This window comes from Psittacula echo, assembly GCF_963264785.1.
Source record: "Psittacula echo genome assembly, chromosome: 1".
NCBI classification, from domain to species: Eukaryota; Metazoa; Chordata; class Aves; order Psittaciformes; family Psittacidae; genus Psittacula; species Psittacula echo.
This window is the reverse complement of record NC_137735.1, coordinates 84,743,155-85,019,597: the sequence shown is the minus strand read 5'-3', so window position 1 is coordinate 85,019,597 and position 276,443 is coordinate 84,743,155. Positions and strand designations below refer to the sequence as shown.

At 44.8% G+C, this 276,443-nt stretch overlaps 37 protein-coding genes, 1 long non-coding RNA gene and 9 pseudogenes across 65 annotated transcripts; 19 read left to right on the top strand and 28 right to left on the bottom strand.

Annotated features, from left to right (window-relative positions):
- The first annotated feature begins 1 nt into the window (after position 1).
- On the top strand, positions 2-12,428 carry HEBP1 (heme binding protein 1). Of its 2 annotated transcripts, none has more exons than XM_080619454.1 (5): positions 2-130; positions 287-425; positions 2,001-2,181; positions 3,506-3,656; positions 10,865-12,428. In XM_080619454.1, the coding sequence occupies exons 1-5, from the start codon at positions 53-55 to the stop codon at positions 10,913-10,915; spliced, it is 600 nt and encodes a 199-aa protein (XP_080475580.1). In that variant the 5' UTR covers positions 2-52; the 3' UTR covers positions 10,916-12,428. The 2 variants fall into 2 exon arrangements, with proteins under 2 accessions (XP_080475580.1, XP_080475579.1); XM_080619453.1 differs by lacking the exon at positions 10,865-12,428 and adding an exon at positions 9,606-10,752.
- Positions 12,429-23,994: 11,566 nt separating this feature from the next.
- On the bottom strand, positions 23,995-48,031 carry GPRC5A (G protein-coupled receptor class C group 5 member A). 3 transcript variants are annotated; one of them, XM_080639107.1, is made up of 4 exons: positions 47,914-48,031; positions 27,049-28,016; positions 25,996-26,048; positions 23,995-25,268 (listed from the first exon to the last, which is right to left on the bottom strand). In XM_080639107.1, the coding sequence occupies exons 2-4, from the start codon at positions 27,968-27,970 to the stop codon at positions 25,176-25,178; spliced, it is 1,068 nt and encodes a 355-aa protein (XP_080495233.1). In that variant the 5' UTR covers positions 27,971-28,016; positions 47,914-48,031; the 3' UTR covers positions 23,995-25,175. The 3 variants fall into 3 exon arrangements, with proteins under 3 accessions (XP_080495233.1, XP_080495232.1, XP_080495231.1); XM_080639106.1 differs by lacking the exon at positions 47,914-48,031 and adding an exon at positions 46,463-46,562; XM_080639105.1 differs by lacking the exon at positions 47,914-48,031 and adding an exon at positions 41,739-41,860.
- Positions 48,032-49,555: 1,524 nt separating this feature from the next.
- On the bottom strand, positions 49,556-58,019 carry DDX47 (DEAD-box helicase 47). Its single transcript, XM_080639104.1, has 12 exons — positions 57,915-58,019; positions 57,237-57,330; positions 55,504-55,692; positions 54,782-54,853; positions 54,148-54,266; positions 53,514-53,585; positions 53,304-53,420; positions 52,973-53,119; positions 52,399-52,536; positions 50,901-50,971; positions 50,245-50,374; positions 49,556-50,151 (listed from the first exon to the last, which is right to left on the bottom strand). Exons 1-12 carry the CDS (start codon positions 58,008-58,010, stop codon positions 50,029-50,031), a joined length of 1,368 nt encoding a protein of 455 aa, XP_080495230.1. The 5' UTR covers positions 58,011-58,019; the 3' UTR covers positions 49,556-50,028.
- A 5,811-nt stretch (positions 58,020-63,830) lies between these two features.
- Positions 63,831-64,571, bottom strand: APOLD1 (apolipoprotein L domain containing 1; the record flags this gene model as incomplete). The annotated part of the gene is made up of 1 exon (XM_080635926.1): positions 63,831-64,571. One exon carries the CDS (start codon positions 64,569-64,571, stop codon positions 63,831-63,833), a length of 741 nt encoding a protein of 246 aa, XP_080492052.1.
- Positions 64,572-83,995: 19,424 nt separating this feature from the next.
- Positions 83,996-105,199, top strand: LOC308231808 (histone H1.01-like). 5 transcript variants are annotated; one of them, XM_080637587.1, is made up of 4 exons: positions 83,996-86,173; positions 92,745-92,932; positions 100,125-100,453; positions 101,177-105,199. In XM_080637587.1, exons 1-2 carry the CDS (start codon positions 85,592-85,594, stop codon positions 92,835-92,837), a joined length of 675 nt encoding a protein of 224 aa, XP_080493713.1. In that variant the 5' UTR covers positions 83,996-85,591; the 3' UTR covers positions 92,838-92,932; positions 100,125-100,453; positions 101,177-105,199. The 5 variants fall into 5 exon arrangements, with proteins under 5 accessions (XP_080493713.1, XP_080493717.1, XP_080493715.1 ...); XM_080637591.1 differs by lacking the exons at positions 100,125-100,453; positions 101,177-105,199 and adding an exon at positions 98,196-98,227; XM_080637589.1 differs by lacking the exons at positions 100,125-100,453; positions 101,177-105,199 and adding an exon at positions 98,150-98,218.
- On the bottom strand, positions 86,734-87,221 carry LOC308217128 (histone H2A-IV). Its single transcript, XM_080609915.1, has one exon. It carries the CDS (start codon positions 87,210-87,212, stop codon positions 86,823-86,825), a length of 390 nt encoding a protein of 129 aa, XP_080466041.1. The 5' UTR covers positions 87,213-87,221; the 3' UTR covers positions 86,734-86,822.
- Positions 87,465-88,267, top strand: LOC308233042 (histone H2B 1/2/3/4/6 pseudogene; annotated as a pseudogene). The gene has a single exon. The product of its transcript is annotated as a histone H2B 1/2/3/4/6 pseudogene (transcript).
- Positions 88,401-90,095, bottom strand: LOC308216976 (histone H3.2). Its single transcript, XM_080609677.1, has one exon. The coding sequence runs from the start codon at positions 89,931-89,933 to the stop codon at positions 89,523-89,525; it is 411 nt and encodes a 136-aa protein (XP_080465803.1). The 5' UTR covers positions 89,934-90,095; the 3' UTR covers positions 88,401-89,522.
- LOC308216865 (histone H2B 1/2/3/4/6 pseudogene) lies at positions 91,054-91,856 on the bottom strand (annotated as a pseudogene). Its single transcript has one exon. The product of its transcript is annotated as a histone H2B 1/2/3/4/6 pseudogene (transcript).
- LOC308217173 (histone H2A-IV) lies at positions 92,092-92,827 on the top strand. The gene is made up of 2 exons (XM_080610051.1): positions 92,092-92,636; positions 92,713-92,827. Exon 1 carries the CDS (start codon positions 92,109-92,111, stop codon positions 92,496-92,498), a length of 390 nt encoding a protein of 129 aa, XP_080466177.1. The 5' UTR covers positions 92,092-92,108; the 3' UTR covers positions 92,499-92,636; positions 92,713-92,827.
- On the bottom strand, positions 93,073-94,851 carry LOC308231167 (histone H1.11L-like). The gene has a single exon (XM_080636306.1). It carries the CDS (start codon positions 93,758-93,760, stop codon positions 93,080-93,082), a length of 681 nt encoding a protein of 226 aa, XP_080492432.1. The 5' UTR covers positions 93,761-94,851; the 3' UTR covers positions 93,073-93,079.
- A 1,921-nt stretch (positions 105,200-107,120) lies between the features above and the next one.
- On the bottom strand, positions 107,121-107,553 carry LOC308217462 (histone H2B 1/2/3/4/6 pseudogene; annotated as a pseudogene). Its single transcript has one exon. The product of its transcript is annotated as a histone H2B 1/2/3/4/6 pseudogene (transcript).
- A 300-nt stretch (positions 107,554-107,853) lies between these two features.
- LOC308217377 (histone H2A type 2-C pseudogene) lies at positions 107,854-108,299 on the top strand (annotated as a pseudogene). The gene has a single exon. The product of its transcript is annotated as a histone H2A type 2-C pseudogene (transcript).
- Positions 108,300-114,680: 6,381 nt separating this feature from the next.
- Positions 114,681-117,680, bottom strand: LOC308232988 (histone H2B 1/2/3/4/6 pseudogene; annotated as a pseudogene). Its single transcript has one exon. The product of its transcript is annotated as a histone H2B 1/2/3/4/6 pseudogene (transcript).
- LOC308217521 (histone H2A-IV pseudogene) lies at positions 117,572-118,068 on the top strand (annotated as a pseudogene). The gene has a single exon. The product of its transcript is annotated as a histone H2A-IV pseudogene (transcript).
- A 60-nt stretch (positions 118,069-118,128) lies between these two features.
- On the bottom strand, positions 118,129-128,475 carry LOC308232897 (histone H1.01). 3 transcript variants are annotated; one of them, XR_013958896.1, is made up of 4 exons: positions 128,336-128,475; positions 126,485-126,557; positions 118,887-120,075; positions 118,129-118,636 (listed from the first exon to the last, which is right to left on the bottom strand). XR_013958896.1 is itself a non-coding variant. In XM_080639185.1 (3 exons), exon 3 carries the CDS (start codon positions 119,732-119,734, stop codon positions 119,075-119,077), a length of 660 nt encoding a protein of 219 aa, XP_080495311.1. In that variant the 5' UTR covers positions 119,735-120,075; positions 126,485-126,557; positions 128,336-128,475; the 3' UTR covers positions 118,129-119,074. The 3 variants fall into 3 exon arrangements, 2 of the variants coding, with proteins under 2 accessions (XP_080495311.1, XP_080495312.1); XM_080639185.1 differs by having other exon boundaries at positions 118,129-120,075; XM_080639186.1 differs by lacking the exon at positions 128,336-128,475 and adding an exon at positions 127,680-127,769 and having other exon boundaries at positions 118,129-120,075.
- On the top strand, positions 128,143-128,771 carry LOC308217679 (histone H4). Its single transcript, XM_080610903.1, has one exon. It carries the CDS (start codon positions 128,372-128,374, stop codon positions 128,681-128,683), a length of 312 nt encoding a protein of 103 aa, XP_080467029.1. The 5' UTR covers positions 128,143-128,371; the 3' UTR covers positions 128,684-128,771.
- Positions 128,772-128,925: 154 nt separating this feature from the next.
- On the bottom strand, positions 128,926-130,188 carry LOC308217224 (histone H2A type 2-C). The gene has a single exon (XM_080610184.1). The coding sequence runs from the start codon at positions 130,148-130,150 to the stop codon at positions 129,761-129,763; it is 390 nt and encodes a 129-aa protein (XP_080466310.1). The 5' UTR covers positions 130,151-130,188; the 3' UTR covers positions 128,926-129,760.
- A 996-nt stretch (positions 130,189-131,184) lies between these two features.
- Positions 131,185-132,012, bottom strand: LOC308217074 (histone H3.2; the record flags this gene model as incomplete). The annotated part of the gene is made up of 1 exon (XM_080609783.1): positions 131,185-132,012. Exon 1 carries the CDS (start codon positions 131,593-131,595, stop codon positions 131,185-131,187), a length of 411 nt encoding a protein of 136 aa, XP_080465909.1. The 5' UTR covers positions 131,596-132,012.
- Positions 132,013-132,587: 575 nt separating this feature from the next.
- Positions 132,588-133,857, top strand: LOC308217305 (histone H2A type 2-C). Its single transcript, XM_080610306.1, has one exon. The coding sequence runs from the start codon at positions 132,626-132,628 to the stop codon at positions 133,013-133,015; it is 390 nt and encodes a 129-aa protein (XP_080466432.1). The 5' UTR covers positions 132,588-132,625; the 3' UTR covers positions 133,016-133,857.
- Positions 133,858-134,004: 147 nt separating this feature from the next.
- On the bottom strand, positions 134,005-138,317 carry LOC308217605 (histone H4). The gene has a single exon (XM_080610770.1). It carries the CDS (start codon positions 134,402-134,404, stop codon positions 134,093-134,095), a length of 312 nt encoding a protein of 103 aa, XP_080466896.1. The 5' UTR covers positions 134,405-138,317; the 3' UTR covers positions 134,005-134,092.
- A 1,303-nt stretch (positions 138,318-139,620) lies between these two features.
- On the top strand, positions 139,621-140,304 carry LOC308230403 (histone H1.01 pseudogene; annotated as a pseudogene). The gene has a single exon. The product of its transcript is annotated as a histone H1.01 pseudogene (transcript).
- Positions 140,305-149,799: 9,495 nt separating this feature from the next.
- Positions 149,800-151,174, top strand: LOC308219181 (histone H4; the record flags this gene model as incomplete). The annotated part of the gene is made up of 1 exon (XM_080613783.1): positions 149,800-151,174. The coding sequence occupies one exon, from the start codon at positions 149,800-149,802 to the stop codon at positions 150,109-150,111; it is 312 nt and encodes a 103-aa protein (XP_080469909.1). The 3' UTR covers positions 150,112-151,174.
- Positions 151,175-151,508: 334 nt separating this feature from the next.
- On the top strand, positions 151,509-151,995 carry LOC308230876 (histone H3.2). Its single transcript, XM_080635865.1, has one exon. The coding sequence runs from the start codon at positions 151,510-151,512 to the stop codon at positions 151,918-151,920; it is 411 nt and encodes a 136-aa protein (XP_080491991.1). The 5' UTR covers position 151,509; the 3' UTR covers positions 151,921-151,995.
- Positions 151,996-156,561: 4,566 nt separating this feature from the next.
- On the bottom strand, positions 156,562-156,972 carry LOC308219186 (histone H3.2; the record flags this gene model as incomplete). Its single annotated transcript, XM_080613796.1, has 1 exon — positions 156,562-156,972. One exon carries the CDS (start codon positions 156,970-156,972, stop codon positions 156,562-156,564), a length of 411 nt encoding a protein of 136 aa, XP_080469922.1.
- A 1,312-nt stretch (positions 156,973-158,284) lies between these two features.
- Positions 158,285-158,596, bottom strand: LOC308227888 (histone H4; the record flags this gene model as incomplete). Its single annotated transcript, XM_080630803.1, has 1 exon — positions 158,285-158,596. The coding sequence occupies one exon, from the start codon at positions 158,594-158,596 to the stop codon at positions 158,285-158,287; it is 312 nt and encodes a 103-aa protein (XP_080486929.1).
- A 17,520-nt stretch (positions 158,597-176,116) lies between these two features.
- On the top strand, positions 176,117-177,145 carry LOC308231168 (histone H1.01 pseudogene; annotated as a pseudogene). The gene has a single exon. The product of its transcript is annotated as a histone H1.01 pseudogene (transcript).
- Positions 177,146-177,976: 831 nt separating this feature from the next.
- LOC308218177 (histone H2B 1/2/3/4/6 pseudogene) lies at positions 177,977-178,572 on the bottom strand (annotated as a pseudogene). Its single transcript has one exon. The product of its transcript is annotated as a histone H2B 1/2/3/4/6 pseudogene (transcript).
- Positions 178,573-178,884: 312 nt separating this feature from the next.
- LOC308218168 (histone H2A.J) lies at positions 178,885-181,659 on the top strand. The gene has a single exon (XM_080611900.1). It carries the CDS (start codon positions 178,904-178,906, stop codon positions 179,291-179,293), a length of 390 nt encoding a protein of 129 aa, XP_080468026.1. The 5' UTR covers positions 178,885-178,903; the 3' UTR covers positions 179,294-181,659.
- LOC308218160 (histone H3.2) lies at positions 179,167-197,338 on the bottom strand. 3 transcript variants are annotated; one of them, XR_013956313.1, is made up of 2 exons: positions 196,755-197,338; positions 179,167-179,279 (listed from the first exon to the last, which is right to left on the bottom strand). XR_013956313.1 is itself a non-coding variant. In XM_080611871.1 (1 exon), exon 1 carries the CDS (start codon positions 197,328-197,330, stop codon positions 196,920-196,922), a length of 411 nt encoding a protein of 136 aa, XP_080467997.1. In that variant the 5' UTR covers positions 197,331-197,338; the 3' UTR covers positions 190,634-196,919. The 3 variants fall into 3 exon arrangements, 1 of the variants encoding a protein (XP_080467997.1); XR_013956314.1 differs by lacking the exon at positions 179,167-179,279 and adding an exon at positions 188,279-189,146; XM_080611871.1 differs by lacking the exon at positions 179,167-179,279 and having other exon boundaries at positions 190,634-197,338.
- LOC308218183 (histone H4) lies at positions 185,942-186,372 on the top strand (the record flags this gene model as incomplete). The annotated part of the gene is made up of 1 exon (XM_080611929.1): positions 185,942-186,372. Exon 1 carries the CDS (start codon positions 186,061-186,063, stop codon positions 186,370-186,372), a length of 312 nt encoding a protein of 103 aa, XP_080468055.1. The 5' UTR covers positions 185,942-186,060.
- LOC308218155 (histone H2B 7) lies at positions 186,789-187,217 on the bottom strand (the record flags this gene model as incomplete). Its single annotated transcript, XM_080611857.1, has 1 exon — positions 186,789-187,217. The coding sequence occupies one exon, from the start codon at positions 187,215-187,217 to the stop codon at positions 186,792-186,794; it is 426 nt and encodes a 141-aa protein (XP_080467983.1). The 3' UTR covers positions 186,789-186,791.
- Positions 187,787-188,256, bottom strand: LOC308218191 (histone H4). Its single transcript, XM_080611942.1, has one exon. It carries the CDS (start codon positions 188,102-188,104, stop codon positions 187,793-187,795), a length of 312 nt encoding a protein of 103 aa, XP_080468068.1. The 5' UTR covers positions 188,105-188,256; the 3' UTR covers positions 187,787-187,792.
- Positions 197,339-197,984: 646 nt separating the features above from the next.
- Positions 197,985-199,021, bottom strand: LOC308218171 (histone H2B 8). Its single transcript, XM_080611905.1, has 2 exons — positions 198,507-199,021; positions 197,985-198,119 (listed from the first exon to the last, which is right to left on the bottom strand). The coding sequence occupies exon 1, from the start codon at positions 198,967-198,969 to the stop codon at positions 198,589-198,591; it is 381 nt and encodes a 126-aa protein (XP_080468031.1). The 5' UTR covers positions 198,970-199,021; the 3' UTR covers positions 197,985-198,119; positions 198,507-198,588.
- Positions 199,022-199,206: 185 nt separating this feature from the next.
- LOC308232790 (histone H2A-IV) lies at positions 199,207-199,835 on the top strand. Its single transcript, XM_080638926.1, has one exon. The coding sequence runs from the start codon at positions 199,342-199,344 to the stop codon at positions 199,729-199,731; it is 390 nt and encodes a 129-aa protein (XP_080495052.1). The 5' UTR covers positions 199,207-199,341; the 3' UTR covers positions 199,732-199,835.
- Positions 199,836-202,759: 2,924 nt separating this feature from the next.
- On the top strand, positions 202,760-206,350 carry LOC308227068. Its single transcript, XR_013957996.1, has 3 exons — positions 202,760-202,897; positions 203,349-203,425; positions 206,215-206,350. It is a non-coding gene; the product is annotated as an uncharacterized lncRNA (long non-coding RNA).
- A 341-nt stretch (positions 206,351-206,691) lies between these two features.
- Positions 206,692-208,419, top strand: LOC308224010 (histone H4; the record flags this gene model as incomplete). The annotated part of the gene is made up of 1 exon (XM_080623613.1): positions 206,692-208,419. Exon 1 carries the CDS (start codon positions 208,108-208,110, stop codon positions 208,417-208,419), a length of 312 nt encoding a protein of 103 aa, XP_080479739.1. The 5' UTR covers positions 206,692-208,107.
- A 991-nt stretch (positions 208,420-209,410) lies between these two features.
- Positions 209,411-209,821, bottom strand: LOC308222391 (histone H3.2; the record flags this gene model as incomplete). Its single annotated transcript, XM_080620326.1, has 1 exon — positions 209,411-209,821. One exon carries the CDS (start codon positions 209,819-209,821, stop codon positions 209,411-209,413), a length of 411 nt encoding a protein of 136 aa, XP_080476452.1.
- A 789-nt stretch (positions 209,822-210,610) lies between these two features.
- On the top strand, positions 210,611-211,021 carry LOC308230907 (histone H3.2; the record flags this gene model as incomplete). Its single annotated transcript, XM_080635914.1, has 1 exon — positions 210,611-211,021. The coding sequence occupies one exon, from the start codon at positions 210,611-210,613 to the stop codon at positions 211,019-211,021; it is 411 nt and encodes a 136-aa protein (XP_080492040.1).
- A 991-nt stretch (positions 211,022-212,012) lies between these two features.
- On the bottom strand, positions 212,013-213,745 carry LOC308232835 (histone H4; the record flags this gene model as incomplete). Its single annotated transcript, XM_080638979.1, has 1 exon — positions 212,013-213,745. The coding sequence occupies exon 1, from the start codon at positions 212,322-212,324 to the stop codon at positions 212,013-212,015; it is 312 nt and encodes a 103-aa protein (XP_080495105.1). The 5' UTR covers positions 212,325-213,745.
- A 3,703-nt stretch (positions 213,746-217,448) lies between these two features.
- On the top strand, positions 217,449-220,012 carry LOC308220748 (histone H2B 1/2/3/4/6). 3 transcript variants are annotated; one of them, XM_080617125.1, is made up of 2 exons: positions 217,449-218,175; positions 219,911-220,012. In XM_080617125.1, exon 1 carries the CDS (start codon positions 217,704-217,706, stop codon positions 218,082-218,084), a length of 381 nt encoding a protein of 126 aa, XP_080473251.1. In that variant the 5' UTR covers positions 217,449-217,703; the 3' UTR covers positions 218,085-218,175; positions 219,911-220,012. The 3 variants fall into 3 exon arrangements, with proteins under 3 accessions (XP_080473251.1, XP_080473250.1, XP_080473252.1); XM_080617124.1 differs by lacking the exon at positions 219,911-220,012 and adding an exon at positions 218,959-219,333 and having other exon boundaries at positions 217,450-218,430; XM_080617126.1 differs by lacking the exon at positions 219,911-220,012 and adding an exon at positions 218,232-218,936 and having other exon boundaries at positions 217,456-218,016.
- Positions 219,444-221,389, bottom strand: LOC308220742 (histone H1). The gene has a single exon (XM_080617114.1). The coding sequence runs from the start codon at positions 220,120-220,122 to the stop codon at positions 219,466-219,468; it is 657 nt and encodes a 218-aa protein (XP_080473240.1). The 5' UTR covers positions 220,123-221,389; the 3' UTR covers positions 219,444-219,465.
- A 343-nt stretch (positions 221,390-221,732) lies between these two features.
- LOC308227961 (histone H2A) lies at positions 221,733-222,648 on the bottom strand. Its single transcript, XM_080630979.1, has one exon. It carries the CDS (start codon positions 222,565-222,567, stop codon positions 222,178-222,180), a length of 390 nt encoding a protein of 129 aa, XP_080487105.1. The 5' UTR covers positions 222,568-222,648; the 3' UTR covers positions 221,733-222,177.
- A 451-nt stretch (positions 222,649-223,099) lies between these two features.
- Positions 223,100-242,396, bottom strand: WBP11 (WW domain binding protein 11). 3 transcript variants are annotated; one of them, XM_080639124.1, is made up of 12 exons: positions 241,820-242,396; positions 239,533-239,647; positions 238,701-238,732; positions 238,005-238,098; positions 237,139-237,335; positions 236,028-236,161; positions 233,368-233,567; positions 232,274-232,468; positions 231,477-231,578; positions 230,314-230,625; positions 228,782-228,964; positions 223,100-228,130 (listed from the first exon to the last, which is right to left on the bottom strand). In XM_080639124.1, the coding sequence occupies exons 2-12, from the start codon at positions 239,594-239,596 to the stop codon at positions 227,697-227,699; spliced, it is 1,947 nt and encodes a 648-aa protein (XP_080495250.1). In that variant the 5' UTR covers positions 239,597-239,647; positions 241,820-242,396; the 3' UTR covers positions 223,100-227,696. The 3 variants fall into 3 exon arrangements, with proteins under 3 accessions (XP_080495250.1, XP_080495251.1, XP_080495252.1); XM_080639125.1 differs by having other exon boundaries at positions 241,880-242,396; XM_080639126.1 differs by having other exon boundaries at positions 239,533-239,628; positions 241,880-242,396.
- A 5,198-nt stretch (positions 242,397-247,594) lies between these two features.
- On the bottom strand, positions 247,595-257,716 carry ART4 (ADP-ribosyltransferase 4 (inactive) (Dombrock blood group)). Of its 4 annotated transcripts, XR_013958912.1 has the most exons (4): positions 257,111-257,716; positions 255,085-255,811; positions 253,992-254,272; positions 250,050-253,302 (listed from the first exon to the last, which is right to left on the bottom strand). XR_013958912.1 is itself a non-coding variant. In XM_080639275.1 (3 exons), the coding sequence occupies exons 1-3, from the start codon at positions 257,210-257,212 to the stop codon at positions 247,738-247,740; spliced, it is 852 nt and encodes a 283-aa protein (XP_080495401.1). In that variant the 5' UTR covers positions 257,213-257,715; the 3' UTR covers positions 247,595-247,737. The 4 variants fall into 4 exon arrangements, 3 of the variants coding, with proteins under 3 accessions (XP_080495401.1, XP_080495400.1, XP_080495399.1); XM_080639275.1 differs by lacking the exons at positions 250,050-253,302; positions 253,992-254,272 and adding an exon at positions 247,595-247,760 and having other exon boundaries at positions 257,111-257,715; XM_080639274.1 differs by lacking the exons at positions 250,050-253,302; positions 253,992-254,272 and adding an exon at positions 247,595-247,763 and having other exon boundaries at positions 257,111-257,714.
- Positions 257,717-263,748: 6,032 nt separating this feature from the next.
- LOC308233049 (osteocalcin-like) lies at positions 263,749-269,478 on the bottom strand (the record flags this gene model as incomplete). The annotated part of the gene is made up of 3 exons (XM_080639589.1): positions 263,749-263,878; positions 265,509-265,578; positions 269,412-269,478. The coding sequence occupies 3 exons, from the start codon at positions 269,476-269,478 to the stop codon at positions 263,749-263,751; spliced, it is 267 nt and encodes an 88-aa protein (XP_080495715.1).
- A 3,216-nt stretch (positions 269,479-272,694) lies between these two features.
- Positions 272,695-275,837, bottom strand: MGP (matrix Gla protein; the record flags this gene model as incomplete). The annotated part of the gene is made up of 4 exons (XM_080624916.1): positions 272,695-272,833; positions 273,730-273,805; positions 274,972-275,007; positions 275,777-275,837. The coding sequence occupies 4 exons, from the start codon at positions 275,835-275,837 to the stop codon at positions 272,695-272,697; spliced, it is 312 nt and encodes a 103-aa protein (XP_080481042.1).
- Between the last annotated feature and the right edge of the window lie 606 nt (positions 275,838-276,443).

The window sequence follows — 276,443 nt, the reverse complement described above, 5'->3', positions numbered from 1 at the left end:
CCGAGCCGAGCCGACCGGGTCCGAACCCAGCGTTGCCGAGCCGAGCGGCACCATGCTGGGCATGATCAAGAACTCCCTGCTGAGCACGGTGGAGGCATGGCCCTACCAAGTGCTGAGGAAGGGGGAGAAGGTAGGTGGCAGGGCGGCGGCCGGGGTCTGCTCCCCCGGGAGGTTTCTCCACCAGCCGGACCGGATAAGACGCTGCAAGGGGGATCGGGAGTCCTCCCGGCAGCACTTTCCTTCCAGCCCATCCTGGCAGCTTCTCTGTCTCTGACTCTGTCCTCAGGAGCAGCTCAGCTACGAGGAGAGGGTGTGCGAGGGCGGGCGGTTTGCGGTGGTGGAGGTGGTGGGGAAGCCGTTCGATGAAGCCTCGAAGGAAGGAGTGCTCAAGCTCCTCAAGTACGTCGGAGGAACCAATGACAAGGGTGAGAGCTACCCGCCACACTGGGCCCTGGCCGATACTTATGGTTGAACCGCCAGTCACAGAGGTTTGGTGAAAGCCGGATGGATGGATGGATGGATGGATGGATGGATGGATGGATGGAGGTGATGGCACCACAGGCCTGCCTGGCTTGTGGCTCCCAGTCTGTGATAGGGATGGCCCCTTGCTGAGAGAAATAAACTTGCCACAGGTTAAAGCATGCCTAGCCAACTCATGCAGTGATTCCACTCTTAACCCATCTCTGTTTCAGGGTAAAATCTCAAAAATTACTTGCTTAAGCAGGAATAAGCTACCTTGCAGCTGGGATAATGTGAGGACAGGCACACAATGTTACCTGTCACAGCTCCCTGGGTGAGCAGTAGCAGATGAAATCCAAAGTATCTGGGGCACTTCGATTCTATGGTGTACCCTTGTAGGCAGTGAAATAACTTTATGACCTTGATAATCTTATCATATACTCTGGCTGTTTTTATTCATGAAAGGGTAATGAACAATCGGCTTGCTTTTTAACTGTACTTCATATGATGTACATACTTTATGATGGTGCTTCCAGGTGATTGCTTATAAGTCTCAATTTACTAAAGTATGTGCATCAGTAACCATCTGTAGCAGGAGGAGACCACAGAGTAGTTCTGAAGCATATACATTTGTTCACACACCTTTCTTGGGCATCTGGTGGAGGGACTTGTATAGTCTGTATGGGAGTAGGAGCTGGATGCTTCTGTAAATGCCATTTCCCTCTGCATGTTTTGGAAAGGTGGTGATCATAGTTGCTATAGTAGAAGGGTTGCTTTCTATAACATGTGCTTGCAGAGACAGGTATGGTATCAAAGTGAAATAAATGAGAAAGATGGCTTGATCTCAACAGGTTCTGTGACTGCCTGATCCTGAGGTTTGGGGAGTCCCTGCTGCTAAAAGAAGAGGGAAGAAAAATGTTCTGCAGTGCCATGAGGTGGACCTCGGCAGTAATGAGCAGAAAAGCAGCATGCTGTTCCTGGAAGGGTGGATAGCATGGGCAATTCTGCTGAAAGCCATAACAGCTCTGTGTTGTGGGCACTGGAACTTGTAGGATGTCTGGAAGCATTTAGAAGGGTTTAGGAAAAAGCTCGTATTACACAGTATTGGCTATGGGCTGCCCTCTATGTGCAGATGATAGCTATTTAAATACTGATGTAGATTTACGTGTATCACTGACCTACCCTGGAACTATAGATCCTGTTGTGTTAGAAGTGATTTGTCAGAACAGTGTGTCTCGGTGGCATGAGCTATATGTTTGAGAGCCACAAAACCAGGATCATCAATAAAAGGCTTCCAGAGGTCACCTGGAGCTCTTATCTCCCAGGATCCTTGTGCAGTCAGTGGAGAAAGAAGTTTGTTCCAAGCAGAAGCCTAATGTGCCTGTTCTGCATGCCCCACAGGACTCCACTCTTGATTGACTATACCAGGAGTTCAGTGGGAGGAGTTTTCCTAAACTAAAATTAGCTTTTGTGAATCACCTGCTAATTCTGTGAGTTCCTGAGAACCTAAACTTCTTCAGTAATGTCTGTGTCTCTTTCAGGGATTGGAATGGGCATGACTGCTCCTGTCTCCATCACTGCTTTTCCTGCTGAAGATGGCTCCTTACAGCAGAAAGTGAAGGTCTCTCTGCGGATCCCAAGCCAGTTTCAAGCCAACCCACCTTGTCCTAGTGATGAAAGCATTAAGATTGAAGAGAAACAGGGGATGACCATTTATTCCACGTAAGGAGTGCATCTGGGGATTTCCAGTCCCAAGTGCTGAGGTCTCTAGCTTGCTCTGAAGAGCAGTGTTGGTTTTACCAGGTGACTTACTGTACAAGGGCTGCATGTGATAGAAAGAGGTGAAGGTGTCTTTCTAGACTGAAGACAGGTGTTTTATTTCTTATCCTTTATTTCTTTACCTTTCTTATCCTATCATGTTGCTGTGATTTGCAATACATGCATTTTTTTCCATGGGGAAAACAAGTGTGGAGGTTAGCCGTGAAAGGCTTTTTGTTTTACCTGGGGAGATGAAGAGCAGGGGAGGGTGAATATGAAAGTATTGAGTTATATCTAATCTCTGAAAACTATTGTTTTCCCCACTTTCTGGGATCCAGATGTTTCTTAGTCATAAAGAATGTCCTTTGGTGTGGTTCGCATCAAACTAAGGGTGTCAGCTGAAGCCTCATTTAGATGGACTGATGCCAGAGTCCATCATGGAAACAAGCAGCCATTACATTGCTTCAAATCACCTTTAAATGTCTTCTTCAGCTGTTGACTGCACTCAAACTAGTATCACTATAGCAATAAGCTCATCACCTTGTATTGAACCGCTTGGATGTTCCCCTGCCTCCTGGCTTGAACTGTTTTGGCTGAATCTCAACTGTCTGATTCCTTCCTTGCCTGTGACTGCTGCCTGGCGTTTGCTGCCGGTGTGGGCCACTTCTGCAAAACAGGCTGTTTCGTCTCAAACCTTCGCTCTGAGGCAGGGCACTGAGGTGCAGACCGATGTGGAAACAGCTCCTGTTGGTGGGAGGTCAACATAAACCAGATCAGTTCCAGCCCACCCCTTCTAAATAACATTGTGGGCTGTAATTTCTAACATATCTCTTCCTACATCCTCTTTTCCTTGGACTAGTTAGAATTTGTCTTCCTTTCGTGATCTGTCTTCCAGCAGACGGTTTTCATACCACAGTGAACGCAGTTGTTGACAGCATTGGTGTATTGACTGAGTTGAGCAGACTTGGAGATAACCTCGTGTTCTAGGAAGCTGTTCCTCTGATATGGCATTGGTTCAAAGGGCAGGGCCGTTCTGCTGACTGATACACGTGGGTGTGTTTGGGGTCTGCTAGTGGGTGACTGCACTCTGGCTGTGTAACCCTTGAGACATGATCTATTACAGAGTGTGCTGGCTTACAAAGAAAAGCGCCTGTGTGAGTGCATGTCAGCAGGACCGGGACCAAAAAGTGTGGCTAAATATATTGTGGCTATATACTGTTCTCTATCTTTTCCTTTCTGTGCTTTGCCAAGACTGTTCAGCACCTCTCTGTGTTTGGTTTCTTTGCAGGCAGTTTGGTGGCTATGCCAAAGAGACGGATTACGTGAGCTATGCTGCCAAGCTGAAGTCTGCTCTGGGGAGTGAAGCTGCATACCACAAGGATTTCTACTTCTGCAATGGCTACGACCCCCCTATGAAGCCTTATGGGCGACGCAATGAGGTCTGGTTTGTGAAAGAGTGAGCATCTGGCTCCCCACAGTGCTGGTTTACACCCCTCATCTCCCATACTATGTTCCTGTCCTCTTCAAAATAAACTACTAATTTGGCAGAGGCAGGAAACCGTCATTCCTTTCCTCCACACCTATGCCTTAGTCTTTCACGGACCAACCATTTTAGAACATTGCAGACCCCCAGATGGTCCTGCTCCTTTGTTCCAGATCAGGTCCTCACCCACACAGACTCTCATGATCTCTCTGTGGCTTGCTTTCCTGTACCTCATGCTTCCAGAGTTTAATGCTGACACAGGCAGAAGTATTTAATTAGCAAGACTGGTACCTCACAGGTGTTGTGTCCAAGTGCTATGAGTCTCACCTGAGGCAGGCAGGAGAACATGACAAAAGTGCACCCAGGGATTTTTTTTATCTTGTTGAACTTGCTGCAGCTGTAAAATGCCACTTTTATCTGTGCCATTCCAAAAGCAGTCTAAAGGGACATGGGCATTGCTACCAACACAGCACAGTGAAAACAAGCAGCCTTTATATTGACTCATAGCATTCAGGAGAGCAATGCTTCTGTCATCTGACCAAGAAATGTCATTTAGTGAAAGATCCAGGTTTCTGTTTGCAGCTATCCTTCTGCATAAGGTGAGACATTTTGAGGTGAGTTATGTCCTCATATCAGGTAGCAGCTGGACAATGTGACACGGAGACCCCAAGACCATTTCCTCACCTTCCTGTTACTTGTGTGTAACATTTCTTTAAAACTAGCCTACACAAGGGCCAAAACTGAAATGTGTGTGTTAATCTGACTGAATTAGAAAAACATAGGCTGTGAAAAAAGCAGGTGCCTATTACTTGTGATTTGAGGGTGCATTTGAAGAATGGTGAGCATCTAGTGGAACTACCGTGACGTGCACATCTTTAAAAAATCTCTTATTAAATAGTGTTGGTTTCTGAAGGGCTGCTCAGAGCACCTGTCTTCTACACCTGTCTTCTACAGAGGAGGAGGAAAACCTGTCTCTTCTTTAAAACAAGGATTTACATCAATCAATGAGTAGCCTTTTGGAAACTTCAATAGTGAGGGTGGGCCTTGTTTTAGGAAGATGGCAGTGTTTAACTGTTAGGCATCAAACCAGCATTTTAGCTGTTGGCTCTACCAGGGAGGCAGCAGAATGCCCACAGTGGAAACACGCTTACACACCATGCTGCTGCGGGTGCCTGTGTAATTAGTTACCTCCATTAGAAGAGATGTGCTCCTCTGGTGTTTAAGTGCCCCAAAGTTCAGCCCCAAAGTGATTTCCCCTTGGAAAGAGATTTGCCAGATGGCATGCCAGGTTCTGGCTGGTTGAGCTGTTTGACACGCTTGCTTTCTGAGAACAAATCCCAGCAGTAAAAGGAGAAAACCTGAAGTTCTGATGTGCTTTCCTTTTATCTCTTGCTGAGCCAGAGCTCTGCTGTGGACCTCACAAGAGAGTTTCAGTTACCTGTGTGCAAGAGCAGCTAATCAGGATGAGTAAAAAGCTATATTTAATTAAAACAAAAATAACCCCAAGCCAAATCAAACAAACAACAGCAACCTCCCCCCCACACACACACAAAGAAGCCGTTGGAAAACCTATTGACTGCGGTTAGTGATTGCAGTGCATGTGAGGAGGAATCAAAAGGGAAATCAAGGCAGACAAAGAGTTAATCTTTTGAAGGAGTTTTTTAAGGAGCAAAGGCCCTTCTAAGGCCATCTCTGAATCCAAAAGGACCTATTGATGTCCCGGTTTATTTGCATCTCTGTGGTGTGAGGAATGGAGGGACACAGTGCTGCCCAGTTTATGCATTTCCAGGTTTATTCTATGTGTAGACTGTGGATACAGTCATTTCTGGCTACTGGTGGTGAATGTTCTAAAGTGATCAAAATCCTGGAATCTCTCAAAATTTCTCCTGTGACATCTCAAATGTTAGGAAGACCAACTACAAACCTGGTATGAAAGCGCTGCACATCTCAGCAGCATGAAGCTTTTTTTGTTTCATGACATGCATACACTCTGACCCTACAATGAGAGTAATCACATCTGTGGGCTCTCCAGTGCAGCCCTGCTGCTGGCTGTTTGTGCACAGTGGGCAGAGTACAGTTTCATAAACAGTGTTAACTGATACCAAAAGCTTATGCAAACTGAATTGCCTTTTCTGTACACATCTGTACACACAAAGATGCCTGTGTTCTGTCCGCATTTTCCAGAGCTTTTAAATAAATAAGAAAATAATAAGATTGTGATTTACAGTTTCTGTGCTAATCATTGACTTCATGACAACTCAGTGGGAGTTGTTGATTTGAAAATACTTTGGGTTGACAGTTTATCTTTTTATTTGGGGTACTAATCATGTTGCAGCATCTATAAATAGTCATGATGCTTTTTCCAATAAATTGCTATTTTAGGTATCCTGGTGTGGCCCTGCATTATATGACTGTGTGAAATGAGAGCTAATGAAGTAATCTCCTTCTTCATTGGTCCCAGCCACTGAGAGGCTTTGACTGATGTTTTTGTGTTAACGTAGAAACTAGAGGGCCTGCTTACCTGAGGAAAATTGTGTGTTCGCTTGTGTGTTCCTGTGGCTGGGGTTCACAGACTGTTTTCAGGCAAATACTTATGACTGATTTTCAACATGACTTACTATCTATAAATGTTAGACATATTGTCACATTGAGGTCCATCCAGCTCAGTGCCCTGCTGCCAGTGATGGCCAGTAGTGGCCACCTGAGACAGATTACAGAATCAGTGCAGCTGTGGGCTGAGACCATCTCTAGTTATTTCTCTGTCTGTAGTGCAGTGTGCCTCAGGGATTTTTGTTATTGTGTTTTGTGGACCCAGATAAACTTTATCCCATGCATTTGTCCAGTTTCATTTTAGACTTAAAGTAAACTTACTATCTGTGGCATCCTTTCATTCTATGGCAAGGAGTTCCATGCACACAGAAGGGCAGAAATGCTCTTTGGCTGAGGATTTCCAGCAGGTTGTCTCTCTGCTTCATAGCAGCTGGGTCAGCCAGCTTTTTGATCCAGTTTTTCGATCCACCTCCGTCACTGCAGGTGCTTGTTTGTTTGGACAGCCAGACTCCTTGTTGACAAAAGAGGGTTTCCAGCAACCTCTTTGTGCTGGGGCCAGGAGTCAGAGGTACACACATTGGATTTTGCCCTGAAGCCAGCATGGTCACAGCCGCTCTGTTACGTGCAATTGGCATGTTTTAATATTTTTTTAATGTTTTATTGTTTCAATATCCTAAACTGATATTAAAAACAACACATCTTTCTCTGCACCCTCCAGTTTGTTATCTGATAATAGTGCAACTGATCACCTAGAGACCTCCTTGCTTTTCTTCTGTGCCTGTGCAGTGCTATTTTCTGTCTTGAGCAAATGCTGAAATGGGTCCATTTTGATGATTTTCTGATGTTAGCAGGGCATCATGACATTAACTGTTGCATGTGGATTTAAGAAGACAGTGCAGGGGAAACTGAAAGGCAGAGGTTTATTTTTGCTTAGGCACCTTGGTGCCATCAGCAGCTGGGTTATGGGGATGTGATGGGTTGTGTAGCAAAGTCTGCATCACTGCTCATGGCCCCTCTCCCATCGCCGTGCTCGGCAGTGAAGTGCGGCATCTCCATGGCTGCCTGCTGGGCTGGATGGGCTCAGCAGGATGATTGCCTTGGAATTATCTCTGCCTTCCAGAGACAGGAGTTGCCTTGCTGCTATTTAGAATCTGGGCAGGTCCTTCCCAGTGCTATGCAAAGCAGCAACATGACAGAGGTGTGATGGCCACAGGAAGGGACACATTTAAACAGAGCCAAATTCAAAAGCATAATCTTGATGGGAATTATACACATGCCATGCAGGTTTAGCTGTGCTGAATATACCACCTTCCTAGGCTACTCCACTGGTTAGTAACATAATCTGTGAGGTTTCCAGCTGGCCTCAGGGGTAGCAGACCATGTATACTTACATATATTTAAGTGTGTATGTGTATAAATATGTATACATATATATGTATGTGTATATATGTAGTTTATATGTAGGTGCCTCCAAACCCTCTTCTTTGCTCTATTGGTTGGCTTCTACTGTCACTGAATAACTTGCTAATGCAAACACAGCCACAGGGCGAACATTTGCAAACTGAGGTTTTAAGTCTGCTGGAATGAGAGCTCTGTTAGCTTTGGAAAGAAATGCTTTCTTTTGTAGGCACATGCCTAAATATATCTAACACTGCATTAAGAAGATGACAGGCTTTATGAAAAAGCTAATTGGTTAAGCTGTTCATATAAATCTGGCCAAACTTCAAATACTCCAGTCACTTTGAGGGGATAGGTGATTTATGGTGAATGGGGAAGTAACATCATTATTTCCCTATTTTCATCAATCACCATGACAAAGGGAGCATGAGCATCTATTGTGCTTGTGGTAGCAAATATTCAGCTTTGCAAGGCTTCCCAAAAGCAATTGGATAGAGGAAGAAGGTGGTGGCTCCTAGCTCACATCTCCCTCCTGCTGTAATTACAATAATACCTCTTTTACAATAGCACTCTGAGCAGCAACTCTCTTTCTTCTGTGACAGCATTTCAGCCACACTGAGCTAAAAAAGAAATGTATCTCTTTTAATGGGACCATAAGTAGCTTTGGATGTATAACGTTCCTATAAAACTGCTTGGCAACATGATTTATTGGAGCGGGATCAGTGGTAAAAGTGACTTCTCTGACAGTAATGGATGAAACACTTCCAGTGTAGCTACTCTGTCTCTGCTTGGTGCCTGTGCCGACAGCAGGCTGGTTTTGTCAGCTCATTCATAATCTCTGCTTTGCTCTCAGCAGAATCTGTTGCACAAGACACATTTCAGCCATGGAGGAAGCTTTTTCCCCTAGTCCTCTGTGGGAGCTGCTGCAGAAGATAGGTCAGTGCCAAGGCTACTTGATTCCTAAGGTGCTGTCTGTCTAATTCCACATCCAGACGCTATGCCTAGGTGAGAGTTGGAGGCATGCTGCTCCCCTACCTCTAGCTGCTGCCCATCCCCCATTTTCCATGAGGAGAAGCTTGGGTGAATGGGGTGGAAGGAACTGCTCTGTTCTTAGACTGAGAGTGAGAACTGGCTGATCAGTATCCCAAGGTCCTGGGACAGCCTCAGAAGTATCTTCTGTGCAGTCCCGGTGGGAAAACTGGCTTGAGGAGCCTGAACTTCAGGTGCAGATTTTTCAAATATGTACAAGTGGAAGTGAAAAGATCTCAGAGACCACATCCTGAAAGATAACACTGGGATTTAGGTGTTTTGGTGTCTGAGGATATGGATTCTCATGTGTACAGATCAACCCACTGCCATATACCAAGCACAGGATCAAGCCAGTGCCTCCTGTTTCGCATCCCCTGCAACCTGGCCTGCAGTGTGGACTTAAAAGTGCCATGGCCCTGTTTCCCCTCTGGGAGGCTATGAAATGATGCAGCTGAACATTGTAAACTGTGAGCCTCTTGCTAATCCCGCTGGCTGTGTGGGACCAAGAAGCAGCAAAGATGCTCTGGAGCTATGAGGCCATCGAGAGGCAGCTGGTGTGGAAAAGCAGTTCCTCAGCCATGCACTGCAGCACCCTGACTTGCACAGTGACTTGAGCAACACTGTGGCGTTGGGTGTGCAGTGTCACATTGACCTGACACTGGGACTCCTTGTGGTGGGACAGCAGAGCCCATGCCTGTGGCACATGGGCAGCTTCACCACCCACCCTGCCTATGCCTGGCCTTGGAAGCTAGGTGGGTTTGAGTCTAAGTGAGGTGTGTGTTGGAAAAGTATCTTCTTCAGCACATATTTTGGTTATCCCAAGAGAAAACAGAGAAGCATTGCCATGGCAACTGTTCTCCCTTTAGTATTTTTCCAGAGTTTTCCAGTCTCATTCAGTCTTTTTTATATCTCTACTGTTTATTTTAAGGTCATTTCTTGTAGGAGTCCAAAGAAGCAATTGAAGCATCTTCTACCATTAGACAGTAAGTTCAGTCACCTTCCCACATGACTGATGAAGTACAAGATCAACAGAATTGAATGTTGCTGTGAGTAAGAGAAGAGAGGATCTGAAATTTGAAATGCATTGTACTCAGACAAATGAAACAAATGAAACCTTTTACCCAAAGCAAAGCATTGAAATAAAAGGTAGTGTACTGTGTGACAGTTTCCTGCTGGCAGATCTTTCTAGCTGTTTAATCACTGATTGCAGAGATTCTCAATCCTCTTTATGACTCAGCTTTGCAAGGGAACATCTTTCCAAATCAACATGTGCTGGCTCGTTGAAATCTCTTTCATGAGCTGTAGTTTTATTTAGCCAGGGTACTTTGAAGAGGATAGTTACTGCAGTGATGTTTATTTGGGGTAATGTAAAATCATGTCTCTCATTCTCCAATGCTTTGCTTCCACCTTGTGCTGGTTTTGGCTAGGGCAGAGTTAATTTTCTTCACAGTATCTAATATGGGGCTACGTTTTGGATTTGTGCTGGAAATAGTGTTGATAACACTACTGTGTTATTGCTGCGCAGTGATCACAGTGTCAAGGCCTTTTCAGCCTCTCACACCACCCCACAAGCAAGCAGGCTGGGGGTGCACAAGGAGCTGAGGGGGATACACAACCAGGACAGCTGACCCCAACTGACCAAGGGATATCCCATACCACATGGTGTCATGCTCAGCATCTAAAGCTGGGGAAGAAGAAGGAAGGGGAGAATGTTCGGGGTGATGGTGTCTGTCTTCCCAGGTAACCGTTACACATGACAGAGCCCTTCTGTCCTGGAGATGGCTGAACACCTGCCAGTGATGGGAAGTGGTGAATGAATTCTTTGTTTTGCTTTGCTTGTGTGTGTGGCTTCTACTTTACCTATTAAACTGTCATTATCTCAACCCACGAGTTGTCTCACTTTTGCTTTTCTGATTCTCTCCCCCATCACACTGGGTTTGGGGCACTGAGCAAGCAGCTGTGTGGTGCTTTGTTGCCAGCTGGGGTTAAACCGTGACACACCTGCACACTGATACCCACGCATGGGAAATCCAGTCTGGAGGGAGAGAAAAAAATCCTGCGGAGCTGTAGGAGGAAGGAGGTTGAAGCCCTGGTGCTGTTTCAGGGGAGGGTGGTGTGAGGGTTGGGCAGTGGAACATGGTGTCTTTGGTGCCCCATTACGCACTCACTCGCCCTTTGCCTTGGCAGGTGTTGGAAGAGGAGACTGCTAAAACCCTTCTAGTAGGGCTTATCCTGTGATCAGCGCAACACAGTTAAACATAGAAGAGTATCCAGAGGTGTCTATCAGCTTCTCCAGTTCTGCCTTGAGCCAGACGGTGTCTTCTCCCTACAGCAGGGGCCAGGGAACAAAGATCTCCATGGAAATCTCCAGCATGACTCTCCTTCCACTGTGTTGTCATCTGCTTTGCACAAGACTTTGGTATATGCTTGTGAAGAGCAGTGCTCTTCCTCTAAGGACATCCTCAGCACTGCTTCCCAGGAGGGCTGAAATCCTGAGCCACAGGAGCAGCTGAGACTGCTCTGAGCACCTTTCCCTGCCCCAGGGGGTGAAAACCAGAAATGCTGATTCTATAAGATACTGCATCTTGGGAAACTGCCCTAAAACTCGCTCCAGCTGGGAACCTGACGATGGAAGCAGTGATGTAGGTTTTGGAGTGCTTGTTTGAGCTGAATGAGTCTGGAGCAAATACATCTGGAAAATACAGGTACAGCTTCACACACACAGCATGGCCAGAGGTGGTTTTGTTGCTCTGACCATGTGTTGACCCCTGCATACCTTCATGCCTCACTTCTCCCATCTCCCTGGGTGTGGTGGTAGTGACCTGTTTCACGCTTGGCTCCTCAGATGCATTCTCCAGGCATTGCTGGCATCAGCTTTTTAATGGTTGCAGAGGAAATCTCTCTGGATCCCAGAATGAAGTCCAGATCTTAAATCAGGAGAGTTGTTTGACTGGAGACAGCTCTCCATGGAGCTGTTTGTTAGCAGGCAACAGGAGTTCATTTATTTTACATTGCAATGGTACTATTTCTGAACAAGAGATAAAAATTAAGGGTTTTTTTCTGTAGCATATGATTTAGTTTTTGGCTTAAAAAAAATAAATGTTAATCTTGAATGGAAGCCCAGAATGCACAGAATGTAGCAAAAATTTCATAGATATGCACAGGGATTTTTGTTTCACCTTTCAAGCTTCTCCTGCTCCTGAAGCTAAGGCAGTAGCGTTTGAAAGCATTTGAAAAGGCTCTGGATGTTTTCCCTTTCCTTGGAAAGAAAGATATGAAAATAACAATACTGAAGAAACACTGGAGGCAGCTGCTTCCAGATAACTCTACTGAGATAAACAAGATGCAACCAGACACATCAGAGACATGAGGAAACTGTCCAGCCAGATAGTTTCCTGGTGACAGTAGCTCCCTGTCCTGGGAGACGCAGCGAGGGGATGAATGGGAGCTCCCCAGACAGTCCTGATGTGAAGAGAAACATAATTGTTTTCCAAAACACTTGATCCCATAATCTATGGATCCATTTATCATAAATAGCCATTCAACAGCCTACTGTTATGACAAATTCTTTTGGAATGAATCCAGCTCCAGAATGATGACAAGCTAAAAATGGTGTCTATTCCCATGGCTATAGACAGAGAGCTGCTACTCAGCAACAAATGTACCACCAAGTGCCATAAAAATAACCCTTTTGGAATTATTCAGTGTTTGGGACTTGTCATTTCACAGGGGTAAAAGTGGATCTGTTTTAGCACAAAATATGCATAATATGTATTCACAGCTTTATAAATAGCATTTATAAAATTATGTGTATAATTTTATCTTAAATTGATGCTGAGCAAACAGACAAAACAATCGACAAGAACTTCGTACATAAGTTTTGTTCCGAGGAGAATTCTTGGTTGCTGGTAACACATTAGATAACTCTAAGACTTTTGCCTTAGAAATGCAGATGTCAAAAGAGACATTCTTGCCCACTTTTCCCCTTCCCTTTCTTTCTCTAACACAGCTTTAGGGAAAAAAGTTGAAATTACTGCTATTATGGGAAATGTGATGCCTGTAAGCAAAAGAAGCAGCCAAGGCCAAAGTTGACACCTCACACAAATTAATTCCACAGCTTTAGCTATTCTGTAGGAGAGAGGTTTCCAAATGGAAGGCTTTATATCACTTGGAGTCCCTGCTTTTGCAAGTGGAGTCACAAATGTGATGGAAATTCAGTTGCTGAAATGGTGCTCTGAGTCAGAACTGGGGTCAGTAGCAGGGACATAACTTGAATTGGCTCTTAAAGGAGCATTTGGGAACTGTTGGCCTCCTCTTGTTGTTCTGCTTCCTTTCATCTCACTTGCCCTTGCAGCACTGATGCAGGGACAAAGCATTTGTACTTCTGGGAGGGAGGAGATGTGAATACAAAGATTTTTCTGCTGCCCTGCTCCAGGCTTTCCTGTTTACCTCCTCCCATGTGGAGCCTGGCTGCATGCTGAAGATCAGCATGCTGATGTCATCATGCTGCATGCTGATGTGCTCGGTCACATCACATAATGTCCAAAGCCCTACGGAAGGGTAGGAGCTAGGGGTAGGGAACCTGGTCTAGTGGAAAGTGTCCTTGCCCATGGCAGGGGGTTAGAATTGAATGAGGTTTGAGGTCCCTTCCAATCCAAACCAGTCTGTGGTTCTATGATTCTATGATAACGCAATAGAACCCAGTGTGAGGCCTTTTAGGAGAGGACAGTAATTTTGCTTGAGAACAGAACTGGTTTCATTCACTCACACTCACATGTTTGTACTCATAAGCAGCTGGATGCCAGTATCCAAGTGGTTGTTTACTCTGTGTCAGATTGCCACATCCATCACTGATAGTCCCAGCTGGGAACTACTCTCCAGAGGAGTGACCTGAAGCCCCTCAGGAAGTGCAGAATGGAGAACTGGATGGGTATGCTGGTGGATGCCAGCACCACACAACATCATGCCTCAGAGCTGTGTTTGTGGAGTCTCAAGATAATAATGCCTGAGCAGACATGGTTGTGCTGACCTGACCAGAGATGATATGGCAGCTTAAATGCAGGATTTAGTGACTGAGAGAGAAGAATAAAATAGGCTTTCTAGAATGGTGCAACAGCACAAGACAACAGCTTCACTTAAATTCTGAGATGATTCAAATTGTAATGCTTTTCCTTAGAAATCAGCACTAAAGAAAATCCTTTTCATGAACTATGACATTTTTCTTTGAGAAGTCTTAGAATGGTACATTAAAAAAGAATCATATGATTTCACAAAAGCCAATAAATATTTTCTATGGAAAAATATATCCCTCTTACCATTTTACTGAAATTATCAAACGATTTCTATTCCAGTATGTCGTGGTTTAAGCCCCGGCTGTAAATTAGAACCACGCAGTCTACTTCCCCCCCCCCCCCACTCCCCAGAGGGATGGGGAGGAGAATCGAAAGAATGTAACTCCCACGGGTTGAGATAAGAACAGTCCAGTAACTCAGGTATAACACAAATCACTACTGCTAACACCAATAATAATAATGATAAGAGAAATAACAAGGGAAGAAAATATGATACCGCTCGCCGGAAAAGAGCCCGACCGAAAGGAGGACGTGCCCTTCCGGGTAGCTCCCAGTTACATCCCCGGGCATGACGTGCTGTGGTATGGAATACCTCTTTGGCTAGTTTGGGTCAGGCGTCCTGTCCCTGCTTCCTCCCGGCCCCTCCTCCTCCCTGGCAGAGCATGAGACTCACAAAGTCCTTGGTCAGTCTAAACATCAGTTGTTATCAGCTCTTCCCAGGCCAAAAGTCAAAAACACAGTGCTGCACCAGCTACTAAGAAGGAGAAAAACTGACTGCTACTGCTGAACCCAGGACAGAGTAGCACTAGGGTTCACATTTCTACTTCTTGAGGGGTCAGGGAGGTCTTGGTCAGAGAAATCAAGGGATAGAAAAAACTGTCAGAAATGTGCTTTGATGTTTTCCCACCTCTTGCTTAAGCAAGAAATATTGCCTGTTAATGTGATAAAAAAGAGTGAGGCTAGCAGGAGACTTATGCCCTCCTGGAGATATCGTGTGCTAGCTCTTCTCCAAGTTCTCTCATACTATTTCCATGGCAACTCCATATAATGATAACTCCCACTGATTTTCTTCTTTTATCTGTTATTTTGGACCCAGACAGTGATGGAGCTGAGGCATACATTTCTTTCACACCATTTGATGCCCATCCACAGCTAAAGTAAATAATGTCCTCATTCTTCAGACCTTCAGGAAGTGCAGTTAGTTCACAGAGCTTTCAGGAATTCACCTGCAGAGCTGGACAGAGCTGAGATAGGAAAATCAGTGCTACAGATTCTCAGAGGAAGCTGCAAAAGATGAATGCTCACTGTTGGCACAAGGTGACAGGATTAGATCCCATTCCTGCTCTTCTCTTTCCCTTGGCGGGGGTACCCTCTGGAGGCTAAGTAGAAGGCCACAGTGTAATGGGAGGATGGATGGTTTGGGTGTAGGGAGCTGCATCTCAGCTGTCCTACCCACAGAGACAGGAGGTCATTCTGCCTGACTGGGAGATTCTCCCTTCCCCACTGCTGTCTGCTCGTGATTGCAGTTCTAGTCCAGCTCACAAGACAAGGATCACAAACTTCTCTCTGCAGCCAGAGAAATCCTTGACAAAATGCCCTTAACCCATGACTTCCTCCCTCTTACGAAATCTCTGCAGCAAGCTCCTGTGGGCTGTTTTTGCTTAGCAGAAGCAGCAGGGATGCCCCTTGTTCTGGGAAACCTGTGCCGGCTTCATCTAGCTAACAGGACAAGGAGAGAGGAAATTGTCAGGACCAGGGTGGAGAGTTCACAGAAAGCCTGCAGTCCAGCCGCTAGTGTAGGCTGCACACATCTTCTGCTCTTGGGCTGCAATTCAGTCAGTGCCAGGAAAGACAGGACAGTGTGAATGTGAAGGCCTATCCCAAGCATCCCCTGAACTTGTTTTGGCTTTCCTCATTTCTTCCTACAGAGATTTCCATTTAAGCAAGTGATCAATGCCAGCTGAAAGGACATCCTCCTTTAGGAAGGGACTTTAAACTCCACTGACTTACACTTGATAGTAGTGGACCTTCTGAGTAAGGCTGCTGCTCGGAAGAGCTGTCCTACTCTCTTTAGTCCTCTCTGTCCTGTAAACCAGTTGTTGGTGAGAGGCTTAGGCTGTTTTAACTGGTAGGGAGGCTAATTAAGCAAGAAATTACTCAGTTCTCTGCATGCAGAGAGATTTGCAAGGATGGGAGTGTGTCAAGGATCAATGCTCCTCTGCTGTGAGAGTGGTCACAGCAAGTGCATGGAGCTCTGGGGAAGATGGCAGTGCTCCCACAGGGACCATGTCCAATGGCTGAAGTCACTTGGGACTTGTGTTGCCCATTACCTTGGAGGAGTGAGCCGAGAGGGGAGAGACAATCTCTCTGCCCAGCTCCCCACCAATCCGCCTGGCCCCTCTTCCTTCCACCCTTGCGAAAATATCAGAAGAGTTTCAGGTCTGAGATCTTGTGCTGCTCATCTTCACCTCATCAACACCCAATGACAAGAGTTAAACCTAAGGAGAATGGAAAAGGAGATGGAAACTTGGTACTGTGATTAGCCCTTTCTTCCAGGTTAGACAATATACTTGCCAGTTGGGACTGATGTCCATCACTGCCAGGTAATGATGAGCCTGGGTGTGAAGGTGAGCAATCACCTAGGCATGGTGGGAATATGTTCTCAACCTTGTGCCCTAGATGTAAGGAGCAGGATAACCTCATGAAAAATCTCCTGTAGGCCTCCTGGCAATTCAATAGACACCTCAAAATCAAACCAGAGAATTACTAAATACCTGATCTGAGGCTACCGATACAAATTCAGGTCCAGCATCTTGTCCACATGAACCATGATGAACATTGATCATAAACTGGGGTTGAGGGAGTGGGGTTAAACACAACAGCAAATCTCTACTAAAAGGGAAGACATAAAGGAACATTTCTAAATGCCTTGTATAAAATGTTTCCAGAGTTCATGGTTTTTTATTTCTTAGGATGTTGCTAAGACACATAGACCCATAAAAATGATTCTTTCCAGCCGTAGACATCCAGATGCCTCTAAAATGAGAACTAAAGCCAAAGAAACTTTTACATTGATTTTACCAGCAAAAATTTAACTTTTTTTGTCCCAGATTCTCACTTCAAATATATCAGCATGCTCCTATTAATTTCAATGTGAGTATTGTATGCACAGTTGGAGGCAGAGCATACCCCAAAAGCTGATTACATTTGAAGAGTGCACTGTGAAAGAGAAATCAGATGAGACAGTATCAAGGGCTTCATCTCTTTGGGATCTTGTAAAGGAGAATACAGCTTCTTTCAGCGTTTCCTCATTCATTCAATATAGACAAAGTTGATTCCACTTTTAGAAACTACCACCAGACAATAAAGACAAATGATATTAGAAAAAAAAAAAAAAAAAAAGCAGCAAGATGCATAATGAAACCTGAATAGACAGGACCTTTCCCTCCTTCCACCCCACTTGTCTCCAGGATTTGGAAAGAATCACTCATAGCTACAGCCAGGGCTGGATGCCTTGGTAAATTGGGCTCCAGGACTCCTCCCATGAGATGGAAATTGTCATAGCCACTAAGACATGAAGCACTGATTGGGCTGAACTCACTCAAACACTTTGGCTAAGTTAAAAATGATTCATCTTCGTTCATTCCAGACAACTCGGCAGAAATGGGACTGTGTGTCCACAGATGGATGCAGATCTTGTAGTGCCCTTGCCTGATTACTGAAGATCCTGATGTCACAGTAGAACAGCGGAGATTCCAGATTTTGGGTCCTCAAGTGGGACAGGTCTTAGTTCCTCTTTCAAAGAACACACCGATGCACAGTGAGAGGCAGATACTGTCTCATCCTAGGGCAGGAACAGGGCAGGTAGGAGGATGACACTCCACACAGCTGTGGAGGCAGCCCCCAGGTGATTTAAAGCAGCATTAAAACTGCTCCACAGTCCTTCCAGCAGCCTATGCTGTGGAGAACTGAACTTACCTTGGCTCATCAGACTCCCGTCTCACAACCCAATAGCTTGCCACACTGCCAGAAACCCATGGATAGGCCTGTCATGCTGGAAAAGCCTTATGCTTTCAACTTGTCCACAGATCACTCAGTAGAGCTTAGCAGATAAACCTGTATGTTTTCTATCCTTTCTCCTTCCAATCACACAAATCCTTTCATCAGTGACTACATCTGCTTATGAGCTGACCTGCATTTAATCCTGGCCCTGCCGAGGTCTCATCCCACAGAAATCATTTGCCTTGTAAAACCCAATAGTCTGGATGTACTAAGGGGAACCACAACACAGCCTTGATATATAGTCATGATGATAGTGTTGAGTAAGGAGGAGAAGGGACACAGACAAGTCATGTTATCTTCCTGCAGCTCCTTGCAATGTTCTCTACCTGCTGCTTGTCTGTGTAAAGAAACTGCCCTGCCCACATCACAGCCAGACATCACCAGCTCTGCCACTGGGGATCTCCTGTCCTGCTGGCTTCAACAGCCCCACTCATGCAGGCCCAGGAGCTTGGTGGCCTCTATGTGGGAGGATTGTCAGGATGGGGAGTGGAGCTGGTGAGCCATAATCTGCCTGCATTGCCAGGCTGCCAGAGCCATGCCAGCTTGCCCATTTGCTGCCCTATCCCAGTGACTGTCAATCTCCTTCAGAATTGCGAAGCACCAGTAGCCTGTGGCCCTGGCTCTGAGGTCTGACTGACCCTCCTTGCCCATGCACAGAGCTGGGCAGAAGGTTCTCCAGGCAGCTGTTTCTCTCCAGCTGAAGTGCAGCCAGTCAGGAAGACATTGGTTGAAATCAAACCAAACTGTGACTAAAATAAAATGAGTTCAGAGACAAGCTCTTTGTATTGCTGTAGAAAACAAGCTGAACTTCACAGTGGAAGAGCTTCCTTTTTAGGCTGGAAAGCTTTAGGCTGGGTTTTTTTGGGTTTTTTTTTTTTTTTTTTTTTTATTATTATTATTATTATTTTTATTTGAGCGTTCTGAGTCAAATCATTTCATGGGAGCAAAACTGCAAATTTTGCCGAAGTTCAACGAAAAGCCACAAAATAACTTCTTTTTATGGTTTTAATATCAAAGCCTTAATGAGATGCTGGGTTTTCTGTTTTGCTTTTAATTATTATTACAACAAAGAGTCCCAGGCCCCGGGATGGGGGAGACCTCTGGAACCTGCTGCGGGAGCAGCTCCCCCCAAATCATCCTCCCTTCATTGGGTCCTGAGGCGCGGCGGTGGGCTCTGCAGAGCAAGGGCGCCACCTGGCGTCCACTGTCAGAACTGCAGAAGGAGCCGCCCGGAGTGTTTCAATTCTGAGATGCCGGCTCTCTCCCTCGCACCGACTTTCTCGACATTGCCTCCGCTTCCCTTAAGGAACCAGAAACCTAAATCCAGCCTCCTCCCTGGTTTTGATGGGGTTGCTTTCACTCCGTCCAGAATTAGCCCAGTGGGATGTAGCCCACTGTTCTGGAGACTGTGGGTACCAGGTGGATGTTGAAAGCATTCCAGGCCCTGGGTGCCTCATTGCTCCCTTGGTACCAGTCTCAGGTGGCTGAGGATCATGGTCAGCTCCTTTCAAGAAAATAGGCAGTGAGAGAGGATGGTTGGACATCACTAAAACGGGAGTGCCTGCAGGAACAGCCTCTACTTAGATTATAGAGTGGCTCTGGGATGACTAAGAGACACTGAGCAACACCAAGACGCCTAATTTCTGAGATTCAAACGTGTTTCTTCAGTCTGGCAAAACCAGTGAAGAGCTGATTTGCAGGGAAATGTGCTTTCTTATAGCACTGAACAAAGAGCAGCACCAAAGTCAAGGATTGTGCTGATCATTGTAGGTACTTACAAAAAGGTACCTACCCAGGTCCCATTCTCTCCTTGACTATAAATCTCACCCAAAGTTTTCAGCACTTCTTCACACTCCTGCTCCAGCATTTGAGCCTAACTTCCGATCATTTTTAGACATGTTGGAGACACAGCATTCCGTTTCACCTCTCAACTAATTCATTATAGAACAAGATACCCATTTTACAAGGCACAGTCTTTCTGCTCAAATGCACCTGCTGCTGGTTGGATGGGAGAATCAACTAAGCCAGGCAGAGCCCTGGCTGACTGCAGAAAGAGATCCATATTAGATCAGTCTGGCCAGCTGGGAGAGGAGCTCCTGCTCTGCGCCTGGAACTTCAGAAAGCCTTTTGCAGAAAACGACACTTTTATTTAGCACACTCATCACAATAGCAAAGGCCAAGCAAATACCAGTTTCCCTAGAAACTGTGGGTATCAGGGCACATTGACTTGAGAGGAGGGAGGGGATCCCACGTGGGACAGGTGTGGGTGCAGAATGGTGTGTGTTGCAGGCAAGGAGAGGAGGCAGAACAAGCGCCAGGCACAGAGGGACCCCCCAGGAGAGACTCCCACAGCCGTTGTCCGGCATTACTCAGTACAACAGCAAAGACTACCTTGGAGCAGAGGTGTCTGAGTCCCCGTGGTTGGGTGGCTTAGTAAGGGCACAGACTCATTGAGTGCAGCTGCTCACCAGCAGCTCACCAGCCGCAGCCTGGATGAGATGCTGCAGAGCAGCTGGTACCCAAGGGCTGGGCTTGCCACTGCTGAGGCACACCTCATTTTGCATACAGAGTTCCCCAGAAAACAGGCAAATGCCAGAAGGGGCCTTTGAACTTCCTCCCCAGGGCTCCTACATGCTGTCAGCTTTTAGATCTCATTTGTCTTTAAGGCACTACAAAGCCAGTCCCTCCCTGTGGAGTATGTGTTTTGAGGAGAACAGTGTAAGCTAAGCAACCCACCTGGCCAGGGGGATATATGTGTGTGTGGGGATGATACTCTGGTGCTGTCACTTGCTCCTCTGGGTATCAGTCCCCTCTAAGTGCTGCTCACAGGCTGTAGTGCAGCTACTTGAGGTGGCTGAAGGATACTCTGCTCCCTTACCTGTACCAGGGCTAGGAAAATGAGAGGCGTTTCTGCTCCTCAGGTACCTCTATTTCTGGTCCAGTGTGACAAGATACACTTAAACCTAAAGTGCAGGTTTTTATGGGAGGTGACTGCTGTCACTGGGACTGGATACACCATCTGTACCTTTTCCATAGAAGAACCATGAACACTTGGGACAACAGTTGCCGTGTCTGAGATTTAGCCTTGTGATTCTGTTCCTTGGGGAGCAGATCCGATTAAAATGATGCCCCGGTGCCAGCAGGCTGCAGAGAGAGGGTGCACAAGGCTGTGCCAGCCTCCCCACCAGTCCCAGTTACTCAGGCAAAGCCTGAGTCACCACTTGACACTGCTCTTTGTTGGATATTGAAATAGAGAGGGGACAGATGCAGCAAAGGGGACATCTGAGGGAGACACAGCGGTGTGTGCCAGTGACCCATCACTCATACGGAGCAGTCCAGAGGGAATGCAGCTTTTCCAGCACCTGCTTCAGAAAAGGCTGAGGGGTGCAAAGGATGCCCCATGCTTAAAGGGTCTTACAAAGTGTCATGGGTTCTGATCCCATGCAGCTGCCTCCTGCCACCCCAGGACACCAGTGCTTGCTTTCTCGGTCTATGGTCAGCTGGGAAGGACCATGACCAAAAGGCATGGGAATTGAGCATGCTCCCCAATACCTTTGCTTTCAGAGCCTGAAGGAGGACACAACCCAGCAGCAGCCCCACCAGCTGACAGTGTGCTCCCTGCTGCTGACAGCTAGTCCCTGGCATCTGCTGCTCCAGCTGAAGGAGGGGGACTCATTTACCACTGCTGTGCCACACACAGCAAGGGTTACATGGCTTGTGGGGAGAGGGTGAATCCCTCCCAGAGAAACACCTTGTTTAGGGAGCGTGGTATCAGCACCAGCTGCAAAAAGAGAGCTTTTTTGGCAAGCCGGGGAGCATCTGGGAGGTGAACCCAGCAAAGTCCTTTCCTGACCCAGGCTCTAGTACCACTGGACTGCGTCTGTGCCCAAAGGGCTTGCTGCATTCTTTGTGCCCACCCTTGGCCAGGCAAGTGAAGTCCTGCAGGCCTGGCAAGCCCATGGGACTGTGACCCTGAAAGCCCTAGGTCCAAGTGGTGCCTCTTCTCTTCTTTGCCCTTTTCCCATGACATCCCTGACCTGAAGTTCAGCTGTGTTTATCCCACCTCCTGATAATCCTGGCTGCTTTCATAACCCAGGTGTGCTCTGTGCCAGCCCTTTTCCAGTGTGTACATTTCTGATGCTCTGGTCTCCTCAAACAGGGAGAGGAGGAACGAGAAACCAGAGGGCCCTTAAGGCAGCGGACCTGTAGCCTCCACCACCAAGGGAGCCCTTTGCAGGAGAGAGGGTAGGGACAGGCCCTTACTGGGTTTACCGGCCTTCCAGGGGGCAGATTTTAATAAAAAACAGCATAAGGATGAGGCAACCTTCCTGCCTCCTCCACTCACTTGTTCTTTTGGGGTCCAATCTGTCTGGCCCCACCAGTTTAGGATTTACCTGGGACATGTGTGTGTGTGGCTGAGTGGCTGGCTGATTCGGTTTAAACTCAGTCTTAAGAAAAGATGAAACTCCTGCTTTCTCAAAAGACTCTCCTGAGGTGTGAGAAACCTGCAAAGCAGCATCACCTCTTTCCTGCCAGCACCAGCTTCCACAGAAATTTTAAATCAGCACTCACCCAAAGCTGCCTTGATATTGAACAAGTGCAAAATAACTCTGGGCAGATTGGTATTTGTATCATTACAGAGGTTTAAAAAGAATACTCTAAAAAGCACTGTAAATCCATGGAAGGAGGTTTTTGCTCTCTGCTGAACAGCATGTACAGTAACAACCAAGTAATCAAGAAAATCACCACACCCTGGATTGATGAGAGTGCATATGGTTTCCCTCATCCACCCTATTTTTATTGCCTCTAGGGCCAAGAGAGTGCATTTGAGAGGCACTTTCTTGTCTGTGGCCATCAGTGAAGGAGTTGGTAAGTGTCTGGGATGTGTAAAACGCACACAGTAAAAGCATACTAGGCTCTCACTTCTCCTGTGCTCCCTTTGCTCCACTGGACTCCACAAAAGAAGAGAAGCTGGCTGTGTTCTAACACATGTTCAGCTCCTCGTGTGACATACTCTAGCTACATTTAAGCCATCAGTGGCACCACATCAGCTTGAAAGACTATTCTCTTGAGAGTCTGGTATGGGCTCAAGCACTTCCTTTCTACCTTCAGTTTGCAAACCACAACTTGCACATGGCTTCACATACCACCTTGCCAATCTGTTTCCCAATGTTACATTAGTATCCTTGAGTTTTCTCTCCCATCCTCTGTGTTATATATGAGGGACTCTGTAGGGTGTGGAAGGGAAAGAAGGAGGAGAGGGTAAGCATCAGTTCCACCTCAAATTTACTAGAGAAAGGCAAGATGTCCTGTGATGCATTTCAAACCAATGCCTAGGAGGGCTCTTTACATTGCCAAGAGATTCAGAAGACCCAAATATCTCTACATTGCCCTTCATTGCTGGTAGCCAGAGTGGGTAGGGCCCACTTTGGCCTATTCTAGACAGCACTGTGCCTGAGGAAGGGGGTTTGCTTGCCAGGAGCATATAGATATGTGGTAGCACATAGATATCTGGTAGCACATCATACCATGTAAAAACTCATGGGAGAGGAAGCATCTAAAATGGGAGATTACAGCCTCATGCCATCAGGAGTTTTTAAAAAAAATATTACTATTAACATCATCATAATTATTTTGTTTTGATATTGTTTCTACTTTCAAATAAAAATATTACACGTCTTCAGAACATTGGAAAGACAGATTTTTGCCAGCTGAATTAAATACCTACAAGCTCCTTTCCTATTCTTGATTATGCAAGAACCCAGCACAATACAAGTAAATAAATACTGGAATATAGATGAAGCAGACACAGATACATACAGGATGAAAAGGTCCTATCTTTCCTCCTGCATTTTCTGCTTGGCTTCATATTTCTTAAACACTTCTAACATTGAATCAGCTTGCTTCATTCAAGAAAAGTAGCATGGAGAAGCTATAACCGTCTTCTGCACCCTCAAGCAGCTGATCGCTTATCCAGAGCGACACAGCTTTGAAGAAGCCAGCATCTCTGCCATTCTCCCCTGAGCTGCAATCTCCCAGGTGACCCATTCCAACCCATGAAGAGCTGTTGCTGCCACTCCACCAGCCATTAGAGGAACCACATTCCCGAGAAGAGCACCAGTCTCTCATAGTCAGGCTCTCTGGCTTTTTATTAATTAAATATTCCACGTACAAAGTACTAAATAAATATACAGCTGTGCCAGACACCAGTGTATCATACACACCCACTTGGAGAGCTCTATGTATTTCTATATGAAATATCATGGAAAGCTATTTACCAAATGCAAAACAGGCTACAGAATGATTCAACTCTGCAGACTCATTGCTCATCACCAGGGTGCAGTCCACACAGCACGCGCACACACACACACTCATGTTCACTCGCTCCTGGAACAAGGGCATCCACCTTTCTTAACCTGTCTGCTTGAGAAATGTTTGTGTTAATGCCACAGACACACTCCGGAGCAGGCAGAGCTCCAAGGTGCATGGGATTAAATGTCACCAGGGTATTGGAAGCAGCTGCATGGAAGAGGTTTTGTCTGCAGGGATCCACTGTCAAAGGTTGTAGGGGTGGGGAGGGAGGATTTGCAGGTTGGACAGGCACCTTGGGGTTCATGGTCAGGAGCCTGATCTAGGAGGGGAGCTGATGCTACAGTGCGAATCAGAAAACATGTCAAAGTAAATAGGGGTAGATGTTTTCACGTCTTTAGATTTTCTCTCCCCTCTCCACCCTAGGTGGTCCCCAGGTGATGAGGAAGGGGCTGGAAGTGAACATGAAGAGGAAAAAAAGAATACTCTTCCCAGCCCTCCCTGTCTCTTCCCTGCTGTCTGGACGAAGGCCAGGAAAGGATGGGAGTAGGCACAAAAGAAATGGTGTATTGATAAGGGTGTTCTTGGTAGTACTGGAGAAGTGTTCATGGGTGGGCAGAAGTGGGGCTGATGCTTCTGTTCCTTCCTCTTCTCCCATCACACACAGGGTGCAGGCATATCCACAAGCTATCAAAGCAAGTCCTGGCTGGGGCAGAGATGGTCACAGATCCAGCTGATCAGCTTCCTGCTGCTCTAGCCCTACAGCATTCCTGCTGAAAATAGTCCAAGGTCAGGCTCTTCCCAGCACATTCGTCTGTCAGAATAAATGAGCTCCATACCACAGAGAAAAAGAGTGAGCAGGACCAGGATGTGTCTGAAAGCTGTGTGAGGAATGAGAGGGGCTTACAAGGTGTGTGGGGAAAAGAGGACCCCTATTCTCTTTTGTCAGTGTGTGTTGACTCTGTCTCTTGCAGGATGACTCACTTGTCACCATGTGGCCCATTCCCCATGCCTCTGCTGATGGGCACTTAGCCTTTTTGCTCACTGTGGAGCTGCTACATGGGGCCTTTCCCACCGGTGTAGTCATGGTACGGGCTTGTCCGGGCCTTGGCCCGAGGAATGGAGAAATCATTTTGGGGATCGATGGTCTGAAAAGGAAGCACAAAAGTCTTTACTTTTCAAAATTGGAGAGAATTAATAGAATAAAGCTTACAAAAACTGACACCCCCCCCCCCAAAAAAAAAAAAAAAACAACACCAAAAAACAAACAAAACAAACAGGAGAGGGAGAAACAGAGCTGAAGGTTTCTTGAGCATTTGATAACTGCGGCTGTGGAAGAGAATCGTGGCAAAACAAATCAGTAATGGAGACACGTCACCGGAGGACATGTGAGGACATGATGTGAACTATGCTGTGGTCTGAAGGAGGACTGTTGAATGGACATGGGGACACACAGGCTGCCCACTCTCAATCTGCACTGCAACTTACAGTAATTGCTGGTGGGCATTCAGGACATTCAAGGGCATGGGTTGGGGAAAGGAGCACGACCTACTGAGGAAAGGGCACAGTCTACTGCAGGAACAATGCTCAAAGAAAGGACTTCTTATGTGATGTCAAATCCAGAAGTATTGAAAACAAACTCAGACTTTGCCTCAGGCCCCTCTTGCCTTCCCATGTCCCTGTACATATCAGAGCTCCCTCCCCCCAGCCACAAATACCTCCATGAACACGTTATGGTATCACCTGGCTCCATGTAAAGCTCCTGTCTGCCTCCATAAAGCTTGCTCTAGGTCCATCTGTCTTCGCCCCTTCTCCTTTAGGACGTAAACAGTAGCCTACATGTTGTAAAACAGCTAAAGTGGGGTGTGAACTTACCTTCATCTGAAACTGAGAAGAGTATGGGGAGTAGCTGTTGTCTCCTGTGTTTCCTGAATCACAAGACAAAAGTGGGGGAAAGTTAGTGAGTTAGTGTTATATGGTAGCCTGAAAATACCCTGTGAGGGAGACTCACAGGGCCTGTGGCTATGTTAGCAGCTGGTTTTAGACTGATCGAACTATGCAATATGCAGGCAGGAATGGGTTAAAATCCACAGGTGGGTGACTTACTAAATACTTCCTTATGAAAGCAGGAATGAATGGTATTGTAAATAACAGGACATAGGTGGCCTTGGAGTTTAGACACCTCCTGTTGCCTCACAATTGCTGTCATCATCACCAGCTGAATCCCTCCCATGTGCATGTGCAAGGCCCCCTTTGTGGTATTGCCTGGGAGAGCACAGCCTTTTTCAGCTGTTCTTTTACAAACCTGGAGGTCTGACTCCAGGGATAAATGTGATCTCAATAGCAGATCCACAGGGAGTGCAGTCACATCTCCTACACATAGATATGGGAAGCCTCAATTGATAAAACATGTTGCTTTGTCCAAGTAGGCATGAGAAATACCTACAGAGAAATTTCTGGTTTTCATACAGAAAAGTAAGATCTTCTTGCCTCCTTTCTGGATGAAGGGTTCATTTCTAAATGGATAATGGGAACCATACCAGAATTGGGAATAAATAATCTCCAAGGAATAACCTGGAGAGGTCTGAAGAGCTGGAGCACTGCTAAGAGACAAACAAAATCTCAATTTTTACACAAACTTTCCAGACGTAACAGAGTCCTAAGGACTTATGTCTCAGACCTGATATGCAGTAAGTCTCCTACTCAGTCACTCCTACGTATTTTGGCTTTTGTATTGGTCTTTTTTCCCCTCTTGTCTGCAGATTAATTTTCACTCGCATTTCTGAAGTTTCACCAGTGAGAAACTTTTTCCTACCTCTAAATTATCCATCATATTCAAAACCTTTCTTGTAGCCCTCCTACACCTTTCATTAGTGGTTCATGTGTGCTTAGGACTGGGGAACAGTGGAGTCATTCACTTCACCATACCTTGCACAAGTTCATCTTGGGTGTAGGCACGGTTGTCCACTCCAGTTGTCTGCTTTATGAACTTGGGTTGGCAGAAGTCGTTTTCTGGAGGGTAGTCCTCCAGCTTCAGAGGGGCAGTGAGGAAACAAATTTCAGGCACGATATACATTATCAGGAAGACCCATCCATTGGACACCAGAGCAATGGCCACAACAGGATCATCCCAGTTTTTTTTGTTTAAGGCTGAATTGCCTTTCATGAGCATAGTGATCCACACTACCCAAATGGCAATGGAGAACAGGATAGTGACAAAGATGTGTGCCCCATGCCTCTTCCAGCTTTTGTATGACCCACAGAATGTGAACATGGAAACCAAGAAGGTTAGAGCCATCAAGAAGAGCACGTAGATCAAAAGCATGACAAAGTCTTTGTTAGTCTTCTCCGCAGACATAGTCAGAAAGTCCTCTCTCTGATTTACTAGCATGGTGACTAAATACTCAATATTGATCACAATTTGAACCAGGGCAAAGGAAACAATGAGGAGCAGCAACACCAGCCAGGAGAATGGCTTTCTTCCTCTCACTAGCTTGTTGAGGTTGCACGCATGGGCGAGGAGGCATGAGAAGCAAAGAGCAAAGATGACTCCAAATAGGAAGAAGCGAGTAGGGCGAGTCCTTTCATTGAGTTTAATGATGAAGGCAAAAGTGAGACCAAAAACGCCGAGTGTGCCTAAGAGAAAGAAGAAATAGACAGAGATCATGTGCCGCTTGCTGTTGTCTTGAACTTTGCAGATGAGAAAGAAGAGCGAGCAGATGAGGAAAATGGTGACAAGGATGCCAGCTGCAGCCAGTGACTCCAGGACAATCCCCCAGGCCTCCTCCATGTCACAAAGCAGGTAATAGCTTTCATTGATGCTGCCGCAGCCTCGGGGAGGTGATGCCATCCTCTCGCCTTCTTGGACAAACTCCTCGCGAAATGTTTCCCCAGAGCTGTAGAAGCAGAAAAGACATAGGCTGTCATATCCTAGAAAAAAGGTTGGATGGGAAGGGACCTTAAAGATCACCTAGTTCCCACCTCACTGCAGGGACGCCTTCCGCTAGACTAGGTTGCTCAAAGCTCCAGCCAACCTGGCCTTGAACACTGCCAGGGATGGAGCATCCACAACCTGGGTGCTGCCAGCAGTGGGGAAGGAGAGGCAGGACAGACTCCCATCCCCACCCCACTAGGAAAAGACACCACAGTGCTAAGGACATAGGGCTGTCGGAGCAAAGCCATCTCTTTGTTTGGCATCAGCTCTCTATCAAGGTCAAGACAAGTCCCTTAGCAGGTAGCAATTCACCCTTCTTGTCCTCTGCACCATGCCTGGGTTTGTGCAATGTCATAGGAGCGTGGGGAGCAGGGAGAAGGTGAGCTTTCACAGGTCTTGGTGCCACGCAGCACAAAGCCTGAACTGCCTTGTCACTTTCGTGATACAAGGGCAGCTGTTAGTCATAATACAGTTTACACTCTTTTGACAAGTTCAGACAACATATGCACCTTGTACCAGTGAGGTTCACAGATGAGCAATGCAGAACAGGAAACTCATTACTCTGTTTCTTTTCACTCTTTTGCTTTCCTTGATTATCTTTGGTTTATGGGTATTAATGAAGGGGAACCTTAACTGCCTTTTACCCTGCAGATAGCTAACCTAAATTTCTCCAGCATAGCTCTTCTCCCTCCAAATTAAATAGCAAATATAGGCCACCAACCATGACCCCCTAAACTCATATTCTTCCTAGCAAAGTAGTAAGAACCTTCCCAAAGACCTCAGTCCCCTCCACAGAATATTGCTTTACACTGACTGGAAGCCTGACATGTCAGAGGTAATGCACGAGAAGTAACCATCATATTACTTCTTGAGGGGTCCATGAATCAAGGATGGACAAGGTCTTGAATGCACCCAGCACATTCCTGCTGTCTCGTCATGAGGAGTTCAGTGCTTTCTGCATAAGCCTGGATTAAGTCTGTCTTCCAGGAGATAAGAGTGCTGTTTAGATGAGCTCTGCCCATTGCCGAGGGGAATAAAGTTGCCTACTTCCTTGGGAGCCTGAAGCATGTGCAGAAAACACTGCCAAGGACGTTAGGCACTTTCTAGGCACCAAATTGTTCACTTAAGATCAGGTATCTAAAATCTATCAAAACGGAAGTTTAGATACAATATTGCCATAAAACTTGGGGGAATATGGCCGTAATGATGATCCACACTGGAAAACCAAGGGCTTTCTTTTCTGATATATATAAAGAAAAAGAAACCTTGCAAAATTTATTCTTCAGTGCTTGCCATACTGTTTGCCTTGATTTTTCTCCCTCCAGAACAATATATTGCAGTTATGAGGCTGATTCTAAAACCCTTCCAAAAGATTTTAGGGGGTATAGGTTGAATCTTCAGTAAATGACAGTTGATCTCATCAGAAGATGAATGAAGGGGAAAAATATCACTTTTTCACTCTCAGCTCCACATATGCCCCAATGTGACCTGCTTATAAATGCTGGAATGTTTTCCCAGCTTTTAACCTTGCTGTGTAAAAGGAGATGTGCAACTCTTCAAAAAGCTGGCTACAGTAAAATGCAAAGTATTTAAATACGTGGGATCTCTGGACTCGTGTGGAGAAAACAGAATTAGTGAATAACACATGCTTTCAAAAATCATTGTCCACAAAATTTGGGGGATAGCTGAAAGGGTGTCCCTGCCCATGGCAGGGGGGTTGGAACTAGATGATCTCAAGGTCCTTTCTAACCCTAACTATTCTATGATTCTATGATTCTATATCTGGATATTTGTGAGTAATAACTAATGAACCATTCTGAAATCCAGACAGCAAATACTACAATTTTATCCACAGACGTTTACTGTTGATCAGATTAGCTTTTTCTGTTCACAGCTCCATAGACTGGTGCCCACTGCTGGGGCAGGTGGAGAGTCCAGAGAGCCAGGGTGAGACTCTAGGGTAGCACAGAGCACACCCATAGCCCTGGGTCCTGACTGGTGCTTATTGCAAGTGGTACTTGCCACAACCAACTGCCACAGCCCTTGGAACAAATAGGATGGAAAGGACCTCACTGCCTTGGAGAACTCAGCCACTTGCACTTATTTTTGCTCCCTTTTCTTTTTTTCTAGTGTAGATGCTCTACAAGGCATGAAGAGTCTCTGCCCGGTCTTCTAGGTGAGTGTTGTCCCCCAGAAACTGAGTCTTCTCATCCAGCACCTACAGAAGTGTGTGGGATTCCCAAGGGGCTCTCTCTGTAGTCAGTGCAAGGGAGCCTGTGCTGTGATTACTTCACCCTAAATCATGGCTCTCGCTTTAGGACTGAGGTCTTCTCCCTCCAGCCTGAGCCTCCTCTCTCATTGATACTTGTGTATCAAATGCACCCACCCAGGCACAAATTTCAAACTATTTCCCAGGAATGTCTGCCATAACGTCCTCAGCTCCAGATGGCAATCTATGATAGAGTCAAGGGTGGAAGGCTTTCTCTGTTGGCTGTGGCACCTCATGCCCCTGCCCTCTTACCCCCTGCATGCCGTCCCTCCCCAGCCACAGGAAGCAGGTCTGCCCTGGATCCTGTAGGACATTGCCTTGAATTACCTTTCTGGGTCCTGCTGGAGAAGGCAACAGGGAGGCTCTGACTAGAAGAGGCGAGTTCCCTCCAAACCAGTAACACGGTCACCTTCTCTTTCGGAAGCCTGGCCGAGCAGCAGCCCTGTGCTCGCCCTCTTTGAGAGCTTTAACAGCTGGAGGCTGGGGAGGTGTGGCTGAGCACACCTATTCCAGTTCCACCGCCTCTCCTCTCCGGCAGCAAGGGCTATGAAAATACGGTCCCAGCGCCAGGAAATGAAGTCAGGCCTCCTGACGTCAGCGGGGCACTCACCCCTGCATTGGGGTGGAGATGTTGCTGCTGCCTGTCCCAGCCCTGCGACAGGACTGAATGCTGCTCAGCCAAGCACCTGATAAGGTGCTCCCCTGCCCGACTCTAGCATCCATGGGTGGGGACTGTAGCTATGAATAGCAGTGCATCCCCTCCCTGCTCCAAGCCTTTTGTCTCTTTACATGCTTTCTTACCTGATAACTGCTTGCAAGGTGGAAGATGAGGAGATTGTAGGATGCATAATGCGCCCACAGCACCTAGAAGCACGGTGGCTTCTAGCCCGGCTCCAGAGGCAGTTTACTCAGGATTCTTGCTGGGCGCTACATTTTGGCACAGGGATGCATCTGCTCCACTCATCCCTTCCACCTTTGCCAGTGGGAGCCACGTGCACCTTCCCTGAAAAGGGCAGCTTGCCTTTGCTGGCGCAGTTCTGTCTGCTCACAAGCACTGAGTCACTTTGTCCAAACTGCTGGCCCCGAAAGTTAATGAATAAAGGTGATGACAAATTCCCCCTTACTCTACATTGTGCCTCTGGCATGACACACCCATCGGCGCAATCCCATCCACAGCCCTGAGTATCTCCAGCATGTTCATGACTCCATCTGTTTTATTTAATTTTAAATGTTACTCATTGGGAGTATTTTATTATCCTGCTTAAGGAATTGACATCAGGGTCTATCCACACCAAGCACTCGGTCACTACAGACAGCCCCTGAACCTAGAAATCCCTGGAGGTTATGCTCCTTTGCAAAACCAGGGGAGTTTGGTCCATGTTTTTTTGCCCATGGTTGTCACATCTGCACGTTAATTTTGTTTGTTTGCTCATTTGTTTTAGGGCCCCTGGTTTGTTTCTGGGTGCTACTCCCTTTTGAATGCCATACGTGGAGGTTGCAACAAAACCCATACAAGAGAGCCTTCTGTTGCACACCCCATAAAAGTACATGAGTGTACTTATCCTGCAGGGATGAGGGTTTACTGAGTGAAAGGCAACACTCAGTGCAGTCACTGCCGGGTGGGCCATGCTGACCCCTAGGACAGTTCCTCATGTCCTTCCTGCTTTCATTCCAGTGTAAAATCCTGAGGCTTCTTAGGAAAAGCCATGTCAGCCTTCTTTACATGAAATTAATCTTAACTTTAAGGTAGGTCTCCCAGGCTTAGTGAGCCAGCCAAGAAAGAGGCAGTTGTTAAAAATGAGAGGAGGAACGGAGAGATGGTGAAGAGTTTAGCACCAGCTCAGTGGGACCCAACCTGTCTCGGAAAACATCCCAAGAGGCTTTCAAAGGTCACTAGTCACTGCCGGCCTATTTGCATCTTGTCAGAGCACATTATGGCCTGCCAACTACTTCCCTACATTTACACAGACACACAAAACCCCATGGAAGGCAGTGTGTAAAATTATATCAAGGGGAAAAAGAAGAAAAGATAAGAAAAGTAACACTAACATTTTCCAGAATACCTGAGAAATCCTTGAGAGTCAGTCATCAAACACACCCTGTACCTTAAAAAGGTTAATAAATGGGGATAGGTTTAAAAGTCCCCAAACAAACAATAAACTATCCCAAGTGACTTAGGAAGCCAAGCGCTGCTGACTCATGTTAGGTAGCCTGAGAGATGGTGCCCATGGCCCTCATGCTATGCCAAGGAGTGAGAGCAATCTCTGGTCTACGTGGACAAGTACAAACGGCACAACACGTGAGATTGCTGTCACCTCAGTTTAAGGATGGGATGCAACTTGCAGATAGGGGCGCCTAAATTTAGATGTCTGATGGTTATTACCTAAATGTAAGGTGAATGTCTCAGCTCCCAGACAGCCAAAAGTTCAGAAGGGCTGGCCCAGCACAGGTGCCAGGTGCCTACTGCTGTGAGCATTGAAATGCTCCCAGGTGTGGTTATCTGGATTACCTGGGGCCTCACCTTAATTGCTTAATATGCACACATCAGCATATAAGTGTCATTTGAGATGCCACAGGGCATCCTGCTCAGCTTCCAGGGACCACTCCAAGAGTACATGGGTCTCCTGTACCAGATCTGGCAGTCCTGTGCAGATGGTTCTTACACCTTTAGGCATCTCAAATCGCCTTTGTAAGAGCAAATTGCGTGCTGAATCTCCACTGTTTATTTAGAACTGAGGTGCCCAGCTTATATGTAGGTACCTAGATGCAGACATCCGTGATCTGGACTTTATTCTGGTGCACCAGCATAGACAAATAGTTCATTGAATGTATTGTAGCTTAGTCACTTGTAACTCAGTCACCAGCACAGGGATAGCACATAGGATACAAGAGTTGTGGGAAACTACCCTTCTGGAGCATCAGCTCACTCTGAATAACACAGGGGATCTCAAATAGTAGGAGGGTGGTGGGGGCAATTAAATTGACTCTTAGGTGTCTACAGAGCACACTTCATCTCAGGCAGTCATCCAGATTCCCACGATAGTTGGTGTAAAGACACACTTCCAGGGGAGTTTCAGTTGAACAACAAACCAAATCACACCTGAGAAGTATCTGTTTCTCTCCAACAGACGTGGGGGGGAGACAAGATAATGATTTCAGATCCAGATATTTACATTTTTCAGGTGGATTGCATAGCAAGACTCCGAAGTAATTTCAACACAATCCAGGAGCAAAATGATGGCAAGCTCCTTTAGGTGGGAGGCTGTTGGTAGCAAAATAGCTTGGTTTGGCCATACTGCAGCCCTGGACAAGGAAGTTGGCTGCTGGTGAATGGGAAGGATTACCAGCTACACCTGACATGAAGAGGCAAAGATGGCAGCAGGGACTGACACCTCCTCTTCCAGTCCTTGGCAGCAGGATAAGATAGAGAAGGAGGGCCAGGCTCTCCCTCCGTGTCAGCTCCGCTTCCTACCCCTTCTCACTGCTGGTGTTGCCTGGCCCTGCTCCCTCCTGGGGTGCCAATGCCCGTGGTGCCCTGGGCCAGCCCTGCTTGGGGCTGAGGTGCCATCAGAGGGCAGAGTGCTGCAGCCCCTCTCAACTCAGCCAGGTGTTAGGGAAAGAGCACATCTGGGAGGTTCAGGGACCTAGTTAGTGTCTTTTATTAAGCCAAGTAACAAAGCAAGTAGATGGCTGGGAAGAGATGGTGCTTGGCGCCCTGGAATGTGTCTAAATAATGTGTTTATTTTTGGTCACTGATATTAGCTGCGTTGTGAATATGCTTGTGCCATTCCTCCTGCTTAGCTACCTGTGCAGTACACTAGGAACACAAAAATAGCCTTGCTTTCTTAAAAAAATCCCCTTCTGCTAGTGCTTATCAGTCATACTGAGCTAACATTACAGCAGCCTCCACCCTGTCCTGCCCCATACATCTCCTCCTTTAAAACAGTTGAGGTATAAACATTATGACACATTGGAACAGACTGGTACAGAGGTGATGGGTCTTTGGCCCAGGAAGCCAGCTTGGAGCACCTCCACCTTAGACAAGGAGCTAAGACAAATCTAGGGGATGTCATTTCTGCAAAGGGACACGTGGCAGCTCTGCATACACTGGGCTTTCTCTTGAGGATCCTGTCCCTGAATTTACTCTGCTCTGGCTCTGAAAGAGTAATCCAAGGATTACCGAAAATCCCTGTCTGAGAGTTGAATTCTTTTCCTTTGGAAATGAAAAGTGTGACACCAAAACATAAATGTTATCTAAAAGTACTGCAACAGAAACTCATACTGGTGTCCTTCAGAACTTGTCTCTGCAGCCCTCGGCTACATGCTGTGCTCCCCGCTATTTTCAGTCTCAGGAACAAAATAAACATTTCCAGTAGGTAGCAGTGATATGCTTTGCTTTGAGTGCTGATTGCTGCCTCTTCTCAAAGAAGTTCTCTTCTTTAAATGAGTGGGTTTTGGCCAGATCCTTTCTATTCCTGGATCCTAAATGCCCAGATTCCCGGTACAGGATGTTCTTTTGCTGTGATGGGGAGATATTTGGGCAAGGAAATGGCAAGGAGACTTCTTGTAATATTGAAATTGGTGCTACTGAGTATGTGTTACAAACAGACACTTTCAAACCTGTAAATTATCTGCCAGAGCAACCCCAATTGGTGAGAAGACCCTGCTTCAGGAAATGCAATGGAAACAGACTGCCTGATCCTCCACCAGGAAGATAATACTCTGTGGTGCTGCAAACTGTATCACTTCTGTATGCAACCCCAGGTACAGCCAGCCCAGTACTTGGAAACCCAAGGGTAGAGGGTGGCTCCTGGAGCACCTGCTGAAACAGTCTGATTTCGTGCCTTAGACTCCCCCCTATCCCATTGGGTCAGATGTCACACTGCCTTTCATACTCCACAAGTGTGGAAGCCAGAGCAAGAATGGGCAGAAATAAGTGGAGAGTAGCTCCAAGCACCTGTGGCTGTGATCACTTTGGCTAGGAAGAGCCTTTTCATACAGCAAAACGGGTGCTCTTGAAGGCTGTGAGCAAGTTAAAAAAGAAATAATTACACTTATCACCTTCTTTAGGACTTTCATCAGTATGCTGATGAACATTTCACTCATGACAACTGGTGTAGTGTCCTGAAGGTATCCTGAGCAGCTAAGAAGGTTCCAGCCCTCCTTTATGGGGTTAAACTTACCTGCTTTTGTGCTGATGTCTTCCCAAATCGGCAAGTTGTACTGATATGAATGAATGGGTATTGCATGTAGACAAGATATCTGGGGAGAAGTGTGTAACTCTCAGGAAACAAGGGATGTGAAAACATACCAATGGTAGGGATGCTGCCTGATACCCCCAGAAAGGAAGACATGCTAAAGGAGATCCAGGAAAATCTGCATTCTCTCCCAAAAAAGGCTAATCCCTAGGCTAGGGAAATAGTTTAGGAGAGAGAGGATGTCTGGCTGCATCTCGAGCTGGTGAAGCCTGACAGAGACTCACCACAACACTCCAGAAGGAGTCAGCCTTTACTTTTCTTGTGTGCCAGTCCTCATTTTGGTACCCTTGCCTGGCCCCTAATGCTGCTCCCTTTGGTATTCCTTGCATGCTGTGCCTGGAGTACTTTTCCCTTTCCCACTCCACACTGCAGGGTTGAGATGACTGGCTGTGATGCTCACTGAGAGAAGCTTAGGCCTTCTTTCACACTGGTGGCTGTTGTCAATAGATGTTCTCAGACAGCCACCCTTACCTGGAGCCTGAGGATAATTTCTCCTGCCAGCATTGTCTTGGATAAGAGACTTTGCAGAGGACTGCTTCCATGCAAGAAGCATTCCTGGGAATCAGGTTGCACACAAAAACTCCCTGCTCAGTAAGAGGGAAAACTGTGCTTTACTGCTCCTGGATCAAACACCGCTGCAGCAACACAAAGCAAACCTGAGCTCCAGCATAAATCGATCCTCCCTTTCATACTTCAACAGGAAAACAAAGCATTCATAGATTTTGTTTTATTTGTTATCAACAAGCTTCCTACTGGTACAGATCTGTGTCCCCACACAGCCAGCATTGGATCTGGTAAAAACTCAATATTGTCCATCCCGGCTAAATTATAAAAAATACAATTGTATTTACATGTTTAATCTTAATCAGACACATCTTATTGAACAATATGGCTGTGCACAAATCTGCTATTGACTCAAGAACCATGGTCTGGAATCAGCAGCAGTTTTGGTCAGTGCTTGTTATCCAACCAAGACTAATCATTACTCAACACTGTGATTTTTCTTGAAGGAAATGGGTGGCAGGGGAGAAAAATATAAGGAACAATTGTAAGGTAAGGTCAGGTAATTGAATTCACAGCCTATCGTCCTGAATATTTTCTTGCTGCTTAAAGCACGTCCCCAGGGCAGACGGTTCTTGATCTCTGGATGCTACAAATCCCAGTGTCACCTCTTGGAGCTGGAGAGCTACTGCTGAGGAGCCACATAGGTTCCTGGGAATCCCAGTCAGGCTTCAGGTAAATGTAACCAAGGAATATGATAACACACAAGGCTTTAGTACTAGCCCTGACAGGAATACCTTACTGCAGCCCTAGGAGAAGTTTCTCTTCTGTACAGTTACGTCTTCTGGGCTGTCAAGTACTTGGTGGCAAAGCTCACCAAAGATGGAAGTGGGGGCTTCTAGCAGCAGTCTGCTCCACAGATATAGCCATTTCCCAGCAGCCATGGGGTGTTACAGTGTATGGGTCCCTGTGATTTGAAGGAAAATGGTCTGTGTTCCTCAGGGCTTAAGCTGGAGACTGCTGTAAGAGCCATACCAGTGCTGACCTGGCAGAAACACCAATAGTTGCCAGATTATACATATAAATGGTTCATAAAGCCAACACCTCAGTTCTCCTTCTTAGTTCACCCTAGATAAAATTTGTTGCTTGACCGTGATTATATATGACCATAAAAATGCCTTTCAGGGCAGCTCGAGCACTCATAGATTCATAGAATAGTAGGGGTTGGAAGAGACCTTTAAAGGTCATCTAGTCCAACCCCCTTGTAATGAGCAGGGACATCTTCAACTAGATCAGGTTGCCCAGAACCATATCCAGCCTGGCCTTGTATGTCTCCAGGGATAGGGCATCCACCACTTCTCTGGGCAACCTGTGCCCAGAGGTTTTTGTGAGTGTTTTACCACCCTCATTGGAAATATTTTTTTCCTCACATTCAGCCTGAATTTCCCTTCTTTTAATTTAAAACCATTGTCCTTGTTATATTGCAACAGGCCCTAATAAAAAGTCTCTCCCTATCTTTCTTATAGGCCCCTTATAAGAACTGAAAGGTCACAAATAAGGTCTCCCTCAAGCCTTCTCTTCTCCAAGTTGAACAGCCCCAATTCTCTCAGCCTTTCCTCATAGCAGAGGTGTTCCAGCCCCCTGATAATTTTTGCAGTCCATCTCTTTCCTGTACTGAGGACTCTAGAGCTGTACACAGTGCTCCAGGTGGGGTCTCAACCTGGAGACCCCACCTGGAGTAACCATGAATGGAGCCCTAGCTCAGCCCATGCTCCATTCCTTCCTCAGCTCAGTGTGCATGTTTTCAGGCTTTCAGCATGCACAAAATACATTTTCACTCAAATCTTGGAGACTCCCCTCCTTTTGGAAACCCAGGAACCAGGGGAATTTCTCTGCAGACAGCAGTGGCCTGGAAGCACTTGGTTTCTGGCACAGGGAGATGGCATGCCCTGGGACCATGAAGGCCTGGCGCTCCTCAGGCATGCACGGACAGCAGGGGGTTCCACCGTTGCAAAAGGAGTGCAGGTGGCAGCCTGGGACCCTCATGCTGGCTGGACAACAGAGCTTGGTATCCTCCATTTAAAAGGCCAGCACATGGCTGGGCACCTTCCTTTCACTTGGCACAAGACAATGCATGCAGGCCCCCTTCCACTGTTTCTTCCATCATTAAGGTTGTATATTATGGTGAGTGGGTTCTTCTAATTTTGGGACAACACAGGCACATCAGTACCCCCAGATACTGCCGCACTAGAGGCCTAGGACTGCAGTTCAGCTCTTCACACCAAAATCCTTCCTTGAATTATCCACCTAATGCAGTATTTGCCAGGAGTGTTTAGTTGTTGCATCAACATGAAGGTCTTCTGAGTTTCCTCCTATTCTACCTGCTAATTACATCTGATGCTTTATGATCTCTCCAACTTTTCTAATATTGCCAATGTTGTAAAGCTCCCCAAGGAACATAGCAATGTTCATTCTGTGCACACTTGCTGATCTGGTAGCTCAGCAGCATAAAAATGTATGACATAACGACACACATTCAAGTAGCTGTACTTTGGTAAAATGAGGGGGAAGCAGTGCTCTATTCTGTCTGGTTAACTAAGGCAGAAATTTAAATGGGTGTGTTTAGGAGAGCTGATAGCATTCCTGTTACAGCTGTTTGCTTCTGTGAAATGATGCCTCCTTTTGCAGTTCCTACGTAATCCTGGCAGGCATATAACCATAGACAGACATGCATACCTGTGCGCAAGCACACGTGCACCCAGCCCATCCGCACCCAGCCCCACACTGCATGCCATGCTTCTGCCTCTGTTGTTTCAGTGTCTGTTAGAGCCAAGTGAAAAGCAAGAGCTGGAGAGTGCAAGGGTGCTGTTGGAAGTGGCAGCCAGGCAGGTTGAGAACGAGGGGGCATTCACAACCCCAGAGCACCGCTGGAAATTGTTTTCTATAGAAAATTAATTGCAGGATGCTTAGCACATGCTACACTGCAATAGGATCCCTGTGTTTGCTTTGCAAAGCCAGGTCTGAAAGATCTGCATTCTTTAAATGCTGTCTAGCCCAGTAGCTGCACCATGTTAAAATGGAGTACTTGAGGCCATAGATCTGAATCCTAGCCAGAGAGATTAAGTACTTGAGAACTGAAGCTGAGGCCCTAATGTAATCCATTTCACTATTCTCTGTTTAATTCAATCACAACAAAAAGTGAAGATCTCAAAGGAAGAGTTGACTGAAAAATGCAGTTTGCGCATAAAATTCGTACTTTTACTGGTTTAAGTCCTCTGACTTAAAACATAACTCTCCAAATATGCAGCCTTAAGCACACAGATGCACATATGCAGATGAACACACACACACTCTTCCTCACTCCTTTAGCCAAAACCCCATCAATCCATTAAGAGTTCAAACAATTTTGACTGACGATTCAGACCAGCTGAATGTTGGTTTGCTGCTGGGATAGTTTCTCTGTCTCACCTCACAGTTGCATTTAACTCCTCTCCTGATTTCAGATAAACTTGTGAGGACATCTGCCACCTCTCTAGATGGTCACTAAAGATATCATAAACTTGCCACACTTGCACAGATCTAAACAAGCAGCAATGCTGGGTTAGAAAAGAGCATTACACTGTTGAGCATGAAGGAGCTGCCATAGCCCTGGAACTTCCAGCCTAGATGCTGTGCCCAGGCAAGATCTGAACTAGCCAGAAAATACAGCTGATTGCTATGTCTCTGGCTTTGATTATTTTTCTTCCCACGTTCTTGCAACCCAGGAGCTTCCCTAAGCTAGAGGAAAGAATGTCAGTGTGCTGCCATTATTAGTAGCCAAACGGCAAGGACTTGGCTGGAAGGGAGAAAGTTTACAAAGCTTCTGGCTTGCAGTATGGAGAGGAGAGCATGTGCTTCATTTGGATCAGTAACCTCAACCCAAGAAACCCCCTTTCTGGCCCTGCTGTGCTCCTTTCCTCTCACTTAGCTGGCCCCTGGAAGGGAAGGATGAGCAAGCTTTCCCATGGGAGTCCCAGGGCTTCCTGCTGCTCTCCAGATACAGCAACCCTGGCTGTTTTGCTTAGTAAACAAAAGTGACACCCCTTTGTGACAGCCATACTCAAGGGAAGGGTTTAGTGACATCTTAGTTGGCAGTTAACCTCTTCAGAAATGCAAACACAGCTTCAGCTAATGGTATGAGCAATTCAGGAAAGTGTTAAGAGATTAGGGATAGCTCTTGGTATGTGCATGATACGGCAAAGGGAAGCTTCTCCCTCTGTGAAACAGGTTCTTCTCTTCCTCGGCTGTTGTACTGCCCAATAATCCCTTTCTTGTTCACTATTAACAAACCTCCATAACAGACATGCATTTGCTGTAACAAAATAGTAACTGGCACATGAGCAGCTCTCCTGAACAGGCTGTAAAGTGATTTTTCCAGAAATCACTGGCTGCAGACAGAACTTCACCCCAGGGTGAAACCTAGCAGCAGCTGTTGGGCACCAGACAGTGCTTCTACATTTCAGCTAGCATGCTATATTCCATCTCTGGGACCTGCAGGGATGTTCATTTAATCACACAGAAAATTCACTGCCTTTGTGCTTACATTTTAAAAGGCAAAAGGAAGTGTTCAAGGCCAGGCTGGGTAGGGCTTTGAGCAACCTGGTCTAGTGGAAAGCGTCCCTGCCCATGGCAAGGGATTGAACTGGATGATCTTTCAGGTCCCTTCCAACCCAAACCATTCTGTGATTCTATGAAATCTTGTCTATAATCTCCTGCTTGGCACCCTACACATCCTGTCATGGGTAGGAAAATTTAAAATATGTTCTTAAAAATACCCCAAGCCCTATGCTGTACATGAATGAAGGGATTCCATTTATGTTATGAATTTGAACAATGTTATTGCAGACTGCAAGGGCTTTACCAGGTTACAACACCATGATGTACATAGGGGTGAAATTACCATGAGATCTTATGTTACACTGAACTCACACAGCAAATCTGAAGCTGTGTTGAACAGGAACAAATAGAACTAAACCAACTTCAGTTCTTACCTGACAACCCAAATAAGAACTAAGTCCAGCCTTTAATGATTCATATGTCTCATCATTCACAGCCATGTCTGATCAGCAGCATGGTTTTACTAGTGGTAAAGGCAAAGGAAAGTGGCAATTCACATGCATGATTCTGCCAAACAAAACACATTCTGGATGTATTACATGACAGCCTGGTTTCTTTAGCAAACACAGCATCTGTCACAGGCCTGTTCCAATTAAAAGACATGTCTGGGTTTACATAACAGCTGATAATCCCCTATCTCCGGAGTGGTTAATCTAGATGTCCAACATGGTTAAAAACTTCTGCTGACGTATTGAAATCTGGATTTCCTAACTGCTCATTTATCATCATCAAGCAGAAAAATGACACTGTTGAGGCTGTTACTAGTTAGAATGTATCCTAACCTTCTGGAACAACACAAAATTTGGATAGGTTTGCTCTAAATCTAACCATCCTTCTCTTTACTCATTAAAATTATTTAAGACTATTACAATTAGTGAGTTGAAAGAAGTTGCTGAATATAAGTGAACAGTATTTTCCTAACAAGTAGTTCTACATTATCAAGCAACAAGAGGCTTGCCCAGAGAGCCCAGCAGGATCTCCATTGCTTTCTATCATTTACCTCATTGCTTTGTATCTTCTACAGCATCTGTGAACACAGATCCCTGTCAGCCCCTGAATGGCTGAGGTGTGCAATGGAAGGACTTCCACCTGCACAGGGACTGTAGTAGCTTCTTCCAGCAAGAGACTTCAAAGCACAGAGGTGTTTCATAGAACAGCATCAGGATGGGGACAGCCACGCAGGAACTGCTGAGGCAGCTCCCATCTCCCCTGAACCCTGCAAAACACAAGGAAGGCAGAACTGGAAGCAAATGGCTTGGGCAGGCACCAGCCCATAGGCTGGGAGAAGAGCCTGAAGGACCATATTGCAGTGAAGCATGAACAGCAAAGCAGCCATGGGGCATTTTAGGGACCTGGTGGCAGACTGTTTGGTGGGGCAAGGCTGGGGAGAAATGAGCAGGGCAGAGTGCAGAGGGTGCTTAGAAAGCAGGATGCATGAATGAGACCTTGGTGGAGGCTGGGATTCAGACATGTAGAAACGGCTAAAAGTGGAGGGAAAAAGATGGGAGGTCCCTCCAAAAAGCACCAAATAATAGAATATTAACAATACAGCACATTCTATTGCATGCTGAGCACAAGGAAATCTCCCTCACGTAGTTTATCAGAACTTGGCAGGCCTGAGCTACTTGCAGGAGCAAAGCACAGGTTGCTAGTTAATATGTGAAGGGAGGCCTTGGCTGATGCTTTCAAAGGAATAAGTCAATCCATGAAGAAAGGCCTGAAGGCAGGGAGTGGGGCTACAACCAGCAACCTGTGGGTGGAGGGGCTCCCCTACCCCAGGCCATGCCGGGAGATTCCTTCTTCCTCAACCATAGGACAAGTGGCTTCCCAGCTGTATGCCCCTGTGGGCTCTACCACCCCAAGATCTCCATCACTGAATGCTTCCAAGGTTAGTGGAATCCCTTGGTCAGCTTTATCTGATCAAATGACGAGAGTGAACTGGATAACGATGCAATCCCACAGACAGTGCAGGGGAGCAGAAATACGCAAACTGCCTATCTGGGCAGTGAGATTCTGCTGAGCAAGCAGGCTAACCTGTTCTGGTGTACCAGTACAGCCTTCTATACAAGGCAGTCCTGGCTTCTGCTGTGGGGCTCAGCCTGTTGCTCACTTCAGTCACAGAAAATCCTTCCAGCTGAAGCAGGACCTGGGACAGTGCACAAGCTCAAAACTGTTCCCTTCTATCCAGGATTCATTTTAAGGCTCAGCATAGCTTCTGGTACAGAGTTAGCCTGCTTTAGCAAAGCAGACAGGAATATATGTATTTGTCCTGCCACTGCAAAGGCCAAGATAAACGTCCAGATCACTGAAGCCATTTCAAAGTAAGGTCACCCAGCCATTGCTGGCTTCTACTCTCTACTTGTCAAAGGTCTTTCCCACCAAGAGAGATAACAGCTCCATGCAACTCACCATCCAGCTATAAAGAGGGACTTCCCCCCCATCAGTCCTTCTCTTTATAACTGTATATTCACAAGTCAATAACTACTGCACAGTCCTTTTGACAGACTTCAGCATATTTTGGGGTATTAACCCATGAGCTCCTTGAGGCAGAAAAGCATCTACCCCTGCACCTTTTCTGTGCTACCCATGTAAATTGGTAATGCATGGTCCTGTATATCTTGAGGTGATCAGAGAAGCAAAGGGCTAGCATGGCTAACAAAGCTGAACAGAAGAAGGCTGCCCTGGACTAAGTAGAAGAGGCTAAAGAACATGGTAAAGGAGGACAGCTCTCAAAAGTTTTTATCCATGTGTGCTTGGCATAGGACAAGCAAACACTGCCACTTCAGGGGCTCTGCCTTCCTTTCCAGGGAAGGACAGAGCAATTAGCTTTCCAAAGGGCTTTTTGTGTGGTTGGTTTTCTTATTTTCTTTTTCTTTTATTTAATTTTGTTTTAAAGGCTTATTTGCTGCTTGTGTAAGATACAAAGACACTTACCAAAGATTTCATTGATACTATGCCCTCCAGCAAGCTGCCCTTCCATTGCATAACAGGTTTATCAACCACAGAAGGCTAGCAGGGCCCTGCACTAGCCACGTCTTTTTGTACATCTGCTGCTTCTACTGAATTCGAGAGCCACAGCTGTCTGCTATGGGATTTTCAAGGGAACACTGTTCACAAACAGTCCATGAAAATACAAGACAAAGGTGACTAGTGACAGCAATTCCAGGAATTCCCCTTCCATTAGCTTAACAAAACCCTGACAGAAAGGGAGATCCCTCACTAATCACAAAGAGCTCTTCATCTCCCAGACCAGGTGGCAGCATCTGACCTGGGAAAGCAGCACTGGCATTTTCAAAGAGGGGACATAGTCTGCCATTCAGAGGATGGATCTGCAAAAGATAATCTTCTGAACTGCACAGAGGCAGTATAGTTGGAGTAAAGAAGATGTACCTCAGTCAGTGGGAGCCTTGGAAGAAACAAAGGGTCACAAAACACTAGCATGCTTTGCAAGGAAGAGTTCTTTAACAAACTCAGATGAGATGAGCAAGCCTGGCTGCAGCCAGCCAGCTGAACGTAGGCAGAAGTGAAGCTATCTCTAAATCTGGGAACAGACTAGCAAATTTATTTCTGATATTTGTTCCATAGATCTTTGATAACCATTCCTCACTCTGCTATACATTTTAGAGAGTATAGTCACTACTTCGTTTGTATTTTTATCTAAACTGCTCTTGAAAATTTGAAAGACTTCTGGTTAACAATAAAGCAATTCTCACCAATTGTTTGGAAAGAGCCTAAACTAAGATACACTCAAATCATGTATGCGTATCCAATGGAAAATAGTAAATAACTCTGCAGAATCTCCAAGAGTCATCTCAAGACCTGCAACTGTAAGGAATGGAAAGCTAGTTCTTCTCAGGCTCTATCAAAGGAGGCTGTTAGACTGTCTGCTTCATACTGTTGACAGTGTTTGGAGAAGATCAATCTTTAACGACCAAACAGAGCCTCTGGCATGCACCAAGGGTAAAGATTTAACACACCTGTAAGCATGCACATGAGCAGCAGTAATAGGAAATCACTCACTAGTGGCAAATTTCTCATTCTGAAAACAGATTGAGGGAGAAAAAGTATTACTTCTTTGCTTATGATACATCAAGCACAGAAGCTGGCAAGGACAGATCAGGCTGGGTATGTTCTGTTATAAATTCCCTTCAAGTGAGCTATATAATAAAGACAGTAGAAGATGAAGTATACCCAATTACATGCTTGACTGGGGTACCTTAATTTCCATTGTTTTAAATAAAATTGAATGAGCCTCCACACATTCCCTCCCAGGCTTGCCCCACAGATCCTGTGCCCTAGTATGTTGCTGCTGCAGAAAAGTAGGTACTTTTGTGACTCCAGCTCTCATTATGCAAAAGACTTATTTTTCCACCTCACAGCAAAGGAATTTCATGGTTTAGCCCTGCTCATGGGATGGAGCAGATGCACAACAAAAACCACACAAAAGAATTACTTTCTTCTGGAAAGTCAGCATAACAAAAACAACTCAACCTTATCATGCAACCCTCCCTCCACCTCACACAGGTGACTTGCAGAGCAAGTTTTGCTATTTGCCTTTCTGTACAGAGAGACATATTTGCGGGTGAAAAACTTAAGATTAAAGGGGACTTCAATCAGTCCAAATGAGAAATATGCTAGAAAAATTGCCTTCCTTGACAATATGAAATGGGGAGGAGGAGGAATGGAAAGAAACAGTAGTCTCTGAGAGGCCTATCAACAGGGCTCCTTTTCTGCCTTTGCTAGGATTTGAATGGAAGACATTTACCCCTTTTTTGCACAGAAAGCCCACATTGTATTTCCCTTTCCTCAGCAGCCTTTAGCAAGCACCAAGCCCAAGGCAATGCAGAAGCTTTCAGAGTCCTATCCCTAGAATTTATTTTAGAGGGAGGCAACAGAGCAATATGCACATCTCAACGATGAGGATCCTCTAGCAGAGAAGGCAAAGATAAAAATAGTCTCTTCCCTTTGGGCATGAAAAATTACCCTGTGTTAACTTCCAGTAAACAGCTTCAGGCTTCTAGTCCCCGGACAAAGCACTCAACAAGCTCCAAGGTCATCCGCCCCCCCCGCCCAGGGACCTACAGTATCAACAGTGGAAGACTGCACAGTGCTGCTGTCTCCTACTGCACAACTAGGCCTAACCTTGACACAGTCGAACACACATCCTACCATGAAACACGACATATACTTGATTATTATGTTTAGAAAGGCACATACCTATCTATCACTTTAGGGGGCTTTAGGGTGTCCTCGGAGGCTTTGGAAGCACAGAGAAAGTGCTACTGTCTTCATCATAAGTTTCTGTATTTAAAGGGTCCTCAGGAAAAGATACAGTACTTGGCTCTATTCATCCCTGAGCCAGAGAGCAAGTGACCATTCCCATTTCTTAAGTGCCACAGGAACAAAACATCCTCAGCTCTCCCTTTTAAATATTGCTGTTCAGAAGGGCCTTTCTTAGTGTGATGAGGAGAAAAAGCTGTGCCTTTTAATTTTTTTTTTTCTTTTTTTAATCTCAGGAGTTAACCCAAAACTTGGGATTCTGTCAGAAACTTGCCCTCCCAATTCTCTGTGTTTACACAGTCATAGCTTTTCCCTCCTGAAAGTCTCCTGATAAGTGCATACAGAACAGTAAGAATTCAGAATGACAACATGGACAACCTCTGGCACAGAAGTTGAATTTTTACAGTATTTGTTCTGCAACATTTAGAAGAACCAATTACTCACTTGAATGTTTACAGACGCTTTTCACATGCCGCTGCAGGCAAACCACAACTTCACATTTATACAATGTCAGAATGCTTGGTACGTGTCTGCGTCTTTCTCAGGCCATGCAATTCATTCCATCCCTTCTTAAGTGCTTCCAAAGGCCTTTAGGTATTTTGGATATTTTCCTTCTTCAGCATTTGGCTAAACTGGAAACGTTTATTAGTTTCAGTCCTGCTTTGTAAACTAAGAACCTGAAGATTCCCAAATCACTTCTTACTCAGAGTTCTCTCCTAAGCTGAGACTGTTCTCATCACGAATTAATGGCATTGCTAAAGTCATCACACTTAGTTCTCCTTTTTGGTCATCTCTACTTTTGGGGGGCTGCCAGGTCCTTGAACAGGATGTGTTCCTCATGGTTATTTTAAGCAGACTTCAGCTCAGGCTGTCACCACAGTAAAAAGCCTTGAATTTCCCACCTTGCTTCCCAGCTGTGCTTTCCTGCCCATGTCTTTCCTTGCAGTCCCTGGGCAGAAGGTACATGGCACTGGGGAACTGAGACAGGCAAATCCATTTCAGACAGGCCAGTTCAGTGCAGCTTATGCTCTGGCCCACTGTGTGGCTGCAGGGATCACTACCTTTTCAGCTATTGTTACTTATCTTGAAGTCAGTTATCCACACCGATATCAATCTTTAATTTTACTCCTCCCTTCCAAAGGACTGTCCTGGTCCTGCTAGTTATAGAACATTTAAATGAAAGACACTAAATCCCCATTCTTTACTATCTGAGGTAGTCAGTACTAAAGTAGTACTAAAAATAAAGGTAGTCAGTACTTAAGTAGTACTAAAAATAAAAACTACAAAACTCTATTTAATACATGTATTGTGAGTATATAAACAATCACCTTCTCATTATGGACTTGGGAGATGCAGAATTGTTTCAAACTGCAAACACCCCTACTGACCATCTTCTGAGAACACAGCTTTCATCTAAACTTCACTTCAGTTTCAACCACAAAAAAAAAAATAACAGGTTGCATTAGCCCAATCCTACCCTACATCACACTAAGGTTAATCCTCCACTTCAGCTCCCTGCTGTGCAAAGACTCAGAGCTGTGCAGAGGTGTGCTGCAGAACTGCCCCTCAGGAGACCTCCTGACTGAACAAACACAAACATCCATTGTTCAAAAGCATGCAGCCACGCACATACCAGTGCTGGTATTTTCTGAACTGTCTTTTATTCAGAGAGAGACAGGTCTCACTCCATTCTTTTCCCCTCATATTTCATTACAGATTTGGCTGTAGCCTGGCTGCAAATTCTGTTTTGACCAAATACATCTTCAGACACTCCCTATTCCACTTCAGTTATACAAACACTCTAACCTAGCACTCATGGCGTAGTCACAGTAAGAAACTATTTCCTGCCACTCCAACCGGTTGAGATATTTTTAGCTGAAATTGAACACACATACCTGTGGCAGGTGAGGCACCAGTGAGACTGTGGGTGTGGTGAAACCTCTGCTTTTCTAGTGCCAAGTGTTTCTACAGCTTGTCATTCCAAACCAAGGGACGTGGCCAGCTATCCAGGAGTCACTCCTCTCAAGGAGGCTCTAGACCTTTTCACAAGGCGCAACTCCACTTCTCTGCTATTCTTGCAACTGCAGAGGAGAGTTAAAGAATCTCTGATACCCATCCAGGACAGACGCCCTCTGCTGTTACACCCTTCCACACAGGAAAGAATACAGAGAGACGCTAAAGACCCCACCAGTCTATTACATACCTGGGAATAAGACCAAGAAGATTTCCAGAGACCTAGGAGTCTCAGATGGATTTTATCTTCATTTGATGATAGCAGGACCAACCTTGTCCTGATTGTGAAGGGCAATGAAGGATGGAAGACCAGTCAGGAGTGTTCCCTTGCTCCATAGGGAATGATCATTTGCATATTCACCCTTGTGCTTACTCATTCTATTCATCTGGTGCATTCTAGGGCAGTTTCCTTTCACCTCTGGTGATCCTTATTGAAGAGCCCTGTAGAATTAACATGTTCTCATTACTGGGCTTCCACCCCTAAAACTCTGCACTAGGACCCACTGAAGATGCACACATTCCTCCTGCCTTATAAGATTGTTCTTAGCAGTCAACATGCCCAGGATCTATATCCTTACTTATCTGCCACTGATCTCAGACTACTTCACAGATATCAAACTTGTGGGCTTCTCAGTAAACTGCTACCAAAATAAACAACAAAGTAAAAACACTCTCAGTCTTCTCACACCAGATTGTTTCTCATGAAGACAAAAGCTGTTTTAAATAAATAAAACAAAAAAATAAAATAACAGATTCTCCTTATTTTTAACCACAGTGGTTTTTTGTAGTTTTGCAAAATGTGCCACTCCAAACAAAAGTACAAGAGCATTCTGACTAGCACACGTGTATATTAGATTCATGTTGATGCTATGAATAACTGTTGTGTACATCTTGACTACTGCAGTAGTTTCTGCTTTCCATTTTTATCTAAACCAGAAACTTTTCAATATTGCTCTTCAGGTATCAGAAAATCTAGTTTATGAGTGGTTCTAACAGACATTCAATTTTTGTGTTGAGTGATCATGAAGGAATTTCTCACCCTTCTCTGCTCACGAGCAGAAATATCCAGTGTGAAAACTCTTATTGCTAATGGAAACCAGCAGTAACCTTAAGATTTGATATGAAGATAGGTAAAATTATCCCATTCTTGCACGAATCTAATTATACTGGCACTCGATTCTGCTTAAGATAGCATTTTATTTCACCACGCAGCTCCTGAGCTGCTTTCCTACGTTAATAGCACCCCCTTGTGTTGGTTTATAAGTGCTACACGAACCAGCCACAAGGAAAACCCAAGCCCTTGATTTTACCAATCATTACAGATTCTGCATCCAATTCTAAGCAGCGAATAGCCTAATCCTACTGAAACAGGCTCTCACTGTGATGGGCCTCTCTTCAGCTGACACACCGAAGGTATCGATGTCACATCCTAATCGCTAAGATTATCCTAAGAAAAAAACTCCTGGCAAGAGCTGATATTCAAAGTGATCAGAACAGGTCAGCAATAAGACAAGGAAAACCAGGTAGCTTTAAAATTCAGCAAAATATATTTGGGAATTCTACAAGTCACATGTCCTCTCACTAAGGCAAAATCATCACAGCTGTGCTGTGGAAACTCAGCTGTTTCTTTTAACCTCTTCCTCTCCTGGGCCCAGATACTCAATGAGTTTGGGAAGACAGGTTGCAGCAGTGGGAAAGCTGCACTCACACTGCACCTTTTTGTGGACAAGCAGGGCCAGGCTACAGCTGGTCCTACTTTCAGGTCCAGAAGTGATTGTCTGGTGTTTCCGAAAGGAAGACTGGTTCCATGGTACCATGATGGGCCAAGTGCAGTCTGTAACTGCTGAAGCAGAAGAGAAGCTGTTTTCCGGGCGGACTGCCTTGTTTTGTAAGTAGTTCTGAAAACAAATCCCCTGGAGAGGGCCTGGAAGACTGCTTTTGCCAAGCTCATGCAGCCACAAAGAGAAAAAATACAAGAAGTCTGTCCAAATACTGAACTAGAAGGCTTTCCTTTTCTTCTTTTTCCCACCTGCCACCTTATTCCTGACACCAATAGCTTCTTCTGTGTCATCATCATTATCATTCCGAGATCGCTTCTTCTCTCCCTGCTCCCGCAGCTCCTGCAATGTAATCAAGAGATTGATCAAGAGTTCTGGCACCTGAAGAAATTCAGGCTACAACAGTAAGTAAACGGACAAAGAGCCAGCACCCACCATACGAGCAATTCTCTGAGCCTCAGCCACACGCTCTGTCAGCATCATAACTTCTTCTTCTTGCATAGGGAATGCTGGCAGCTTCTTGCCAATCAGGTGTTCAATGCGCTGGAACAGCTCTACATCATACCTGAGACAAGACAAGACCCCAGCTTGAATCAGCCCTTCCAAGAGGACTTCAGTTGTCACCACCCACAAACACCACTCCTTATGAACAGGAATTGTTCACTTGTGCTTACGGTCTCACAAGCAACTGTTAACTGCATCTGAATGTTACTATAGTTCAGGATGGCTTCACGGATTTATTCAGTTCATCTCTGCTCAGAAATACTTGACAAATACTTTTGTTTTAGACAAACACCTCCCAATTTATCAAATAAAACCCACTTAAGCTGTATTATACAGTATATAAATGTACGTATAGTATACAATCAAATTATAAACAGTTCTGCTCATTACATACCCACTTCTAAAACTTAACCAGACTTTTCTCCCTCCCTACCCTGGGCTTTGAATTCTCACCTCTTTAGCTAAATAAATGCAACTGCCACCTCAAAATGAAAAGCAGTATTTTCTCCTCACCCAGGATGAGGTCAGATGTTTTCTGCTCTTAAACACACCTGGGAAGAACCAGTCTGCCATATTTTAACACTTACTGTGTAACAAATGTGATAGATTTGCCAGATCTCCCAGCTCGAGCTGTTCTCCCAACACGATGAATGTAATCCTGAAAACAATTTTCCTGATCAGCAACAAGATATGTCTAAATAACACAGAACAGAAGCTATGGGAAATGACCCCATGTAATTCTTAGGAAAGAATAGCAAAATAGTGAGAAAATACAGTTTGGATTAAATACTCAGGACCATGAGCAGCATTAGTATATGAGAAGATGCTAGCTTGTGAAGGCCTATCATTGGTTTTAACATTTGAAGAATTCTCTTTCTAAAGAGAAAAATCACTTTCAATTATTCAAGGATGCAGGACAAAAGCTGTGATACATATGACTTTGCTAATGAACTATCACTTTCTTGGAAAGCTAGTATTTCAAGTGAGCCAATGCCTGCATTTTCACTTTTGGGATCTAGTGCTCTACATAGTCTGTCTTCCAGACAAACTCTCTGGCAAGTTGATTTAAATTTGGCAAGCACAGAGGAAGGAATGATGAATGAGAGTAATTTGGAAGCATCCAATTCATTATGCATCTTCTGTTTACATGTTTCTAGGCTGTTTTCCAGGTTTTATACTGCATTATGGAAATTAAAATACTCCCTTCTCCACGCAGGATCTGTGGAGAAAGGAAGCGCTCTGCAATATGGTTAGAGGAGACAAGACAAAATGGGGTGGTGAGCACAAAAACTGTAACAACCAGTTGAAACTCTAAAAAATTTTACAGTTACAATAGTTTTTACAGTTACAACTGTAAACCCCCCACCATTATTTTAACTTTTGTCCTTTTACAATGTCAAAAGCAGCATCTTCAAAAGTACTCCCATACTTTCTCCTGTTCACAATGTGTTATATCTTTGATCATTATAAGGAACAATAGCAATTTCTGAACTGCATATTAATAGGTATGCTTTCCTAGGAAACCAGGCCAGGAAACAAAGTCAGACCCCCAAGATAACACTGTATTTCCCATAGAGAGTTAGTGACTCACTTTTTTTCCAGTTTGCTGTACTTTTGTGATATGAAAGCGAAACATTAAAGACATTCTTCTTGATCAAATCCTCACTGAACATAATAGGAGAATTTTTACCTTTTTGTTTTTTTAAACATGGTTTAAAAAATGTGAAGCCAGACCTGGATCACAGGAAGGGAGGTGACTACCTGAAACTAGTAATACGTTAAAGCTGTTTTCAAAGTCTAGAAGTCCTTTAATGTAATACAATGAAGCACATACTCCAAGTAGAAATACAAAGACATAGAACACCCCTCACTTCCCCTCTTCTCTTCTGGAATCAGTTCTACAATCCAGATGAGGCCACCCAATCAAAGTGAGATACCAACTCAATTGCAGGGGTTGAACTCCATCTTTTAAACTATAGAACTGTGAACTACACTTCAAGTCAGCAGAACAGAGAAAAGGTATCTTGGTTCCTTTATCTAGCTTCAAGATGTCTCCTGGTGACCAGAAGCTCTCAGCTGGCTTACCTTAGAGTGCGTGGGAATATCAAAGTTTATCACCACATCTACATGTGGGATGTCCAGACCCCTGCTTGCAACATCAGTAGCCAGTAGAATAGAACGTGCCTTTGCCTTAAACTTGTTTAGAGAGCCCAAGCGTTTATTCTGCAAGAGATGAGGACAAAAAGGGAATGAGAGAATAATGCTCATTCTGGTTAATATGCTCTTGTTGAAACACTGGTACAGAACAGCTCAGGGAAGCTACCAAAAAAACCCCAAAAACCAAAACCAAAAACCAAACCCCTAACCCCAAAACCAAAAGCCAAAACCCCAAAAAAAGCAAAAAACAAAACCAAAACAAAACCAAACCACAAAAAACCAAACAAAACCAACAAAAAACCCCCACACTCACTTCCCTGATTTCTTTCTGAACTATTACAGAATCAGTGGCAGCATTCACATTAGTTACACTTTCAAGGATCAGTCCAGTCCACTAGGTGTGAAATACCCCTTCTGCAAGCTAGCTGTGCTGCAGTTTGGTGCAGCCCATTTCCCCTTAACAGGTCTTCTGTTTACTCCACTCTGTGGGGTATGCCCATACCTGACTCATCTGCCCATGGAGAGGAATGGCAGTGAATCCCAGGTTGCGGAGCAGTAGAGCAGTCCTCTGAGTATTGTTACATGTACTACAGAATATCATGAAAGAGTTTCCAGCTAGCTCATTCAAGATATAAACCAGGTAGCTGTCCTGTAAAGAAACAGAGAGAAGAGAAAATTATTTGGGGGGGGGGTGGGTGGGGGGGGATGGAGAAGAAAGGAAGAAAAGAAATAATTACAGATGCCACATTAAAGAACACGCACAAGCCAGAGAGGATCAGAGAAGATATCAGGCAGATGTGTGAACAGCAAGACAAGGCCAGAAGTGGCATTACCTTGAATTTGGAAGGGATGAAAATGTAGTACTGCTGTAGCTTTTCAACCGTCTGATATTTGGAAGAAACAGCACATTTAACAGGATTCTTCAGAGCAGCACGCTGGAGTTTTTGAACCTGGGAAGATCAAGGAGAGATCTTGTCAGAAACCAGTATCATATGCTCTAGTCATATAGCCTGATGGAAGGGGAATTAAAACTCTGCTCTCACCTTCTTTGTCATGGTAGCAGAAAATAGTAGTGTCTTCCTGTCTCGAGGAATCACTTTTAATATCTTATCCACCTGTAAAAATAGAAAGGAAATAGAAACGCTGAACAAAACTGCAATCAAGACATAAGCCTCCTCAAATATAACGATCATCCAAATAAGGAGTAATGCCTGCATGCAACTCAGACTCACAGCAGGAACAAATTTCCCCTCTGCTAAAGAAAAGGTGTAGACTGATTGCTTGTTGACAGTGTGAACACCAGAAGCCCATGGTGGGGGGGTTGGAACTTGATGATCTTAAGGTCCTTTCCAACCCTAACCGGATTCTATTCTAAGTCCATTACCAGTAGAAACCTCATGCAATACTCCTGCAGGAACGTGCAGGTGGCATGTTCAACAGTAACTGCATCAGTGTCAGCTGTTCCAGAAAAAACAGCAGATTTCAGAAACAAAATGCCTCCTATTGTCTTGCCAGTAAGTTCTCCTTCCACCTCAGACTTCTGTGCCATTATTAGATGTCAGTTACAATTTGCTGTTAATTTCTACTGAACAGCTCAGTATTTACTATGTGACTGTCTGAACTGATTTCAAAGGAACTCATCTAGTGTTCCAAGCTCCTCTTTTAGCAGATTCCCACCTCTGTCTCAAAATCCATGTTAAGGATGCGGTCAGCCTCATCCATCACTAGGAACTTCAGAGCTCGTAAGTTGAAGCCCTTTGTGTTCTCCAGATGATCAACCAGACGGCCAGGGGTTGCTACCAACAAAATAATGAGAGGAAGTTTAGATGAAGAGATCCAAAGAGTCATTACTGACAAATGGATTCTTTGCCCAAGAGAAGTAAAGGCAGACTGCTTTGTGGGAAGGACTCTTTCATAGGAAATCTTCAGAATGTTTTGAAGTAAGACTAATGAAGTCAGACTCTCTGAAGTATGCCCTCCTTCCCTCTCTCCCCCTCAAGAAAGTGCAAACCAGAAGAGCCTGCAGACAAGCTATACTGAGAAGGATGAGACCAGCATTTTGAATACTTCAGGAGAATGAAGAAACAAGCCAAAGGCAGTTTAGCAGGAATGCTTTGGAATGAATTTGTAGTAGCATGGCTGCTGATGTATACTTTAGAAACATGAACAAGGCAGTACCCAGAGCTCAGGACAAAACCAAATGAAGGATGCACTCTCACTTCTTCAAATGAGCAAAACCTTTGGCACTCTTTATTTGGTCAACTACAGTTTGATAATACGCATACTTAGGAGCCCCAGCACATAAACTTACCAATTATAACATGTGGTTTCTTGGCTAAAGCCAGAGATTGAGACATGGTGTCAATTCCACCCACAATAACCGCTGCAGGAGAACAGAATACAGTGAAACATTCAGTGTAACACCTGGCACCAGTTTCCTTCTCCTCCCTGTCACCCACACAAACTCTGTACAAATGAAAGGTTACTTATTCTTATGAGAACTCACTTTATTGTAGCACACCTGACCTTCCCAGGCCTCCAAAGTCCTTACTGGCCCCAAGTATTTTAATTTCACCACTGAAGAGCTATAGACAGAGTCTTTACCATGCAGCTTTACTCAACTGCAAAAATAGAGGAATTTGAAAAATATCCACAAAGCTTTTATGTTTGTTTAGAGTATGTAAGCCACCAATGCACACAGTCTAAAAGAAATAATAAACTACATCACATATAGAGCAGAGCTCTATGTAATTTCACTGGACACAAAATTACTATTGAGAAGATTCTCTTCTACTTCCACCTTTAACTGGCTTGCACATAGCATTCAGAAGAGCTGCAGACTACTCCATGAGGAAAGATCATGCAGTCTTTCTTTCCCAAAACCAATACCAGGTATCTTTCTTCCAGCATCCCAAACTTTTCTACCTTTTGTTCAACCCTCCATACAAATCCTTCCTACTTTTTCCTTTGCAATCTAGAGCTGACAAACTTCAGTCTTCAGGAAAACTGCTTCAATATCACAATGCTACTTACCGCTGTGGACACCAATGGATGACCCAAGAGCTTCAAACTGCTCAGAGATTTGGAAGGCCAGCTCCCTTGTTGGTGTAAGGACAAGAGCAAATAATCGCTGAGGTGTTTCCAGCAGTGCTTGAAGAATTGGCAAAGCAAAGGCTCCTGTCTTTCCAGAGCCAGTTTCTGCCAGTCCAATGACATCTCTGCCTACAAGGATCAGCAAGGAGGGCAAAAAACTGTTACAAATCTAGACCAGAGAAAGTAGCCTTTAAAGCATGAGAATTCACTAAGGATGGAGTAAAGAGGGTGTAAAAGACACATAAAGGGTAAAGAAGAGCAAAGGGCCAAACCAAAGTATTTCAGAATATTTCTGCAGCATTTTTAGAGTGACTTCATTTGTATGACAATTCTTTCCATTCTCTAATTAAACTGCTGCAAATATAGAGGTTTTCATACAAAATTTAGGTTTAAAACATCCTTTACTTTATTATTTCTCAAATTTGCCTATCAATTTACAGCCTATCACTTCTATCTTGCTAAGTATTCTATACCAACTGTTGGCTGTTTACAGGCTTACAAGGAAACAGACTCCAGTGTTTGAGTCTTGGGTTATACCAACTACAAGAAAAAAACACTACCAAACTCATATTTCACAAGCCATAATAAATTCTGTCCCTTTGCTTCATGGTCTGCAGCAGGAAGGATTACAGGAGCAAGTCCTTTGCCAAAACCAGTGCAGACAAAGGCATTGAATTCATCAGTAGGATCCATTCTAACCTCCTACAGCTGAGAAGAACATGCTGCCAATAGGCCTAAAACTGGAAACAAGCTCTCAGGAATGCAATCTCACCTTTGTTTTTTCAAGAGAATCTTACACGTGGTGTAAAAGAGTCTGACAACAGTTAAGTACTAGGACAGAGTTGACATTGAAAGGTTTGTTCCCACTCTGTCATTACAGTGTTCTGTTCCTGCTTCATGGTGTTTTGTTTTCGCTTTAACCAAATAAAAAAAGAAACAACAACCAAAAAAAAAAAAACCAAAACAAAACCAAAACCCCAAAACCACAAAAACTAACAAGACAAACAAAAAAAACCCAAACAAACAAACACAAAGCAAACAAACAAAACCAACACACAAAACCAAATATTCTAGAAGCAGAAATGTTTGCCAAATTCAGTAATTTATTTTCCTGTAATTCCAGGATGGTTACAGAAAGTCACTATGGTTTGGTTATTACTTACTCCAGAAATGTAACTTCAAAGCACTGACTGCTCAGAGCAAAGTAGATTATACAAACTGTGTAATCAGTCAAGGCACCTTTAATTTCACACATATTGTAGTTCTCTACCAGAAGAGGCACAGTCCTAAATCTATCGGAAGTTTCCTCTATGTCATCAAGTATTTTGGAAAGAAGATGGTCAATGGAGATCAGCAGCTCAAATGATTGACAGTAATTCTATTTAACATGAAGTGTCAGAGCTATGCAACAGCAGTGAACACTCAAGAACCCATATCTGCACTTATCTGAAAGTCTGCAATTGCAGTCAGTGTTATAGGAGAAACTGCTATTCCAAACTGCATCTGGGAGGACAAAAGAATGAACACAAGCACTACTTTAAGGCAGAGATCTTGAGTGATGAAGAAGCGAGAACACTCTCATCCCTGCCAATTACTTCTCACTCCGCAAAATTCATTCACATATTGCTCCTGAGGCATTCCCAGATTTGCGATCAGAGAAGCATACTACTCACCTTGAAGTGCCACTGGAATAGCCTCAATTTGGATCTTTGTTGGCATCTTCCATCCTAACTGGTCACAAGCTTCACACAGGACATCTGTTACCCCCTGGAACATTAGTGAAAAGAGAAAAGGCAAGAAGACATCACCAAAGAGACCTAAATTAAACCACATAGTTAAGTTATATACATGCTACAACAGAACCAAGCTTGTCTATAGCATGGACAAACCCCACCAGGCCCCCAATGCAAACTACATGAAAGGGCAGGCTGCTCACAACGATCCCCCCCTCCATCAGTAACGTCATAGATGGGTTCAAAACTGTTTAAGGTGACTGCAAGCAAAAAGAAACTTGCCAGTTTTGCTTAGTTTACAAAAGGAACTTTCTACACACTCCCCTGCTGTCTCTCCTCTCCTCCAAGGGTATCCCACGAGCATGGAAAACGGAAAATGCCCGGGCAAGTTACCACAACTGAAAGAAACCCAGGCAACCAGCTGAGGAACACAGATCGGACCAGTCACGCCAACCTCCCGGGAGAAGAGACCTGACCTCGTCAAACCTCCCCATGCCCAGCCGCAACGCCACGCCAGCGGAACAATGCAGCGACAGCACCGCACGTGTCTGCTCCCTGCGCACCGGCACCTCCGCCGGGCCTGGAGTCGCCTGCAGCCCGGATCCGTGCCGGCCTCACCAGGTCCTTGAAGCTCCGCGGCTCTTCCACTGCCACCTCCGGCTCCACCGCTGCCTCCGGCTCCACCACCGCTCCTCTGTCGTCTCCGGTTGCCATTTTGGGCCGCGGCGCTCTGATGTGACGCAAAGCACTCTGGGAGTTACTGTCCCTTTGGGGGTGTTATGGGATTTGTAGTTCCGGGGAAAGAGCCAATCGGCGCGAGCGGGGCGGGGCTAAGAGGAGTGGAGCCCGGCTCGACTCGGTAGTCCCTACTTGTTAGGGTTGATGCTTTCGTTGCTGCCGTCGGTGGCCGGAGCGGGGCTGGCGCTTCTGGAGGATGGGAAGGGCCGCACCGTGACATCAAAGCGCTATTATGGTGGTAGTGTCGCTGTGAGGTACAGGTGGCCTCATTTCCTTGAGGTCAGAAGGTGTTTTCTGCGTATCGAGTTTTTCAGGGCGCAGCTCTCTGGGAAGTGGTACTAAGTGCTGTCATTTTCTCCTTTCCTGATGTGAAGGAATCGGCATGGGCCCGGTTGCTGTGTCTGTGGGAATATCCCGTGTCTGCACAAGGTTGTTAAGCAGCATACTTGAGGAGGCCTTTCTTCTAAAAGTGTCCAAGGCTTGTTTTCTTTAAACTTAATTAGGTTTACGCTTCTACAAGTGGGGTTGTGTGATGAGTTCTATGCTCTGCTAAGTTGGAAACTGGGGAGGGGATTTTCCCTGAACTCCAGGGAAGAGGGAGTTATGGAGCTATAGCCACCTGTACTGGGATTCGAGCACACTGAATTGGCTGCCTGAAACCTGTCTGCTTGGCATTAACTGCAAATGGGTGAGCCTTTGGCCTGTAGCTCAGCATTAGCATTACTTAGGCAGTGTGTGTGATGGGTGTTCTGTAGTCATAAATCCTACAATTGTGAAAATACAAACCCAAATGAGCTCCCAGGCACAATATATAAACCTACATATATAATGCATATAAAGAGTAAGTAAACTTCAGAAGTGCTGGTATGAAATATTTTGAAGTACTAGTGAAGAAAAAAAAAAAAAAACAACAAACCCAAAAAAGAACTGTCATTGTTCCATCTTGTTTTCCTGCTTACAGTAATAGCCAATGTTCAACTTTGCAAGAAATACATAAAATAAACTGAACTATGATAACTCAGCATGAAGTGACACTCCCTTAGCTCTCTTCATTGCTGCTGTTGTAATTCAGAGACCCTGCAAGTGCCCAGTGAAATGGTGAAAATGGTGATGGATTTAGTGCCCTTTGGTATGCATAGTAAGTGCAACTTACCATGTCATGGTGCTAATTCCTGAGCTCATTGGTTTCTGTCTGGTCTGAGTGTGGCCTTTTTGATCTGTAGCCCCAGTGCTGATAGCAGCAGGGCAACCTTGCAGGTAGGTGAGCCTCCTTTGATTTAGGGAAAAGGATGCTAACACACCCAAGAGCTTGGGCTTCAAAAGGACAGCAGAGTCAACTGCAAAATGGAACTTGTGACTGCATTTCTGAGCAGGCCTCCCTCTCTCCTGCTGGTTGGGGAGCCCAGCTGGGTGTGCTCTTAGTGGAAATGCAGACATACCTGAGCATCTGTCACTGGATTTCAAGCGTGCTATTTCCTTTGCTCCCAGAACAATGAGGAAAGTGAGAGGAAGTCTGAACAAATGCTCTGCATGACAGGGAAAGGAGAGGAAGCCTGAAACAATTCACTGGGCAGCAGTGGAAATGAAACTGCTGCATCCCACTGTGCTCAGGAGAAATTATTTTAAAATAATAAACAAAAAAAAAAAGAAAGGAACACCCAGTGTAGATGACCATATGTTTCAAAAAAATTACAGCTGTCTGAGTTATGAGCTTGCTATATATCATTAATGCTAAAGATTAAGCCTGGCCAGCACTGAGACATGAACCCTTGTAAGGGTCACTGGGATGTCTCAGGAAGCGGAGTCAGGGATGTGACAGGAAGTCACTGCTCATGATTCTCTGTTGAACTCATTGCCCATATAAAATGGTAGATGCTGTTTTGGTGGGGAGCAGGGTGGAACAATTGTATTCTGGTGAAATTCCAGTTTGAGTAATTCCCTTTTGTCAGTAGATGCATTTGAATAAAAGTTCCCTCCTGTCCTGAACTGCTTGGCTTTTGACCAAATGTGTTCCTAGCCCTACTGCATATTACAAGCTCAGTTTTCCCTTGGGGGAACAGGGTGGGAGCATCCACAGCAGGTGAATTTTAGTGCAGGTATAATGCAAAATATTTCATAAGGGATGCATAATAAGACAAGATGGACAGTGTGTACAGTAGGTCACAGTAAACAGTAAATGGTGCTGTCTACCCACTGGAATGCTCAGAGAGAGGTTATTGGTGTATCCTGACTCCCTGACTGTACTTGAGCTCATTTGTCATGGACACCTTTTATTGTGCTTTCAAAACATACTATATGATTTTGTGTTAAATTCATGTTTGCACTTCTGCTTCACCATTGAATCATTCCCCCCTGCAGCAGCTTCAATAAAAAGGGAGTAAAAATGGCATCAGGAGACCAGGCTTCATAACTGCCAGCCTCGCCTAAACATCAAATCACAAATGTACCCTTCTCCCTCCGCTGCCTATGTACCAAAGGGTGCTAAAGGGTAAATGACATAACTACTAGTAAAAAGGCTGCTTATCAAAGACACTTCTCCCAAATATTGCTTGTGACTCTAAAGGAGTCACAATATTGGAACTAATCCGATATTACTACTGGGGTAGGTGCACCCTGTCCCAGCCCAGGTCACTTGCTTCTAATGCTTTCTCAGTACCAGCTGTGGCACTCATCTGACCCAGCAGTGTGCTGTTTCAGGGAGCAAAATATTAAGAAATTAATCTTATCCCTCAAAATGGTAGATTTCTGGCAGCACATCTCCCAGGGCTACCTCCCCAGGGTATCACATGAGATCCAGTGCTGACTGCACGGGAGGAGGCAGGATGGCATGCCTGGAGCTGGGTGAGGAGGATCCAAACATCTCCTGCTCTGCCTGCTAGCTGCTAGGTCAACTGTAGCTGGGGTTTGAGGGCATAGACACAGATTCACAGGACCACCTGACTTAGAAGGTGTCCAAGAGCACTGTGGGTTTTGGTGCAAAGTCACATGTCTCCCCTGTCCCGTGTAATCTTCCAGCCTGCGGATCCTACCCTCTGCCTGAGCCTCCCTTTGAATTCCTAGCAAACAAATCCAGAGAGGGGAGTGTCTGAGACCTGGCCAGGGGAGTGTTGCACCTTAGGCTCAATTACACTCGCACAACAGCACTGCACAACAACCCAAATCCAGACTTTGAGTGAAGGGTTAGCCTAGGGAAAAACAGAACAGAAGCAGGATTTTTTCCTTCTGTATGGATGAAATTCAAAGCAAAGTATCTGATTTGTCTCAACCTGCTAAAACAGTGGTTGTGATTGCAGTGCAGGACTGCGTTGAGCAGGACAAACCAGCTCTAATGAAGCTCAAAGCTATCAAATTCAAATCCTTCCGCCAGCCAGATTTTTCTTTTCAGAGATGTTGCTGTTCCTATGTTGTTTCCTGTGTGTGGATGTGTGGACAAAGATGCATTTCCAGAAAACTGGGGAGGAGGTAGGAAAAGAATATATTACATAATTTTCTCTGTGATGATGAAACCAGCAATCTCATTAGCATTGTAAAGCCATTGTACGTTGTGAAGTCAACTGATGTGGTGGAGTTAGCTGGTGATACGCTGGAGCACTAAGAAAAATGTTACATCATGTCTGCCTTTGCATAGGGTGCAGTTCACACTTACGTGCTTACACATATGCACCATGGTGTTTGCATGTCAGACACCAACATCCACAGTGTACATGGGTTAATGTGCACACCAAGATACGCACTCACACAGACAAAACCATGTGCAGTCATACACCAATGCCAGTTGTGTGGCATGGAGCTGAGGATCTCACTTTTCATTCTTACCTTCTGAACACGTCCAGCTGCTCATACCGATTCCTGGCTTCAGTGCTGGAACATGAAATTGAGCAGGGTGAGCCGGAGGGCAGGAATGTGGTCATGTGCAGGTGAGCAGAGAGACACTGGCACAAAAGTGTTTCATATTAATTTAATCGAACCAACAGTGTGGTTGTTCATTTTTGGCAGACACGGGCATTACAAGCATCTGAGTCACACTCTGAGGAATCAAAGCTTTTGTTCTTCCTTTGTGAAAAAACCAAATGTTGATGTCATGAAAGGAAGAGACGAAAAGGGCAAGGATTCAAGCTTTGTGAGATGGATTGTTGCCCTTCCCCAGAGTTTGCTCAGTGTTACAGAATTACAGAGTGGGTTTTTCTCATCATTTTGATACATGCACCTGCAGGGAAGTTTCACTTATCCACTGAGGCTACTTGTGGAGGTGGAATTATCCCTGCGTTAACTCCTCTAGTTGTCTGAAGCTAGTTTATGGGGTCTCTTCCTTGTACCTCTTCCAGGTACTGATGTGAACCCCATTATCACAATACTTGATCACTTTTCAATATTTGTCCCAGAAACATCCTTGTGAGGTAGGAAAGTACTACTATTCCAATTTTTAGACAGAGAACTGAGGCACTGAAGGGGTCAAAAATCATGAAGGACATATTTAACAGAACAGTCACTTAAAGGAGGGTCCCAGCTCTTCCTCCTGCTTTGTAAGTGTTCTGCCACTGAATCATCCTATTCCTCTGCACCCCTCTTGAGTATTAGTACCAATATATATTTTGCTAACATGAAGCCTTCCCTGGGACAAGGGAAGTCTTTCTCTGCTATATGTATCTCTCCATGGGTGCTGCCTCCTCCCTCAGACAAACCACTGTGGGTCTCACAGGCTGCTTGACTGCATGGGTGAGGCACCTCCACGTCTCAGATGTGCTTCCATCACAGCTGTGCTTCAGCTCAGACCAGTAGCACCATCCTACATTTCCCTCCTTGCTGCAAGAGATATAACTGCTTTCTTCCACCAGTGCCCTGAGGCAGGCTCTGGTCCCAGGATCACTGACCTGTCCTTCTCCTGTTTTGATTTATAAGATCTGTCATCACTGTTTGACCGTGTTTCACCTATTTTATAGTTACCAGCATTCCAGCCATGCTTTTCTTTTCTATAGGGACTTGCCCTTGCTCACAGCCAAAGAACAGGTAACTTGCTCTCACATGCCACAGACTTGCTTTGCCTCTAAGAACAGTGGCTTTCCTTTGGAACAGAGGCCTCCTTTTTAAAAGAAAAAAAAAAAAATATACATCTTTAAATACAGTATCAGAACCTTAAAATAATCCTATGTAAATAAATAGAACACAAACATCACAGTTGTCAGCCTGCAGAGGTTTCTTCAAAAGGGATAACAATTTCTGGCCCTGCTATTTCACCTGGGGGTGATGAGCTATCCATACAGTCTGTCACATCTGGAGATGCTTCCTTCAACAGCGTTTCCAGGTGTACCTTGGTAACTGGACAGTACTCTATGAAGAACTGGCAGCTGCTGGCTTTTTGAGGGTACCCCAGCCCTTTTACCACTCATAGATTCATAAGCTGTTTACAAACCAGGTTCAGTCAGCACCATGACTGCAGGGATTTCATCAGCCTCCTGACACACCACTTTTTGCTGCCTTGGGGAAGCGGAGCTGGGCAGATGGCTGGGGAAACATGGGTCTGAGGAATAGGCATCTACCCCTGCCTTCAGGCTCTGGGATCTGCTGCTGTGTACACAACAGTGCATCATAACCTCCAAGCTGAATCAGGTGGCTACTATCAGTTGGTGGTGCGTGTGTGGAAGCTTTAGCTTCCTATCAGGAAGGAGTTTGTGTTCAGATATAGATAAGGCACATGAGAGATGTGTGCACCTGTGTGGATTAACACCACCAATATTACAATAGCAACAGGTAGCAGTGCTAATGGAGCCTGGTTTTAATTATAGGGCAAACACTGTTTCAGCTGGATGGTCTTGGGATCTCAGCAGTCTTTTTAGCATCCAAGTTGGGTCTCCTCATGTGTGGGGAAAGCTCTGTCCTGGACTCAAGAAGTTCACAGACTTCATCCATTGCTCTGATGCAGGTCTCGAGGTTGGCAGCCAGCTTCTGGATTTTGGCCTTAAGCACCGCTTGGCTTACTTTTGTGACCTCCTTTGTGTACTCTGGCACAAGGAAGCTGTGGGAGCCGCAGAAGACCATGAAGCAGACGGAGTTGTACAGCGAGATGGAGGCTCTCTTCTCTGACTGGCGCAGTGTGGGGTCCTCCGGGCCCTGCCCTCGGTGGAGGAACTCCAGGCAGCCAAGGATTTCCCTCATCTGTTTCCGACAAGTCATAGCGATTTCCTGCACCTTCCTCACCTCCTGGGAATTGCAAAGCACTAAGGAGAGATCGGAGGTGATGCTGACAGCCCCCCCAGCTGTAGCCAGACCCAGACCAACAGCCGACACCAGGAGAGAGGCTCCCAGTGTTGCCGGGCTGAGGGACAGCCCCACGATGGCTGTGACAGCTCCCGCAGCAGTCAGGGTGCTCCCGCTGACATTGGCAATTAGGGACCTTTTGCGGAGCTTGCTGAGTTTATGAGCTGCCTTGTGAAGGTGAGCAATTTGGCCACGCAGCCTCCGTCTCTGATCCAGCAGTGCAATGTGGAAGTCGTGCGTGGGGTCTAGTGTTTGGGGAAAGGCAGCATCGTTTCTCTCCATGGTGCCTGTCCAGAAACAGAAAAGGCTGGATTGAGTATGAGACATGCTCAGTGTGGACCACCATTTCAGGGATGGCATTCAGCCAGTTTTAACTTTGCTTCAACCAGCTACATGAAAGGTTTGCTGTCTACACACACATACACACTCACATACACATGCACATGCACACATGTTCATTTAATTGCCATATTCCACTGTTTTTCTTGTTCCCTGAGAAGACTAAAATATCTTAAAGGCTGGGGTCAGGGATGCTGTTGTTATTACCTCTGTGAAGACACTTCCAACCCTGGGGACATAAATTCCTTTGAGATTAAGTGAGTCAGTGCCCAGAATAGTAATGCTGCCAGAACTAATGTGTTGTTCCCATGATAGTATTCACAGGATCTGCAGTGTTCAAGGACATCTTTCACAAGAAAGGCCAGGCTCCAAGGAGGTGAAAGCCACCCATCCCAGGTTGCTATTTAGGGGTCATTTCCCATTAAAGGAGGATAGCGGGAAGCTGCTAAGGGGAGTCAAGGTCTGGCTTTTCCATCTAGGAGGTGAGAAGCTCATTGATGTCTCACATGGGTATTGTGAACATCCTTCCTTTCTTTTTAAGCCTAAGCAACTCTAGGTCCTGCAGCAATTTTTTCCTATTGTAACTTGGCATCAGGGCCTGAACAAAGATGGGAACCATTGTGGTGCTTAGTACAACCGGTGGTGGTGGATCCCTAGTGACAGCGGTAGGGAGACCTATGGACCGTGTTTAAAAGATTCATGAAGGTCGCATCAGAAAAGTGAGCCCACTTTCCATATGCATTCCCTTGGGAATGGGGGAAAGGGGAAATACAGGGGCCTGCAAATAGAAACGACTTGAAAACTATTGCAACCTTCCCTGGCAAGTTAGCAGGAGAGTGTCTTCCCTTTTAGAGGATGAATCTTCATGGTTTCAGTACTAGGCGATCTCTGCTCTTTGTCACAAGAGTAGAAAAAAATGTTCCAATAAGCATTTGCAGGTTACAAATGTGCTTTCCAAAGGAAGCCAGCATCCCTAACCCTACTTATACATAGGGCAACTGAGGCAAGGGAGGCAACAGGAGTGTAACATCACCAGTTGTCTGGTGGGAGCAGAGCTTTTGCACTTCACAGCATTACACTGTGCACAAGGTTGTGCTGCCTCCACACCTAGCAAGGTCTAGCTAAGAAGTTGTTTGTAGTTCGTAATGCCCTCATAGCTAAAAGACGTCTCTGTAGCAGAAAGATCAGTGCTGCAGTCACTTTTTCACTTCTAAATCTTCTGTACTATGTGAACTGGAGGTGCCTGGCCCCTCACAAGGGCATACTATATAGTTAACATCCTGGGGTCTTTCATTCTGCTGAATCCCTGTTTCAGAAGGAGAAAACCTCCTACTATAAAGAGTCTTTCCATCCTGAAGTGTGTAAGTAATTCTCACTGCATTTTTTTTTCCCTTCTACTTGGATGGATGTTCTAACCCATCTCAGAATCCTTTAGGGCCTCCCCCTATGTCCTTCAGAACAATGACCCCAGGCTCTCTTGGTATCACTGGACCATTTGAGCCACCTGGTACATTGTGCTTTTCTTAGTTTGAGGCAGTGTCCTCTTGTTTTTTACACTACAGTCAGAGATGAAGCTAAAAGAACAAAGATTAACACTTAAGTTAAATAGATATTGGCACTGAAATGAAAAATGAGCATATTATCAATAACTTAAAAACAGATCAATATGATGATCATTAAATATATTGATTCCTGTGGCCTCTTAACAATTTGTTCTTTATATTTTCTCACTGAGAACAGTCTCAGGTAACAACAGCAGCCATCTCACTGCAGTTAATTGGAGAGTTATTCAATATATCAGATAAACCACACAGTGATGCATGTCTTTTGAATACACTGATTATATACCAGCATAAAAGAAAATAAAGCTAAATTCTGCTCCTAGAGAAAAATCTCCCCAACAATAAAGATATTAATTAGTCCAAAACCTGAAAACGCTTTTCTAATACAGTGCTCAGAGTCTCCAAAAAGTACTGGTTCAAACTTACCTTTAGTTTCCAGCTGACCTCCCCAAAGACAAATTTTGATCTGTTTCTGGAGGAGACCAATTTATAGCTCCTGTGGACCAATTGCAGCGATGGGAATGTTTTGCCTCATACTGGGAGTTTGCCATTTCCTGCTCTCCCTTGTGCAGAAGGATGTGACACACTGGAAAGTGACCTGTGGGACAGCGAGCACACATCATGTTCAGGAAACGATCCCTGCGAATGAACATTGTGTATTCGCTTTTCCTGAAGTATAGAGGGAAAAAAACCATCAAAAATCTCAGCCTATTCCTGGTGCTGAGCTAGTGCAGTCATTCCCCCCAGGGAACAGTTGTATTTCCTTTCCCTGAAATAGCAACTGACTTTCCTCCGTGCTGGAGCTGCCAATTGCATGATGACTGAAGTTCCCCCCACTCCCCCGCCACACGTCCAGACCCAGTGGACCATCAGCCAGCCAGCTTATTTCATTCAAGGCCAGTGTACTTTCAAAATCCCAGCTCTCTGGGACAATTGTGTGTGTGACTGGCTGGAGTACAGCAGCGCTGTGTGAAAGCTGGAGCTGTGCTCCACTCCATAAAAGGGAAGCAGCTCCAGAGCAAGACAATTGCTCTGAATTCCTATCCCTTCTCCTGGGTAGTTAAAACCACTCAGTATCCTGGAAAAGGAGGGATTTCCCTATGGGTTTGCTCTGTTTCTTAACCATGGACACCATAGTGGTTGAGAAAAAAAGACATTTGGAAAAAACATAAGTTGTTTTCCTGAGATGCTTGCCCAGCAATGGTCACAATGAAAAGGTCATTGGGATCACTTCTTTTGCTGCCTGCTTTTGCCTAGAAGTTGTGCCCACGCACAAATGCGGCCCAAGGGAGGAAGTGATGAAGGTGCTAGGGAGGAACAGCCTAAGCGACATTCCTAGCACTGCCTTTCACACTGAGACAGGACCAGCTTTAATCAAAGACAGGTTCTTTGGATGAGTTCAGGAAAAAAGGAATTTTTTTTGGTGGCACTAAATGGTACAGCCCAACTTAGGCTAAAGTGGCATGTGTCCTTATTGACACAGGGCCTGTGGCGGCAGGGACATCTGTTTTCAGCAGTTGTGTTGAAGACCTGGCATCTACTTTCTTGCTTGGTGGGCTTTTACTCTTCAGGGTTGTTTGGTGACATGGAATCTCTGATTGTGCCCCTCGTGTCCCCCTGGCCTAGCTAAAGCTACTTGGCTATCACTGAGTGGTGAGGCCTCACTGTTGAATGTGTGTGATATGTAGCCATGCAATTGCTGAGGCTGACCTTAGGAAAGCTCAAAGATCAAGAGGCAGCAGTCAGGGAGAGAAGGCTGCGATTATTCGTTTGAATGGGAGTTTGGTTTTAGATCATCTTAAAATGACTGTGGAACAATGTGTGAAGTGTTTCGTCAGGGTGGACCTGCATGAGCTGGGACATGAATGAATACGTAAATAATGTTGAAGAGCTACTTCAACCTGTCATAGACCTGAAAAAAAGAAAACATTGTTTTGAAGATGCTTAAATAATCTGTCTGGTCTGTCACAATTCGTACACATTGCACGTTAACAGGAAGGTGAGTTTTGACATTGAAGGAAACTGTGCTTTAGCCCTTCCCTTTGTTTTAGCAAACATGCTTGAATTGGAGCCCGTGTGCCTTGGCAGAGGTTTACAGTTGATAGACACAAGAGTTCTTTTGCACGTTGCCAAATATAATAGGGTTCTTCTTTATGCAACTGCATCTGTATTAGGACTTATGCCAGCCGAGATGTCCTTGTTAGGACAATAAGTTTTAGTAAAAATGGAAAAAAAAACAAAGAAAAAAAAAAAAAAAAACAACAAAAAAAGGTCTAGAATGAGCCTGAGAAGATGACACAGTTTTTATTGCTCTTCCTCTTTTCCCAGTGCTCTTCTTCTGACAACATTGCAAAATGTCAGAAACCCCTGTGGTGCTCAGTGCGTGGGTGAGGACATGACTTGAATGCAGAAGAGAAAATCTGCTTTTTAAAATAGCATTCCCTCACAGAGTTTCCTTCACACTGAAAGACCTGCACTTCACATAAGACGAGATGCTGGTCTCAGCCTAGGATGGCGTCTCATGGGAATCATCTCTGGGGTCCTTCATCATCTAAAGAGAATGCTTCTCCATAATCCACCTCAATAATGGGGTGCATACCCAGAAAGTAAGAACTCTCTCTAAGGAGTTATAGATGTCAACTTGACTTTAAAAATGAAATGTGATTAGAATAAGAAACAATATTTCCTAGGGAATTTCTTTACAGCAGTATGGTGTTATCTGTTTTATCCCTACTAACACTCTCATAAGCACCTCTTTGGTGAGAGTGCTGGTCTTCTCTCCCAGCAATAATTACAGAGACCCTCTCCAGCAAAAGTGGACAAGTAGGAATGGGAGCAGGATGGGAGAGGAGCTTCTTTTCTGAGTGCCTACCAGGGACTGAAAGGCTTTCAGTGCCATTAGTGCACCTGCCCAGATGTGAGAACATCTGCCAAGTCACCAAGCAGGACCCAGGAGCCTGCTTGGAGTGAATCTTAGCTACTGGGGATCTCAAGACCTGTGGTGTAGGTCTGTCCTTCACTGGGTAATCTGACAACCTAGTGGAGGCCTCACCATCCTGCCTGATGTAGGTTTTCACCCAGCCCCTCTGCTGCGGCTGCCTCTTCATTCTTGGCCTGTCCAGCGCTTGTGCTTGAGGGTGGAAGTGGCACAGCAGGTGTTTCGCAACTACCTTGACCAAAAATGGCCCCTTCTGCTCCACCCTTTCCCATCTACCCACACCCTCTTGAAATGGGCATAAGCCAGACCTATGCAAAATCTGCCCTGAAGGCATTTTATGGGAGCAGATGACCAGTAAGGGGAAGGAAGGATGTTTTATTGCCTCAGCTCTCTTGCTTCCAGTGAATTTTGGCAGAAAGGACTGGTCTTTCTGCTGTTGTTCTCTCCAGCAGAAAGGATATATAGCAGAAACAATTATTGTGAAGCTGTTTGGCGCTAGTGCAATGTAACGTTTGAATGTAAATGTGTAACATTTGGAGCTGAGTGTCGAAGATACACTTTAACCAAATAAATTAGTACATCTGAGTAAATTTCCATTCAAATATCATCTTTTTAATGGAATTTCCATCACTCTTGGTACTTTCAACCTTAACTGCTGGATTCTGGGGTCACTTGAATCAATGACAAGTTTTAACTCTTCACAGCCAATTATTCATTCAGATTCAGTGGGAACTTTAGTGGGCCAAAACTAAAACAAATAAAGTAAATTAGATCAAAAAGGGCTGCATTGGCTTTTAGTAACCTTACCAGTAGATCCAAACTAAAGTTTTGAAAGCATTTCAGAATGAGATAGGACTCAGGTCAGTGGTGTGTGTGTGATTTTAGCTAGGTTTGGAGAAAGCTACAAAGAGTAGGGCAAGGTGTAAGAAACTGAACAGCCTGTGGGATAGAAACACTTCTTGTTAGTTCCAGTTTGGTAGGATATAAGCCAAGTACATTGACTGTGCCTGTTCCTGCTTTGTAAGCAACCATTCATATAACAAAACTACCATCTTAAATTGCCTTGTCAAAACCCTGCTGGCAGGGTTTACAGAGATCAAATATTTATTTGGACATGGAGATTGAATTTCTGCAATGGACTTAAACAAACCAGCTTATACTGTCATTTATCACCTTTAATTTATGTGTTTCAGTGCAGGCTGTATGCCAAAAGGCACTCATTCTGACACACAAAATCCCAACTCCCCACTTAGCCCGAATGCCTCCAGCCTTGCCTATAAAACAGATGACGTGACTGAGTGTGGACATATGCAGGTTCTGCTGATACCAATGCTGCTGGAGGATTTTTGTCTGTTCAGTATCTCAACAATGGCAGCAGTTCCACAACAAGCAAGTCTGCTGCCTACACCCTCAAGTGCTGTAGAGAACAGAGAATCATTACCCTATTTCCAGAACTGCAAAGAAACCTAATAGCTTGGTGAAAAGTAGAAATTAAATAGCCTGGTTTCTTGTGGCTTTTTTTTCTGTGGACTTCTTGATGACTGAGCTTACCTTGCAACATTTCTCTCAAAGAAAACAAGAGTCAGGATTCTTCTCACCTCAAAACTACTTATTTTCATGAAACTTGCAAGAAGTCAGTGTCTTTGAAACCTAGACTGCTTTACCAAATTCTGGCTGAGATTGTCTGGGAAGCTAAAAAAGCTACTAATTGACAAACCTGCCAACAGTCCTGCTCCGTAACCCTCATTTCTGTAGGGAGTTAGGCTAGAACAGTCCCTGTGTCTTGCAACCAAAACACAAGACACAGAAGTCCATGGTTTCTTATTACCCCTTGCCAGTGTGAGTCTTGCAGTGTTTAGCCAATCTTTAGTTTCATATACTGCTCTACGGTCTGCCAGGATGATGTCCATGTCATCCAATGCAGGAGGAGGAGCTGCTGGTGCAGGAGCTTTTGGTGGCCTTTCTGTTCTGCATGCTGGTGAGTCTGGGCAGTGCCTCCAGAACTGCAGTCTGAATGGGAAGGAAGAGCAGCTTAGTTGGGAAGCATGGAACAAATAATATGTCTTTACCAGAAAATAAACCCAACTGGTGGGCTAGAAAGACTCAGGTGTAAATCCCAAAAACTAGTCTTGGAAACCTTGCAGATTACTGGATAGATGTAACATTCATTAGCTAGGAAATTAGAATGTCTGGGTTTCCATCAGGCAGCACAGGACAGAGCTTTTACCTGGATCCCCTATTTGTCCCCTGCCAGGGGGACAGGTTGCTTTCTGGATTAATGATCTCTACGAGAGACACTCTTGACATCTCTTGCTCCTCAATTCTTGCTTTCAATTGCTCTGATATGGCTGCTGGTGAGGTAAAAAGTCTTGACTTTGAGGATACCTAGAAAAACTCCAAACTCAGAGGCTTGAGAGAACCAAGCAACAACTCACTAATCAGTCATGTTGGAGAGAAGGGCTAGGAAAATGTACTTTTGTCAGGAAAATGGGATTTAGTATCATCCTGTATTTACATAATGAAGAGTTCCTGATCCCATCTCTGTACTTGTCACTTGCCAAGGCCAGAAAACTGTGGTGACGGGGCTCACCCCACATATCTATGTGCTTCCTTACCAGCTACCAGGGCAGTGGCTGGGCAATGCAATTTCTAATATGCTAAAAAAGCATCACATTGAACCAAGAATTTAAAAGAATAAAACCAAAAAACTTATGTGATGATATGGGGTCTCAGTGCATTGATATTGTCTGACATAAATTCTGTAAAGAAAACTTAACCTTTTTTTTTACTATTTTAATGAACTCTAGTATTTATTTTTATATATGAAAAAAAAGAGTATGGTTTTAGAATTTGTGATTTTATTTAATCTTAATTCTTCTTTTGCTTCTTCAGATTAACCATCTGTTCTATTGAACATATTTACTATTCATAACAATACACAGGCATTTAATTAAAAATTAACTTAGATAAGAGAACTTGTAATCAAGTTTAGGTATTGGAGATATTTGGATAGATTGAGTCTTTATTGCAGGCCTGCATGTTGATTCCATGCCAGTTTTACCAATGATGCTGACTTTGTGTTGGGAATATTCAGCTGAAACCCCTCATATTTCATAAAGGGGGATTTGACTTGTCCTGGGATAATCACAGTCATGTGTCACTGTTGCATTCCTTCATCATCAAAGAAGAGAGTTTATCCTCAGTCCTTATAGAAACTGGTACTACATTTGAAGAAGATGAACCAAAAGTTGAGAGGTTTGGACTGTGATGGAAGACCAAATCCTGGACTCCTTTAAATTTTTCATGTGTTCTCTCAGTTTCTTAAAACACTTGTAAGACCTATTTTTTGAGGGTTTTGGTTTGTTTGGGGTTTTAAATTATTATTAATTTCATATTGTTAAGCTTTTACTAGCAGGTTTAAGGTTCAGCAGAAAACACTCCATGTAAGAAATGCACTGTGATAAAAACAAAATGATGAAACTAATTACATTTGAATAACCCTTCCATATGTAGAAACATGTCAGACACACGAATGGCTGAAGAAGTCCAGGAGAAGTTAAGAACTGTTGCTTTGAACTTCAGACAAGGATGCATCTCGCCTCATTTCAGTCCTCTTCTGAAGAGTTCACATGCAGCCAGTTTCTTCACTTTCTGAAGCTCCCTCTAGAGCCCCGAGAAGAAACAGCCATCCCCAAAGGCTGATTCAGTCCATCCCTTTCAGGCACCTGCTCTATAATGTGTGACTTACCATATACTGCGATTCTTTATCTTCCTCCTGCTGCACTCAATGTCGCCCAGGGTTGTTAGGTTTATGCTCCAATTCCGAATTTCCTGTCCCATCGAGACTGCTCTGCGCCACAGATGGTCCCTGTAATCCAGTACTTGGTGTCCTGCAGTGCTAGCAGGAGATGCTATTGTGGAAGAGTGCAGGTTGCAATGGTACATCTCTGCTTGCCCCCTTCAAAAGCAGGCCCCTCTTGCCCGTGGATTTATCTGATGCCTTTTGATCCTGCTGAAGTCAGCTGCCTCCATTGCCTCCTGGAACAGTAAAGTCCAGAATTTCCCAGTTACTCATGGTATAAAAAAGTATATTCTTTTGTCTGTTTTCAGCCACTTCTTTCATAGAGTGACCCATATGCTAGTCCTGTGAAATCAGGAAAAGAGAAGCCAATAGGTTTGGTGATCTTGCACTGTACAGTACCTGGCATGTGGTCCCCCCTCATGCTTGTGACAAGTTGTCAGTCATATTTCAGGATTAGCAGAGGACATGTACAGAAGAACACAGGTTTCTTCTAGGTCCAGGCAGACTAAGATCCAGTTTTAAATAGCTGAATCTGAGCTGAAAAAAACCAAACCCAACAACAAAACCAACCAACCAACCAAATCAACCCCCTTCTCCCCCCCCCCAAAAAAAAAAAAAAAACAACAAAAAAACACCACAAATTAACCCACCCCAAACAAACCAGCCACAAATGCAACAATTCAAATCATCATTAGTTTTGTCAAGCCAGGACTTTATTTTCGATTCAGTTCTTCCATTCTCAAAATATGATAGCTGCAAGGTGATTCCTCTTGATAACCCACCAAGGCTAGGAAAAATAATCAGAAACATTCTGTACTATTGCCAGTGTGCTTAGAGAGAGGGAGAAAGGGAAATGGCCTAAAGCACAGATAGATCTTTTTTGTACTTTTTTAGCATTTACATGAAGGCATAACCTGGTGTGAGGACCTTAGAAATTACCCAGACCTGATTGGAAAGAATATCTGTCAGTAATACAAACCTTTTCTAAGGGAAATCTATTAAGAGGAGGTGGTAGTCTCAAGAAGGAGCTGAGGGCATCTTTCAAGTACAGTACCAAACCTGTTGGGAGATCTGGCAAGAGCAAGTCACCACTCCTGTGAGGGCTGAGAGCTTGTGCTTCCAGAGGAAGGGAAGTTGGCCAGCTCAGAGCCAGGACGTGAGCTTGGCATATCTCCCATGCTCTCAGTTCAGCTGTGTGCTGCGCCTGAGTGCTCTGCTGCCTGGTGTCCCTGAAGCAATTTCACAAGACTATAGGGATGGTCAGCAGATGCTTTTGGCCCAGCTGGATTCACCCCACTTCCTGAACCCTCATGAAGAAATGATCAGGACATGGGAGGAAGGAAAGGAAATCTGGAAGAGAATGCGTTTCTCTGCATCTGTAGATACGCCCTGCATAACTAGCAGAAGCCATAAGGGTAGGGCATGGCTGAGTGACCCTTTGGTTTGCAAGCATGTGCAGTTTTAAAAGATGCTATCTAAAAATGTCATCATTCTGGGAGGTACAAAGGCTTGGAGATGTAGTGAACCTTTCTGGTAGTGTCTGAAAGATCAGGTAGTGCCTCTTTTTTACCGTTCCAAAATCAAAGTAAGCAAACAAAAAAAATAGTAATAATAAAAAAGATATTTCTTTAGCTATTCTTTGATTTTTTTCTAAGCCACCTCAAACACAAAAAATAAAGAGAAACCTGGCTTTTGAGACCAGATGAGCTTGGCCTAGGACAACGGTTATATAGAGAACAGTAAAGCTGTTTTTATCTCCTCAGGTTGGATGGAGTCAAGATAAACCCTGTTGTCACTGAGGACCTCTGTCCTGGGTTCAGCAGCAGCAGTCACTTTTTCTCCTTCTTAGTAGCTGGTGCAGCGCTGTGGTTTTGATTTTCATCCTGGGAATAATACTGATAAAGCCGCTGTTTTCAGTTGCTGGTCAGAATGTTTACTCTGACCAAGGACTTTGTGAGTCTCATGCTCTGCCAGGGAGGAGGGGAAGCCGGGAGGAAGCAGGGACAGGACACCTGACCCAAACTAGCCAAAGAGGTATTCCTTACCACAGCACAGCATGCCCGGGGATGTAACTGGGAGTTACCCGGAAGGGCACGCTCCCTGCTCTGTCGGGCTTGTTTTTCAGCAGGTGGTATCGTATTCTCTTCCCTTGTTATTTCCCTTATCATTATTATTATTGGTGGCAGCAGCAGTGGTTTGTGTTATACCTCAGTTACTGGACTGTTCTTATCTCAACCCGTGGGAGTTACATTCTTTCAATTCTCCTCCCCATCCCTCCGAGGGGGGGTGGGGTGGGGTGGATGGGGTGGGGAGAGTAGAAACTGCGTGGCTGACTTGCCAACTGGCTTAAACCATGACAACAGCCCACAACAGGTTCTACCTTACAGTTTGCTTCTCACTGACAGAAGATGCTCTTCTGATGGCAGCTGGAAATTGGTGGGACAAGATGAGGCGATTCTCCTCTGAAATACTCCCCAAAGCCCCCTATTTTCAAGAAAGATTCTGTTAAAAAAAAACCCAAACCAACATCTGAAAACCAGCATTTCCTTTGAGCTCCTTGACATTTGGAGCTCTGGGGAAAGGGAAACCCTAAACTCCACCAGGGCAGAATTAGATTACCAAGGACCACTCTTATGACTCATGCTCACATCAGCATCACTGTCCACACAAGTACTGTGTAGAAGAGATGCTTGTGTGGAAGGTTGTTTCCTCTTTATTTCCTCAGAAGCTACACATGGCTACATGTTTAATTTAGTTTTTAAGATAGCTTTTCACAGATTATTTTGTAGCCCATCACCTCACCATATGAGCTCTCCTGTTTACTTTCCCCATCTTATTCCTGATTAGAGGACACATCCACGTTTCTTGGGAGGAACTGCTCCAGAGAAGCAACCCTGGAGTAGGATGCCAGCCTGAAGTACACCATTTCTATGTGCATAAAGGGTCATGATACATTGTGCATACAAGCTCCGCACCGTATAACAGAACCCTCTTCTACGATGCATGGTCCTTATAGTATCCCAAACAGGGCCCTTTTAGCACCCATCCCACCCCCCCATCCCACCCCCACTTTGTGCACACATACTAGATCCAGCATCCAGCTTTCCAGCCTAACTCCCTCTTTTGAGACACAGGTGGGAAAGAACTGGGGCCAGAGGAGTTTCCCGATACTCTGGGGAAGGATGTGAAGATGACAGACTTCACAGGGTACATGAGTGGCTTCTAGGATAAGCCAGAGAGGACTGTATTGTCACAGTCTACTTCAATACCTGTGGCAAAGAAAGGAAGGAGAAAAGCTTTGGTTGCAATTGCAAGCTCCACAGGAAGAAGGTGAAACCAGAGTGTTTATGCTCTGCTGCTGCTGAAAAGCTCCCAATATGCTGCTTAGGACCAGGGAGGGACACAGATTGTAGTTTCATAACCTGGCTGAGAATAAGGTTTCAGTAGAAGCTGGGAACACTTCTGTACTACAGGGCACTTGCATAGAAGGGATGGACGTCATCTGGATCAAAAGAGAAATGTGCTTCAGGCTGTGAACATGCAGATGGTTGTAAGTGAGCTTTTTAAGTGAGATGTGAGGGAAAGCCAACCAGTAGTGACATTTCCCATGACAGTGTTACCAAGAACAAGACATTGGCATTGAAAGAGAAGGTCAGGGAACCAAATCAGTGCTTTGATTGTCTCAGCATTAGGGCTCAAAGCCTGGTGAACAAAACAGAACACTGGAACATTTTGCTGGTACACTTTGGCACTTTGGAAACCTTGAGCTTGTTAAAAATAAGCTCAAAGAAACTGCTGGGAGGATTAGCCCTTGCTTAAACACAGCGCAATCAGGGAGCTGGATCAGGTTTCAGAAAGCAAATATGTTGCTCTATTTTGTGCCTTTTTAGAGAGATGTCTGAACATGAGCGTCCTTCTTTCAGCTTTAGTACAGACCAAGTATTGTATCTGAAACACTAAAGGCAGGACTTTCCACGGTGGGTTGTCACAAAGGATCCTGGCAGAAAGCAGTCTCTTTCCTCAATATCTCCTCCTCAGTAGGAGTCTTTTCCTCCTTAGCTTAGTAGACTGTAAGTAGGCACTGGTGATCAGGCTGCCTACTTCTCTCCACCTTTCATATTTCAGGAAGCATACGGTGGCTGACTCATTTCCTGATATATACACAAAAATCACACCAGTTTGGATACAGGACCTCTGATTACCAATATGAAGCTACAGACAATTCACACCTTCTTGCTTTTCTGCAGCAATCTCAACAAACTTCGGAGGTGCTGATGTGGAGGCAGACAAGAGGTGGAATCTGATGGTTTGCTCATTGCCTCCTCTGCAGAGCTAAATGGTGAATGTAGGTAGCCTCAGTTTTAGATCAGTGTTTGCTCTCTGGGTTACCCTGTGACCTAGCACAGCTTTTTTGTAATACTGATCTGGCCATGACTTTAAAATCCCTTGTTCTGGGCCTCTTCAAGACTGGAAGGTGAGGCTTTCCCATTTTTAAGTGTATTTCATACTTCTGATTCTAGAGAACTTGATGTGAGTGATATTAATTCAGCCTTCAAAACCACAACATCCTTGTATTTATATTTCTTGGAAAAGAAAAGGCATCATTAGGCCAACAGAAATTTTTCCCTTGAAAGGCCCATAGGATGAAATTTAGGGTTTTGTTTCTGAATATGGAAGGGATAGGACAGCTGTAATACATGCCAGCAATAAGAGATTGCTTCATGCAGGTAAGTTTTAAAAATGTCTTAGAAGCTGTTCATCAGCTCAAAACTGCCAAAGGAGTTTAATGGAAAAGGAACAAGAGAGATGTGTATTCAGGGTCCCAAAAAGAAGCACTTTACATAACACACCCTACATACGTTTACAAAGAAGGTGGCAAAGCAACCCATCAGAAGAATCCCTTTTCCTCCAGGTCTTCTCTGAAGATGTCTGCTTGCCCAGCTCCATGCAGCTCCCCTGTTTTCACAGGTCACTGCTGCCAGAAGCTATTTTTGCACTTACCTCAGGGCAGCCTTCAGCTGCTGGACATCTGTGTCAAACTGCTCCTTTCCTTTGCAGATTCTGCAACCCAGCGTCCTCTAGGAAAAGTGTCATCTTTCAGACCCTGCCCTCCTGCAACACAGGGAGAAAGGCCAATCTGTTCTCCCTCAAGGATATTTGTCCACCAATGCTGATCCACTGTGAAGTCACTGATGGTGGAAGAAAGGAAGTGAGAAGAATCAATTTTGTAAAGGAGGAGCAAAGCTACTAATGCAGGATCTTTCCATGGAGGCTGCAGAGCTGACTGAATCTAGTCACTCCTCTTCTGCAAGCAGGTCTTTTCCCAGACCACGGGTCACAGCACTCAGGAGGTTAACTACATCCAAAGGGCAGCTCATATGTGTCTAGATTAATCAGAGCACAGCTAATATGCTTAGCTACTGATAGCAAGTAAAGACAATTATCCTCTCCTTGCCCAGGGTGGACACCTATGGGGAGCAGGTGAGCCTCAAGGGCTGCACGCCACCAGAACTTTGAGACCAAGAAGGTCTCAAGAGGAGACCTTTTTTCCAAGAGGAAACGAAACTGGCTGAGGCACCACTGTGATGTGAGTATCATGGTTCAGAGTGTGAAGGGAAAGGATGGGAACTCCCACCAGTACTTAGTAGAGAGACATATACATGGTCACCCAGATCAAAACTATGGGTCAGTGTTTTCTCCAGATAGCAGCTAAAAGGTGGAACAAAGGGCTTTTTCTTCTGGCCCCTTTGAGGCTTTGTGACTGTGCTGGAGCGGGTGGAAATGCTGCTATTTAAAAGGACAGTCTAGCAACTGAAGCTGACTGCTGCTAGTCCAAAACCTCTTGAGATGTTTCCCTGTGAGGGTCAATGAAGTGAAGGTAGAAGGGTGGTCCAGATCCAACTGACCACTCTGGGTCCTATTACAAGCCAAGTCATTCCCACATTTTGATATATTTGATGACAAAAGGGTTGGGAATCACAAAACTGAGGTGCAGGAATCATTGTTCTCAGCTGTCTTGAACCTAAAGCTGGTGACTACCTCCAATATCAATGATTATTTGCAGAAGTGGCAGTAGAGTTTTTTAATAAGTGAAATGCACAGGTCTGTAATCAAATATTTGCATGTAACTTGGCCGAAGTCACTCTTCATCTAGATAGATCTAGATCAGGATAGATCTGATAGATCTAGATCTGGATCTAGACAGATGCTGAAGCAGGAGCTTTGAGAACATTTTATAATCCCTGTTACACCAAGGAGGGGTCATGTCAGGGCAGAACCTTCCCAGCATCTCCTGGGCCTGTCCTTTTCTAGCATGTCTTGGTCACTCCCCCTGGTCACTCCTCCCACCCTACCCAGGTCCCAGGATCCCATTTCAGCCTCCATAGGGTTTTCAGTCCAGTCCTGGTTTAGCAGTAGCAGTCATTTTTTCTCCTTCTTAGTAGCTGGTGCAGCGCTGTGTTTTTGACTTTCGGCCTGGGAACAGAGCTGATAACACCGATGTTTGGTTTGACCAAGGACTTTGTGAGTCTCATGCTCTGCCAAGGAGGAGGGGAAGCCAGGAGGAAGCAGAGACAGGACACCTGACCCAAACTAGCCAACGGGGTATTCCATACCGCAGCATGTCATGCCCAGGATGCAACTGGGAGTGGGTGGGGGGGTGAGGTATCGGTCGGTGAGGTATTGTATTCTCTTCCCTTGTTATTTCCTTTATCATTATTATTATTGGTGGTAGCAGTAGTGATTTGTGTTATACCTTAGTTACTGGACTGTTCTTATCTCAACCCGTGGGAGTTACATTTTTTCGATTCTCCTCCCCATCCCTCCAGGAGCAGGGGGAAGAAAGGGGGGGGGGGGGGAAGTAGACTGCGTGGTTCTGATTTATGGCCTGGGCTTAAACCACGACAGTTCTTTTTGGTGCCCAACGTGGGGCATGAAGGGTTGAGATAACGACAGATCTGACCAAGGCACAATGCTAATTTATTGGCTCTCAAAGTTGTTCTTTTTGATATCACAGTTTCAATATGTCATAGCTTACTTAGAGCTGGTATTTGCTGTGTTAGTGTTTATCAAGTGTGGGCCTTGGGCTAAGGTTCTTTTCTCACTGTACTTCATGGTAATGGCTTGTAATACGGGTGGGCTCCGGCAGCAGGGTGGGATGGATGTGGCTGTGGACTTGTACCTGGCCATCCCGCTGCTCTTCACCGTCCTGGCCCTTGCCCTCGCCTCCGTCTTCGTGAGGCTGCGGGGAGCCGAGGGGGAGCAGCCCCGGGAGCTGGCGGAGGCAGAAGAGGCCCGGGAGAGCGGCCCCGGGGACAAAGCGGCGGCGTGAGCGGGGCCGGAGGCCAGCAGTGAGTGGCTGCCGGTGGAGGAAGTCGGGGCGGTCGAGGAGGGAAAGGAGGCGGCTGCCGAGCAGTGGGAGGAGGCGGCGGAGGAGCTGAGCCCCACAGCCGAGCCCAGCCCCACAGGGGCTGAGAGCATCCCCCAGCAGCCGCCTGCCGAGCCCTGTGAGCCTGAGCCCCAGGAGGACGCAGGAGACCACGCAGCATTTCCCAGTAAGGCAGAGGAGGAAGATCTGGACTCAGAAAAAGAGAAGCTGGTGGTGAGAGAGCCAGCAAGCACAGCAGCTGCACCAGCCCCGGTGACAAGTACAGCAGCATCATGTGAGAGTTCTGAAGGTTTTGAATGGCCTTTGGGTACCCTTGGGACCTGCCTGCTGATTGTGATGGGGATCACCATGTTGGCACACACACAGAGTGTGCTTTACCCACAACCATTTTGTCTGAGCCCGAGAGTTAAGCAGAGTCAGGTTTGGGTCTTGTTTGGGGTTAGACGACGATATAGGAGGACTAAGAGGTTTTCCCCAAGGCTGGACAGTCATGAGTGTCAGGGTGTGTGGGACAGTATGAGCGAGTATCTGGTCCACTGAGCCCCTCCAGCGCTTTGGAAGCATCGGAGATGGAAGGCAGCTGTGTGGAGTCCCCAGCGACAAGTTGCAGAAACTGCTGAAAGGGAGGGTGATTATTTTGAGCCTGGTGGGCCCATGACACTTCAGGCCATCAGGGCAGAGATGCAACATAGAGATGGACTCATGATCAAGGGGTGGACTTAGTAATGGGCACTATTGCCCAGGTTATACACGAGTGTGAACACTGCACACAGCCTCTCCTGATCTGAAAGACTGTTAAAAGAGATGGAACCTAACATCATTGACAGGCTGGACTCAGCAGCTTTATAGGAATTGGCCCATGCAGTAATATAACAGTGCACTGAGATAAGAGTGATGGTATATTGAAAATGTGGGATCTGAGCATGACGTGAATGGTATGGAATACGGCGTGGATACTGTCCTGGGTTCAGCAGTAGCAGTCATTTTTTCTCCTTCTTAGTAGCTGGTGCAGCGCTGTGTTTTTGACTTTCGGCCTGGGGACAGAGCTGATAACACCGATGTTTGGTCTGACCAAGGACTTTGTGAGTCTCATGCTCTGCCAGCGAGGAGGGGAAGCTGGGAGGAAGCAGAGACAGGACACCTGACCCAAACTAGCCAATGGGGTATTCCATACCACAGCATGTCATGCCCAGGATGTAACTGAGAGTCCCTGGAAGGGCTGGATCACTGCGGGGTGGGGGGCGAGGTATCGGTCAGTGAGGTGTTTTATTCTCTTCCCTTGTTATTTCCCTTATCATTATTATTATTGGTGGTAGCAGTACTGATTTGTGTTATACCTTAGTTATTAAACTGTTCTTATCTCAACCCATGGGAGTTGCATTCTTTTGATTCTCCTCCCCATACCTCCAGGAGCGGGGGAAGAAAGGTTGGGGTGGGGGGGGAAGTAGACTGCGTGGTTCTGATTTACGGCCTGGGCTTAAACCACAACAAGTCCCTGCCCCAGCAATGCAGCAACAGGGATGGTATCCAGTTCTGCAAAGCCCTGCCTGGCCATGGCCCCTCTGCACTAGGAAGGTGCCTGATATCCAGGGTTGTGTCTGACCCCAGAGCCCCTCACTAGGCCTGATCCTGTCGTTGTCTGCAGATTGATATCCTGGTCTGGCCTGTGTGTGTACAGGAGTGAGCTGAGGTTTGTGACAAATTAAAAGTTAAAATGAGGAGAAAAATTCATTCCATTTTGAACAGGTTTTATGTTTTGTGGGTTTTTTTTTTTTTCCTGTGAAACTAGATGCATCATCTCTGAACCGGTTTTCTGCTGACAGGAAATGGTGAGAGTTAATATGTATAGCTAGGCCTCAGCAGGAGGAGGGTGGCAACCCAAACCAGACAAAACCTGGATGATCTAAGTAACTATATCTTTAAGAAATGTGAGTAAGTGACTCTCGGTTCTCCCACCTCCAAAATGGGGATGGGCTTTGTGTATTTGAGAAAGGCATGGCAATGTGATATGAATAAATGCAGTGCAGTTAGATACTCATGTGGAAAAGTCCTAAGGAAGGTGAGGAAATGGAGCAAACAGTTCAGGAAGAATTATCCTCAGTATGTTTACAAAAGCTGAATACTGAACCCCTGTAAGGTGCTCTTTATGAGACTTGTAATGTCATCTACAGTGGCCTCTATACTTTGTCACCTAGTGCCAGGTTAAGTACCACAAAAGAGCATGCAATAAATTGAAAATTACCCTGATCTTGCAAAAATTGCTTTTTGCCTTGCATGTATTAAGTTTGGTTTAAATTACTATATATTTTTCAAGTTAGTAGGCACATGTTAGTGGTTATAATAATCTATACTTTTCATGCTGGCTGGAAACGCTCTAAAGAGGCTTTTGATCTAGCCCTGCAGTCTGAGCTGGCTCATATTCGTAACACTGCCAAAAAATGTTCTTTGCTACTCTACCAGATATTTCTGTCCATACTGACAGAGCATGTAGAGTTCAACAACATGGAACGCCACTGAGGTCCTGTTGTTCTTGTTGGTCACCTCTTCTAAGGTGAGGCAGCAAAGCTTGCTCTAATTTTGATGACAAATGTATGAGGGAGGGAGAATCTCTCCCAGCAAGTGTCCTCCCTGTCCGCTCCTTTTTTGTGTCTGCATTGCAGGGAAATGTGTACTACTTCCATGTATCCTAAGTGAGCTTGATAATGACTAGAGCAAGGACCTCTGGTGCATAACTTCAGGCTTTTTGTGCTGCTAATCACACAAGAAATAGCAGTATTTGCGGGAGGAGGGTGAACCATGGTCCTTGCGTATTCACTACTGAGTGAGATAACACTGTGTTCAGCTTTCCTTGTGTGCATTGATTTTTCTCTGGTATTTTTGCATCCTCTCCCTAACACAAATGGTGCGATTGTTTATGAGATGGTAATGAGAGTATATTGTCTTCTTAACAACAAGGGAAGGGAATAATGAAGTAAACATGGAAGTGGAAAATCATTAAGTAAAACTTAAAATAATTACAAAATCCATCTTTGAATTTCAAAATGGCCATTTAACATTTGATGGAGATTGGTAGCCTCAAAAGTGGAGTAAGATAAGGACTACTACAATGTGCCGCAGTGTTGCTCTGGCACATACTGAGAGGCTTTTCCTTTGGAGATTGTTAGCGTTATAGTTGTCACTGCTATAAAGGGTTTAATCATAGATCTTATTCTATCTGACTATGTGTGTGTAAGGGAAAGAGTCTTGAGAATATCCAGTTACGAACTGGAGGAAAACGTGCTATTGTGCTGCATGATTACTCTTGCAAAATAAGAGTTGCAGAGATTGGGGGAAATTGTTTTATTGTGAGTTAGAAAGGCTTCAGTATTGGCATTAGTAATGTGGAAAGAGTTGGTGAGTATAAAAATATTCAGTTTACAGACAGGGCCACAAGTTTAGTTTTTGAAGGACATCAGAACTTTTACCTGACTTGGATGAGACAGAGCAGACATTCAGTCATCCACTTAATTTGAGGAAATTTTAGGAGACAATAATTTTGATACTCAGTTCTTTATGTCCCTTATTATTACTTGAAGTAAATGTGTTACAGCAAGTTCTTTTGCATTTATAAAATTCCCAGTTAACACTGCTCTATAAGCCATCCTGCTTCCAGCAAAGCTTTAAAAGCCCAGATCCAGATTTGCTGAATTTGATATCTTATTTGCCCTCACAGTCTCAAGAATAACTCCTCAGCTAGGAGACCTCAGCAATGAAGAGTTAGAAAGAAATCGCAAGTAAAAGAAAAATGTGTTTATTTTTCTGAAGTCCTTTTACCATAAATATGCGAGAAAGCGTCAAACTGCTCATATGAAGTTTTAAAGAATGGGACTTTGTGAATTAATTGACAATGAAGGGTCACTCAAAATCTTCAAGAGGTTCATTTGCCTTCCCTGTAGTGGAATGAGAGAGGAATTAGATGATATTTTCCAGTCACAGATCTTTCTCTTCACTGAAATAGTGAAGCTGATCATCTGGTCAACATTATACATAAACTCTGCAAGTGCAGTTTGTAGACATCAAGTAAAAATGCAGTAGCAATATGATGGTGCTAAACTGGCTTATGGCCATTAAACTTCAAGGTAAATGAATTAGGAACTCCTGCCAGAGACACAAAGATATATACAGAGTTTCAGATGACAACGAGGTGTGAATGCTGATACAGTCACCACATTGCAGACAAACAGCTTTGCATCACTTTGTGCTGCAGCCAAAGATTTTATGTACAGAAACTGCTGTGAGTTGACCTGTAACCTGGCAAAAGAGCAGTGAGCAAAAATTGTGATTTTTCTTCCTGGCTTAGTGTCAAAATAGGAAAATGGTACTTTCACATCTCCTGAAGACTCAAATCTCTGTCAGTTTTTTCTCCATCTTATTGAATCATACTAACAGATTTTACACAAATAGCACTATGTGCCTTCTTTAGAGTGTGGTCTGTTTCTGTATGTTAGAGGTTTATATGAATGTCAGTGATTCGGCACAAACCTTTCATCTTTCTTCTTTGTGTCCCAATTTATCCCATTAACATCAACGAGTCTTTTGCCATGTGAAGGACAGCAAATGGTTGCAGAGAAAGTAGCCCATTCTGAGGTAAATAAAGTATGTGCTATCTATTATTTCACCCAGTCTCCGGAAACTTTAGCTTTGGAAGCATCGGGGGGGTGGGGTGGGGGAACATCCCTAATCGGGTGTTTCGCAGCAGCCAGAGGTATAAACTAGGGTGAGAGAAGCAGGGGCAAGACTCGGGGCAGTTTGTGCTACCTCACTCTCTTTGAAAGCATTTTATTTTAAAGAATGGAATTCTAACTGTTCGCTTTCTTCTCTGACTCAGAAAAGACCCCCTAAAGATTAACACTGAGTGTTCTGCCTCACGTTAACTTTAAAGGTTTTGTTTTAATTTACAAAGAAAAACAAAACTTTCACTCTCTGGACGTCAGTTCGGTTCCAGGACTCGGGACTTATCGCCTTCTCTCTACCCAAACTCCACTCTTTCCGCGACGAAACACCGATAGTCGAAAATAGACCCTTCCACTGCCCCCGCATGCGCAAAGGGGGCGAGTTCATGGCAGATAAAGTAGAAAAAAAAACATTTTATCTTGCCCGAAGAAACACAACCCGGAGCTCGGAGCCGGGGAGGTGGCGGGGAGGGGCGCCCAAGATGCACCAATCAGTGTGCGCCGCGCTCCTATAAATAGGGGCGCCGCCGCTAGGTTCATCACAGATCGTTTCGGAGTTATAATGTCGGAGTCTGCTCCTGTTGCTGCGCCTGCTGCTGCCCCCGTGTCCGCCGGCAAAACTGCGGCCAAGAAGCCGAAGAAGGCGGTGGGCGGCTCCAAAGCCCGGAAGCCCGCGGGCCCCAGCGTCACCGAGCTGATCACCAAGGCTGTGTCTGTTTCCAGGGAGCGCAAGGGACTCTCCCTCGCCGCCCTCAAGAAGGCGCTGGTTGCCGGTGGCTACGATGTGGAGAAAAACAACAGCCGCATCAAACTGGGACTAAAGAACCTTGTCAGCAAAGGCACTCTCGTGCAGACCAAAGGCATTGGTGCGTCTGGCTCTTTCCGTCTCAGTAAGAAGCCGGGAGAGGTGAAAGAAAAAGCTCCGAGAAAGCGTGCAGCTGTGGCCAAGCGCAAGAAGCCGGCACCCAAGAAACGTGCCAGCGCCGCTAAGAAGCCCAAGAAACTGGTGACAGTGAAGAAGAGCCCCAAGAAAGTGAGGAAGCCGGCTGCTGCTGCGGCTAAGAAGGCGGCAAAGAACCCGAAAAAGGCGACTAAGGCTGCCAAGCCCAAGAAGGTGGTGGCAGAAGCGAAGAGTCCAGCCAAGGTAAAAGCGGTGAAGCCCAAAGCAGCCAAGCCCAAGGCGACTAAGCCTAAAGCAGCCAAGGCGAAAAGGGCGGCGCCCAAGAAGTAAGCCCCTATGTAAGAAAAGTCTTGCCCTGCACTTAAACCCAACGGCTCTTTTAAGAGCCACCCACCTTTTCTCAAAAAGGGCTGAAATGCGGTAGCTTTTTCCCATGTTGGAAGGAAATTGTAGGAGAACGGCAGTGTTGGTGTGTCCACTCGGAAGGTGAGCGAAAAGAGAAGACCTCATTATACGGCAGCCTTAAAGTTCCTTCCGTTTATCCGGGAAGGGTATATGAGCGCTGGTGTCTTCGGAAAGCCTGGACGGCGCGGGGATTGGCTGCGACGGGAGAGCCCCGACCGGCATCGTGAAGCCGCACCCCAGCTTCCGGTCTAGAGTTGCGATGGGGACGCGAGGTGGAGGTACTGCTTGCAATGTGCCTCAGGGTTACGTCCCCGCCACGGAAACGGTTGTTTCCTTGTCAGCTTCAGCCAAAGCCTTGGTAAAGGAGCTGTAGCTAGCTTTAACGAAATTCACGCTCTTTTTCTGAGTAAGTGGGTGGCTCTGAAAAGAGCCTTTGGGTTTCTCTGGAGGGAAGAAACAAACCCTCCCGGGCGTTTTTCTTGGGTCACTACTTGGCTTTAGCCTTGTGGCTGTCGGTCTTCTTCGGCAGCAGCACCGCCTGGATGTTGGGCAGCACACCGCCCTGCGCGATCGTCACCTTGCCCAGCAGCTTGTTCAGCTCCTCGTCGTTGCGGATAGCGAGCTGCAGGTGCCGCGGGATGATGCGCGTCTTCTTGTTGTCGCGGGCCGCGTTGCCCGCCAGCTCCAGGATCTCGGCCGTCAGGTACTCCAACACTGCTGCCAAATACACCGGGGCGCCAGCACCCACCCGCTCCGCGTAGTTGCCCTTGCGCAGCAGGCGGTGGACGCGGCCCACGGGGAACTGCAGTCCAGCCCGCGAAGAACGAGACTTTGCCTTGGCACGTGCTTTCCCGCCCTGCTTCCCGCGCCCGGACATCTCCACAACGCCCCCAAACCTAAACGAACAGCCGTTTAAGAAATGAACCTCCCTCCGCACCGCGCCCTTATATCCCTTCTCGGCGAGAGACGGCAATTTCGATAGGCTGAAAAGCTAACACTGCAAAAACAGCCAATGGAAACGCGGATCGAACTCTAACCAATACCTATGAAGAACTAAGAGTTACGATTGCAAACGCCCGCTCTCAGCCAATAGAAACGAAGTTTTGAGGAAACCGTAATTTGCATACGGTCCCTATAAAGGGCGGGCGCCCATGCTCGCTTTGCGTGTTGGTTTTTGCGTTCTTTCGGGAGTTTGTTGTGTGGTGTTGATAGAAATGCCTGAACCGGCGAAGTCAGCCCCCGCGCCCAAGAAAGGCTCTAAGAAGGCGGTGACTAAAACTCAGAAGAAGGGCGACAAGAAACGTAAGAAGAGCCGCAAGGAGAGTTACTCGATCTACGTGTACAAGGTGCTGAAGCAGGTGCACCCCGACACGGGCATCTCCTCTAAGGCCATGGGCATTATGAACTCTTTCGTCAACGACATTTTCGAGCGCATTGCTGGCGAAGCGTCGCGCTTGGCGCACTACAACAAGCGCTCCACCATCACCTCTCGGGAGATCCAGACGGCCGTGCGGCTCCTGCTGCCGGGTGAGCTGGCCAAGCATGCAGTCTCCGAGGGTACTAAGGCCGTTACCAAGTACACCAGCTCCAAGTAGAGCGCCGCAGTCCGCCTATTTTAACCCAAAGGCTCTTTTAAGAGCCACCCACCTTCTCAGTAAAAGAGCTGACTGATTTTGGGTTAGCCCTGGCTGTTTGCTGGTAAGAGAGGAATAGTGGTGTGGAGACAAGGCGGCTGTAGGGGACTGGGGTATACTTTAGCGAGCCCGTGGTATGTTCTATGCCTGCCTCAGTGGAGGGCAGAACTTTTAGCTCCCTAAAGACGCCCCTGGACCCCTCTTCACTTCTGCATGAGACTTGGGGGTTGCGGGTTAAGGGGAGAATATTGCAATGTTTTCCTCTAAAAGCCCGAAATAAAAGTGTTCGTCTGCTCTTTCCCCGTGAGACATTGTATCAGGAAGCTTGAGTTGGGGGCTTCCAAAGCACAAACTTCTCAGGGTGAACGTGTAATTTTCTTAACATAAAGCTCCAATCTGGACCCGTTCGCGGTCTCGGGTGACAAGAGGAAGCAAGCCAAGGTGCTTTCCCGGCGTTCTCGATCCGTGCAGTCCCGCCTGCGATCCCGAGCACGGTTTCCCTGCTTTTCCCCCGCGCTCTGCCCAGGCTCTGGTCGACGTCTTCCTCCACTGCCCCGTTGCTCTCCGCCCCATATATCCCGCCGCCGAGCAGCTCGAGGGAGCAGGGGGGCTGGTGGCGGCACCCAGAGCCGCGCAGCTACCGGGCTGGCTCCGACCTGAGTGAGAACTGCACACATCTCCCTAGCAGGCACTCGCGGCCCGGCCCTGAGCTCCTGCAGGAGGACGTGGATTCGTCGCGGTAGCGCTCGCGGTTCGGCGCCCGTGTTCGCTTCACTAAGGCGCGCTCCTCCGACCAGAGCCGAGATTTACAGCAGGTCGCGGCAGCAGCCGGGGAACGTTCGCCTTGAGCGCGTACCGCAGCCCTGTACCGAGCGCTGTTACCGAGAGGGAAGAAACAGAGAACTGACGCGGGGGAGAAAGACGCTGTCGTGTGGAAAAGCCATTACCAGCAGTCCCCGTGCCGGAAAGCGGGGAGGACGGGGGGGTGGGGAGAATGGGATTCCGAAGCAGCCGAGTCCAAGGCCTGGGCGGCGGGACCCTCCTACATCGGTCGCTTACCGAGGTCCCTGTCGCCCCACCTCCTCTCGGACCGCAGTTCGTGGGGACGGTGAACAGAGAGGTAAGCCGGCGCTAAAGCGCTCTGGAGGACCGTAAAAGAGCAAACGCCCGAGCCGCGGAGCAGGGGGTGGGATCGGCGGGCCGGGGCGGTGGCTGTGGAGATGGAGGGGGAGGGGCTGGGAGAGTGAAGGGAGGGGTTTTCTCGCCATGGAGGCGCGAGCTGTAGCACTCTGGAGTTGACATGAATACGTTTGCTGGCATGTAAGGGTGAAACCATTTAAGGTGCAGCAATATTCATGATTAGGACTGAAAACCCAGTCCACTCAGCGTTCTCTCTCATTTGTGACTCTTGCTACTGCCCCACATTTATATTTCTAAAATTTATGAAACCAGCTCTTTTAATTGTGCATGGAGTGGCTCTTAAAAGAGCCTTTGGGTCTGTTTGGCTGCCTCGGTGTTCCTGCTAGAGGCCGGGAAAAACTTCGCCAAGTGCCTCAGGCACGCTCACCACGGATACGCCGGGCCAGCTGGATGTCCTTGGGCATGATAGTGACACGCTTAGCATGAATGGCACAGAGATTGGTGTCCTCGAAGAGCCCCACCAGGTAGGCCTCGCTCGCCTCCTGCAGCGCCATCACGGCCGAGCTCTGGAACCGCAGGTCGGTCTTGAAGTCCTGCGCGATCTCGCGCACCAGGCGCTGGAAGGGCAGCTTGCGAATCAGCAGCTCGGTCGACTTCTGGTAGCGCCGGATCTCGCGCAGAGCCACCGTGCCAGGACGGTACCGGTGCGGCTTCTTCACGCCGCCCGTGGCCGGCGCGCTCTTACGGGCCGCCTTGGTGGCCAGCTGCTTGCGGGGCGCCTTCCCGCCGGTAGACTTACGAGCAGTTTGCTTCGTACGTGCCATCACTCTGCACCCGCTACACTCCTTTCTTCACGAAAGAAACAACACTACGAGGAGCTCCCCGGCGCCAGCATTTATAGCCGAGTCTCCCTGCCGATTGGCCGTCTGGCTCGAGGCCGGCTGCCATTGGGCGACTTGAAAGCTCACGCCTCCATGGCGAGAAAACCCCTCCCTTCACTCTCCCAGCCCCTCCCCCTCCATCTCCACAGCCACCGCCCCGGCCCGCCGATCCCACCCCCTGCTCCGCGGCTCGGGCGTTTGCTCTTTTACGGTCCTCCAGAGCGCTTTAGCGCCGGCTTACCTCTCTGTTCACCGTCCCCACGAACTGCGGTCCGAGAGGAGGTGGGGCGACAGGGACCTCGGTAAGCGACCGATGTAGGAGGGTCCCGCCGCCCAGGCCTTGGACTCGGCTGCTTCGGAATCCCATTCTCCCCACCCCCCCGTCCTCCCCGCTTTCCGGCACGGGGACTGCTGGTAATGGCTCTTCCACACGACAGCGTCTTTCTCCCCCGCGTCAGTTCTCTGTTTCTTCCCTCTCGGTAACAGCGCTCGGTACAGGGCTGCGGTACGCGCTCAAGGCGAACGTTCCCCGGCTGCTGCCGCGACCTGCTGTAAATCTCGGCTCTGGTCGGAGGAGCGCGCCTTAGTGAAGCGAACACGGGCGCCGAACCGCGAGCGCTACCGCGACGAATCCACGTCCTCCTGCAGGAGCTCAGGGCCGGGCCGCGAGTGCCTGCTAGGGAGATGTGTGCAGTTCTCACTCAGGTCGGAGCCAGCCCGGTAGCTGCGCGGCTCTGGGTGCCGCCACCAGCCCCCCTGCTCCCTCGAGCTGCTCGGCGGCGGGATATATGGGGCGGAGAGCAACGGGGCAGTGGAGGAAGACGTCGACCAGAGCCTGGGCAGAGCGCGGGGGAAAAGCAGGGAAACCGTGCTCGGGATCGCAGGCGGGACTGCACGGATCGAGAACGCCGGGAAAGCACCTTGGCTTGCTTCCTCTTGTCACCCGAGACCGCGAACGGGTCCAGATTGGAGCTTTATGTTAAGAAAATTACACGTTCACCCTGAGAAGTTTGTGCTTTGGAAGCCCCCAACTCAAGCTTCCTGATACAATGTCTCACGGGGAAAGAGCAGACGAACACTTTTATTTCGGGCTTTTAGAGGAAAACATTGCAATATTCTCCCCTTAACCCGCAACCCCCAAGTCTCATGCAGAAGTGAAGAGGGGTCCAGGGGCGTCTTTAGGGAGCTAAAAGTTCTGCCCTCCACTGAGGCAGGCATAGAACATACCACGGGCTCGCTAAAGTATACCCCAGTCCCCTACAGCCGCCTTGTCTCCACACCACTATTCCTCTCTTACCAGCAAACAGCCAGGGCTAACCCAAAATCAGTCAGCTCTTTTACTGAGAAGGTGGGTGGCTCTTAAAAGAGCCTTTGGGTTAAAATAGGCGGACTGCGGCGCTCTACTTGGAGCTGGTGTACTTGGTAACGGCCTTAGTACCCTCGGAGACTGCATGCTTGGCCAGCTCACCCGGCAGCAGGAGCCGCACGGCCGTCTGGATCTCCCGAGAGGTGATGGTGGAGCGCTTGTTGTAGTGCGCCAAGCGCGACGCTTCGCCAGCAATGCGCTCGAAAATGTCGTTGACGAAAGAGTTCATAATGCCCATGGCCTTAGAGGAGATGCCCGTGTCGGGGTGCACCTGCTTCAGCACCTTGTACACGTAGATCGAGTAACTCTCCTTGCGGCTCTTCTTACGTTTCTTGTCGCCCTTCTTCTGAGTTTTAGTCACCGCCTTCTTAGAGCCTTTCTTGGGCGCGGGGGCTGACTTCGCCGGTTCAGGCATTTCTATCAACACCACACAACAAACTCCCGAAAGAACGCAAAAACCAACACGCAAAGCGAGCATGGGCGCCCGCCCTTTATAGGGACCGTATGCAAATTACGGTTTCCTCAAAACTTCGTTTCTATTGGCTGAGAGCGGGCGTTTGCAATCGTAACTCTTAGTTCTTCATAGGTATTGGTTAGAGTTCGATCCGCGTTTCCATTGGCTGTTTTTGCAGTGTTAGCTTTTCAGCCTATCGAAATTGCCGTCTCTCGCCGAGAAGGGATATAAGGGCGCGGTGCGGAGGGAGGTTCATTTCTTAAACGGCTGTTCGTTTAGGTTTGGGGGCGTTGTGGAGATGTCCGGGCGCGGGAAGCAGGGCGGGAAAGCACGTGCCAAGGCAAAGTCTCGTTCTTCGCGGGCTGGACTGCAGTTCCCCGTGGGCCGCGTCCACCGCCTGCTGCGCAAGGGCAACTACGCGGAGCGGGTGGGTGCTGGCGCCCCGGTGTATTTGGCAGCAGTGTTGGAGTACCTGACGGCCGAGATCCTGGAGCTGGCGGGCAACGCGGCCCGCGACAACAAGAAGACGCGCATCATCCCGCGGCACCTGCAGCTCGCTATCCGCAACGACGAGGAGCTGAACAAGCTGCTGGGCAAGGTGACGATCGCGCAGGGCGGTGTGCTGCCCAACATCCAGGCGGTGCTGCTGCCGAAGAAGACCGACAGCCACAAGGCTAAAGCCAAGTAGTAACCCAAGAAAAACGCCCGGGAGGGTTTGTTTCTTCCCTCCAGAGAAACCCAAAGGCTCTTTTCAGAGCCACCCACTTACTCGCTAAAGAGCTAAGTTGCTAATAGTTTGCTTAAGAAGTCTTACGGATTAACTAAGGTTCGTGTTGTTTGGATTTTTTTGGTTTTTTCTTCAATTATTTGGGTCGTGCAGTCGATGTGAGGGTGTAAAATAGATCTTTTCTGGTCCCGTTTTATTTTATTGCAGGGGCTGATACTGCTAGAAACCAACTCTCTTCTCACGCTGCTGCACATACGGAGTAAGACACTGGGTGGGTGTAAGATGGCCTTCAAAAACTAAGGGATAAATTTCCATCCTTAAGGGAACGATATCAGAACAGCACCAAACGTCGTCTGTCACAGCACATTTGATGACGTTTGCGTTTGACTTCAAAGGTATGAAAGCGTTTTACTGTTTACGAAATATTCCAAAAAAACCCAAATCCTCTCCTTAGATTTTCAGCCCTTTTTGAGAAAAGGTGGGTGGCTCTTAAAAGAGCCGTTGGGTTTAAGTGCGGGGCAGAAAATTTTCTCCACTGGGACTTACTTCTTCTTGGGCGCTGCCCTTTTTGCCTTGGCTACTTTAGGCTTAGTCGCCTTGGGCTTGGCTGCTTTGGGCTTCACCGCTCTCGCCTTAGCTGGACTCTTCGCTGCTGATGCTGTCTTCTTGGGCTTGGCAACCTTAGTCGCCTTTTTCGGACTCTTGGCCGCCTTCTTGGCCGCAGCAGCAGCCGGCTTCCTCACTTTCTTGGGGCTCTTCTTTGCGGTCACCGATTTCTTCGGCTTTTTAGCAGCGCTGGCAGGTTTTTTGGCTGCTGGCTTCTTGGGTTTGGCCACAGCTGTTCGCTTCTTAGGAGGTTTTTCTTTCACCTCTCCCGGCTTCTTACTGAGACGGAAAGAGCCGGAGGCACCGGTGCCCTTGGTCTGCACGAGAGTGCCTTTGGTAACAAGACTCTTTAAGCCCAGCTTGATACGACTGTTATTTTTCTCCACATCGTAACCGCCGGCCGCCAGCGCTTTCTTGAGAGCGGCGAGAGAGAGTCCCTTGCGCTCCTTGGAAGCGGACACCGCCTTGGTGATCAGCTCGGTGACGCTAGGGCCCGCGGGCTTCCGGGCTTTGGAGCCGCCCGCCGCCTTCTTCGGCTTCTTGGCGGCCCCTTTAGCAGCAGGCGCCGGGGCTGCGGGTACTGCCTCAGCAGTGGGGGCTGGTACAGTCTCCGACATCACAACGCTGTGTAAGCGATACCACCACAGCTGCAGTACTAGCGGCAGCTCCCCTATTTATAGCAGCGCGGCGAGCCCTGATTGGTGCGTTGCCGCCAGAGGCCGTCCCCGCCGCCCCGCACTCTGCTTCTCTGTTTGTGTTTCTTTCCCCTCAAAAAAGTGTGTTTTTCATTAAAAAACCGTGATTGCGGCGACCCGTTTCTTAGCATTCGTGCTGCGGAGAGAAGGTATTTTTGTCTCTCGGCGTTTCTTTTAGCTGGGAAGTAAAATGAGTTTCAGGGAAGCCAATAATCTCTGAGTTTTGCGATTGCACGCAAAGCTGGACAGTGAGATTTTTATTTTTACTTCCGAATTAAAACTCTGCTTGTGACAGCACTGTCACAGTGGCGGCGGATTCATGTTCCAGAGAGGGTTTTTCATCACGGTAGTGCAAAATGGAAGTAATTGAGAGACACTTTCTTAGCGTAAATTAGCTTTGAAAACAAGCAAGTAACACAAAGTAGCCACTCAGCAGTGTTTCTGGGTTAGGAGTTATTTCCCGTAAAACGGCTTCATCCCTGAAAAATAATGAAACCTTTGGACATGGCGTCCTATTTAGCTCTAATCAGAGCTAATAAGAAGTAAAAGAAAGTTTTCACCAGAAACGTTAATGTGAAAAACTGCTCTCTTAAATCAGTCAGTACCTCCAACATCTCATAGGAACATATAAAAGGTGTTTCACTGTTTCCCTCAGTCTTCTGTGTCCTTGTATAAATATTTTGATGAAGCAATTTCCCTTTTTTTTTATCCAAAAAGCTTCTTTTGATTAAACACAATATGTAAGCACATTAAATTCTATGTTGTTAAGATAGAGTTTATTTTTGTGCTTACTTTTACACTGTACTGCAGGCATTTTGTCAGAATCTGCTGTTGTGGATAAAAAAACAATAATTAAAATATGGTGTGCATGTTTTCTTTTTGAAAAACAGAGGTAAGGCTAAAGTAATTTCTTTAATAATAAAATTATGTAAGTTAACAATTATGTCCTCAGAACTGACAAGAAAAAAAGAGCATGTTTTTCTCCAACCCGTGCATTTTATAATGTAAGACAAACTGAATACACATAAAAGGATTTTTTTTTCTTGAGATGAGTTGGAAAGTGGAGTGTTATGTTTAGACATATGTAGTACATATGTAGTAAAATGTGGGAAAGAGTTTTAAGACCTTGTCAGTGGTGCCATGTTTACCATGACTAAGGTGTACCTGAAGTGTGAAAACTGCTGAGAGATGTGATAGCACTTCATAGGGGCTTTTGTCTAGAGAAGATAAGCGCAGAATAACATCATATGCTAGAGTACAAAACCAAAAAATCATGTGAATTTGGAGCTGTCTATACTGATGCTCTATTTCATGGTGGTTTCACCAACTGACCCCACTGTGAATTGTGGATTCTGAACCACATTGTCACAAAAGTGAATCTATTGGGAAGGACACATACCATCAAGAAGAAATTTCTGAGGGTTAGTTCTGTAGCATACATATTTCCTTCACATTTTGTATCATACTTCGTCCTATTCGCTTGTATCAGACTCAGTACACCAGTAGCTTTACCTCTAAAGTTTTTGATCCTTTGAAAATGCATTTCCTGGGTTTAGGTTAGGCCTCTGTCCTTCCTCTAAACGCCTGATATAGCAGCTCCCCCTGGAGCAGTCTATGTGCTTTCCTAAAAGCTCATTTGTTGGTTCTCCAACATTTTGATGGCATATCTGTACTTCTTCATTTTTTGTTTTTCAGTTATAGACTGTTAGTTTTAGGCTCAGCAAAGGAAGAAATGCAAAGAGATCTTGCAAACGTTATCAGGTGGAGGAGATGAAGGAGGAAATAATTTTGTAAGTGCCCTTTAATTTCTTTAATTCCTTTAAATTAATGAGCAACCTTATTTAAAAAAAATCATTCTTATTTCAAATGTTATGTTAAAGAAAAAAGATCTTGAACTTTTATTTTGATATGAAGTAAAAGACAGAATAACTTCTGTCTCTTATTTTCCCCTGAAAAATAAGATAGTCACACAAACAGAACATCTGTTAAAATACAAAGGGTAGAAGGTACTACTCACAGTGGACTGGGATATCTGGGTGTGACAGAATTTTTTCACAATGTCAGTCAATGCAAGGACTCATTTTTCTCCTACTCTGACATTAGACAAACACTTTCATGAAGGTTCCTCTTTTGAACCCATGTGAATTGGTGCTCTATAGAATCATAGAATGGTTTGGGTTGGAAGAGACCTTCAAAGATTATCTAGACTAACCCCCTTCTCATAAACAGGGACATCTTTCACTAGACCAGGTTGCTGAAAGCCCCATCCAAGGTGGCCTTGAAAACTTCCACTGATGTCATCAACAACTTCTATGGGCATCCCATTCCAGTGTGTCGCACTACCTTTGTAAAGAAAAATTTCTTCCTAGGAACCAATCTAAATCTACCCTCTTTTGATTTAAAACATTGTTCCTTACCCTGTCAGTACAGGTCCTGTTGTAAAGTCTTTTCGTTCCTATGAACACCCTTCATATATAGAAACACCGCAATGAGGTCTCACTGCACCCTTTTCTTCTCCAGGCTGAAAACTCCAAATTTTATCAGTCTTTCTTCATGGGAGAGGTGTTACAGCCCTGTCATCATTTTTGTGCCCCTTCTCTGCACCCACTCCAACAGGTTCATGTCTTTCTTGTACCAAGAACCCCAGCGCTCAATGCCCTACTGCAGCTGGGGTCTCATGAGAGCAGAGTAGAAGAGAGTCACCTCCCTTGACCTGCTGGCCATGCTTCTTTTGATGCAGCCCAAGACAGGATTGGCTTTTTAGGGCTGTAAGCACACATTGGCTTATGTCCAATTTTTCGTCCACCAGTATCCTCAGATCTGTCTCTGCAGAGCTGCTCTCGACCAGTTCATCATCTAGTATCTCCTGATACTTGGGATGGCACTGACCAAGGTGCAGGATTTTACATTTGGCCTTGTTGAACTTTTTGAGGTTCATTTGGGCACGCTCCTCAAGCTTATCAAGGTCCCTCTGGCTGGTATCCCTTTCCTCTGTCAAATCAGATGTACCACTCAGCTTGGTGTCATCCATAGACTTGCTGAGAATACACTCAATCCCAGTATCTATGTCATTGATGAAGGTATTAAATAGTATTGGTCCCAGCACAGACCCATGAGGGACACCACTCATTATCCATTTCCCTTTGGACATTGAGCAATTGTCTACAGCTTTTTGGATGTGACTGTCCTGCCAGTTCCTTAGCCAACAATTCATCCATCAAATCCATACCTCTCATTTCTCACCTCCTTGCCTTCCATATGTTTTGGCATAGCTTCTGGAGGATCATACCGAGCACTGAGGTGAGACTGACTGGTCAGTAGTTCCCAATGTCCTCCTTTTTACCTATTTTTATTATAAAGCAGTATCATGCAATTTTTAAAAATTGGTGTCACATTCCCTTTTGTCCAGTCACTAGAGATTTCATCTGGCTACTATGACTTCAGATATTATGGAGAGCGGATTTGCAACTATGTCTGGCAATTCCCTCAAGACCCTGGGATGAACCTCATCACGACCCATGGACTTGTGTATGTTCAGGTTCCTCAGATGGTCTTGAACTTGACCTTTCCTATGATAGGAGGAACTTTGCCCTCTCAGTCCCTGCCTTGAGTTTTAGGGGCTTCAGATTTGTGGGAAAAAGAGATTATCAGTGAAAACTGAGGCACAAAAAATGTTGAGTACCACAGCCTTCCCTGTGTCAGTTGTCACTAGATCTCCAGTTTTATTTATCAGGGCAGTACATTTTCTTTAGTCTCCCTTTTCTGATCAACAAACCTGCAGAAGCCCTTCTTGCTGGTCTTCACATCCGTTGCCAAATTCAGCACCAGGTATGCCTGAGCTTTCTCCATACACATGGGCAGAATCCCCATATTCTTCCCATGATGCATGTCCTTGCTTCCACTCCCTGTCCATTTCCTTCTTGCACTTCAGCTTTTTTGGTCTCCTGCGTTCCCAGCCTGCTTTCTTATATGTGGGACTCAAGAGCAGATTCAAGATTCATTCACTAAGAAAAATATATTAAATAGCTGCCAGCTCTGTTCTGGAGGGTAGTTTCCCAGGGGGTCCCATCTCCTAGTTCCTTAAACAACTCAAAGTTTGCTCTACTAAAATTCAGGGTCTTGACTTTACAATTTGCCTGGCCTGTATTCCTCAAGTTAATGATGGTCCTGGGCCCGGACTGCAGCTCAGGCTACCACTAACCTTGACCTCTCCAATTCATTTCTGTTGGTGAGCAACAGGCACAGTAGTGCTTTCCCTCTGGCTGGACTGTCTTTCACCTGGACTAAAAAATGATTCTCAACATGCTCTAGGAGTCTCCTGGGTGACGTACAACTCACTGTGCTGCTTTTCCAGCAGATATCAGATTGATTGAAATCCCCCAGCAGGATCAAAGCCTCTGAGCATGATGCTTTCTGTAGTTGAGGTAAGAAAGATTCATCAATATTCCTCCCCTTGACTGGGTGACCTGTAGTAAGTACCAACCATGAGATTTCCTCTAATTTTGAGAGCTTATATCTCTCAACTCTTCATCATTGTTTTCCAAAGACAACTTTGCACAAACAGTCAATTTCTTTTTTATGTAGAGGACATTCTCCCTCTTCCCCATCCTTCCTTGCTTGTCCCTTCTGAACAGTTTATAGCCATCTATTGCAGAACTCCAGCCTGTCTTTCATCCCACCAAGTAAACTATGACTGTGCTGGACTTTTACTGTTTACTCAAGAGGATATATGGAGGCATCCATCTCACAGATGTAGCTGAAGAGGCAGCACTGCAGCATATGTATGCATATTTCAAACAGGGTGATCTAGATCATGCAGTAAGCCTATAGCTGTAAGTCCCATTAACATGTTTTTTACCTTGGGCTGCCTAAGGCTGTGCAGCATCAATATTTTCTAAAGCAAATAGCCCCTGTGCTGCTGAGCATTAATAATTTATATTGGCAATCTGGTTAAATTCATTCTGACTTACAGGTGCTCCAGGTACCTAAGAAACATACATGAAGTCACAGAGTTACTCAACGCAATTAAAATCTGCCCTTGTTGTAATTGCAGACTTTGGGTGATTTGGGAGATATCTTTTGACCATAGATAATGGATTTTATTTAAAACACAATTTATTTTGTCCATGGATGATGAATTTTATTTAAAACCTGATTTATCATGATCTTCTAAGCCACTACACATTGTTACATCAGTAAGAAAACTTCATGTCTCAATAGGGAAAGGTTATGACTGCATACTGTTCATTCTCCAGAAAAGGATTCTTCATTGTCATAAAAAGTTTTTCTATTCATATAGATTTAAAATCCTCAAATAGATCAGTGCCTCTTAAAATAAGAAATCCGTTACCAGAGATATGGATGACATTAGGCAGAAAATGTAGTTATTACAAGAGGATCCGTAGATACAGCTTTCTTCTTTCTTAAAAGTAGATATTTCTTAAAAAATATTTACTTGCAATATTCAGATTTCTTTCTTACTTTTTTCTCCATCTTTTTTTTTTTTTTTTTTTTTTTTTTTTAGGTTTTACTTTGGTTAAAAGCAAGAGAGACATCATCTCAGACCACATAGTTTTTGATAGCTTCCAAGCTTACTTAAGTGATAGGTCTAAAAATCAGTTCAGATGAAGCAAGCAAGCAAGCAATCAGTCAAATATAAGGTTCTTTATTAGTATTTAATGTTTCAATATGATATAAGCATAATATGTATGAAAATGTTACTGTACTGGATAAATTTATATGTGTATATTAATGGTTTAATAAAAAGGCCAATGTTGCTAATAGGGAATGTGAATTCAGGTAGAGAGGAAGTAGCCAGTCATGACTCATCCTTTCTGTTTAACCCATTCCTTTAATAAGCTGGAAGGGCCACAGGGTACATAAAATCTGACATGTCTGGAAAATGTGTTCATGACCTGGAGACCAGAAGGATGTGTAGAATGGAAACTCCAGGCATCACTAGAATATTACTAATTGTTCAGGAAAATGTCTGAGATTTTTGGCAGGGAACGTAATAAATGTCTGAGGGGAATAATAATGTATTTAAATACCACCTGAATGTGACATGCCTTTGGTGCTGCACACTCCATGCATGTCATCTCAGATCTCTCAGTACAGAGTATTTGGACTACTGTTGCTTGTCCTGCACATTGGGGAGCAGCAGCTCCTTCCCACTGTGGGTTACTCTGGAGAAGAAGGCAGCACTCTTTTCCCTAGGCCGCCCACTCCACAAACAGCCTCAGCAAAGGTGCTGCACCACATGGCTAAGTTTTCATTTGTGTTTCAGGACAATGAGAACAAAATGACTTCTGGCTGGCCCCTGAAGCAGTGCAGGTCTGGTTTTTGTCAGGGTGAATTAAGAAGTGACAAACCTACAACAGCACACCTTGTTGCAGAACTGAGCTGTCCTGTACAGTCTCCTACAAGCCCCAGATAGCTCAGGCAGAGGTTGCGCGGCTGAGCCACTTCTGAGCTGCCTGATGCCTTGGCTCAGGAGACCTGTGATAGATGGTGGATGGAAAGAGTGCAATCAGCCACTGTACTTCAGATATGGAAGACAACAAAGCTACCGTTCCTCCTTGTGGGATGTGATAAATGAGCAGCAGACAGTTACAGGTAGGCACTGAGAAGAAAACTGAGACACTGGAAAGATGATATCCATGGCTCCTTCCCGAACATTTTGAGGTTGAGAAAACCCGTGCATTTCAAAAGGAGCTGTGATGGTCTCCTAGGAGATACCCAGGAAGTCATAGTGGGCTTTTTGCTTCCAAGAGCCACTTTGGTAGTTTTCTACAGTCCCTAATCCCTATTTTGTCCCTCCTTTTCCTCAGAAAATGACTGTTCCAGGCCTTGCAGATTAGCCTGGAAGCTTCCCTGGCAAGGTTGCTCTGCATGCAGCCCAGTATTCAGAGAATAAGTGAATCTCATTCTCCTGGTTTCAGCTGGGACAGTTATTTTTCTTCCCTAGTAGCTGGTGCAGTGATCTGTTTTGACTTTAGAGTGAGAACAGTGCTGATAACACACCAATGTTTTAGTTGTTGCTAAGTAATGTTTACTCTGATCAAGGACTTTCTCAGTCTCATGCTCTGTCAGTGAGGAGGGGTATGGGAAGCCGAGAGGAAGCAGAGACAGGACACCTGACCCAAACTAGCCAAAGGGGTATTCTGTACCACAGCACATCATGCCCAGTATATAAACTCGGGGGAGTTACCTGGAATGCCATATCAGTGCTTGGGTTGGGCTGGGAATTGGTCAGCAGGTAGTGAGCAATTGTATTGTGCAGCACTTGTGTTTTCTGAGCTTTCATGTCTCCTTTTTTTTCTTTTTTCCTTTTTTCAGTTCTCCTCTGCATCCCACCCAGGGGTGGATGGGGAAAGTAACTGAGCAGCTGTGTGGGACATAGTTGCCAGCTGGGTTTAAACCATGATCCTCTTTCACAGAATGAGATCAACAAAAGGAGTTTATGTACCTATGACACCCCTAATTTTTAATTATTCCTGCTCTCAAGCTGGCTCGAGAGTACCCCAGCTGCCCTACCTGTCAGTAGGACTACTGCAGAGAAAAGTGTGAGGCCACCACCAGCATATACTTCCCTACAGGGTACTGTCAACTATCACTTAGGCATACAGACATTTGAGGCAGGTGGTCGGTGCCCCACAGCTTTGATTCACAGCTTCCTTGGGATGTCATTCTCTCCTCAGGCTGTCATGCATTTGCATCACTATGCCACCTCTGCCACTAGCTCTCTCCTTTGTCCATCTCTTTATTATTGCCTGACTGCACACAGACAACTGAAGCAAGGTAGTGAGGATGGTAACTATCATCTGTTCAGTTGGATGAAGAAGTCTTCTCTGGTGCTTAAGAATACCCCCACAAGTTTCTTCTGTCTCTGTAGGCCAACCATAGTGATGTTCAGCACATTCTTTGGCTGAGTTGCTACAGCTCAAAATTGTGATTCAATGCCACAAATAAGGAATCAGGACATTTGACGAGGCAGGGAAGAGGTGGGTGCTACATGTTCCGTAATGACAGACATAGCTTCCATGCTGCAAGGAAGAAATGGAAGAGTGGGAATGGGAGAGTGCTGCTACGTAGCAACTTCCTGGGGGCAAATGGAATAACAAACAGGGAGGCACCTTCGGATGGGTGAGGTAAGCAGGGAAAAGAACAGGAGAAGGAAAGAGGAAGGAAGGACAGAACAGACCAAAGGCCACTCTTATCAACACCTATGATACTTTGCAGCCAGTATTCATGGAACAAGATACAATATTCAGCTGTGTCACTCTAAGTCAGGAATAGGTCATTTTTGTGGAAATCATGGGGAGCCTGCCCTGATATTATCCCACCATCAGGTATATGAGGTGATGGCATGTTAAGGTAGAAAAAGTGATCTGTGGAGTCTGATGTCTCATGAACTGCTTGGAGGTGGGTGAGTTTTTACGTCAATCCTCTTAACCTGTGCTACACTAGATGGGGACAGATGTGTAAGTGTTTGTAAAGGGAGAGATTCTATATTAAGTCTAATTTAACTCCAGGAAATACATTCCTAGGTGGACAAACATGTTCAACAAAGTTTGTGGGGGAGCAGCAGGAGGGGGCTGCCTTGCAAGGGCAGGTGAACTGGGAGGCAAGAGGGACAGCGGGATAGGCGGGGCCATGCTGCCACCAACAGGGACACAGCCCCGCAGCACCCACACATGGTGAGTGGGGCAGGGATGTAGCAGTGACTGGGCCACCTCTTCCCTGCCCTGTCCAATGTCGTGATTTGTGCCATTGAATCACGATTTTGAGCTGTAGCAACTGACAGCCACAGCCCTGGATCACTGAGCAAGTCCACAGGGATGAGGCTGGGATGAGGTCATGTACGGGCATGGCATGTAAAGTAAAACCTGAGCCTAAATTTAATCCCTAAACAAAGAGGTTAAAACCAGTGGGTGGAAGGCAAGGTCTTGAGAAATTCTCAAGCAAGCCACCTTCGAGTCTGGGAAAGGGAGAAAAAAGGCCCTAGGAACAAGAAGCATGTTGTCTTTATAGAAACAGTTTGGATACAAAAGTACAAGCAGACTGCAATAAAATCTGCCTGTACACAGTTTATGTGATGAATAAAGCATTTTTGCTGTATGTTGCAGGCCCATGGTTGGATTTTCTGTCGCATAGAACTGGCACCCAGAACTTCCCTTCCAAATGCCAGTCTTCGTTCAGGAATCAGTTCTTCCATAAGAATTGAAATCACAACAAAAATTTAGGAGAGGAATAGGCTGGCTTGATATCTCTGTGGGCTGTTTCTGTGGGAAAGAAGGGGCTTTGCAAGAGCAAAAGGGTGCTAAAATCCCTCTTTTCACACGTACGAATCCCTTTCTTTGTCTTAGATACTTTCCCATTTCCTTTGTCAACGGATTGGTAGATCCTCAACACCTTCACCCACCCCCCCAGCAAAGGTTACCCATTTTCAGCTCCCTATACGATTTAGTTCACATCTAGAAAGACATCAAACTAACCTTTGTGGCTTATGTTTTTATTTCTTCATGCTTGTGACTGCCAAGGGAAAGTTGATAAGCAACTTCCCCAGGAAAATTAACTGACAGTACCTGAGATTTTTTTTTTTTTTAACAACCACATCTTCTAATGCTGATCCCAGCTTTTTCTCAAAATCTCTTTCCATGGCACTTATCTTTCTCTCCCAGACAATGTACAATACACACCAGTGTCTATTAGGGAGAAAGCACTGGCAGGCAATAAATGACAGAGAGGTGCCACATGTCTGAAAAAAAATCCAGTGGGAAGAGGGTTTTAATTTAGACCTCTTCAACTAAGTAAAAAGAAAATCCTGGAATAATATAACTTTCTAAGGGCATAGACAGTATGCAAGTGCTGTGTTTTTTGGAAAAATATTTGTTTATATTGGTGATGGTTTCCAGGGGATTGAGGAGAGAAGGCACTGAGAAAAGGAACTTGTATCCCCACCTCATGCCAAGATATTCTCACCTTTGTTGTTAACTATTCCACTCTGAAGGGACTATATGAAGCTGTTCTTGGACAGATAGGAATAACACAAAAAAATCAAATTGTGCTAACTAATTGGTAACTAAGAGAACTAAGAGAAGAGTGGTGTATTGGATTTGTGTGGCAAGGTTTTGGTAGCAGAGGGCTGTGGGGGTGGCTTCTGTGAGAAGAGCAGCAGCAGGTGAGAATACACAGAGCCAGTGTCAGCCAGCTCCAAGGTGAATGCACTGCTGGCCAAGCCCAACCCCAGGTCTGTCAACAATGGTGGTAGCACCTCTGGGATAAAGTATTTAAGAAGGGGAAAAATTACTGGGCAGGAGCAATTTCATCAGGAGAGGAGTGAGAGTATGTGAGAGAAACAGCTCTGTAGACAACAAGGAGGAGGGTGAGGAGTGCCCAAGGCACTGGAGCAGAGATTTCCCTGTAGACCGTGGTGCAGACCATGGAGAAACAGGCTGTCCCCGTGTGCCACTGAAATCCAGTAAAATAAACTCTCCAACCAGAATGACAGGTTAGAAAACTGATGTGAGTTTATTGGGGTATTGGGTGCATGGAGGAATCACTCCACCTATCATGCACACCAAAAAGAGACAGTTTACAGCTTACATACATTTATTATATACATATTCATCATAATTTGTGAAGTTCCTACCCAGTTCTCATTGCATATAACAATTTGGGTAGATATGGCCGGGCACTGTGAATTCAAAGAATGGTCTTTGCTGGTCATGGTGGTCAGCTGGGGAGAAATACCTCATTTTACCCTTTTATGGACATTTGTTATTTAAGGACATAGGAGTGCTTTTTTAGTCTCGCCAATTAACTACATGTTCTTGTTTGGGCAAATTTATGACCTAAGAGGCTCCTCTAGCAGTTTTCGCTTGCAGCCATTTACTTATTTCTCTTCCTCCTTATCAAATTGAGGAAAGCCCACATCTATTTGAAGTAAGACATCTGGTTCTTCTGTTGCATGCCTTCCTTATCTTGAGAATCCTTTCAGCCTTGACTGTGTCTCTGTACACAATGGAATACTTGTTTAATCTGGTACCACCTGCAGCCCATGGAGGTCCATAGTGAAACAGATCTCACCTGTGGAGGACCCCACACCAGAGGACAGGGATGTCCAAAAGGGACTGTGGCCCCGTGGGAAGCCCACACTGGAGGATGTTCCTGGCAGTGCCTGTGGCTCTGTGGAAAGAGGAACCCACACTGGAAGAGGTTTGCTGGCAGAACTTCTGACCCTGTGCGGGACCCGCGCTGGAGTATCCTGTTCCTGAAGGACTGGAACACTTCATGAAGAACTGAAGTCAAAAGGACTGACTTTAGAATAATTCATGAAGAACAGTCTCCCACGGGAGGGATCCAATGCTGGAGCAGGGGAAGAGCGTGAGGAGACCTCCGCCTGAGGAGAGGAACTCCCATTCCCCTGTGCTTTTGGAGGGGAGGAGATAGGGAAGTCAGGAGTGAAGTTAAGCCCAGGAAGAAGGGAGGGGTGTTTTTAAGATTTGGTTTTATTTCTCATTATCCTACTCTGATTTGTTTAGTAATAAACTAATGTCCCCAAGCAAAGTCTGTTTTGCATGTGACAATAACTTGTGAGTGACCTCTCCCTGTCCGTATCTCAACCCACGAGCCTTTCATGGTATTTTCTCTCTCCCATCCAGCTGAGCAGGGGCATGACAGAGTGGCTTTGGTGGGTACCTGGCATTCAGCCAGGGTCAAACTTCCACAGGTCGCTTCCCTGCCAAATCTGTGCGCGTGAGTATGCGTATGAGTGTGTGCATGAGTAAGACGGAAGGGATGGTGTGTGTGCTCCTCCCAGATAATCTCCCCCTCGTGTAGCCTGAGGGGAGAGATTGATCTGCTTAAAGGCACAGTGCCAGGCTGCCTATGCAGACTCTCCAGTGCCACAAGGAGCGAAGGGGCTCTGAGGTCTCTGGACAACCCCTTGGCTGCGGGCCCTGCAGGAGCCTCCCATCCGGCCCCGGCCGGAGCTTCCTCCACTGCCCTACGTGTGCACAAGGCTCAGGACTGCAGTTGCAGCAGCCGTGGAGAGGCGATGGAAACTGCCGGCCTAAAGCTCAAGGAAATCCTGGAGTTCAAGGAAATCGTGGAGGGAGGCCGGGGATCCAGTGTTGTAGTAAGCAGGCTGCCGGTCGGTGCCCTGAGCCTGACCACCCAAGACTCTTTACCCTTACTATCCCAACACAAACATTCCTCTGCGCTTCCCCGAAATGAACCACACAGAGCTCAACGACTCACACATAGCCCCGCCCTTCCTGCCTCAGACTCGGCTTCTACTGAATCCCATTCTTCTCATCGCCCCTTTTTCCCCTGTCCACCTCCTCTCCTCTCAGCATGGGGACTGCTGGGAAAGACTCCTTCACAAAACAGCGTCTTTCTTCCCTGCTCCAGTTCTCTGTTTCTTCCCTCTCGGTAACCGTGCAGGTGGCAGCCGTCGCTTGGCGCAAAGCGAACGTTCCCCGGCTGCTCCACCGCCCTGGAATACAGCTCGGCTCCGGTCAAAGGCGCATGCATTGGAGGAGCGAGGAGGGGCGCCGAGCCGCGAGCGCCACCGCTACCAATCCCCGTCCTCCGGCAGCTGCTCAGGGCCGGGCCGGGCGCGCCTACTGGGGAGCTCCGTGAAGTTCTCACTCAGGTCCAACCCAGCCCGGCAGTTGCGAGGCTCTGGGTCTTGGCGCCCGCCCCTTGCTCTGGTAGGGGATTTACCGGGCGGGGAAAACCGGGGCAATGGAGGAAGAGCCCGAGCAGAGATCAGTACCGCAAGGCAGGGCTGCGCGGATCTAGGAAGAGAACGCCTTGAAAGCGCCTCGGTTTACTTTCTCCTGCCCCCCACGAGAACGCTAACGGAAAACTAGTCCAGCCTGAAGCTTTTTGCTGAAACAAAAATCACACGATCACCCTGAGACGTATGTGCCTTCTATGTTCCCAGCTCACAAATTTCCCGTTGTTTCACGGGGAAAGAGCAAACACCGGCTACCGAGAACACATATAGGACGTTAATGGGAACACCTCCACAGATCGCTTACTATTGAAATCCCTCCCCCACCCCAAAGTGAAGTGGGTTCTAGGGCTGTTTAGGAATCGTGAAATACCTCCCCCTACAGCAAATACAGAATGCATCGTTTAACGGGGATTGGTTGCAAATCTGGATTTCCTGAAACAGATGTTATTTGCACATTACTGTTCTTCCCCCTTCCTGGAAACGCCACAGAACGCAGCCAGCTAAAATACCAGCTCTTTTACTGAAAAAGGAGTGGCTCTTAAAAGAGCCTTTGGGTTAGCTAATCTCCACAGAAAGCAGACACACTTTATTTGGAGCTAGTGTACTTGGTAACGGCCTTAGTACCCTCGGAGACTGCATGCTTGGCCAGCTCACCCGGCAGCAAGAGACGCACGGCCGTCTGGATCTCCCGAGAGGTGATGGTGGAGCGTTTGTTGTAGTGCGCCAAGCGCGAAGCCTCGCCCGCGATGCGCTCGAAGATGTCGTTGACGAAGGAATTCATGATGCCCATGGCCTTAGAGGAGATACCCGTGTCGGGGTGCACCTGCTTCAGCACCTTGTACACGTAGATCGAGTAACTCTCCTTGCGACTCTTTTTGCGTTTCTTGTCGCCTTTTTTCTGGGTCTTGGCCACCGCCTTCTTAGAGCCTTTCTTAGGCGCAGGAGCAGACTTGGCCGGTTCAGGCATTCCAGCAAAACAATCACGCCCCCCGAAACCATCAACCGAACCACCGAGAAGTAAATAAATACCCGCTGCGGCCCCTTTTATAGCGGTGCCGGCACAGCAGCGGCTCAATAGCGCCGCACCGCCATTGGCTGGAAGTTCCTATTCAGATCGTCTCACAGCCCTGAAATCTGCCATTGGACGCTTCTCGATCCTCTTTCCCATTGGCTGTCAAAAATAATGCTCCTTCACAGCCTATCAGAGAAGTCGCTGCTGCTCCGCCCGAGCCGTATATAATCGGGATGAGCGGCCATGGGTAGGAGAGAGAGTTGGTATTTTATTGCTAGCTTTGCGTGTGTCTATACTGAGCTGCTGTAGGGATGTCTGGGCGCGGGAAGCAAGGTGGGAAGGCGCGTGCTAAGGCCAAGTCGCGCTCGTCGCGCGCCGGACTGCAGTTCCCCGTGGGCCGCGTCCATCGCCTGCTGCGCAAGGGCAACTATGCGGAACGGGTGGGCGCCGGTGCCCCAGTGTACCTGGCAGCAGTGTTGGAGTACCTGACGGCCGAGATCTTGGAGCTGGCGGGCAATGCTGCCCGCGACAACAAGAAGACGCGCATCATCCCGCGGCACCTGCAGCTTGCCATCCGCAACGATGAGGAGCTGAACAAGCTGCTGGGCAAGGTGACGATCGCGCAGGGTGGTGTGCTGCCCAACATCCAGGCTGTGCTGCTGCCCAAGAAGACTGAGAGCCACAAAGTCAAAACCAAGTGAGCTTATTTAAGAAGCAAAGTGGACAAAAAGGCTCTTTTCAGAGCCACCCACAATGGTCATGAAAGGTTGAATCACTCTGCAGTTTCTTTTTTTTTCTAATTAATTTAGTTACAGGCACGTAAGGTGTTTTTTTCTTTTGGCCTTACCTATGCAGCTCTCTACTCCTACCTGACTTTCTGTGGTGGAAGCGTTAGTTTTATTGATGTTAAATTTAACTTGTAAATTTGCTGCCTGTTTAAAGGGGAGACTTTATGGTTTTTTCTGTTCTGAGAAGTCTTAAGATAATTTTAACAGTAGTGCAGCTACTTTTGTGTATGGTAGCGAAGTAAACATTTCTCCTTCTAAGGAATGAGTGAGCTCTAACTTTTTTTTTCCACATGTTATATGTAATATTTAAAATAAAACAATATAAGCCAAAAGTTTTGTGTCAACCTACTTTGTTTTTATGTCCTGTTGCAGAGTGTCAAACAGTAGCTGATCACTATTCAACTCTGGGCAACTTGTGGTTTTCAAACTCTGGTGGTGCAAAGCACATGCAAACTCCGAAACCCTGAGGAAGTTGCTTGGTCCTGACTGGCCCTGAACCAATTCTTTAACAAAAAGATACATGTTCCCTGCCTTAGTCTACTTACTATTTTCTATTTTGCATTGTGTATTGATGCTATCATGTAAGAGATTTGGTACTGGTTTTCTCTAGCAGAGTTAATTGCAGCATACTGAGGAAGGCTTTCAGGCAGGGTAGGGTTACCAATATTTTTATCAAGCTGCCTAATGTGCCATGCTACCATGGTGATGGCTACTGTATTTCACTACAAAGTGGACTATTGCTTTTAATTTTCTTCCATTTCTGGCACTACTGCCTGAATCCAATATCTTCTGTATGAGGGATGAGGAGTATCAAGTTCCCTTCTTACCCTTCTCATTCTAGAATAAGGTGCACGGCTCTTTAAAGAGCTGCTGCTGTTCCTGCACTGTTCCCTCAAAGTTGTTTCTCTGCTGTGGGGCTGTCTTGCTTGTTTCTGTTGGACTTTTCTGTGGGGTTGTTTTTTTTTTTTGTTTGTTTGTTTTGTTTGGTCTTGTGTGGTTTTGTCCTTTTCTTTTCGTGTGTATGTCTCTTATCTTTTTTGCCTCTTTTTTCTTTTCTTTCTTTTTTTTTTTTTTTTTTTTCTCCTCTATTTTTTTCTGGTTTTAGTGGAGTTCCTGGCTGCTTTTTGCTATAAAATTTTGTGCAGGCTGCTGGCTACAGAGGCTGCTGACTTCTTGACTTTCCTGGGGCTATTTTGTGCACTCCGTAGGGGTGGATATTGCCTTAATGATGAGCTCTGTGGGACCGGAGCAAGAGGAATGGTTTCCAGCATGCCCATAGATTTCCTCATCTGTCCTTTAGAATAAGGAAGAGAGAGATGTGGGCTAACATATATGTGCGCTTGGTATCGAGTTTAGCTTCTCTAAAGCTGAGTCAGTAATAAGCTCACCCATTTCTTCTCCCCTCTATTCGTATGCCTAACGAAACTGTCCTCTGCATACCAGAATCACTGGGGATTGTAACAAAAGCCGTGAAATCCCTGGCTACATGTGTCACCTCAAAGTTGTCTTAAAGAACTTAAATTCTAGTTTCCAGACTGTAGGAACTTTCAAGCGAACAATATTTCAGATTGCTTTCCGTTACAAATGAATGCTCTGGTATCAGCAGTACAAAATGCAGCAATGCCAGATGTATTCATTATTATTTTTGTAGTTATTACTTTTATTTCCTTATTGTAGAATGCATTTAGGCACTATATAATCCATTTAGTTTCTCCATCTGGGATCTGGCTAAGTGAGGTCTAAACTGAAGGGCCACGACCGAGTAATTTTTGTACAGGTAGACGATTTCATGAAGATAATACTTAAATGTCCTTTACCAAAATTTAGGATAAGCAGGTAGATAGTTTTGAAAATGTGTGCATATGCAGTGTGAGAGTGTGAAGATCTGCAGCCTCCTGTAAGCTGCACAGACAGATTCGTGGTTACTTCTTTAATATTACCTAAGTTTTACAACAGCAGAATGGGAGAGGAAAGTGAAAATGCCTGCCATCAAGACACAAAGAGAAATCTGCTTCTTCCAGCCTATGAATGGGACCACTTAATGACTCTGAGGAGCCGGCGCTTCAGGTGCCCCAGCAAAAGGCAGCTGTTACTTGCCCCCCACACCTATCCCAACCCCGGAGGGTCAGGCTCCGCATTCTTCCTCCCCAGTCGCCCTTGGAGAAAGCAAAGCGTGCTCTGTTTCATCCGGATTGAACAGCTGTCTACACTTTGAAATGAATTATATAGGAATTTTCTTTCTTCGTTGTGCGTTTTATTCCTCGAGTGAGGGAAGCAGAAAAAAAGAATCAAACACTCGAAGGGTTTTTGATTTCTATTAAGCAGTATGGGATTTACTGTGTGATTTAAACCCAAGCGTTTAATTTGGGTGTGCTAACAGAAGGAGAGCTCAGGCTGGAAGCCGAAATATCTCCTTGCTGAGTCAATGCAGCGGGTGGTGGATAACGGAGCGGATAGTCCCCAGTAGGACGCCTCATTTCTTCAGAGATGACGAAACCCTCCGGGTTTATAGGTAGGGCCGTAGCAAGCGAAGACTTCCCTGCGCCCCGCGCCGGTGCCAGAGACTGCGATTTAAGGACTGATCCGCCTCGAAAGGCTACTCTGCTCTGCGGCATCCTCTGACCCTCTGCCATAGGATCCTGGGAACCATGGGGAGAGACAAAGAAAACGGTCGGATGTCTCCGAGAAGGGCAGAGTTTCTTTCGTGATTAAAAAAACCCTTTACACTTTTCCACCGATTGAGGTGGTTTTAACTCTTTCGTTGTAAAGAAATAAACCTGTAGAATAAGTGGAGTCTATATTATTCAGTTCAGAGAAATGCTGTAATTCAGTCCCAGACCTCCCGAAGCTTCCCGATGTCCCTTTTATGTCATTTTATACCCTGTGCTATTTCCTGCTGAGAAATGCGTTCTCTCATGCAAATGTTATCAGCTGGGGAATGCTGTAAAAAAAAAAAAAAAAAAAGGGGGGGGGGCGAAAGCTACTTATCTGCCTTCAAGGTGTTGTAAAAAGTGTTAATCGCTCTGATCGACTGTATCAGCATTTCAGAAACGCTTATTGTTGGACTTTTGTCCCGTCGATAAATGCACAATTAGAAGCTGCTATTGTAAGCCTGAAGTACAACACATACACATCTCAGGGGAGGGGTTGCATGACATTTAAGCATCTGTCAAGGCTAAAATTCCAGGAGCTAAATATGCCTCACAACCATGTAACCATTTCACTTCTTCAAAGGGATCTGTACTAGCAATTTCTAAAGGCAGAGTTTAAAAGCCCGTGTATGTAGGGAGCAGAATCGATTAATATAAATTGTTTGGGCTTTCTGAGCCAGCTGAGCTGAGCCCAGGCACCCAGGGCTGTTTGCGATGTCGTCGGTCCGGTCTTGCTAGTGCTTGGAGCACAAGAGGAGATAGCTGTTTTTAAAGTCATATTTCGGTATGTAGAAACATTGGGGCTTTGTGATTCTTATGGTAATTCTTTTCCTCTTTCCTGAGCTAGATGATTAAAGATGCTAACCTTGCTGGACCCCGAGTGTACAAGGCAAAATACCTCCAAACCTACCATGCGGAGTGTTCAGACTGTTTCACGTTTCAGTTGCTGCTACTTGCTACAAAATGAAAAGAGTGCATTCAAGTGACATAAGAAGTTTCTTCATAGCTTCGATGCTGCACAAACGTAGTGCAAAATTCATCACTCTGATGTCCAAATTTCAGCAGTAACTCTCCAAGCATGCCATCTTCTTTTTTTTTTTTTTTTTTTTTTTTTTTTTCATTCTTTCTTTCATTTTCCTATGTCCTTTTCAAGCACAAAATCTACATGCAATGCAAGTAGGACTAAAGTACAAAAAAAAAAAAAAAGTGGATTTTACTCGTGATTAAAATTCCATGGTATCCTGATACTCCTTTCACACACAAAATGCTTATTTTCTAGGTTTACAATACAAGTATGTCTAGACTTACTTCTGTGTCAAAAATTAATTGAAGGACCTTTGTCACTAATACTTAGTATCACTTTATTTTACAAGGAATATTTTTGGAACAACCTCTCCACCTGGACAGGCTATTAAATAATTCCTTGCAGTCACCAAAGAAACACAAACCAAACCCTAAAAAACCCCTTCCACCTACATAGGCCTCTGATTCTGTGATCCCAGTTCTGGAGGAAGGAGCCAAACCTGCTCATTGTAGTGTTTCTTCCTTGTAGGTGTGTGAGCTGGGAAGGTAGAAAGGTTGTTCCCAGCTTCATTCCCCTTCACTTCCAACTGTTTTCTCCAGTGAGATGTGTGTCACATCTTGATCTGAACTGTGCTCTGATACAGCACAATCCTGAGACCGGGTTTTCACAGCCCAAAGACTCTTTTTCCTTTAAAATCTGAACCAGGCACATTTTCATTCCTGGCCCAAAGCATTATATCCAGGTGTATATAAGACTAAATCTCTTTCCCTTGCTGCAGCTAATACCATCTTCCTAAATGCTAATTATTTTTTTTAACATATTCTTTTATACTAAAACTGAAAAAGAAAGTCTCTGAGAAACCAATATTGCAATAATTTGCCCAGTGTGTTGAGTAATTATAATCTCTGCATATTAGAAAAAACGATTTCATAAATAGGTGGTAAGATATTGATTTAATCAATAAAAAAAAAAAAAAAAAAAGAAAAAGGAAAAAAAGCAGGAAGGAGTATAAAATTGCTAAATCCAGTCTGTGATTTGTTCAGGTTGTGGATAAGATACAGCGTCTACTTCATGTTTCTGATTTTCTGTCCAGTCAGTTATCTGTTTGCCCAGCTGATGTATTTCACTTTTGCAGAAACAAACTCACACTTTTAATAATTAAAATGATGATTAATTAATATAACTTTTTCTGTTGGGTATGCTGATCTAGAAGAAATAGAAATCCTTGCAAGAATTTTACTAACATAATTCTGTTACAAATAAGACAAGGGAACATTTCTAGGTGTTTGGATTGTTTTTCAGGATTCTTTATGGCTGGTTATTTGATACAGGACAAAACTAAAGTAACTCTGATAATCTGATATACAAAAAAGGTTGCTGATATTAAACCAAGTATTTTGACAAATATACTTTGACAAAAATAAATATACCCCGTATTTCAGTTGCTGTGAATGAAGAGGTATTTTGAAGATAGATATGGAGGGCAGGTAAAAACACAACACAAAGAGCCTGTTCATAGACTATTTATTTTAGCACTTTCCAGTGCTGAGAACTATTAGCGTTAACAGCCTTGATTTACGCTAATAGCTAAAGTAATTGAAGCTATAGGTCACAAGAGCTGACCAAGAGTAAACTTTTTGATAAAACTAATGCTGCTAACACAGAACTAGATGAATCTGTCAGATATGAGTGGAATAAAGAAGATAAGGACCAAGGAAACAAATCCAAGAGAATGAGATAACTTCAGAAGAAGAACAGCCTAGCAATCAAGGAAACCAATAAGAAATCAAGAGACCAGAATTAAGTGCTCAGACTTGGGGATTGAGTGCTAGGTGGCACAGGTATAATTGGGGAGTGTGATCTGCAGTAGGGGTCCCACTCTGGAGCATCCACCTTGAGTTGCTCTGCATGTTGGATAAATAAATCCAACGGATTGGAGACACATGTTCTTCAAGGAGGAACCTGGGGATGAGCCCTGTTGAAGTGGCATCTGCATAATTCCTACCATGGTGTGGGTGGCAGCAACATAATTCCTACTACATTGGGATGATGTATTTGAAAACTGTGCCATTTTACTGTTGCTGGGAGATGTTATTTGAGAGAGTGAATTTCAGAATACAAAGAACGCTGCTTTGAACTGATTAGGAAAGAACATTAAAGAATATGAATGATGGAAGAATATGCAGTCTTATAATTTCATATTCACAATATTTTATTTATTAATTTTGAACACAACCTCTTGTGTAATGAAATTGTTGTTTATTACTCTTGCTGAGACTAAATTCTACTACTTTTGATTCTGATGAAAAGAAAAAGTGCACCAAATTTTCCACAGTAGTTGATAATTTTTTTTTCTTTTTTTGGTCATTTGAGAGACTTTGGTCTCAGCATAGATAGAAAAATAACAGAGGTGTTAGAATAAGATCTGATGATGTGTGTGTACAGGTTGAAATGCTACGCCCACATTACAGACCCCTAATATTTTCTTATCATTCATACTGACATTGAAAGAAGTAACATTTTATTTTCTGTGAAGAGTTTCATAAACATAGAAATAATCTCACATATCAAAACAGACTTTTTTTTTTTTAAAAAAAATAAGGATACTTGGAAGTTACTGTGTGTCATGGCTTAAGCACAGCCTGTAACTCAGAACCACACAGATGCACAGCTGCTCATTCACTCTCCTTCCTTCCCCCCCTGCTCTCAGCAGGCTGGGGGGGGTGGAAATTGAAAGAAGTTAAACTCATGGCTTGAGATAAGAACAGTCCAATAACTGAAGTATAACACAAACCTATTACTACTAACACCAATAATAATGATATGGGAAATTACAAAGGGAGAGAATATAAAACTCAAAAGGGAAGGGGATAAAAACCCCTAACAAACCCACAAGAGATGCTCACCATCCGCTGACTGACACCCAGCCTAACCCGAGCAGCTATCTCGGCCTTCCAGGTAATTCCACCCAGTTTATATACTGGGCATGATGCACTGTGGTACTGTACTTGTTCCCCTCCTCATTGACAGATGAGTCCTTGATCAGAGTAAGCATTACTTAGCAACAACTAAAACACCAGTGTGTTATCAGTGTTGTTCTCAAACTAAAGCTGAAAATATAGCACTGCATCAGCTACAAAGGAGGAGAAAAATAATGGTTACAGTTGAACTCAGAACACTGTGAAAGCTATGTTCTGAGAGCAATGAGCTGTGCAGCACAGAGCATACAAAACCAGGAAAGGCAAAAGGAATGTGGATGGATTCCTGAGCTGGGAGGCGAAAAGGCACCACTGAGATCCTACTTTAATTCAGGTAAGAGTAATGCCCTCTGATAGTTGTAGTTAAAACTACAGTATATTTTTTATACATGTATTTTATTTTTCAGGACAACATAAATGAATTTGACTTTTACATGACTACAGAGAATAAAAGCCACTGACAAATTATTCTCATGATCATTATACCTATCAGAAGATGAGCACTTTTGGAATATATTTTCTAGAATTCCTTTCTAGTGACCCATGCATTTCCTTAAATAAAAAAAAAAAAAATAAATCTTAGAGACTGGAATATATCGTGGTTCATTCATCTCTGTAGGTATTGGACATATATACAGAGGCTTGGAATGTACAACCTCCAACTCTGAGTTTGCATTAAGACACTTGGAGAACAGATCTCTCAACTCCCTTTGAAGCTGCTAAAGAATGGAATGTGGAGGATACTTCTTCCCAGTGGACATAAAAATCTATTCTGAGAGGTCCCCATCAGCCTTCAAACTGAAATTAACTTGGATAAATTGGTGACAGATTTAAGAGAGAGAGATCTGGTGCTTGTCTGTGTACCCGAACTAAGAAACAGCATGTAGTCAGTACTAGAAATATCTATTTTTGTGATTCTGTGATTCCTGTATGAACACAGAATATGCTTGAACTTCAGGATTATTTGATCCAGTTTGAGAGAAGGTGATAATGGCTTCAATCTGCATCTACAGCAGTATCTAAAGCTGCTGCAGATGCAGATTTTTCAGGGAGTCAGGGAGTGATTCAGAAAGCCTTCAGTGTGAGCCTGAAAGACTCTTAAGGCTGATTAGTACCTTTATGATAAACTCCAATAGCTTACAAAGTTAGCCCACATTGGTTAGTTTCTTAGTCTTTAACAGTTTTAATGCTGTGAATGACTTATAACCACGGGAAGGGTCAGAGATGAAGTATTTGCTTCACTTTGTTTTTTTTAGATACAAGGGAAATATTCTCTACCTGAAGCAGTCATAGGGAGAAGCTATGCAAAAAATTTAAAAATATTTTTTAAAAAATCACATGCACAGTAGAATTATTAAGAAAATTGATGAAGATAAGTAACTTTTAGAAACGACTTCTGTGCTGTATTGATCACTGTGCTCCTTGTAACAACTTATTAAGATGAATGTCACTTGTTACTACATAAATTATTTTACAGTAGAGTACATTGGAGACACATCTTAGTCTGGTACAAAAAATAAAAAAATAATAAAAGGCAGAGCATCAAGTGGCAAATGTTATTATAGCAGTTAAAACGCTGCACATGAGTGAGTTCCCATTAGTAATAATTTTACTTCCTGCCTTTTAACATTCAATTCGCAATGCACACAGCATGAACATGCTTAAAATTAACAGCAATGCATTGCACAAGAAATACAACACTCTAAACAGTGAACTGTAATAACTTCATAAAGAAATTATTGCTTAGAAATACAATTTAAAGAAAAAAATCCAACCAAATCTTTAGTTATAGCAAGTAATTTGATGCCCAGATAAAGTATGTTCCCCAACAAGTAAAATTGGAGAATGTTCCACGAAAAACTATTAAAGGCTAACTTGACTGAACAGCCCTTTTATTGAAAATATGGGTGGCTCTTAAAAGAACCTTTGGATTAAAACTGCCTAAGATGTTTTACTTGGAGCTGGTGTACTTGGTGACAGCCTTAGTACCCTCGGAGACTGCATGCTTGGCCAGCTCACCCGGCAGCAAGAGACGCACGGCCGTCTGGATCTCCCGAGAGGTGATGGTGGAGCGTTTGTTGTAGTGCGCCAAGCGCGAAGCCTCGCCCGCGATGCGCTCGAAGATGTCGTTGACGAAGGAATTCATGATGCCCATGGCCTTGGAGGAGATACCCGTGTCGGGGTGCACCTGCTTCAGCACCTTGTACACGTAGATCGAGTAACTCTCCTTGCGGCTCTTTTTGCGTTTCTTGTCGCCTTTTTTCTGGGTCTTGGTCACCGCCTTCTTCGAGCCCTTTTTGGGCGCAGGGGCGGACTTAGCCGGCTCGGGCATCGTAGCAACCGCCTGCGTCACAGATCCTAAGAGCAAGAAATGAACCACCACAGAAAGCAGCACAGCGTACTGATTCGGTGGCCACATCTTTATAGCATCCTCCCGCAAATGAGCAGCATTCGCGTTGCCTACTTTCATTGGTCAGAGCACAGCAAAACGTCATAACGCGCCTGTTCCCGACTTTTATTGGTTAGAATTCGATTCAGCTCCTGATTGGCTGCGCAGAGAAGACCTATTTCTCAGCCTATCAGTGAAGGGGCAAGGTGGGACAGTGAGGCTATAGCTAAGGAGCGCCAGTAGCTCTCTTTGTTGTGGCGCTGGTGGTTCTTTACACATTTAGTGAGTGAAGATGTCCGGGCGCGGGAAACAGGGCGGGAAGGCGCGTGCCAAGGCCAAGTCGCGCTCGTCGCAGGCTGGACTGCAATTTCCCGTGGGTCGCGTCCACCGCTCGCTTCGCAAGGGCAATTACGCGGAACGGGTGGGCGCCGGTGCCCCAGTGTACCTGACGGCCGAGATCCTGGAGCTGGCGGGCAGCGCGGCCCACGACAAGAAGACGCGCATCATCCCGCGGCACCTGCCATCCACAACGACGAGGAGCTGAACAAGCTGCTGGGCAAGGTGACGATCGCGCAGGGTGGTGTGCTGCCCCAGAAGACCGACAGCCACAAAGGCAAAGCCAAGTAAGCATAAGGCTTTCCCTTGTGCTGCACGTTTCCGGAGAAAATAATTCAAAGGCTCTTTTCAGAGCCACCCACAAAATCATGAGAGAGCTCAATTATCCATACTATAATTACGCCGCTTTATATGAACTACTCAACCCGTGTTTTGTCTTGTATTCTCCATGTTTATTAACAGAATTTTTGGCTTGGTGGTAGAAGCAACAATTCCCACGTTTTCATTAACACAAAGACGTGCCAAAACGTCCTCCCAAAGCAAGTTCTTCCTGGGGTAGGATATCTCTCGTGTAGTTCTTACGCCAGAGAACACGGGAAGACCATCTTGACAAGAGCTCCCGTCCCTTCCCCCCTCTTCCTCGTTTTTCTTCTCCGAGAGGGGTTGGAACAGCACCAGAGATAGGAGGCATAATCATCTTCGGGGAAGGGAGGGGAAAGGGCGGAGGAAGGGGCAGTGGGTCGGGCTCTCCGCTGGCCAATCCTTGGTCTGGGCGGGCTTTTTCAATACTTAAAACCCTTTCTCAAGGGGAACAAAAGGAACCGGAGTGCTCAGGGCTATTTTCGGCTCTCCGAACTAGAAACCCTCCCCTCCTGCACCAAACAGGCAAAACCATTTAAGAGAAATAATACAATAGACATGGCTCAGTAGTAGCTTGCCTGGCATTCTCATTGCTTTTGTTACAAAATATAACCTTAAAAAAAACCCCCACAAATCCCGTGCATCAGATTTTTTATCAAATAATTATAAAATATTGCTTCCTGGTAGTCAAACCAATTACTCGACAAAAGAAGACGTAAAACTACACTTCCCTAAAGCGCCGCGTCATATGTTACTTGTTACCTTTTCTTTCGGCAAACGTAACGGCGGTGGGGGAAATAAGAATTCTCTCTGAGAACTTACAAATTACCGGATCCTTGCTGCAAGTTACACACGACCTCGGTGCCTCAGCTCCTTTAGGGAAGTGTGGGTGGCTCTTAAAAGAGCCGTTGGATAACGAAGTATGTTGAGCAGGACTCTTCTAGTATGATTTACTTTTTCTTCGGCGCCGCCTTCTTCGCCTTGGCTGCTTTTGGCTTGGCTGCCTTAGGCTTAGCTGCTTTGGGCTTCACCGTTTTAGTCTTGGCGGGGCTCTTCGCTGCCTTCTTGGGGCGACCTGCCTTGGCTGCTTTCTTAGGGCTCTTCGCCGCCTTCTTGACCGCAGTGGCCGCCGGCTTCTTGGCCTTCTTAGGGCTCTTCTTCACTGCCGCAGCTTTTTTAGGCTTCTTGGCAGCGCTGGCAGGTTTCTTGGCCGCTGGCTTTCTGGGTTTGGCTGCAGTCGCCCGCTTCTTGGGGGCTTTTTCTTTCACCTCTCCCGGTTTCTTGTTGAGCCGGAAAGAGCCGGAAGCCCCGGTGCCCTTGGTCTGCACCAGAGTACCTTTGTTGACGAGGCTCTTGAGACCCAGCTTGATGCGGCTGTTGTTCTTCTCCACATCGTAGCCGCCAGCGGCCAGCGCCTTCTTGAGCGCGGCGAGAGACAGTCCCTTGCGCTCCTTGGAGGCAGACACGGCCTTGGTAATCAGCTCAGTAACGCTGGGACCAGTAGGCTTGCGGGTTTTGGAGCCGCCCGCGGCTTTCTTCGGCTTCTTAGCGGCGGCCTTGGCGCCAGGAGCCGGCGCGTCGGGGGCGGCAGCAGGAGCGGTCTCGGACATGGTAGCGGCGGCGGCAGCAGCGTCCTCTGCGGAGCAGGCAACGCAATTGGGCTGGCGCAGGTCAGCTGCTCGTATTTTTAGCGAGGAGCCGCGCGGTGATTGGTGCGTTGCAGAGCCCGCCTCTCTGTACGGCCGGGGAGCCCTTCGGTGTGCTCGATTTGTGTTTCTTTGGACTCACAAAAGTGTATTTTCCTCGGAATTTCTGCCATCAAATCGCCCCATTTCCCTGGTGAGGTAGGAGAAGACCAGGTACTTGCGTTCGGGAGAGTTTCCAGCCGGAAACATGCAGGTTGAGGTAAAGGAGAGGCAATAAATCCCGTGTGCTGCTGCTGGAGAGACCTCTGAAGAGAGAAACTTTTGTTTTTCCTTGCAAATTAAAAATTTTATTTTGAAATAAGTGTTACAGCAACGACACAGTCTGAATCTTTAGAGGGTTTTCTTGGGGCCAAAGTTGAAATTTGCCGGTTTAAAGCTTATTTGACAGTTTAAAGTGATTTTGAAGAGAAGGAAGTAACACAAACTTCTCTTTCAGCTTTGAATATGGATTAAGAACCGGTTCCTTTGACCATGTGTTTTACCTCCTAAAACGCTAAAGTGTACTGAAATAGTCACTTGTAGAATCTCCTATTGCTTTTTTTATAGATCCATAAGCAATTTGTTAATATTTGGAGATATGTGAACATACTGTTGTTTTATTATCTCTTCCTGGAATTCCAGTATAAGGGAGGCAAACTTAACCTCTTACTCTGTGTTGGGTGTTTTTTCTTTTGTTTGTTTTCAATATGAATTTCCGTACCAGTTCTCAACTAAATCAAGCTATTTGCTTTTCATGTTCCATTTCAGTTTCAAGTAAACAGTTATTTGATATCTGATGTTGCAAAACTGCAGCTTTGTAAAAGAAACCAACCTCCTAAACTTCTGGTGATATTTACTGAAATTATCTTTGTCTCTCTGGCCATTTAAGATGTTCAAGGACGAGCATAGCAGTTCAGTAGTTATGTTTTTCCTGCCTAGAGAGTGTTGTTATGTTGTGTATTTTCTCTAATAGTAAGTTTAATAGAATTTAAAACCATATTATCATCTGGAATGGTTTTTTTGTGCATCTCATAGAATTTGTCTACACAAAGGGTTATCTAAAGCCAATTCTGAATCCTCTTCCCACTCTAAATAAAACTCATCTAATTCTTCCATATGCATTTTATAGCGATAACTAAAACGAGAAAATGCTTTCAGGACAAAAACTAAAGCACTTTGTGATAACCTTTTGACAAGGGGAGTGGTAGGGCCATAGGTTGTTCCCAAAGAACCAGGAAGAATTCAATCAGTATTGCTGTCTGGTGGAAGGTGATTGAATATGCTGAACGGAGCAGAGCAGAGCTCTTGAACAATATTTCATTAACTTGTACCCAGTTATAAGCAAGTGTGGTATCCATTGCTTTTTCCAGTTATTTAAGAATCACAAAGACTGCATTTCAGCATTGGTGTCTGATTTCCTTTGATATTACCAGCTATAACATATAATATGAACACAGTACTTAAATCATATTAGTAACTAAAATGTCAGATCGTATGAATAGGTAGTTTTGAGCAAATGTAATCCTATTTCCACCACCTCGTTGTATTTACAATGGCTGTTCTGTAAATACTAAATGTGTATATAATATGAAAAAAAAAAATTACTGTAAAATTGGGTTTCAGTAAGTATGAAACTGGATAAATGCAATGAAGGGAAAAATTTCAACCACCACCCTAGATGAAAAAAAATCATTAAAAAAAAAAAAGTTTGCAAGAAAAGTGCACCTGAGTAATATAATGCTTCAATAGGAAGACAGCTGGGAAAAGAGTAATCTTACTACTTTAAAGATCTTCCTTGTAACAGTTACACAACGTAAGATAGGGATACAGGAATGAAATTAAATTGGAGTGTATGTGGGTATTGAAGATATACCTTCACAGATTAGTAGAAGTGAAGTAAAATAAATATATATATATATTAAGTCTATGTCCTAGGTGTGTTTATAAATCAGTGAATGAGATTTTCTATTGACTTGACCACACAAGGAAATAAAGTAGCAATACTGGGAGGAGATGACATTTAGCGGATACCAAGACACTTCATAGCAGACAGGCAGAGGAGAAAAGCTTAGACCTTGAAGTGACATGTCAGCAAAATAGAAACTCATTGCCTATTCTTGTTATTTTGAACTTGTACACATTTTCTTCAGTAACCTTCACTGTAGGAGGTTTAAATACTCCCTCCCTCAGTTGTGGCTTCACAGATTGTTTATTCACATTTATTGGTTGGATTGGCTGAAACTGGGGTGGCTAAAATGGTTGCCATCCCAGTTGTCTGCCTGGCTTTTCTCCCAGGAGTTGATACCATCTCCCAGTTCCCAACAGGGACAGCTAATAATATGTATAGCAGCTTCTGATCTCCAATGGTTGCAGTCTGCTATCTTAAAAAAAGTATAAAATGAAGTGACTTGAGAAATTTCCTGACACAGAGAGAAGCTCTGATCTTTCTTTTTTCTAGTGGCTTTGCAGGAAAGACATGAAATAACTTTAGCCATGTAGAATTGCTGCTTGGAACATGTGTTCTTTTCTACATGAAAGAAATACATGCAGGAAAAACATTTTTTTTCTTTGAAAGTTGAGGTGCATTTGGCAATTTTAAAAAGAGTTTGCTCCACAGTCAGGGCAGATTAGTTTAGAAGGCATGGACAGATGTACTCAGGCAAAGAAACAAATGTAGTGAAGGATTACATAAAAGGCAGGAATAGCTGTTTCACCTACAGCTGAGCAAATGAGAAAAGGAAATAATCCTGTTTAGGTATAGGATGTTGTAGAAAGGCTTCATGAAGAAGGCGCCATGTAGACGCTGACGTGCAGTTTGGCTTTCCTAATGATAGTGGAGGGAGGTAGACTTCATCATTCATTAAAAGAGGAGAGGAGTGACATCAGGATCTCTAGAGCTACTTTTTGGAAAGAGCATCACTGTAATGTCTACTATATCTGAATTGTTTCAATCCTATTCTACCTTGTGGGCACCCCAGCAGGCCACACTACATCAGAAACCTGCAAAGGTTGCAATCTGAAGCCTGCAGGTCACTTCCCTTCAGATACCCAGGTCTGCCCAACTTTTACAGTTATATTTTAAGACTTCTTGGCATAAACAGGAAGACATGGGGACCACAGCCAAGGGCTGGCACTACACCTGAGAGCTATCAAACATTCCCATCTCCAGTTTAGGACCTGCTAGTACTTGTTCCTAAGAAAATGAACTCTGGGTTATATTTGGATATGTTTGCAGTAATGAGAGGTAGCATGGTAGTTGTTCTTAAGCAATTTTGTTAGGAGGCATTAGCATGAGAGCTAGCCACACCATGTGGCTAATGGGCTGCTCTATCTCCTGAAGGTGAGAGCCATGATCAGTCATTCTTAGACAGCTGGAGGAAGTACAGCTATGCACCACAGTCTCTCTCCTTCCTTCAAGTGACAATTTCCAGAGAGATTTAGGTGAGGAACTTTATATTATGTATTACACTCCTGCAGACATGTTCCACAGGAAAGAAGTGTAAATCCTCCCTGCAACCATGATTACCCTCCTATTACAGTGTTACACCCATGCCTTACTTGCCTTCAGTGACTTCATCCTTCATCTGAGTTACAAATGTAATAACTTGTATGATCAAACCAGCCAGCACAGTTTAACAACTTTCAACCCTTAGCTAAGGGATTTTAAAGTTGTACATACCAAACTGCAAACTTGTTGCAGCTCAGCAAACAAGTCTCTGCCTACATAATACTAATGCTGCTGCTGCTGCTGTTGTTAAGGCTCCTAAGGGTACTGAGGCCATACAAGGCCTTTTAAATCCAGTGTATGGCTGAGCATCTGAACTGGGCAGCACAAATAGGGTAGGGCAACGGATGACTGTCCCTGTAGACTCAGCTTCCTGGAATGTTGCACACTCCTCCCTGTACTCTTGGTTAAGGGTTGGGGCATCTGTTGTGGCCTCCCTTCATCATTGCCATGGCATGTCATTTTGATATTGAAAATCTATGGTCCAAAACCTGCACATGTCCATAGTTAGGAGGTACTGGGAAAGATGCTTTTCTTGGGAAAGCAGAAAAAAACCCAGCAAAAATGCAGAGGAACCCTTCCCAGAATGGCTGATGTGGAAAAAATATGTACTTTGTTGTCTAATGTACAGTGGTTTACCAGGTTAACACATTTTTTGGTTTTCTCACACGCAAGCAAATAAAAGGTCCTCACTGTTGGTCAGGTATCAAGGAACAAAATTATTTATGTCTTAAAGTACTTTGGTTTTCTGACACTAATCTAAGACACTTGACAAACTCTCTTCTGAACCACCCTGGCATGCTTCGAACATAGTTATCAACCAGCAATTGAGGACAAACTGTCCGTGAAAGGCAAGCAAGCTTAACAGAAGCTCCATTAGCCATGGCTCCCCAAAGAAACTGTTTCCTCCTGAATTGCCAGTGTCTCTCTTTCACCTGCATTTATTAGTGAATTCCACCAATAAAAGGTGCCACTACACTGTCCTTCCAGAGCATCCTCTGTCAGCACTGAAGCCTGGCTCCTAAGACCTGTGAGCAACTCACACAGTGATGCTGAGCAACTCACTCTTCCTTCCCGTAGCACCCAGCACGTCTGTGTTTTCTGCCCTCCACTCTTGCTGATTGGTGTGGCAGTGCTCTCTGTGACTGCCAGTAAAAGGGAGGAAGCAACATGGCCTATCTATAAGTCCCTTCCCACTCCAGCCAGAACTACTTTTGGTACTTATGGAGGGATAAGTGCTCTTTGGCACATAATGCATGCACAGCTGGTCTCCAATCCACCATCTCCATGGCTGGTGACACCCAGCTACTGATGTGACAGGCTTCCAGGTACATTTGGGTTGGCAGGCAACCCTTTCTTTTTGACACACAGACAGTGATAGTGGCACGCAGACAGAGTAGCCTGGACTTCTGCCATCACTGAAAGCCAAAGCACTGTGTCACACACCAGGTTAAGATGCTCTCATTAAGTGATGCTGCCTTGCTGGTTTTGCTGAGAGGTGTGGGGCTGAAGAAGCTACTGGCTCCAGATAAGGCTGTTTGTGCCATCTTTCTAGAGCAGGAGTATCACAAGGTAATGCTTGTGTGCCAGCAATATAGGCTGGCTGTCTTCCCATAGAAGGGAGCAAAAAGGTTTTGGAAAGTTGTTCAGTGTGTAAGAGTGCTATGTCATAGCTTATGTTTTTTACAGCACATGATTTGTGACTAGCAGTCCATGAGCTGGTGCCAGAGCACTGCTGTCCTTTGCTAGGATGTCATCCAGACTGCCAGGGGCACTGGAAGGGCCAGCTGGTGCCCAGACATGCCCACAATATACAAATGGGGCCGGACAACTCAGCACTTCTGCCGTCAGACAGTTAGGAAGTCAGGAATCTGGCTTTACAGGCTCATGGGAGTACGTGTGCACAGTGTGGGCACATTCAAGAAGGATATATTTCACCTATTTTGCCTGCAACTTGCCATGTATAATCTGGTCCCAGAAAGAAGGCTTGCCTTCCATAAGTGTATTAATTCTAAATCTTGGTCTTCCTGACACTTTTTTTTGTTTGTTTGTTTTGGACACTGAAAATGCACTTAAGTTTTAGTTGATGCATGCATGAAATGAGTAGAATAACAAGTTTATCTTTGTGTGCTATTTGAGGTTAGTAGTTTATAACATCTTACATTTAATTGTGTGGTTAACAAGACTAGCATACAAGGCCAGCAACTAGCATACAAGGCCAGCAATGAGCAGCTAGCAGCAAGGATCAGCCTGTGTCCAGAGGTATAGGTATAGAGGTTGTAAATAAAGAGAAACCAGCTGCAAGTTAAGGTTTATCCAAACTGCAATAGGAGACACCTATAAGAAAGGAAACTTAAAAGCCCAAATTACCCAAAGCTGTTGAGAGAAGGGCCTGCTGATCAGTAAGGTAAATATTTGAGTAATTATGATAGTAACTGTCCAGATCTAATGCATGTTCATTTACATAAATATCTTCCTGGGGTGGTGGTGGGAAGAAAATAAAGAAAAAAACAATCAAAACCTTAGCATATGCGAAGGTGTAATCTGTGCTTGATTTACTAATTCTTTAGAAGAAATCAGGCTTTTCAATGCTAGAGTACATGAAAAGGCTTCTATGGGTGACTCTTGTCACCAGATCACTAGATGGGGGCAGGAAATTTTGTTTGCATTTGACATGAATGAAAAGGTTCTTACACATGAAAACTGGTTATAGGTTTTTTTGTTTTTTTGTTTTTTGTTTTTTTTTTTTTTTTTTTTTTTTGTTTTGTTTTTGTTTTGTTTTTGTTTTTTTTGTTGGTTTTTTTTTTTTCCCCTTTTACAGGATGTGCTTCTTCTCCTAACATGGTGAATAGTCTTAGCTCTGTGGTTTTTTGGGGTTTTTGTTTTGGTTTTTTTTTGTAACCTTCTTCTCTGTAGGGTAGAAGGGTCACTTCATTATGGTCTCTTCAATGTTGAAGGAGACACAAGCTGTATTGGGCTAGTACTGGGGGGATGCAAGCTGTAAATCTGGGAGAGGACAAAGTAAGAATACAGAGTGTAGAAGAAGAACTTGTTTCTGCAGTTCAGAATATCAGCATGGCTCCAGAGTGGGGGAAAATGAATGAGCAAAAGGAATGGAACAGTCTTGAGATTATGCTGCATTTTGAATTGCATTCTGGAAAGAGACTTACAATCATAACACTGGAAAACTGAATAATTCACAGGAAACTTCCACCTGAGCCAATATCCCATCTGTGACAGAGGCTGGTAAAAAAAAAAAAAAAAAAGTAAGAACAATAAGTAATATCTCATCAAAATGATCCCTTAGGTCCTAGTGATTTGTAGGCGAAGGACTCACCAAGTTAGAGGGGATGTTTTTGAATTAAGGAGCTTTGAATATTTATTAATTGCTTTTTTCTGGACATAATGCACCTAATTTTTCATGCTTTAGGGTGTGGCTTTAGCCCAACAAATTATAAAAGGTTGTGGAATAGGTACAGTGGGAATGGTAGATGGACAAATGGCTGATGAACATATATACTACATGGAGTGTATCCTTTTCATAGAGGAGAATGACATTTATATACAGTTAATTTCCTTTGTGTGTGTGTACAAAATGGTGCTGGAAAACATGCTTTCTATGGTGTAGATGAAGTAGGACAAAGTGAAAGCCAGCAGAGGGAGTGAACTTTCCTGCAGCTGAAGAGAGGTGAAGAAATTATAGCAGGGAATGACAAGTCATTTGAAAAAACAAAAAGAAATCAGGTGTCTTCAGGGCCAGGCAGGGACATTTCTATATAAAATATCTGAGCTGAATAATGCTGGGGAACAATTACCTCACCATTATATTTTTAGATCACATCACTCACACAGACCTTCCCTCCTGGAGTCACTGTAACTGAGGCATAAGCAAATGCCAATGTCAGAGAGACAAAGGATTGTCAAAGTTCACAAAAATCTCCCAGAGTCCTTCATCTTGAAGGGCTCTCCTCTGTATCTGTGTGGATAATGACGTATTCAGCTATGATGAGCACAGGCAAATGCTCCATCTTTGAATCATGCTAACCTCATAGCCTCAGTAGGACCTGAGATATGAAAGGGTAGACTGCAGGAATAGCCAGCAGATGACCCATTTTGAGAGTCACAAAGTCATACCAAAATAACAAAGAGAAATGTTGTCACTGGCAAAAGAAAAAACATAGTACATGAATGAAAAAGTATCTATACACTCAGAATTACATCAGGCCTTTGAAAACATGAACATAGCTGACATAGGCCTTTTTGCTGTGCGTTTGACATAAGTGACAAATTTAGACACCGTTAGTAGGACTGGTCTAAATAGAAATATGCTGCTTTCTAAATGTGACCAGGATATCTGGAACTTACTATGAAGCAAGACTACAGGCACAGGGTAGAAAATAGACTGCTTTCTCAAACTTCTATAATGAAAAAGACCTTTGTGGACTTATTACTCTGAGTCAGGCATAGCCAGCTTTACTTTATTTCTGGTCTGAAGTGAAGACTTAGAGACGATTTTCCTTATGCTTCAATGCATAGAAAACAAATACAACCATAAGGCCACGAGGATGACTTGTCAGTTCTTAAATTTAGCAGCCGGTTCCCAGTATTACCATCAAGAACTTCTGATGTGACCTTAGAACTAATGAGACATGGTCAACATGACCTTCGGAACGGTCCGCGGAGGAATCAAGACCATCCGGTACAAGATAACTAATACTCTCGGCCCCTGAGAGAGGGAAGGTCTGTGCGCCCTCGCCCCGCCTTGGGAAGGAAGATGCTGGCAAACGGCAGTTCGAGGGCCTCCAGGAGTTGAGGGATGGCGAGCGGGGCGGAGGCAGAGGCGGGGACCGGAGCGGCAAAGCCGGCCGACGCCCGGGGGAGGTGCCCGAGAGCGGCGAAGAGCGAAGGCCCCGCCCCTCGGCGCGCGCGCAGGGGGGAGCAGGCCTTGCCCCCGTCGGCCGTGCCCGCCCCTGTTTTCAATCAGGTCGGATCTCAGCGTATAAAGAGCCCGGCGCGCCTACCTGCAGCGGTTGGCTCGTAGGAGCAAAAGCAGGAGGATGTCTGGTAGAGGCAAAGGCGGGAAGGGGCTCGGGAAAGGGGGCGCTAAGCGGCATCGGAAGGTTTTGCGCGACAATATCCAGGGCATCACTAAGCCGGCTATTCGTCGTTTGGCTCGGCGAGGCGGTGTGAAGCGCATCTCTGGGCTCATCTACGAGGAAACGCGCGGTGTTCTGAAGGTTTTCCTGGAGAACGTGATCCGCGACGCGGTCACCTACACGGAGCACGCCAAGAGGAAGACTGTGACCGCTATGGATGTGGTCTATGCTCTGAAACGCCAGGGACGCACTCTCTACGGTTTCGGCGGTTAAAGTGTTTCACTCCCATTTGTCTTTCGCGAACCCAAAGGCTCTTTTAAGAGCCACCCATTTTGTCTTTTGGAAGAGCTGTGTCGCCGTATTCGGTGTTTCTGGTTCCTATTTTTGTTCGTTTTTTGTATTTTTGTATTTTGACGCAGCTGTAACCTGTTCGGTTTAACTGTTATCTCTTGTCTATAGTGCTCTGCGTCAGCGCTGCTCTCCGGTTCTGTTTGCTTTCTACTTAGCGTCCGCCGCTTTTGTAAGAGCGTGCCCGGGATGCTCTGCCGTGCAAGGCAAGCGCTGTGCTGGTTTGTGGCTCTCCGAAGCACTTTGCCGGTGTCAGGGCATCCTGGAAGCCGGTTTGGGCTGAAGGATAAGCCGGCTGCATTTCAGCAGCTGCTTCGCTTCGAGCGAAAGCGGGCCGAGGCGGTCGTCCGTATTCTCTGATGAAATAAAAAAGGGATGAAAGCCGTCTCTTTTAAGGTCTTCAGTACGCGCCAGCGGCGGCCCCTTAGCTTCCTCCCGCCCGCTCGCGCCTGAATGGGGTAGGGGCGGTGACGGCGCCGAGTTCGCTTCAGCCAGCGGGCGCGGAAGGGGGCTCCGCGCTCCGGTGGGGGGGAGGAGTATGTGTGTGCGGTGGAGGTCTGCTGGTACCTGCAGCCGGGCCTCATCTCTGGCGGGGAGCAGGTTAAACACAATCTCGTGATAAGCCCGCACGGGCCACAGTTGGCTCCGGGCAAATCCACGCTCGGCTGAAATCGTGCTCCGCGGACGCTCGCCCCACCATCACCATTGCACAGGTGGAAGAGTAGCACAGAGCTCGCCCGCCAGACGGGGTGATGGGCGGGACACACCAAGGAAAATACATTTCCTGCTCCAGCACTCGGGGACAACTGCGCCGGGTGCCTGCAATGGGGAGAGGCTGGTCTTCCGGTATCGCGCCGACCCCCCCCCACGAAAAACGTGAGGATCCAATTCTCTGCCGCCTACTTAACAGCATTTCAAGCTCTTTCTCGAGGCTGTGGGTGGCTCTGAAAAGAGCCTTTGGGGTTCGCCTCGGTACGCAGCAAGTTTATCTGCACTCGACTTTTACTTGCTCTTGGCCTTATGGCTCTCAGTCTTCTTGGGCAGCAACACGGCCTGGATGTTGGGCAGCACACCACCCTGCGCGATCGTCACCTTGCCCAGCAGCTTGTTCAGCTCTTCATCGTTGCGGATAGCGAGCTGCAGGTGCCGCGGGATGATGCGCGTCTTCTTGTTGTCGCGGGCCGCGTTGCCTGCCAGCTCCAGGATCTCGGCCGTCAGGTACTCTAGCACAGCCGCCAGGTACACCGGGGCGCCGGCGCCCACCCGTTCCGCGTAATTGCCCTTGCGCAGCAGGCGATGGACGCGGCCCACGGGGAACTGCAGTCCGGCGCGCGACGACCGCGACTTAGCCTTAGCACGCGCCTTCCCGCCCTGCTTCCCGCGCCCGGACATATTCGCTCCTGGATCTGTCGGTCGATCCCAAATACCGACTACTGACGCAAAGTTACGGTAGTTAAGGTACCTGCGCCCTGACGCCAGCCCTTATATCGCTTCCCTGTGCGCGGCCGGAGGCTCCCGATAGGCCGATCCGCCTCCTCGCACAATACGCACCCAATAGCGCAGCGAATCTCATCCCGACCAATCGCGAGGGGCGCAGGCGCTCCCGAGGCGCCCAAGGATAGGGCGGGAGGGGGTGGGCTTCGGCAGGCGGCTCCGCTCGGACGCAACGGTCGCTCCCGCCGCCTCAGCTTGGACCGGCGGGGGCCGCGCACCCCGTATTTCCTGCGGTTCTCTCTTCCTTTGTTTAAGTGCTTTGAATCGGGACGGCAAAGTGCGGGTTGGAGGGCGCAGCTGAGGGGGGCAGAAGAGAAGGGGGAGACAACGCGGCTGTGTCGGTGAGCGGAAGTGAAGAGGGCTGGCAGAATGCTTTCCTTCCCACCCCCCGGTTCATGCTGGGCTTTTTACCCGCGGTATGGTTGTGCTCCTTATCAACACTAGTTCAACCCGGGAATTTTCCGATTTACAAAAAATATGCACGCTCTCTTGCACTGTAAAAGTACCACAGCTCATTCCTTTCTAGTAGTCTCTAGCCATTCCCTGCAAATGCACAAGAAGGGGATAAAGCCTCTATCGCTACTGCTCGGTAAGAAAACGTCAGCTACAACCTCCAATTCATATACTGGTCTAACAGCAACCTTTCCCACTTTCAAAAACTGCACACTTCTTTTCCTGTGCTCCCTTACTATAACCACATCTTCAAGATGGACAACTACTCGAACGCGGTTTATCGATTTAAATGCGTGATTAAACACAAGTTTATTTGCCTCTTCATTATGTTAAAATTACTTTAGTAATATATATTTAATATGCTTACAATACTAAGACTTGATGTCTCAAGTGTTACAACTCTTCCATTGCTCATGGAGTGGCTCTTAAAAGAGCCTTTGTTTAAAGTATTTTCTCAGATGCTAGAGTTGTAAACACGTCTAGGCGCGCTCTCCGCGAATGCGCCGCGCCAACTGGATGTCCTTGGGCATGATTGTGACACGTTTGGCGTGGATGGCACAGAGATTGGTGTCCTCGAAGAGCCCCACCAGGTAAGCTTCGCTCGCCTCCTGCAGTGCCATCACGGCCGAGCTCTGGAAGCGCAGATCGGTCTTGAAGTCCTGCGCGATCTCGCGCACCAGGCGCTGGAAGGGCAGCTTGCGAATCAGCAGCTCGGTCGACTTCTGGTAGCGTCGGATCTCGCGCAGCGCCACCGTGCCGGGACGGTACCGGTGCGGCTTCTTCACGCCGCCCGTGGCCGGCGCGCTCTTGCGGGCCGCCTTGGTGGCCAGCTGCTTGCGGGGCGCCTTCCCGCCGGTCGATTTACGGGCAGTCTGCTTCGTACGCGCCATAACTCTCACGAAGCAACTAACACAGCCCAAAGCCAAAAGCACCAAAACGGTTTCTCCGTGCGAGGTATATATAGCACTGGTGCCCTCTCTGATTGGAGGGCATAGAAGTGCAGCCTTTTATTGGAGGATTGAAGTTTTAAAATTCCCGCCTTAGGCAGTTCCTGCCCAGCCCAGGCATCACTTCTGCGGCTGTGCATGTATTCTGTATGTTCCAGAAAAAAAGAAGGTCTAAAATGCCTGTATTTTTTCATTATCCGGATATTCATCTTGAAGTTTCGATTTGGCATTTTTTTAAACATACTGTAAGCTAAATTTTGAGATTTCTTTTCATTCAGTGAGGGTAGAGCCTGTGTTCAGGCTTTATCCCCTTCTTGTGCATTTGCAGGGAATGGCTAGAGACTACTAGAAAGGAATGAGCTGTGGTACTTTTACAGTGCAAGAGAGCGTGCATATTTTTTGTAAATCGGAAAATTCCCGGGTTGAACTAGTGTTGATAAGGAGCACAACCATACCGCGGGTAAAAAGCCCAGCATGAACCGGGGGGTGGGAAGGAAAGCATTCTGCCAGCCCTCTTCACTTCCGCTCACCGACACAGCCGCGTTGTCTCCCCCTTCTCTTCTGCCCCCCTCAGCTGCGCCCTCCAACCCGCACTTTGCCGTCCCGATTCAAAGCACTTAAACAAAGGAAGAGAGAACCGCAGGAAATACGGGGTGCGCGGCCCCCGCCGGTCCAAGCTGAGGCGGCGGGAGCGACCGTTGCGTCCGAGCGGAGCCGCCTGCCGAAGCCCACCCCCTCCCGCCCTATCCTTGGGCGCCTCGGGAGCGCCTGCGCCCCTCGCGATTGGTCGGGATGAGATTCGCTGCGCTATTGGGTGCGTATTGTGCGAGGAGGCGGATCGGCCTATCGGGAGCCTCCGGCCGCGCACAGGGAAGCGATATAAGGGCTGGCGTCAGGGCGCAGGTACCTTAACTACCGTAACTTTGCGTCAGTAGTCGGTATTTGGGATCGACCGACAGATCCAGGAGCGAATATGTCCGGGCGCGGGAAGCAGGGCGGGAAGGCGCGTGCTAAGGCTAAGTCGCGGTCGTCGCGCGCCGGACTGCAGTTCCCCGTGGGCCGCGTCCATCGCCTGCTGCGCAAGGGCAATTACGCGGAACGGGTGGGCGCCGGCGCCCCGGTGTACCTGGCGGCTGTGCTAGAGTACCTGACGGCCGAGATCCTGGAGCTGGCAGGCAACGCGGCCCGCGACAACAAGAAGACGCGCATCATCCCGCGGCACCTGCAGCTCGCTATCCGCAACGATGAAGAGCTGAACAAGCTGCTGGGCAAGGTGACGATCGCGCAGGGTGGTGTGCTGCCCAACATCCAGGCCGTGTTGCTGCCCAAGAAGACTGAGAGCCATAAGGCCAAGAGCAAGTAAAAGTCGAGTGCAGATAAACTTGCTGCGTACCGAGGCGAACCCCAAAGGCTCTTTTCAGAGCCACCCACAGCCTCGAGAAAGAGCTTGAAATGCTGTTAAGTAGGCGGCAGAGAATTGGATCCTCACGTTTTTCGTGGGGGGGGGTCGGCGCGATACCGGAAGACCAGCCTCTCCCCATTGCAGGCACCCGGCGCAGTTGTCCCCGAGTGCTGGAGCAGGAAATGTATTTTCCTTGGTGTGTCCCGCCCATCACCCCGTCTGGCGGGCGAGCTCTGTGCTACTCTTCCACCTGTGCAATGGTGATGGTGGGGCGAGCGTCCGCGGAGCACGATTTCAGCCGAGCGTGGATTTGCCCGGAGCCAACTGTGGCCCGTGCGGGCTTATCACGAGATTGTGTTTAACCTGCTCCCCGCCAGAGATGAGGCCCGGCTGCAGGTACCAGCAGACCTCCACCGCACACACATACTCCTCCCCCCCACCGGAGCGCGGAGCCCCCTTCCGCGCCCGCTGGCTGAAGCGAACTCGGCGCCGTCACCGCCCCTACCCCATTCAGGCGCGAGCGGGCGGGAGGAAGCTAAGGGGCCGCCGCTGGCGCGTACTGAAGACCTTAAAAGAGACGGCTTTCATCCCTTTTTTATTTCATCAGAGAATACGGACGACCGCCTCGGCCCGCTTTCGCTCGAAGCGAAGCAGCTGCTGAAATGCAGCCGGCTTATCCTTCAGCCCAAACCGGCTTCCAGGATGCCCTGACACCGGCAAAGTGCTTCGGAGAGCCACAAACCAGCACAGCGCTTGCCTTGCACGGCAGAGCATCCCGGGCACGCTCTTACAAAAGCGGCGGACGCTAAGTAGAAAGCAAACAGAACCGGAGAGCAGCGCTGACGCAGAGCACTATAGACAAGAGATAACAGTTAAACCGAACAAGTTACAGCTGCGTCAAAATACAAAAATACAAAAAACGAACAAAAATAGGAACCAGAAACACCGAATACGGCGACACAGCTCTTCCAAAAGACAAAATGGGTGGCTCTTAAAAGAGCCTTTGGGTTCGCGAAAGACAAATGGGAGTGAAACACTTTAACCGCCGAAACCGTAGAGAGTGCGTCCCTGGCGTTTCAGAGCATAGACCACATCCATAGCGGTCACAGTCTTCCTCTTGGCGTGCTCCGTGTAGGTGACCGCGTCGCGGATCACGTTCTCCAGGAAAACCTTCAGAACACCGCGCGTTTCCTCGTAGATGAGCCCAGAGATGCGCTTCACACCGCCTCGCCGAGCCAAACGACGAATAGCCGGCTTAGTGATGCCCTGGATATTGTCGCGCAAAACCTTCCGATGCCGCTTAGCGCCCCCTTTCCCGAGCCCCTTCCCGCCTTTGCCTCTACCAGACATCCTCCTGCTTTTGCTCCTACGAGCCAACCGCTGCAGGTAGGCGCGCCGGGCTCTTTATACGCTGAGATCCGACCTGATTGAAAACAGGGGCGGGCACGGCCGACGGGGGCAAGGCCTGCTCCCCCCTGCGCGCGCGCCGAGGGGCGGGGCCTTCGCTCTTCGCCGCTCTCGGGCACCTCCCCCGGGCGTCGGCCGGCTTTGCCGCTCCGGTCCCCGCCTCTGCCTCCGCCCCGCTCGCCATCCCTCAACTCCTGGAGGCCCTCGAACTGCCGTTTGCCAGCATCTTCCTTCCCAAGGCGGGGCGAGGGCGCACAGACCTTCCCTCTCTCAGGGGCCGAGCGTCTTTATATTTCATCCGTGAGGACGAGCGTTGAATATGGGAAATGTGAGCATGTCAGCTGTAAATTCCGTTTCAAAATTACTCCCAGTTGCAGTTAACAGTATAAATCACTTTTGAATTTCTGTCCTCTGCTCTTGTCCCTAAATGCTTTTGTATGCATGGAGCCTTAGGTCTATGTATTTGGTAGTTTTCTGAATCACATTTTCACTCAGTTATGAGTCCTCTTTATGATCTTCCCCATTTTCTCTCTGCTTCAGTGCATGATGAATTCACCTGATAATCTCCTTAGATGTTCAAAATTTAAAATACTCACAAAACAAGAAAGTGGCAGAATTTAGGCTGGTAGAGCACACATTTCCTTGAATTTTGGGTGTTTGCTCAAGAATTTCAAGTTCCAAAGTCTGGATGGAAGCTTTCCTGACATACTGCTTCCTTTCACTGTCAGTTTGCAGCCATTAGGCTTTACTTAATTTTTTGTCATGTTATGTAAATGCTTAGTTAAAAGATTAATCACTGTGGCATTAAAGGAAAAGAGAAGCTTCAAGAATTAAAGTACATATTTAATTTTTTTTATCAGAAAAGACAACACACGTTTTGTGTTATTATAATAGAAAGTAAAAAAAAAAAAAGTCTTGTTATACTCTTACAAATGTTATATTTTTAAAGTTAAAAATACAGCATTGATTTAAGAGGCTTTGAATCAGTCAGAGAGAAACTCCTTTAGGTGTACAAATACCTGCACATTGCTCTAAAGTACTTCTTAGTGCCTGGGGTGTTACACAGTAACATAAATTAGGCCAACTGGAACCAGTGGAGTTAGAACTCTGTGTAGTTTGCTACATGGAGGAAAGTAACAAACAAATATATATTCAAATGCATTAAGAGTTTCACAAACATCTTCGACTTCTCTCACTATCACTTTATCTCCTTGTGCCATGTGCAGAGTTTCCAAAGGGCAATAACTGCCAGTTGGGCAAGAAGGTTCCCATTCACAAGCTAACCTTGCAATTGGAAACAAAATTTTAATCAGATTTTTAGAGAAGAACTGTAGTCATCTCATTCTTCAATTACTTTTAGCAATGTATGACCTGGAAAATGCATTTTTTTCCTTGCCAATGTTTTTTATTTCATCTACACTGTTGGGTGAGTGTAAATTTTTCCTTTTTATGATTCTCACCTTGCATCAGTGAGGCAGCTCTAGCAGCACCCCTTAGGTCCAATTCTGGCTTGGAAACTGCTATTGCTCTACATAGCAGAAAAAGAAAAATGAAAAATTCCAGTCCATTGGAGCTTCTGCATGCTGAGAAGTCAGGTTTCTGTTCTCTCATGAGTGTTAGTGGACAAAACCTGGAAGATAGAGAAGTAGTTCTCATTTGTATTTGGGTAGTGGTTTTGTAATTTAAAAAGAATTGTTCCAGTTCCTGACAATGAGACACATTCTGCCCCATGGCAAAAAAAAAAAAAAAAAATTAAGATGCCTTTCAAATGTGCAATAGACTCTTCTGAACATTCTGTAGTGCATATCTCACCATGACTTATGCCCTATGCCCATAAATTCGTCAGAAGAATAAAATCAGATTGCCCTACAACCAAGCCAAGAGCCTTACCATTATGGAAGCCAGAATTCACAGTGAAGAAATTCACTGCTGTTCATTTGTGCATGGTGCTAATGAAAATACTGCATCAACATTTATTATAGGACATTTCCTAGTAATTCAGGAAAATAAATGTCAGTAGGTGCAGAGGAAGACAGTGAGAGTCTATGACTCTTAAGCAGAAGGATGCAGGGAGTCACGATTTGCTGAACTTTAAGACACCTGTTCTGTGCATCAGCTTTGAAAGAGGCCTTTAAAACAAAGGGAACAATCATTTGGTATTATTTTCCTTGTTCTCCTTTGGAATAGGAGCAAGGGTAGATGTCCAGTTTCAGTAAATGGTCTGCATTAAATTGAATTGTTCCAAAGCAGGTGTGGGGTTCTGATGCAGAACCTGAACCCCTCACATTTTCCTGTCAATGGTTCTTTCCAGGTGGTTTGATTTTTGTTGGTTGGCTTGTTTGGTTTTTGTTTGTTTGTTGTTGTGTTGTTTTTTTTTTTTTCCCTAGTAACCTCTTACGGAAGTTCTGGGTAGAATCTGTCCATAGGCCTGTGGTAGTTCAAAAAGTGTGCATTTTCTGGAAGAAAAGTAACAGCATTTTAGCAAGATATTTCAGTATTTCTATTGACACTTGCTGATTCTAAAAGTGAAGGAAAGTTGGATGGACCAGCAATACCCAAATAGAACTTTTGCCTGAAGAAATAATGGATTATCAATCTTGGGGAAGCTTTTCTGCTGTACCTACAGAACTGCACCAAGTTAAGCACATTCTCTCTGTTTTGGATTATACTGTACAGTGACTGAAAAAAATATTTTAGTCTGCAGTGGTTGACAAATTAAGAACCATGAACTGAATTACAATCCAAATACATGGATAGTTCTAGGATATTATGCTTGAACATCCAAAAGCAAAGTGCAACTGAGCAAAAGAGCCACAGGGAGGCAAATGATCTGCAAGTTGATTCCTCATGTATGTCTGCCATTCCTGACTTCTATTGTATGATGATCTTTGATTTGACCTACACTGCAGATGAGATTATAAAGTTTGTTTTGTTGGTTTTTTGTTTTTTTTTTTTATTTCCCATGAGAACCCACAGCCTTATGCTACCAGTCTGTCTTACTTTGCTCACAAGTGTCTTGCATAGCAGACAGAGATAATCTCCAGTGTACAGAAATATATCTTACATGAAACAATGACGGTCTTGAAAGAATAAAATCTCTAAACACTTTCCAGTTTCCAAGTCAGCCAAGAAACAATTGTGACAATAAAAGCAGAAAATGTTCTGTTTGTATTTGCAAGAATCTCAGAGTCCATTTCTGCTAAAATAAAATAAAATAATAAAATAAAATTAAAATAATAAAGAAATACAAAGATTACTAGGAATCTTTCCAAGACTAGTAAGTATGACAATATTTCTTATTGTATGAGTCCAGAGAAATTACAGAAATCTGACAGTAAATGTGAATAGCTTGAAACAAACAAGCCACTTATTTATAGCTATGAATATACGAGAGAGTTACAAAATGTTAGCTGCACTGCTGGCTGCTGTGAGGACTTGAAATCTCAGTTCTTTCTTACCATGAGGGTTCGTTACTAGTAACTTAGAAAAAATCTTTTCCTGACAGTATCATCAGTTCTGATACAGTGTCAGGTCATGTCTCTTAAGACCTTAATCCTCCCAATTATAGGAAACAACCATCAGATAAAATGAGCATTAAAGTTAGTTAATTTTTTAGTTATTTAGGTAACCTTCAGTTTACAGGCTGAAATGCATTCGCTGAGAGAACTCACTAAGCTGTATTTCTTCCTACATTTCACCTCCAAGCAGAGAAGAAAATGAAGGAAAAAAAAAAAAAAAGTGGGGGAAAAAAAGTATGCAAGCCACATGGAAATTCAAATCAGCCTATTTGTGTATTTTCACAGCCTTAGATAGCAGGAATTCTATGCTATGCCGTATGTTGTCATTTCATTTGCCCTTCATTTTCTTTTAGTCATGAATAGATCTGCTCACCTGTTTTTAGGAGCTGATCATAGCCTGGTATCTAGACTATGAAACACAACATCATTTCAGGCAGATTCTTAATAGTTTCATATTAAAAAGAAATCAATATGTCATTGAAAGCAAAGTAAGAAAGTGAGAATTTATCCATTGTTGGTAATATGGAGCTGCCAATGACCTGGAGAAAGAACCCTCTTGAAAAAGTGCAACTTTGTATTTTACTTAGGAAAGGAGTAAAGTGGTGAATCTCCAGATGCTGTTATCAAAATAATACCCTTCCAGCATCGAAATTTATTCATTAGAACAGAGAAATCAGTTTTGCATAGTAAAGTGTCCTGATTACAGATCATACTCAAAGGGTCTAATTGTCAGCTCTAACTCCGTGGCCTGTTCAAATATCAAAGATTCTATTTCCCAATCAATTTTAAGAAATCACAATGCAATGAGAAGTACTTTTTATACACTTTAAGATTAACCCCAAATATATCGTGATTGCAACTATCATGACTTCTAATTTAACAAACAAAAGAGACTTTGTTAAGGTTACATGGAAAGAGTGATGATAGAACATCAGCCGTCAGAGGGCACGTCGGATTTTGTGCCACTGAAATACAGAAGCAGATGTAAAGTAACACCGGCTTCGGACACTGCTAAAGCACAAACGCTTCCCCAAAAGGCATTAATGAAGGCACCGTGGTCACTGAAGGGGCTTTGAGGGGGGTGATGGGATTTCGGAAGGAAGCGACTCGGCCGAGGGAAGCAGTTCTGCATCCGTGTCCGGGACCACAAGGTGAAACTGTGTTACTTCCTCGGCTTTAATATCAATTTACCCTAAGACCAACCCTTCAAACCATTCTGGTTTTCGCCCTGCTCTGGAGAAGACCTTCTAAAGCACAAGATTTCACTTCTGCTGTGCCCATTTAGCCGATGGAATAATTTTAATTTAAAAGATGATCCGAAAGTTTCTCCCTCCTGAGGTCTCAGCGGCTCCACGCCGCGGAGTTTCAGGGCTCGTTTTTCCCTCATTTCTGCTCCTTCCAAAGGGAAACTGTATTAGATCGTAGGACAGACTCTCCCCTCCCCGTCCGGCAAGAAATAGGGTGCATCGGCACTAAATTTCGTGAGGAAAAAGCCCTTTTTTGACAGGGAAGAAACACAACTGGCGCGGCGGCAGGCGGCAGGGCGACTCAGTCCCCACCAATCAGCGCGCGGGAGTTGCTATAAAAAGGGGTGGCGAGGTTGGCATCGCTATTGTTCGCGCTGACTTCGCTACAGCAACGATGTCGGAGGTCGCCCCTGTTGCCGCGTCCGATGTGGCTCCCGCTGTCGCTTCAGCCGCGGCTAAAGGTATGGCTGCCAAGAAACCGAGGAAGGCGGTGGGCGGCTCCAAAGCCCGGAAGCCTGCGGGCCCTAGCGTTACCGAGCTGATTACTAAAGCCGTGTCCGCCTCCAAGGAGCGCAAGGGACTTTCCCTTGCCGCGCTTAAGAAGGCGCTGGCCGCCGGCGGCTACGACGTGGAGAAGAGTAACAGCCGCATCAAGCTGGGGCTAAAGAGTCTTGTTAACAAAGGTACCTTGGTGCAGACCAAGGGCACTGGTGCTTCTGGCTCTTTCCGCCTTAGTAAGAAGCCGGGAGAGGTGAAAGAAAAAGCCCCCAAGAAGCGGGTGATCGCAGCCAAACCCAGAAAGCCAGCGGCCAAGAAGCCTGCCAGCGCTGCCAAGAAGCCTAAGAAAGCTGCGGCAGTGAAGAAGAGCCCCAAGAAAGTGAAGAAGCCCGCCGCTGCCGCGGCCAAGAAAGCAGCTAAGAGCCCCAAGAAGGTTACTAAAGCTGCCAAGCCCAAGAAGGCGGCGGCAGCAGCGAAGAGTCCAGCCAAGGCGAAGGCGGTGAAGCCCAAAGCAGCTAAGCCCAAGGCAGCCAAGCCAAAAGCGGCTAAGGCGAAGAAGGCAGCACCCAAGAAAAAGTAAATGGTCCTGAAAAAAGTCTCATCTGCCTTGCAGATAAACCCAACGGCTCTTTTAAGAGCCACCCAAGCTTTCTTAAAAAGGGCTGAAACACTTTTTTTTTTCGTTGTATGTCAGTATGTATGCCCCTTTTTTCGGCACTGCTCTTTTCTTGCCGGTCTGAAAACGGCACGGATTTCCACAGGTGCTGGCGGAGCCTCCTGCGGTACAGCCCGTTTCACCCCGTAAAAACCCTCTGCGAGCCCAAAGTCTCCGTGAAGGTTGGCCAGCCCTCGCGCTTTCTCGGCTTCTGGGGTGGGGGGAGGATGCTGCAATTCCCCGTAGTTTATCCGATCAGCCGGAGAACTAAGAACCGCGCTTGGAAGCGCTGCCTTACCCCCCCCCCCCCCCCCGCCTCCCCGCAGCTCTGCCGGTTACGAAAAGCCCGCGCTGCTCAGGGATTGGCCGCGATCTTCCGCGTATTCTGCTGCGCTGCAGTTCTGGAGTTAAACAGAAGCCAGACTTTGTTTTCCACTGGGCGGAAGAGGCTTATGAGCTTCCTGGGTACGTGCTCACCCGGAGCCTTCAGGCCTCCCTCCGCTTTTTTTCCATGGGCGGAAGCCCTCAGCCCAGTTTTGTGCTCTGCGATCTCGTCCTATACCTAGAAATCGAATGATGAGCTGGAGCCGAGAAGCGCGGCTGTTTGTAGCCGCTTTCAGAGCAGTCCCTTGTGCTGTCCGCCGGTCTTCGACTTTGCTGCTGAACACCTTGCGCCTCGGAGCTGCGGGTTCGGTCCTTAGCCGGGTCTGGGACCTCGTCGGGAGCAGCGCTGGGCGCGATAGGAACCCGCAGTAGTCGGAGCCTGCAGTGTCTCCTAACCCTGCAGCTACTTCCTTTTCCCAATGAACTCTCCTTCCGTGGCTTTGAGAAGCAGACGGGGAGAAATGTGGGGGAAGCTATTTCCTTGCTTTAGTCATTGTGCTGGTACTACTACTTCCCCAGCAAGCAGAAGAACTGGGCATTTAATGGAATTATCCTCTCAAATTTCAATGAAGTTGGTTGTTACAAAGTCCTTAAAAAAAAAAAAAAAAAGTTAACCTTGTATATCTGAAGGCATTACCTGGAAACAGGGTCCCTGCAACTTGGAGGAGAAATGGTAGGATTAGATTTCACCGTTATTTTCGTAAAGACTGTCCATGCCCTAAACCCTTGAATTAAAAGGGAAATACAAAGCAGAGCCTCTACTTTCAAACACTGTTCCTGAAATGCTGTTTCTACTCTTCCTCTGCGTTGCATCTTCAGGTGAATCTGACTTGAATCTTTGCTTGGGTTCATAACTTCTTCCTCTATATAAGATACTGACCAGTGTACATGTCCCACTGGGTTTTTTTTTAAAATTATCAGACCATATCCCTTTTACCCTGACAGCCTGTATTTTTGAGCTCACATACCCATGCCTTGTTTGTTATGGAAGTGTGCCTACCAGATTCACATAGTTACCACAAGCAGAGAGTGCTGAGTCACACCCACTTATTCTTACCCAACTAAGTCCACTGATCGGAGCAGAGTGGGTCAACAGTGATTTTCCAGCCCACTACAACTAGTTGGATATTGGGATATATTAGCTATTAACTTAAATAAATAAGTTCTAAATAGTGAGAGTCAGAATTAGCTGTCGTGCACTGCCCAGCCCATACTTAGGGACACTACAGGAATTAGCAAAGGCAATGACCTTGGATGGCAGCTCTGAGACAGTGCGTGACTGCTATTCCAGCAATAGACAAAAGCAAATGGCCAAATTTAATGGACCCCAAAACAGTGTATTGAAAAGACTATTCAGCAGTAGAAAAGTGGAAGAAATGTGAAGTAAACCAAGATAATGATGGAGTATGGACAATTGGAGGGAAACCAATACTACAAAAGAGATATATAATTACTGTGGCTTGATGGTTCCATGAAATGACTCATGAGGGAGGAGAGGCAATAGTTAATCAGGTACAGAAAGTATGGGAAACACCAGGAAATTATGCTGCTGCAAAAACAATCACCAATGACTGCCTGACTTGTCAAAAGTTTTTGAGTACCAGGCCAAGCTTAGTTAGGGGGGCAACCATTTGCCAACTTCCCTCTTCAGCAACTGCAAGTAGATTGCACAGATATGCCGTCCGCTAATGGATACAATCATATGCTTGTAATAGTAGATCAACTGTCAGGCTGGGTGGAAGCCTTCCCAACAAGAAAAGCTGACATAGTAAAAACTTGATTGAAAGAAAGTATACCTAGATATAGGGTTCCAAAATCAGTTCAGAGGGATGTAGGTGCTCATTTTACAGCAAATATAATCAATCAACTATACATATTACTAGGAATAGAAAGTAAGTTACATACACCATACCATCCACAGTCTTCAGAACAAGTGGAAAGAATGAACAGAACATTAAAAGAAAAGATAGCAAAAATATGTTCACACACTAAGTTAAAATGGCCACAAGCACTAACCTTAGTTCTACAGGATGTTCAAAATACTCCATGACAACCTGTAGGACCAAGAACAGCAGAGCACCTTGCTATATCAGCGTAAGACCAGCCTTTGGATGGAGATGAATGGTTGACCCAAAACATTTTATATATGCAAAAAGTGTTTTCAAGATAAAAAGAGATAGACCAAATGGTGCCAGCCCATATCACCTGAAAAATAGGTACATGATATACAGCCAGGAGACAAAGTCTTAATTAAAGTGTTTTCCTGAAAATCAAAATTGGAACCAAAGTGGGAGGTGCCATATACTGTCTTGCTGTGTTCCTATTTTGCTGTTCAAGTATTAGGAAAAGAAAATTGGATACAATTGATCTCACATCAAAAAAGTTGTGGATAGCCAAACCAGCTGCTCAATGACAGATTCCCGAAAAGCAACAAAGAATGAAGGGGGATATTTCACTCCTCCTGAAGCTGTCTGCTCTAATAAACAGTACATCATGGCTAAGTATAAAATGAAAAAGAATGGGTGTCAAGTCCGGCCATGTTGTGCCTGTTACCAATACTTACCCATGTATGTACTAAGAATGATCTCACAATTTGAAAGATTTCAGAGTTTGTTCAGCATATTAGCAGGAATACTTAATAAAAGCAAAGGGAGGATTGTTGAGATACACTAGTTATTTAGCTTAAATAAGTCAGTTTTAGATAGCTTGAGACAGATTTATAATATTGTATGGTTTATTTTGCTGTTTGACTAGCTTTACTTGCTTAGCATCAGCAGCTTAATTTGCTGAAGCCTTATGCCATAAGCTGTGGACTTTCACCTCAATATGCTTTTTGCTGGAATAAAGTTAGTTTTCTCAGTAATTTTTCTAGAAGCTGGTAAAGGGCTGTGTTTTCTCTTTAATGTGAGAAGAATGTTTTTAACACAGTGGTGTTTTAGCTGTTGCCAAGTAATGTTTATTCTAGATCTGGGACTTTTTAGTGTCCCATGCACTGCCAACAGGCTATGGTGAAAGAAGCACAAACCAGAAGATAAGGAGGCTACTACTGTCAGCAGAAGCTGTGAGTCGTAAAAACAAGAACAGTTAACGGCCTGCCTCTGTGAAGGCAGAGAAAGAATCCAACAAGGTGTTAGAAGACCCCAGATAAAAAAATCACCATTGGGCTAAAAAGGCACGAGGAGTGTGTGCATAAATCATAATTACTAAAGGACTTTTTTGTTCGGGTTCCCTCTCCAGAGGCACCCAGCTCAAGCTGTTCCTTTTGCTGTACCACATAGTTGTTAAATTATTTTTTCCTGGAATCAGATGACTGAGACTGCTGTGGGAGACCTGGGGCTGAGCCTGAAGGAGGAGGAAGCACACCCTAGAGCAAGCGTGTATGTGAGCAAGGAGTCAAAAGGAGCATCTCTGTTCTTACTGGAGTTGACCGTTGCAAAGGGGCTCCAGTCCCAGGAGTCTTGGGTAGTATGTGTGCAGTCCCTTAAATGGTATGTGGATGTTCGAGCAGCAGCTTCTCCACTAACACACATGTACATTTTGGATGGGTATGGTCAAAGAGCTGGTATGCTTCTGTAGGAAACATGATATTCATACTAAATTTATTTCTTTACAGCTGAGCCCCAAAAGGCAAAACCCAGTTACAGTAGCATAGGCAAAACTGTATCATACACATCCCTGCTTCTTGAATGTACCTCAGAATGGTAAATTCCCCTCACAAAATTGTATATGACTTTTTACTGATAAACAGCTTTGTATTATAGGGTTACAAAATTTTTCAGCAGCATTAGTCACATGTTAAATTACCACAAAACCAGGTAATTTCTGCACATGTATTTCTTTATCAGTTTGTTCTCTGTCATGGGCTTTGTTACGCCTGTGGTTTTTTGTGTATCTCTGTGTCTTTTTACTGTAGTTGTTGCCATGTGAGAATAAGAGTTTATTCTGCATGGCCTTGGCATGACTTTGAAAAAAAATAAAAAAGCTCTGTCTTAAAGTCTCACTTCTTAAAAACATCAAAGCTATATTTCAAGTGAAACTATTCCATTAATTGTATAAAAAAGCTTCTGCATTTGTTAGGGAAAATCAGAAGCTAGTCTGTGATAAAAGGCAGAACGATGCTAGTTCAAGTGAAGAGACGTTTAAAATAGGGATATGCTGTTGTTGCACATCATCAGTAGCAGTGAGCACACTAAGCTGAATAAAGCAGAGAAAAAATCCTTCATAGTATCCTGGGTGAATAAAGGGAGAGATGTAAATACGTAGATTTCAAGACTAAGTTTACAGAATCTCAAAGGGAAGGAGCTGAGCAGGGAGACAGCTATAGTGTATAGACATGAAGGCTGGGGACAACCTTCAAGTCAAATATGAATATCAAGTCAACTATGAATATCAAGTCAAATATGAATATCATGACTATTAGATCTGTTTTCCACTGCTTGCATGGCAGTACAGATTTGGTCCAGCTTGAGATCAGGTACAGAATCACTTTTCATCTAGAAACCTTTGACTTAGCAAGGTTTTTCTGCCACAGATTTCTTTTTTACTACCTAGAAAATATAAAAAAATAGTAAGAGCATTATTGTTCTTATCAAACATTGAAACAATAAAAATAAACAAAGCATAGGTCAGGACCTGCATCAGACATAAATAAAAAAAAAAAAAAAAAAAAGAAAAGAAAAAAAAAGGAGTTTCTGTTGTTCTTTTTTTTCACTAGCACCAGTGTGTGCTAGTAAACTGAAGGTGTATGTACTGGATCTGCATAGTTATGATCAGTTGTATGTAACTGCCTTAGTAAAAATGCACATTACGATTGCCACTGCAGTGTTTTGCCACTTCTTCCCTGCCTCTCTGTTTTGTGTGCTGTAGTTTTGCTGTCTTCATAACAGCACTCTGTGCCCGTTCCCTGGTTAACTGTGTTTGGCCACTTGGTTCTTAACTCTTCAAATATTTTTTTTTTCTTCTGTCAGAGAGAACAGTTTGCTATCAGTAGCATTTCTTTCATATCAGGACCAGATCTGCTGTGTATGTGCACTCTTCAGGAGGCACATACTAAGAATTCAAAATTTTCACTGCAAATATGGACTCAGGCTATCAAAGCTGTGTGTTCCTAATGAAAAATTATCCCTGTATCCAAAGAGAAAGCCCTCCTCTTCAGGAGGCAGGTGACTTCTTTCATTAAAACAGAGCATATTTCTGACATATTTTCTCTTCTCCAGTGTCAAAGAAAAGCTGACTAAGTATTCCATATGACAACTATCCCAAAAATCCTAGCTATCTGGGTAGGAAACGCATGTCACAAAAGTGCAGTAAAGATTATTTTTTTTTTTTCCTTCAGAAAAGGAAGATTAAAGATGATGTGTGTCTCTCCCCACAGATAAACATGACAGGAGAACTAGTGACAACTGATATGGAAAAGGCTGAAGTACTCAACTTATTGGATTGTTCAGGTTTTTTTCTTTTTTATTTTTTCCTCAGTTTTCATTGGTAATCACCATTCCCACATCTCTCAAGCCTCTGAACCTCAAGGCAGGGGTCGGGGGTACAAACTCCCTTCCATTGTAAAAGATCAGATTTGAGACCATTTGAAGAATATGAACATGCACACAATTCTATAAGGCCTGATGAGATGAACACCAGGGTCCTGAGCGAATTGGCAGATGCAGTTGCTAAGACACTCTTCATCATATTTGAAAAGTCATTGCAGTCAGGTGAAGTTCCCAGAAACTGGAGAAAAGGAAATATCACAGACATCTTTATAAGAGTAGTAAAGAGGACCCTGTGACCTGAAGACCAGTCAGTCTCACCTGAGGGCCTGTTAAGGTCATTGAACAGATACTCCTAGAAGCTATGTCAAAATATATGGAAGACAGGGAGGTCATTAGAGACAGCAAACATGGCTTCACTATGTGGTATCATAGAGGTATGTTCTTACCTTTAAACTGAAGAAGTATGGATTTGATGGATGAGTTGTTAAATGGGTAAGGAATTGGCTGAATAGCTGTACCCAAAAACTTACACCAAATGGCTCCGTGTCCAAACGAAAACCAGTAATGAGTGAAGGAAACCAGTAATGAGTCACGTCCCTCAGCGGTCCATACTGGGGCAGATACTGTATCGGTGCCATAGGTAGTGGGATTGAGTGCACACTAAGCAACTCTGTGTATGACACCAAGCTGAGTAGTGCAATTGATTCGCTAGAGGGAAGAATGTTGACAGCCTTAAGGAGTGGCCCTTATGAAACCCATGAAGGGCCAGCAGGTCAAAGGAGGTGAAACTCTTCTTCACTCTCATGGGACCCCACCTGGAGTAGTGCATCAAGCTCTGGAGTCCCCAGTACAAGACATGGATCTGTCGGAGCAGGTCCAGAGGAGGGCCACAAAAATGGTCAGAGGGCTCGAACACCTCTCATATGAAGACAGGTTGAGAGAGTTGGGGTTTTCAGCCTGGAGAAGCAAAGACTACAGAGATACCTTATTGTGGCCTTTCAGTACATGAAGGGAGCCTATAAGAAAGATGGAGAAAGACTTTTCAACAGGATCTGTACTGACAGGACAAAGGACAATAGTTTTAAACTGAAAGATGGTAGATTTGGATTGGACACACAGAAGAAATTTTTGATGATGAGTGTGGTGGGACACACTGGAACAGGCTGCCCAGGGAAGCTGTGGATGCCTCATCCATGGAAATGTTCAAAATTAGGTTGGATGAGTCTTTCACTTGATCTAGTGAAAGATGTCCCTACTCACAGTTAGTCTACATGATCTTTGAAAGTCCCTGTCAGTGCAAATGACTCTACGAAACTCAGCAACTTTCCAGACATTGAGTTTCCATATCAAGACGCAGTTTAATTTTGGAAGACAGATCTAGTAGACCAGATGAAATTTGGTGTATAATTTAGAATCACCTAGGAGGGAAGAAGTCAGGGAATTAGGCTCCAACCTTGCTTCACTTTATTAGATGATTTTCTGTCGGTAGTAGAAAAACAGTGTTATGAACAAGTATGTATCTTCTTAGTTTTTTAAAAAAAGCATTTCCAAATGGGTTCTGACATGAAGATGCATGGAGATAGGCAGCAAGAGACAGGGGGAATATATGTAGCCACAGATTCCTGGGCAGAAGAAGCTCAGTATGGAGTAGGGTTATAGTACGAAGCTCTAACTTTTTTTTATCCCATGGAAAATAATAAACAAAATTAAAAGCAGAAACAAAACCTCAGCAATTCCAGAGCTTCACAACTTTATCAGGGACTGGATGGGGAGGTGATTTGGTGAAGCTCAGGATTGTCCGTTAGCCTTATAGCAGGGATCTGCAAATTGTAATAACTTCCGTTGGGGCCTGTGATATGGTCAGTTTCCCAAGGATTGAACAGACTAAAGAACTGGATTTTCACAGCAAGGTGGGTTCATTGAGCTCAGCAGGTAGTGCTAAACTACCCTATTAGCAACATCCTGGTGAGGATACAGCTACTTTACTCTTGAAATCTCCTGTAAACAACAGAGGACCTGACTACAGAGTGCACAGCTTCTCTCAGAAGCCTGGTCTTCCACAGCGTTACAGTTATGGTCCCTGAACCTCCCTCCCTGCAAGGAGCAAAGTGGCTTTAGGAAAGAGAACACCATGAGCTTAGCCTTCGCATCCCCACTGTGCTCCAGAATTCTTGCCGTAGCCCAATCTAGGATACTGTCAAGTTCCATGTGGAACAGGACACTTGTACTAGTTTGAGCCTTTAGGATGTCTCCTTCAGAATCTCGATGCTTGTTTTGGCGCACTGGATTTCCATTGCGCCTATGCTGAAGAGACTGTGCATGAGCAACATTCTAGACTACATTATTTTCTCTTGCCAATAAACGGCCACTGGAACAGTGATATCTTTGCTAGAAGATGCGATATGCATCTGTGACCTATGAAAAGGTATAGATTGATTGTTGATTAATCTTATGTTGTATCTTTATGAAAGGGCACATAACATAAAGCAGCTCAGCTTCAAAGGGACCAAAAAAAAAAAAAAGAGGAAACAAAAAAGCCACCAACAACGGGGCAGCAAAAGTACTGGAAACTTTTCACCCAATCATTTCAGGTCGAAAGCCAACTACCGAATGATTTTTTGTTAAGTACTGTTTCTTGTTTTCAACAGTACTACCTCAAAAGAGTTTTATCCCCCAAGAAGCAAACCCAGAGTTTAATACCTTCCCACCGAATGACAAAACCGCCTTTCTTTTTACATATTTAATTTTTCAGTGACTGAAAAAGCTACTCTGAGTCCACCACCACAAGAACAGAAAGTGCAGTAAAAGTATTAGTCCAAAGAACCAATTTATCTTAAAAAGAATTAAAGTAGAGCACGTAATGGTGAAACTCCCCACTAGCGTACCTTAACACCTAAATACTCCTTGAGAAAAAGTTCAGAAAAGGAGGTAAATGGAAGGGAGAACAAAATTTAGGAAGCTTAGAATTTTGCAGAAAGACAATTGGACAGATTTTCCTCCAAGCTGCTCCATTAAAAATAAATAAATAATAAAAAAAATATTTAAAGTTTTAAAGTCACATATGAGAAACGATGGAACCAGGTGAAACTGCAATACATAACACATACCCATATTTAAAAAGCAAACAACAAAACCCAAACCAAACCCAATCCAACCTAAATCAACACCAAAAATATCTCAAACCAACCAACCCAAAACAAACAATCACAGTGAAAAATCAAAGAGTAATTTATTGAAACACACCAAAAAAAAGCTTATGTAAGCTATTAGACACAGATCCAACGTCTTTGCTTTGTTTCTGTCTAAAAAGCAAACGGCCGTACCGAAAAATAGCAGGAATGCATAAGTTCTTCTACCGAAAGAAGGTAAGCTTATGGGAAGCTCGCCTTTATTGGCCAGCAGGGTGCGCGATGGTGAGAGTGGGGAAATCTGGGGGACCCCAGGCTCCGCCCCTCCTCCCTGCAGTTTTCAATCAGGTCGGGTCTTAGCATAGAAGAAGGCGGCTCTGCCAGCCCCACTTTACTTTAAGTAGCAACAGCTGCGGGATATCATGTCTGGGAGAGGTAAAGGCGGGAAGGGGCTCGGGAAAGGGGGCGCTAAGCGCCACCGAAAAGTGCTGCGCGACAATATCCAGGGCATCACCAAGCCGGCCATCCGCCGCCTGGCTCGGCGTGGCGGGGTGAAGCGCATCTCTGGGCTCATTTATGAGGAGACGCGCGGCGTGCTGAAGGTCTTCTTGGAGAACGTGATCCGCGACGCGGTCACCTACACGGAGCACGCCAAGAGGAAGACTGTGACCGCTATGGACGTGGTTTATGCTTTGAAACGCCAGGGTCGCACTCTCTATGGCTTTGGCGGCTAAAGGTTTTCGTTCCCAGAATATTTTCCGAACCGAACCCAAAGGCTCTTTTAAGAGCCACCCATAATTTCCTGAGAAGAGCTGTGACATTGTTTTCCGTGAAGCATCAGAAGCATTTGGTATGGCTTCTTTTAACGAAATACTCTTTTAAGGGCCTTCTGGTTTGCCAAGTACGATCTAATTTTGCTGTTACTTGTAAAGTTGTCTGTTGTGCGAGGAGCTTTATTCACTTTACTGTTATATTCCCTTAGGAACGTTATACCCCAAGAGCCATCATTCTAAGTGCCCTTTGTAATAAAAACTCACATGTGCTTGAATATTGAATTAGCTGGAATATTGTTCAATGTCTTCTACTTTATCTACTCTCACTTAAATGAAAATTTTACTCACTGCAAGGAAGAAGAGAAAACAATTTATCACCTGGGGAATAAACATGAAAGTTGCTCTGAGATGAACCTTTGCTTTCTGATACTTCAAATAAATGTTTGTTGGTTGTTTTTTTTTTTTTATTTTAACCTGTCTTTAGTTTCTTGTTACTGATTTCTTTAAAGCTATTTCAGGAGTAAACCAACAGTTCTCAGAATTCTTTGAGGTGGTGTGGGGGGGGTGGACCTTGAAGAAAAATTATGTCCTTGACAATGTATTTCAATAAAATAAGTCGAAAGATGTCCCGTGCAAGGGGCTTTTATAATTCTCATGACACAAAAAATTCTCTCACCTAATGTGTGTTACTAAAGTATTAGTGTTTTATTTCCTTCATCACTGATGGAAAAACAAACAAAAAAAAACCACAAACAAAAAAGCAAATTAAATAATGCACGAAGTCTGTATTCCCTTGTAGAGGCCTTAATTTCCCAAATAAGTTTTCTAAGTGTTGTCAAAATCACAATTTTACCTACGATATCTCCTGCCCAATTTCCTAGATAAAATAAACCGACAAAAAAGTAGCTTAAAAGATGCATCTCGATTGTTACAGGCCATTACATACTTGCTACAGCCCTGCATTACAAAAAAAAAGAAAAGCACTATTATGGGCAACTCCTGAATTTGAACGTCCATATGGCTTTTAACCTACCCGGAATCTGGCGGAGAGAGAAAGCCCGAAAAGCAGAAGGGATGAGACCTCTGTGCCTGCAGTACCAGCCCCCCGAGGCTTTGGGACTCGCACCGAGGGAGTCGGGACTCTAAGTGGGGTCGCGGTGAGAGTACAAATGGGTGTCTGTGAGGGTAGCACTGAACTAACACAGCTTTCTTGGGCCCAGGCTAGGATTACACAGTAGCCAATGAGATCGCGCTTCCAGGCGTCCAATCAAAGGCGGGATAGGTCTATAAATATCGACATCGGGCGTTTGGTTTGTTCAGTTCTCTGTGTTGCAGGGGAGGGGATTGAGCTGGTCGACTATGGCGCGTACGAAGCAGACTGCCCGTAAATCGACCGGCGGGAAGGCGCCCCGCAAGCAGCTGGCCACCAAGGCTGCCCGCAAGAGCGCGCCGGCTACGGGCGGCGTGAAGAAGCCGCACCGTTACCGTCCCGGCACGGTGGCGCTGCGCGAGATCCGGCGCTACCAGAAGTCGACCGAGCTGCTGATTCGCAAGCTGCCCTTCCAGCGCCTGGTGCGCGAGATCGCGCAGGACTTCAAGACCGACCTGCGGTTCCAGAGCTCAGCCGTGATGGCGCTGCAGGAGGCGAGCGAGGCCTACCTGGTGGGGCTCTTCGAGGATACCAATCTGTGTGCCATCCACGCCAAACGTGTCACTATCATGCCCAAGGACATCCAGTTGGCGCGGCGCATTCGTGGCGAGCGCGCCTGAGGCTCCTGCCGCAGCCTCTCTAGCCGACACCAAGCAGCTGATACCGACCCAAAGGCTCTTCTAAGAGCCACTCCATGCACGCTGTAAAGAGCTGTAGCACTGCTTTTTAAAATAAGTGCTTTAGAGTAATCAACATTTTTCTAGTCAGTTTTATTTTATGGCTTGTTTTTTTTTCTTTTTTGGGGGGGGGGGGTGCTTTTTTTTGTGGTTTTGTGTTGTTTTTTTTCTCGTGTGTCTTTTGTTGGTTTGGTTGGGTTTTTTCTGTTTGGGATTTTCGTTTCTTTGTTTTTTGTGTGTGTGGTTGTGTTTTTCTTTTTGTTCTCCATTTATTACTTTAGCGTTTGTTCCTATGCAATCATCTTTTGTAAAGCCCACAAGGCTGCAATATCCCGTGGTGTTTTGCAAATACTGAAGGGGAGCGACAGGCACTTCATGAACACCCGTAGGTATGGAAACGCTCAACTTGGAGGGGGCAGGCTGAGGCCTATTAGTTTAAGGATGGTGAGCCGAGAATATCTGGTTTCTGAGTGGGGTGTTTATGTTCCTGACTGTGGACTCAACAGCTCTGAGGGAGGTGCAAAGGAGGAACTTGGCTGGAGAAAAATATGTTTCCTGGAGGAAGAGGGGGAGTGGTGGTGATTGGGAGGAAGGTGGTTTTTTGCAAGAGATTTATGAAAGTCTTGAAGTGGAAAATTGTTTCTTCCAATAATGCATGTACATGTTTGTCATTAAACTTTCTCAGGTAGTAGTCTCTAGATTTTACGCAGTCAGAAAACATGCAGAGGCCTTAGTTTCATCTGGTCTAGTGGAAGGTGTCCCTGCCCATGGCAGGGGCTTGGAACTGGATGACCTGTAAGGCCCCTTCCAACCTAAGCCGTTCTAAAATTCTATGTTTTCTTTTAGTGGAAACCAAAACCATTCTATGATTTCTGCAGTCAGATTTCTAGGATGCTTGCAGGATATATACAGGTAGCTTTCATTCTCCCTTATAAAGACCTACTTTTGCTCAGATTATTACCATTGCACTCATAGGAGTGACCAGTCTAACAAGAGCCTGAGCATTAAAATAGGAAGTTAAAAACTTGGGCCTCAGATTCATTATGGAGAATAGTTTTTTCTCCCATTATTTTGGGAAACACCTTACCAGCTTCTCCCCACCTGTGTTACCAAGTAAGGAGTGGAACGGCTGTGCAGTCTCTAGTGAACAGAGGAGCTGGTCTATTTTTGATTTTGTGTCTTTGAAATAGAACGTATATTGTTGCAATTGGGTCAGGGTTTCTTTAAGATTTCACAGTTTATTTGCATGTAAATTAAAAACTTTTCTGAGTTTGAAATGAAACAGAATGAAAGGTAAATGATACAGAAAGAAAATATTGGCTTTTTTAATTGAAGCTCTATGCTACAGCGTGATCGAGATTTCTTCTTCTCCTGAAAGGCAGCATGGTGTGAGAAGAGACTTTTCACTTACAGCCAGGGGACTGAAGAAAACTTCCCAACAGGCCATACAACTTCTGTGTCTATTAAAAGTCAGATAAGAAAAGCATAATCTCAAATCTTGCTTTTTACTGATTTAGTTGTCCAAGAACATATTTAATGTTAACCAGAAAATAATTAAAAAAAAGGGGAATTTTGTCTTATTTTTAACCACCTTGTTAACACTCTGAGATCCTACCCCAGTCCTTCTTAGCTATTCTACTAGGCAGCACTGATAAAAGACCTGGGGGAAAAAAGACAAGCTATTACCTACTCATCATTTCTGTTGAATCATTTTCTCTTTCACTTTTGAGAGCAGATTCTGGAGCCTGGTATCAGTGAGGGGTCCTTACACAGCTTCTGTGCATTATAAGCAGATGTCAGTGTCTGTTTCTGTGTGTTCTTTTTTGTTCTGTATGGGATTTCTGTGAACTTCCTCTTGACTTAGTTACAATTGTAACAGTCTGAGGTTTTAGCCTTTGCTTTTGCTAAACACAAGGTGGTGCCTAGAAACAAACTTAATTTCGGTTACTAATACACTGCCAATGTATAACAACAATTAGAATGAGGATGGAGCCTACTGAAGTGTTAGAAACAAACAATTAATTTTTAAATTATAATAATATAATTCCTTTCAAATCAGACCTACAGGCACAGCCTGTGATATTCTGTCAGGGGCAATTCTGCTTTCAACTTTATAAGATTGACACTCCTTACTCTGCAAGTGGTGATGTACAAAGAGATTAATAGAGTATTTCAGTTGGGAGCTACCACAGTCATTTAGTTGAACTAGAGTTTTTTTGTTTGACTTACCACATTGTCGGCACCACAAAAAAATATGGAGAAAGCCAGGTGGTGTTGAGCAGAGGGGACTGGGATAGAAAAAAAGGTGAACAGATACTGAGAAGAATTATAATTTGTGAGTGAGGAAAAATCATGTATATGTTCTTTCAGAACATATAGAATATGTACATATGTATTATAGAATCCTAGAACAGTTTGGGTTGGAAGGGATCTTAAAGCTCTTTCAGTTCCACCCCCCTGCCATAGGCAGGGACACCTTCCGCTGGACCAGATTGCTCCAAGTCCTGTCCAGCCTGGCCTTGAATGCTGCCAGGGATGGGGCAGCCACAGCTTGTCTGGGCAACCTGTGCCAGTGTTTCACCACCCTCATAGTGAACATTTTATTTTCCTAATTTCTAAGCTAAATGTCCTCTCTTTCAATTTGAAGATACTGCTCCTTGTCCTGTGACTACATGTGCTTGTAAGAAGTCCCCCCCCAGCTTTCTTGTTGGCCCCTTTAAGTACTAGAAGCTGCTCTAAGGTCTCCCCAGGGCATTCTTTTCTCCAGCCTTAACAATGCCAACTCTCTCAGCTGGTCTTCATAGTGCTGGAGGCCCCAGAGGTGAATGCAGTACTTCAAATTAGGTCTCACAAGAATGGAGTAGAGGGGAAAATATATGTAATCTATGAGTATATGCGTTTATACCTACATCTTTTTGCTATGATTATTTCTTGCATCAACCTTAGTTTACTTCCTGTGTATTTTTTTCTGAATCACCCTATGAAACTTCCTGCAGACTTCCTCTGATGATCAAATATCTGAATTTTCATTTCAGACTGATTTGGGGGGCTTAATATCTACAGAAGCATATTGGATAGGCCAGACTCTGTTACCAAGGACAGTGGAGAAGGTGTTGTGACAACAAAGAAGGGAAAATATAGGAGTCCAAATGCTTTATTTGTGAATAAACAGATAAGATGAGTTCTCTGGAATATTAAAGCAGTCAGAGTCTGCAAGATTTGACACAATCAGCCAAGAAACTGAAGTGAACTAAAGGCCAACTGTTATTTCTTAATGACAAGCCTTCATTGAATCAAGTAAGTTTTGATCTTCTGTTTCCATGTGTTTTCCTCTACTGGCTCCACCTTTTGCTTATTATAAAGTACAAAATGTTTGTCCTCAATTCTCAAAACCAAATCAGCATATTTGCTACAGGCCCCTCATCACTTGCAAAGCTGCCAAGGCCTGACAGCCCCTTCCTTTCCTCCCACCTGTTTTGGTCCCAAGCTACATCCACAAAGCTTTCCCTTGTGCCAGTACTCTCCACACATTTGTGAAAGAGGGGAGGGGACTTCAGAGGAACATTCACCAGGCTCTCTTTCCTTTTTCCAAGCTCTTTCTGACCGTAGCTCCAGCCTTTCCTTGAAGTCATAAAACAAGGAAAATTAAGAACACAAATGACAATTAGTCTAATTTATTGAATATTTCATTTAAATTCATAGCATCAGTCTTTTTATCTTAGCTCTTTTGCTTTCTTGATGTGATACTTAGGTAGGGCATTTGGGTATCTAGCTAGCAGTGTTACAATTTTAAGAGATCAGAGTAAAAGCATCCTAGAGAGCATATTTATATCAAATTTTTTTTAATAAAAAACTGTCTGAAGCTTGAAGCCTGTCTTCCAATATTAATGCAGGTTATGCCTTCCACATTGCTTAAAGGTAAAAGCCTGCACAGCTCCATAAAAACTATTGCAAATGAAAGTATTTTACAGGAAGCATTAGGTCTGAGGAGAAGCAGGGGAAAATTACTGCAGCCTGGCTGCTCTATTCTGCTTGTTTTCTTGAGGGGTTTTGTTGTTGTTTAAAGAGTATTTTTACTTATCTTCCCTCGTCAACCAGTTTTTCTGATTTGTGTAGTTGCGTATTCAAATAGGTATTGCAAGTCTTTCACTAAAACAGCACATAGCACCTGCACAGAAGAATCAAGCAGTATAAGGCAAATGCTTAGGAAGGTGTACTAATACATTTTAATTGGAACTGCATTTTCTTATTGCAAAGTTGTCAAGTGTCTACAGTAATCAACCAAGCACAGAGAAGTGGGGGAATACAAACTGAATAGACTAACAAGCCCCACCACACACAAAAAAAAAAAAAACAAACACAAAAACCCAAACAAAAACCACACCACAAAACACAACCCAAAGAACCACCCCCCTCCTCCCCTCCCCCCCCTCAAACTTTCACTACCACAAAAGAACTTCAGAATGTTTAAGTGCGCTCAAGACATTAAGGTCATGTCACAGCTCTTCTGTGCGATGTGGTGGCTCTTAAAAGAGCCTTTAGGTGTGAGAAATGGTCACGATCACAAGAGGATCTGCAAAAGCCTCAGGCGCGCTCGCCACGAATGCGCCGCGCCAACTGGATGTCCTTGGGCATGATAGTGACACGTTTGGCGTGGATGGCACACAGGTTGGTGTCTTCGAAGAGCCCCACCAGGTAGGCCTCGCTCGCCTCCTGCAGCGCCATCACGGCTGAGCTCTGGAACCGCAGGTCGGTCTTGAAGTCCTGCGCGATCTCGCGCACCAGGCGCTGGAAGGGCAGCTTGCGAATCAGCAGCTCGGTCGACTTCTGGTAGCGCCGGATCTCGCGCAGCGCCACCGTGCCAGGACGGTACCGGTGCGGCTTCTTCACGCCGCCCGTGGCCGGCGCGCTCTTGCGGGCAGCCTTAGTGGCCAGCTGCTTGCGGGGCGCCTTCCCGCCGGTCGATTTACGGGCAGTCTGCTTCGTCCGCGCCATCGCACTTATATACCACGGCTACCTCCCAGCACCGCTACCGACGAATGATGCTGCACCGCTGCCGAAGCAGCATTTATAGCATATCCCCCTCTCTGATTGGCTAGCCGGATTATCAATGCGCCGTTACTATTGGATCTTTTAAAATTCGAAAAGCCCGCCTGGAAAGCGCGCCTATTTCGCAACCGCCCACCGGCGCTCGCCCTCCCCCCGCCTTCGGCTCGCCGCTATTGCTTTCCGTCTTGCCTGTTTCTTACAGTATTCTTTTTTTCAATAGTTATCTCACAAATTAAAACGCTTAGAGAAAATCTTTCCAAACGTAAATGCTTAATCTTAAATTACGCTTCCCTGAGCAAACAGAAGATTGTTGATTTTCTCCTAAATGCACCACGACTTGAGATTTAAAAAAATAGGTGTTGTACAGGCTCTCCTCACTAGAGGTCTTTATAACCGTGTTTTTTTAATTCTTCTAAAGCACTCTTTCTTTCCAGGGTGTGTGTGTATCTATGTGTGAAGGCTGGTTTGTGATCTGGTTCTTTGGGTTCTTCAAACACACCCGTCATAGGAAGAATACAGTCACAGAATCATCAAGTGGTTCGGAGGGATCTTAAAGATCATACAGTTCCAATCCCTCTGCCGCTGGTAGAGACACCTTCCACAATAACTGACAACTCCGTTAAAAAAAAATAAAATAAAAATCCAAGCAACCACACATTCAAAAGACAGATTTTATTATTTAAAATTGTATTAGGATAGGGCTCAGGGGAGCAAATCACATGTGGCACCTCCGATCCGGCATCCGTACCTTTCCATGTGCCAAGCACCATTACAGCTATTAGCAGTTTAAATACACCAAGTATCTACCGCTGCTGTCGTTTACTTAGCAAAAAAAAGAACGCCACACAGCAACGCGAGATGCCCACAGAGCAATGCGGACCTGCCTGTGTCGGGCCAGCTCACCAGCTTGAAACGGGAGCGCAATTTTAGACTGTTTTGCTATTCAGTTAAGATTTTACAAAAAGTAAGAAATCTTTTTTTCCAAATACGCTGCTAACACTGGAGTAAGTACTTCACGTTTGCTTATTGTCTTAACTAGAAAAGCCCCAAACGCAATGGCAGTAAACATTCATTTAATTTTCAAGTACTTACACTCATCAGGGCTGCCTACGTGACTTTACATTTAACGGAAACAAAGTATAAGAACATTGCTTTTCTTCCACCAGCTTTAAAGCAACACAGCTCTTTTCCAGTTTAAGTGGGCGGCTCTTAAAAGAGCCTTTGGGTTCGGTTCGGAAAATGTTCTGAAACAGAAAATTTAGCCACCAAAGCCGTAAAGAGTGCGACCCTGGCGTTTCAAAGCATAAACCACGTCCATAGCGGTCACAGTCTTCCTCTTGGCGTGCTCCGTGTAGGTGACGGCGTCGCGGATCACGTTCTCCAGGAAAACCTTCAGCACGCCGCGCGTCTCCTCATAAATGAGCCCAGAGATGCGCTTCACCCCGCCACGCCGAGCCAGGCGGCGGATGGCCGGCTTGGTGATGCCCTGGATATTGTCGCGCAGCACTTTTCGGTGGCGCTTGGCGCCCCCTTTGCCGAGCCCCTTCCCGCCTTTACCTCTTCCGGACATAACCACTTGCAACAGCAACTACACATAGGAACGCCGCAGCGGCGCCGCCCTTCTTATACACTGGGATCCGACCTGGTTGGGGACTGCGGAGAGCAGGGGCGTGGCTCCCCTGTTTTTTTTAGTCGATGTCACAGCTCGTGATTGGAGTGTCGAATGCTATTACTTGTTATTAAGCTATCTCCCCAAGTCCGAAAAATCCCAACGAAGTGCATATTCGTAACTATTAGAAAGCTTTTTCCCCCTTCTTGGATTTGTATAAACCACTATCTCTACATACGTGTGTATCTTGTTTTCTTGTATTGACTGAGGTTTGTTTGAATTACTGCAGTTTCTGATTATTTTCACGCTGTTGTTCATTAACCTTTTTTTCTTTATTTGTATTCAAAGTTCTTTAAACTTTTCTTCTGAAATTTTAATGTTTTGGTATCTCTTGCTGGATTTAGGAAATATTCCACAGTATCTGTGCTGTCAGGTTTTCTAATATATTTAGTTTGTATTTTGCTTTCTACTTCTCATTTCTTAAACGAGAAGTTTGATACTCTTCCAATTTTTACACAACCACTTTTGAGTCTGTAAGCACATATTAATCAGAAGGCAGAATAGAGTATTTTTTTTATATCATTACCTTTATATTATGTTGCAACTTTTACTAATTTTGCTCATTTTGGAGTTACTGCTGTGGGGATTTTTCTTTGATTGATTTTACAAAATTTCCTTTATCATTACTACAGATTTAAATTACTGTTACCTTAATTACTAAGAAAATCAGCTTTCTTTTGTACTGCAGATCAAGCTTTTCAATCTTTATCTGTTATTTTTTTCTAAAATATTTTCTAATATTTTCTAAAATATTTTCTAATATTTTGTCTAAATCTATACTGCAAACATTAGATTCTGAATTAGTATTTAAGAGAGTAAGGAACAATCTTTGTAAAAGATCGTCACAAATGTCACAGAATAAGAACATCCTGAGCTGGAATAGCTACTAGACTAACATATAAAGAATAGTTTCATTTTATGGGGTTGTGGGGGAGGAGTTCTAAGTGTAATAACAGGAAAGGATTCTCTAGGTGTATTGCTAACAAAGACAGGCTAGGGATAATGTGGGCCCTCTCTAGAAGGAAATGGGAGATCCCTGCATTTGGAGAAGATGAGGTTCTTTGCCTTGGTCTTCACCAGCAAGTTCTCTGACCATGCCACTCAAGTCTTGGAAGGCAGATGCAGAGACTGTGAGAATGAATACCTTAGGCCCACTGTAGGGCAAAATCAGGTTCAAGATGATCCTAAGAACCTGAATGTGCATGAGACCATGTGTCCTGGGTTCAGCAGTGGCAGTCAGGTTTTTTTCTCCTTCTTAGTAGCTGTTGCAGCACTGTGTTTTTGACTTTTGGCCTGGGAACAAGAAACTGATAACACTGATGTTTAGACTGACCAAGGACTTTGTGAGTCTCATGCTCTGCCAGGGAGGAGGAGGGGCCGGGAGGAAGCGGGGACAGGACACCTGACCCAGACTGGCCAAGGAGGTGTTCCATACCACAGCACGTCATGCCAGGGGATGTAACTGGGAGCTACCCGGAAGGGCACGTCCCCTTTTGGGTCGGGCTGTCTTTTCCGGCGGGCGGTATCGTATTCTCTTCCCTTGTTATTTCTCTTGTTGTTGTTATTGTTGGTGGCGGCAGTGGTGATTTGTGTTATACCTTAGTTGCTGGACTGTCTTTATCTCAACCCGTGGGAGCTGCATTCTTTTGATTCTCCTCCCCGTCCCTCCAGAAGCGGAGGGAAGAAAGGTGGGGGGGGGGGGGGGCAGTAGACTGCGTGGTTCTGATTTACAGCTTGGGCTTAAACCACGACAGTTCTATTTAATCAGAAGATTGTAGTTTGTTGGTTTTTTTTTTGTATCCATCCCTTGTTCCATACCATTCACGTCACGCTCAGATCCCACATTTTCCATATACCCTCACTCTCATCTCGGTGCACTGTTAGCTTAGTGCACGGACCAATTCCTATAAAGCTACTGAGTCCATTCGGTTCATGATGTTGGGCTCCATCTCTTGGAACAGTCTTTCAGGGCAGAAGAAGCTGTGTGCAGTGTTGGATCGTTGCCTGCTGATGCTAATCATTCCTTTACTGTAGAACTCGTCCGGTTCTATCAAAGTTCATTTTTCTGTTGGGATGATGGTCGGAGGGAAGTCAGAGCCAGTCGCTGGTGCCCTGCAGACTTCTAGTTGATGGGCTATAGCAGGCAACAGAGTACAATTGAGTTCATTGTCTGTTTTCCCCTAAAATCAAATCCCCTTGAGGTACGCATTGGACTTCCCCATCTTCCCGCATTACCCACCAAGTATATCCAGGTCCCTGAGCAAAAGCAATCCCACGAGTGGGTTTGCCTTTACCTGAAGCAGGAATAACCCAGACTGTCTTCCCCAGCAAATTCTTCATGTGCACCACAGGAACTTTGTCAATTCCCCCTTCTCTAGCAAGTGATCCCAGCTGCTTGGCTTCCATACCTCCTAGTTCGTGACCATCGGCCCTATTGTCCCAGCATCGTAGCAACCAGGTGATGATGTGCTCCCCTGGTTGACGGGTAAAATCTTTTCGCATATTCCGTAGCTCGGTTGAGGTCCGAGGTCGAGAAGTCACCTCTTCTTCTTCTTCTTTGTCATGGGATGATGACTCCTGATCAGATGGTGGCCCGGGTGGTGAATACATTGTTTCTTCATCTTGCTTCACCCTTCTTGCCTCTTTTTTGCTTTTTCTCTTGCGTATGGGGGCAATCGATATTGGTACGAATTGGTCCTCTGGTTTAGCTGCAGTCATTATCACTGTGCTTTGAGTAGCAACTGTACTTGTCGCTGGGGGTGGTGTAGCTGCTGTGGTTGGAGCTGGGGTAGCTTCGCTGTCTGTTGCAGTCGAAGTTTGAGTAGTGGCTGTACTTGTCGCTGGGGGTGGTGTAGCTGCTGTGCTCGGAGCTGGAGTAGCTGCGCTGTCTGTTGCTTCGCCCTCAGATCCAGGGACATTTCTTTCCTTTTGAAGGTGCTGGATAGTGTTGAACAAGGCCCGGTAAGCATAGGCCAAGCCCCAGCACGTTGACATGATTTGTCCCTCTCTGCTATGACCAGGATGACAACACACCTCATTTAAGTGTTTTACTAATTTTTCTGGATTTTGCACTTGTTCGGTGATGAAGTTCCAAAACACTGGAGGGGCCCACTGACCTAGATACTTGCCCATACTATCCCACACACCCTGCCACTCATGGCTGTCCAGCCTTGGGGAAAATCTCTCTGTCCCCCTATTTTGTCGTCTAACCCCAGACAAGGCCCAAACCCGACTCTGCTTAACTCTTGAGATCAGACGTAATGGTTGTGGACAAAACACACTCTGTATGCGTGCCAACATGGTGACCCCCATCACAATCAGCAAACAGGTCTCAACAATATTAAAAGGCCACTCAAAAACTTCAAAACTCTCAAACGATGCTGTAAACGGTCTGGAAGGGGCACTGGGAGGGTAAAAGAATGTCTCCTTCATAGGTTGACCACCCAGGAAGGAGAAAAAAAATGTATAGTTGCTAAGCATTTGTATTATATACCTCCCAAAGTATAAAGGTGGTGACCACACTGGGAACATAAGCCAGACCAGTTTCATGATCAATTTTTCTATTGTATTACAAGTCATTACCATAAAATACAATGAGACAATAACCTTAGCCCAAGCCCCACACTTGAAAAACACTAACACAGCAAATACCGGCTCTAAGTAACCTACGGCATATTGAGACTGTGAGATCAAAAACAACAACTTTGAGAGCCAATAAATCAGCATTGTGACAAGTGACTATCAATCCAAAACACTGAATGCTTATCACAAATACGATTAGACACACTCCGGTCAGATCTGTCGTTATCTCAACCCTTCGTGCCCCACGTTGGGCGCCAAAATAGAACTGTCGTGGTTTAAGCCCAAGCTGTAAATCAGAACCACGCAGTCTACTGCCCCCCCCCACCACCACCTTTCTTCCCTCCACTTCTGGAGGGACGGGGAGGAGAATCAAAAGAATGCAGCTCCCACGGGTTGAGATAAAGACAGTCCAGCAACTAAGGTATAACACAAATCACCACTGCCGCCACCAACAATAACAACAACAAGAGAAATAACAAGGGAAGAGAATACGATACCGCCCGCCGGAAAAGACAGCCCGGCCAAAAAGGGGACGTGCCCTTCCGGGTAGCTCCCAGTTACATCCCCTGGCATGACGTGCTGTGGTATGGAACACCTCCTTGGCCAGTCTGGGTCAGGTGTCCTGTCCCCACTTCCTCCCGGCCCCTCCTCCTCCCTGGCAGAGCATGAGACTCACAAAGTCCTTGGTCAGTCTAAACATCAGTGTTATCAGTTTCTTGTTCCCAGGCCAAAAGTCAAAAACACAGTGCTGCAACAGCTACTAAGAAGGAGAAAAAAACCTGACTGCCACTGCTGAACCCAGGACACCATGGGACCAAATGAAATCCATCTGTGGGTCCTGAAGGAGCTGGCAAATGAAGTTGCTAATACACTGTCCATCGTACTTGAAATATCATGGCAGTCAGATGAAGTTCCTGATGACTGGAAAAAGGGAAATATAACCCTCATTGTCCAGAGGGGGAAAATGGAAGACCCAGAGAACTACAGACCAGTAGGTCTCACCTCTGTGCCTGGCAAAATCTTGGAGCAGATTCTCCTGGAAAGCATGCTAAGGCACATGAAAAACAACAAGGTGCATGGTGACAGCCAGCATGGCTTCACTAAGGGGAAATCCTGCCTGACCAATTTGGTGGCCTTCTATGATGGGACAGCGGAACTGATGGATAGGGGCAGAGCAGTTGATGTCATCTACCTGGACTCGTGCAAAGCGTTCAACACTGTCCCGCATGACATCCTTGCCTCTAAACTGGAGAGACATCAATTTGATGGATGGACCATATGGTGGATAAAGAATTGGCTGGATATCCGCATGCAAAGAGTTGTGGTCAACAGCTCCATGTCCAGTTGGAGACCAATAATGAGTGGTTTTCCTCAGCGGTCAGTTGTTGGGACTGATCTTGTTTAACATCTTTGTCAGTGACATGGACAGTGGGATTGAGTGCCCCCTCTGCAAGTTTGCCAATGACACCAAGCTGCGTGGTTTGGTTGATACGCTGGAGGGAACAGATGCCATCCAGAGGGACCTTGACACACTTGAGAGGTGGCCAATGCGAACCTCATGAAATTAAATAATGTGCAAAGGCTGGGCACGAACAGTCCTGACTGCGCAAGGTCCTACACTTGGGTCAGGGCAATCCCAAGCAAACTTACAGGTTGGGAGGAGAAGGACTTGAGAGTGTTGGTGAATGAGAAACTGAACATGAGCCAGCTTCACTGTGTGCTCGCAGCCCAGAATCCACCCATGTGCTGGGCTGCATCAAAAGGAGTGTGACCAGCAGGTCAAGGGAGGTGATCCTGCCCCTCTACTCTGCTCTCATGAGACCCCACCCACATGAGACTCTCGTGGAGTACTGTGTGCAGTCCTAGTGTCCTCAACATAAAAAAGACATGGAGCTGTTGGAGCAAGTCCAGAAGAGGCCACAAGGATGACCAGGGGCTGGATCTCCTCCTGTATGAAGACAGGCTGAGAAAGTTTGGGCTGATCATCCTGGAGAAGAAAAGCTGAGTGGAGACCTCACAGCATCCTTCCAGTATCTGAAGGGGGTCAGGATGTCAGGACTCTTCATCAGGGGCTGTAGCAATAGGACAAGGGGTGATTGGTACAAACTTAAACAAGGAAGTTCAGGTTAAATATAAAGAAGTTCTTTACTGTGAGGGTGCTGAGGCACTGGCACAGGTTGCCCAAAGAAGTTGTGAATGCTCCATCACTGGAAGTATTCCAGGCCAGGTTGGACAGAGCCTTGGGTGACATGGTTTAGCATGAGACGTCCTTGCCCATGGCAGGGGATTTGGGACTAGATGATGTTAAGGTCCTTTCCAACCCTAACCTAATTATTCTATGATTCTAGGATTCTAGGATAATTTCATTTTCTTCCTTTTTTTTGTATGAAATGAAAACACAATTACTACATACTCTTTTAAAGTGCCATATTAGAATATATAATTAATAATTTATCTTTCTTGTGCTACCAAACTGGGAAGAATTAGCTTCCTTAGTCATTTCATAATGATAAATTACATTACATCAAAAAACCAAAAGAGTGTTTTGCTTTCTATGGTCCTATTAAAAGTTTAACAGAGGAGTTCATTGTTCTGACATCTCAAATGCTGTTTCTAACAATGGCTGTAGATGTTTTCATGGTCAATATCAAAACCATGTCTTTTTGAGTGTCTTTTTTTTTTTTTTTTAATTGCATTTGTTTCATGGTTTGGTTTTGGGGTTTGGGTTCTTTTGGGAAGATAACAAATATGATTTAGATGAAAATTTTTTCTCACTAACTAATCTGCATCACTTCAGAAAAGGAGTATATTAGGAAACATAACAATGATTTTTGCTTTTCCCCTCTTACATTGTTCAACCAGCAGAGGCATTCCCAGCTTTTACCTGTAGCAATTGTCCTTCCTGCTGCAGAAATGAAGAGGAACGCATAGGTATAATGGGGAGTCTCCTCAGATTTGGTGTAGTCCTAAGCATACCTTCTTTCTTTTCTTGGGAGGAGCGAACAGGTGTGCAAATATGATATTTGAGCTTAAAAAAATATGTTACATTTGCTACAGTTCTTATTTATACAGAACTGACAGGTCACAAAACAGTAGACAAATTTAAACCTTTGCTGTTGCACCTAGACTAAAGATGTATTACAAACAGTTTTGGGTTTTGTGGTTTTGTTTTGTCACTTGTTTTCATTTTGTGTGTGTGGTGTTTTGCTGTTGGTGGTTTGGTTTGTTTGTTTGTTTTAAGTTGTGACTTTCCTTTCTTCACTAACTAGTGCCTCACTAGAGACAGAAAACCAAATTTCAATACCCTTCCATTTCTGCTCCCAAACCCCTACCCATGCTTACTAGTGACAATGCTAAAACAAAAGCACTTAAACTTTTTTCACTGAGCACATATGCAGACTAAGGCACATCAAGATGAAACCAAGACAGATTTAATTTTGCAAGATAGAGGCAAATTACTATGCCTCTAATGTACTGAGAAATCTTGCTGTCTATCCCCAGGACTTTTATAGTCAGTTTTTTGGTTTTTATTTGTTAAGTTTTTAGCTGCCTAGTTTATATTCTGGTTTTGCATTCTGTAGGTAACAAATGTGGTGTTTTTCACATATGTTTAAAGTCTAGGACAATAGGATAGTACTGCTGAAGGGCATTGTATCTGTATCAATATCTTCAAGGTGAGTAATTAGAATATGCACTTATTTATTTAATCCTGACTTAAAAACCGTCATCCATGGCATGCTAATAGAACTTCAGGCTTCAAGTTTTAGGTCAATATTTGGCAAAAATTTACTGTCAGAAATTATATTGTAAGAATATTCATAAATAAATTTCCGGAAAGGTATTCGTATATTTTCAAAGTAGTAGTTTTGAATATTGCATGAGTATTGGATAAGTTTTCATACTCCCTGTGCTTTCCACTCACTGGCAGCTGGTGCTTCATTCTATATTCGAAACACTCTGTCACTTTGAAAGGCAGAATGGAATTGCAATCTGTCCTTTGTGAATGGAGCAGGTTGTATAGACCCCTGCTTTGCACTGCACCATGCTCCTGTGATCTACCACCCTGAAAACAATGGATCTTATCTGGACTATCTGGGGGGAAAAAACAAATTTCTCCCTTGTACTAAAAACCTGTGCACTTTTGACAGACCAGCACACCAACATAGTGGAGGCCAGCTCAGATGAGAAGGGCAAAAAGACAATGAGTTTGAGGTATAATGTACTGTAAAGAAAGCTTCATTTATCTCAGCACCAGGGAGACCGGAGGATTACCATGTTTTTAGATAAGACACTGCACCAGTGAATCATCAGGTTCCCTCAGACAACTAATAATGTTTTCCTGAGCAAGCCAGACCACCATAAGAATGGGAAAAGCCTGGGGGCAGTGTCTGTGTGAGTCAGCCCAACATAAAGCATACAAACTGGACAAGAAATAGAACAAAGTTTGAAAAAAGCAATGGTCTTGAGGTGGTAACCAACATATTCCTTCCCAGAAACTGGGGAGGCCCAGCATTGTAACAATGAGCATATAGAGACCAGTTACAAGAATCATGTTTACGCTGTGATTCAACTATATATTACAAATGCTCTATTATGCTTATGATGTGATTTCAGCACATTGCTGAATCACTCCACTAAATCAAAATCCCATGTCATGCTCAGTAAGGAAATTTGTTATTAAACATTAAACTGCTCATGCATTATATATAAAAGAATCTGATTGGAGAGTATTCAGTGGAGATGTGGTCAGCTGGGACCTGTCTTTACACATGGGTAAGACTGCACTCTGCACAATATTTAAATTCTTTGCAACACTTGAGGTTTTTAAATCTATCCCAGTGGTTCTTGTTCTCTGTATCCCCATGCTTATGTACCCCACCTTCAGTCTGTATCCCCATGCTTATGTACCCCACCTTCAGTCCATCATGTAAGCCACACTATGAAGCTGTGCTTACTGAAATCAAGCAGCCTACATAATTTTGCCAAGAAATTTTTGAAGCACAGAAACTTTTATCTTGAGACTGAGGCCCAAGTCAATATTTGCATGTGTGGATTTGCCATTTGGAAGACATCTCCTGGCAGTAGCAAGTGAAACTAGTAAACAGTGTCACCTAATGTTTAAATGTTACAGCCATCATGATAGCCTTAATGATAGGTACTTTGGTAACTGACTTCATCTCTCCACTCCCCTATCCCGGCCAGTTGAGACAGTCAGAGGCTGAGACACTCATTCTCACTTTTTTATTTAAAGGCTCCTCTCAATCAAAGATACAAAAGATTGGGCTGCAAACCTGGTTTGGATTGTTTTCAATCTTCTTGCTGCCAAGTTCATAAACTACACAAGGACTGATAAATTAAGACAAGACCTCTGTCGTAGTCCAGCAGCCTGGGCTGACCCTTGAGGATGCAGTTTGCATGCACAGAGAGTAGTTTCTCACAGATCTGCCAGAAGCCATCTTGCTTCTCTTGCACCATGCCAGCTGTGGGCAAGGACAAGTGCCTGTTGCCTAAGTCACTGCCATGTTGCTCTGTAAACCAGCAGGAGCCAAATGCCATTTCCTCATGGAAAACGACATCACAGGACTAGTCTCCAACAGCAGATTGCAGGAAGGGACACTGCAGACGCACTTCCAAAGGAATGTTGTACTTGGCAGGCACTGATACCCAAGCACTCACATGGCCCTGCCACCAGTTATACCTACTCCTCACAGGGCCAGATGTTTCAGGGTTCCTTTCAAATCAATAGTGTTCGTGATAGAATTACAAAAATACACTTTCTGGGGTGTTTCTCTCACGCAACAATGTGCCAACTGTCAGGACTGTTCATGCCCAGCCTAGGGTGACTCGAGATTAGTGAGAGTGATGTGCCTCATTCTGCCTTGGAAAGAGAAGGCTTGATGGGCCTCACTCACACCACACCACCCACAAGCTGCAGTCTTGCAGGCTCACTGAATAGCTGGTATAGCTGAATATGTCTATGAAGAAAGGCTGGAGGAACTCCTAGAGTAAGTTTGGAGTGTTGGGGATATATATGTGTAATATACCCAGTTACTCATGTGAAGCTGGTTTAGGACATGGGAGAGAAGGGATGGGGCCAATAACCTGCAACTGAGGGGAAAGGATGCCCTTCTGCCCATGTTGTTTTCCTTCCAGGGCTCTGGACTTCTCTAAGGAAGACAAAAAAAGGACCTCGCCAACAAGTGTTTCCCAGAATCTGGGTAGCCTGTGGAGCTCAGAGCTTTGTAGCACACCATGAAAATCTGCTCCTGCACCAGGTAAGGGACAGCAAACAGCAAATTAGCTACTCACCAACCACAGCTGACACTTGACTGCTGCTTTTAAATCCTTATTCTGCTTTTTAAACTGGTACTTAAAGCAGCACAGGTCACTTGATACATTGATTATTGATTCAGATAGAAAGAGGTATCATGAAAACATTGTGAGTGCAATGTTCCTTGCACAGCTGAAACTGATCAGCTCTTCTCTTTGCCTGAGATCCTGCAGAGCTGCACTGGGCAAGAAGTTTTGCTGTTGAACTCTGCCAGCTTTTATAGACTTCAAAGCACTTAACAGCAGCTGAAGTACTGACCTGTCCAAACAGTCTCTCTGGAGCATAGTTTTCCACGTAACAAATCTACTGTGGGCATCCCTGTAGGAATGTTGTCTTGAATTTTGTCTTGGGTTGTGTTTCTGGAGGAAGCCAAGTCTGGAAAGTGATGACGTGTGTTGTGCTTCCAGACACTACTGCTGTGTTTTGTCTTTGTTACAGTAATACTTGGTTGGAAAACCAAATGCTTTGGTTGGAAATCCGAACTGCTTACAGGGTTTTATTTACACTTAAGCTCTGGACACAGCAGCAGGGTTGCCTTTAAGGATCCAGCACTTGAGAAAGCCACCACAACCCCCAAGTCCTGCCCAGACCAGTCTTTTCCCAGGCTATGCTGATGCAAGCTCTGCTCCATGTGCAGAACTTTGCACTTCTCTTTGACAAAATGCACAAGATTTCTTTCAGCCCATACCTCAAGTTTATTAAGTCTCTTTAATTGAACAACCTACCTTTGACTCTGTCTACCCTTCCTAAAACTTAGGAAAAGTAGGGTACTCTCTTATCATCCATGTCATTCCAGGAAACATCAAATATTATCAAGTATTCAGCCCTGGGCTATTCTTCACTGATTGCTCACAGTCCCTAAGTTGTTAACTACAGCCCTTTGACCTTATGCTACAATTTTCAGACATTTAACAGCCTGTTGATCCTGCCTGTACTTCCTCAGGTCCCAGATGAGAATTCCATGAGAGATAGATTCAGAAGTATTCCAAAATTGCATCCAACACTCCTTCCTTGTCCACACCTATACTCTCTTATCTATAGTTCTGTGATAATTACCAATACCTAAACATGCCAATGCTTTTTGTTGCCCTCCACTCGTCAGCACGACTCAACTATATCTATTTTACATCTGGTAGTTACTCAGTCTCACTGATTTTTGGACACCCAGCTGTCTTCCTAAGTAACCTTTTCTACTCCATATTAGAAATTATTTCCTTACTGCTAATTTGCTGAAGCAAAGAACATTAGTTCCCGTATTTCCTACAATGTATACCACGGAAAGATGACTTCCTTCCTTCCTTCTCATGTTTTAAGTGTTTGTGAAAAAACTTGAGGTTATAAGTCTGTGAGTCAGGGAAGTCTAACAATATGTGTCTTTCCATTAGGGAAGAGCTCCTAGGTCTCTCTGGTAAATACTGTTGCCCTCTTCTGCATATTCTGTTCGCATTCATTTCTCTTTACCTGAAGTTCAGTACTAAAAATTGGGTCTAAAACTCCAAGTGAGACTATATCATTCCTGGCTACAGAGGAAGACCTTCATTTGTCTTGTAGATGTTGTCACTGTCTGCTTTTTCTAAAACCTAGTAACATATGGCTGCTGATTCAACATCAGTTTACAACTATAATCTGAAGATCCAGACCTACTCAGATGCTCATCAATTGCTACTGTCTGATATTCATAAAACTGATATATTTCTTCCCAGATGAAGTCTCTTACATATTTTTGAAGACCGTGTCTCCAATTTACCAGGCATTTTTCAATACATAAACTGTCCTCTGTCATTCTAGAATTCATTTGCTTGTCTGTACCTATACCATTTCTATTCATGCCCTGTAGGCTGTAAATGACATCATAAATATGCCTAGGACTGATCCTGTAGAACTCAGTTTGAAACAATATTTTAATTTTATAGTTGACAATCATAAACATTTAAATATAATTTTCTACCCTCTGTGTGTGTGTGGAGTGCTAGACCAAGTTTCCCTGATTATTAGTTTTGCTTCTAATATTTTTCTAAAAGTAAATAAAATGGAACAGAAGGAAAACCTGCACTGTGTCGGCCAGCTTTAGGGAAACACTACATCCTCTACTGAGATTCTTTCTAAAGTTAATTTTGAAGCAAGCCCGTTAAACGTGGTTTTAATTTCTTCCCTTGCATCTTATAAATCAATGTCTGCTTTGAGTACTGTAGATTCTTGAGTGTATTCATATCTTCCTTGGGTTTGGCAGAGCTGGTAATTAGTACAACTGCTTATCAATACAGTATTCTTTCCTCAGGGTGGAAGAAATGACCTGGCCAATACATAAATCTGTAACCCAGAATGACTTGCACGCTTAGTTCTTGCCCGTGTTCTTCAGGTACCTTAATGAGGAAACTATATGGGCTGGGTGCGTAGCTGGGTCTACAGGTAATGAAGGACTACAAAGAACCTTTGATAGCTTAGGAAACGACATCTAATAACATGTACATCCTGAGTGCCACTGAAGGGGCAGGACATAGATTTTCTGTGTTGATGACCTAGTTTTGATTTTCATCTCTGCCTGAATCAGTATTTGCAATATGACTCACAAAAAAGAATTGTCATTTGACTGTGTTGTGCATCTGGGAGAATAGACAATACGTAGCATCAGTTCAGACATCACATTTTATTTTATTTCCAGGCACCAGGTAGGGTTACATTTGCAGCCTTTTACATGTAGGTAGCTGTATTTCTTTGTCTTTCTTCATTTACTGACTTCCTCTTTTTCTTCAACAGAAAAGAACACAAAGTTAACTACTCCATATAACAAAGTAGAAAAAACCCTGCTCAACTGAGATTCCTATGTGTAGTAATACTACTAATAACAATGATAATTATCAGTCTTAGGGATGGATGGACAGAAGTAAAATATAAGAGGATCTCTGATTCAAAGGCTTTTATAAGCTGGAAGGAAGATTTTGATGCTTTAGGCTGTCATTTTCTGGACAGAGAAGGAGATTTTGAAGCTGATTCATTAAAATGCATAGCCCTTCTTTTTTGATGCTTAGCAAGCATTTAGCAGTTACAGCAGGAAGGAATGTCACCTCTCCTCACCTTTTGATCACCCCAGAATGTAGGGATGTTTTTTTAAAGTGGAAGTTTTACTGAGACTCCAACAAACCTGAAGTCCTACAGCCATGTACAACATGGTCACTGAGCCAAATCAGGGGAATTCAAGCCTTGAAACTAAGGACTGTGTGAGAGGTAACAATGGCTTTTTAAGCTACCTTTGTTTAACCACAAAAATTTAAAAAGTGATGCTAGAGCCATTTAAAGCCAATCTGAACACAGGTTTCATAAATTAACCTGGAGAAGTATTATTTGCAAAATAGTACAGAGAGACATGAGCACTGGCGAGATCCATCTGGAGTCAAGTTCTGGGCTCCCCAGTGCAACAGAGATGTGGATATAGCTAGAGTGAGGCCAGTGAAGGGCCACAAAGTTGCTTATGGGACTGGAGCATCTCTCATATGAGGAGATGCTGAAAAAGCTGAGACTGTTCAGCCAGAAGAGAAGAAGGCTCAGAGGAGTCTTATCCATGTGTTCAGATACCTGAATAAAGGAGACAGAACCAGAGTCTTTCCAGTACTGCCCTGGGACAGAAGTCTGTGGGCACAAACTGAAACACAGGAAATTCTGCTTAAACATAAAAAAGATTGGGTTTTTTTTGCAGCAGGCTTCCTGGAAAAGTTGCAGTGTCTCTCTGCTCTAGCTGAACCTTCTTCCAGTGTGGGGGTGGGACCTACTGCATTAGATGTTAGATTAGAAAGCAAGATACTTCTTTTTAGGAGATGTGATTTCCCTAACACTCAAATATCTGTCAGTATATTTTTGGTAGCTTAGTTGAAGTATATACCTTAAAAGGATACAGGTTTCTTTTCTACTGACAGCCTTTTGACATCTTAACTCTTCCATACTATATAAACCTTGCAATTGCTGAATCAGTATTGTCAATAAAATTGTAGCATGCCAGCAACTTGAGTAATGTCTCCGCATGGTGTTTTTTATTATTAATATTGAGAGTGATTACCTGAATGTCTGAAAAATCATTTTTTGTCACAAAGATAGCATGCTTCAATTAAAACTTCATAATTTCTCTGGGTCTTCCCCACGTTAGTAATAGTTAATGTAATTAAATGAGTGTAGGTCTTCTGCTAAACTTGGCTAATCAGCTTACCTAGATTGTTCTCTTTCTGCAGCCTGAATGCCTAATTTGGCTCTATGTGTCTAACATCTAAGCTGTTTCTCCTCCATGTGGAGCTTCTGTCTTGATAAGAAAAAAAAAAAAAAAAATCAAGTGTTTTCTGCGCTATGCAGTTTTAGGAACGACTTCCTAAGTTCCTAATATGTGAACTATTTTTGTTTTGAAGATCCTTGCACTGGAAAATACACTGGCATTTTGTAGGGTCATCTGTAATCTGCACTAGCACCTGTACTGCTAGGCAAGGAAGGATGCCAGGGCATGTTATGTGATGATGAATGGAAATGAGATTCTGTTTTGGAGAGGTAAGGGTTTGCCTTTTAAGGAGGCATAAGAAATTGGTTTGAGGTCCTGAGTAGGAGGTGAACAGAGCCTGCATTTGGACGGCATGCTTGAAAAGTTAAAAACCAGGAGAAGTTCCAATCTTTGCTGTTTGATTGAAATTTAGTATAAAAGAAGTCACATTTAAATATTCATCTCTTCACATGGAAACTGCAAACAATTGTTATTACCAGCTCATGCTCAAAACTTGTTTTTCAAGTCATGCTGTTTGGCACGAAGAAAAATTCTCCAACTTTCTCCAACATGTCGAAAAAATGTTCAGTACTCTCCTACTGACTTTCTAAGTTATGTGGTGGGAGGCTTGTTTTTCTCTTATCTGTAAAATGCTCAGGGCAATGTCAATGCTATTTGTAAGGTAGATAGTAATTGATCTCTCTAAAAACTGAGAACTGTTATTTTGGTCCAATGTAGTGTTTAACAGCTATTTCCAGCAATGCAAAAGTGAGAATTGTTCAAAGCTTCTGACAAGTTTATTTTATCCAATTAACTAGAAAATTTCATTACAGGGAGCAGGGCTGGGAAATAAACCTAGAAATTACTCTCCTTTTCACACTGCCTCACACCACTAAAGAAATGGTTGGTAAAAGCAAGAAAATTTTCAGTGCTCAGAAGTAGGCCAGGATTAATGGTCTGTGCAGAAAAGAGCCAGCATGATGGTTGAGGAATAGATACCATAAAGTGTGCTGAAATGTAATTCTGGATGCCAGCTGCCGAATCTTCCAGTGTCTCAAACAACTAGGGAAGAACAAAGAACTTCAGAAGTGTAGCTCAAAACAGAGAGCAGGGAATTATTTAAATTACATGCAGATATACATGGATGCATCAAGAACTGAAAGTGGGAGAAGTCCTAAATTCTGCTCCTTGAAATCCCCAGATAATGACCTCTTTCATCAGACCCAGACAGATGACAAGCTTTTCTGTATCTGTCTTTTGTATCACTTACATTCAAATTCTGCTTTATGGCCATTTCCATTCAACTAACCTGGAAAATGAGCATAATGCCTTCATCTTGCCCATGAGCAACTGCATTTTTGCCTCTCAGAAACATCTTTCTGCTGATCAGTTGAATTACCAGCCTGAGCTTAAAACTCTGTGGCTATTGTGCATTTGGTTTAGTTGCTCATGTAGGAACATCATCATGTTCACAAGAAGTGTGGCAGATTTCACAGCCCACTTCAGTACACCCTTCGATCCCTACTGTGTGGTACTAGAGAACGTAATTTTTCCTTTTCTCTTCTTTTTCCTTCCACTCCTTCTCTCCATCAAAGTATTTATTAGCTGGCTTGCATGCAGATGCAACAAAATAAAAATAGATCTAGAAGAGAATATGAAACAGTGGTAGTTCAGTGTTTTAACTTTTGTTATTCTAATGTATCTTATTTTTATTTGCCATTTTAAACTATCACATTTCAACTAAAACTCCTTACTATTACATATAACTTCATTGTGTTTTCAACATTAAATGTATGAAGAAAAAAAAAAAAAAGAATATCAGGGCCTTTTTCAAGATACTATTTGTCTTCTAGAATCTCCAATTTATTCATGCTAGAAGAAACGCTCCTTTGCTGAAATAGCCCACTAACATTTTTCATAACAAATTTTTGTAAAGTACAAAAGGACAAAATATTGGATTTGGGCTTAACTTGTTCTTTTCAACAAAGGAAATAAAGAAAAAAACTGGCTTCTTTTTATTTACAAGCCAATTAAGGCTTTTGTCTTCTGATTAGTTAAAAAAAAATTGTTGAAGACCTTAAAAAAATAAGTAATCTTTGTTGTCACTTTCTGAGCCTTAAAAATTAAGTGGGGTCATAATAATTAAAGCTGATTCTGATTTGTGAGGATTGTCTGAAAAATGTTTCAATATTCTGAGGATTTGGATGAAAACCTAAATTGCTAAGTGTTTTTCTTTTCCTTTAAAGAAGAGAATGACAGGTTTTACAAAATCTTAGGGGGGGGGGGGGAAATTCTTATCCAAATATTTATAGGTACTATTGAGGTTTAAGCTTTCTGATCACATACACCAGATTTCCACATTATTTCATTTATTTGGGGTGAACAGGGGCTTCAGCTGTCTCCATTAATGTTTAAGTAGCTTAAGATACATATTAGTGTATATATAGCTGTTTGCTATTTTTCCCCTACCAGTCTGCTTCTGGCTTCTGTAAGTCATAAAGAATAATGGTATAGAGTGATGCAAGCAAGAAAGCATTAAACTAGCAGTTTATCAGGAATTTATATGCATTAACTAAGCATGGGCAGCTTTATTTTACAAATAGAGACAATTCGTAAAAATATCAAAATCTTGCTATTCGCTCACAGAACACCACAAAAAATGCAGAGCCCTTGCAAGTTCCAGACACTTTTCCACAGTGCATATATTCCTCTGAAGGTCTCTTATTTTCCCAAAAGAGGAAATTCTGTTGAAATACGGTATCCTTAATAGTTAAAGATATGGTTAAGGGAGCCGAATCTTTATCCATATTCAACGCTCAGCCATGAAATTGTGTTACTTCCTTCTCTTTGAAATCAATTTACGACAAAAATACTGAAGCTACCCCCTCGGTTTCTGTCCTAATCTGGAGAAAACCCTCTAAAGAATAAGTCTGCAATACGAGGGAGACTTTTTGTCTACGGGGTTTATGATAATTTAGAAGGAAAAACAAAAGTTTGCCGTTCCCGGGGTCTCTCTGGCTTCACAACGCGCGGTTAAACACATCTTTTCTCTCTCATCTGGGGTCCCAAGAGCAAGAAATTCCCCCGAATGAAAGTCCACCTTCTTCTTTTCACTGCCCGAAGAAACTGGGGTGATTTCGTGGCACGCAGTTTACAAAAAATATGAATTTATAACTCCAAAGAAACACAGACTCGGCGGACTAAAAGCTCTTCCTGGCTAACAGTTAGGCGGGCTCTGCAAAGCACCAATCACAGATCACCGCTTCGCTATAAATTCAGGCATCGGGGTTACTGTAGCCCAATTACTTTCTTTTGATTAGGAAGAAGTCTCTGCAGCGATGTCGGAGACTGCTCCCGCCGCCGCTCCCGCTGTTGCTGCCCCGGCCGCCAAAGCGGCCGCCAAGAAGCCGAAGAAGGCGGCGGGCGGCTCCAAAGCCCGGAAACCCGCGGGTCCCAGCGTCACCGAGCTGATCACCAAGGCAGTGTCCGCCTCCAAGGAGCGCAAGGGACTCTCCTTGGCCGCGCTCAAGAAGGCGCTGGCCGCCGGCGGCTACGATGTGGAGAAGAACAACAGCCGCATCAAGCTGGGGCTCAAGAGCCTCGTCGGCAAAGGCACCCTGGTGCAGACCAAGGGCACCGGTGCCTCTGGCTCTTTCCGCCTTAGTAAGAAGCCGGGAGAGGTGAAAGAAAAAGCCCCCAAGAAGAGGACGGCTGCAGCCAAGCCCAAGAAGCCAGCGGCCAAGAAGCCTGCCAGCGCTGCCAAGAAGCCCAAGAAAGCTGCGGCAGTGAAGAAGAGCCCCAAGAAAGTGAAGAAGCCTGCCGCGGCCAAGAAAGCAGCCAAGAGCCCCAAAAAGGCGACTAAGGCTGCCAAGCCCAAGAAGGCGGCGGCAGCAGCGAAGAGTCCAGCCAAGGCGAAGGCGGTAAAGCCCAAAGCAGCTAAGCCCAGGGCAGCCAAGCCAAAAGCAGCCAAGGCAAAGAAGGCGGCGCCCAAGAAGTGAAGTGTTGAAGTGGAAATACTGAAACCCAACGGCTCTTTTAAGAGCCACCCACTATTGTCCCAAAAAGGGCTGATGCACTCCGTTGCCGAGGTCCGTGCCTGCAGCAGAGGTAACCACACGCCACTATCCGTGTGGGATGTTCGTCTGTGGATTGGATGGGACGCTAAACTTCCGGCCATGGTTACGCTAAGACTTGGAAAAATAAAGTTTGTATTTCCTGCGAAAACGCTTTCTAAAGGCTGACTCTTTTTTGAGCACCGCAAGAGGGTTAAAGGGATTGCTTAGGGCGGGTGTCGCTCCGGGGCGTGGAGTTTTGTTTCGGCGATTTTAACCAGCGCGGTTGCTAACAGCCTGGGCGAGACGGCCACACCTCTTAGTGATCGTACCCGGGAACTGTCAGCGCGGCTACTCCGCTTCCTTGGCAATGACCTATCCGCTCGGCAGCGCTATCGTGGGGCAGGTCTGTATTTCTGCGTGACTTCCCCAACCTGCTTTTCGAGATGGAGACTGCGGGGGAGGAGTATGGGGGGGAATGTGCGAGTAGAACTATCAGCGGTCCTCTTCTGCACCCTGCTGGCCTAGTAGTGGTCCAGCCAGAGTGGCAGGAGCTCTTCCGGGCATCTATCCTCAGCCGCTACGGTCAGGGCGCTTTGCCAGCGGTGCGTTCCGCGGCCGGTAGGAAAGGCGCGGAACTCCCCGCGGCATCGTGGCTCCGCCTGTGTCCGGTTCTGATTGGCTGATGGGAGAATCCGCTTTCACTTATTGGGCAATTAGGTAATTTCGAAAAGCCCGCGCTGGCTGCACTCAGCATTATGTGCTCGCTCTCCAAGCGCACCTACCCTGTCTGAGAGGTATCCTCGCTTCCCCTAGTCTTCTAGTCTTTGTCTTCCGATCTATAATGCTTCTTTCTGTCTTGTCCTGGACTATCTAGTGTCAACTGTGTAAAAATGGCGCATTTATTTCTCTTATCATATTTTTGGGGTGCCCGTGCTTTAAGTTACCAAGTGCAAGCTATGTGAAAGTCTTTTCCATTTATGATGGAATGTATAATGCATCACATCCTAATTCATTACTGTACTGATTCACAACACCGCTTACATTTACTGGAAAAATTCAGTTAGCATTTATGTAGTCATCAATAATTTAACTTTATTAGTTTTTGAGACATTAATAATTGCAAGCCCTTATGACAGATTTAACATATAAATCTCAATTTGGAGTTTAGCATTTTACAACCACGTTTTTACACCCACGAAGACTAAGACACTAGCGTGCTAAAGCTCTTTTAAGGAGCATGTAGGTGGCTCTTAAAAGAGCCTTTGGGTTAAAACTGTCGGTCCGAGGTGCTCTACTTGGAGCTCGTGTATTTGGTGACAGCCTTGGTGCCCTCAGAGACTGCATGCTTCGCCAGCTCACCCGGCAACAAAAGACGCACGGCCGTCTGGATCTCCCGAGAGGTTATGGTAGAACGCTTGTTGTAATGCGCCAAGCGCGATGCTTCACCAGCGATGCGCTCGAAGATGTCGTTAACGAAAGAGTTCATTATGCCCATAGCCTTGGACGAGATGCCAGTGTCGGGATGCACCTGCTTCAGTACCTTGTACACGTAAATCGAATAACTCTCCTTGCGGCTCTTCTTGCGCTTCTTGTCACTCTTCTTCTGTGTTTTAGTCACTGCCTTCTTAGAACCTTTCTTGGGAGCAGGAGCAGACTTAACCGGCTCCGGCATTTTATAACCACCTCTAAGTCCTACCAGAACAAGATAAGCGCTTAAAATGGCGGCAGAGCTCTCTATTTATAGGGCCGTTATGCAAACACCAGACCTCCAAGTCGTTCAACTCGATTGGATCTTCGCTCAAGGAGGCGTATCCTTGTCTCTGATTGGTTAAAATATGATTCCTCGTCTCATTGGTTGTCTAAGCAATAGATGCTTCCAGCCAATCACCAAGCGCTACTCTCTTCCTGGGAAGGTATAAAAAAGGAAGATCGCCTGCATCAGAATAGGTTTTTTTGTCCCTTTTAGGTAGGGTTGTGTGGAAGGTTTTTTAGGTGGTTGAAGTATGTCTGGTCGCGGGAAGCAGGGAGGTAAAGTTCGAGCTAAGGCTAAGTCGCGGTCGTCGAGGGCTGGTTTGCAGTTCCCCGTGGGTCGCGTCCACCGCCTGCTGCGAAAGGGGAACTACGCGGAACGGGTCGGCGCTGGAGCTCCTGTCTACATGGCGGCCGTATTGGAGTACTTGACGGCTGAGATCTTGGAGCTGGCGGGCAACGCGGCCCGCGACAACAAAAAGACGCGCATCATCCCGCGGCACTTGCAGCTCGCTATCCGCAACGACGAGGAGCTGAACAAGCTGCTGGGCAAGGTGACGATCGCGCAGGGCGGTGTGCTGCCCAACATCCAGGCTGTGCTGCTGCCCAAGAAGACTGAGAGTCATAAGGCTAAAAGCAAGTAAACTCAGAAAATGAAGCTTCTCAGGCTTCTCTAAATATAATTTAATAACCCAAAGGCTCTTTTCAGAGCCACCCACGTGGTCAGAAAAGAGTTGCATTGCTTGCTTTGTGAAAGATCTGGTAGTTCATTATGTGTTGATTTTGTTAAGTAATGCTGTGTTCTGTGGCAATGCCTTCAAACTTCTGTCTTGAGGGTGGTATATTTGTATTCCAGCTCTCGGTCATTTGTAAGGAAAGAACACTTGTAGGGAGTTATTCTCTTTTTTTTTTTTTTTTTTTTAGCAGATTCTTTGTTAATGTTCAATGTGTTCAATTGTCATGATTTTACAGGCTACTTATGGTGTGAAACATAGGGGCTGGGGTTGCTAAAAAGCTGTGGAGGGAGTGCAAAAAGCTATGTAGCTTGAAAATACAGTTCTAAACCCATATAACTACAAAAAACAAAGGCTTCCTTTGCAGGCCGTTGCTCTTTTAAAGTTATAAAGCTTCCCTGTGACTTGACTTAGGAATAAAATGAAAAATGCTTTAAGGGAAATAGCTCATTTTGATCTAGAACCTCAATTAGATGGATCTGCACTGTAAAGTAATAATGTAATATCTCTATTCAGAGGAAACTCCTTACAGTGCTAGTATATATCCTTTTTTAAGTAGATTTCAAATATGCCATTTTTTAGTTGTCTTTCTGTAAATAACTATTTCTCTTGCATCAATTAACAGTGGGTAAAAGTATTTGAATTCATCTCTATTGTTGGCTCAGGTATCACCCAAGAGCACAGTGTTAAAGCTCTTTAAATGCACTGCTATAATTATGAGAAAGACTTGTCTAGCTGATTCTTCTTACTAAGGTGTTCCCAGAAACTGCACCTGATGGTCTGCAGCACCCTACATTGATTGAGGCTAGAACTCCCACCTGTGCAGCACTTCTGCCCTCCTTATCCCCTGGGGAAAAGGAGCTTAGAGGAAAGGAAATGCCACATACACAGCAAGAAGATACCTGTGCCTCTCCTCCCCACCCCCAAGCTATAACAGAGAGGCTTTTTAATTAGAACTGTGTCATGATCAGAGTGGGACATTGCAGATAATTTGTGGAGAGAAGCATAGAGAGCTCTCTGGAGCATCACACTATCCTGGTATGGTAATAGTATCTCGCCTAAGGATTTGTTTGCTCGTAGATACACTTAGAGCCATAATGTTTTCATTATGTTGTTGATCCTCATTAGCTGCAGCTACTTGGCACTCCTCTTCTTGAACAATTGCAATTGTATTAAGACTGTGCTTTAATGTGCACAAGTCTTCTTAATGTCTTTTCCAGAACAGATTCCTGCACATGTGTTACAGGTCACAGAATTGTTTGGGTCAGAAAAAACATTAAAGCTCATTCAGTTCCAGCCCCCTGCCACAGTCAGGGACACCTTCCACTAGACTAGATTGCTCAAAGCCCTGTCCAACCTGGCATCGAACACTTCCAGGTCTGGGGCAGCCACAGCTTCTCTGGGCAGCCTGTGCCAGTGCCTTACCACCCTCATAAGTGAAAAAACTCTTCCTAATATCTAATACAAATCTCTCCTCTTTTGGTTTAAAGCAATTCCCCCTTGTTCTGTCACTGCAGGCCTTGGTAAAAGGTCTCTCTCTGTTGTCTTACATTGAAAGGCTGACATAATGTCTCCCTAGAGCCTCCTTTTGCCCAGGGTGAACAACTCCAACTGTCTCAGTCTTTCTTCACAGGAGAGCTGTTCCAGCTCTCTAATAATTTCTGGGGGCCTCCTCTGGACCTCCTCTAACAGGGCCATGTGTTCCTTGTGCTGGGAACCCCAGAGCTGGATGAAGTCCTCCAGGTAAGATCTCATGAGAGAAGAGTAGAAGGGGAGAAGAACCACCTATTGTCGAGGGTGCTTTTTATGCAGCCCAGGATAAAATGGGCTTTCTGGGCCACAAGTGTGTATCTCTAGATAAAAGAGCTAGAATCCCAGAGAAAGACTGTGGGGTTATCTGTATCCAGGAATGTGATTTCTGTGAAAGAAAACTCCTACGTGGAAATCAGAATTGGTACCATAGGAGAGAGCTTTATCCTTCTCCGAGTGTGGAAGTAAGTCCAGCACTTCACAGTATCACAGTATGTTAGAGATTGGAAGGGACCTCAAAAGATCATCTAGTCCAATCCCCCTGCCAGAGCAGGAACACCTAGATGAGGTCACACAGGAATGTGTCCAGGCGGGTTTTGAATGTCTCCAGAGAAGGAGACTCCACAACCTCCCTGGGCAGCCTGTTCCAGTGTTCCGTCACCCTCACTGAGAAGAAGTTTCTTCTCAAGTTTAAGTGGAACCTCTTGTGTTCCAGTTTGTACCCATTACCCCTTGTCCTATCATTGTTTGCCATTGAGAAGAGCCTGGCTCCATCCTCATGACACTCCCCCTTTATATATTTATATACACTAATAAGGTCACCCCTCAGTCTCCTCTTCTCCAAACTATAGAGACCCAGCTCCCTCAGTCTTTCCTCATAAGGGAGATGCTCCACTCCCTTAATCATCTTTGTCGCCCTGCGCTGGACTCTCTCCAGCAGGTCCCTGTCCTTCTTGAACTGAGGGGCCCAGAACTGGACACAATATTCCAGATGCGGTCTCACCAGGGCAGAGTAGAGGGGAAGGAGGACCTCTCTCGACCTACTGACCACCCCCCTTCTAATACACCCCAGGATGCCATTGGCCTTCTTGGCCACAAGGGCACAGTGTTGGCTCATGGTCATCCTGCCATCCACTAGGACCCCCAGGTCCCTCTCCCCTACACTGCTCTCTAACAGGTCGTTCCCCAACCTATACTGGAACCTGGGGTTGTTCCTGCCCAGATGCAGGACTCTACACTTTCCCTTGTTATATTTCATCAAGTTTCTCCCTGCCCAACTCTCCAGCCTGTCCAGGTCTCGCTGGATGGCAGCACAGCCTTCTGGCGTGTCAGCCACTCCTCCCAGCTTAGTGTCATCAGCAAACTTGCTGACAGTACACTCAATTCCCTCATCTAAATCATTGATGAATATATTAAATAATACTGGTCCCAATACTGACCCTTGAGGCACTCCACTAGATACAGGCCTCCAACTGGACTCCGCCCCATAGACTACAACTCTCTGGCTTCTGTCCTTCAGCCAGTTCGCAGTCCACCTCACTCCCTGATCATCCAGGCCACACTTCCTCAATTTAGCTATGAGGATGCTGTGGGAGACTGTGTCAAATGCTTTGCTGAAATCAAGGTAGACCACATCCACCGCTCTGCCATCATCCATCCACAATGTTATTTCTTCATAAAAGGCTATGAGGTTGGTCAAGCATGACTTCCCCTTGGTAAAGCCATGTTGACTGCCCCTCATAACCCTCTTATCCTTGACATGCCTTAAGATGGCATCAAGGATAAGGTGTTCCATCACTTTCCCAAGGATGGAGGTGAGGCTGACTGGTCTATAGTTACCCGGGTCCTCCTTCTTGCCCTTTCTGAAGACTGGAGTGACATTTGCTTTCCTCCAGTCCTCAGGACACTCCAAATTCTTCTTGTCATCTGACCACAAAATGTCATTTTATTCAGAATTTAATTCCAAATACCTCTCATTTTACTGTTTGCCCTGCTCACCTCAGTAACTGGAGTTTTATCCTCTCTGATACTTAAGTCCACTTCTTAGCATTCTTTTTCTTCTTAGCCACTTGTGGTTTCACCAGTTGTGAACCTTCTGCTGCCATCTCACTGGTGAAACCTCAAAGGTAAATGTTCTATAAGTCAGATAGATTACATGATAGGAGTGCTGGCAATCTACTTGCATTAGAGACTTGCAGCTTTCAACAAATCCTACTAGATGGAGAAATGTAGCAAAGCAAGCTTAAATAAACAAGCTTCATCTCATTTGCATATATAACAAACAGTACTAAAGAAGAAATCCATAACATAAGGTGCCTTAGCTATGTCACTGGGTTCCAATACACCTTCACATTCTGAAGAACTTGTGATGCAACAAAAATTTCAACCAAATATTGTGGATCACAGTTACATTTAGGGATCTTAGAAGCACAAAATGGTTTGGCTTGGGAGGGACCTTAAACATCATCTAGTAACTCAATAATGCCAGTCAATGCATCAAGTCTTATTAATACATAGTTAAAAAGTAAGACAAAAGGCTTTTCTATCACTTTTCACCCTCACTTTGTTTTCAATGTTTTGAATAATGTACTCTGTTAAAAAGAACCTAGAAGACTCTAGCTTGCATATTATTATTATGTAGCAGGTACAGATATGGATTTAAATTGCCAAGTAAACCCCCAAGAAAATTAAAAGCAATTTTGCAGTTGTATATAATACATTGATGTTATGATTTATTTACCAATTATGTACTTTCTTGTGCAGTCATGGTCAAATATTGCCTTCCCGCAATAATCAAGTGCAATCTCATCAGTATAGTTTAATGAGAAACTAGGACAATTGTTCTAATTAGAGTTTATTTGAAAAGCTACAGTTTTGCAGAGGTTTCCTTTTTCATTTAACTCATAGTACTATGTGTCAACTCATGGGGAAACTGCATTACCTATAGTCTGGGTATTGGATCCTAAGCTTTGATTCAAGTAATAATTATTGTCTCCAATGAACAGTAAAAGCAACTTCATTAGGGATTATACTCAACAGCAAAATTTTCTTTCCACTTTAACTGTTTTTGTCTAAGAAAACCTCCTGGTCCATGAGAGAACTGACTGTATCACTAACAGAAATACAGGAAACATGTCTGTGGCCACATGTAGCAACCTTACAGGCAAGGCAGCCTTCTAGAAAGCATGATATTAAATTATATCAAATGTCCCACACACTTCGGGGAAAGGGGGTTGCAGGTAATAAATCTGTCAGCTCCTGCTTTTGGCATCTGCATCACCCATTTCTGCCAGGAGATTTCGGAAGATAAATTTCCAAGACTTCCAGTGGTTTTACTGCTGGAGGGAAAAGTTATACTAGGATACTCAACTTGCACTTACAAAGAGATATGAAGAAATTATTATTTTCAAACACTTAAAGATTTTGTGTAATACCTTCAGGCTTTCTTTAGTATTCAGAAGGTTGATTGTGCCTCAGGAAACACATCAAAGCTAGTTTTGCCTGCTCATATTTTATATGTTTGATTGGCAGATCTTTAATTTAGTTTATTTAAAATAATGGTTTGAATGAAAATAGGATTCACAGTGATACTTATAATTACCATAAACACCTCTACTTTTTTGGACACTTGTAACTTAATATATGAATATCTCAATCACATTTTCCCCTGAAGCTAGGGAATATATTCTGAAAATGTTGGTTGAGTTCTGTAAACTATGTCCAGCAATGAAATTACATAAACAACTATAAAAATTTAAAATTATATCAATAATCTTTAAAAGGCAGACATGTTTGAAGTGCTCAAAATATTAATAATTTAAGAAATGGCAAGTATATAGCCATATAATTTCTATTCTGTGCAAGTATAAGTAAAAATTGGAACAGTTTTGATTAAAAAATATAGTCTCGAAATTCTTTCAATATTTATTCACTTTCCAAATATAGTCCAAAGTACTGTAAGCAGCCCATATGCAAGGTTAGTTAGAAAAAGTGTGAAATACACAGAAAAAATTTGGATTCCTCATTGGAATAACACACATTTGGTTATTGATCATTTGTCATATGTCATAGAGACATCTAGTTGGTAGCGTCGGTAATGTATTTTTTTCGCTTGCTGGATCCAGCTGCTGAACAGGAGCCCCTCGGCCAGTACTGCCCGTTGACCCACTCGGGGCTGGGGTTGGCTGAAAAGGGGAACGGCGCATTGTCCCTCCTCCGCTCCCGAGCAGCAGCTAGAGTTGCCTTCATAGGAGCCCCAGGTCTAAGCATTACCCACCAGAGCCCCTCACCGATGATTTTACCCCCGCTTAAGACCTCACTCCCTGCTTCCTCTATCACCGACCTGCAGGTCGTTCCGTGCTAATGTGAAAGCGCTGAACGCTCGGAGCCCAGCCCCCGGGCCTGCACGGAAGACGGGGAAGCTGTTGAGAGAGGAATGTCCGGGTAGACAAACAAAACATGAAGCTGCAGTGACCGAAACGAACAAAGAGAGCGCGACACAGAGCTAGTCCAGCCGCGGGATGCTCACAAGCGGAAAAGACGATCAGCGGTGCCAGGAGGGGCGGTAGCACCGAGCGAGGACGCGGATTGGTAGGATTTTGCCGCAGACAGCGGGAAGGGTCGGAATGGAGACGGGGCGCCGCAGTTCGAAAAAAGGGGCCAAGGCTGCTGCTCCTGCCGCCTGCGGAGACCCCCAGCTGCCACTTAACAGTCACTTGCGCGGGGGGTGGTGGAGGGGGGAGAGAACCGGAAGACAAGAGAAAGCATGCGCAGGCTGAAGAGGAACAGAGCAGCTTCACTGCGGGGCTGGAGTCCGGTCCCGGTCGAAACAGGCAGAGCAGTCGGACTCTCCCCTGGGACCGGTGCCGGGGAAAGAGCATCAGTCGACGTGTCACGGGAAGCCCGTCCTGAGCTGCGAGGGGGCAGCTTGGGGGCGGAGGGCGAGAAATGGGGGCGGACGCTGCGGACGAGGCCCCACCTCCGCAACTCCCGCCCCCACGGCCTTCCCCCCACACATACTCCCCCGTGGCACACATCCCCCCTCCCGCCCCAACCCCTGCAGTCCTCAACCAGGTCGGATCGCACAAAATATACTGCCGCTCTGCTGGCCTGGTCGCGTTCAGTGAGGCGCTTGTGTGGGTGCGGTTATGTCTGGCAGAGGCAAAGGCGGGAAGGGGCTCGGCAAAGGGGGTGCCAAGCGGCACCGGAAAGTGTTGCGCGATAATATCCAGGGCATAACGAAACCGGCCATCCGCCGCCTGGCTCGGCGTGGCGGCGTGAAGCGCATCTCGGGGCTCATCTACGAGGAGACGCGCGGCGTGCTGAAAGTTTTCTTGGAGAACGTGATCCGCGACGCCGTCACCTACACGGAGCACGCCAAGAGGAAGACTGTGACCGCGATGGACGTAGTCTATGCTCTGAAGCGCCAGGGTCGCACCCTCTACGGCTTCGGCGGCTAAACTCCGGTTACGAACCTTATACAGTAAACATCTAGGCTCTTTTAAGAGCCACCCACAAACTTTATAAAGAGAGCTGGTTATTACTAAACCTTAAAGCTTTTAGAACACTTAAAATGCTTAAACGTTTTTGTGTTGTGCAATTCCAAAGTTTTTCAGTTACAGTTACAATTTAAAAGTTGCTGCAAAGTATCCTTTTCTAAAGTACCAAGAACACTGAGTAGTGCAAAACATTTTTTGCTACTGGTTATTTCTACAAGCTATGCAAAATCAAAGTTAATGCGTCTATCAACATATAAGCTATGTACTTAACGCACTTAATGATTTAATTAACTATTTAGGACTAAAATAGTCAATTGCAGCTCTTTTTAAAAAAGAGTGGGGGCTCTTAAAAGAGCCGTTTGGTTTAAACTTTAAAACTTTTACTTGGAGCTGGTGTACTTGGTGACAGCCTTGGTGCCCTCCGAGACTGCATGCTTGGCCAGCTCACCCGGCAGCAGGAGCCGCACGGCCGTCTGGATCTCCCGAGAGGTGATGGTGGAGCGCTTGTTGTAGTGTGCCAAGCGCGAGGCTTCGCCGGCAATGCGCTCGAAGATGTCATTGACGAAAGAGTTCATGATGCTCATGGCCTTGGACGAGATGCCCGTGTCGGGGTGCACTTGCTTCAGTACCTTGTACACGTAGATCGAGTAGCTCTCCTTCCTTGCTCTCTTTCGTTTTTTGTCACCCTTCTTCTGCGTCTTAGTGACAGCTTTCTTGGAGCCCTTCTTTGGAGCAGGAGCGGATTTTGCTGGCTCAGGCATCCTTAAAAGTTTCTTTCCAAGATCTTCACTGTACCTCAACAACATAGAAAATGGCGCCTACCCCCGTATTTATAAGGGCGTTATGCAAATTAGAGGATTGTAATAGTTCCATTCCTATTGGAGTAAAATATACCAACGCAATTACAGACATTTCCGTCCTGTAACTCACAGCTTGGGGAATACATTTGCACAATCTTTGTGCTTTGCAGCTATTGTGATTGCGCTAAAACTTTCACTAGGAAAAAAAAAAAAAAAAAACAACAACAACACCAAAAAACCAAAAAACAACAACAAAAAACCCACATTCAAACAAAAAATAAAAAATAAATCTGCACTGAATTCACTGTATTATTTTCAAAACTCGTATTCAAACATGGGTACTTTGCGCTGTTCCGGTGTTCCTAGGACTTTTAGAATGGGGTATGTTGTAACACCTGTAAAATTCTGAAACTGCACAACTCAAAAAATGGTAACATTGCAAGTGTGTAATTCCGGATGACATAAATATGCCTAGAACGTTTTGGTTTAAACATTTTAGTAATAACCAGCTCTCATTGTGAAATTCGTGGGTGGCTCTTAAAAGAGCCTTGTTTTGAGTATGTACGCTTTGTAACCGGAGTTTAGCCGCCGAAGCCGTAGAGGGTGCGACCCTGGCGCTTCAGAGCATAGACTACGTCCATCGCGGTCACAGTCTTCCTCTTGGCGTGCTCCGTGTAGGTGACGGCGTCGCGGATCACGTTCTCCAAGAAAACTTTCAGCACGCCGCGCGTCTCCTCGTAGATGAGCCCCGAGATGCGCTTCACGCCGCCACGCCGAGCCAGGCGGCGGATGGCCGGTTTCGTTATGCCCTGGATATTATCGCGCAACACTTTCCGGTGCCGCTTGGCACCCCCTTTGCCGAGCCCCTTCCCGCCTTTGCCTCTGCCAGACATAACCGCACCCACACAAGCGCCTCACTGAACGCGACCAGGCCGGCAGAGCGGCAGTATATTTTGTGCGATCCGACCTGGTTGAGGACTGCAGGGGTTAAGGGGGGGCGAGGTAGTATGTCGGAAGGGGAGGAAGGCGGGGGGGCGGGGGTTGTTGAGGCGGGGCCTTATCCGCTGCTTCCGCCCCCAAGCAGCTCCCGCCCAGCTCAGGGCGGGCTTCCCGTGAGACGCTGGTTGGGCCACTTCCCTCGGCACCGGCGGTGTGACGCCTCTGGTGGCTGTGCCTGTTTCGACCGGGACCAGACTCCAGCCCCGTGCTGCCACTCGGCTCCTGCCCGAATTCAGTCTGCGCAACCTTCCGCTTCTCTCCCCTCCCGTCCTTGCCCTCCTCGCCCCGCGCAAGTCATTGTTCCGTAGCAGGTCCGGGTTTCCGTCAGCGGCAGGAGCAGCAGCCGCGGCCCCGTTTCGACCCTCCCCACTCTCTGCGGCAAAATCAGACCAATCCGGGTCTTCGCTCGGCACTACCCCCCCGCCCAGGCTTTGGGCTCTTCATGTGCTGTTTTGTAATTTTTTCGTTGTCAGTGTTTGCCTGCATAGAGACTCTCCGCGGGCATGTTTATATAATCTCTGTCAGCCTTGTCCCCTTCGATCTACAGCTGCTTTCTGTGCATAAGCCCCTCTACATGTTGCTGAAGAGGAGGAGAAGGAAACTCTTCAGCCTCGTGATAAGGAGAAGGGTTCCCCCCACACCACCACCGCTTTTTTAAAATGTAATGTAACATTTCTTTCCTGTGGACTAAAACGTAATCTTTTTTTGAAGGGGTGGTAGTGGTGGTTTGGGTTTTATTCTTTCAGCACACGCACACAAACCCATGCTTACATCTGTCCTACCTTTGCCTATCAAGCATATTTTTGACCATTTCGAGAAAAGCTGAGAGCTTATAGAATTCTAAGAGAACAGATGTAAAGAAATAGCTTAAGTTTCAACATCATGTTCTGAGAATCCTGTATACTGTGAAGCAACAGACCTGGTCTTACTCAGCTCCTAAATAGAAACAAAAGCCTGTTACAGCACTCCCCCACTAATGCCTGGGTTATCTCTTTGCTAACCACATGCCACTTAAAATAGAAATGTTACTAATTTTTAATTGTTAACAACAATAGATCAGTGTTCTACTACCATAAACATTCCTGGTTTACGGCAGACTCATTCAAACTAACAAACTTTACTTTCTCACACATGTAATAGTCAACTAATTTATATTGAAATTAAACACAATTTCACAATTAAAACCAAGTAAAATTATTTTGGGCTCTTTTGGGCTTTCTCCTTTCTTTGTTTTAACGTCACAAATTTTCACATATTTCTAGTGATTTTGAGACTCAAAACATTTTTTCCGTTTAATAAAGATATTTTGAAAGAAATATAAGTCTTCAAGGAATGTGAAAATCAGAATCTGCTTCAAAAACTTGTCAGAGATTTTATTTTCATGTGGTTTCTGGTTTAATTTGTATTTAGTCTTCATATTCTGAGTACTCACATTATTACAGCATTATTAAAGATTTTCACTGGCATTTTTAAATGAAACTTCTTTGAAAAACAGGAGAAAACAAATCAAACATGTTTCAGAAGCAAACTTCCCACCTCTCTGCATCTTTCTTCTTATAATGTTTCACACATTTTTAGAATAAGAAATTTACTTTTTTTTTTTTTCCCCTTCTTTTACTACCCCCTCCAGCATGCCTGAGAAAGTGTACTAGCTACATATGTAAAAAGAAAATTGATATATTTTTAGAAGATGTGTATATTTCTACATACAACACCTTTTTCAAACACCAGGTATCAGAGTTGGGTTGGTTTGGGGTTTGGTTGGGTGGTGGGGTTTTAATTATTTAAATATCTATTATAGTTTAGGTCTATTTCCATTTCCTTCCTCACCAGACAATCTGGTTTAAAACTCTTCAGTGTTCTATTATGAAATTAGGCAAATCTATACCCTATATATATATATATATATAGGGGTCTATCTTACAATTCAGGTAATCACTTATCTTGAATTGTAACTTCAACATTTAGAGAAGTGTCATAGTCCATTTGACAGCATCCCCCACCCCTCCCCCCAATAATAAGGCTATCTTCGCTTCTCTGCTTAGTCACCTTATAAACATCCCCAGTCAGCTTTTGGTTGGATTCCTACATTTAAATTCAAGTCATCTACAGTCAAGCAAAGGATCTGTTGGTATATGTGTGTCAACCTCCAGTTAGATAAATCTCTTATTTTTACAAAGCAAATGCAATTAACAACTCCAAAATACAAATCAGAATGTTAAGTAAAGGCATCCATAGGATTCATGGATAAATGAAACAGTTATGGAAAGATATCTCAAGGAGGAGAATGGCTGCAACATCATCTCTTCTGCAACAGCACACAATTGATGAAGTTCCATGGAAGGTCTCAGGGAGGTTCTGGCAGCTCCAATTTATATCACTAGGGCACATGGGTGGGGGTGCCTGTGCTGCATAGCATAGTAGTGGAGTTCTGCATCTGTACTGGGACGCTGGTAAACTAGCCAGAACTTTAAACTATACTTGTAGTTAAATTGTTGATAAATAGTATCTCTTAAATGTTACTTCTAAGGTGTAAAAAAAAAAAAAAAAAAAAAAAAAAAAATCAAACAAGCCCCCCCAAACCTCTTGAGGATACAGAGTATCAGTATATGGACCTGTTCTTAAAATACAATGTATACAAGGGTTCATAAAATAGAGGTATTTCAAAATACATTGTAATTTGATTTTAAGGCCATTCATTTCTATGAGTTAAGCTCCGAGTCCACAAGTGCATTACAACACTGGCATACTGTGCTAAAGTCCATGGGGCCATGCAGAGTATTTATTGAAAATTGCTGTCTATAGCAATTTGTTATTTCTTAATGGCCTCACAGATTGAAGCTCTTACAGGTCTGCATAGTGTACAGCTTTACTGGTCCCTTCTGATGGGGTGCATGGGATAACTTACAAAAGCACAGGTGCAGAGAGAAGGGAAATGATCATAATTATCTCAAATATTTATGATATAGGGTAAGCATGCAAGGAAATGTCAGAAGATTTTCAGAAATGTATAGTGATAAGCCAGGATGAAGGGTAAAGAGAACAGCAAAAGGGATATTCAGATTTGAGTAGCTTTTCAAGTATCTTAACTAAATTTAATCTCCACATGTGCATCAGAACAGATGGCACAGCACTACTTAGAACACCCTTTGCTGACGTATAAAGGTGGGATAATTGTGCCCAGCACATTTTTGTCCCAGTCCTATGCTAACAACTTGGCACAGCGCTTGAGGGTAGAATCCTGCAAGACAGGGAATCAGATCTTAAACTGAAGTCAAACTACCACTGCCTGGAAACTGCATAAGAAATACCTTTTCCTCTGTGATTCTACTCATAGAATAGTTTGGGTTAGAAGGGACCTTCAAAGGTCACTAGTCCAACCTTCCTCCAATGAACAGAGACACCCTCAATTAGATCAGATGGCTCAAAACCACATCCTGCCTGGCCTTGAATGTCACGCGGGATGGTGCATCCACCAACTCTGGGCTATCTGTGACAGTATTTGACCACCCTCATTGTAAAAAAAAAAAAATAAATTATTCCTCACATCCAGCCTGAATCTCCTCTCCTTCAGTTTAAAACCATTACCCCGCATCCTATCGCAACAGGCCCTGCTAAAAAGTCTGTCCCCATATTTCTTATAGGGCCATTTTAAGTACCGAACTATTAACTGATGGTTTACAAACAAACAAAACAAAAAAAAAAAAAAAAAAAAAAAAAAAGGGAGGGGGGAGGGGAATCCTCAATAGCTAATATGTGCTGCATCAAAGCTTGATGCAAGAACTCAAAAAAGAGGGGAAAGCATTTTTCTTTCAAAGCAAAAGTGATTTCACTCCCACATCCTAACATACACACTCAAAAGACCAAATCTGCAAGTGGGCAGGACAGTATCTTTCACAGGGACAGACAGGACAAGGCATATTTACTATGAGTTCTCCAAAAGGTCTCCAGGGAAGGAGAAGTGATGGCTACAATATGCTCATCTTTGAATGATCTTCTGCATCATTCAGAAGCTAACAGCAATTCTATTATTCTGTCTTTCCAACTTCCAGCACCTCAGCGGCCATTAAAATTTAGTCACCAACTGTTGTCTCCATATCCAAATGCCTTATTGGTCCAGGGCTGATCATTATCCTCCTCTGTCTTCTCTCAATTACTTTAATTTATGTTGTCCCTTGCTTTATGCATTGGTTTGTTTTCACAGACTGGATATCCCAGACAAGCTGCAGGAAGATTTGGGTTCTGCTCTCTAGGTGCAATCCTCACGCTCCATACTTAAAATTATTATTATTCTTCTTTTGGGTGCATGCGTATACTATCCATTTCCAGGGTTCTGGGAATAGCTGTTTTTTTCACATGTTTTATACAAATATTCATTCTCGCCCCCATCTCACTATTTCAGTTACTAATGCTGCATGAATACTCACTGGAGTTGTAAAAGCCACCACTCTTTTCTAAGAGAATTTAAGGCTTCAGCTACAGTATAGTGAAGCTCACCAAACGTCAGGGGGGTGTCTTTTGTAACACTGCTGCACACTACACTCTATACTGTCACCTAGGACATTAGGACATTCCTACAGTGGGAGGCAAGTTTTCAGACTGCAAGCTGTGTGCTAGGGGACTTTGCCACAGTTCTATCCTATAAACAGTAACTATCCCTGGATAAAGAAGATTAGAGAGCCTGGAAATGTGTCCTCTCTTGGGATTTCACATTAAGAAGAACTTTTTTGTGCTGGTAAGAAGTAACTGCTCTTGTTCTTTGTGGTCTAACGTATGTTATTTTCCTGACTTTTAAAAAGGTGTGGAAACGCAGTGTGGACCCAATTTTAGAAACAAGGCAATGCATCTTTTACAATATACAAACACTATAACACGATTTTCTACCTAGAAGAGTTTGTCTCTCAAAGCCAAGGTATCAAACTGAGCTTACAGTTTTCATTGAGACAAAGAATTTAAACACCACATCTCAAATGCTGCTGAATCATGTGAACCTTGACCAAAGAATATAAGGAACTTTGTATAAGATAAATCGCTGTGACCTTTGTACAATGCCAATTGTAAGCAGAGCAGGAAGTTTAGGTTAAAAGTATCTGAAACTAACAGATGCTCAGGATGAGCTTTAGCTAAGCTGACTGATAAGTAAAAGAATGGGAAGGATTCATTTACCTATGTCAGCAGTGTTGCCAAATCCTAAAAGCTGACGTAAACATTTCTCTACTGCGCATGCTTCAAAGACTGCTGGAACAAGAATTCAAGAAGCAGACAAGTGATGAAGACTGTTGGAAAAAGTAAAACGACCACCAAAGCGGCTGTAAAGCTTGAAAATGGACAATAGATGGCAGCAAAGACAGTGAAATAACGGTCTAAGACTAAGCGTGCTTATGTCCATGACTTCCAAAAATTGTAATACATATGCATTAACCTTGTAAACTTAAGCAATGCAAGCTCAATCAGTCGTTGGGAGCCCTTGGGAAGAAGAATCCCCAGTGCGGCCCCAGCACTGAAATAAAGAACGCCTGATTAACAGTAGCTAACAATGGCTGTTGAGTGTATTTCTTTGTTTCAGCTAGATCAAGATCTCCTGCAAAGAGTACAGAAACGCCGTTGGACTTTTCTGATACCAAAGGAACCTCCGTTTCTACTTTCACTTTGAGTTACAAAACCTCACACTAAGTCATCTCTGTGTATTTTAGATTTAAAACATGTTACATGAAAACAGGACAACTGTCTATGGCAAATTCAGCTATATCTCTAAATCATAGTGTATTTGGGTTTTGTTTCGGCAAATACCTCCCAAGATCTATTTTGTATCAGATTTAACTGATAAACTGTTTCTCTGAATTTTATAGAAAGTGCAAAATGCCTTTCAATTCCTTAAGTAGTTTACCTTTGTTCACAAAACCCCAAATTAATTAAATACTCCTGATACCTGTTCTTTGTTGTACCTTATGAAATTATTTTCCCCCTACACCCCTCAACCCTTTGGGATTTTTGTTGTTGTTCCTTTTTAGTTAAGAGATTCAATATCATATGCAAACTAATACGATTCTAGATAGGATTTATCACTTGTGTAAGGAGGAAAGAGTGAGGCCCACTGCATAAGCTAGTTTCCCACTGTTCCTCAGTACTGCTATCTGCAGCTGTTATAGACTTCAAAATCCAGCTTTAACATTTTAATTATTAGCCTGGTCCAGTAGTACAAACTATGATAGATTATTAGTGTTTTCGCATAATGTATTACACCCCAAACCCACTTCAGACTCAGGCACTGTGATTCAGGGCTCATACAAGCTCACCCTTCCTGCAAAAACCTTACACATCTGTTTCATTCTCAGCTGCTGGTGTGTTAGCTCCCCCACACACACACACTTTTTTTTTTTTTTTTTTTTTTTCATTTCAAGCATGCAACTCTCCAAATGAGCCCAAATAATACTGCATTTATTAAAACAGCCCAACATCTTCAAGAGACTAGAGCAAAACTGATGGAAATTAAGGAAAATAAAGACTGCTTCCTTATCTCACCCCTCAAAAATCATTTATTTCTTGCACCTGAAAAAAACAAGAGCATCATTTTTCCTAAACTGCTGTTGAAATTTAAGTATCCCTACTGTTGGCATATAACTAATATCAACCTTATAAAATATTAAAATAAATATTTTGCTTAAATTATTAACAATTTTATAAAAGACACATGATAAAAGAAGGTTTAGATAAATAACTAGATTCCCCAGAAAGCAACAGGAAACGAGTTTGCTTTCACTAAGACTCATTTCTGCAGTCATTTTGGAAATCACTTCCAAAAAAAACCCAACCAAACAATCCAAAAAGCTGTTCTGAAAAACACAAATCCTATATCAATGAACTAGGGACGTGAAGAATGAATTACAGAGACTATCTTAATTTCCAGAGTATTATTCCCAATACATTCCCCCTTCCTTTTATGCTTCGGAGGAGAAGTAGCAGAAAATGGCTGAAAGTGACAAAAACAAGGGAAAGGAAATGGTGCACGGAGGCACTTCATTGGTCAGATTTTGCTGCAGAGTCCAAGTTCTTCACATAGAGAAAGAAAGATTTCCTAAGCTGGAGTGTATTAGCAGTTAACAGAAAACCAAGTTTTTTGCAGCGTGAAGCTTTCCAAGGGAAATATTTCCTCTAAGCAATTCTCTGTAGACCCTTGTTGCTGAGTTAGAGTGAAGGCTGTGCTCTATTCAATCCAACAGCTTCTTAAAAGCACAGCCACATGTTTGTCACAGTGAAAACCCCAAGGCATTATTTTTAACACTTCAGTGGAACAGTTAGACTTTCCCAAATTACACATAAAGGACTAGCAGAATGAAATAAGAAGTGAGAAAATGAGACAGAAAGTCAAAGATTGTTTTGGAACTCTATATTTTTCAGGCACTAACTACAGAGCTACCAAGGACAAGAGCAGCGGTTTTGCAGTTGAACTTGCGATCAGGGAGAAAACGTGTTTTCCAGGTAGGTTCAATTAAAAAAAAAAAAAAAAAAAAAAAAAGACATATGGAAGAGTCTCTATTTAAGACTAATTCTAGACTCGATGGCCAGTTTTTAGTCACCAGTACTCCTTGGCACTTCTTTTGTGCTCAGTTCACCAAATATTTTCAGGATGAACACGGATGGGAGGCAACTTATATAAACAAGCATCTCTAATAATTCACATAGGACACCAAGAAACATCAGGGATACCATGAGTGTGTTCTGGAGAAGACACCAGCATGAAAGCACCCTGCTTTTGAAAACGGTACAGTCAGAAATTATACTCAACACCAACCCTACTTCTAGCTCTCTCTGGAAATACAACGACTGTCACACGAATAAAATAAAAGTGCTTGAAAAGGAATGAAGGTGCCTGTGGCGGGAGGGGGGGCGCTTACATCAGGAAATATCAGACCACGAGTGATAAAGCACTGAAAAAACTACCGGCCAAGACAGTGCCTTTCATGGAAAATCAGGAAAAGGCTTCTTCTACCACAGGCTTTCCCTCCTCCACACCCAAAAAAACCCAAAACAAACAAACAAACAAACAAAAAAAAAAAAACCACACCCAAAAAAAAGAAACCCAAAAAACCCCCCAAAAATACGTTTGTTAAAGAAAACTGCTTCTGTCAGGACAATGAACCATAAGAACATCAAGCAGAATGTATTGACAATAGACATACTCTGAATAAATTTTTCTAATCGAAATGCAGTAGAATGACTATTAAGAGTCATCTTTATGAATTCAAAGTTTGTATAAAAGGTTTTAGCACACGCACCACCAAACAGATAAATACAGTTCAATTAGAGCTAGGTATTTTTTCAGTGTGAATATCACTGACAGATTCTATTCTACCTGTTCATTCAGAAAAAGAAAGCCCAAGATAATAGCTGGTTTTGTAACAGCTAAACAGAAGGTTTTCACCCTAAACTGGTATGTCTTGGCAAGATCACCTCAGAATTAATTACAGCAAACTTGTTTGGATACCGACAGAAACCTTGAAAAACCGTTTAAATTGCAACTCTCACACTTTGCTCGGTACTTACTTGACAGGTTGCAGGCTCTTGATCACTATAAAGCTACCGGAAAAGCACAGGGAAAACCATCACTTCCTACGCAGAACTAAGAGATTACAGCTCTCTTTAGTAGCTATGTGGTGGCTCTTAAAAGAGCCTTTGGGTTTTTGATAGGCAGATGAATTTGTTAGAAGCTTAAGCGCGCTCGCCGCGGATGCGCCGCGCCAGCTGGATGTCCTTGGGCATGATGGTGACACGCTTGGCGTGGATGGCACACAGGTTGGTGTCCTCGAAGAGCCCCACCAGGTAGGCCTCGCTCGCCTCCTGCAGCGCCATCACGGCTGAGCTCTGGAACCGCAGGTCGGTCTTGAAGTCCTGCGCGATCTCGCGCACCAGGCGCTGGAAGGGCAGCTTGCGAATCAGCAGCTCGGTCGACTTCTGGTAGCGCCGGATCTCGCGCAGCGCCACTGTGCCGGGACGGTACCGGTGCGGCTTCTTCACGCCGCCCGTGGCCGGCGCGCTCTTGCGGGCAGCCTTGGTGGCCAGCTGCTTGCGGGGCGCCTTCCCGCCGGTTGATTTGCGCGCCGTCTGCTTGGTACGAGCCATCACTACTCAAAGATGCTCCGCAAGACTGAGCAATGAGAATCTGTCACATAGGCAGCCTCAGGGCTCCCTACTTATAGCCATCACTGCCCTTTGATTGGCCTGCCGGAATGCACGAGTTCCATTGGATAGCTTGAAGGATTTGAAATGCCCGCCTCCCGCTGCTCGCGGGGTGGGGGGGGGATTTCAACGGCCGCTTCCCGCTTCGCAGTCCCCTCCCCCGCTGATAGGCGGTGTTCCGGTCACTCAACTCCTCCACCCCCCCCGTTTTGCCCGCCGAAAGGAGTCGGCAGCGGCGGCGCGCTCCCGCCACAGTGGAACCCGCCAGCGAAACCGCAGTGTTTGCCCCGGCCCCGCAGCAAGCGCTTTTGTCGCCGCCGCTGTCCCGGGCGGGCATGAATTCAGCCGCTTTGAGAAAGGTTTTTTCTAAAGCCAGACTTAACCAAGCACATCCTGCACCATCCGCAGTTTGATAAAGTGCTGCCATGCACTTTTTTTAAGCACCTTCTAATTCTATTTTCCTACAACATATTACTTAGAATCTATGAGGAATCTCTTTTTTCTTCTCTATCAAAAAGAGGAGACAAAATAAACTCTATGCAACTTCCACATAAAGTCTCGGGGTGAATGAAACGATACCGATCTTTCTACAGTTTCATTTCAGCCGTGAGAAGAGCGACAAATTTCATGAAACATTGTATCCCAAATGTTGCACATACGCAGATTAATCCCGACTGAGCTCTCCGAGTAAACAAGCTGCTCTGGCTTGCGGCCAAGTTGCTAGACTGATAGCTGAGGGTTAAAAGGGACAACGGCGACTTATTAGAAATTGGAAAACCTACATTACCATAAGGTTGTTTTGTAAGAGAAAAGCCCACTCAAATAGAAAAGCTTTATTTCATACCGAAAAGTCCTCAAGGTTGCAATGTATGTTTATCTGCACTTACTCAAAACCTAGAGCAGAGATTATAACTTGAAAATGAGAAAGGGGAAACTAATGGCTTTAGAACTCGATTAGGCACTTAGCGTTTTTCTTACAGATCTGCACGATGAACAGTCAGGGTGGGGAACACACACAAGATGAGCTACATCATTACTAGGACTTCAACAGATTTTTCCTATGGTTGAATGCTACTATCTACGCTCAGGGAAATAACACTAAATACAAGTACCACTCACCGAATACAGCGTGAACGACTCTTTTACTGAAAATGTGGGTGGCTCTTAAAAGAGCCTTTGAGTTATGCGATCCTTCCACCATTTACTTGGAGCTGGTATACTTGGTGACAGCCTTGGTGCCCTCCGAGACTGCATGCTTGGCCAGCTCACCCGGCAGCAGGAGCCGCACGGCCGTCTGGATCTCCCGAGAGGTGATGGTGGAGCGCTTGTTGTAGTGTGCCAGGCGCGAGGCTTCGCCGGCAATGCGCTCGAAGATGTCATTGACGAAAGAGTTCATGATGCCCATGGCCTTGGACGAGATACCAGTGTCAGGGTGCACCTGCTTCAGTACCTTGTACACGTAGATAGAGTAGCTTTCCTTCCTAGTCTTTCTACGCTTCTTGTCACCCTTCTTCTGCGTCTTGGTGACAGCTTTCTTAGAGCCCTTCTTCGGAGCAGGAGCGGATTTTGCTGGTTCTGGCATTTTATTAGTCTGTCTGTATCCGTCTACTGCAGAAACGACGTAAACACACTAACGGCGCCCCCCTTATTTATAGGGACGGTATGCAAATAAGATGACTCAGTGCTGTTCTTTTCCATTGGACACTCCGCGTCTGTGATGTCAAACTACATGGCATCTTCGATTGGTAGCTCTTTCGTCTCTCTTCCCATTGGTTAACTTTACAATCTCAGTCTCCACCAATCAAAAGTCCCACCGAATCCCAGAGGGAAGGGATAAAAAGGCCGGGTGGAAGCCACTGCTGGTTTTCTTTCTTTTCCCCGAGTTTATTTGTGGCGGTATTCTTTCTTTTTTTGGTTTTGGCTTTGGCTTTATTTTATATCTTATATCCGAGATATGTCTGGACGCGGCAAGCAGGGCGGGAAGGCGCGTGCCAAGGCCAAGTCACGCTCATCGCGGGCAGGGCTGCAGTTCCCCGTGGGTCGTGTCCACCGCCTGCTGCGAAAGGGCAACTACGCGGAGCGGGTGGGTGCCGGCGCCCCAGTGTACCTGGCAGCCGTGCTGGAGTACTTGACGGCTGAGATCTTGGAGCTGGCGGGTAACGCGGCCCGCGACAACAAAAAGACGCGCATTATCCCGCGGCACCTGCAGCTCGCTATCCGTAATGATGAAGAGCTGAACAAGCTGCTGGGCAAGGTGACAATCGCGCAGGGTGGTGTGCTGCCCAACATCCAGGCTGTGCTGCTGCCCAAGAAGACTGACAGCCATAAAGCTAAAGCCAAGTAAAACTTGATGAACAACCTAAAGGCTCTTTTCAGAGCCACCCCCATTTTCTTAGAAGGAGCCAGAACACCCGAGGTATCTTCAGTTTTATTTTACTAGTTGGTGGATGTCCTTATCTGCCTTTATTTCTTTGTTTCTAAGAGTCTTATGTAAACATTTCCTAGTTTTACTCTTTTGAGAAGCCAATAAAAGGTGGCAGTTACAAGTTATGAAATATGTCACTGCCGCATGGTTTAGGAGGGACGATCAGAACAGGTCAAGGGTGGGCTCGCCACGCCCGTCTCAGCGGTGGTGGGCAGCAGCACTCCTCTCTGGGCAGAGGTAGGTTGTGGGTTCCGGGAAGGGGTGGGGGGTGGTGGCTGTACTCGGCCACGGTGATGGGCGGGGCCGCCTCCAGCTAATCCGCGCGGTTTTCAGACTCGGGTAGGGTTGGGGCACGCTGTTTTCCACGCACAGCTGCTGCTAGTGCCGTAAAGGGGAAAAGTATCCTGACTGCTTTGCGTGGAGCGGCTGCTTTGCCTGCCTATTGAGGTTCTGTTCTTACTTATTTTCACTTTATGGCCTTTAGGCAATAGTGGCAGAACTGTATTTCACTGGGATGCCGTCCTGTAACCAAGCCGGGGTGTTTTTTAAAGCACAGCGTCAACTATTATGAATGATTGGGGTGGAACTGGAAATCGTTATGCAGGATGACAAGTTAAACCAAGAGGGTCAAGTATACTTTTCTGTAGCATGTGAGTGCCTATCGAAGTACTATAGAAAGTCGTGTAATTGCAGCAGGAGATAGGCATGTACTAATCTAGACTTGAACTGATGCTTCAATCATTTTTTTATTCTGACATCATGGGTGGCATTTAAAGGTGCTGTTGGGCTTTTCTGCGAAGTTTTCCTCTTACTGTATACCCTCCTGGGTGCTGCTTTCATTAGCGCCGCCTTTGTGAGCTAGGTAGCCTTAGTCGCCTTTTGGGGCCTCTTGACTGTAGTGGCCGTCGGCTGCTTGGGAATTTTGAAGTCCCCTTTAGCCTACTGTAGTGGCCGTCGGCTGCTTGGGAATTTTGAAGTCCCCTTTAGCCTACTGTAGCACCGGAGCCGTGTGCTCCCCTTGGCAGTGACCACAACCCCAGATACAGGCTCGATGGCGCTGGGGCCTTGGGCTTTGGAGCCGCTCCTCGCTGCCTCCAGCTCCTTGGCAGCCAGAGCCAGGACGACGGCAAAAGCATCGGGTATGGCTGGGGACAGGAGAGGCCGGAATTTGTAGGGAGGATTCTCTCGACCATTGGTGCCTGGAGGAGCCAGCTGTGCTGGAATGTAGAGAAGGTTCAGCTCATTTTTGTTTTCTCCATACAGTTTATTCATTTGCTTCCCCTGTAAAGGAATGTATTAGGCAGATATAGATAAAACGGGCTTTTACTTCTTCCTATTCAGTAGTGTTTTATGAGGAAGAAAAAGCTGCCCGAAGGGTAGGCAGAAACACAATTACAGAAACCTTCGAAGGAGCTGCCCAGGGGTAGGGAATGTTTCCTTTGTTCTTTAAAAGCGCCCCTTGAACACTAAGGGGAGAAAAACTGCTTTTAACAGTGTCCTGCCTTAGGAGGCAGATGAGTGAGTCGTTGTGGCAATGGTTAATCGCAAATGTTTTTCAAGGAGAGACATAACGCGGGGGGTGCCCAAGTCAAGTGCCGCTTGGAAACAGGATGGTTTCAGGTCGCGCGTCTGGCTTTAAACAGTACTTGCTGCTTACACAATTTTCAAGATTTTTATTTTTTTTTTTACCCTCCTGAAATACAGGAATCCTCCCCCACGCCCACCTCTTATCAGCCCTGTCTTATTAGGGGAAAAAAAACGCAACCAAAACACATTAGGTATTAGTCTTCTACTATTTAGAGATAAACTTTGAAGCAACATTAACCACAGGACTTTAGTAGTAGCCATGCTGAAACTTGACGCTAGAACTAAGTTTTGGGAAAAAGTTTTTTTTTCTTTTTCTATAATAATCTTGGTTTCTTGGATATTAAGTATATTATTCTTCTAGGTAAGTGTATTCAGCAGAAGAGCCTTCTGTTAGTGGATATTTAGTAGGTGGGAAGAGATTGTGTAGGTCTGAAGCCAAGGACTGATTTGTAGAAAGGCCTGGTTGGGCAGTTTGAAATCTTCTGTTTTGAAATAAAGGCCTCATGTATTTTCTTTTTTGCTCTTAAAAGCCAAAAGCTGTTTAGGAGGGAGTGTTTCTTTTCAAGAGCAATGTCACACTGAAGTACCTGAGAAGACAGTATCTCTGTTCCACTGACCTTAGAAATTACAGGAGGTTTTTGTTCCTCAATGTTTGAAAAAAGTCCCTTGAAAACACAAGTATTTTCAAATGAAATACAAGTAGATTGAAATCTAGTCAAAAGTATGTTTTCCTGTTATCTTCACTCAAAACTAGTTACACTCAGCAGCGGTAAAGCATTGCATTTTTTTCTCTGCCTTTCTAGCCAAGCTTCTGCCTTGAGATAGCACATACCATGAGCTCAGTTTCCTTATATAGCAGTTTATAACTAGTGTTCTATTTTCTATGCCACCAGCAGTATTTTCATGATCATTTTCTTTCAGGCAAGATACTTTAAGCTAGCATATTTACCAGAAAAGCAGGCAAGTTAGGGTGTTTGCCTAGGCTAAGAGAAGTAAATGAAATTAAATACTTTGTACCAAGGATGTCTCCATGAAACTGTGGGTTAAACTTATTTAACTTTTAAGCAGCACAGTGTATATAAAGGCTAAACATTTATAGATATTTTCATAACCTACTCTTAAATCTCTTCACTCCAGATTTTAGTTCCTCTAGTACCTTTCTGCAACCATACATAGCAAACCAAAATACAATAAGTTGGGAGTATCTTGCAGATCTGGTGTAATGTATAGAAACCTCTTAAATTTTATAAGTAATTTTCATATTCATCTTGAAAACAGACCTTCATAGCATCAAATTAAGTAAAAAAAAAATTTATTGATATTGTTATTTATTTCTCTTAGATACACAGTGCAGGATTAACTTAAATATTGGTAATATGAAAAACTCACATGTCTCTACTCACAATTTCAGAGGCTCTGACATTCAAAAAAAATGAATGAAAGCCTGAAAGCCAATTGCACTAAAACTGAGAAATGCAGAAGAAACGTTCATTTGCAGGTAAGAATGAATACTCTGAGTGTAATATCAACAGAAAAGCAGATTGCTGCAAGCCGCAGCCAAGTCCTTGTGTGTCTTTCTTTTTGCATTTTCTGTGAGTCTGCTGACATTTCGATGGCACAATTTGGTACCGGGAGGTGTATGGATTGGTCTGGGCTTTTCCTCCAAGCTCCCTTATCTGGTTGATACAGGCTCTGGCCTGGGGCTGTCACTGCACCCGGACTGCAGTAATTCCTGACCAATCCCGCTCAGGAAGCTGTTTCCCTCCCTCCCTCCTTCTCTCTCTGCCACCCTCTCCTCCCCGAATCGTTTCTGTCTTTATTTTAACCATGCTTTCTTTATACTGTAGCTGCCACCCAGAATTGGGAAAGAAAAAAAGAAAAAAAAAAGAGAAAAGAAAAAACTCAGGGTTCTAGTTTGCTCTGTTAGTAAATGTTGTTTTGTTCTTAAGGTTTCAGGACAGAGAGAGCATCCTTCATGAGAAGCTCATAACCATTGGAGTGTTTCCACCCCTTTGTTCAGTAACTTGTAAGTCCTGAAAAAATAGTTAAATTAACAAATAGGTGTTCTTTAAAGGTGAACTCTTATGTGGGTCAATTGTTTGTTTAGGGTTAGGTTTTGGTGAGTTTGCTTTGGGGCTAGAGGTATTTGACCTTGAGACAAAACCAAAACTGATCCTCAGAAAGTGCATGTAGTTAAATGGCAGGGATCAGTTTAGAAGTCTTTTAGAGATGGAAAATATTTACCACCGGTGTTAGGAAGTGGTTATGGTTGGCAGCTGTGTTCTCCAGAATTGATTGCTGTAGAGGAGAGAGATGGCTCTGCCCTCACTTTTAGTAAAGAAGATAAGCAAGAACATCTTCATCCAGTTGTTCAGTAGCTATGTCTGCTCTGAAAGAGTCTCAGTATCCTTAATTTGAGGTCTAAAATAAGGTTCTCCATCTTAATTACTTTTCTCAGAACTCTATTCCAGTTGCACTACATCTTTATTGTTATTATTATTTTTAGAGGCCAGAAATGTGCACAGTTCTCAAGGTGCAACTATTTTACACAATACTAGAATGGTACAAGGATACAATATCTTCTGGTTTGCTCTGTGCTCCTCTTCTAGTGATTCTTGACATTCAAAATATTTTCATTGTAGTGCTTCTGAGCATTAAATTATCTGGGCTTGTTTTTCATTGTGTGTGGTTGTTTTATTTTCTTTTGGGTTGTTTTTTGTTTGTTTGGTTGGTTGGTTTGGTTTGGTTTTTTTTGGTTAAGATCAACCTGGAGAGAGCGGTGAAGATGGAAGATGATGGTGAGACAGTTCTGAATACTGAGTTAGTGATCTGGGGATCAGGCACCGAAACTGAAAACTATGGTCAAACCCAAGTTGATAAATGAGAAGGCTGAAGTTTATTTTCCTTTAATGGCATTCAAATTGCCTAAGCCTTTGAGAACCCAAGATGTTTTTGCTATTAAGGTCATGGTAAGATCACAGGTCAGGCAAATTGAGACTCTATCATCAAAAGGATGGTTTGATTTGCCACCATCCATTACAATCCAGAAATCTAAGGCCATGTCTCTGTAAGCAGTGAAGTTCCCATTAGTTGTTAGTCCTAGGCATTCACTGTGTTTGTACAGACTGCTAACTGCTGAAGGGCCTTGCAGCCACATCAGAGCAGCTTTAATACTTTTTCTAGGGGGGTGTGTGTGTGTGTGTTCAATAGAATATTTCATACTAGATGCATGTTTTTGTATATGCATGCACACCTAACATGTTGAAGGTAAAAGGGCAGTATTATACAGAACAGCAGAGGGATATGATAATTATCAAGATAATTCTAATAAGATTAATATTTAATTATGTTGGGAGAGGAAAAAAACCCAAAACCCAAATGCTTAAAATAGTTCATTACCTTTTAAAGGACTTTATAACTTTGTCCTATGTGCACTTTTTGCTGTCTCCCTCTTTCAGCCTGAGTTATCCCTTCTCCATCCCTAAGAGTCTGGGGATAACCAGTAAGGTTATTAAAGGTTTTTGCATAAACACATCAATGCATGAAAAGGTAACAGTTTAAAGTGTCAGTAAGTAATAAGTACATATATGATCTTAGTGAGGTTTATAAAGCTCTGTCAGAGATGGATCCCACTGTTCCTGGGATAGGAGCTGCCAGAAGCCAGGTTGATTTCCAGCTTCCACCTGGAAGAAAACAACTTTAAATGCACCATTTGTGGCCTTCAGCACACAGTTGCAAGTAGAGCCCAGAGGCAAATGCACACCTGAGAAGAAACCCTGCAGTGCGCTGGGGCAGGCAGATCCCTGGGGAGCAGTCAGTACAGGAGCCAGGTCCATCAGGCTAGTCCCAGTGCATGAGAATGAAAACTAGAGCTGAACTGATCAAAACTCAAGATCTTCCAGCTAAGATTTAGGGGCATATTGAGTAGTCAGGTGCTAAATACAACATTCCTTTACATTGAGGGGACAACCACCAGTTGTGGCAATGGGCCTTTCTTCAGTTTTGTGTATATGGCCTGTGCAGAGATTAACAGCTTGGAGTCTTCATGGGAGTAGGATGCATAGAGCATTAATTTTTGTGGTGCTGTAACAAAAACTTGTGTAACAAACTTATGCAACTTAGAATGATTTCTTTTGCTTTTCTTTTTCTCCCCCCCCCCCCCCCCCCCGAATTAGCAAACTTCTGTAATATTTTCATCATGTTGATGGTCACTAAGCAAAAATCCATCTCCATGTTTAGTTGGACTTATACATTTCATGTGGTTATGTTCTGAGAATGCTTTCCTTTCCCTAGGAAGATGGTGTAGTGTAGTTTTATTCCTTTCCCTCACAAACGTCTCACCTAAGCAAAATAGAACATTTATCGCAAGCTTCTGCTTTAGGAGGTGAAGGAAATCTGTATCTTCAAATTGAAACATTTCTGCCACAGTACTTTTAGCTGGTTTAGAAAACATTATACAGAGACTACCCAAATAAATATAAATTCTCCTAAGGACTTGAAAAGACACATGCTGACAGATCTACTGAGAGAAAGCAACTCTTTCAGATAACAGCTAAACAGGTTTCCTGGAGGGGGAGGAAGCAACCAACCAACCCCAAAAACAAAGTAGGTCACTGAAGAGAAAACATTTTGAATTTTGCATTATTTCAATAGCCTTCTCATGGGGGTGGTTGCCTCTTGGGAAGGCTGGGACTGTTAGCAGGAATAGCAGGATGACAGATTGAAACCTAATGCAGAAGGGATGAGGACTGTTACAATCTGATATGACACACCTAGTGTGGGAAGAGGAGTTAACATAATTTTCTTGCTCCTTAGTGCCTTCAGCCATCCTACTCATTAATCCCAGTGTGCCCTGGCTGCCTTTCCCACATCACAGGAGGCAACTTAAGGCTCTTCCAACTAATGCTGCCTGATCAGGAAGAGGAAAACAGAACTTCTTGTCCTTCCCAATACTGTCTTGATTAATTACTGTCTTGAAACTGAATGGTAAATAAATAAAAGGAAAATTAATGGGTAGTTTGTGTACTCGTTGTCTCTGAGTAACAAAATCCATGTAAAAGAGCCACCAGAGGTGAAGGATGAACACTAGTCATAAAATACAACACCAAGATGCCATGTTAGGGCATGAAGTGTTACTCTAGGATTCAGTCAATGCAACTTGGAGCTCCTTCCTTGTTTTCCAGAACATCAAAAGCCTCAAAAAGAGATCCCTGAGAACTAATATGAAGCACAAAAGGGATGTCAAAAGAGACTGCAAATTCTTGACAAAATGCCAATCAACACTAGGCATGGGAGGTTAATAGGGCAACTTGCAGGGCAAAATACCTGTTCTCAGTAAACTACACAGAGAGATATAAATAGCTTAAGTGGATAATCTCCAAAAATATTAACATCTACACATTTGAAGTTACCAGGTGAAACAAAAGCAGAGCTATGAAAAAGATGTGCAAAAAATTAATGCTTAAGAATGGATGTGCCAAATGAGTGATTCTATGAATCTAGATAAATAGAGGGAAAACCACACTAATCACTGCTAAGGAAAAGATGCATGTTGTTAAATACTGGGAGGAGTAATAGGCAGGGAAGAATACACTTTATAGCTGTGCAAAAGCGTTACTGAGCTCTCTTGTATTCTATTTCTGCAGTTACTCATAAATGGGGGGAAAAGTCTGTACACCAATTTTATTTATTTTCCCTCAAACAGTAACTGAACTGATAAGTAATGTGCAAAGACAGTGATAAACTGAGGAGCCTCATTTGTCCTATGAGCACCATTAAGGTTGATATGCAAAGATGATGAAGTCTGCAATTTCTGTAGAACTTAATAAAGAGCTATTAAAAAGGGCTGACATAAACACTACAAAGCTGGCTATTTACACGTGAAAATAGAGTTATCAAAATGTTGGCCAAATATAGCCTGAATTAAATAACATACGCACTAGGAGGCTACAGAACAAGAAAAAAAAATCCCAAAATGCTCCTCAAAGCTCCAAACAAAGAAAAATATCTTCCTGAGGAAAAAAAGAGGAAAAAGGACAAATAATGACAAAAAAAAAAAAACAACACCACAACCACAAAAAAACTCCAAACAAAAAGAAACCAGAAAAAAATATACTAATTCTTAGAATGAAAACCTAAATTTACCCCAGCACCGACGCTACCACCCCTGTCCGCCGCCGCACATCCCGCACGTCCGTATTCCCCCCATCCCCCTCCCAGCTCCTTTGTTTAAGCGCCGCGAAATGGCGGCGGTGGAACGCGGGCGGGGCGGTGCGGCACCGCGCGGGCGGAAAGCGACGCTCCCGGCCCCACCGCCCCCATTGGCTGGATTTTGCTGCAGACCCGGGCCCCGGGCCCCGCTCCCCCCACGGACTCCGAGCACCGCAGCGGCGGGGCCCGGAAGCTAGGCCGTGCACGCAGGCACGGAGCGTGTCCCCCTCCTGGGGGTTTGTTCCCGCGGCGCCCAGCCCGGCCGGAGGCGGGGTCGGCCGCCTCCCAAGGCCAGGGCAGAGACCGGCATCGCACCGCCCATCCCCTGTCGGAGGCGATGGCGCGAACGTCGATGCCCGCCGGGGGGAGGGCGGGGAGAAGAGCCCGCCCTTGCCCTGCCCCGTCGCAGTCCCCAACCAGGTCGGACCACTGGCAATATAGAGCCGTGCTGGCGCAGGTTCCCGCCACACATCGCTTGGTTTGAGAAGGGAGGGAAGCATGTCTGGCAGAGGCAAAGGCGGGAAGGGGCTCGGCAAGGGCGGCGCAAAGCGCCACCGTAAAGTCCTGCGCGACAACATTCAGGGCATCACCAAGCCGGCCATCCGCCGCCTGGCTCGGCGTGGCGGCGTGAAGCGCATCTCGGGGCTCATCTACGAGGAGACGCGCGGTGTGCTGAAAGTCTTCCTGGAGAACGTGATCCGTGACGCAGTCACCTACACGGAACACGCTAAGAGGAAGACAGTCACAGCCATGGATGTGGTTTATGCTCTGAAGCGCCAGGGTCGCACCCTCTACGGTTTCGGCGGCTAAGCTGCATTTCTGGGACAGGTCACTTTTTCAGAACACAAAGGCTCTTTTCAGAGCCACCCACTCTTTCAAAAGAAGAGTCTGAATCACGCGCCTTGCCTGGGCTTTGTATTTTAGGGCTGTAGTAAAACAATGGCAGCAGTAGGTGGTGTGGTCTATGTTAATAGTGGTGGGGGTGGGGTCTTTCTCCGTCCTCATCAGTAGTCCTCGTTCCATATGGTCTTTTTAATGCTCCCAGTTTCAACCAACACGTGAGCGTGAAATCCGTGGCCTAGGAATATCCAAATAGCGATTTTCTCCCGGGACTCCCTAGGCTCGAGAGAAACATTTCGGTTCCGGAAGATTAGTACGTCTTTCATTCCCCACTCCTCTCCCTCGTTTTCGTCCCCGTCTCCCGCTCTTCCTTTGTGAGTGAGTGGAACGGAGGGGACAAGCCGGCGAAAAAAGCCGAAAGCCCCGGTCAAGCGCTATTGCGACGATCGGTCTCCCGTCATCGGCTTCACCGCGGCAGCCTGAAACGGGAGCGCACGAAATGGCGGCGCTGCCCTCCCCCCCCGTATGAGGGGACGGGATATGGCGGGAAGGCGCGAGGAGAAGAAACGAGAAATGGATGCGGGCGCCCGCGGCGCCCCATGGGCTGCAAGGAAAAGGGACGCCGACAGAGAACGCCTCCCTTTCCTCTGTTCCTCCGACTGCAGGGCTTCCTGTGCTCTGGAGCACACCCCCCACCCTCGGTCTGCGCCGGCAGCTTATAAATGAGGAATCTCAGAACGCCAACACACAACGATCGGGCGGGGGTTGAGGCGAATGTCCCACACTGAACCTCCCGCCCGGTTATCCCACGATCAGCACTGCCTCGACTACGGGAAACTGCGCTCGGCTCAGGCTGCCTACGCCTGCTCCTAGTACCAGAGACCCAGCTCTCTTCTGTGGCTATGTGGTGGCTCTTAAAAGAGCCTTTTCGGTTCGGGTGGGTGGGGGCACGACAGGCGCCTCAGGCGCGCTCGCCGCGGATGCGCCGCGCCAGCTGGATGTCCTTGGGCATGATGGTGACACGCTTGGCGTGGATGGCGCACAAGTTGGTGTCCTCGAAGAGCCCCACCAGGTAGGCCTCGCTCGCCTCCTGCAGCGCCATCACGGCTGAGCTCTGAAAGCGCAGATCGGTCTTAAAGTCCTGCGCGATCTCGCGCACCAGGCGCTGGAAGGGCAGCTTGCGAATCAGCAGCTCGGTCGACTTCTGGTAGCGCCGGATCTCGCGCAGCGCCACCGTGCCGGGACGGTACCGGTGCGGCTTCTTCACGCCGCCCGTGGCCGGCGCGCTCTTGCGGGCAGCCTTGGTGGCCAGCTGCTTGCGGGGCGCCTTCCCGCCCGTCGACTTACGAGCAGTCTGCTTCGTACGCGCCATTGAGACCTCCTATCTCAGAGAATGAAAAAATAAGAGACCTGCAGGACTGCAGACCTTATATTTATAGCGGTCTGGCACGCCCCTCATCTCTGATTGGTCGAATAGGAGAAGTATTTCATTGGGTAACCGCTGAGATAACTGAAGCCGCTTAAAGCTCCAACTCGTTCCACAAGTTACCCCTCGTTCCTTTATTTTCTCCATATCTGTCAGGGTAGCATGATGAACTTTTAAGGATTTCTTGCATAAAAGTTTTATTTCTACAGTAGTTACTCCTATATTTTTTGTTCCCCCATATGTTTGACACTACGAATTGTTCTTACGGCGTCCATGTTTTATGTATATGTTGTGATGACTGCTATGAATTTCGTAGGTAAAAGAGCCCTAGTAGTATGTTAGTTTTAGTTTTGAATTGCAAGTAAATAATTCGATTCCTTCAGGAAATACTTATCTCAATGTTGTAGAAAGTCAAAATATAAGTGGTGAGCTCTTTATGTAATTAGGATTTACTAACTAAGCCTGTAAGCAAAAATTAGCTTTCTGATAAACCTGGAAAATACATGTGGCGGGGGTTCCTATGTCTTGTAGGATTGAAGTTGTGACTCAAATATTGAGGAGCACTGTTCAGCACAGAAGGGGTTAACGCGGGATTTTCAAATTGACACAATGAACTCGGCTCCTTCCAGCGGCCAATGAACAAGCAGCGGTAGGATATAAAAGGGAGTTGCTGTGCGCTATGTTTCAGTTTCTCTCAGATAGTTTTCTGTTAGTGTACCGAAATTAAGTGGCTGGATGGCGCGTACGAAGCAAACTGCTCGTAAGTCGACGGGCGGGAAGGCGCCCCGCAAGCAGCTGGCCACCAAGGCTGCCCGCAAGAGCGCGCCGGCCACGGGCGGCGTGAAGAAGCCGCACCGGTACCGTCCCGGCACGGTGGCGCTGCGCGAGATCCGGCGCTACCAGAAGTCGACCGAGCTGCTGATTCGCAAGCTGCCCTTCCAGCGCCTGGTGCGCGAGATCGCGCAGGACTTTAAGACCGATCTGCGCTTTCAGAGCTCAGCCGTGATGGCGCTGCAGGAGGCGAGCGAGGCCTACCTGGTGGGGCTCTTCGAGGACACCAACTTGTGCGCCATCCACGCCAAGCGTGTCACCATCATGCCCAAGGACATCCAGCTGGCGCGGCGCATCCGCGGCGAGCGCGCCTGAGGCGCCTGTCGTGCCCCCACCCACCCGAACCGAAAAGGCTCTTTTAAGAGCCACCACATAGCCACAGAAGAGAGCTGGGTCTCTGGTACTAGGAGCAGGCGTAGGCAGCCTGAGCCGAGCGCAGTTTCCCGTAGTCGAGGCAGTGCTGATCGTGGGATAACCGGGCGGGAGGTTCAGTGTGGGACATTCGCCTCAACCCCCGCCCGATCGTTGTGTGTTGGCGTTCTGAGATTCCTCATTTATAAGCTGCCGGCGCAGACCGAGGGTGGGGGGTGTGCTCCAGAGCACAGGAAGCCCTGCAGTCGGAGGAACAGAGGAAAGGGAGGCGTTCTCTGTCGGCGTCCCTTTTCCTTGCAGCCCATGGGGCGCCGCGGGCGCCCGCATCCATTTCTCGTTTCTTCTCCTCGCGCCTTCCCGCCATATCCCGTCCCCTCATACGGGGGGGGAGGGCAGCGCCGCCATTTCGTGCGCTCCCGTTTCAGGCTGCCGCGGTGAAGCCGATGACGGGAGACCGATCGTCGCAATAGCGCTTGACCGGGGCTTTCGGCTTTTTTCGCCGGCTTGTCCCCTCCGTTCCACTCACTCACAAAGGAAGAGCGGGAGACGGGGACGAAAACGAGGGAGAGGAGTGGGGAATGAAAGACGTACTAATCTTCCGGAACCGAAATGTTTCTCTCGAGCCTAGGGAGTCCCGGGAGAAAATCGCTATTTGGATATTCCTAGGCCACGGATTTCACGCTCACGTGTTGGTTGAAACTGGGAGCATTAAAAAGACCATATGGAACGAGGACTACTGATGAGGACGGAGAAAGACCCCACCCCCACCACTATTAACATAGACCACACCACCTACTGCTGCCATTGTTTTACTACAGCCCTAAAATACAAAGCCCAGGCAAGGCGCGTGATTCAGACTCTTCTTTTGAAAGAGTGGGTGGCTCTGAAAAGAGCCTTTGTGTTCTGAAAAAGTGACCTGTCCCAGAAATGCAGCTTAGCCGCCGAAACCGTAGAGGGTGCGACCCTGGCGCTTCAGAGCATAAACCACATCCATGGCTGTGACTGTCTTCCTCTTAGCGTGTTCCGTGTAGGTGACTGCGTCACGGATCACGTTCTCCAGGAAGACTTTCAGCACACCGCGCGTCTCCTCGTAGATGAGCCCCGAGATGCGCTTCACGCCGCCACGCCGAGCCAGGCGGCGGATGGCCGGCTTGGTGATGCCCTGAATGTTGTCGCGCAGGACTTTACGGTGGCGCTTTGCGCCGCCCTTGCCGAGCCCCTTCCCGCCTTTGCCTCTGCCAGACATGCTTCCCTCCCTTCTCAAACCAAGCGATGTGTGGCGGGAACCTGCGCCAGCACGGCTCTATATTGCCAGTGGTCCGACCTGGTTGGGGACTGCGACGGGGCAGGGCAAGGGCGGGCTCTTCTCCCCGCCCTCCCCCCGGCGGGCATCGACGTTCGCGCCATCGCCTCCGACAGGGGATGGGCGGTGCGATGCCGGTCTCTGCCCTGGCCTTGGGAGGCGGCCGACCCCGCCTCCGGCCGGGCTGGGCGCCGCGGGAACAAACCCCCAGGAGGGGGACACGCTCCGTGCCTGCGTGCACGGCCTAGCTTCCGGGCCCCGCCGCTGCGGTGCTCGGAGTCCGTGGGGGGAGCGGGGCCCGGGGCCCGGGTCTGCAGCAAAATCCAGCCAATGGGGGCGGTGGGGCCGGGAGCGTCGCTTTCCGCCCGCGCGGTGCCGCACCGCCCCGCCCGCGTTCCACCGCCGCCATTTCGCGGCGCTTAAACAAAGGAGCTGGGAGGGGGATGGGGGGAATACGGACGTGCGGGATGTGCGGCGGCGGACAGGGGTGGTAGCGTCGGTGCTGGGGTAAATTTAGGTTTTCATTCTAAGAATTAGGCATCGTTATTAATCCGCTTTTTTCCCACCTCTTGGTTATGATACCTTTAATTTTTTTTTATTTTTTTTTTTTTGGTGGTGAAGTCATTTGCATCTCCTGTATCCCTGTCTTACTTGCTTTGTGTTTATGGGGCTGAGGTGCTGATAAAGGAACTGATTTGAATGTCCTGTTAATATACCCATGTAAAAAGTCGATTTTGTTCCATGTGCTTTTATGTGTGTGGCATGTGTTTGTTAATCTCCATGTTTTTATGCTTTATTGATGCCTTATATCTCAAAGTTTTCATTTCACCTTTCCTTTTTATTCTGCACATAAATTTTGTTTTTTGAACACATAACTGGGTGTTTTTATTAGCTATAGTGCTGTAGCTGTATTCATATGGAGGGCAAATCTTTTTAACAAGTTGTGTCAGTCATCTTCAGACATCATATGTGTCCAAACATTACTTATTTTGGGAATGCATAGCAATATCTTCCCCCCCCCCCCTTTCTTTTTATCTTGTGGGTTTTTCGGTACAGTTATTTCATGCTGCAGAAATGTGACCTGTATTACTTATTGCTTCTTTAAGCAGTTATGAGGCCTTCAGATAGCAGTGACACTCAAGAATTCACAAAGCTAGAAACTTGCAGCTATAGATGTGAAGATATGCAACATGTAACAGGATTGGTCTTAATATTTCAGTCTCAACAACTGAAAGTCCTACAGTATCTACCTACAACCTTTAAACTGTAATGCGGTTATAATACATATCATGCACCAAAATAATCACAATTGCTATACAGCTGTGCTTCATCATCAGTATATTTGTAATGCTCCCTAATGCTATATGCTCAGTGCCTTTTATTGAAGGTCTATTGTTTTGTAACTTTTCCTTGGCGCTTCTCCATACACCATACAGAAGAATACACCAGTCTAAAGTGAAATGGTGTTCAGAAACCAATCTAGGTCTCCAACACTTGTCTTACTATACTTGAAAAATCTACCTTGTTGTCTCTGCTTGTTTGTTTTGGTTCACATTTTTTGTTCGTTTGTTTCTCAGGAGCTTTTGGCACTGGCAATATGTACTCTGTAAGCCCAAGATAATACACAGGCTTCTGACTTTCCCTCATCAGCTAAGTTGTCCTCTAGCATGTCTGGCTAAAGTGGCTGTAGAAGGTGGATAGTCAAATCCAGGATGCTATTCAGAAACACTTTTTTTCTTGAAGTCCATTTAGGTAATAAGAACAGAAAAGAACTATCTTTCTGACCTGAGATTTCAGAACAGGAAAGGGCATTTTCTAGGAAAATCTGTGCAGAGCTCACCCAGGAGCTGTTGTGGCAGAATACTAGCAGCAGCTTTGCCTTTATGTCTTCCCAGTGCCACCTATAAACTTCCAGCTGGAGCAGTTACCTGAACAGAAGGCAGCTGAGAGCCTGTAGCACAGTGTGTTCACCTGGCAGAGGTACACTAACCAGGGGAGAAAGAGAGAGTCCCACAGTTCATACTGGTTGGTAATGTGCAATAGGCTGGTTACTCCTTCAAGTTCTAACATCCTTGAGTTGTTCTGGAGCTGTTCTTGAAGCCTTTTCTCTGTTCCCTCCCATCAGACTTTGGTTTCCTGACTCTGAAGGATTATTTCTTTTGGATGCTTCAAAGCTTTGGTCAGTCACTGGAAATTCTATTGTTAATGAAGTGAGATAGATGATGGGTGATGACTTGCTTTAGTGAACATGGATTTTTTTTACACTGCAGAGGAGAATATGAATGTCTAGATTATTTTTTCATAAATCACAGAATCGTTGAATGGTGTGGGTTGGAAAGGACCTTAAGATCATCTAGTTCCATGGGCAACAACGCCTCACACTAGACCATGCTGCCCAAGGCTCTGTCCAACCTGGACTTCAACACTGCCAGGGATGGAGCATTTGCCACTTCTCTGGGCAGCCTGTTCCAGTGCCTCACCACCTTCACAGTAAAGAACTTCTTCCTTATGTCTAACCTGAACTTCCCATGTTTCAGTTTGAACCCATCACCCCTTGTCCTGTCGCTGCAGTCCCTGATGAAGAGTCCCTTTCCAACAGCCTTGTAGGCCCCCTTCAGGTATTGAAATCGTGTAGAAACTCAGTTCATCTTCCTTCATTGGTTAGGCTTCCACAATCAGTTCTTTCCTAGAATTTGAGTTCCCTTTATAAATATCTTCTAACCCTCTTTTCACTCCTCTTCCCAATTCTTCTGATTTCAGCACTCTCCGGTATCTCTTTGTGAAAGGGCAGCACACACAGCCACATCGTTCCTACACCAGGAATGACTGTCCTTCAGTCAGCTGTTGGGTTTGGGGGGTTTCACTGGGGTTTTGTTGTTTCTTTGTTGGGCTTTTTAACAGATTTCTTAGTTGTTCAGTTCACAGTAGCTGCCTTTCCTCAGTGAAGGCTCTAACCTGAATTTCCTTCTATTCTGTAGCTGATGTTTACAAAACTTGTTAAATTCTCCAAGATGTGGATCAATTATAATTTTTGTTGGAGGTGATCAACAGACTTTAAAGGCTTAACATGGTAAAGGGGGCATTTGCAAAAGCTGGTTGGGTTTTTTTTTTTTTTGGGGGGGGGTGGGGTGGGGTGGATTGCTTTGTTTTTAATGCCCTTGCCTTCTGGACCTATTCACTTTACATTGCTGAGATCGCCTGGTGATACTCCACTTTTTTTATTCCAGAGCGGTGTAACAACAGCGATAGTCTTCATTTGCTAGTGTGGAACCAAAACTGGTGATCCTACGCCACATTGTTCCGAAGTGGGATGTCGTGTCATGGAGCTTCACAGAACCTCATGAGAACACCCATTACCAGGCAGATGTGTTGTCAGTGAAGTGCTTTTCCAGATAATGTTTATGCCAAAAGAAAGCCATCAGGTTCACAGCATATGTGAGGGGTTAAATGTTTAAAGATGGGCCGCTCTGGCTTCTTTTCTTGCTTCACTGAAAGAGAGCTACTCTTTTTCACTTGAAAAGACAGATACAGCTCCCTCTAATCTTACCAGATTTTCTCCAAGCTGATGGAGCTGCTAAAGACATCTGTGGGGGAAGCAGGGCAAATGAAGGTGGATGAGCAATTATCCCACCCCTGATCTGATGAGAGGGAGCAGGGCTGGCATGCGAGAGGCAGACATTAAACCAGACAGCTGCGGCATCATAAAGGCAGCATGAAGCTGCTCTTCCCACATGGGTAGTTGCTTTTGTTTCCCCAGTTTAGGTGTTAGCACAGCAGAAGCATTTCCAAGCAAGCCTTACTGAGAAAGAGAAAGGCCCCATCTTTTCCGTTCCTGGCTCTCTTTCATCAGAGAACACTATTTTGGGCATAAACTGAAATCTTTGTGCATCCAAAATTTTGCCCAGCAGGCAGGATAAAAATAAGAAAACACAAAACAAACCAAAAGCAAAACCAGTCTATAAGGTGACAGATCTTTTTATTGCTTGCACCAGTATCCAGACTCTCTCTCCCTACTCTTATAAATCTCCTTAGTAGATCAGTCAATTTTGTTGTGATTTTAGCAGTCTCACCTGCTTTAAACTACTTACTTGTGCCAAATAGGCTTCTTGTATAGGACCATGCCATCCATCTCATCGGATACCAAGAAGGTCTAGACTTTGAAAGGCCCTTAGGAGTTCCAAAAGGAAATAGCATTATTATAGCACTGGCTATTTGATACCATTTTATGCGGTCCTAGCTTAATTCAAGCACAAATTAATTTGATCCCATTGAAAGTGGCTTATAGAATTGTAAGGTATTGATGAATTAGTCTACAATTGTCATTTATAATGTGGCTGCATTTTAATTAAAAAAAAAAACAACAAAAAACAAAAAAACCACAGCCAAAAAACTAGCACATCAGAATTCCTAATGCCATTAAATAATTTTAGTATATTTAAAATACATATTTTTTCCTCTTGCATAGTGTAGTTAAAGTTGCAAGAAAGCAGCTTGAATTTCTGATTCATGATAAACTAAAATTGCAGTTTAAAATCCACACTTAATGACTAGTATTATGTTGGTTTTGACTTAAAACACATTCATTCGATATGTACTGCATCTCAAAAGAAATCCACATTCTTTCAGGTTACAAAGTAAATCATTTAAAGTCCTGACAGACAAGCCATGCCCTGTGGACCTAAAAGAATTACTTTTCTACACTATTAACGATGCTTAGTGTTCCAGATCCTCTGTATCTTTTCAAGGTTGTAGTTTTGCTCTTTTATCTTGTGGTCATTACAAGTGCAAGTTATTACTTGAAGTATGCAGATATAACATTTCTTAAAGGGAAAAAACCCAACTAACTCAAAAGAGTATCGAAATCCCTTTTAAGTTTCTCTAAAGTGTTTCTTTTCTGGATGAAGTGCGGATAACCACGTCCTACATTGCACGCACAAAGCGGCAGAGGCAGCTGCCGCAGGAGGGGCGGGAGCCCAGGGGAGGGGCGGGAGCCCAGGGGAGGGGCGGGAGCCCAGGGGAGGGGCGGGAGCCCAGGGGAGGGGCGGGGCCAGGCGGCTGCGGACGAGCTTCGCCACCAACTTTGGGATTGAAAGAGTTCATTTCGATTGGCTGGTAGGATCCGCATTATTAACCAATAACAGTGTGGTATTTAAAAAGGACAAATTGCAAGGCTGTTCGCAAGAGACGTGACGCCACTTGAGCAGCTATCCAATAGAAGAGCTTATCCCTGAAGCCAAAGATTTGCATAAGGGACCTATAAATAAGGGAGTAGGCACACTGCTGCGTACTCCGGTGTGTCAGAGCGACCGAGGAGTTATCGCGATGCCTGAGCCGGCCAAGTCTGCTCCCGCGCCCAAGAAGGGTTCCAAAAAAGCTGTCACCAAGACGCAGAAGAAGGGCGATAAGAAACGTAAGAAGAGCCGCAAGGAGAGCTACTCGATCTACGTGTACAAGGTGCTGAAGCAGGTGCACCCCGACACTGGTATCTCCTCCAAGGCTATGGGCATCATGAACTCTTTCGTCAACGATATTTTCGAGCGCATTGCCGGCGAAGCCTCGCGCCTGGCACACTACAACAAGCGCTCCACCATCACTTCTCGGGAGATCCAGACGGCCGTGCGGCTCCTGCTACCTGGTGAGCTGGCGAAGCATGCAGTCTCTGAGGGCACCAAGGCTGTAACTAAATACACCAGTTCTAAGTAGAATATCACAAACCCAACAGTTTTAACCCAAAGGCTCTTTTAAGAGCCACCAATTCTTTCAAGTAGAAGGGCTGAATTGCTGTTCTTGGGAGGTGCGTAAGTAACCTGATCATTTGCATGTCACGAGTGAAGTACTTGTTTTTTTCAGGTAACTGAATTGAGACTAAATTTCTGGCAGTGGAGGAATCTTGATTTGCAGCCTGCATTCGGCATTAAAGTATTGGCTGTTTAAAACTTGAGCACGCAATACTAGCTGGTTTTGAATGTAGGTGGAAAGCAGCAGCAACTGTGTCCCAGTGCTTTGGTAGCTCGCTCGGTTTCCAGAACTTAGGAATCCCGTGGAGAAAGTAGGTGGACTTTTTATTTTCAAAGGGCCTGAATTCCTTTAAATATGTCCCGTAGAAAGTTCTGTTGCTAAGAACTTACACTATGCCTGTAAAATAAAAAAACATTTCTGTCTCCTTCAGTGAATAATAAATCTTTTGAAAATAAGTCTCCCAGGTGCGTCCATAGCTTGGTTTCGCTTTTGTATGTTTCAAGTGCGGGCCCAATCCTCCCTCTCCACCCCCCCACCCCAATACTCTTTTTCCAGTGAGATAGCTGCCGTATTTGATTAAATAGGATAAGATTTTTCTTTACGAAGGTTTTTCCAGTTTAGAACACCTATGTCCAAACGTGTGCAGGAGTTAATTCACTCTGAATCGGCGTGAAGCAGGGGCTGTCGGTGATGTGCAGAGACTTGGGGTCAGACAGCTGCTCTCGCCTGTCCCGCTGTGAAAGTGCAGCTCTGTCTGCAGAAGCTGTAGGGTGAAAGCAGAACGGGGGCACTGCGCACGTTTTCCCCCATCCCTAATCTATCCCCTATCTTGCCACAGAACCCCCGGGAAGGGAGCCCGTGCGGCGCCGCGCGTAACCGAGCATGCGGGACTGCACCGGGGGTGGGGGGGTCACCGCCTTAAGGGGCGGGGCTTGACGCCAAGGAGGCTTGGCCGGGTGGGCGAAAGGGACCAATACCGGCCCCGCGCGGGACACTTAAGCCTCCCCCCCGACTCCGCAGCGGAGGGACGCGAGCTAGGTCTGCTGCCGGCTCTGTTAAACTCTGGGAGGGCGGAGCGGTCTCCGGGCTCCTGAATTGCACGTAAGGAGCAAGACTTCTCTTTAAGTTAGCTCTGGTCTCCAATGCAGGCTGCACAGACTACCCGCGTTTCGGAAACGGTAACTTTCTTAATCGAGTATAAAGCCCTGCCAACCCCTTTTCAAAATTTGGTTGTGCTGCTGCGACTACTGTAGTGTTCCAGCTCTTTCTGAGTACAAGTGGGTGGCTCTTAAAAGAGCCTTTGGGTTTATTTAAAGGAGTAGACTGTAATTGCTTCTCAGATCTTTTACTTTTTTTTGGGCGCCGCCTTCTTTGCCTTGGCAGCTTTGGGCTTGGCTGCTTTAGGTTTGGCTGCTTTGGGCTTCACCGCCTTGGCTTTAGCTGGGCTCTTTGCTGCCTTCTTCGGGCGACCTGCCTTGGCAGCCTTCTTAGGGCTCTTAGTAGCCTTCTTAGCAGCAGTAGCCACCGGCTTCTTAGCTTTCTTGGGACTTTTCTTCACTGCTGCAGCTTTCTTGGGCTTCTTGGCAGCGCTGGCGGGCTTCTTGGCTGCCGGCTTCTTAGGCTTGGCTGCTGGCTTTTTCTTAGTTGCTTTCTCTTTTGTCTCGCCCGGCTTCTTGTTGAGCTTAAAAGAACCAGAAGCACCCGTGCCTTTGGTCTGCACAAGAGTGCCTTTGTTGACAAGACTCTTGAGCCCCAGCTTGATGCGGCTGTTGTTCTTCTCCACATCGTAGCCACCAGCTGCCAGCGCCTTCTTCAGCGCAGCGAGGGAGAGCCCTTTGCGCTCCTTAGAAGCGGACACAGCCTTGGTGATCAGCTCGGTGACGCTGGGGCCCGCGGGCTTCCGGGCTTTGGAGCCGCCCGCCGCCTTCCTCGGCTTCTTGGCGGCGGCCTTAGCACCGGGAGCAGACACAGCCGGAGCGGCGACGGGCGCGGTCTCCGACATGGCTGCAGCCGTCCTCCACGGATCGAAGGAAACCAGTGGGCCTAGAGCGCGTCCGCGGCCTCATATTTATAGGGAGGGGCTGCGCAGTGATTGGTGCTCTGCAGTGCCCGCCCCGCCGCACGGCGGAACGTTCCCGTCTCCCTTCTTATTTTGTGTTTCTTAGGAGGCAAAAAAGCCGGTTTTTATCCGAATTTCGGTCATGCACCCCCCCCGGTTCGCAGCGGCGTGGAAAAGAAAGACTGTTGTTCCCCTCGGCAAAGTTTCCTTTCGGAGAGGCAACGGATGAGTTAAAAAAGAGGCGATAAACCCTGAGTCCTGGACCTGGAGAGACCTCGGGAGACAGAAACTTTTGTTTTTCCTTCTAAATAAAATTCGCGACGTGGTCAACTAAACCTCCAAAGTAATTAATTGTTATTCTTTAAAGGGTCTTCTCTTAATCTGAACTGAAAACAGGACATCTGAATGGATATTTCAAGCACAAATTGGTTTCAAAGAGGAGGAAGTAACACAGGCTCATCTTGAGTACTGAATATGGATTAGAAATCAGCTCCTTTGTCCCAAATCCTTTACCCCTTTCAAAATAATTTAAATAAATCCAATTAGTGCATGATGCAGCAAGGCAAGAAGCAGGTGAAAGTTCGGTGGGGGGCTGTTTGTATCCTAGAAGGGAATGACTTTTTTACAGCATAGCAGCCTATGCTGTCTTGCTCAACGTGCACACAATGCAGACACTGTTCCCGAATGCTCTGCTACAGAAATATTTATTTTATTAATAAATTAGGTGACAGAAGAGCTTAACACGGGCAGGTTTTGTTAATAATTATAATCAGCACCCTGTCACTTCATAATTTGGCAGTGTTTTTTTTTCTGACACAGCTTGATTGGTGAAAAATCTGAGTCAGCATTATCTCAGGAGACACGACTGCAGCTGAGCGTTTCCCTGCTTCTGCACACCACCACTCACTCCCGTTATCGTCTTGGACTCCACTTTTGTAGCAGATTGTGAAATATTTGGTGGGGTTTTTTTGTTTTGGATTGTTTTGGGGGTTTTTTTATACTCTTTAATGACAGATTCCTGCGCTGGAAGTAATATGAAAACTAAGATATGAGGCTAATGTATTTGCTGTGCTGAAACAGCTGGCTGTGAGCAAGAGGAGGAAGTCCTCACCTGCACTTTACCAAGATCATATGTAAACAGATTAAAAGCATTTTATTTTTCAAAGTACAGAGAATTGAAAGGAATATTCCCTGATTTTTCCTTACTGCCTACAACCCTTTGTTTTGCCAGTGGCCTCTAAACTGCTTGTTACCTCTTGGCATTGTGACTGTCAGTGGTACTAAAATGTTGCATGCCGTTATGATTAAAAAAATCTGTTTTCAAATCGATCATTATTAAAACGTTTGTTGACCTATAATCACCAATTTTCTGTTTCTATTTCAGCATCTGTATGGTGGTGTTCACCGCTATAGGTAAGGTAGAATCAGAACTGGGAACAGTCCTTTTCACCTCAAATTGCCCATCCCAAAATTGCCGATTATTCCTAAACCCACTCAGATTTCAGTTGCAACGGCTCAGGCAGAGCCATGAGAAAATTTTATGAAATGTTGGTATGAAAAAAAGGACACATCTGTAGGTCAAAGGGTTGTTTAGAAGGGGCAAGGTGGGTTTTAAAGATGTTGGTGAGTTACTTCAGCTCCACACAGGCTCAGGAAGGCCTGGGGGAAAAAGTGGAAGCTGCGAATTCCTTGCAACATCAACTTTGGGACTTTGTCCCCCACGACAGCAAAACAATAGGATCTTATTTTTTAATATTTTTACCAGCAATTGACATGTTCCATTTTACTGAATTAACATTGCAACAGGCTTTACTCTGGAAAGATAGAATTTTCAAGAACTTAGGTTTTAAAAGTTTGCGGGTTTTTTGTTTGGTTTGGGCTTTTTTTTTTTTTAAGTTGTTTTTTACTACTAGGATATACAGCTCCTTTTATGGGAAAGTGGGTGGCTCTAAAAAGAGCCTTTGTGTTAACTTCTAACGTGGGAGCCTTCCTCGGTTTTTACTTGCTCTTTGCCTTATGGCTGTCGGTCTTCTTGGGCAGCAGCACAGCCTGGATGTTGGGCAGCACACCACCCTGCGCGATCGTCACCTTGCCCAACAGCTTGTTCAGCTCCTCGTCATTGCGGATGGCAAGCTGCAGGTGCCGGGGGATGATGCGCGTCTTCTTATTGTCGCGGGCCGCGTTGCCTGCCAGCTCCAAAATCTCAGCCGTCAAGTACTCCAGCACGGCTGCCAGGTACACCGGGGCACCGGCACCCACCCGTTCCGCGTAGTTGCCCTTCCGCAATAAACGGTGAACGCGGCCCACAGGGAACTGCAACCCAGCCCGCGACGAGCGCGACTTAGCCTTGGCACGCGCCTTCCCGCCTTGCTTTCCACGCCCAGACATCGCTCTTGGCCCTCCTCCGCTTATAAAGCTCCAACTGACGTGAAGCACCAGTTGCTGTGGCCCCCCTTCCACGTCCGGCCTCTTTTATACCTTCCCAGCGCGCACAGGCCTGCTTTCTCATTGGTTACCGCACGCTGTCTCTGGCTACTACCAATGGCGCTGCGGATCCAAATCCACCCAATCGAAGAGCGGCCCTCCCCGCCGCGTTACCCCCGCCCGCCAGCAAATGCGGGGACGGGATTGGGGGAGCTCTGAAGTGGCGCTTCTGGAGTAGCGGCGGGGCGGGTCTAAGCCGCGGTTCTGCGCACTGCAGCCGCCTCTGACCCCGAGCAGTGACCCAGGAATTCATCTTACAGGGAAACGTGTACCTGAGGAGCGCAGGGGCGGGCAGCTGACCCCCAGGAACGGGGGGAGCCCCTTGCTACTGCGTCGCTGTTGTCTTAGAAATAACCCTGTATTTAGAACCTCAAAAATGCTACTACAGGATTATTTATTATCATTAAGAAATGCTTCTACCAGTAGGCACGTTTGCAACCTAGCAGTACTGATTTCTGCAGAAACCAGGTAGGAACACGTAACACAGGAATTTTCTCTGCTTCAGGAGGCAATTACTCAACTGTTACTGCAATTAAACTAATACAGTATTATTTGCAGGGCTGTTCTGCAGAACATTAGAAGTTACTCAAACTGGAGAATACCGCACTACACAAATAAGCGGAAGTGACTTCAAGATCAAATGTTTGGTACATCTGTCCCTGTGTTACACCAGGATTCCTGTTTGTTTTTTCTCCTTTAGTTTCTCTTTAGTCCCTGACATCTTTTCCTCTTCTATATTTTGAGCAATGGCAGATATTATCCTTATTCAAAGCAATGAAGGAGCCTGCACCCTGGACTTTGGCCACATCCTTTTGCTACCCCCATGTTGCACAGCAGTCTTTTCCTCCATTTTCCTCCATGGCATGGGATTCTGCTCTTTTCCCTAAATTCCAGTTCTGCGACTTCTTTTTTTCCCTTCTTCATTCATTGACGCTTTTGGACTGTAACTCGTGATTCTTTTTCATAACCCAGCCCAGGTCCCATTACATGGGTATCATAAAATTACAGTGAAGTGAGTAGTGTGTGTGCCAGACTATGCTGCTTACTCTGGATATGAGCAGTGGCATGGTTCAGGGAAAGACAGAGGTATGATTGCTACTCAGCCATTCATGATGGCCTAGCAAAAAAAAAAAAAACAAAAAAAAAACAACCAAAACCAAACCCACAAAAAAACACAAACAAACCCCACAAAACCCCAAAACAAACAAAATGAAACCCACCTGAACAAGACCACCCAAAGCAATCAAACAAACAAAAGACATTTCATCTAAACTCTGCCCCACAAATTAAGAAAGAGCCACATACTTCCTTCCAGAAAAGTACAGTAATAGGAATTCTGATCTAAACTGTTCAGGATTACAAAGAAGGCAAAATAAACACGCCATAGTGCACACTTTTTTATTTTTGGGTAACTATGATCAGTTGCCTATTCAGAAATTTCAGTAATATTTAGAAAGCATCTCTCTTTAATAGTGTGATTCAATGGATTACCAGAGGCCAAAAATAACACATGAATAAATGGAAAAAAATTAATCTTTTTGTTGCAGGTATTTCCAGTTTAGAAATGAAAATGCTTTGTAATAATTTCTAATGCTGGGGGAGAAAAGGTTGGCAGCAGTCCTCAAAGCTGGATGTTATGTTTCTGCCATGGCACATCATTTGTGTGGATGATATAGAACCAGACGTTTGCTTCAGCAAGTTGTATGCCCTAAGATGGATAAGCCATTTCCTCAGCTTGTGCTAATCAGCACAGTTTGAATTCTCAGTTGTAAGGTTAGAATCTCAACACCTGTAATGATTTAAAACTACCTCCACTGATTTTCAGGCATATTTACAGATCAGATCTGTCACTTTGTCAGTGTGTGGTTTGGCCACCAAGTTGTCACACAAGATAGGCACCACTGCTGTTCCTCTCTCCCTTTAGTCTTAGATTATGGCTCTGCTCAAAGCAAAGCCACTGGCAGGTGAGCATTGGCTTCAAAGACTCCATTACTTTCTTGAAAGAAAAATGAAAGTAATAGTAAAAATGTTGACAGTCTATAACAATGTAGCCTAGCAGTCCAGTAGATTTTAGTCCAAATAAGACTGCAGGACTGTATCCTAATTCAGAAAAGCTGTCTGTGATTCATAGGAAGAGGAGGAGGAAGTTGCAGTTAGGTGAATTGCCAGCACAGGTTTTGTCTGTTTCTGAGCATTACAAGTAGCTACTCTTAAGCATCGTGTTCCTGTCTAGACAGGCAATCATTTCACTTCTTGCTGTGACTGCAATAAATACATTCTATTTCAGTACCTGAGTGCAGGGATTGAAGTCAGGGCATCCACAAATCCCATTGCTTTGATAAAAGGGACAGGAAGATCTCACATCTTTGTGCTCCTTCCACTTAGAACTGTATCAAAGGCAAGAAAGAAAAAAAATATCACCCATACGAACATAGCTGAAGACAAACCACAGCTCTGGTGAATCAGATGAGTTAACAGCCCCACATGCAGCTTTTCTACACGCACAACCCAGGTAGCCACACAGCTCCCAACTTCATGTGTTCATCCAAAACCACAACAGAATGTGAGAAGCCTCCTGTACAAGAGCCACAATAGACAGTGGGCGCCCTGGCCTTGGATTCTTCCCATTAAAAAAAAAAAAAAAAACCACCACCAAATCCAGCTCTTGCATTGTCAAATCCAGCTCTTCCATGGGGCCACAAAGCCCATTCCAGGATTACTCTCTCTTACGCCTCCCTTCTCCACAACTCCTTAAAGGCATCTTAGAGATCTGCCAGTAACCACCTACCTTTTTTTACACAACCTCTTCACCTTTCACCCCACACAGGATGAGAAAGTGCCCTTTCTGATATTATGCACAGTCCTTGTGCATTACATTTCATATTTTTAGCCATTTTAAAGATGTAGCAAATTCAAATCCCTTTGTCTCCATCTGAAAAGGATAGGTACACACACACAAGAAAGTGTTCTCTCTATCCAAACACAAGAAAAGGTGGCTCAGCTATGTGAGAATACGGCAAAAGGAACATAAATAAACCAAGGCTCAGAGGTACCACAATGACGCTCCTTCCCTCAAAATCACCATTGACATTTCACTTGAAGACAAAAATGTCTTAAAAAGAAAAAAAAAAAAGAGGTAAAATATAAAGAAATATAGCTAAAGATTTATGATACTACTGACACAAGTGCCATTAACTCGTGAACCAGAGAAAGAACTGTTATACAGACCTGTTTATGTTCAGAATTAATGAAAAACAGATTTGAAATTTTCAAGTGTAAGTTTAGGTAGATAGTAATTCTGTCTCCTCAAAATGCATTTAACTTCAAAACTGTGAGTACTCAGCTAAGTCTGAGACAGCCAACTAAAGGTACCGTTCAAGGTATCTTCATTAAAAAGCTAAAACTCCGCAAGTTCGGATATATTCATCTAGAAATTGGTATGTTACAGGACTCACCCTTGAAATCATTAAGAATCTCACAAGCTCTTCAGCAGCAACAATGCAGAGCTTTCTCAATTTCTTTTACGCTGTATCATACTTACGACACTATTAGTAGGTTTTGTGCTCAAATTCAGTGTTCCAGACAAAACTTTGCATATTTGCAATATTTATTATCCCCACTGAAGCAGCAATTCATCTGGGAGAGATTTGTTGCAAACAACTGATCTTATGGGTCTTAAGACTCATTTGTCTACAAGATCCCAAGAGATTTTGCAGTTCTGTTTCAAATGAGAACAAAGATCTGTTTCTTGCATGTGGTGCCGGTAAGGGTTATTGGAGTATTTGGCTCTGTCTGCATAGTGAATGAAGCTAAAGGAACACTTTTGCTGAAATAGAAGACTTCTTTAAGATGGAAATGTAAAAGTCCCTTTTTTTAAAAAAATATATCTGCAATTTAAAACCCCTGACTTCATAGAATTTGAAGTCAGGTATTTTCCACAGGTGAAATTACCTGCCAAGCTCTTAATACCAAAATTGTTTACCAACTTTTACTTAAGGTAACTTGTCCAAGACGCATCCAGTGGGTATCTGAGGCCTGATACAAAGTAAACCTTTTAATAAGAGCATATAAAACAAGTAACCTTGCAATTATTAGTGGTACTTCAGAAATTAAGTTTCTACAAGCTACCAACACAGGTTGAAAGAAATCTTTAGGAACTTAAAAACCATGACTATAGGAAAACTTTAATTACAAAAAAAAAAAAAAAAAAAAAGAAGAAGAAAAAAAGCATCTATTATTTATAATGCAGCTACTGCTTTTCTGAGGTTCAGAATGCTTCTATCTTCCCTCAAGGCCAGGAAAGAACCTCCCCCCCTTCCATTCACATGCTAGTTTTAAACAAATCACAAGGAAAACAGTATTTTAATACACTGAACATTTATTGTCTTTCACAAGACAAAATGAAGTCTCCCCAGCTGATGAAAGCCATCAAGATGACCATAAAGGGGATAGGATGCAAAATTCCAGTGTACAGTATATGCAACAAGTTACCTCCCTGACTACCCTGGAAGAAAGATGATTGACCAATCTCACTGCAACTAAAAAACAGGATTATAAAATATTTACAGAAAGAAACAGTACAGAAAATAAAAACTGGACAACCATATGTGTATGAAATGCTGCTAATACTTTCCTGTCTCTTTAAAAACCTGTTTCACTACCCTCACCAGAGCATTCAGGATGTGCAAGGCAGCGCAGTCACCCCCTACTCCTACAGCTCCCTCCCCAGAGGGCCATTAATCCCCTCTAAGGAAGGGGAAGGACTTGAAGAAAGCAGCATCGTCACCTTTACTGTGATTTCCTTCCACCAACTGGACATGCTAGCTTTTGAAAGGAGGTCCCCAGCCACACCTCATCTGCAGCAGTCTCTATCCAGAGCATACTGGCAAGTTAACCTATGGGTAACTATTAACAGGCAACTATTCCCTGTCATGTCAGCCCTTTCATTGCTTGAAGGAGGATTTTTCCTTCTCCTCCCTCCTGGTCTGATCTGTGCTCAGAGGGGCAGGAAAGCTGAGTAGGACTACAACAGGTCACAGGAGACCCTCCATTTCCTTCATGAAGGCTTCATACACATCATCCTTTGTCTGTACAGAGATCGGGGCAGATGATCCAGCCTTAGGGGCAGCTTTGGTTAACGGAAGAGCAGGCTCATCATCCTGTTTTCTCTGGGAGGCAGCCAAAGCCCCTTTATTCTCTCGACGCACTCGCAAGGCAGTGGGCACAAAGCGAGTGATCTCAGCCTTGGGGTTAGTGATCTGCGGCTTGGCACTGATAGTGGCCGTAGCTTTCTTCTCAATGGTGGCTGCACTGGTATCATCCGCCTTGGGGCGCTGAATCAGGCTGGGTGGGGCACTCAGAACCCCAGGATTTGGAATAGGAGCTGGTGGGAAGAGCCCAGGTGGGGCAGGTCCTAAGGGAGGCACCAGAGGTGGCCGTAACATGCCTGGACGAGGAGGAGGGATACCTGTAAGAAGAAAAGAAAGTATGAGCTGACTCCACACCTGGATGTCTTAAAAATATTTGGCAAAAAAGATTCCCACAGCCTCTGGAAGCCAAGAAGGAAAACCAAAACGGGAACAAAACACCCCCAACAAGAAGCAGTAGCACTGGCTTAAAAAAAGTTTTCAACCCTGCACTAATGCTGGGTTAAAAATGCTGCTGCTCCTCAAATTTCAATAGCTACAGCAGCCTGTGTATTGCTCCCTTTCAAATTTTTAAGTTAAAACCTGAAAAATAAAGTTTCTTGATGATCCATCCCACTGGAATTTCAGACTCATTAGAAATGTCTGACCAGGCAGAAAAAATAAATATCCCTGTCTCCAACTCATTAAGTGAATTATAGCACCCAGGGGTTACTCAGAAACACTCCAGCAGAAGCTTGAACTCCAAAATTCCCTTTTTGAGGGCAGGTTTCTTGCTACCAAACTACACACAGAAGTATAGAATTCCTTGTTGTCACTGCACAGAGAAATGTAACAGCACATAGCACAACTCAGTCACACAGACACAAAGACAAACCATTAACCAATTATATTTACTGACTCGGTCACCACAGTAAAAACTGCAAAAATAAAGCTAGAAGAGACCTGATGCTGAAGTACACAGAACACTTTACCTGGTGGGGCTGGAGGGGGAAGACGAGGAGGGGGACCACGTGGAGGAGGACCTGGGGGCAGGCCTGGTGGGGGACCTGGTGGAGGGCCTGGTGGTCGTCCAGGTGGAGGGCCTGGTGGTAGAAGTCGAGGTAAAGGTCCACGCAGTCCTGGTAAGCCAGGAGGTCTCAGGAATGGAGGAGCTCCTGGAAGCATGCATAGAAAAGAGAAACTTAGTTCACAGTTAAAAAAACCCAGCAACTATCCCATCAGCTAATACTGAAAATCTTCAACAGTAACTAGAAATCTGTTCTAATACTACCCAGCCGCCAGATTAAGTAAGTCTTCTGAATATCTCAAAAAGAGGCAGCAGTTGTAAAGTTAGAGTAAAGCTTCATCATAATAGTCAAGTGGAAGTATCTTTTCCCACTGGAAAAAGGGCTCCTCTCCATGTAATGAAGCAATAGCTGAGAACAGCTACCAAGCCAATGTTGTCAGAATTTTAACAGCTAAAAACTTTTCACTCTGGCATTTCATTGCCCTTCTGGCTGAAAAAGTAGTTTTGCACTACTGAAAGTAACTGATTTGTGTTTCCCCCTGTAGGAAGTATCAGAAATGGAACAGCACGGAAGACAAACTTAGGAAAGCAAACTTTGCCTGCCCCCCCACCCCAGAAAATCATGCTACTAACATGCCCACATAGAGCAAAATACATTAAAATTGTGGTATATAATGCTCCTCACTATAGCCCAACTATTGATGTTTGCAATTTAAGAACAAGCAATAGATTTATATACTTTAATTACAAAGCAACCTGTTACTGTTACCCAGTTTAGCTATACAGCAACCCCATCAACTTCCAGAAAATCAGCTCTCTCCAGATCAAAGAAACTCAAGTGCTTACCCTCAAAAAATCATGCACTATAAAAGAAATAGTACCATTTGGTCTTCTTATTAATAGTCTCTAGGTAGTCCAACATTGATACGAATTCAAACGTAGTACTTACTTCATTTGAGGATAGTTATCTTCCCTAATAAGAGTGAAATACATTCACGTGGTGGAGTAGCAGAAGCCGTCACGCTGTAGCTTACATCAAAAAAAAGAAATCCACACCAAAACCTATAGCTAGGCAGTGGTTCCCAAACCTCTTTCATCATGCCTCACTCAATGGGATGTGGGGAGATCAACACAAGAAAGAAAGAAATCAAGAAAGGAAAACCCACCCTACACTGGAGGGGCATATAGCACCAGGCCTTATGCCTCACATTCCAACACTATTCATATTCCAACTACTGCCACCTGTCAATGTTACAGCTAACAAACTGTAACAATACCCACCAGGCTGACTACAGCAACAGAGGCCTGATACCTCAAAAGCACAGTACAGCAACAACAGACTGACCACAGAAGAGATCACACAGGTCTCATCAACTTCCACACGGGGATCCTGTGCCCTGTCTGCAACACATTCTATAGCTTCAAAACTCCCAAACTGATACATTCTGTAGTACCAAGTGCCTGCACAATTCAAACCAGAGTACATTAAGTGTTCACCTGGTGGAGGGCCAGGAGGAAGGCCAGTGGGTGGACCTGGGGGCCTTAGTGGAGGGGCAGGAGGTGGTCCTAGTGGAGGTGGCCCAGGCATAGGAGGTGCCTGTATCTGAGACGGAGGAACAGGCTGTGGAAGTGGTTGCTGCTGCTGTGTCTGGGAAGTTGCAGTAGATGACCCGGTCTCTGTAAGAGCTTCCTCACTGAGTTGTTGCTGTTGCTGTTGTGATGCCTCTTCAGAATCCGAGTCTTCTTCCTCTTCTTCCTCTTCTTCTGAATATTCCTCCACTTCTCTCCCTTCTTCTGGAATTTCTTGTCCTGGAAATGGAGACATACTTGTAAAATTCATCCACAGGTAATACCTTTGTGAAACACCAGAGAAATAGAGCAGGCAAAACAAAAAAACCAAGATAAACCTTACTCAATGGTCTTTCTCAACAAAAAGAACTGAGCATATTTAAACAGAAAATTAAAAACCAATAATATAAAATAAAAGTCACAGTTCTAGATAGAGCTCTGCCACCAGGAACTGTGTGCTCCTGTGGGAGCAGAAACTTCTACTACCAACCTGAACTGCAACTATGTGACCTATGTTTGGGGGCAGCTTGCACAGGTAGGAGGGCACATGGGGACACAACATCAAAATAAACATAATCCCCATGCCCAAGAAACTCCAGCACCTTTGAAAGATACTATGGTGTCTAAAACAAACAGTCAGATGAAAGGACAGAAAAAAAAAAAAAGCCAACAAAATCTTCACTCTTGGTTAGCTTACTTCTGAAGAAGGATCTTTTTAAGGAGTACAAATCCTTTCAGGTTACAGGCTGAGCTCAGAGCCAATCACATCCTCTTTTTCACTCATGTTCAAACAAAACAATTGTTTCAAAGTTAAGAAAGGTAAACTTTAAAATTAAAAAAAAAAAAAAAAAAAAAATACACTCCAGTACCTAAAAAAATAAAAAGGCTGCTATTGTAACTTCAACTGTATGCAAAACAGACACACTACTAAACTAAAACTAATAAAAAACCCCAACAACAATACCTAACGACAGTTTATTACAGTAAAATATTTACTATATAAAATAAAATCTGTGCAAACCTAATAAGCTTACCACAGAAATATTAACTGGAAGCCTAATGGCATATCTCCACTTCACATATCATCTCACCTGCCATTCGTAACATCATGGCCTGGAGTGGAGTCAATTCTTTCATGTTCTTTTTCTTTTTTCGTGACTTCCCAGGCATGTCTGCAAACCGTACACTGTGACCTGGGAAAGCAAAGCAAAGCATGGGCAAGAGTGGTGGGAGCTGGGAAGAAAATAACAGAAATCAGATAACATTTAATCTTCTACCTAGTATGGTACCTGACCACAGCAGAGGGGTTGGAACTAGATGATCTTAAGGTCCTCTCCAACCCTAACTATTCTATGATTCTACAGCTAATATATCATTCTAACTAGTGTAATGATGCTCCTTGCATAAGGGGTAACACTGGTGTTACTGCTTATTTAAAGTTTTGCTAATTTAGTATTATCCATCAATTGGTCTCCCCCAAGTAAGGAAGAAAAAAAAAATTATCCAAAAGAATCAGTGGTACAAAACATAGTTATCTCAGTTGTTCAAGTCACTAAAAAGTGCATATATTTTACACTGAGGCTTAATTTTTGTAACATACCCTGACAACTCAGTGCTTCAGGTGAAACATGTCTTGAGAGCTTACTAAGTTAACTCAACTGTTAAGAAAGCAGGTCCACATGAAAGATGCTTCACCTCTAGATAGTTTCCTTCTGATCTGTTTGTTAATGAAAATTCTTCAGCTGAAATTTAGGCAAGTTAGAGCAGAGTCAGACAGCAAAACAAATTAACTTTCCTCCCCTCAGTCAGGAAAACAGACATAAACTCTGTTAAATAGTGTTGATCTTTCGAAAAATCAAACCCCAATCTATACCTTCTCATATCATACCTGATTTCCTTTCTTCACCACCTTCCCTCTCCTTGTCATTATCACGATGCAGGAAGTCCTCGCCGTCACTGTCTGCATCCGACCTGTCACTGTCACTATCATCACTACTGTCATCATGCTTGTCCTGATCCATATCCTCAGGATAACCCTCATCTTCACTAGTACTGGACATGTCATCATCATGCCCTCGCTGTCCTGTGGGAAACCAAGTATTAGGAAATGCATAAACTCTAAATACACTGGTGTGAAAAACTGAATATTTTGTATGTCTACAGTTAGAAAAATTCTCCTAGCAACAGCAAGGACATATTGTCAACTCTTTACTGTTTAGCTCATATTCTTAAAGAACATTCTGGGAGAGTCTATTTCTAATATTTTCTATTAAGCAGCTGGTTAATTTGCATAGCAAACAAGTGAAGGCAGCTCCTATCTGCTCAACAGGAACACACAAATGAGTTGCAATTGCCCACCACTGAAACACTTGGATGTTTTCTGGTGTGCAATAAACCTGATTTACCCATTCGCTAAAGTTCCTAGAGATGACGGAGCAACTGTGAAAAGGAAGACCTAGTTTCACCTAGAAAATGCATACCCAGGGTTGGTTGGGGCTTTTTTTGTTGTGGTGGTGGATTTTGGCTTTGGTTGGTTGTTGGTTTGGTTTGTGGTCGATTTTGGCTTTGGTTGGTTGTTGGTTTGGTTTTTGGTTTTGTTTTGTTTGGTTTGTTGTGGTTTTTTTGTTTTTTTTTTTTTGGGGGGGGGGGTTGGTTTTTTTTTTGTTCTGTTTTATTTGGAGGGGGTAATAGGAAGACTTCTATGAGACTAGTTAAGTTTATTTAAGGGATTAATAGATCCAATGTTTCAGCACTATTAAGACTACATGGGACAGTTGTAACTAGAAGCTTCAATATTTAAAAATATAGCTGATAAAACTGCAGAATACCAGAATCAGCTCAGAATCAGCTCAAGTCCTTCAAGTAGCATTAACACCCATGCTGCCCAGAGAATAACTTGTGTAGGGCACGCTACATTCACAGCAGTACTATCCACAGCAAAATGGACAGGTCAAGCAAAATCCAGGGCAGGGAAGTTCTTACCTGCTTCAGAACTGTAAGAAATCTCCTCTTCTCGCCTTCGAGGAGCCACCTCCAAGGTGAAACCCACTTTACGGCCATACATCTGGAGGACCTGAGGTGGTGGTGGGCCTGGTGGAGGTCCAGGGGGCTTCCTCCCTGGAGGTAAACGTGGAACACCAAGCCCAGGAGGAGGAAGTACAGAAATGGACCGAACTGGTGGTCTGGAAACAATGAAGGAAACAAGAAATGTAGGAACAGAAACAAATGAAAGCAAGCATACACTTAGTAGAATTCTTTAGCCTTCTTTCATCATTGCTTACACAGCAGCCTTCTAAAAAGACACATGAACATTTATTATCTGTCCCAAGGAGTTTACAACCTTGTACAAAGACATGATTGCAGAATATCAGCCAAAGGCAAGCTTCTCAGACAGCAAAAAAAAAAAACAACCAAGGATTGAATCCCACCACAGAAGCCAAATGAAGTAATCACAAAGTCGGTGAAAAGAAAAGACTATTCAGAAAGAAATAGAAAGAACTAGCTGTAGAATAAGAGACAAGTAAACTAGGAAACTAAACTGAATATACTAGCAAGACAAAAGAACACATAAGATATGCCAATTTAAGGGGCATTTATGATAAAAGTGGCAGAGCTTTAAGTTTTACTGATATACAGAAAGACAACAGATTACTACTCAAAGCAATTTAAACAAAACCCTGTAGAAGGAGGGAAAGATTAAAAAGGGCTTTGGTTAAAAGAAAGTACAATTCACTCACACGTAATTCCTGATTTCTGCTAGTCAATATTACCTCTGCTTCTACCCATAGCTCCTCCCCAGTAATAAGAGTGCTCATTTTTTGCTTTCTCTCCAAGTTTCTTTATGTAGCAAATAAAAGACAGAGTAGGGACAACACAGGCCCCCTCTGGAAGATATCAGGAGAACTGGCTACCCGGGATTTGGAGAAGGCTGAGGTTCTTAATGACTTCTTTGCCTCAGTCTTCACTGGCAAAGGCTCTGAGGGCACCACCCAAGTCTTGGAAGGTGGACGCAGGGACTGTAAGAATGAAGACCCTAGGCCCACTGTAGGAGACGATCTGGTTCAAGACCATCTTAAAAACCTAAACGTACACAAGTCCATGGGACCTGATGAAATCCATCTGCGGGTCCTGAAGGAGCTGGCAAATGAAGTTGCTAAGCCACTGGACATCATATTTGAAAAATCATGGCAGTCAGGTGAAGTTCCCGACTACTGGAAAAAGGGAAATATAACCCCCATTTTCAAGAAGGGGAAAATGGATGACCCGGGGAATTACAGACCAGTCAGTCTCACCTCTGTGCCTGGCAAAATCTTGGAGCAGGTTCTCCTGGAAGGCATGCTAAGGCACATGAAAAACAACAAGGTCCTTGGTGACAGCCAGCATGGCTTCACTAAGGGGAAATCCTGCCTGACCAATTTGGTAGCCTTCTATGATGGGGCTACGGAACTGATGGACAGGGGCAGAGCAGCTGACATCATCTACCTGGACTTGTGCAAAGCCTTCGACACTGGCCCACACGACATCCTTGTCTCTAAATAGGAGAGACATCAATTTGATGGGTGGACCACTCGGTGGATAAAGAACTGGCTGGATGGCCGCACACAAAGAGTTGTGGTCAATGGCTCAGTGTCCAGCTGGAGACCAGTAACGAGTGGTGTCCCTCAGGGATTGGTGTTGGGACCGGTCTTGTTCAACATCTTTGTCGCTGACATGGACAGTGAGATTGAGTGCGCCCTCAGCAAGTTTGCCGATGACACCAAGCTGTGTGGTTCAGTTGATACCCTGGAGGGAAGGGATGCCATCCAGAGGGACCTCAACACGCTTGTGAGGTGGGCTGATGCCAACCTTATGAAGTTTAACCATGACAAGTGCAAGGTCCTACACCTGGGTCAGAGCAATCCCAGGCACAGCTACAGGTTGCGCAGGGAAGAGATTGAGAGCAGCCCTGCAGAGAAAGACTTGGGGGTGTTGGTCAATGACAAAATGAACATGAGCTGGCTTCAGTGTGCGCTCGCAGCCCGGAAAGCCAACCACATCCTGGGCTGCATCAAAAGGAGTGTGACCAGCAGGTTGAAGGAGGTGATCCTGCCCCTCTACTCTGCTCTCGTGAGACCTCACTTGGAGTATTGTGTACAGTTCCGGTGTCCCCAACATAAAAAGGACATGGAACTGTTGGAACAAGTCCAGAGGAGGGCCACGAGGATGATCAGGGGACTGAAGCACCTCCTGTATGAAGACAGGCTGAGAAAGCTGGGGCTGTTCAGCCTGGAGAAGAGAAGGCTGAGTGGAGACCTCATAGCAGCCTTCCAGTATCTGAAGGGGGCCTACAAGGACGCTGGGGATGGACTCTTCATCAGGGACTGTAGTGACAGGACAAGGGGTAACAGGTTAAAACTTCAGGGGAAGTTTAGACTGGATATAAGGAAGAAATTCTTTACTGTTAGGGTGGTGAAGCACTGGAATGGGCTTTCCAGGGAGGTTGTGAATGCTTCATCCTTGGCGGTGTCCAAGGCCATGTTGGATGAGGCCTTGGGTGGCATGGTTTAGTGTGAGGTGTCCCTGCCCATGGCAGGGGGGTTGGAACTAGATGATCTTCAGGTCCTTTCCAACCCTAACTATTCTATGATTCTTTCTCCACTTACCCATAGGCTGATGTCTTCTTGAGGATAGAAGGTGGTTGGGCCCCTGGAAGGGGAATGTCCTGTATGAGGATGTTGGAGGGGGCATGCGGCATATCTGGTAGGGGAATACTTTCCACTTCTACATGCTGAGCATTCTGGGCAGGGGGAAAATGAGAGGAAGAAAAGAAATAATGGATTACTCCCACAGAAGCTCCTGCACAACCTCATTACCTTTCAGCGTACAGAAGACATGGGACTTGCTATCACTTGCCAAAGATGTCTTTCGTGGCTTGCTGCAAGAAAACATGGCCTAAAAACAGACATTCAGGAAGATGTCAACAGTAAAAGCTTTCAACACAAAAAAAACACACACCTATGAAAGGCTTTAGTACTTCAGTCAAATCTCAGACAAGCTTCCATCTCCCTTTAGACGTTCAGTTTCCAAAGCAAAGAGGCTGTAGACACGGACAGGTTGGACAGAGCCTTGGGCAACATCGTCTAGTGTGAGGTGTCCCTGTCCATGGCAAGGCGGTTGGAACTACATGATCTTAAGGTCCTTTCCAACCAAAACCATTCTATGATTCTATGCCTGTATTTTTTAAGTATCCAGAAGGAATGAATTACAGGCTGCTGCATATTCCAAAGGGAAAAAAAAATTAAATTAAAAAAAGTCTTACAGATACTTCCACTTAGGCAACATTATGTTCTCCAATATGGTAGGGAAGAAAGTCAAATAAAGTTCTTTAAAGCAATGCCAAAAATTCTCATTAATTCCAGCAACAGCCTTCATAGAAATTCACAGAAATATCAATTGCACACTCACAACCTGGCTGTCTAACATGGAAAACAAATTCTGACATGATTTATTTTTAGCATAAATCTTTTCCCCCATAATTTCATGTTGAATGAAATCAGTATATCAGACACAAACTCAGACTTGACTACCCCCATTCTGCCCTTACTGAAATGCTGCAACTGGAAATGCTATGCAAGTTAGTACTTAATATGAGCCACATAACATATAGTCTGGTCTTATATTATAAAAGTTTATCCTTTGTAATTGTTGCACCTAAGAAACAGATAAAGAGTATACACTACCACAGTTAAAAGGTTGAAATATAACAAGCATTACCTTGACAGCATCAAAATACTGGCTGAGTTGTGATCTCTTCTGCTCATACTCTACTTCCAACTTGCGCAGTTCTTTGTAGATGTCAGGATTTTCCTTCTCGTAGAGCCGCAAGATACGCTCGAAAGTCTCACGGAGTTTTTTGCGTTTATCCTTCAGCACTTTTTCATTAAGTTGTGGCTGCTGTACTGGATTAAACTCTAATCCAAGACAGAAAAAAAACACCCCAAAATTCCTTAGTTACTCTGCTGCATAACTGTGATTAATCAAACATCTTCAAAGGGAAGTACACAGACTGCAGTGACAGGACAAGGGGAAATTGGTTTAAGCTTAAAAAGGGAAGTTCAAGTTAGATATAAGGCAGTTCTCTACTGTGAGGGTGGTGAGAAACTGGCACAGGTTGCCAAAAAAATTGGTGAATGCTCCATCTTTGTCAGTGTTCAAGGCCAGGCTGGAGAGAGCCTTGGGCAACATGGTCCAGTGGAAGGTGTCCCTGTCCTTGGCAGGGCAGCTGGAACTAGATGATCTTCAGGTCCTTTCTAACCCATTCTATAATTCTACAAAGCAAACAACTTCCAATACCTATTTTCAGGAAGTCTTCACCCTTATGACAATCCTCTGCTTCAACTCCAAGCTACTATCACACACACATCAGCCATCTTCTTGGGGGGGGGGGGGAGGGAGGAGTCATCTTCAATGGCACCACATCACCTCAAATCTCAATCAATGTCAAATTACTCATAAAATTGTCACTTCTAACAGGAAAGGAAAAAGGTTAATCTATCGTAATCTTTCAGTCGTCCCATGAAACTGTGTTATTTGTCTACATAAACCACCACCTAAGTCCTATACCTGGTATATCCACTCACCCATCTCATCCAATTTTTCCATGTCCCGAATAATCTGCTTTGGATCTTTCATCTTCAATACAGCTGCTCGTACCATCATTCGCTGCTTTTTGTTCTAAGAAGATCAGAGATCAAGCAGATCAGAGAAGCAGCACAGGAAAAAAGAGAGAAAGCACATTTGTACCAAATACTCCCCTCTCAGTATGTCCAGTCTGCAGAAAAAAAAGGTGACTCAAAATGCCCTGCAAATATTAACCATGGCACAAGTCAGCAGCAAAGGTAATTAAAGCTTCTAGGAATTTAAATCCCACTATCTTGCCATTTACAAATGTTTTGAGAATTCATTCACTCAAAACCACATACAATCAACACGATAACAAGTGTCTAAAGGTATGCAGTAAAACACATTAAAAAAGTATGTGAGTCTGAGGTGGTTTATTTGTTGTGGGGTTTTTTTTGTCTTTTTTTTAATGCCTAAGTTCTTATAGTAACGCCTCAAAAAGCTGTTTCTTTCAAGTTAAAAAACAGTAGATTATGAGATATGGTTACTCAAAAGAAGATCTCTGTTTTCTTAAACTACTTGTTTGAACAGTATATTCCAAAGTCAATCTTAGGACATCAAGCAAAACATCTGTAGTCTATCCATCAGCCACAATCACAAACATGGTACACAGTACACAGAAAGCCAAGTAAATGCTCATGATCTCTTTTATTTACCTTCTTTAGTTCCCTTTTCCGAGCTTCCTTCCCTGGAGAAGAGGGGAAAAGAAAGAAAATAACAACTTGAGACAAATTCATGAAGAACCTTTCCTTCATTAAGACTAGTGCTGCGTCTCAACTGTTCAGTCATTTCGCAAAGACTGCAAGATTGCAACTGTTTAATTTATCTTCCCAGCGAGACAGAAACACAGCATGAAATAGATTTCTATTTCATGTGTGTTATACTGAAACTAAAGGAGATGTAGGAGCCTTCACATCTCCAGAAGCAGGGGTGTTTCTACACAAAAAAATAAGAATAGGCAGGAAAAGTCATAGTGTTATGTGCAGTCATGAAAGGATTTCTGCCAAGACGCTGAAGCAGAGTTAACAACAGACAATGCACTTTCAAAATATGTAGGCTTTGAGTATCCATCCGAAACAAAGCATATTCACTATGAAGTCTGGATGTTTTTTATCTGCTTAGCAACACCTGGCATGTTACCAAAAGGGAAACAGTCAGTCAACTCTCTCAAGCAAAATTTGTCATGCTCCTCAAATTCTAGCCTCAGACCGTGTCCCAAGCAGCAGCTTGCAGTTTAGCCAACAGCTAAGTACAAAGTCCTTTGAACACTGACAACCACAGTATATAAATACACAGAGAAGCAGCAGCATGAAGCAAGCAGCCTTCTCAGGGAGTTTTTACACCAGCCAAAACCGAGATAATATTTTTCAAGTTAGAGAAACTCAGTTCTGATTCACAAGTGAGGACCTTATCCTCAGAGAAAGCTTTCCATCTGCCTCCTGAGGACCCTCTTACCCCCTATTCCCATAAGCTTTTACTGATACTTACGCGCCTGATCTGTGGGATTCATAAACTTCCCACTCTTGGTGGATGATGTAGATCTCCGCCCCATTTTGACCTTTTTATTTCTGCCTAAAAAAAATACTTAAAAAGAGGGAGAGACCTGGAAAAGATTACATGGTTTCAGTGCCTAGGCAATAGTAGCTTGAGTACTCTTAAATCTCTTTCTCTGTTATCAGCAGGTTGCTTCCTCAAAAACCTCAAACCCTACTACTAGCTTAGGCATTTACATGAAAAATTACACAAAATTAGTTAAAGAGTAGAACTTTTAGTTAAGTACCTACTTACTACCACTTACTACTACTTTACTAAATATCTATTTTAAACTAATCAAGTAGTTCATTATTATACACCCGAAGACTCAAAGAAGCTTCTTGCTTACACTATAGAGGGGCACAGTGAAAACACGCTCTCTTTTTATAAGAGCACTGTAAGACTGCTTTTAGCATTTGAGACGGGGGGGGACACAAAATTACAAAATGGAATACATAAACCTTTAGAATCAGTTTTAAGTAATGTTAAGTTTGATGGCTTTGTAAGAGTAGCAATGGAAAATTACTGAGGTGCATGATGCACAGAAAAAAAAAAAAAGTAGAGTACAGCTAGAGAACATACTGAGAATTCCTGTACAAGATAAACCATTATAGTTGACGTAGTTTTAGGCCCTTACGACCTTAGTACAAAATGAGTGTAAGAAAAACAGGCTAGAAGAACAGGATACAAGGCTAAGGAGCATCTGGGAATGGCAGGTGTCCAGGATGGGCTGCAGTTAGACTAACTACGTAGAAAGACAGGAGGATTGTTATGTCTGTGGTGTTAATGAACCAATTAAGCTGGTATAAGCATCTACTTCCTGTGCTTCAGAGGCTGCCAGAAGCGATGAAGATTGTTGGAAGAAGTAAACGACCCTCAGAGACCACCACCACAATTTTGTACGCATGGGGGGAACTTTCTGGAAAATAATGTAATCCATACATAGCCTCATGAATATGTATGTATGCCCAGGGACTATATAAGGACAGCTTGTGTAGCAATACAGGGACACACGTTAGGAGGAGCTATCCCCCGTGTCTCCTGGCACTGCAATAAAGAACACCTGCTTGTCAACTCGAAAACTTTGTTGGCAAGTTTGTTCCTGGAGTTTTCTCCGAATCACTTTTCATTTACTTTCATGAGAGCTCTCCAATGCTTACTTTCCCATTCCTCTATTTCAGATGCTTCCCACAAATTTCCTCCCTTCTTCAAGACTTTTAAGCTGCCCTTGATTTCCCTCCTCAGCACCCACCATGTCCATCAGCAAGTGTTCTACAGACATTCATGTCGTCTCCTCCCCATATGCTGTTGCTATACCACTGCTCTTACGTTTTCCGACTCTATCAGTAGTATTTCAATCTGTGTTATGAGGATCAGGAGAAAAGGTGATTCTAGGAAGAATTATTTCCTGTCTTCAGACATTCCTTCAGTTTACAGACAGATCTCAACAGATCCCACCCCAAAAATCTAAAACACTCTCTGAAATTTGGGAGTTGGTGGAATGCAGCTTTCTAGTCATCATACTGAATCTAAATAGATCATGACCATAATGAAAGTATTCACAAGCTTAGTCCGAAGTTCTCTGCAGGCTCACTGCAGTCACCATGTGCAACCTGCTTCCCCAATGACAGCAGATGTCTTTTTCAAGCCACTAAACAACATGCCTGCCCTTACCCCTTAAAAAGAAATGTAAGCACTGTGCCTCATTTAGTGCATCAAGGCCTCACAAGAAAGGGCTGCTAGCAAGCTCCAAGAACTGATCACATCCAATGCTCTGACTAGTAAAAACCTACAGAGCTCTGCTCATGGCTCCTACTACAAGGCTATGTGCAAGTTGCCTGGCTGTTTGCAAGAGCACCCCACGGTGGGAAACTCGCCAGAAAGCAGTAGAAGTTATATCTGTATCCCGTATTTCCCCTATTTCTAACATTTAAAGGGTAAAGGTGAAGAGAATAAACTTCTGAAATCTCGATCCCTAATCCTTCCAGGATACGGAGCAAAGAGCTTCAACGCTGTAACTTAACAGCCGAAGAAGAAACACCCAAAAAAAAAAAAAAACCAACAACAAAACAGAACAAAAAAAACCAAACCAAAACAAAACAAAAACCAAACAAAAACTAACACTGAATTTATGAATTTGGGGGTGCAGAGAGAAACAAGGCAGTAAGCCTCCCATGAGGCACACGAAAGCCTCCCCTCCTCCCCCGATGGAAGAAAAAAAGGCGGTAGCGCAAAACGTCACCTTCCTCTCGCTTCCTTTCTCCTTCCCCTACCCAGCTCAGCACCGTCCCGCTCCTCTCACCCCTCCGGCCGGCCCGGCCCGGCTCCGTCCAGCCTTAGCGGCCTCTATCACCGCCTCGCTCCTTGCCGCCGCGGCCCCACCGCCATCTTGAACCGGGACCGAGCAACGCGCCGCCGTAAAGCGCGACTGCCGCACCCCGCCGCGCGGACTCGCGCTCCGGAAGCGGGGTCTTTCACGTGCCACCCACAGCTCTATGATTCCGCGGCTCTACGGTTGGGCCGGGGGCGGGACCGGGAGGGGACCGCATGAGCGGCGCGGGCCGTTGGGCTACTGAGGCGGCCGATCGGGAATGGGGACGGGGGATTCCCTGCCCGCCCCGCCGGACTCTGGGAGCGGGTCAAGGGAGAGCTATGGAGGGAAGATCCCAGGTTCCAGTATAGGTTGGGGAACGACCTGTTAGAGAGTAGTGTAGGGGAGAGGGACCTGGGGGTCCTAGTGGACGGCAGGATGACCATGAGCCGACACTGTGCCCTTGTGGCCAAGAAGGCCAATGGCATCCTGGGGTGTATTAGAAGGGGGGTGGCCAGTAGGTCGAGAGAGGTCCTCGTTCCCCTCTACTCTGCCCTGGTGAGACCGCATCTGGAATATTGTGTCCAGTTCTGGGCCCCTCGGTTCAAGAAGGACAGGGACCTGCTGGAGAGAGTCCAGCGCAGGGCAACTAAGATGATCAAGGGAGTGGAGCATCTCCCTTATGAGGAAAGGCTGAGGGAGCTGGGTCTCTATAGTTTGGAGAAGAGGAGACTGAGGGGTGACCTTATTAGTGTATATAAATATATAAAGGGGGAGTGTCACGAGGATGGAGCCAGGCTCTTCTCAGTGGCAAACAATGATAGGACAAGGGGTAATGGGTACAAACTGGAACACAAGAGGTTCCACTTAAACTTGAGAAGAAACTTCTTCTCAGTGAGGGTGACGGAACACTGGAACAGGCTGCCCAGGGGGGTTGTGGAGTCTCCTTCTCTGGAGACATTCAAAACCCGCCTGGACACATTCCTATGTAACCTTATCTAGGTGTTCCTGCTCTGGCAGGGGGATTGGACTGGATGATCTTTTGAGGTCCCTTCCAATCTCTAGCATACTGTGATACTGTGAAGATGCTACGCCGCTGCTAGGTATATTACGGGGACAGAGGGCGTGGGCGTGGTCACTGCGGCGCTCTTCCCCCACGCTGTCCTGAGGAGATCCTACAGAATGCCTCCCTGTCGTGAAGCAAGGCAGAGCTGGGGGATGTGCAAGAAGCCTCTGGGGAATAAAGACAAAGTGCCGAGGGAGCAGTGTCTCATATTTCAGTTGTTCTGTGCGTTTCGTGTTGGCTTGGCCTGAAGGCAGCATTGCTGCATCCGTTGGGCTCGTGTGCCAGCTGCTGTTTAAAGGGACTTTTGAAGCAAAGTAAGTGGCTGGATGATGGTCATCGGGCTGTACAGAGAACAAGAGAGGTGGTCTGGTCCCAGCAGGGACCACAGAAGCTACTCTGTTAGTTGTCGTTTTCTGCAACAGTCCCTGTGTTAAAGTGATGATCAGCTTACGCTGGTGAGCGCTGGGTAGGCGCTGTTCTGCCTTGTTGCCCTAAGTGCCTCTCCCAGCAAAAATCCCCGGGTACATGAAGAACCAGGATAAAAGCACATGGTTTCTTCGGGTACCAATTACACCACTGTGAATAAGGAGGGATCAAACAATAAAGCATGGGTGCAGGTTTAAAGAATTAACATGCCGAGGGAATGTGTAGGAAGGGCATTTTTCTCTGCACAGATACACCTGGGTGCAGAGGTGGTCTGATCTCTGAGCAGGATTTGTAGCCCCCCTGTAGACCTCCTGATGAACGTGCCATACAACACACTGTTGCTGAACTCTTTCAAATAATAGAAGCTCAGATGGCAAACTTGGAACTTTGTGAAGAATCGTTGGAGGGTGGATAAAAGCAATGTTATAACCTATGTCTGGCATTAATACCAACATTACTCATAAACTGCACAGAGTCCAAGTTATAAGGTGGCCAGCCCAGAAATATCCGAAGAGCCAGGGCTCCGCTCCAGGAGCTCTCAGTGCCTGGGGGGCCTTACTAGTTATATATATAGCTATATCATCCCCTCCTTGTGACTCTTTGGCCTGTTGTTCTATACTGTTCTTGTTACCAGAAAGACTTCACTGCAGTGCAGAGTTTGGTTGCAACCACAGTGTTTCTACATAGGTTTAAAAGCATCTTGAACTGGTTTTGGCTCATTTACAGTTTCTTTTCTTCTTTAGGGCTGTTCTTATTTGGAACACACATATTATACAATTTTAATTCTTAATCTTTTGTCCATAAGAGTAGACTGTGCAGAAGGAGAATGCCTGCATACGTCCCTGTCATGTACAATGTCACTGGAGGGGGAGATAGCTGAGGCTTTGAAAATTGCCCACTCCTCACACGGCTTGGGGTCTTCTGTCATGACAATACTGCGCTCAGTGGTACTGCATCAACCCTAAGACACTGCTTTCTCTCAGCAGTGTCTGCTGACTTGGAGGACAATAGTCCTCTCACATTTTTTACTTGGCACTTCTGTCACACCAAGAGGCAGCTCCAGGAAGTCTCAAGAACAGCTCCACAAGTCCAGGAGAAGCATCAGCAAATGGTTATGAAATTTTTGGGGACAAATGCAAGACTGGTCAGAGGGCTAGAGAGGGCAGGAACTACCTCTTATTTTGTGAGACAGAGTTTCAGTTACCAGGCAGATATGGAGCTAAGCTATTCCGCTCCTGCTCCACTGGGTGCTGTCCCTTGCCTCTAGCCAGTTAAATGCATGCTGCACTCAGTTCAAGTATGTAATGGTTGGTAAGGCAAGTAAATCCCATTGATTGTCTTATTGCTAGAGTTGGGGGAAGGAGTTTGGGAAAGTCCCAAGCTGATTGGCAGGTTTTTTACTCAAAACTATCTTGTTGCGGCTGGAGGTTGTCATACGCCTTTATGAAGTCAGAGATGGCTCTCCTAGGTGACCAGAGATGCTGGCCCAGCCGGCATAGGGACAGGCTGCTTCCCACCAGCCTCTAACATCTTCAACATCTTCCAACATCTCATGGGCATGAGGACATCTGCCACACCTGCTGTTGTGGGAAAGCCAGAATTCCTTTAAGTCCACCAAGAACAAGAAGTGAGTAGATACTGTGTATCTTTATGTTCCTCATTATGTGTCCCGCTTCCTGACACCACTTAGAATTTGCTTTCAAGAAAATGTCAGCAAACTGCCTGAAAAGTACAACAGATTTGTTTTATTTGACTCTACTATTTTTATTCAGCAGTGATTGCCAATCTCATAAAGATATATAACGAAGTGGTGGGTTTTATTCCTAAATTAGAATGTATATTTGTACATAGGAAGTCAGCAGAAGCCAGAAACTGCTGCCTCTCCAACACCCAAACATCGCTGTTCTGCTGGTTGGCAGTCTTTTGCCACTAAACAAGTACCTCTAAACTGAGCGCCACTTGTGTCAGGAGATAGGAGATGTCACATTTTGGGGAATCGATGCCTCAGGTCACCATGTCATCCACCACAATGCCTCATGCAAGGCAGTGGTTTCTGCCTCCTCTGAATTGCATCTTTTGGCCCACACTGCCCAATTCGTGGTTTGTGCTGGTCCCAGTTTGTCAGAGAAAAACCCTGTTTTTTCTCCTTGAGAGCTGGCAGAGCTGCTTGACAGCCAGCAGCTGCATTGGCATCTAGTGGCTTTTGAACACAAAAGCAAAGAGGAGTCAGAAAAGATTATCAAAGTGGGAACACTGGGGGGAAAGGGAGAAAACGCAACAAAAAACAAAACCCAGAATGGAAGTTTTATGAAGCCAATGTAGAGTTTCCCTGCTGTAATCTTGCTCATCTCTCTACTTTCACAGGCACAATCTAGTTATTAATATAATGCATAATATTGGTAATATTGAATATTAATGAACATGTATGAATTTGGATATGCTTTCAGTATGGGGGAATCTGATAACAAAAAAGGATCCTATACACAATCCTACTAGATTAGTCTATCATGGCTAAATAAATAAATAGGATCTATAACAAAAATTTTAATCCTTTTTCATTAATTGGTTTAAGATGGTTTTTCAGACACAACATAAAAAACCTCAAACAAGCCATTTACAGGAAAAAGAGGTTTTACAATAATCAGGTACATTTTTATTAGTTCTTTTATTACTTTTTTTTTTCTTTTTCCAAAGATCAAAGCAAAAAAAAAAGCAAACCACAGCAAATCAGAGCAAGAGACTGCAAATGATGTTCCTGCTTCCACCTTTGGAAAAATCTGAAAAAGAAGGACATTTGGTAGCGTATTGTGAAATGCAGAATCTAAGCATGCTATTGGCAGTCCCACACTGGTGAAGCTTGAAAATAGAGCACTTGGTGCATTAATAGGGCTGTAATCCGACAGATACTTGTACATGTTTAGCATCCCATTTCAATCAACAAAGCAGCAATTGTACACCAAAATAGTTACCTGTGGATTGGCAAGAGCAGGCCAGTGCTGAGAATAAGAGGCCATTCACAGCCTGGAACACTACAGCTGGTTTCTCTCAGTTGTGTTGCAAGATTGCATGTGTTTGTTTGTAGGCCCATGCTTCTCTTACCTGCTGATCTACTGGAATTAGAGTTTATTTAAAGAAGATCTCTGTCTAGCTTCTTAGGCAGGGATGGGACAGGAAATAGCAGCTAAATATGCTTCAGCTAGTCCTTGTAAGCAGTCCAACAAACATGGAATTGAGCCTACCAGATTTAGCACTAATCCATACTACGAGTTTAGCAAACAGTCATCCTGATGATGACATGAATTGGCTTGCTGAAATTGTTTTCTCCCACCATATTGTCATCTTTGATACAGAAACACGGTAGGAGAAAAATCACACCTTCTCACCACTACTACTCCAGCAGTGAGGAGTATTGTCACAAGTATAAGTTACAGTTCAAGGTTATCTACAATGCACTCCAGAAAATAGCTGACGAAAAGGTGCAACGTATTTGAAGTGCTACCTCCCAGAAGCACCTATAAGCCAGCTCCTTATTAATATATTTCAGTGCCAGTTCCCTGGTCTCTTGCTCTGTTGCCGGTAACAAGAAAAAAAGCCATCAGTAGTTCATTTACCATAATGAATCAAAAGGGCTCCTGTGGCTATAATTGCTGCAGCCACTCTAACAGCAGGAGAGAGAACTCTGACTTCATTCACTGAACCTGCTGTCTCACCAAAGAAGTCACTTCATGTATGGCACGCTGGTACTTTTCTGAGGCTGCTTTAAACTCAGCCAGGTGCTTCTCATAGCTTCTCACAGCTGCCAGAAGCTGATTCCTTTCCACAGCTCCCAGGATGGCATGGAGAATCATTTCTATGCCGAGCCCAAGAATAGTGATGCTAATTCCCCCAAGAACGGATGCCCCAATCTGTGCAAGGAGACTGACGAGCTTGCTCACAGTGAGCGTTAAAAAATTGGAGCTAAGAAGTTTGACGGCTACCATCCCAGCTGTTGAAGTCGCTTCTCCAAGAACAATGGAAAAAACTTTATGGGCTATGGCTATTTTCTCCAACTCAGGCTCTTTGATGTCATACAGCTTCTGGTACAGCACAGGCTCTAGCTTTTCCTTCAGGTCACTATCAATCTTCTGTACCTGATGCTGAATCTCACTCATTGCTTGGATGATAATGTCGCAATTTTCCTTGATTGTGCTGTTCTCTCTCATCCGAATGTAGGTAATGGCACAGCCCAGGTGTTCATTCAGCACTCTAGCCAGCTCATTTGTTGCACGAAAATTTGTAGACATGCAGTCAAGCAATTCCTGGTGCAGATGGATCAATTCTTGCCTTCTCTTGGGGTTATCTGGGTAAAGGAGGTCACTCAGCGCCATTCTTCAGAATAGGCTACTTCAAAAGAGAAAAGAAATATATTACTCTCTTCAGCACCCATAACCCTAGCCCTTACAGAGCAGTGAAGTGTGCTTTGTCTCTGCCTTACTGGTTCTTTCTATACTCAGCAATTCAAATCCCAAGGCATAGCTTGTAAATGTAGAAATCTTAATTCTTCAGATCTAAAGATCTTTGGATCTTTAACCAAATGATTGGAAAAGGACCTTATGAGGCATGGAATATACTCGGAGCAATAAAAACAGCTAAAAAATAAGCAATTATCAGACTGGTAAAATGAACATGGGTCATTCTTCCCCTTAGAAACTGAAGATGGTAGAAGCTGAACTAGTTCACTAAAAAACGGAACAATCTCATTTAATCAGCAGAATCTAAAATAAGCTGTGCAAAGGAAAGGCCTGTTCTAGACAGACCTCTGTATCAGCCTATTTTTATTCTTTTTTTTTTTCAGTTAGTGGCATCTGATTTTTATGATGACTGGTGGAGTGGGCACAATCTTTATCACCATAAGGGTGTTTTATGCCAGTGTAGCTTATTTCTCCTCACATTCAAGAGAAAATGTTAGTATATAAGCCCTCTGTCCTTATACTAAGAAATTCACACTTGGTAATTCATAGAAAATAGTAACAATATTTATGATAAACCCATCCTAACCTGTATCACCTCACACACATCTCGCATTGTATTTCCTTCCCTGATATTTAGCCCCTGTTCCCTCATTGTTTCTTCACCTCCCTAATGCTGTAATCAATTCACCATTGTTTTCTCACTTGTGAACATCAAACACTGCAGACAGCACCTGATGTTCAGCATGCCATGGAAGCACCTACTGCAGCAGGATGTCTGTGCTGGCAGATGGCCTTGGAGCAGCAAGCACTGGCTTGCAGGGAGATCCCTGCTTGCGCAGCCACACTCACTCCATTCCCAGAGTGTCCTGGATGAAGCCAGTATCAGCAGATGCTCACCAGGCTCTTAAGACTTGACTGAGCAGAATCCGACTCTCCCTTATCAGTGTACAGACCAGAGCACAAAACTAGTTTGATTCCTCCCCCTGCAAACACTTGTGTCTAGCCCTTATGGTCATCATTCTCTGAGCTGTCGTTGCTTTGCCAGCAAAAAACCATTTTTCTTCATTACTTTCATATCAATATACAGAGTCCAAAGCGATCATGGAGTCATTCCTCATGCCATTTCCCTTTAATCCATCACCAGCTGCAAAGTAATCAGGCTTTAGCATGATTTTGACTTGAATGCATATGTTTTACTTTGCAACAGGGACTGACTGAATGAGCAGGATGACTCATTTCTTTGTTGGCACTTCTTTTTTCTTAGCCTTCTTATTACAAATCTGGGACACTTTTATGCAGTGCTTCACATATTTCCAAGATAAATCTCCTCTTGCTGTTGGTGCCTACATATCATAGTTATAACTTCAAATAGGTATGTGTAGGGTACTAGCTAAATTTTTATTCTTAAAATTATAATTTTATGTCATTTTGGTCCTTTGTAGTTCTTGTATTATCTGCTAACTGTAAACCATCTGACAGTGACCCAGCTGTATTTTACTAAACACACCCTCCCCCACAAGATCCATGTAGAAAACCAGAATGATTTCAACAGTTCCCCAGCCAGCTTTTAGTCTCTGTTGAAATACAAGCCAGTCTGAAGGTAATTTTTTCCACAATATTTTACATAGTGCTGTACATTTCTTTCTGCCACATGCCTTGCAGCTCTGTCAAGAGAATAAACTCTTTAACACATTTTTCTTCTTCTTCAAGCTAGAGGGAGCAAAGTAAACATACAGGAAAGGTTTGTGATTTTCAGGAAACATAAAGCCATGGCAGTGCAAGGTATGATTTCATACCAGTCCTGCCTCAGGGATGTTGCTGACTTGCTCTCTAACTCAGTGTGGTATTAGATACTTTCTGCTCGAGTGATGCTTTGTTGAAAGGTCATTTGTTTTACCTTATTTGTAGAAACTGAGAAGATAAAATGTTCTAAGAGGAATAGGACTTCAACAAATATTTAACGTACTTGACAGGTGTGGAGGAGACTTTTTAGCATCTATTCTTTATGCATAATTATTTCAGCTTCCTATAAATGCTCTAGATTTTATGTCTCTTAATACTAAAAGCACCTTTTACCATTCACATTAACATGCGATAATTTTTACATTTGCTAGCTAGAGTTAGGAAGGCCACATATATTTCTGTATTTCTGACTATTTTCCAGCTCCAGGGAGATTCTCTCCTGAAGTTTTTTTAATTAAACATTTAGACTGCCTACCTGATTTTGTCTGAGTGCTCCTGCAATCAGCTGAAATGTGTATGGGACAGTGACTTCATCCTCTTTCCTGTGTGTTCCTCTGGTGGTTTCCAGCAGCATGTGATGAGTTAGGGATCCAGAGGCTGGGCTTCACCTCGGTCCTGTTGCCTGCCTGCTCATCATTAATTCTATTGTGTGGTGTTTACTCAGATTCATCTCATTTTATTACTCCTGCCCCCTTCCAATTTGAACAGATTTCAGTTTATTTAATGCTAGTTCCCAATTGTTAGATCCTCCAAAAGCCTTCTGTTCCTGGAGATAATAGGTACAGTACCTGCCTACAACAAAGGTACCACCACAGGTACCTTTAGCCATGGTTGAAAGGGGATGATATCACCCTTCTTTGCTGCAGTTTGCCAGGTCCTCTGCTCTGATGCCATGAGAATGGAAGAAGTTGTGTGGAGCCCTAGAGCCAGCTCTGGCTGAATAGCAGTGGAGGCTAAAATCTTTGCCATTCCACACAATTTCAGACCACTTTTACCATGGAAAGGGAAAGAAGGAAGTGACAGAGGGCTGAGCTGAGCACTGAGAGAAAATTCTTAAGAAGTATGAGGTGAGATGGGAATTTTCAACTGCTTGGACACATCTAACCACAATAGCTGATGAAACATATCTTCTGCAACCAGTCCAGCTTTCCAGGGCTCTGGCACAAGCAAAGACAACATCAGGAGCAGTCCTCATCCACGTAATGTCCCAGGACTATACCTACATTTGGCCTTGGGAGAACTCTTAGGTGCAAACAGAAGGACATAACTTCCCTAGCAGTCAAAATAGTAGCAAGGTGGGAGCCCAAGCAAAGGGAATGTTTTGTGCTTCTACCTGTCAACGGATGCTTGCAACATCTAGCTGCTGTGTGAAATGCTGCTGTGTGAAATGACAGATATGTGTCACTTCACAGGAAATTGCAGCCTGACAAAACATTGTATTACTCAGTCTTCAGTCTTTTGTCACTTGAATGTAGATGTCTGATGCATTTGATTTTGATGTGTCTGTTTCCCCCTCCCAACAATATGAATTGAATTCTGCATAGATCCACCAGACCTCATAGCAGCCTTCCAGTATCTGAAGGGAGCCTATAAGGATGCTGGGGAGGGACTCTTCATTAGGGACTGTTGTGATAGGACAAGGGGTAATGGGTTCAAACTTGAACAGGGGAAGTTCAGATTAGATGTAAGGAAGAAGTTCTTTACTGTGAGGGTGGTGAGACACTGGAACGGGTTGCCCAAGGAAGTTGTGAATGCTCCATCTCTGGCGATGTTCAAGGCCAGGTTGGACAGAGCCTTGGGTGGCATGGTTTAGTGTGAGGTGTCCCTGCCCACAGCAAGGGATTGGAACTTGATGATCTTAAGGTCCTTTCCAACCCTAACTATTCTATGATTCTATATACAAACTGAAAGATTATGGTTCTAAGAATTATGTAGATTGTTTGTTAGGAATCCCATAAATTTACCAATAAACACCAAAAGAAAAGAATAATTCACTTACATCACTTCCATTCCTTTTCAGATTACATGCTGAAGGTCAGAGACACAACTTCCTGCAGCCATAAGAGTAACAATACTTGCTGCTGTTTACACCATATTTTGCTGGCCTGCTTGGTAAGACCCTACAAAGGCTGACAAAGACCTGTTTCTGTGTTTTCTTCTAACGTTTGGGGGAGGGAGGGTCAAGTGGATTGAAAATTTGTAATACTGGTTTCAGAAATATAACATTCTATCTGAAAATATTGTTAAAGAAAATTCTCTGCTCTAGGTTTCCCAAAGCACAGTTTCAGACTTCTGATTCTTAGATTAATAATTTGCTAATAGAGTGTTACAGGAATAAGAGCATCTCAAGACTGGGTGCCTCTAGGGAGGAACTGAGAAAAAATAAATTCCTGGGGTTTTCTACCATTGCAATCTATGCACCTTGCATGTCCCTCTTGGTCCAGTACAGAATTTTGGTCTGGGGTCCCCTTGTCCATCATTGGGTTCTTTCATTACCTCCAGAAGGTCCATATGTTATTTATCTCTCTGCTGCTCCTTGCTAATGGATGCAACTCCTTTATCTTCCAATTTGCAATGGTTTTGTGGCCTTCATTTACATAACTAAGCACAGGTTGTAAATTAAGCTCAGCTTTATCTAGGTCAGAGTTAGCTGCTTTTGGCTGAAGGCTCCAGCAGACTTTAGCTTCCTATGCTAAGCAATTACCTATATAGCTAAATAGTATAGTATATATATAGTTACATACTTACAGTATATATATGCATATTATAGTATGTATATACTATAGTATATAGTACATATCATTACATACTTACATAGGTATACAGTATAGCTAAGCAAAACCATCAGTCAAAAGAACACATTTAAAGGAATTAAGTTAACTAAACTTAATTCACAACAATATATCTAGTTTTATTCTCCTGTGTCTTCTGTATTTCCTCTGTTTTTCAGAGTCAGATCACACTCCAGAAATGTTAGCCCGCCTTGGTTTTATAAGTGATAAAGAAAGGCTGGTCAGGGCCTGCCAGAATCTGCATGACTTAGTGTACATCTATGTCTCTTCCGTCAACACAATATTTCGACTCCTCAATAGAAATTTTGGCACCAACTTCCCTATCATGGCAGTAAAAGAAAACTTCAGCATTAAAGATAATCTACAGTTCCTGGTCAGTGCTTTGAAAGAGATGCAAGCCAACATGGAATCAAAAGACAAAGATGTACATGAAAGCATCAGCCAAAGTTTGTATGCTAGGATTGCTGGTCCCATCACCTCCCTGCAGGAGAAGATCACTGCAGTAAAGGAACTTTATGAGAAATACAAGGAGATAGTAGAAAGCATCATGGGTGTTCTTGTTGCAGTGATGTTGAAACATGACAATTTCCCTGACACAGTAGAGTTTGCTATTCATCAGTTATTGAGTTCACCTGCCTTATCCCTCCAAGTATCAGAACTTCTCATGGATTATGCTGATATTGTGAAGATGCTGCAAGAAAATGAGGCACCAAGTACGACAGAAGACAGCTCCTCCTCAGATGAACCACCACGACCGCTCAGGCTTCGCTCTATTTCGTCCTCCTCTTCACTTCTTGTTTTCCTACAGGCTATCCTTCAAGGACACAGATCCATAAAGAAAAGCCTGAAAATAGCAGCTGACTACTTAGAGGAAGCTTTCAGGGTGTTGAGGCCACCTTGTGAGAGATTCCAAATCTTTGTCAAAATGGTTGAAGCCTGCATCCACGCGATAAAAGAGAAGCAAGAAAAACTATAAACGTGCTGATGTGTTAGAAATCCATCTTGATTCCTGTAATTCTCACGTAGGAAAGAGTCTGAGCATGTCTGAACACATATAAAAGAAGTATCTGCAGCAGCTGTTTCTAGTATTTTCATTTTTGAAATCTGGGCTAAGTATCTTTGAGCATTTAGTGGTCAACATCAAGTTCTAACAACTTATTATTTTAAATAACTGGTAAACCAAGAGCAACAAGAAAGTAACATGACACATAGATAGAAAACAAGTTAATGGTAAAATAGTTCTGTACTGAATCTGTTCTGGCTGCCTAGGCAACCATGTCTCAGGATTTCAGGGTCAGTAATTCAGTTTCACGGAACATGTTACTAGGTTTCAGATTATTCGATGTTGGCCTATTCCATTACAGATACCTAAATCTGATACACAAGATGCTGAGCCTCAAACTCCTCCATTTCATCTGCTAAAACATGAAGATATAAAAATTCCTTAAGTGCCTTTTGCACCCCACAGACAGACTCTTTCTCACTAAAAATAAGGGCACAAAGAGATCTGCAAAGAATCCAAAGTCTGTGTGTGTCTTTCCTGAATGCGTATGGGAAAAGCTACATACAGTGAAGGGTATCACTGACCTATTCTTCAGAAAGGCCTTAGATAACTGCCCTCCTACCTGAAAGGGTGCAAGGAATGTATCCTTTCATGAGCTAGGCTGAATGTTACAGTCTCAGCTGGAGAGCTGCAGCTGAAAGCAAATGGAGGGTTGAACCTCCTGTAGCAACAGGAACTCAAGAGTCTCATTTCCTGTAATCCTTCTCACTCAGTATTCAAATGTATATATCTAGATGCAGCCAGAGAATCAGTCACTGTGAGCCAAGCACATGAAAACTCCAACTACACTAGGAAGAATGGCTGAGGTGAGAGCAGTGGAACCGCTGTTCTTGCTTCTTGAAGCTGAAATAAAGTCAAGAGAGCAGTCATTTAGACCTTTGTTTGCTGCCTAGAGCTTCCTGAACTTGCTAACACAAGCTTTGCCCAGAAGAGCCATTTTTCAAGTCAACCTACTACTTTGACTTAGGTCCAGGCACAGACTCTCACTCCTGAATGATTATTTTGTGCTCTAAGGTTTCATTGACACACTATTGTCCAAAGAGACAAAAGCAAGGGTATTGGTGGTGTACGCATTAACTGGAACAGACCCAGTGAGGTCTTCCAGCATGGAGTTAGCTGTATAGCCAGGAAACTATGTATGTGCTTTGCCAAAGGATACCTTTCCTCCCTGTTGTCACGGGAGAGAAAACACCACTAAAGCAACAGTAGTTTTGTTTACACTTACCTCAGCTTGCCAGAGTAGTAGTGTACCGACACCCAGAACAGTCCTGAGGCCTGAAGTGTAGCAGCCTTGGAAGCCACCAGAATAAATATCTGAATTCAAGCTGCCTGCAAATCTCATCTGCCTCTGCAATAGGAATGCTAGGGACCCAAATGCATGTGTCCTATGACATCCTTGCAATGGCAGATGGGATAAATGGAAGCTGCAACGAGCCCTGCAACCTTCTGTGTATCAGGTGAATTGTGGTGTGCTCCCAGGTTTCATGATAAAGAAGTAAAAACTGGGTCCTGTGGCTCTCATAGGTGAACACAGTGAACACAGCTACAGATTTGGCCTTGGGTGTGCACCCGTGTAGATGCAGCTGGCAAGAGCTGCTTGGGGACCTTGGAAACACTGTCCCGCTCCCGCCCGCATGAACATCCGTATACAATACCTTCCACGAGATGGCAGTGGTACTTGCTGTAGTTCCCCACAGAATGCAGATGCAGCCGGTTACCGTGCTGTGTCTGAGAGAAGCTTTTGACGAGGAATGTCTCATAAGGGGGAATGAGGACTTCCTTTTCAGATATGTAGTAAGAAAAGCCTTGCATAGCTGCTCCTAGGCAAGTGGTCACTGTGAACAAAGTTTCATTCCCAAACTTCTGGGCTTCATTCCAGAGGCGGGAGGTGGAGGTGAAACGGCCAAATCGCACCTTGCTGCCTTCCATGGCTTTGATATACAAGTCTTTTACACCCCTGTGCACCCGATAGCACTTACGTTTCCCCGTGCCCTCCTTGCTGCTCTGCCATTGTTTCATTATCTGGATAGCAGTCGTTAGATAAAAGTGAAAATATTTGAAACTGAAGTTGTGTCTGTAGTGCTCTGGAGAGCTTCCTGCTGTAGATGTGGCCCAGTTCAGCTGAGAGTGCAGAGAAGAGTTCATAGTGTAAGCCATGAGGACTATGGCATGGCTCTCCTGCATCTCCCTCAGGAGACCTACAGGGCTCTTTAACAAAGCCTCTTGAGCCTTCTTCCAGAGACTCAAATAGTCCTTGTTAGCAGCTATTTCCTTTTGGAAATAGTCTCCTCTCTCCAGTTCTTCCATCACCTGCTGTCTGCACCCTACATACTGGTCATCAAAGGAATGCAAAGCCATATCCATCATGAGCTGGCATGCAGCCTACAACATAAAAGCAAATGATGATTAGTATCACGTGTGTTTTGTGTATCTCTGTGGATGTAAGCCAAGTTTTTCCCTGCCCTCTTCTTGCCTCTTTGTCATTACTGGCAAAACAAGGACAGCAAGTAGGCATCTTCGATAAAACCATCCTGAGCAACCTCAGGTTATTGTCCAAGTCCCACCTCAGGCAAATTCCAGCCAGGATGCCAAAGTTCTTATTTCACGTGGATGAGTGGCATTGAAAACTTAAGAAGAGTTGGCCCTTCAGAAAGTGAAGGTAAAAAGCCTGCAGGACAAACCCATGGTCCAGTTATTTCAATATTGTGCTCATGATTAATAAGTGCTTTTAAAAAGGGAAAGAATAAGCAAAAGAATTAAAAATGTGCTAGGGTCAATGCAGCCTGAACACTCTCAAAAGTAATTTCTTCTTCCTGTCTTGTCATACCTCTTGGGCATGTTTTGGCTTCAGGGACTGATGTTCAATAAAGAACAGTATAGTAGCAGTGAACCAAAACTTTTGTTCATCCAGTTTGTCTCAGTGAGGCCAGCTTGAGTTGTCATACATTAAATGAATGTGTAAGGATTCACACAACTGAGTGCTGTAACAGGAAAATAACCTCTAATATATAACACTATCTGTTTCTAGCCTTTCTAATTAATAAAAATCTTCTGTAATAAAATCTAAGAAATTGTGTGAGTTACGGCATTGTTCTTTTTGCTGTTTGATCTACTAGTAGACTGGTCATGTCCTGTAGTCAGTTGATAATTGAATTCTACAAGTAGAAATTCACTTCATCTCAAGTATTCATCCTAGACACATAACCAGATTGATACCTTTCTTAGCCTCTGAAGTTTTAATGGCCCATAAGCTACACAGGGATTCAGTTTCTCTATGATGCCATAATTGCTTTGAGGGAAAGCTGAAAGGCATTACAAGAAATAGAGCAATTTTGTCACTGTCCCATCCAACAAAACATTTTGTCAGAGCTTTGGCTGAGACAGACTGGAAAAAAAGGAAAGGACCATAATTCTGTGAGATCTACTCACAAACATACCCTGGAAAACCATCTGGCTCCAAACAAGAGGAAATTCCCAACCAAATAGTTAAAAGGAATTTGAACAGGTAAGAAATTGAACAGAGCAACTGAAAGCAGAAGAGATAAAACAGAACCCAAAGCTCCTTAAAGAACATGTTTCAAATGAAAAAGAGGGGGGGAGAAGAGGAAGGAAGAAGGTTTATTTCAGTGGGATAAGAAATGTAAAATGAAGAACAATGTTAACAATGTTTAGTCCTTTTACCAGCATTTGTGAGATCAACAACAGAAGGCTAGCCAGCAGCACTGTCATCCCAGAGTCTTCCCAAGGCACCATAAAGAATATTTCTGACCAAGTAGAGGTCATTTATATGTGTTTCTTTCCCTTTTTCTTGAACTGGAAGATTCTGCAGTTTATAATTTGCACTCAGGTTTTGGTTACAGTTCTTCAACTAAAGATCATTCACCAGATTCTTACAGCACTTCAGAAGTCATTAATCAATCCAAACAGACAATTTACTGGTAGAAATGAGCCAACAATCCATAAGGAAGGGTCTGGTTTCACCAACTCCATCTGGTCTGGTGTCCTTCACCTTGATAGTTCTGTTAATTCCAAGGTATCTGATGTTCTTGTTCTTGCAAAAAGGAAGAATTCCCTGGCTTGGAGGCATCAAGGCAGGTCTGTCCTGAGGAGTTATGTGTCAGGATGAGGTGGAGAGTGCTCCCTGGTCAAGAGCTTAAAAAGGCCCTTTTAAAAAAGTGCAGAGCTCTGATAAAGCCAACACAGAAATGCAGGGTAGGTTGGGATCCCATCTGGAAACATAGATAACTGTTCTCCTCCTCTTAGCTGCTCCTGGTTTCTAATAATGTGCAGCCAATCCTACCCCTACACCACTTCAGAGTGGCACCTTGCTGGACTGTTTACACTGGATAAGCTCAAAATAAGTGTAAATACAGATCCTCACCGTCAAAGCCCTGTGGTCTCTGATAACTCCTCTGCATGGAAAATAGCCAAGAAGAGGTGTTAGGGCCTTGTTCTGACTACAGAGAAGTGAAGTCTCAACTTAGGAGGCCAGGTCTACTGGAGGCTGGTGGGGCTGGTCTGACAACAAAGGGAAAGAGCGGTTTTGGTAGGAGGCTTGCCAGGCTGGTCAAGAAAGTTTTAAACCAGATGTGTTGGGGGAGGAGGGCATCATTCCATCCCAACACACCCAGTCAGTTGCCAGCACCTATAATAAATGCTCAGAGCAACATAGAGATATTCCAGCCACTCCAGCCAATGAGCCGGCTTCATTTGGATCTCAGCTCAGATGCCTCTATAAAAATGCCCATAGCATGGGGAACAAACAAGAGGAATTCGAGATGTGTGCACGTCTACAAGGGTATGATGTAATAGGCATTACAGAAACATGGTGGGATGGCTCCTATGACTGGAGTGTTGGAATGGAAGGTTTCAGGCTCTTTAGAAAAGACAGGCCCAGCAGATAGGGAGGGGGAGTTGCTATTTAGGTCAGTGATAGGCTGGAGAGTATGGAACTCTGTCTGGGGATGGGTGAGCAGTCGACAGAGAGTTTGTGAGACAGGGTTAAAGGGAGAGCAGCGATGGGAGACATTACTGTGGGGATTTATTACAGGCCGCCTGATCAAGGGGACTCTGTGGATGAAGCACTCTATAGACAGATAGGAACTGCCTTACACTCACTGGCCCTTGTTCTCATGGGGGACTTCAACCACCCTGATATCTGTTGGAAGGATGGAACGGCCCGGCACAAGCAATCCAGGAGGTTCCTCGGTTGTGTGGAAGACAACTTCCTCTTGCAAGTAATAGGGGAGCTGACAAGGAGAGGTGCCATGCTTGACCTCATGCTCACCAACAGGGAAGGGCTGGTTGGAAATGTGATGCTCCAAGGCAGCCTTGGTTGTAGCGATCATGAGATAGTTGAGTTCGAGATCCTCAGGACAGTGAGAAGAGCGTGCAGCAAGCTCACTGCCCTGGACTTCAAGAGAGCAGACTTTGGCCTCTTCAGGATCCTGCTTAGTAAGGTTCCATGGGATACAGCCCTAGAGGGCAGGAGGGGCCAAGACTGTTTGTTGATATTCAAAGATCACCTGCTACAAGCTCAGGAGTGTTGCATCCCAACTAGAAGGAAGTGCAGCAGGAGGGCCAGGAGACCTCCTTGGATGGATAAGAAGCTGCTCAGGAAACTTCGAAGGAAAAAAGAGGCTTATAAAAGGTGGAAGCAAGGACAGGCAGCCTGGGAAGAATACAAGGATGTTGTCCAGGAAGCTAGGGACCAGGTGAGGAAGGCTAAGGCCCAGTTAGAATTGAACTTGGCTAGGGATGTGAAAGATAACAAGAAGGGATTCTATAGTTACATTGCAAATTAGACAGACTAGGGACAATGTGAGCCCTCTCCGGAAGCTATCGGGAGAACTGGCTACCCGGGATTTGGAGAAGGCTGAGGTTCTTAATGACTTCTTTGCCTCAGTCTTCACTGGCAAAGGCTCTGAGGGCACCACCCAAGTCTTGGAAGGTGGACGCAGGGACTGTAAGAATGAAGACCCTAGGCCCACTGTAGGAGACGATCTGGTTCAAGACCATCTTAAAAACCTAAACGTACACAAGTCCATGGGACCTGATGAAATCCATCTGCGGGTCCTGAAGGAGCTGGCAAATGAAGTTGCTAAGCCACTGGACATCATATTTGAAAAATCATGGCAGTCAGGTGAAGTTCCCGACTACTGGAAAAAGGGAAATATAACCCCCATTTTCAAGAAGGGGAAAATGGATGACTCAGGGAATTACAGACCAGTCAGTCACACCTCTGTGCCTGGCAAAATCTTGGAGCAGGTTCTCCTGGAAGGCATGCTAAGGCACATGAAAAACAACAAGGTCCTTGGTGACAGCCAGCATGGCTTCACTAAGGGGAAATCCTGCCTGACCAATTTGGTGGCCTTCTATGATGGGGCTATGGAACTGATGGACAGGGGCAGAGCAGCTGACATCATCTACCTGGACTTGTGCAAAGCCTTCGACACTGGCCCACACGACATCCTTGTCTCTAAATAGGAGAGACATCAATTTGATGGGTGGACCACTCGATGGATAAAGAACTGGCTGGATGGCCGCACACAAAGAGTTGTGGTCAATGGCTCAGTGTCCAGCTGGAGACCAGTAACGAGTGGTGTCCCTCAGGGATCGGTGTTGGGACCGGTCTTGTTCAACATCTTTGTCGCTGACATGGACAGTGGGATTGAGTGTGCCCTCAGCAAGTTTGCTGATGACACCAAGCTGTGTGGTTCAGTTGATATGCTGGAGGGAAGGGATGCCATCCAGAGGGACCTCGACACGCTTGTGAGGTGGGCTGATGCCAACCTTATGAAGTTTAACCATGACAAGTGCAAGGTCCTACACCTGGGTCAGAGCAATCCCAGGCACAGCTACAGGTTGCGCAGGGAAGAGATTGAGAGCAGCCCTGCAGAGAAAGACTTGGGGGTGTTGGTCAATAACAAAATGAACATGAGCTGGCTTCAGTGTGCGCTCGCAGCCCGGAAAGCCAACCACATCCTGGGCTGCATCAAAAGGAGTGTGACCAGCAGGTTGAAGGAGGTGATCCTGCCCCTCTACTCTGCTCTCGTGAGACCTCACTTGGAGTATTGTGTACAGTTCCGGTGTCCCCAACATAAAAAGGACATGGAACTGTCGGAACAAGTCCAGAGGAGGGCCACGAGGATGATCAGGGGACTGAAGCACCTCCTGTATGAAGACAGGCTGAGAAAGCTGGGGCTGTTCAGCCTGGAGAAGAGAAGGCTGAGTGGAGACCTCATAGCAGCCTTCCAGTATCTGAAGGGGGCCTACAAGGACGCTGGGGATGGACTCTTCATCAGGGACTGTAGTGACAGGACAAGGGGTAACAGGTTAAAACTTCAGGGGAAGTTTAGACTGGATATAAGGAAGAAATTCTTTACTGTTAGGGTGGTGAAGCACTGGAATGGGTTGCCCAGGGAGGTTGTGAATGCTTCCTCCTTGGCGGTGTCCAAGGCCATGTTGGATGAGGCCTTGGGTGGCATGGTTTAGTGTGAGGTGTCCCTGCCCATGGCAGGGGGGTTGGAACTAGATGATCTTCAGGTCCTTTCCAACCGTAACTATTCTATGATTCTATTATATGATTCTATTCTATAAGTCTATTTTCCATTGCCTGCTAGTTATAGGCTGGGTGAGGGGGGCACCTGCAGATATGATGTGATTCCCTGAGAAAAGAGGCATTTGTTCATCTGCTTGGGTTCTAGGGACAGAGAGCATTTGCTGAATATTGCTGAAACAGAGTGAGAGATGACATAAGGTCTCATAATGGGTTGCTTTTAAAATAATTTGTAACTGTACCTGCTGATGCTGCTGCTGCTATCTGCAGCCACTAGTGATATGAGGTGATGACATGAAGGATGATGCAAAGTGATAAATGCAGCCTACCCACTTTGCTGTCTCCGAATTGCTCTGTTATCTTGGGCTGTATTTCAGAAAGTGGTTCTTTGGCTGCTAAAAGTGAATCCACAGAACGGCTTGTGAATTTATTCAGAGGCATCTCCTCTTCTGCTTGTGGAGAGATGAAAAGGAGATAAACCGTGGGAGGCTCCAGTGGGAACTTGAAAATCAGGGAAAACAGCCCCACTAAAATTTCAATTCATCTGAATGTAATTGAGTTGCAGATTACGTCTCTATTTTTCCTTTCTGGCCTTTTAGCGTATGGTGTAGGACAAAGCAAATCAGGAAGAAAGCCCACTGGATTTACATTTTAAAATGCTTCAAAAGCAATGTAATCATTAACTACAATAAATACAATGGACATAAGATGGCAGCAGAGGATTAATAATGGTACTTCAATCTGTCTTAACCAAGATAAAATCCAGTTCCTCCATTCCAGCAATAAATTTCTGCACTCAGATCCCCAAAGGTTGTAATGACTTCAACCCGTATAGACATCTAGTAACTCAGAGCAGACAACATGAATGAGGCCTTCATGTGCAACTTCGCTGAAAAAAATATTTACTGAAAGGGAGAGGAAAATATAAAACTAATTCAAAGATGCAAATATAGACAGGAAGCTTGATTTTCTTTTTGTGCAAATAAAATCATACAATAACAACCCACCTAACTTGTAGTACAGCAGGCACTAAGATTGCACTAATCTCTTCAGTATTTTTCCCAGCAAAATTTTCACTGCTTTCAACAAGAATTTTGTTCATTTTTGCTGGATGGCATTCAGTTCAGTTTTACTGTGAGCAGTGAAGCCCCATCAGTTTATGCCAATAGAGGAACCTGTCTCAGGTGTTTGCCCAAGGAAAGCAGAGATATATTAACTGTCTTCTCCTTGGCCAAGATCAGCATAGCCAGTACAAGTCATAGCAGCTTGCCAAACAAGAGATGCTCACACTCGTGCTGGCAGCCATCTCTGCGGACTTATCCCATGTCCTTACTGTAGGGCAAGGGCTTTCAGAGAAATGCTGAACTTAGCAGATGGTAAATCAGGAACAACCTGGCTCTCCTCTCCGTCACTGTCACCGCATACTGGGATCATGACCTGAATTTCAGTGTAGTCACTTTTTATGCACACTGGGGCACAGGAGGAGAGAAGGCAGCCTCACACACCAGGACCCTGCTCCTCAGGGGTCACACGAGCAGGCTTTGTCCTTCAGGCATAAGCAGTATTTATTGCACTAGGCAGCTGGGGATGGCTGCATCAGCTTACACACAATCAGAGAGATCTGGTCTTTTTCAGCCTCCTGACGGTCAACAGTCTCTTTTTTTGGAGATGAGATCTGCCATCTATGTCTCAGGGAAGGACGCTGACAAAGCACGTCAATGGGGGCTCTGCAAAAAGTTGCTAAGGTATAATATTCACACCAGGGGACAGAATGAAGTAGTACAGAGGGTGGATATGTATAGAACTACATATTTTTTTATATATACACATATATATGAGAGATACAAGTTGTCTTGAACCAATTTTATTTTTATTTATTTCATAGTGTTTATTGGTTTTTTTTAATTCTTCCTCCTTTTTTTTTTTGGAGCTATTTAAACACTTTTAATTTCAAGCATAAGTGCTAAAGCATCAGAAAGGAATAGATTATTTTTCCATTGTGCTTGGGTATAATCAGTTTCACCAGAAACCAGTTGTAACACAAACAACAAGAGACTTCCAAGTTACTTTTTACAGACAGTCACTAAATGTAGCATACAAATGGAAGGGTTCATCTAACAGGACTCCTTAAACATGCCTTTTGGGATTTATCTGTTGCTGCTATACAGGCAAATTTTGTGAGAGTATAATAGTATTTCCACACTTCTGTCTTTACAAAATGATCCTACACTTGCACATATTTAGGGTGATCATACTACCTGAAAATACTGAACTTTCCTAGTCATTGTACTAGGAGACAGCCATTCTGCCTTCTTCCCAGTGAGCATCCTAGGATCAGATCCATTGTGTTTACACACATTGTGACATCCTTCTATAACCCTCCCTCATCTTGCAGAAGAGGACAAAAGGTCTAGCTGTGTTGCTAAGGCATATATTGATTTTCCTTAGAGTAATCACTTTTTTTTCACCCACCGATTGTGTCCTAGGGATTCAAATGGAATAGGGTAAGACAGAGTCTTCTGGTGAAGCTCAAAATGCCACAAAAGACAACTGAAGAGAGACTTTTTTGTGACAGGAAAAAAGCCAATGCAAGCTTAACAAGTGTAATAATTGTTGCCTTGGTGTTCCAACTGGTTAGGGAAACAACAGAAGAAGACCCCAGCCTAGATGGTTTTCTTCTCTCCTTCCCACCCACAACCTTCTTTCTCCCAGGGGATTCAGACTGATCCAAAGCCAAATGAACTAAGTGATCGTCCCATCCCTAGTATCTCCCAAAGAAACGGTTGTAGGCCATGGAAAATCCTATTTGATCAGAAAGATAGTCACAGGGGGGGTAGTTTTCACAACGCTCATGCATCTGCTCCATTGGACTTTTGTAATACTCGTAGTACCTGAAGTAGACAAAGAGAAAGATGCTGTTATGCAGATTCAGTTAATGCAGTTGCAAAGGGTTCACACTCCTGACACTAACATCAGAAGAGTGATTCCCCAAGGTGTCCCAACAGGGGAATTCTCATGGTGAGTTAAACATTTGCTTACATGAGGATAGACTGCTTGATCAATGCTGGGAACAAATGGAATTGAATCCAACTTAAAGCAATTGAAGCAATTGTTCTTGAGGTTTTATCAACAAAGAATACCATGGAAAAAGTTTGGCTATTTTTTGTTCCCAACTTAATTCCTTAACTACTCAGGAATCTTTATTAATTATTGTTATTGTTATTTTTGTTGTTGTTACTGTTGCTGGTTTTATTTCTATTATTAATATTTTTGATTGCAAATTTATTTAATTATTTCCTGTTTACCTTTATTTGCACCCAGTTTCTGCTTGCTTTCCTACTAGCCACTATCTTCCTTTAGCTTAAGCAGTTTTCTGTTATCATCCTCTCTTCTGCTGTAGACAGCAACACTATCCCCATTCAGCTTTTGTTTCGCCAGACTAAGCAAACCCAAATCTTTTAGTCTCAGCTATACACTCTGGATGCCCTTCTCAGTTCTTCTTATAGGTTTGGTTAATCTTTCCTGAAGACTGTACATACTGCTACAGGAGTCCCACCAGTATCTCATAATTTTTTACTTTATTTCTGTATTGAAAATACCCTGCAGCACTGCTGAATTACATTTGTTGCATCCATACTACCAAACTAACCTTACATCATGATTAAATAATATGCTGCAATGTCTGTCTACCTCAATCCTTCCTGCTTAATGCTTATAACAGAAGCTACTTTTATGATGCCTCACCTATAAGGTGTAGTCAATACAGACAATGCAGTTGCTGCTACTGCATTGCATCTTGGTTTTAATCACTGCAGGTTTCAATACCAGTAAGTTTCTCTGCTACAATACTCTTATCCTTTCCTTTAATGATGGGGTCTCCCAATCTTCTATTGTCCAAACCCAACAGTCCAAAGACAGATTGAATAAAAATCTTTTTGCACAGACCTACACAAGATTGGCTTAACAACCTCTTCCAGGAAATATGTGAAGAACATTCCTGCATTACCTCAAATTTCTCCAATTGTTTAGAGGTAGGATTTCTCCACATCTTTGTATCTAGGATTTCAGCACAAATACATGTAGGATCTACATCTTCAGAAATAACAGCCAATGTGATCTAGCCACATTCCTGTAATAGAGCTGTGCTTCTTTTGTAGGGAGTCAGAGGCAATGACCAAGGTTCTGTGATACTCATTATCCTGGAGATTTGCTCTGATAACTCTGTGGGCTAGAGCAGCTTCTAACTTGTATCCTGCTCTCCCCATGGCTAGCTAGTACTATCTTTCTCCCAGGAAGGAATATCAGAGTCCAGCTGATATTCCTTTGAGTTTTCAAAAGGATATTTATGAAAAAAACCCATTTATCTATAAATGTCTCCTATAGCCTGTTTTTGCTGCAACACGTGAAGATAATAACATAGATGTTCAACAAATCAATGCTTTGTCATGTCTTATTGCCTTCCCATCCCCTCTTTGTAACAGATCCAGAGTCTAGCTCTCAGCCTGACTCCTGAGTTGTTACCATTCATATAGGCTGGATCTCTTCCACCTCTTCACAAAGGTATTAGCAACTTCTTTTTTAATTTTGATGCCTACCAAGAAAGAACACAGCAGGTTAGAGATGCAGGCCCATGGTCTATGAGAAGTACAGACCAGCCTAACCTCTGGAACTGGACAGTCTATTCACAAGCAGGTGACTGCCACAAATCATCCTAATCCTAATCTTTCCCACCCCCCTGTTCACTCAAAGCCTAACAGATGGGCTCCCTCCTCACTCCAACCTGCACAACTCCATGGAGTAAGGGCCTTTTCTGTCACAAACTCCGTTCTCTTCTCACACAGGGTCATCTGATTCCACAGCAAATGTGCAGATGGCAAAGTCATGAGAGCATAAAATATGAATAAGGAGAAAATTTAGGGAATGGCACCCTCTCTCCCTGGCCTGGTTAACTTCAAAGTCTTGCCTTACTTTCTGTATTTTGACTCAGACTGAGAGTGATGTGAGATACCAGCCACCAGGCCTTAAAATGCCTCCGGTGAGCCATAAGCAACAGTCAGTGAACAAACATACCGATGCTCACATGTGCATAATGCCATGGAAAATGAAAGATATAAAAGAATGTCAGCAAACATCACCAAAGGAGAAATACACACAAGAGGTGCAAAGATCCTGTTGTTTAGGACTTGGAGAACACAAGAGGTCTTTCTGCCGTGACAGCGTTGGCGCCTGGTCTCCACTAACATGTTGTCAGCACAGTTCCTTATTTTTTCACCTGAATTTGTGGTTTACAAACACCGAGGTGCTGTGGAGCACCTGACAAAGAGCAGGTAGAGCCACTTTGCTCCTCATCCCCAACCAGGGCTCAGCACAGCACAGTCTTGCTCCATAGTATGGACCCACAACAATAGAGGTGTGCACAGATGCCGACACACCAGCAACACAGGCAGCTGTGCATCAATACATGTTTTAGCAAGCATAACTGGCAAATTGTCAAGTGTCTAAGCTTCTAGAAGCAAGTTTCTGAGGCCTCCACCTGTGGGGTGATGGTGAGGTTTGTGCTCTTCCCTCATCGTCATGGGGCATTTGACTGTGTTTCTGTTTGGCAAGTGAGAGGTGCCCTCTCTCTAACAAGCTGGGGTTAAGTATGGATCAAAATGCTGACTACACAGAAACTGACAGCTAATAAGCTGTCAGGAATCACCACCTTTCCCTGAATGCTCTTTTCAGATCTTTTTTTGTTTCCCAATCTGTATTTGTATTGGCTCACTGGAGAAATACCAGCTTTCATGCTCCTCAGCAGCAATGTTATCCTTTAAGGTGTGAGAACAGAGAGACAGGAGGGAATAAAAGGGATTTTCCATACAGCTTTCTGCCAGGATCGGCTTGCTACAAAATCTGTGGACATCCCAAGGTGTGCAATTCACATGTCCCAGGCGACCTAATAGAAGGGACTACAAGAGGCAGCCTGGAGCAGCCATAGAAGGTGCTTGCTTTCAGGCTCTCCAGGTTGAGGGATCTGGCAGAGATGTCACAACCTGTTGCTATGTGGCATCAAACCTTTCTGCTCTGTGAACCTGCACACCAGACTGACGGTTCAGAAGACCCAAAAGAGCAGAGCCTGGAGGCCCTGAAGCAGATTCTGCTACCTTAGCAGTCTGGGGATGCAGCAGTCACTTTGGATAGGTCTCTGATACCAGCCCAGAGAAGCAGGGAGACTGGCCATGTTGCTCACGCTATTTCACAGAGAGCAGGTACATCCAGCTGCTAACAACCTGCAGGACTCATGTCTTGCCTGGGGGCTGTTCGAGCACTGTGGGAATGCAGGCTGCGTCACTAGCACACCCAGAGTGATGCTAGGCTGCCTGCATGGGAGGCTGACCTCCCTTGTGTCCACTGCCACCATGGGTGTGAAAGGCAGTGCCTCTGTTCACTGCAGGTGTTCCTGCACCTCAGGGACTGCAGCACTGCAGGAGCTAAAAAGAAGCAACTAGAAGGGCTCAGCATGGTTCTTGTTCACCCCTTGAACCTATCAAAGGGGAAAAGGAGGCAGATGCAGGATAATGGAGCTAAGCGTTGGTCACAATGATATACTCACTGTCAGCGCTGGGAGATCCTAAGAGGTCTTTGGGATCTGGAAGACAGACACAAAGAAGTTTGCTTGTGAGTCCTCCTCCTCTGCTCTGCTCTGTAATGAAATCCCCCTGTCTGTTGCCTGGGTCCAGCTTCCCTCAGTTTCCCAGAAGCTCTGTTCCTCCCAGAAAGGGTTTTGTAGCACCCACCATTTAGAGACAGACACTTCCATCACAGCAAAATTCACTCATTATGCCTGGGTTTATTTAATTTCAACTTCCTCTGATCCAGATTAAATGACGCAATAAACATATAGCCACCATGGAAGCTGGAGGAAGACCTTCATCTACCTCCTCACCCTTGCTGAAAGCTGGGACAGCTAGAGCTATGGGACCATTTGAATAAAACCTCAAATTTGGACAGAACCCCAAGATAGCTGAATATCTCCTCTATCTTTAGAAAGAGAGGTTTCCTTATCACTGGAGAGAAATCACAAGTCATTGATAAGGAATAGAAATAGGGCCAAAAATTAGGAACAGTTCTGTTCTTACAGCTTTCTGGCTCAGGCTGAGGTATCTGGATCCCCAGCCCTTGCAAGAGGAATTTACACACTGTATTTCTGTGTTCAGTCCTAATCTTAATCCCTAATGCTCCCTGGAAACACCCAAGGAAAGCTTCCTCTAAGAGAATAGAAGGTCTCCTAATATTGGGTCTCCCACACTGCCCCATTTCACAATCTTTTTCTTCCACTGTTTCCCCATACCTTTTTTCAACAGTGTCAGTTCCACCCAAGCCACCAGGTATTTGGTGTAAGTGTATTTAGGGGCAGAAAGAGGGCTCTAGAAACCAAAAAAATAACAACTGTGCTTAAACAAAAATGTTATGTGAGAAGGGCTGTGTGTAGTTCTGGTTTTAAGCAACGTATATATTCCTTGGATTAAAAAAAAATAGCAAAATTATAACATTAGAAGTTACTACAATGCAGATAAGCATTCTGGAACACAATAATGACTGAAAAAAAGCAGATATATATGCCAGACTGAGAAAGTGAGAAAGAGACTGACAGAAGGAAAACACTAATTAAATATATATATTTGCCAGTATTGAATCATGACTGAACAAAATTTAACTCTGAATGAGTTAAGAAGAAAAGACTGAGCTCTCTCCTGCTGAGCTTCAATCTTCTTGCCATAAAGGGAAAACACTTATTTTTCTGATCTTTACCCCCTCCCTCTCTCAACTATAGAGCTGCCACTACATTACTATCTTTTCATCATGAAGACACCATTGCTAGATAGCCTTCAAATGTGATGTGCTCTTATTTCAATGAGACAACTAATTTCTTTGTAATCACTAATAGGAGGCTTTTTTTCCCAAATCCCACATTTCCCTGCAACTGAAGGCTTGACTTGGTACTTATCTCTGTGATCCTACAGCACTGCAGGACTGGCAGGCACAAAATCCTTCCCCCTACCATGGTCGACACGGATCTGCCTGCAGTTCAGCCCTCTTACTCAAAAGTGAACATCCAGCACACCTTTGCCAATTCACCTAAATGCTAAACTGGTTTAATACTTAAACATATTCAAATGTTCAATTTCTCTGCTGCAGTTCAGTAGTGCAATTAGGGGGCAGGGTTTGACCAGTGGAAGGAAGTGCCCAGCAAGAGATGAGGCTCTGTCCCCAGGCCCTCTCAGCTTGTCTCTGGTACAGAGATGTGAAGGTGTACAACGACCAGTGGTGCACTTCCTCCCTGAAAAGCTCTGCGTCTCTTGCAGACCAAAGGGGGGCTGGTGGCAAGCTACAGGGATGAACAGCACTCCCAAGAGCCTTCCCAGGAAAATGTCCCCTTACCTTTCTCACCACAGCAGAGCACTGCCAGGGCCAGAGTCACGATCAGTGATGCCAGCAGACTCCTCATGTCTTCCTTGGCTGTGGTAGTCTCCCTAACCTCAGAACTTTCCAGAGGTTCTCCAAAGCCTGCTTTTGAGCAGCAGTTTATATCCTGTGATCTCCTGGAGACATCAGGGCTCTGGCTTTTGTTCCTTTGTCTGAGCTCCAAAACAAAGCATGTCCTTCTAGCCAGGAGATATTTAGTCCTGGCAGCCATTTTGACATCAATCTCAGAACCTATGGCATTTCCAGAAGATTTTATCTGAGGTTTTGAATGAGGCATTTAAAGAAAAACAACTGGATAAAGAAAAAATCAGTTTTATTATAAACATGAAAGTCATTCATGTTTATAAGTCACACTAGCTTCTTGCTCGAAAGCCAGGGGAGAAACCAGTACGCCCTGAAGCAGAGCATTCTTTCCATGTGATGGGGCTCTCTCATGTAGAAAATCAAATAAGACTGAACCCAATGGCAACCCTTTTCCCACACCTCACCTTGACACATTCCCCTGAAGGTAAAGAAACCCATGAAATAGTTTGCATAGGGCAAACACAGAGTAGATTTTTGCTTCGGAGTGTTTCACCAAATCACTTTGGAGAGCTGAGATTTTTACACTGTTGGGAATGTTAGGTAGGTAGTTTGAGGGAGGGTCTTTCTTTTTTCTTCCTGGAAATATCCTTGGTTTGGAGGCTTCAGTTTGGCTTCTCTTCTCTAAAAATCAAATAAACCTTTAGACTCTAAAGTGATTTATTCTTCAGGACTTGGGTGACTGTGGTTATTTGGTATGTCAGGAGCCTTGCATGGGCTCTTCTACAGCTTATCTACCAATAATCTCATACTCCCCAAACCCACCATCTAAGTTCTCAAAACCATGTCTCACAAACAACATATGGATCACATCTTCCTCCACCTCAAATCCAGTCCTCCTTAGCCCCACATGCAGGGAACATGTCCAAGGATTACAAAATTAACAGCTAAAAGGCTCCCCAGGGCAGTCAGAGCCATTAGGGATTTTGCCAATCCTCAGAAATGCTGTCTTTTAGCTTACAGAGATTTCAGAATTTGGAAGAGGAAAAAAGTTGAACTTCTATACAGTCCAGGAAAGACTGAATATATATACTAACAATTTCCAGCAAAAGTATCTTGAAGACCAACAGTTTAAAAATAAATAAATATCTATAAATAATAGGTATTCTAGGAAAGTTATGCTTCAGAAAGAATACTTGAAAGAATTCAAATATACATTCCATGTAATCCAAACATCTTTACTTCTCTTCCCAACTTTTCCCAAGCTTTCTAACCAGCATGTAGTCTCTTAAAGGTGTTTGGTTGTTGCTCACACTAGCAAAATCCCACAGAAATCTCCAGTACTATTCATTATTCATACTGGTAAACCTGAAGTTGGAATCACAAGATATTTCTGGACACAGACCCAGACAGCATTAGCCCTGTGCCTTCTGTTTTGGTAGTGTCACAGTGTCAGGTCAAACGCAGACACTGTGAACTTGTTGACTTTTGGGTATGAAAGTTTTGCTCTAATTGTTGATTGTAAGATTCACCTACTTGGGAACATGCAGAACAAGTGTGGGTACAAATATACCTAATCTGTATTGCTTTTTTTCCTTAAACTAATTTCTCTCTCACTTTTTCCTTTGGACAAAACTTTAGCAACTGTCAGGGTGGAGTTTCCTATCAGAAGTGTTTTCAATAAATAAATCACATTGTTTTCCAAAAGTTCATTTTCAAAGCTGGCAAAGCCTTGAAGCATATTTTGGAAGGAGATCTGTGTTTCTAATGTGGCAGGTAGACTTGGCTTGAGGCTTAATTTCACAAATCAATCAACAATTTGATACTTTATACCTCATAGCCTTTGATAGCATGCCACTTTTATAATTTCAGATGCTTATGGAAGCCTGGAGATGCGGTTATTGAAACCAGCTGTGCTGTGATAGAAGATGTTATGTCTTGTACACATGCCACAACAGGTAGCATCCGAGCTGCTGTGGCTGCTGACCAGCCCAGAGCAGCACTGATTTCTTCAGCATGTCAGCACTGGTGCGTCTTGGCCTGGGGACAGGCTGCTGCGAGTTCCCCTGGTGCTGGCAGTGGTGATAACCTGACAGCAGTCACACGCACTCCTCAGTGGGCCAGGAGGTGCACAGCAACCTGTGCGCAGACAGGGACACATCTTGGTTTCCAAGGAATTATGAACAATAAAATGGAATTGTTCTAGGTAAATAAGGTTGGGTTTGGCTCTAAACACTGAGCTGCTTTTATTTGTTAATTTACCATAGAATCATAGAATGGTTTCAGTTGGAAAGGACCTTAGAATCGTCTAGTTCCACCCCCCCTACCATGAGCAGGGACACCACACACTAAACCATGTCACCCAAGACTCTGTACAATCTGGCCTTGAACACTGACAGAGATAGAGCATTCACAACACAGAGCCCCTCTTCACCTTTGGTTTCTGCAGCTTTCTAGTGCTACCACAATCATTCCAAGTGGAAGTACAGGCATGAAAGAAGATTCCAAAAGGAAATATGAGTAAAGCCTGAACCATGTACTCCTTTCTACAGAAGTATCCTACCTCAGGACTCAAGGGTAGCTGGATAAACAAGTTGCAATTTACACACTTTTCCTGTCACTTACCTTCTCCCCAACTTTCTTTTTAAGATTATATAGATGCCTTCTGAATTTTGTTTCCACAACTAAGGAAGGATATTTTAGACTTCATTTTCAAAAAGTGCATCTCACCCTGCCTTCTGAACACTATGCCATTTTAGGATGTCTCAAGAGTGGGAGCTGAAATTTGCCAGTGACCTCTAAAAGAAGCCACTTGTAGATCCTGGAACAAAAGTGTTGTAGATCATTTCAAATTCATGGGATTGCAAGGTAATGACTTTTATTTTCCATAATCCACACCAGGTTCTATGATAAACAAACTCAGCTTCTTCATGGAAAAATGCACACCGCCACTCCTAAAATACTGTGACTCACGAGAAGATAGTATCAAACCAGCAATTTATTGTGTAGTAAACACCCACATCTTGAACTCTCTCTGATCTCTGCTACATCAGCTTAGGGCTAATTAATACAGTGTAGGAATCCATGGCTACAAGGGGGAGAAGCAGCAGGCAGGATAACATACAGGGACATAAGCAACTGAGTATGTTTCAGAGCCACTGCATTTTCTGGGAAGATACCCTGGGCTCCAGGCCCCAGAGTGGGTTTAGGTCATCCTTTACTTGGTTCTTCGCCTCCCAAAATAGTGCCTGTAAGCAGCAGCATAGCCATGGCGAAAAGCGTACAGTTCACAGGGGTAGTACTCCTCACAGATCTCCCTCTGACGTTCATAGGGTGCTTTACTACGTTCCCTGATCCTGCAAAAGTAGGAGAGATGAAGGGTAAATCCTGTCCTTTTAAATATCTGTCTACAGCCCTTTTCTGGCCCACAACCCCCTATAAGGGTACATCATGAGATTCCATCATCCAACTGCAAAAAGCTCCTCATACCATGTTCTGTTTTCACTGCACACAGGGGAGCAATGTGACTACAGCAGGAACATTTTGCCTCTGCAGGCAACCTTTTATTTCAGGGCTAGGTGAGGTGATGGGGAGAGGGAGGTGGCTTCTGCCTCAACTTGGAGAAGAGTCCTTCCTCGGCAGTGCCCCCAGCTTGCTGCCTTCAGCTCTTCTGCTGTTCCCCAAAGCCATGCATGGAACAAAAATCCCTGAAACATCCTGCAAAGGGGCCACCAGGTACTGTGGACAAAGTTTGCCTTGATGCCTCGTTAAGAGATTATTTCTGTGCTTCAGCCTTTACTTTCACAAGCCCTAAATAAGGCATGAAACTGCCTATATTTACATTTTATAGATGAGGCAAGGAGGCCCCCAGACGGCCCTATGATTTAGAAAAAGCTGTGCTAATTCTGCTTGAGATTTGAGGACTAGAACAAGATCTCAAACTGAGCTGTCTTTCTGGCCATCCAACACTGATTTCCTCTTCTTCTGTTGACGTTTCCTTCAAACAAATTAAGCAGAACCCCTCCAGCATATGACATGATTTCAAGTGTAAGGACTTGCCCTCTACGATCTCTACTTCCAGCTTCTCTGAGGGATGAGGGACTTCACAGGCACCTCACATTGAGAAAGGAACCAAGGCATCTCAAAATCACCATGGCTGCCACCCCTGGTACCAGCCTGTGCTGGAGAGATACCTCTGCAAGGAGACACCTCTGCCCACTCTCATCCTTAGTGTCCTGAGGCTATAACATACCTCTCCTGAGTGATGGCTTCTAGTCTCGAATCAGCTTGTATGAAGTCATTGGCCCTTCGCCTGTTGATGAAGGGATCTGAGAAGCCAAGAGGTTATTTAGAGTAGATTGACAATTTTTCAAGGCTGTATTTCAGCAAAAGCTAACTTCCACATCTGTAACAGGCTTCCTGTCCACTCTCCCATGCACAGTGAAACCCAGAACCTTTTAATCCTCCCTGTTGTCTACCCCGCTGCTTTGTGCACAGGCTCTCCCTCTGCTTTCACAGGCTGTATGGAAGTGCACACGCTTCTCTTGCTCTGCTGTTAATCAAGCCACCCAGGGGAAAGCTACTGTGATTTTGCTGCCACAGCCCTCTTGAGTAAGCAGAGCTTGGACAGAAGGTAGGTGCCAAGCTGCACAGAACATGGGAGGTCTGGGCACACTCAGCATTAGGAAATTGCAGGTAGAAACAGGAAGAGCCTGAGTAAGTTCATCTGCTTCTAAGGTTAGGTAGTCACAGAGCAGTCTGTGTGGCAGTTTTAGACTGAGATGTCTGAAGGTCCCTTCTGTCCTTTTTGAGAAACACCACAGCCTTATTGCAGAGTTCAGGAGTCTGTGGATGTCTTTGGTATTTTCTCCCACATGCGCCTTTGTGCTTCTGACTAGCTGCTTTGTGAAGTCCTTCTTCCAGATGGTCTAATTTCTTTTTAGTTTCAATCCATCCATTTTCTAACCTCTCCAGGATATTGCTTGTTCTAGACTGAGACTCTCCACCCTTTCATGCTTTTCCTGCGACTCTAACGCTCTCTTTCAGCTGAAGGATCTCTCCTGCTCACACATCCCACCTGTTTCTTCTAAGGTGCTGCAAATGAGTCTCTCCCTGTCCTTGGAGGAGAACAAGCCATGTCACTGTCTTCTGCAATACTCCTTCCCATGCTCATCCTAGAGTTTTTCGAGCAATGTCCTTTTCTAGTGTAACTTAACCTATTTTAGGTGCATGCAGCAGGGGTCTAAGCTCATGACTCTTCATTTTCCAGTTCTTATATTCTTTGCAAAACAGTGGTATGCATTTTTGCCCAAACATTTAAAGTCTTTTTTAATCCTTTCTCTTTTCATCCTGAAACTCCATCACCCAGTAAATTCTATTTCCCTGGCCTGAGCAGTTTCACATATTTAATCCCTACAGTAAAATACGAGGAAATGGTCTTGAAGATGTCTGTAACCCACTTCAAATTTAAGAAAATAGTAAAGCAGTCTCTTACTGAGATACTCATGGGATTCCATGCTCTCATGGGACTCTGGGGAAAGAAAGATTAAAACATATGATAAGATACTGTACTGATGGGATTCAGAGTCTTTCACACACAACAGATCAATCTTTTACACACAAAAACCAGAGAAACAAGATTTTAGGGCACCTGTTTGAGAGAAAGGGATCAGTGGTGTGACTTAGTATTTATATGATGAGTTTATGGTGTTTAGGAGTTTAGAATGGATCTATCTAGTGTCTTAGGCAGGAATTCAATGCTCATGATCGGTCTTTGAGTGTGTGATTCGCTAGCATAGTTCCTCTCCTTCGTGTTCCTGACAGTGCAGTGGACAAGATACCTGTTTACCTTCAAAGCCTGCATGTGGTCTTAGGGAATGGATCAGCCTAGTGAAATGTGCTTGACTCTTGCATGAAAAGGCATCTTAATTCCATCAGTATGCCGCATAGGAAAAGGGGGTTGATATTAGAAAATGAGAAAGGGAAATGTCTCAATTCAAAGGGAAGAATTAAGAATAACAACTCTTATTGAAGTGCAGACAACAGAGAAGCAGAAAGAGGAGCAATCTTCAAGGTGAGCTGGAACAGAAAGGAAGAGGCTGAAACATCTTGGACTACAAATCACATTAAATAGAGCTGACAGCTCTGGAGCAGGGCTAGGAGGATCTGACACAAGGGCAGGAAAGCACGCAAGAAATCAAGTTAAGGTGAAAGAAGGCACAAAGTTGAATAAAAAGCATCTGAATAGACCTAAGACATCTGCAGGTTTGGAGCTCTACCCAGTGAAAAAGGTCACCTACCATAGCAAGTAGCAACCATCACCAAGACAGCCAGGAGCGTAAGGATGATAAGAGCACGCATTGTGCCAGTGCAGGGAAGAATCTCTCACTCTGTCTTTCTTGCTGTGTCACTCTCTTCCCACTGAGGGCAGCTGGAGATCCTAGGCTGCCTGCAAAGTTAGAACTGGAATATTTGTTATGAAAACAGAACCAGGAGGGGGCCCATGAAATAGCCTGGGGAAGGCAATGTCTGGCTGGTACACATTCTTTATGGACCCATAACAAAACATCCTCTATTAGCAGATTGAATCAGCTTCTGGGAAGGAGGGGGCATGCCCCCTTCTTCTCCCATTTCAGGGCTGGGGGCCATAATTCACATGCAAGTATGTCACTCACTAGTACTCCATGGTCAGAAAAGCTGACCTGCACAAGTGGAAGGAATTTCAGCAGCTAGTGGGGGCCTGGAGGCAGAGTTATGTGCTGATCCCAAATGTAAATGTTTGCCTTTCTAATTTTTCCTCTGATCTGCCCTCTCTGCCCCCACCATCCGATGTTTGGATACACCCAGCCCAGACTGTTCTGTTAGCTTTGCTGATGGAGACTTAGAGAATGAGGCTTCAAACATTCCCTTCCCACTCAGTTCCCCTCCCTCCAGCTGGCCCTGCTGCAGTCTCAGTGAAGGCAGAGG

Excerpts from the sequence above, each read along its gene's own strand:
- HEBP1 (XM_080619453.1), top strand. The coding sequence starts at position 53 with ATGCTGGGCATGATCAAGAACTCCCTGCTGAGCACGGTGGAGGCATGG. Across the intron at positions 426-2,000 it reads CGGAGGAACCAATGACAAGG|GGATTGGAATGGGCATGACT; the intron begins GTGAGAGCTACC and ends TGTCTCTTTCAG. Across the intron at positions 3,657-9,605 it reads CTTATGGGCGACGCAATGAG|GTCATTTCTTGTAGGAGTCC; the intron begins GTCTGGTTTGTG and ends GTTTATTTTAAG.
- GPRC5A (XM_080639105.1), bottom strand. Across the intron at positions 26,049-27,048 it reads CCAAGATGAACTTGTGCAAG|GAAACACAGGAGACAACAGC; the intron begins GTATGGTGAAGT and ends CTTGTGATTCAG. Across the intron at positions 25,269-25,995 it reads CTTCTCAGTTTCAGATGAAG|ACCATCGATCCCCAAAATGA; the intron begins GTAAGTTCACAC and ends CTTCCTTTTCAG.
- DDX47 (XM_080639104.1), bottom strand. The coding sequence starts at position 58,010 with ATGGCAACCGGAGACGACAGAGGAGCGGTGGTGGAGCCGGAGGCAGCG. Across the intron at positions 55,693-57,236 it reads TATTCCAGTGGCACTTCAAG|GCAGAGATGTCATTGGACTG; the intron begins GTGAGTAGTATG and ends TGATCCTTGTAG. Across the intron at positions 50,152-50,244 it reads CTCAGAGAATTGCTCGTATG|GAGCTGCGGGAGCAGGGAGA; the intron begins GTGGGTGCTGGC and ends ATTACATTGCAG.
- LOC308231808 (XM_080637587.1), top strand. The coding sequence starts at position 85,592 with ATGTCGGAGTCTGCTCCTGTTGCTGCGCCTGCTGCTGCCCCCGTGTCC. Across the intron at positions 86,174-92,744 it reads AAGCGAAGAGTCCAGCCAAG|GGGCTGATACTGCTAGAAAC; the intron begins GTAAAAGCGGTG and ends ATTTTATTGCAG.
- LOC308217128 (XM_080609915.1), bottom strand. The coding sequence starts at position 87,212 with ATGTCCGGGCGCGGGAAGCAGGGCGGGAAAGCACGTGCCAAGGCAAAG.
- LOC308216976 (XM_080609677.1), bottom strand. The coding sequence starts at position 89,933 with ATGGCACGTACGAAGCAAACTGCTCGTAAGTCTACCGGCGGGAAGGCG.
- LOC308217173 (XM_080610051.1), top strand. The coding sequence starts at position 92,109 with ATGTCCGGGCGCGGGAAGCAGGGCGGGAAAGCACGTGCCAAGGCAAAG.
- LOC308231167 (XM_080636306.1), bottom strand. The coding sequence starts at position 93,760 with ATGTCGGAGACTGTACCAGCCCCCACTGCTGAGGCAGTACCCGCAGCC.
- LOC308232897 (XM_080639185.1), bottom strand. The coding sequence starts at position 119,734 with ATGTCCGAGACCGCTCCTGCTGCCGCCCCCGACGCGCCGGCTCCTGGC.
- LOC308217679 (XM_080610903.1), top strand. The coding sequence starts at position 128,372 with ATGTCTGGTAGAGGCAAAGGCGGGAAGGGGCTCGGGAAAGGGGGCGCT.
- LOC308217224 (XM_080610184.1), bottom strand. The coding sequence starts at position 130,150 with ATGTCCGGGCGCGGGAAGCAGGGCGGGAAGGCGCGTGCTAAGGCTAAG.
- LOC308217305 (XM_080610306.1), top strand. The coding sequence starts at position 132,626 with ATGTCCGGGCGCGGGAAGCAGGGCGGGAAGGCGCGTGCTAAGGCTAAG.
- LOC308217605 (XM_080610770.1), bottom strand. The coding sequence starts at position 134,404 with ATGTCTGGTAGAGGCAAAGGCGGGAAGGGGCTCGGGAAAGGGGGCGCT.
- LOC308230876 (XM_080635865.1), top strand. The coding sequence starts at position 151,510 with ATGGCGCGTACGAAGCAGACTGCCCGTAAATCGACCGGCGGGAAGGCG.
- LOC308218168 (XM_080611900.1), top strand. The coding sequence starts at position 178,904 with ATGTCTGGTCGCGGGAAGCAGGGAGGTAAAGTTCGAGCTAAGGCTAAG.
- LOC308218191 (XM_080611942.1), bottom strand. The coding sequence starts at position 188,104 with ATGTCTGGCAGAGGCAAAGGCGGGAAGGGGCTCGGCAAAGGGGGTGCC.
- LOC308218160 (XM_080611871.1), bottom strand. The coding sequence starts at position 197,330 with ATGGCTCGTACCAAGCAGACGGCGCGCAAATCAACCGGCGGGAAGGCG.
- LOC308218171 (XM_080611905.1), bottom strand. The coding sequence starts at position 198,969 with ATGCCAGAACCAGCAAAATCCGCTCCTGCTCCGAAGAAGGGCTCTAAG.
- LOC308232790 (XM_080638926.1), top strand. The coding sequence starts at position 199,342 with ATGTCTGGACGCGGCAAGCAGGGCGGGAAGGCGCGTGCCAAGGCCAAG.
- LOC308220748 (XM_080617125.1), top strand. The coding sequence starts at position 217,704 with ATGCCTGAGCCGGCCAAGTCTGCTCCCGCGCCCAAGAAGGGTTCCAAA.
- LOC308220742 (XM_080617114.1), bottom strand. The coding sequence starts at position 220,122 with ATGTCGGAGACCGCGCCCGTCGCCGCTCCGGCTGTGTCTGCTCCCGGT.
- LOC308227961 (XM_080630979.1), bottom strand. The coding sequence starts at position 222,567 with ATGTCTGGGCGTGGAAAGCAAGGCGGGAAGGCGCGTGCCAAGGCTAAG.
- WBP11 (XM_080639124.1), bottom strand. The coding sequence starts at position 239,596 with ATGGGGCGGAGATCTACATCATCCACCAAGAGTGGGAAGTTTATGAAT. Across the intron at positions 238,733-239,532 it reads GAATCCCACAGATCAGGCGC|GGAAGGAAGCTCGGAAAAGG; the intron begins GTAAGTATCAGT and ends CCTCTTCTCCAG. Across the intron at positions 228,965-230,313 it reads TCCTCCTGGCCCTCCACCAG|GAGCTCCTCCATTCCTGAGA; the intron begins GTGAACACTTAA and ends GCATGCTTCCAG.
- ART4 (XM_080639273.1), bottom strand. The coding sequence starts at position 257,212 with ATGACCTCTACTTGGTCAGAAATATTCTTTATGGTGCCTTGGGAAGAC. Across the intron at positions 255,812-257,110 it reads TGTTGATCTCACAAATGCTG|GCTGCATGCCAGCTCATGAT; the intron begins GTAAAAGGACTA and ends TTTATGTTGTAG. Across the intron at positions 254,273-255,084 it reads CCACTGCCATCTCGTGGAAG|CTTCAAGAAGCAAGAACAGC; the intron begins GTATTGTATACG and ends ACTTTATTTCAG.